General features: G+C 45.9%; 1 protein-coding gene across 1 annotated transcript; it reads right to left on the minus strand.

The window, feature by feature from the left end:
• Positions 1-39,142: 39,142 nt before the first annotated feature.
• LOC141050277 (alpha-2,8-sialyltransferase 8F-like) lies at positions 39,143-212,589 on the minus strand. Its single transcript, XM_073547164.1, has 7 exons — positions 212,451-212,589; positions 170,684-170,764; positions 120,606-120,692; positions 59,832-59,973; positions 44,405-44,514; positions 43,928-44,014; positions 39,143-40,060 (listed from the first exon to the last, which is right to left on the minus strand). The coding sequence occupies exons 1-7, from the start codon at positions 212,543-212,545 to the stop codon at positions 39,601-39,603; spliced, it is 1,062 nt and encodes a 353-aa protein (XP_073403265.1). The 5' UTR covers positions 212,546-212,589; the 3' UTR covers positions 39,143-39,600.
• Between the last annotated feature and the right edge of the window lie 75,769 nt (positions 212,590-288,358).

Raw genomic sequence — 288,358 nt, forward strand, 5'->3', positions numbered from 1 at the left:
TCTGTGTGAGGAGGTGGTGGTCCCAGAGTTAGAGATGACAACAGGAGAGGATGCGTAAGGTATAACAATATCTCTAAGTTCCGGACTGTCGTTGCACAGGCGGGTTCTATGGTAGGGTGGAAGGTGAGGGAGCCGAGGAACAAATTGATTAGGATGAGTGAGAAGAGGTGATGGATGGGCAACAGTCAGGATTTGAAGAGGATAATGATCCCCTCTCTGTTGTTCTTGGTTGGCTGGAGGGGATGGAGGAAGCAACCTTGAGTGCTACCCCACCACCAACAGATCATGGACTTGGACCTCATGGAAGCGCCTGACAGATGAGCGCCTTCTTGCTGCACTGTCTTCAACATAATGCCTGTATTCATAGGGTTAGAAATAGTGCTGATTACTGGGTTACCACTTTGTTAGATCCATGGTGCAAGAGTAGATTTTTTCAAATGCTTCCCTCACTGGAAAAGGACTCGGGCATGCTTAACTATCGAAGCACTCTTGTAGACAATCTTAACAGTGTTTTCCCCAAGATAGTAGTGAGGCGGCACACAGTGTGCATCACAGTTCTAGAAGTCCAACCCTGTAAATGTCAAGGTGTGATATCAAAAACATTAGCAGCAGAAGCAGCAGCCGAGTAAGTGGCATAAGTAATTTCTGTTAGTCGTTTCACAATTTTTTTAAGACTAGCCCATGCAAAAGCAGAACAGAACACAAGTCTGACACGTTGTGAACGACTGTAGAGTATTGTGCAGGAGTATCTAGAGCTCATTATCAATGCCATGAGGGGGAGTTTGGATCCTTTTGCATTTTAGTCACACCTTGGAGGTTTTGTTTTGCCCAGAAGCCCGTGTTCTCTCAGAACGTGTCTTCACTGCTGCTTGTGGTGTCCTGATGGATAAGCGCATCTGGCTGTCCACTGAAAGTGTAAACTGCCCAACTTTCATCAAACTGAACAAGTCATGGATCTCCAATGACTTTTGCACCCCAGTCACAGACGGGGCAGACTAGGAGATGGTGTCACTTTTAGTATCATGAACTGGTCTCACGTTATTGCACTCTGTGACATCTTTCTGGTGTCTTCAGTACCTGCTGTTGCTAATGCTGCTAATGTTACAAACAATTTTTTGAAAAGTGGACACACCAAATTGGCTTTCCAACTGGTGGGTTGCCTGTAGTGGAAGGTGTGTTAGAGGCCTATTAAACTGTTTCTACTCTGTTGAAATGGATGCCAATTTTGTTGTATGTGTCAATAATTTTTTGAAATGTGGAGAATTCAAGTTGGGTCTCCTTCATGTGTAGATCCATTTGAAGTACGGCTCCCAGCAGTGGCGGATTAAGTGGACTATGGGCCCGGGGCTGTTCATAAAACCTGGGCCCCTGTACCCCACTTCCCAGGAAAACATTTTCCCATCATGTGCTCCAGCCTCCAGGACAAGTGCAGCGCCGCCACGCTGCACTTGTCCTGGAGCACATGATGGGTAAGCACTTTAGCACGGGATAACGGGGTTGTTCCTCAAATAAATCTCTTACGTTTCTAAAATATTTTGGACTTTCACTCCATTTTTTTGTGTTAACATATAAGTTACACTTAGGCTGTGTGCACACGCTGATTAGGTGCGGATTCATCCGCGCGCATTTTGTAAAATCCGCAGGTGAAACCGCAGGTCAAAATACCTGCGGTTTTACCTGCGGATTGCTCTGCGGTTTTGCCCTGCGGTTTTTCATCTCCTCAATAGAGGAGATGGCAAACCGCAGGAGAATCCGCAGAAAGAATTGACATGTCAAAAACCGCTGCGGAACCGCAGCAAAATCCGCAGTGTGTGCACACAGCCTTACACAGGCTGCCTGCGACTGCCTGGCTGCTGTGTGTGTGTGTGTGAGTGACTCTGTGTGACACTGAGGAAGGAAGCCGCCCGCAGGGAGAGCTCAGCAGCTGACTGAGCATGGAGGGAGGCTGGGGAGAGGCAGAGCGTCCTCCTCCCAAATGATGAGTGACTGTGACCCACCTGCGCTAGCCGCTGCCAAAATCTCCTGAGTCCTGCTAATACTCAGTCCTCTTCTCTCCTCACTGTGCCTCGGCCGGCCGCCTCCACGCTTCTCTCCCGAGTCCCACAGCACTGAGAGGAGGAATTTCTGCTCCTGCCGTGCTGCGCCGCCCCCACACACGTGCCGCCTGGGGCAGCCCACCCCCCCGCACCCCCCCACAACCCCCTTCCTACGCCACTGGGCGGCGGCGGCTCACACAGATGCCGACCGGATTGGCCCCTGCCCTGGGCCCCCAAAAAACCTTGGGCCCGGGGCGACCGCCCCATCCGCCCCTATTAAGATCCGCCACTGGCTCCCAGACCGGCAGGCCTGCACTTACTATCACTAAACTACCTGTCTTACTTTCCTTACATTTTTAAACCAATAGTACTAAATGAAACTGATGCTTGCGTCATCTGAGTGTAGCTGGAAAAAAAAAATTGGAGCTGTTGCATGAGGTATCAGTGCTCCCAGCTAAGAAGGCTCACACCTCTCCCACGAACTCAATCCCTTGTTCAGCTAATGTGTAAGCAATCATCAAATCGAACCAAACCTTAAAAGGTTTACTCAACTCTAGTGGTGACATCTCTCACCCGGCTCATAGCTCATTGCTCCGCAGTTTGGTGGCACAAGTCTCGATGCGAATGTAAAAAACTAATCTTTAAGGACATGCTGCAGCCACTTTACTGGAATGAGAGGACCCCATTGACAATAAAAGCTTACACTCTACAAGAGAAAGACATTACCCAACTGACCATAGAAGATTAGACTCCACACAAGAGAGAGGACCCCACTGACCATAAGAGCTTACACTCTACAGGAGAGAGAGGACTCCACTGATCATAAGAACTTACACTCTACAGGAGAGAGAGGACCCCACTGACTATAAGAGCTTACACTCTACAGGAGAGAGAGGACCCCACTGACCATAAGAGCTTACACTCTACAGGAGAGAGAGGACCCTACTGACCATAAGAGCTTACACTCTACAGGAGAGAGAGGACTCCACTGATCATAAGAACTTACACTCTACAGGAGAGATAGGACCCCACTGACCATAAGTGCTTACACTCTACAGGAGAGAGAGGACCGCACTGACCATAAGAGCTTACACTATACAGGAGAGAGGACTCCACTGATCATAAGAACTTACACTCTACAGGAGAGGTAGGACCCCACTGACCATAAGAGCTTACACTCTACAGGAGAGAGAGGACCGCACTGACCATAAGAGCTTACACTCTACAGGAGAGAGAGGACTCCACTGATCATAAGAACTTACACTCTACAGGAGAGGTAGGACCCCACTGACCATAAGAGCTTACACTCTACAGGAGAGAGAGGACCGCACTGACCATAAGAGCTTACACTCTACAGGAGAGAGAGGACTCCACTGATCATAAGAACTTACACTCTACAGGAGAGAGAGGACCCCACTGACCATAAGTGCTTACACTCTACAGGAGAGAGAGGACCGCACTGACCATAAGAGCTTACACTCTACAGGAGAGAGAGGACTCCACTGATCATAAGAACTTACACTCTACAGGAGAGATAGGACCCCACTGACCATAAGTGCTTACACTCTACAGGAGAGAGAGGACCGCACTGACCATAAGAGCTTACACTCTACAGGAGAGAGAGGACTCCACTGATCATAAGAACTTACACTCTACAGGAGAGAGAGGACCCCACTGACCATAAGTGCTTACACTCTACAGGAGAGAGAGGACCGCACTGACCATAAGAGCTTACACTCTACAGGAGAGAGAGGACTCCACTGATCATAAGAACTTACACTCTACAGGAGAGAGAGGACCGCACTGACCATAAGAGCTTACACTCTACAGGAGAGAGAGGACTCCACTGATCATAAGAACTTACACTCTACAGGAGAGATAGGACCCCACTGACCATAAGTGCTTACACTCTACAGGAGAGAGAGGACCCCACTGACCATAAGTGCTTACACTCTACAGGAGAGAGAGGACCGCACTGACCATAAGAGCTTACACTCTACAGGAGAGAGAGGACCCCACTGATCATAAGAACTTACACTCTACAGGAGAGAGAGAGAGGACCCCACTAACCATAAGAGCTTACACTCTACAGGAGAGAGAACCCCACTGACCATAAGAGCTTACACTCTACAGGAGAGAGGTCCCCACTTACCATAAGAGCTTACACTCTACAGGAGAGAGGACCCCACTGACCATAAGAGCTTACACTCTACAGGAGAGAGAGAGAGAGGACCCCACTTACCATAAGAGCTTACACTCTACAGGAGAGAGAGGACCCCACTGATCATAAGAGCTTACACTCTACAGGAGAGAGAGAGAGGACCCCACTAACCATAAGAGCTTACACTCTACAGGAGAGAGAACCCCACTGACCATAAGAGCTTACACTCTACAGGAGAGAGAACCCCACTGACCATAAGAGCTTACACTCTACAGGAGAGAGAGAGGAATCCACTGACCATAAGAGCTTACACTCTAGAGGAGAGAGAGGACCCCACTGACCATAAGAGCTTACACTCTACAGGAGAGAGAGGACCCCACTGACCATTAGAGATTACACTCTACAGGAGAGAGAGGACCCCACTGACCATTAGAGATTACACTCCACAGGAGAGAGAGGACCGCAATGACCATAAGAGCTTACACTCTACAGGAGAGAGAGGACCCCACTGATCATAAGAGCTTACACTCTACAGGAGAGAGAGAGGAATCCACTGACCATAAGAGCTTACACTCTAGAGGAGAGAGAGGACCCCACTGACCATAAGAGCTTACACTCTACAGGAGAGAGAGGACCCCACTGATCATAAGAGCTTACACTCTACAGGAGAGAGAGAGGAATCCACTGACCATAAGAGCTTACACTCTAGAGGAGAGAGAGGACCCCACTGACCATAAGAGCTTACACTCTACAGGAGAGAGAGGACCCCACTGACCATTAGAGATTACACTCTACAGGAGAGAGAGGACCCCACTGACCATAAGAGCTGTCACTCTACAGGAGAGAGAGGACCCCACTGACCATAAGAGCTTACACTCCACAGGAGAGAGAGGACCACACTGACCATAAGAGCTGTCACTCTACAGGAGAGAGAGGGGCCCACTGGATTCAGCCGGCTCTCCCTGGTTCGGTGGAACCGGTTGTTAAAAAAGCAGCCGGTTCCCCGAACCGGGAAGATTCGGTACTGTGCGGCCGTGCTCTCTGTTCTGTGACGCGGCCGGCAGCAAACACAGCCGTCCGCTTCACAGTGTATCGTGCAGGAGGGAGCTGTGCACGGCCGTCACCTTGACAGCTGCTCAGCTCCCTCATCGCGCAGACGCTGACATGTACCCGGACGCTGGCTGCAGACAGGCGCTGCTGGGGAGCGGCTGTGAGGTAAGTATGGGAACCTTTTTTTTTTTTAAATGAATTCAGTGGGTGAGGGGGCAGCTGTACATGATGGAGAGGGGTGCGGGGGCTGTACATGATGGAGGGGGTGAATGGGGCTGCACATGATGGAGGGGGGAGCGGGGGCTGCACATGATGGAGTGGGGGGAGTGGGGCTGTACATGATGAAGGGGGAGTGGGGCTGTACATGATGGAGTGGGGCTGCACTTGATGATGGGGGTAAGGGGGACTGCACATGATGAAGGGGGACTGCACATGATGGAGTGGGGCTGCACTTGATGATGGGGGTAAGGGGGACTGCACATGATGAAGGGGGGCTGCACATGATGAAGTGGGGGGTAAGGGTGACTGCACATGATGAAGGGAGGGGTGATAGGGGACTGCAACAGATGAAGTAAGGGGACTTCAAATTAAAGTGGGGGACTGCAAATGGTGAAGTGGGGAAGAGGACGGGGGACTGCAAATGATGAATTCAGTGTGAGTGACGGGGAACAGCAATTTAATTGAAGGTGGGGGGTGAGGAGACCAAATGATCTATCTGGAGAACAAATAAAGAATTTTGAGTGTGGGGGAGTAAGTAATGTATTGAATGTGGGGTAGAGCAGTTGATAATGAATTGAGGTGGGAGGGACATGTAAATATAATGAATCGGGGTTAGGGTTAGAGCGGGAGGTACATAGTGGGGGGCATTGAGATTGAAATGCCTGGTAATGAATTGGGGGAAAGAGTGCAGGTGCTAATTTATATATTAAATGGGGAAAGTGGCATTTATAGTTAGTGGGTGCACAGTGGTGGATTGTAATTTATATTTGGAATGGTGGGTTGCATAATAACCAATTATGTATTAATGGTGAGTGCACGTCTGTATTCAGATGTGTAGTGTAGAAGAAAGGCAAAATGTGGGGAATGTGCTCTGGAAGCCGTGCTCTAGGTAACTGTGTTATTTCATGGAGAGATGAGTCCTGGATGGAAGAAGTGATGACGGTCTGTGCTGGATGAAAAGCAAAGATGAAGGACTTCAGCTAGAGACGTCACTGGTGAATCAGTGTGTTACCTGTACACTGACAGTAAATACAGAGTTCCTGCATACAATTGCACTTAGTATTGTGTTTTTAATTAATGATCAGTATTGTAGTATTCAGTCACTATCTGGTGGTAATATGTGGTCTGGCCATGGTGTGGTGGTATTTGTTCATTGTATGTGATATTATTCAGTCACTATGTGGTGGTTATATGTGGTCTGGCCATGGTGTGGTGGTATTTGTTCATTGTATGTGATATTATTCAGTCACTATGTGGTGGTTATATGTGGTCTGGCCATGGTGCGGCTGTATTTGTTCCTTGTATGGGGTATTATTCGGTGACTATGTGGTGGTAATATGTGGTCTGGTCATGGTGCAGCGCAATATCATGGGAAATCGAGGAATATAAATTAACCACATCACAGCTGAGCCATCTAATTCTATCCAAGGAAGAAATTAACATCTTAGTGTCTCTAATGAAACCCGGAATAGTGGAAACAAGGGGTTGTAAGTACATGTCAACCCATTCCCCCAATTTTTCATTAAGTCCACCAATACCAGCAATATTGCGCTATGTAGTTTAAGGGTTTTTTTTTAATAAATACAGTAGGTCCAAAGTTCACATCCAGGAATTTCTCTTACGCTCTGTGGCTTTTTTGTTATCTCACAATTATTTTTCATTTGCAGGGGGGTTTTTTTCTACAGACTAAAGGTGTCAGCATGGGAGGGAAATTCTCACCTTCACTCGCCAATTTGGTTGTTGCAGTTTGGGAAGAATTTTTTCTATTTTCTGACAATAACATTTTCATGCTGATGTTTATTTTTATGGGCGTTCTATCGATGATCTAATAATAATATGGACAGGCAGTGATATAGAGTTCAACGCATTTATGAAGTACATTAATGATAATAAATTTAATCCGAAGTTCACACATCAAATTACCCAAACACACGTTAATTATTTGGACGTTACCATTACAGGTGATCATGTGGAGAAAACATTTTTTTTCATGCCATACAAAAAACCAACGGATAGCAGCTCTATTCTGAATGCTGAGTCCTGCCATCCCCCCCACATCGTACGTAATATCCCTGTAGGGGAATTAATTCCGATAAAAAGACATTGCTCCTCTGATGAGATTTATTTTTCTGAAAAAACAAAAACTATTAGTAGATTACAACAAAGTGGGATCTACTAATCGACAAATAGAGCGACATCGATTGTGGACAATATCAATAGGAATTATCTATTACAGGATCCATCTGGAGCCGCAGACAATGATTCTTTTATTACTTTTTCCACTGAATATAGCCCTCAATATAGGAATATTATTCAAATCATACAAAGTCTGACTGCGCTAAAGATCTCTGCGGTTTCCAAACATTTTAAGTATATGCATAATGGAGATACTAGGTGTCTCAAATTCAAAGGTATAGAGCGGGTGTTCAGACCCATGAGAGGAGGAGACCACAAAAGAAAAATCCTCAACAGGGAACCTTATTGGATCTAATCTAAACACTAGGGTCCCACTGGGTATGAACTCTAGACAAGATCTGATATTGCAATATTAATATATGCTTTTTCGGTGTCTTGTTTTTATTGTACTATATTCCTGGTTGTTATATATAATGGACTTAGGAACAGGGGGAGATGGAAGAAGACTTTATCACTTATTATTTCTAACACAGTCCCTTAGTATATAGTGTACGTACTTATCATGTATAACACAGTCCCTTAGTATATAGTGTACGTACTTATCATGTATAACACAGTCCCTTAGTATATAGTGGACTCTCTAATTCTATATAACACTATTCTTAAGGGACGGTACTGTACATAAGAGAGTGCACTGTGTAAGGGACAGCAATATACATAATAAAGGAGACTATGTAATATATATATAAAGGAAAGGGGCCCAGACACATTTCTTGCATTTTTTGGGGCCCCAAGCTGTCAGTGTCCACCCCTGATCTAACTCGCTCTTCGATAACCTACAATCTGGCTTCTGTCTACACTCCACAGGAGAGAGAGAGGACCCCACTGACTATAAGAGCTTCCACTCTATAGGAGAGAGAGGACCCCACCGACCAAAAGAGCTTACACTCTACAGGAAAGAGAGAGAGAGGACCCCACTGATCATAAGAGCTTCCACTCTACAGGAGAGAGAGGACCCCACTGACCATAAGAGCTTACACTCTACAGGAGAGAGAGGACCCCACTGACCATAAGAGCTTACACTCTACAGGAGAGACAGAGAGAGAGGACCCCACTGACCATAATAGCTTACAATCTACAGGAGAGAGAGGACCCCACTGACCATAAGAGCTTATACTCTACAGGAGAGAGAGAGGACCCCACTGACCATGAGAGCTTACACTCTACAGGAGAGAGAGAGAGTGGATCCCACTGACCATAAGAGCTTACACTCTACAGGAGAGAGAGAGGAACCCACTGACCATAAGAGTTTATACTGTACAGGAGAGAGAGAGGAACCCACTGACCATAAGAGCTTACACTCTAAAGGAGAGAGAGGACCCCACTGACCATAAGAGCTTACAATCTACAGGAGAGAGAGGACCCCACTGACCATAAGAGCTTATACGCTACAGGAGAGAGAGAGGACCCCACTGACCATGAGAGCTTACACTCTACAGGAGAGAGAGAGGAACCCACTGACCATAAGAGCTTACACTCTACAGGAGAGAGAGAGGAATCCACTGACCATAAGAGCTTACACTCTAAAGGAGAGAGAGAGGAATCCACTGACCATAAGAGCTTACACTCTACATGAGAGAGAGAGGAATCCACTGACCATAAGAGCTTACACTCTAAAGGAGAGAGAGGACCCCACTGACCATAAGAGCTTACACTCTAAAGGAAAGAGAGAGAGGACCCCACTGATCATAAGAGCTTCCACTCTACAGGAGAGAGAGGACCCCACTGATCATAAGAGCTTACACTCTAGAGGAGAGAGAGGACCCCACTGACCATAAGAGCTTACACTCTACAGGAGAGAGAGAGAGGACCCCACTGACCATAATAGCTTACAATCTACAGGAGAGAGAGGACCCCACTGACCATAAGAGCTTACACTCTACAGGAGAGAGAGAGAGTGGATCCCACTGACCATAAGAGCTTACACTCTACAGGAGAGAGAGAGGAACCCACTGACCATAAGAGCTTACACTCTAAAGGAGAGAGAGGACCCCACTGACCATAAGAGCTTACAATCTACAGGAGAGAGAGGACCCCACTGACCATAAGAGCTTATACTCTACAGGAGAGACACAGAAACCCACTGACCATAAGAGCTTACACTCTACAGGAGAGAGAGACGACCTCACTGACCATAAGAGCTTATACTCAACAGAAGAGAGAGAGGAATCCACTGACCATAAGAGCTTACACTCTACAGGAGAGAGAGATGACCCCACTGACCATAAGAGCTTATACTCTACAGGAGAGAGAGAGGAACCCACTGACCATAAGAGCTTATACTCTACAGAAGAGAGAGAGGAATCCACTGACCATAAGAGCTTACACTCTACAGGAGAGAGAGATGACCCCACTGACCATAAGAGCTTACACTCTACAGGAGAGAGAGAGAGTGGATCCCACTGACCATAAGAGCTTACCCTCTAAAGGAGAGAGAGGACCCCAATGACGATAAGAGCTTACACTCTAAAGGAGAGAGAGGACCCCACTGACCATAAGAGCTTACACTCTACAGGAGAGAGAGGACCCCACTGACCATAAGAGCTTACACGCTACAGGAGAGAGAGGCCCCCCACTGACCATAAGAGCTTACACTCTACAGGAGAGAGAGGACCCCACTGACCATAAGAGCTTACACTCTACAGGAGAGAGAGAGGACCCCACTGACCATAAGAGCTTACACTCTACAGAAGACAGAGAGGACCCCACTGACCATAAGATCTTACACTCTACAGGAGAGAGAGGACCCCACTGACCATAAGAGCTTACACTCTACAGGGGAGAGAGGACCCCACTGACCATAAGAGCTTACACTCTACAGTGGAGAGAGGACCCCACTGACCATAAGAGCTTACACTCTAAAGGAGAGAGAGGACCCCAATGACGATAAGAGCTTACACTCTAAAGGAGAGAGATGACCCCACTGACCATAAGAGCTTATACTCTACAGGAGAGAGAGAGGAACCCACTGACCATAAGATCTTACACTCTAAAGGAGAGAGAGGACCCCAATGACAATAAGAGCTTACACTCTAAAGGAGAGAGAGGACCCCACTGACCATAAGAGCTTACACTCTACAGGAGAGAGAGGACCCCACTGACCATAAGAGCTTACACTCTACAGGAGAGAGAGGACCCCACTGACCATAAGAGCTTACACGCTACAGGAGAGAGAGGACCCCACTGACCATAAGAGCTTACACTCTACAGGGGAGAGAGGACCCCACTGACCATAAGAGCTTACACTCTACAGTGGAGAGAGGACCCCACTGACCATAAGAGCTTACACTCTAAAGGAGAGAGAGGACCCCACTGACCATAAGAGCTTACACTCTAAAGGAGAGAGATGACCCCACTGACCATAAGAGCTTATACTCTACAGGAGAGAGAGAGGAACCCACTGACCATAAGATCTTACACTCTAAAGGAGAGAGAGGACCCCAATGACGATAAGAGCTTACACTCTAAAGGAGAGAGAGGACCCCACTGACCATAAGAGCTTACACTCTACAGGAGAGAGAGGACCCCACTGACCATAAGAGCTTACACTCTACAGGAGAGAGAGGACCCCACTGACCATAAGAGCTTACACGCTACAGGAGAGAGAGGCCCCCCACTGACCATAAGAGCTTACACTCTACAGGAGAGAGAGAGGACCCCACTGACCATAAGAGCTTACACTCTACAGAAGACAGAGAGGACCCCACTGACCATAAGATCTTACACTCTACAGGAGAGAGAGGACCCCACTGACCATAAGAGCTTACACTCTACAGTGGAGAGAGGACCCCACTGACCATAAGAGCTTACACTCTAAAGGAGAGAGAGGACCCCACTGACCATAAGAGCTTACACCTTACAGGAGAGAGAGAGGACCCCACTGACCATAAGAGCTTACACCTTACAGGAGAGAGAGAGGACCCCACTGACCATAAGAGCTTACACTCTACAGGAGAGAGAGGACCCCACTGACCATAAGAGCTTACACGCTACAGGAGAGAGAGGCCCCCCACTGACCATAAGAGCTTACACTCTACTGGAGAGAGAGGACCCCACTGACCATAAGAGCTTACACTCTACAGGAGAGAGAGAGGACCCCACTGACCATAAGAGCTTACACTCTACAGAAGACAGAGAGGACCCCACTGACCATAAGATCTTACACTCTACAGGAGAGAGAGGACCCCACTGACCATAAGAGCTTACACTCTACAGGGGAGAGAGGACCCCACTGACCATAAGAGCTTACACTCTACAGGGGAGAGAGGACCCCACTGACCATAAGAGGTTACACTCTACAGGAGAGAGAGGCCCCCACTGACTATAAGAGCTTACACTCTACAGGGGAGAGAGGACCCCACTGACCATAAGAGCTTACACTCTAGAATTCAAAGTGAATTCGAGTGAACCCGTTACTTTCAGGAGCTTGATTCAAACTTAAACCTCTGTGGATCAATCTGCTTATCTCTGAACTGGTGGAAATGTTTTTAGAGTTGGTGTAGAGGGATCTGAATAAAATCAGAGATATTAAAAGCTTGATTACGGAGCATAGTTTGTCTAATCAAAAAGTGACAAAATAAAATGGTTTATTTCTAAAACCTGCCAATAAAAACGGTGGATCCATAGTAAAAAACCTGCTAATATTCAGGAAGTGAATCAGATGAAACAGCAGATAAAATATTACAGGAAGATCCACGGTTCTCAATGGAAAAATAGAATATTGATTTGATAGCATAATGAAAATAAATCGATCATTGATAGAAAACTTCCTGAATAACACCGTGTTTTTACATTTTGCCCCAAGTGCATAGATCCTTTTTCAGCCTAGACGACCCATATTGGAATTCATAAACTCGGTACGTTCTGCTCTCTCAATATTTCACTCATAAAAACTACAAAATCCTTGCTTTAAGACACTTCCGACTTCATAATTCAGGCATTGGGAGAAGTGCCACCAAGTAGTGGGATGGTCACCCTATGTGTGGTCATGCTCTTTACCCTCGATTACCCTCGTAAAAGGCGTAAGGGCAATAAGTCACTGGTTATCAAACAGCGCATTCTCCCCTGAGCAACATAATAATTTGCTGAAATTATTGGACTTAGTTCTTTGGTATAACTATTATTTATTTCAGGACAATTTTTACTTGTAATAATGTGGAACAGTGATGGGCTCCAGTTTCGACCCACCATATGCAAATGAAATCCCAAATAACCTTTCTGGTATAAAATTCTTCATTAGAAACCACAATTGTGCTTTATAATCTCATACATCATGTGTGACAAGAGTTTCTTTTTTAATTTTCCCATTCATTGTAGGTGATTACTTAAGACTGACCTCATTTATTAGGTGCTGTACATCACCCAATGAGCCAGGCGTGTCTGTCACCTGGCGTGCGCCATGACCAGAGATGTACTCTATTTTTGGAGTTAGTGTTGTAACTTATGATGAATTTGATGAATGAATATAACCACTAGTGATGAGTGTATTTATTCAGAAAACGATCACCAAACATATATTCGGCCTGAATAATGCACATACGGATTCGTGATCGAAAACAAGAGCAGAATTTTATAAAATTGGGAAAAATCAGTAACATTCAGTAAGAGTGGAGGGAAATATTTGCTTTGCCACAAAAGTATATTCAGCCCTTTTGCAACGATAATGGTGGTGTATGATGAGCGTTTGGTGCGTGTTTGAGGCGGGGAGGGGGTTTGCAGAGCTCTGAGGCGCGGCGTTCTTGTAAACAGTCATGTAGAAAGCCAATCAGAGCACAGGAAACATCCAAAATGTCCTGACACAACGGCTTGTGTCATTGGCTGCTGAGATAACATGCCCCTCTCCATATAAAGAGCGGATATCTTGTTTTAGTGCCATTTTGACACTGTAGCAGGTGAGAGAGGCCGCTCCTGACACCGGCACTGTTAACAGCAAGATTTTAGCTAGTTAGCTAGGCGATTATATATGAGTCAGATACTGTAGCTGGATAGTGTCCAGTGTGGCTGTAAGATTTACCTTCCAGCATTATTTTTTATTTTTGCCATTACTGAGGTCCACAGACAAAGCCGGCAGGGCACTTGTCCTACCAGTGTGCTGTGCACTGCTTCTATTGTGCTCCATGCACGGGTATAGCGTTCTAAATCACAGTTTCTATCTGCAGCACAGTCGCTCAGTGGTTAGCGCTGCATCCTTGCAGCACTGGAATCCTGGGATAAAATCCCACCAAGGACAACATCTGCTAGGAGTTTGCATGTTCTTCCCGTGTTTGCGTGGGTTTCCTACGGTTTTCTCCCACATTTTAGAGACATACTGATAGGGAATCTAGATTGTGAACCTCAATTGGAACAGCAATTATAATGTATGTAAAGCGCTGGGGATGTTTGTATGTTCTCCCCGTGTTTGCGTGGGTTTCCTCCCACATTTCAGAGACGTACTGATAGGAAATTTAGATTGTGAGCCCGATTGGGGACAGCGATGCTAATTTGAGCAAACTGTAAAGCGCTGCAGAATATGTTAGCGCTATATACAAATAAAGATTGTTACTAGAGTTGAGCGAAACGGGTCGAAAAAATTCAAAAGTCGCCGACTTTTGGCAAAGTCGGGTTTCATGAAACGAAACCCGACCCTAGGATGAGGTCGGCCACGAGGTCGGCCACTTACGCGCCAAAGTCGCGTTTCAAAAGTTTGTTTTGCGCTCTTTTTCAGCCAATCAGGATCCACGGACACTGTGGGCAACGTGATGACATAGACACGGGTCACCACCATCTTTCAGAAGGGCATGCAAGTGATTGGCTTGCTTTGGTGGGCGTCACAGGGGGTATAAAAGGGCGTGCACGCCGACCGCCATCTTACTTCTGCCGATCTTAGTATAGGGAGAGGTTGCTGCTGATTCTGTAGGGAGAGCGTTAGGCAGGGAAGAAGACAAAAAAACTGCTTCTGCTGCTAGCGATTTGGCCTGCACAACACACAAGTCACTGTGTGTGCAGTGCAAGGGGAGGCTATATTGTGGTGTATCAGTGGTGTTGGTTGTTGGGCTGCCTTTTAAGGCTTCCTGACACGCTGGCATTGCTGTTTACCCACTGCTCCGCAAACTGCTTTTTTAAAAGCAATCCAATCTCCCTTATCCTCTCGTCACTTTGGTCACAGGCAGCTGTGCCATCGAGCGTGTCACATAGCGCTCAGATATCAGTGGGCCGCACACAATCCACAAGTGTCCAGTGTCCAAAAGTGTACGCAGAGATTCAAAATCTCCCTTATCCTCTCGTCACTTTGGTCACAGGCAGCTGTGCCATCGAGCGTGTCACATAGCGCTCAGATATCAGTGGGCCTCACACCATCCACAAGTGTCCACTGTCCACAAGTGTACGCAGAGATTCAAAATCTCCATTATCCTCTCGTCACTTTGGTCACAGGCAGCTGTGCCATCGAGCGTGTGACATAGCGCTCAGATATCAGTGGGCCGCACACAATCCACAAGTGTCCACTGTCCACAAGTGTACGCAGAGATTCAAAATCTCCATTATCCTCTCGTCACTTTGGTCACAGGCAGCTGTGCCATCGAGCGTGTCACATAGCGCTCAGATATCAGTGGGCCGCACACAATCCACAAGTGTCCACTGTCCACAAGTGTACGCAGAGATTCAAAATCTCCATTATCCTCTCGTCACTTTGGTCACAGGCAGCTGTGCCATCGAGCGTGTCACATAGCGCTCAGATATCAGTGGGCCGCACACAATCCACAAGTGTCCACTGTCCACAAGTGTACGCAGAGATTCAAAATCTCCATTATCCTCTCGTCACTTTGGTCACAGGCAGCTGTGCCATCGAGCGTGTCACATAGCGCTCAGATATCAGTGGGCCGCACACAATCCACAAGTGTCCAGTGTCCACAAGTATACGCAGAGATTCAAAATCTCCATTATCCTCTCGTCACTTTGGTCACAGGCAGCTGTGCCATCGAGCGTGTCAAATAGCGCTCAGATATCAGTGGGCCGCACACAATCCACAAGTGTCCACTGTCCAAAAGTGTACGCAGAGATTCAAAATCTCCATTATCCTCTCTTCACTTTGGTCACAGGCAGCTGTGCCATCAAGCGTGTCACATAGCGCTCAGATATCAGTGGGCCGCACACAATCCACAAGTGTCCACTGTCCACAAGTGTACGCAGAGATTCAAAATCTCCATTATCCTCTCGTCACTTTGGTCACAGGCAGCTGTGCCATCGAGCGTGTCACATAGCGCTCAGATATCAGTGGGCCGCACACAATCCCCAAGTGTCCAGTGTCCAAAAGTGTACGCAGAGATTCAAAATCTCCATTATCCTCTCGTCACTTTGGTCACAGGCAGCTGTGCCATCGAGCGTGTCACATAGTGCTCAGATATCAGTGGGCCGCACACAATCCACAAGTGTCCACTGTCCACAAGTGTACGCAGAAATTCAAAATCTCCATTATCCTCTCGTCACTTTGGTCACAGGCAGCTGTGCCATCGAGCGTGTCACATAGCGCTCAGATATCAGTGGGCCGCACACAATCCACAAGTGTCCACTGTCCACAAGTGTGTGCAGAAATTCTAAAACTCCCCTGTCCTATAGACACCTTGTACCTTGTTTTACATTACTATATAGTTTGTTGGATTTTGTCTACATTTCTACCAAAAATGAGGAAGGCTGGTGGAAGAGGCCGTGGAATTGGGCGGGGGTTGGCAGCTGGTAATGAAGGTGTTGGTGGTGGATCTGATGGTAGTGGCAAGAGCAAAATAGGACCGAATGCAGGAGGTGCTGACCCTGCGTCATCGTCTGGCTACATAAGGACTCGAACGCTTAGTTTTCTAGGAGTTGGCAAACCGCTTTTAAAGGCAGAGCATCAGGAAAAAGTTTTGTCTTACATTGCTGACTCAGCCTCCAGCTCTATCGCCTCCTCTTCTTCAGTTGTAAAAAGTAAAAGCACTGAGTCGTCATTGGAGGCTCATGTTCATGAACCACACCTTTCCTTGTGTCCTTCACCCCAACCAAGATTGAAGGATGACGCAGGCCATACTACTGATTACTCCATGGAGCTGTTTTCACATACCATGCCTGGATTATCAAGTGAAATGGTGAATTACCCAGGCCAAGATGAATCTGACATGGAGTGCACTGATGCACAGCCGCTGATGGATGATTCTGCTGGTACATTAACTCAGAGCACTACATTGTCCTCGCAGTGTACAGAGCCAGATTTTGACCCTGATGAGACTCAGGTGCCCCTTCCCGCACACTATACCACCATACACGGTGACACAGAGAAAGGTGCACATGACATAGAAGAGGAGGTGATGGATGACCCAGTTGTTGACCCAGATTGGCATCCATTGGGGGAAGAGGGTGCTGCTTCCAATAGCTCAGATGAGGAGCATCCACAGCAGACATCGACATCGCAACAGCTGTTATCTGGCAGGCCCGGAGCACTCCAAAGACAGGTTCCAAACATCAAAAGAGTTGCTGGACAGCTTGTCCAGAGGGTCAAAAGATCACAGCGTGCTAGGCCGCAAAATGTCTGCCAAAGTAGAAAGAGTGCAGTGTGGCACTTTTTTGAACAAAATCCTCATGATCAGGCCAAGGTTATCTGTAAGAAGTGCGCAAAGACCTTTAGCCGAGGGAAAAATCTGAAAAATTTGAATACCAGTTGCATGCTTAGACATTTAACCAGCATGCACTTGCAAGCGTGGACACAACACCAAACCTCAAGTGCCACATGTGCAACTGATCACAACGAAGGTAGTCAGCAACGCTACATTGTTTCCCCCACTGTAAGCCCACCGGTTAGCACAGCAGCAAATGTTGAGGTGTCGTTGCAAGGCCACAGCAGTCAGGGAATCCCACTGTTATATCAACGAAAGACTGATTCTAGGCCATCAGAAAGAACACCAACTCCATCACCATCATCAACCCTCTCTCAGTCCGCCCTGTCCACCGCTACTTCCACCATATGCAGCTCTCAAGTCCAGCTCACCCTCCCAGACACTATGAGTAGGTCAAGAAAGTACTCAGTCTCTCATCCGCGTACACTGGGTTTGAACGCCCACATTGCCAAACTAATCTCGTTTGAGATGATGCCCTTTCGGTTGGTGGAAAGCACAGCTTTCCGCGAACTCATGGCCTATGCAGTACCACGCTATGACCTACCCAGTCGCCACTTCTTCTCTCGCAAAGCCATCCCAGCCCTCCACCATAATGTGAAAGACCGCATTGTCCATGCACTCAAGCAGTCAGTGAGCGGAAAGGTGCACCTCACAACTGATGCATGGTCCAGTCGGCATGGCCAGGGCCGTTACGTGTCCATCACTGCGCACTGGGTTAATGTGGTGGATGCAGGGTCCACAGGGGACAGCGGTGGTGGGACAGTGCTGCCTAGCCCACGGTATAGGAAACAGTTGGCTGTAGGCGTTCCACCCTCCTCCTCCTCCTCCTCCTCCAGAAGCGACAGCTCGTCCACAGAGCGCAGTCGTACGAGCACTCCATCTGCAGCTGCCACTGTTGCACACGATGTGTCCCCCTATCGAGCAGCTAGTGGAAAGCGTCAGCAGGCTGTGTTGCAGATGATATGTTTGGGCGACAGACACACCGCCGAGGTGCTGGCCGAGTACTTGAAGCGACAAACTGAGTCATGGCTGGGCAGTGTACATCTTGAGGCAGGCAAGGTAGTTAGTGATAACGGCCGTAATTTTGTGGCAGCCATAGCCCTTTCAAAACTCAGCCACATACCTTGCTTGGCTCACACCTTGAACCTGGTGGTGCAGTGCTTCCTCAAAAATTATCCGGAGTTAACAGCCCTGCTCCAGAAGGTGCGAAGACTGTGCGCGCACATCCGCCGGTCGCCTGTACACTCCGTTCGTATGCAGAAGCTGCAGCGATTGCTCCACCTTCCCAACCACCGCCTCATTATCGACATTGCAACAAGGTGGAACTCCACCCTGCACATGGTGGAGCGGCTGTGCGAGCAGAGGCAGGCCATAATGCATTTGTGGGAGGATACACGGCCAGGCACTTTGAGAGCAGACATGGAGTTGACAGGCGTGCAGTGGTCGAAGCTGAAAGACCTTTGTAAAGTCCTTCAGTGTTTTGAGGAATGCACACGGCTGGTAAGCGCAGACGACGCCATCCTAAGCATGAGCATCCCACTTATGCGTCTGCTCATGCAAACTTTGACGCACCTTAAGGAGCAGGCGTCTGCAGCCAATGTTGATGAGGAGGAAGAGGAGGAGGGAATCCTTGATGACATTCAGCCATTGTCTGCTCAGGGACCTCTCCTGGACGAGGTGGAGGAAGAAGAGGAGGAGGAGGAGGAGGATGATGGGGATGATTACTTAGGGGAGGAGGATGCATCTCGTGGGGCAAGTGAAAATGTTGGCGTGGCAAGGTCTGGTACAGGGTTTGTGCGTGACTGGAGGGATGTGGATTTGCCAGAAAGTGCTCCTCCAACCAGCACTCGCAGTGCATCATTGACACCGGGAACATTGGCCCACATGTCAGATTATGCCTTGCGGATCCTAAAAAGGGACCCCCGCATTGCCAAAATGATGAACGATGACGACTACTGGTTGGCCAGCATCCTGGATCCACGCTATAAAGGCAAATTACAAAACATCATGCCACAGGAGAACCTTGACCTAATATTGGCTAATAAACAAGCAACTCTGGTAAATCGGTTGCTTGAGGCATTCCCAGCACACAGCAGCGGTGATGGTTCTCACACGAGCCGTACGGGCCGGGGGCAGCTTGGCAGAGGTGTTCGTGGTGCACACAGCAGAAGTGGCGTTGGAGACAGGGGTTTCATGACAATGTTGAGGACTGATTTTTCAAATACCGCTCACACAACTGGTAATACTGCATCGATGGAAAGTGACAGGAGACAGCAGTTGTCAACTATGGTTACAAACTACTTTTCCTCCCATATCGATATTCTCCCACACAGGTCATTCCCCTTTGACTATTGGGCCGCTAAACTGGACACCTGGCCTGAATTGGCCCAATATGCCTTACAGGAGCTCGCTTGCCCAGCTGCAAGTGTGCTATCGGAAAGAGTCTTCAGTGCAGCTGGATCAATCCTGACAGAAAAAAGGACCCGTCTGTCAACCCAAAATGTGGATGATCTAACCTTCATTAAAATGAACCACGCATGGGTTTCCAAGGATTTTGTCCCACCTTCCCCTGATGACACATAGGGTGACAGAAAAATGGCTTGCTTTGGTCCACCTCTTCCTGGTACTTCACCTATTTCGCCTTTTGCATCAGTTGAATGTCCAACATCAACATATGCCACTTTCTAAAACTCCCTAACTGTGCTGCCTCCCCCCCCATGGCCGGGGTCACCACCGTGCGAGTGCCGTTGCCCTGGACAGGTGGGTAGGCCGACTCTTGGGCGCGGGCACTGGCACAGGGTCCCTCATAGTGCAATCAAGTGTCTCTGACGGTGGTGGTGCACACCCGCCGTCAGACACACCGCTGTACTATGAGGGGCCCAGTGCCAGTACCGACGCCCACGAGTGGGCCCCCCTTGCTTGGCCAGGGCCCCAGCATTTGCAATCTTTACCTCTCCCTGCTCCTCCGCTGTGTAATCTGGGCCGTCAAATCCATACTGTGCCTGACACCGTCTGAGCCTGCCTCCTGAGACATATATTTTGAATGTGTACGCTATCCATACATGTTATCCGGGGATACGGTACCCTTTCTAACCTTTGTGCAATGACGTGCAATCCATACTGGGCCTAACACCGTCTGAGCCTGCCTCATGCTGTATAGACATATATTTTGAATGTGTACGCTATCCATACATGTTATCCGGGGATACGGTACCCCTTCTAACCTTTGTGCAATGACGTGCAATCCATACTGGGCCTAACACCGTCTGAGCCTGCCTCATGCTGTATAGACATATATTTTGAATGTGTACGCTATCCATACATGTTATCCGGGGATACGGTACCCCTTCTAACCTTTGTGCAATGACGTGCAATCCATACTGGGCCTAACACCGTCTGAGCCTGCCTCATGCTGTATAGACATATATTTTGAATGTGTACGCTATCCATACATGTTATCCGGGGATACGGTACCCCTTCTAACCTTTGTGCAATGACGTGCAATCCATACTGGGCCTAACACCGTCTGAGCCTGCCTCATGCTGTATAGACATATATTTTGAATGTGTACGCTATCCATACATGTTATCCAGGGATACGGTACCCTTTCTAACCTTTGTGCAATGACGTGCAATCCATACTGGGCCTAACACCGTCTGAGCCTGCCTCATGCTGTATAGACATATATTTTGAATGTGTACGCTATCCATACATGTTATCCGGGGATACGGTACCCCTTCTAACCTTTGTGCAATGACGTGCAATCCATACTGGGCCTAACACCGTCTGAGCCTGCCTCATGCTGTATAGACATATATTTTGAATGTGTACGCTATCCATACATGTTATCCGGGGATACGGTACCCCTTCTAACCTTTGTGCAATGACGTGCAATCCATACTGGGCCTGACACCGTCTGAGCCTGCCTCATGCTGTATAGACATATATTTTGAATGTGTACGCTATCCATACATGTTATCCGGGGATACGGTACCCCTTCTAACCTTTGTGCAATGACGTGCAATCCATACTGGGCCTAACACCGTCTGAGCCTGCCTCATGCTGTACAGACATATATTTTGAATGTGTACACTATCCATACATGTTATCCGGGGATACGGTACCCCTTCTAACCTTTGTGCAATGACGTGCAATCCATACTGGGCCTAACACCGTCTGAGCCTGCCTCATGCTGTATAGACATATATTTTGAATGTGTACGCTATCCATACATGTTATCCAGGGATACGGTACCCTTTCTAACCTTTGTGCAATGACGTGCAATCCATACTGGGCCTAACACCGTCTGAGCCTGCCTCATGCTGTATAGACATATATTTTTAATGTGTACGCTATCCATACATGTTATCCGGGGATACGGTACCCCTTCTAACCTTTGTGCAATGACGTGCAATCCATACTGGGCCTAACACCGTCTGAGCCTGCCTCATGCTGTATAGACATATATTTTGAATGTGTACGCTATCCATACATGTTATCCGGGGATACGGTACCCCTTCTAACCTTTGTGCAATGACGTGCAATCCATACTGGGCCTAACACCGTCTGAGCCTGCCTCATGCTGTATAGACATATATTTTGAATGTGTACGCTATCCATACATGTTATCCGGGGATACGGTACCCCTTCTAACCTTTGTGCAATGACGTGCAATCCATACTGGGCCTGACACCGTCTGAGCCTGCCTCATGCTGTATAGACATATATTTTGAATGTGTACGCTATCCATACATGTTATCCGGGGATACGGTACCCCTTCTAACCTTTGTGCAATGACGTGCAATCCATACTGGGCCTAACACCGTCTGAGCCTGCCTCATGCTGTATAGACATATATTTTGAATGTGTACGCTATCCATACATGTTATCCGGGGATACGGTACCCCTTCTAACCTTTGTGCAATGACGTGCAATCCATACTGGGCCTAACACCGTCTGAGCCTGCCTCATGCTGTATAGACATATATTTTGAATGTGTACGCTATCCATACATGTTATCCAGGGATACGGTACCCTTTCTAACCTTTGTGCAATGACGTGCAATCCATACTGGGCCTAACACCGTCTGAGCCTGCCTCATGCTGTATAGACATATATTTTGAATGTGTACGCTATCCATACATGTTATCTGGGGATACGGTACCCTTTCTAACCTTTGTGCAATGACGTGCAATCCATACTGGGCCTAACACCGTATGAGCCTGCCTCATGCTGTATAGACATATATTTTGAATGTGTACGCTATCCATACATGTTATCCGGGGATACGGTACCCCTTCTAACCTTTGTGCAATGACGTGCAATCCATACTGGGCCTAACACCGTCTGAGCCTGCCTCATGCTGTATAGACATATATTTTGAATGTGTACGCTATCCATACATGTTATCCGGGGATACGGTACCCCTTCTAACCTTTGTGCAATGACGTGCAATCCATACTGGGCCTGACACCATCTGAGCCTGCCTCATGCTGTATAGACATATATTTTGAATGTGTACGCTATCCATACATGTTATCCGGGGATACGGTACCCCTTCTAACCTTTGTGCAATGACGTGCAATCCATACTGGGCCTAACACCGTGTGAGCCTGCCTCATGCTGTATAGACATATATTTTGAATGTGTACGCTATCCATACATGTTATCCAGGGATACGGTACCCTTTCTAACCTTTGTGCAATCACGTGTAATCCATACTGGGCGTGAGAACGGCTGGCGAGCTGTTAAGCAAGCTACAGCACCTGTCCAGACAAGTACAGGGATTCCCTAGCGAGGAGACTTATTTGATTGTTTTCTATGTTGGGACAGCAATTTTTGGGGAGCACTATACTCTGGAGAATGATAGATGGGGCCCACCATACACTGGAACATTCCAAAGGTGGACATCAGACACTGGAGCAGCATTTACAGGGCCCATTATACACTAGAGCATTAGAAATGGGGCCCATTATGTTTGGAGCATTATTTGGGCCCATAAGACAGTGGAGCTTCATCCATGGGGACCAACATATACTGTAGCATTATGTGGAGCTCATCATATACTGTTTCAAACATCATATGGGACCAATGATTCTGTATGGAGAAATAGATGGGCCTCGTCATGAGATGTAAAAAGTGAGGTATTTTTCATTGTACTATACCGCTATTTCTCTGCCGTATCGGAGCATGATGAGTTGTGGTTAGAGTTGAGCGATACCGTCCGATACTTCAAAGTATCGTATCGGATGGTATCGGCCGATCTTTAAAAAAAGTATCGGTATCGCCGATTCCGATACCGGAAGTCCCATTCAAGTCTATGGGACTTCCGGTATCGGAATAAGAAAAACCCTTTCCTGCCCTTGTACAGCCTCTCTGGGGTCTGTACGGGCCTTTCGGGGGGCTGTGCCGGCCTGCCAGGGGGTCTGTGCAGGCTCCGGTGGTCTGTGCCGGCCTGCCGGGGGGCTGTGCAGGCTCCGGTGGGCTGTGCCGGCCTGCCGGGGGGCTGTGCCGGCCTGCCGGGGGGCTGTGCAGGCTCCGGGGGGCTGTGCCGGCCTGCCGGGGGGCTGTGCCGGCCTGCCGGGGGGCTGTGCAGGCTCCGGGGGGCTGTGCCGGCCTGCTGGGGGGCTGTGCCGGCCTGCCGGTGGTCTGTGCAGGCTTCGGGGGTCTGTGCAGGCATCGTCCGATGGGACTACAAGTCCCATCGGGCGATGCCTGCTACCATGACAGTGATTGACACATTAGCCAATGATGGGACAGTAGTAGTCCCATCATCCGGCTAATGTGTTAAATGTAAAAAAAAAAAAAAAAAAATTACATGCTACATACATACAACATGCATACTACATACATGCTACATTCATACTACATACTACATACATGCTACATTCATACTACATAAATACTACATGCAACATACATACTACATATATACTACATACATACTACATATATACTACATGCATGCTACATACATACTACATGCTACATACTACATACATACTACATGCATGCTACATACATACTACATGCTACATACATACTACATATATACTACATGCATGCTACATACATACTGCATGCTACATGCATGCTACATACATACTGCATGCTACATGCATGCTACATACATACTACATACATACTACATACATACCACATATATACTACATACATACAATACATTCATACAATACATACATAGACATACAGTACATATAACATAGAGTAACATACTTACCAATACTTGTCACATTGTTCCCCGAAGCCATTGTCGTCTACGGAATAAATATTAACATAACAAACCACAAAAATACTCACCCACGATCCGAAGCAGTCCACGAGTGTGTCCCACGACGATCTTGGGTAGAGAACTGCAGCATCAGATGATGCTGCCGTTCTCTACGGGCTGCAGGAATCCAATGACGGAAGGTAGGTATCCTTCCGCACTGTATTCCTCCGCCACTTAAAAAAAAAAGTCCCTAGTCTCACTTTATGGTAAAAGCTGTGTGGGAATTTCCCACGCAGCAATGGCATAAAGTGAGACTAGGGACTTTTTTTTTTTTAAGTGGCGGAGGAATACAGTGCGGAAGGATACCTACCTTCCGTCATTGGATTCCTGCAGCCCGTAGAGAACGGCAGCATCATCTGATGCTGCAGTTCTCTACCCAAGATCGTCGTGGGACACACTCGTGGACTGCTTCGGATCGTGGGTGAGTATTTTTGTGGTTTGTTATGTTAATATTTATTCCGTAGACGACAATGGCTTCGGGGAACAATGTGACAAGTATTGGTAAGTATGTTACTCTATGTTATATGTACTGTATGTCTATGTATGTATTGTATGAATGTATTGTATGTATGTAGTATATATGTGGTATGTATGTAGCATGCAGTATGTATGTAGTATGTATGTAGTATATATGTAGTATGTATGTAGCATGCATGTAGCATGCAGTATGTATGTAGCATGCATGTAGTATATATGTAGTATGTATGTAGCATGCATGTAGTATATATGTGGTATGTATGTAGCATGTAGTATGTATGTAGCATGCATGTAGTATATATGTAGTATGTATGTATGTAGCATGTAGTATGTATGTAGCATGCATGTAGTATGTATGTAGCATGCATGTAGTATGTATGTAGCATGCATGTAGTATATATGTAGTATGTATGTAGTATGTATGTGGTATGTATGTAGCATGTAGTATGTATGTAGCATGCATGTAGTATGTATGTAGCATGCATGTAGTATGTATGTAGCATGTATGTAGTATGTATGTAGTATGTATGTAGTATGTAGCATGTATGTAGTATGTATGTGGTATGTATGTAGCATGTAGTATGCATGTAGCATGCATGTAGCATGTATGTAGTATGTATGTAGTATGTATGTAGTATGTAGCATGTATGTAGTATGTATGTGGTATGTATGTAGCATGTAGTATGTATGTAGCATGCATGTAGTATATATGTAGTATGTAGTATGTATGTGGTATGTATGTAGCATGCAGTATGTATGTAGTATATATGTAGTATGTATGTAGTATGTATGTGGTATGTATGTAGCATGTAGTATGTATGTAGCATGCATGTAGTATGTATGTAGCATGCATGTAGTATGTATGTAGCATGCATGTAGTATGCATGTAGCATGCATGTAGCATGTATGTAGTATGTATGTAGTATGTATGTAGTATGTATGTGGTATGTATGTAGCATGCAGTATGTATGTAGCATGTATGTAGTATGTATGTAGTATATATGTAGTATGTATGTAGCATGTAGTATGTATGTAGCATGCATGTAGTATGTATGTAGTATTTTTTTTTTTTTTTTTTTTTAACATTTAACACATTAGCCGGATGATGGGACCACTACTGTCCCATCATTGGCTAATGTGTCAATCACTGTCATGGTAGCAGGCATCGCCCAATGGGACTTGTAGTCCCATCGGACGATGCCTGCACAGACCCCCGAAGCCTGCACAGACCACCGGCAGGCCGGCACAGCCCCCCGGCAGGCCGGCACAGCCCCCCGGAGCCTGCACAGACCACCGGCAGGCCGGCACAGCCCCCCGGCAGGCCGGCACAGCCCCCCGGAGCCTGCACAGCCCCCCGGCAGGCCGGCACAGCCCCCCGGCAGGCCGGCACAGACCCCCACAGGGTGCACAGACCACCGGCAGGCCGGCACAGCCCCCCGGCAGGCCGGTACAGACCCCGGGCAGTCCACACAGCCCCCCGGCAGGCCGGCAGAGACCCCCGGAAGGCCCGAAATGACGGCGCATCATGATGACGTCAGTCTGTCAATCAACTTTGAACTTCCGATTCCGATGCCGAATTCCGATATTGAAAAAATATCGGAAGTCGGTATCGGAATTCCGATACAGCAAGTATCGGCCGATACCCGATACTTGCGGTATCGGAATGCTCAACACTAGTTGTGGTATGTGTTAAAGGGGCGCTCTTTCGCCCAGGGCACATGAAAACCTGCAGCCAGCCCTCCCCCCCCACAGTTTGTAGCCAAATAACCCCCATTTTTCAGTGCGTAACTTGTATTATGAAGTTAATTAAGGTTGACAAGCTTAAGTAAGAAGAATTGATGCTTTTGGCATTCAAATGGGCACTGTAGGTGTGTTTCCTGTCCTCCTCTCACTGCCGACTTTTATTCCCCATTGACTTACATTGGGTTTCGTGTTTCGGGACGACCCCGACTTTTCCCTATAATCGGACGATCTTGCTCCACCCGACTTTTGGAAAAGTCGGGTTTCACGAAACGAAACGCGACCCTAAAAAAGCAAAAGTCGCTCAACTCTAATTGTTACTATTAAATCTTTTTTTTCACTAGCTAAATGTTAAAGAGCCTGCTGTATCCCACCTTGTCATTTAGTGCTGTGCTGATATAGTTCTGTGATTTGAGCTGTTGTGCATGAAGAGATATTTTTGCGATTCACCATGCCGTATCTCACCTTGTTACTTAGTGGCAGTGAAATTCCACCACAGTGTGCACATCTCATGCAAATTAAAAAAAGATATATAATTTTTCCTGTTGCTAAATGTGATGCAGCCCTCTGTATTCCACGTTGTCATTTTGTGGTGGTGATATAACGCCGTCTGCAGACCTAAAACACATTAGAAAAATTATATTTTTTTCCGTTGCTGAATGTGACACAGCCCACCGTAGCCCACAGTGGAATTTTGTGGCAGTGATCTGAACCTTCCTGCAGACCTAACACACCTTGAAAAAACAAAGTTCAATTTTTTTCTGTTGCAAAATGGGATACAGCCCGCCACATGTTGTAATTTTATGGCGGTAATATGAAGCTGCGACCTCACGCACAATAAAATAGTATTTTTTTCTGTTGATAAACGTGATACAGCCCGGTATATCCAAATATCTGCAGAGCTGTTCCACATTAATTAATTTTAATTTTATTTTTTTTTTCTAATGCGATACAACATCCACACTAAAAATATTTCTTTTTATGTTACCAACATGATTCAGAAGGGGATATCTCAGTTTGAAATTGTTTTGCGCCTATCTTCCACATTATAGCATCCCATTTCTCAGTTTCTCACGGGCGTCTTTCATGCCTAGCTTCAGACACGCATCTGCTACACCTATCTTCTTATGAGCATCAAACGCTCTCTGGTAATTGGTGTTGGGTAGATGAGTAATCGTTGTAGGCTGGATCCTGGATCTTGTACCTCCCAGAGCCGCCCTCTTATTGATATTGTTGCAATATCCCATTCCTGCCGTCGTCATGCCCCTTTTCCTAATCAGTTGTTAGGCGTCGGGTTCCTGCGGCAGCTCAGCAGGAATCCAGAGCCTCACATTCTGCGGTCTCCCATTGTTTATCGACTGCAGAGGAGATTGCTCAGCAATCCCAGCATCACAGACGCTCTGCCCTATGGGTCTGGCTGTTGCTGCCACCTTTGGGTCAGTAATAGCAATGCAGACTGCTCAGCAGCAAATCGCTCCAGAGACTAAGTCCCTCCACCACGCTACTGAGCATGCTCACGAGACGATCTCCCATTGGAGATCGGGAGTCACCTGCTCAGGTCCTTCTCCTGATCTCATTGGTCCATCCCAGAGATCTGGAAGGTCCCGCACGACTATAAAAGGTCCGCATGGCTGCTCGGCCATGCGCTAGTATAGACTTTACTTGCTAGATGTATCAATGGTGATGGATGTATGATTCTGGTGACTGACTTATTAAGATTCCCCTCCCTCTGATATTACATGGATAGGAGACTAGAAGATGAGTCAGCGCCAGTGCTACCGGGCACTGTCGATCAGCGGCAGTGTCTGTTGCCACGCTGCATTCAGCAGCACTTACCGGCGTCCGCAGTAGCGACGCCGCATGCACGGTAGGTCTAGACGGACACCGTCCCCTGTCTTGGACCCGTGTCCTGTGACCGGATACCGTGCGTTCAATTTCGCTGAGACCTGTGAGTCTAATAGGCTCAGTATTTATGTTTTGTGTTACAGCGCCTCTGTGAGTTAACAGAGTCTGCTCTGCGCACATCGGGTGACCTTGAACCCGTGCGCATTATACCGCCATATAGCGCGTCTGCCATTGTCTAGCAGCGGTTTTAACACCTACTGCACGGTGGACCCCGAGCGGCGAACACATTTTATTATTTATTTATTTAGTGCATTCCGCCGTTCCTAACATCAGTTCATGTAACGACATATCAGCAATATTTCTCCGGCAAACCTGCGCCTTACCAGCAGAAAATGTAGGAAAGAGGACATTCCTATGCCCCGACAATCTTCAAGATTATAGAGGCCTCATCCACACTAAAAATATTTTTTTTAAGCTGCTAACGTGACATCTCACTTTGAAATTATTTGGAACATGTAGTCAATGTTATACAGGCCTCATCCACCCAAACAGAAAAAACAATAACAAATCTGTTAATAACATCATAAGTAGGGGACATCTCACGTTTTTTGGAACTGATCTTCTTTGTCATACAGGCCTGGTTCACACTGAAACAATTATTTCTTCTGTGAGTAAAGTGATTCATAACGTCAATTTTATGCCGCTGAAATTCAGCTGTGTGCAGAGGTTGTGCAGAGTAAAAATTCTAATTTTAGATGGTAATACTGTGCTCCTAGCACACTATCTGAGCAACATGACTGGGCACAAGCGAGGACGTGGAGGAAGGGGGATTAGGCTTTCCAAAGACAACTGAAATCTTCTGTTACTGGATGTTGGAATTTTTTCTGTTCTGTATTGTTCTTGCGTAATTGCCGTCTCTGATTTCTTCAGTGGGGCTTATGTGCCTGCTGTTGCTGCTGCTGCTGTTCGAGATGTTGACACTAATTTGTGGAAATGCGAACAGTCCTGCTTGGGTGTCCATCTGTTGGATTGAGTGTAGTGGAAAAACTGTTTGTCCTTATTAGTCTATTTCTACTGTAGTGAAATTGATGTCAATTTGTTGGTGTGGGCAAACAAATTTTTTGCAAATGTTTAGATTCCGCGTTGGGTCTCATTCATATGTGTTGCCTGTAGCAGTAGGCCTCCGATAACGGCAGTCCTCCACCGTCTTTGAGTCAGCTACCCGTGTTACTATCCCTAGATTTTTCTGACAATAGCAATCTACGAAACTGATATGTGTGCCACCTGAGTGTGGCTGAGCATCACTTTCCATGTTTATTTTTTGGTTTGATTACTTATATAGGGCCAATAGTTCAACATTCGCTTTACAGACATTTACCGACATTACTGGCACTGTCACCATTGGGACTCAAATTCTAAATTTGCAATCTATATGTCTTTGAGTGTGTTTATAAAAATAATTACTGGGTGGAAACCCTCACCAACACGGGTAGAAATGACTAACTCTTTGCAGATGCTGTCCTTGGTGGGGCTGGAAGACAGGACTGCAGCGCTGCAAGGCCGCTTATGTTTTGCAATGTTGACTGAATGTTTCTGTGGTGGTAAGGCTATCCCTGCGATGCCAACTGTGTCCGTCACTGCTGTCTTGGGGAAACCACTTGTCTTCCTGCATGTTTTGATACTGCAGCATGAGCGCATCCCTTTCCGGAGTGGAAGCAACTGGCAAAGTTTACTTTTGCATTGTGGATAGAACACACGGGCAACCCAGTAGTCAGCACTATTTGGAATCATAACTATGCGGGTAGCAATCATGTTGCAGATAGTGCTGCAAGAAGGCGCTCATGGGTGGGTCTCTTTCATGAGTTCCAGCTTCACAGTGTGTTGGTGGTGCTATAACACTCAAGCTTTCTTCCTCCATCCCCTCCTGACAATCACGAACAGCATAGAGGGAATTATTATTGTCTTGATCTCCAAACCGTTGCGCATCCATCACCTCTTCCTTCTCATCCTTTTCATGGTGCTTCTCCAGTTGTGTGACAACTCCTGGAGTGGACCCTCTGGGTCGTGGCACCAACCCTCCCAGGGCGAGCTGACCTAGTGAAGACCACCCCCTATACAGGGAGTGTCAGGGGCAAGCCCCAGGGGGTGAGGCACCACGACTGCTGGCACCAGGCGTCCGGCTCACAGGAGACACGAGTGGGTGAGTGTGTCTGCAGGAACGTGTAAAGCGTGGACACGGGAACACGTGGTATACAGAGACATCGTATGTCCAGGTGTGAGTGAAGCAGGATGCGTGCAAGGAGCATGTCAGAGCACCAAGTCAGGCAGCAGGCGTGCCAGGAGGTGTAACAGAGTACAAGAGCAGGGTGTGTGCCAGAGGGCACAACTGAGCATAAGACAGAGCGCAGGATTGGTGCATGTGCCAGGAGGCACAACAGAGTAAGAGACTGAGTACAGGATCAGAGCATGTGCCAGGAGGCACAACTGAGTATGAGACAAAGCACAGGGTCCGAGTGTGTGCCAGGAGGCACAACTGAGTATAAGACAGAGCACGGAATCAGAGTGTGTGCCAGGAGGCACAACTGAGTATGAGACAGAGTACAGGATCAGAGTGTGTGCCAGGAGGCACAACTGAGTATGAGGCAGAGTACAGGATCAGAGCATGTGCCAGGAGGCACAACTGAGTATGAGACAGAGTACAGGGTCAGAGCGTGTGCCAGGAGGCACAACCAAGTACAAGGCAGAGAGCAGGTTCAGAGCGTGTGCCAAGAGGCACAACAGAGTGCAAGGCAGGGGACCTGAATACAGCGCACAGCCAGGCAGGGACACGGCAGACCAAGCCAGGAAGCACAACAATAATCAGGCACCTCCCCTAGGAAGAGGTAGCCTGATATAGCACATGATCACGAGAGCTTCCTGGGTCAAGTCCTCCAGTACCATAGAGAGGACTGACCTGGAGACCGAACTGAGAAAAGCGCGCAAGCGCAGACATAATATGGAGGAGACAGGGACCTAGGTACGAGAGGTGCGCGTGCACACCCGGCGGGACCACCGGAGTGACCGCGGCTCCGGAAGAGATGACATCGGGACCGAGGTCCCGCCCCCAGGTGAGCACGGCATGACAAGTTGTTCCTCCCATGGCAACCATCTGTGAGATGACAGACCTAAACTTATAGATATTGTTAACCCTGAAGGTGTCGTCCTCTGCTCCCTCCTATTCCCCTGGGACCACCACCATCACCTCCTCGTCCACAGTATTTAAAGTGTGCTCCAGCATGTAGATGACAGTAACAGGGATATTGATGTTGGCATCATCACCGCTAACCATCTTAGTAGCCATTAGGAAACGTGCAGAAGGGTGCAGAGGTCCTTCATCTGTATCCACTACACAAGTGTGAATTGCACCACATCCGTACTGCATTGTGTCAGGCTATGAAAAATGCCATACTTCACCAGGTCTGGGCGCTGCTGCCACAGTCGCTGGAACATGTGCAGAGTTTAATTCCATGGTGTGGTCATATCGCATATTAACTGGTTCACCGGTAGTCCGAAAGATCCTCTATACCAAATGAAGTGGAATGGTGGAAATCAGCACACAATGACAGTGGTTTCTGCAGCAGCACATCCCGGCTGGGACAGTGGCAGAGAAACTGCTGTAGGATCAGCCTGAGGATGCGAGCCATGCAAGGTACGTGGGAAAGGTTGTCCCAGCATAGGGCCCCACCTGGTTTGCACCATTATAACACACCGCCTTCCCTGGCTCCAGGTTGAGAGTAGACAGCCATTGTTCAAACTCGGCATGGAGAGCTGTCCACAACTGTTAATCTTTATGACTGCGATCTCCAAGGCATATTAATGTAAACACTGCCTAATTACGGTGAGCAGTATGGAGGTGAGGGGGGATTCTGTCTGCATTGTTGGGATGTGGGTTTAATTAAGGCAGAGGTTGAGGGTGCAGGTGGAGGCCCTAGAGGTGGTGGAGGAGGCAGAAGCACTGCAGGAACTGTTACATACAGAGGTTTGTTCTGCAAGCCCTGGGGATTTCAAGACTTGGCATCTAGTTACACCTGGGTGTCTACTGCTTTATGGTGAGAAATAGTTAAGTCCTCCAACCCAAGCTGTTTAGTAGTTTAGTTCTCCAACCCCTGTTATCTATTACTTTAGCTTCCCATGTTCTGGTGCTAATTTGTTTTGTTCTGCAATTATAGCTGTTTACAATAAATTAAGTGCAAAGTGCATAATGTAACAACATTCCCCATGGAGGAAGCATTTGTAAAACGGTGCTGTCGGGGTGAGAACACGCTGCATTCGGGACCTTTCATTCTAGCACTTTACAGGTATTTTCTTTCATTTTTTGAGCATTGTTTTCATCTTCACTGACCAACTCCTCAGTAATATCCACAGCAGCTATTTGGCAGTTTTCTCACGCTCCCATATTAGCTTTCTGTTCACAGTTTACTGAATCATGGCAATTACATTCATGCACTGTGCACTTTTTCCATAAATTGGTATTTATTTATTTTTAGGAGGTATTTATTTTCTTTGAATTAGCAGATCATTTTTTATATATATATATATATTTAGTAATTAGGTTGTTGTACCTCATGTTGTTTACATTATTCACTTTGCACTTAATTTATTGTATATCAATTTTTACTTATTTATATTAGCTCCAGTTTGTGACTGTTTTCTATGAACTGCTGACTTGTAAAGCTGTGCGGAATGTGTTTGTGATATATAAAAAAAGGTTATTATTAGTAGTAGATTGAAGATGGTGAAGTTCAAGCTGTTAGCTTTGCCATGTGTAGGAGGAAACAATCTTTTACGTGTTGTAGTGCAGCGGTGTCCACACTGTGCAGTGATGAGAAACTCAGGCCTCAATACGCTGCTGTTCGCATCCTGGGGGACCCGGAATGACCCTTTCATATGACATTGGTCACTTCCTCACATACCCCCCCTCTGTTGAAACTTGTGGGGTTGAAAATTTGTCACCATACAGGGGGCCTGTGACAGGGCATCCGCATTTCCCTGTGACTTCCGCTCCTGATGTTCCATTGAGAAACTAAAGTTTTATAGGGACAGGAACCATCTGGTGACTCGGGCATTCCTCTCTTCTGCACTGCTCATCCAGATGAGGGGAGATTGGTCTGTTATCAACTGAAATTGACACTCAAGCAAATAGTAGGATAGGGACATCAAGGCCCACTTAATCACCAAGCACTCCCTCTCCGCTATGATTTTTCTCTTCCAGGGTCAGTTTCCTTCTCAAGTAGGTAACTGGATGCTCATCCCCGTTCACCTCTTGTGACAGCACCACTCCTAGACCTACCTCTGAGGCATCTGTCTGCACGATAAATGTGTTTTTGAAGTTGGGGCTGATGAGAACAGGCTGTCTAGACAACACCGACTTCAGGGACTGGAATGCTTCCACCGCTTGAGGATTCCACTGGACCATAACTGACTTCTTACATTTTACCAGGTCCATTAGGGACGCCGATTTCCCAGCAAAATTAGGTATAAACCGGCGGTAGTACCCAATGATGTCAAGGAAGGCCCTCACCTGTTTGGTACTTAATGGCTTGGGCCAGTTTTCAATGGCCTCGATCTTGCTTACTTGGTGTATGATAACCCCGATCACGTAACCTAAGTAGCTTCCATGAGTTCTATCATGCATTTTTCTGGGTTCGCTGTTAACCCCGCAATTCTGAGAGACTCCAGTACTGCTTGAACCTGGGACAGGTGGGTATTCCAATCTGCATTAAAGATGACTATATCATCTTAATATGCCGACGCGTATTTCTGATGGGGCTCTAACGCTATGTCCATCAGCCTTTGGAATGTGGTTGGAGCCCCATGTAATCCAAAATGCAAGACGACCTAGTGATAGAGTCTCTCTGGTTTTATAAAAGTGATTTTTTCTTTCACCGACTCTGTTAAAGAGACCTGCCAGTAACCTTTGGTGAGATCATGCGTGATGAAGTACTGGGCCTCCCCCAGTCTCTTAATTAGCTCATCCAACCGTGGCATGGGATAGTGGTAAAATTTTGATACTTCATTTAATTTTCTGATGTCATTGCAGAATCGTAATGACCCAACTGGCTTTGGTATTCCTACAATGAGACTAGCCCACTCATTCCAGGACTCCTCGATGAGTCCCAACTGAAGCATTTGCTTCACCTTGGTTTCATCCGTACCCTTACCGGGGGCTCAGTGACAATGTGATGCTGGATCACCGAGGTCCACCCCGGCAGCTCTGAGAAAACATCCATATTCTGTTGTACCAGAGCCCAAGCCTCCCGTTGCTGCTGTTTGGTGAGTGTCACTTATTTTAGCCTGATCCCTGGCTGTGTCTTTGGCCGGTGACAGAGGGTTCACAGTCCATGGGTTCAGCTGCCATATGTCCAGGCCCTTGGCACCGTTAACACTTGATAGCTGCGGCACGACTAGACCTTGGGGCCGATTTAGGGGAAATGGGTCTGATGTCACTCTCACGGGATACCCCCTCAGTACGGGCTCGGTCTTGATTGGCCCCAGGAGTGGCTTGTGTACTTTTCCCTAGCTCCTCTGCTGGTGGTGCTTGACGTGACAGCCAAAGTGGGGCAGTGTCCCGTATAAAGTCCTGAGTGGTAGTATACCGCTCAATCAGTCCCACCACCTGTTCCAGAGTGCCCGGGTCCCCTTGCTGCACCTAACGCCTTATGGCTGCTGGCAGAGCCCTCACCAGCCAGTTGACCACCACCCTTTCTACTATCTTGGATGGGGTTAAGGTCTCATGTTTGAGCCATTTTATTCCAGCAGCAGCAAGTCATAACCCTGAGACCTGGTGGGACGAGACTCCGCATAGGACCACTGGAACACCCGCTGAGCCTGCACATAGGTATTAACCCACAGTCGGGCAAGGATCTCACCTCTCAACTTCTCATATTCCAGTGCATCGCCCCCCTGATGAAGGCAGACGCCGAAACGCGCGTCAGGGTTGATGCATACCTTGGACAGACTTGGACCTTGTTCTCTTCTACCCTCCAACAGGTACTACCTCATGAAATATTGTAGCAGTATATTCATACCTCACCTTACGGGCACACATAGTTAGGTAGCACAGATTATATGGTCACCAGTATATTAAAAGGGACAGCACATGCACTAGCACTTTAATACACTTTATTATTCCTCAGATTGCCTCTTTTGTCACATTTTGCATTCATTGCACATTTTGCACCTATTGTCTTTTTATGTAAGTCCATTTCTTATAAATTTTTAATACATTTTTTATACATTTATCACACTCTTTTCATATGTATCATCAATTGTGCCATACTAGCAGCATAAGTATTTACTGTTTGGTGCATGTATTTTTCTGATGTTAATCATCTAATTTTTGCTGATATTAGCCATTTGTTATAATATATATCTGCTCCGACTGAATTGCGTCCCTTTTTGTTCCCCTGAGCCTTTGTTTCCACACTTACCTCACTATTTATCATTATATTAAATAATTTAATAAAGTATATACTTTTTTCATGCATTTGAATTTTAAACTCATTTTTTTCTCCTTTTTGTTTATGAGCTACTCTGCTGCATGCCTATGGGTTTACACCAAATGTGATCTACTAACTCATCGTCATCCTCTCTGGTCTCCCACTCCTCGCCCTTATAAAGTCACCCTTCTCCTTTTACTGCCTTGGCAGCTCAGTACAGTCTGCGGGCGCCTCAATTATCTGAGTCTCTTCACGAATGCATCATCTTCACTCAACGGGGTTAACGTCTGCTGACGAGGGTTTGGATTATGCTTAGACCCAACTTTGTCCAGCCATCGATACAGCTGAGAAAAATGTGGCCATTGGTGCTGATGATTTCCTCCCCTTCATACTGTGAATCTTTAGAGTACACTTCCCATGGCATACAATGTGTTAAGAGATATGCAGACTCAGCCATCTGTGATTGCCAACAGTCAGTTGGGTGGTTGGAGAGTTGTGATGTGGATAAAAAAAGGATAATTGGGGTACCACCACTGAGGACTGTTCTGTGCGTGCTGTTAAGGTGGAGGGATAGGAGCAGAGTCCATTTTATGCAGCTCTTTCCATCTACTGTAGCACATGTTCTTTCTGGCCCTCATCTACAAAGTGTACCATTGTATGGCTGCCAAAGAAAGGGAGTGGAGTAGCCCGTCCTGTAACAGAAGTTGTAAAAATGCTGCACAATAGCTCATTGCAGGAAAGCAAACTGACTTCTCATCCCTCATGTCATACTTGTCTCACAACCCTAAACAACTATTCGGTACTTTTAATAATCTTCTGCGTCCACCAGCTCCCCTCTCTCTCCTCTCATCTCAGCTAAAGACTTTGCCTCACCACCTGTGAACCTGACACAATAACTTCCCACCTCATTCCAAACTTTACCACAGTCTTTATCACAAACCTAAACCACCTCTTCAACCTGTCACTAACAACTGGTGTCTTCCCTCTTGATTGAAATATACCTCAATCACACCCATCCTCAAAAAGCCCACCCTTGACCCATCTGTGTTTATCTATCGCCCTATATCTTTTCTCCTCTGTACCTCCAAACTACACGAACAACACGTCCATTTTGAACTGTCCTCCCACCTCTCCTCTTGCTTCTTCTTTGACCGCTTACAATCTGGCTTCAGACCGCACCATTTTACTGAAACTGCCCTGACTAAAATTACCAATCACCTACTAACCGCCAAATGAAACTGACGAGAGTTTGTCCTCCTCCTGGACCTGGCATTTGCCTTTGACACAGTGGACCATTCCCTATTACTACAGACTTTCTGATCTGTTGACATTACAGACTTGGCATTTTGTTGTATTTTCTCGTACCTAACAGACAGGACATTCAGTGCCTCCCACTCATACACCACCTACTCATCTCGCCTCCTATGTGTCGTTATCAACCAAAGTTCAGTTGTGAGACCGGGCACTATGCTTAAGGCATGTGCGCATGAGCCCTCCCTCTTAAAGGGACCGCCCTCATCAACCTAAGGTATTCCCAGGTTGACACCTTAGATGGGTGACACCTTCTATTTAAAGCTTCTCTGCCGATATAGAGATGCCTGAACTGCGCTGATAGTTTGCCTTGCATGCTTGCTTGTTGTCAGATTCCCTAGGTCCGTCTTTCTGCTTGTCTATCCTGTACCCATCTGCTCTTACCTGTCTGTGCCTGTCTGCTCGTACCTGTCTGAGCTTTTCTGTTCATCAACTAGTCCAGATTGCACCTGCCAGTGCTTTTCTGATCCTGCACTCGTGGTTCTGGAGTCACTACAGTGCATGTCTGCATTCTTCATCCCTAATTTGCGCCGTTGCATCTTACCCGCTAGGGTCAGCTGCCACCTTCTGTAGGTCAGCCACGGAGTAGCACCTGGTGCCACCTCCTTGTCCCTCCTTGTGTCACAGTTTTTGCCTTCTACCTCTTGTCCGAATTGGGATTTGGTAGGACACCTAGTTACACCCCTCTAGGCTTTCAGAGGGATACGGAACAGTGATTCCACCACCTTGTCTATTACAGTCTCCATCTGCTGGTTGGTTGTAGTGGAAGAGTAGTTGGTCCCGCTATGCTAGTTCTACTCTTTTGCAATTGATGCCACTTTGTTGATGTCTGCTACTAATTTTTGTAAATGTATAGACTCCTGGTTGAGTCTCCTTCATGCGTGTTGCCTGTAGCAGTAGGCCTCCAAGACTGTCAGGCCTCCACCTCCTTGGAGTCAACTACTCATGTTACCATCCTTAGATTTTTCTGACAATAGTAGTGTACGAAATTTATATGCTATTTGTGCCATATGAGTGGCTGAGTATGAAATCAGGTAGAGATGTTGCATGTGGAATCAGGGCTCCCAGCATAGGAGGCCTACACCAATCCCTTACCCACCTCATCATGCTGTGACATTCAATTTAAAGCTGTAAATGCTGTCCCAGGCCCAGATACCTCATGCCTGGCTGATTGCTGCTGTTCCATGCTGCAGTCTGTACTGTGGGTGAATTGAGGCCACTTTCATGGTGTCTGTCCCTCATTTGATGTGTTTTGGAAGCCTTTGGGGCCATTATAAGGTGTTGTGCATGTGTTTGTTTTTGCCTCCCATTGACTGTAATGACATTCGGTAATGTTTGGTGAATATTCATCGAATTAATCTGCAAATATTGCAAATTCGGCGATCACAATTCGAACCGAACACTGAAATATTCGCTCATCTCTTGTCACCACGTCCGTCCCACCCATGACCCACACATGCTACATCAAGCACCTGGATGGAATTGGTGTGTAAATGCCAAAATACACTCAATTTTTTTTTGCAACTGACTAGCTGCGCAAAAATGTTGCTACTTATTCAGGTGTTTACTCCGGATTTTTGGTTTCAGCACCTTAATGAATAGCTCCCTGTATTTTTATCCTCAATAGCTGTGATATACAGCTAAAAATATTATATAACAATCCACTTATGCAATTTTTCCCATTGATGAAACAATTTTTGTTGCATTGTTTTTTATTACTGTACATATCTAATAGTGCAAGTAATGGATAAAATCAGAGACAAAAAACAAAAAAAACATAAATATTATTAAAATAAATATTACTAAAATTCTATTAATTGACTTCACCGCACTGAATAGTATTTTTGGTCATCAGCCACCTGAATGGTCAAAAATGGCACAAAATCACAATGGCTATGAGAAAGGGCTTCTCTTTTTCTGAAAGATCCGACCGGTCTGGCTCCTTATGAAAGTATGCAGTTGACTCGAGGGTGACTGTACCCCCATGTTAAATTACTACCATTGTCCCCAACTCTGGTTCCACTTTCTGTGCTTGATAGCTTTATGATCCTTTACTTCTTTCTTTATTGTTTGTATTTTCTTGGTCTTCTTCTATAGATTAAAAAAATAAAATTTCCATGTCCCCGTAAAACTTCATAAATATTACCCGCACCAATTACATTGCTTGCGGTGCTCCTCAACATTGCCCTAGTTGGAGTTTCAGAGCTCCTTGACTGTGCATGAGCAAGTAGTGATAAAACTCATCGGACATAGAGTGGAAGCCGGGTTTAGGAAGTTTGTTATCATAGTAGTGGTGAGGAATCGGAGTCCCTTCAAAATCTTCAGAAAATGGCCAGAAACCATAGAGTGTTACCTTCTCACAAACCTCGAAGGCTGCACTGGCCATCATGAGACCTGAGGACATACGCCGGAACTTAAGCCCAATGTCTTTCCAGTAAGATGTAAGGTTTTGTAGATAATGAGGATTAAAGAAAACCACCCGGTTATTCATGTCAAAGTCTTCCAAGGTATAGAGAGTGCGGAGAGAGACTTCAGTATTCATTGAGAATGAGAAGGCCGGCAAGATAATAAATGCGGAGCCGTAAGCCTTTACCATGTTGATGAAGGGTTTCCTCTGCTCCCTGAGGCTGCTATACCTATTGAAGGAGAATTTTTTTTTAGAATTAGTCAAAAATGACATAGTGTGATTGTTTACTAACGAGAAGAGAAATTTAAACTCAACAGTTCACTCAAATTTGTCCCATTTCCATCAAATATATTTAACTCCAATCAAAAGTGTCTTATTACTGTGGATTTCCCCATGTGGTCCTTCGTGATTTGGATTTCTCCAGACCCCAGAGCCTAATAAATGTTAATGTCAACAACAAAATTATACTCAACAATTTTTCCATGACAGCTCCCCATGTGGTCCTTCGTGCTGCTCTTTCAAGTTTCTTCTCTTCTTCTCCATGGCATACAATATTCTTTTCATTCATCTTTACTCTTTTCCAGGGCTTATAAGGGCTGAAGACATAAAGCGAGTCATCACAATTGTTTGCGGGGCTAATTAGGCCTTGGTCAACACATTATGATGTCAGAGGCCTAAAGTCCCAGGAAAGTGTGAAGATGGATGAAGGTAACATCACATGCCATGGAAGTGTAGAGAAGAGGCCGGAGGGTTCTACACAGGAAGTCAGACAGAGAGTAGGAGTGGAGGAACAAGTGAAGCGTGGAACTATTAATTTTTTTCCACCCATTTCCACATCCTGTACAAATTAATAATATGATGACTGCAAAGTTACATAGTTAAGTTAAAAAAGGAACTCGGTCCATCAGTTTCAACCTTTCTCCACCAATTGTGCATTTTGTCACTAATTTACCTATAACCCACAATGTTACGTGTACCAATAGTTACATAGCGACATCGGTTGAAAGTGAACTGCAAAGTATCCAGATTCATGTGAATTTAAATTTTTGAAAAACAGATTTGCTCATCTTTATTGTATTCCCTGTATATATGACCAGAAGTTGCGTTAATGAGTCATCAAAATGAGCATCAAAGCAACAAAAAATGTAACAGGTTCCATGTATGGGAGTAAGGAAATCTTACTAGTCTTACTCAACACTACATGGGAATGAGAAGGAAACGTCATCAGACAAAAAGCCGATGTGGTTCCCGCACCATCACGCTGTCCGTACAGTGTGAAAAGTGTGGCTATCCCAAGACATATGTTTAATTTTATATGTTTTTTCGCAGATATGAGGCTAAGCTAAGCCAGTATCTAGAATTCTTGATTATGTGAAAGAGTCTTGATGGCGCTTCCTTGGCACGCAGGGCTTGGAATACAGACTTTATCAGCCCTAGTAAGTATATGGGGATATAGCAATATTCCTCTATTTCTTTACGCAGTTATTTTCATATTCACATAACAAGAACTGGAGCATCTGTCTGTTCACACACGCTCAGCGAGCAGACATTAATGACAAGCCAACAAATTTTAGATTCCGAAAGACCATACTGGAGAATATAATGATAGCTTTTGGTGGGATAGGGGCTCTGCCTTTGTTTAAGTGGTTGTCAGGCTCAGTCAGACATTTTTATGGAAGAACATTGTCACTTAAGCAGAGTCCAGTTGGGGACGGACAAGCAATGAAATGCAAGTGACGTGGGACCATTGGGGATGAGTGTGACTAAATATTTTTAAATATTGAATGTCAATGTTTTCTGCTGAGTCATCTACTTTCTTGCGTATACCTGTTACAATTGTAGTCAAGTACTGATGTAATAAGCAGCATGCTCTACCTTCTCCACTGTCAGGTATTATTCACATCTTACTCTTTATAAGCAAGATATCAGATTATATTTGTCTCTCCATTCAAGTCCTGCTGTGACAATTCACCAGACATAATTTCCTCTTTGCCATCGGGTGTTATTCACTCCTGACTTTCTACAATCTAGTTCCTGTTGTGTACATCTTTGCTTTTAACCATTTGCCTTCTGCAAATAACCTGAATGTATACATTTCTGCTGTTAACCAACTGCTTACTGCAAGTCCCAGATTATACATATTTACTGTGACGGAGTCCCTGGTATAGTACTGGAGGGCAGATATGTGTCACTTTGCTTAATGGTGTCAGTGATATAAAGCCACAGTTTTTTTCTCCAGCACTCTAAAGTGTTGTGAGGCTTCAGCTAAAGTTGCATAAATGGGCTGGTTTTATGTGGACATTGATAGAGCGGGTGGGAGAATGTCCACCTAATCTCCACCTTCAGAGCCTGCACTGCCATGTGCTGATAGGACCCATGTGATGTCACAGTCATGTGATCAGTCACATGGGAGAGGCGCCACAAGGTCTGGGTTTAAACGGTTGAACTCCACTTGTAGTCTGGGTTGCTGAGTGCCTGGAGAGAAAGAATCCAGGAAAGTGTTTGTGCATGTGGTGCCTGTTAAAGGACATTGCTAACCCTGTGTGGGCTGACCCCCACTGATACAAGGACTGCATGCAGTTCTACCATTTTGTTTTGCTGTTCTGCCAATAGGGCCGTGTTTATTTTGTGCTTAAAACTTGGTTTATGCTGTAACTAATAAAAGAAGTGCATCCTTAAAGACGCAGTATTCCTGTGACTACCACTGTGTGCAGCCGAGTGAGCCGATCTATCACTGTACAAATACAGGGCAAAAAGCACATCTGTGAACGGTTTGCCATAAGTGTGACTGCTATAATTTATAAGGTTCTGTAGCATATGAAAAGGACAAACAGGCAAAATAATGCCAGCAGTTTTCATGGGGGTCTTCTATGATTGTCTCTTAGTCAGATACTTTGACCACTTTTATCTTGAATGGGTATTCTTATTCTATTGCTTTATGATTGGTGGAGGTTAGACCTCTGGGAACTCAAATGATCCGGACTATGAAGGGGCCACACAAAAAGAGCCGGGCAAAGAACCAGAATTGGCGCATCTAATAGATGTGCCTTTTCTGAGAGGCTGTGGGCTGTGATTTTTAGACTGGGGGGGCAATATCCATGGCCTCTTACCAGCCTGAGAATATCAGCCCCAGCTGTCTGCTTTAGCAAGGCTGGTTGTCAAAAATGGGGAGACCTCATGCCATTTTTTTAAAAATTACTTACTTAAATAAATAAAAAAATATGGTGTGGGGACCCCTCTATTCTTGATAACCAGTCTTGCTGAAGCTGACAGCTGAGGGTTACAGCCCCCAGCTGTGAGTTTTTCCCGGATAGTTTTCAAAAATATAGGGGAACCCACACAGGGTTTTTTTTAATTATTTATTTACAGCGCAGGAGCGGCTGAATACTCCCATCCGCCGCTCCTGCTCTCACTGTTAATAGGAGCAGCAGGTGTCAGCTGATGGGAGCTGTAGTCTCATCATCTGACAGCAGTGACTGGAGGTGAACTTTATACCTCCGATCACAGCTGAGCCTCACGTTGTCTTTTGACAGCGTGGGAACTGTGGCTCTCTGACCGGCGGGGATGAATTCGCCCTCGTTCAGAGTCTCTACACCGGTGTTTCCCACGCTGTCACACAGCGTGGGAAACACTGGCTTTTGTGCTGTGTATGTTCGGCTGTATTCGGTGATTAAATTGGTGAATGTTGCAAATTTTGTTGATCGTGAGCCGAACTGAATATTCAAATATTCGCTCATCTCTAGTTATGAGCACTAGATTCTGTGATGAGACAATAATTAATGAGTTGGAAAGCAATTTTTCCCTGATACGAGGTATTTAGTGTCTGTCTCAAGTGTTTATTTCTTCCGCTGGATCAAAACATTAGAACTTGATGGACCGATGTCAAATTTCAACCTTAAAAACTTGCTATGGAACTATGACTTAGCTACAACCTTCACTACCAGGTTAGGGTGGTTTTCCTGAAATTACATCCCAATGATCATAATGGTCTAGAATGTTGTAGAACAATTACTGTACTTTACAAGCTGTAAATATCTTTTTAAGAGACACTTTTATGGATAAGATCTTAGATTTGTCCACTCATTCCATGACTTACTTATCTATTAGGATGCTTGGGTTTGCAGTGACAAGGTTCGTCTTGGTCCCGACATCCTTTGTCCAATTCAGTGGAGGAAAATTCAGCCTGAAAAATAAATGTGAAGGAAACAAAACTCTAAAGTGGGCCTTCTTGATTTAGGTTGGCAGATGATAGTCAGATATTAATGTATAAGGTCATTGAGTCATGTTCAACAGTTCACTATCCTTCAGTCAATATAATTGGTAAAATGCCAAAAAGAGAAAGTCCAGAGTAGGGATAGAGATGTGTTCTTCCACCAATGCAAAGGTGTTATTACCGCACTTGTGGCTAATAGCATTAGTTGATGATGTTCTATGTGCTTTAGGTCTTGCCTGTCTGACTAATAAACATAAAAGTAACATTTTTTGGATGTGTATTTGTGAACTGAGTTACCAGTGGAGCATCTGGTACTTTTCAGCACGATGTTCTCGGATATTATTTTCACTTCATTCTTACCGAAAAACAAAATCTGCTTGGTCAATGTTAACGCCACAGGAGCTGCTCCTCAAGATGCCACCATTACCGACCACCGCACAACTTCTGATGGGTTTAGTAAGTGGAGATGCCTGTCAGGAAAATTTAAAAGAAAGGAGTAGGAAAAAAAAGAGGGATAGATAAACAAGAGGAGAAAGTATAAGGTAATAGATAGAAAAAAAGAAAAAGTAAAAGAAGTGAGAGAGATGGAGAGGTGAAAAGGCAAGAAAGAAAAGAAGGTAGAAGAAAGCGAGAGCAATGAAAGAGAAAGAAGTAGAACAAAGAGATGAACAAAGAAACAAGAGAGTGAGAGATGGGAGAAAATTAGCGATATATAAAAAGACGAGATATAAAAGGCACAAGAGAAGGCAAAAGATAGAAAAATTTGAGAAAGTGATACAAAAAGATATAAGTAAGGTAGAAAAAGAGGCAAGAGGGGTTGGAAGAAAGGAAGGAGGACAGGGAGAATGTAAGAATGAGAAAAATATTGGGGATGATAAAGTGATGGAAAGGAAGAGAGGAACAAAAAAGATTGGGAATGGAGAAAGCAAGAAAGATGGAAAGGAAAAGTAAAAGAGAGAAGAGGAGAGAGACAGAGAAGGAAAAATAGGAAGGAAAAGAAGGGATGAAAAAAAGAAGGCGAAAGGCAGCCGAGGTGCCAACAAAGAGAAAAAGAGAGAGGGAGAGAAAAAAAAGTCAGTTGATGTTGAAATGAGTTATTAATCATCTGACAGGTAAAAACAAGCAAAATACAGGAAAACATACACACAAATGTAATGGTAAGTATATGTCTGTCTGTATGTGTGTACATGTACGATATGTACTGTTTATATGCATGTAGGGGTATGAATTTAGTGTATGTACTGGAAGTGTAAATTACATGTGTATAAAGTGAGGGAAATAAGTATTGAACACGTCACACATTTTCTAAGTAAATCTATTTGTAAAGGTGCTATTGACATGAATTTCTCACCAGATGTCGGTAACAATCCTTCCAAGCCACACAGATAAATAAATCACCAGAGATGTCCATAAATTATATGTAATAATGAGAAATGATGCAGGGAAAATGCATTGAACACATTACTGAAATGTAATTAATACTTTGTACAAAAGCCTTTGTTGGTGATGAAGCTTCAAGACACCTCCTGTGTGGAGAAACTAGTCGCAGGCATTGCTCAGTTGTGATTTGGGCCCATTCTTCCACATAAACACTCTTCACATCATTAAGCCTTTGTGGCTCCTTTGAACTCTGAGCGGCTGGACAGAACTTTCTCCTCTCCAATCCATCTTGAATGCTGCAGCCAGGGTCATATTTCTGTCCAGCCACTTCACCGATGCCTCCATCTTGTGCCAGTCATTACACTGGCTACCTATTCGTTACAGGGTCCAGTATAAACTCATCTCTCTCACCCACAAAGCTCTCCACAGTTCTGCACCGCCTTATATCTCCTCTCTCATCTCTGTCTATCGCCCTACACGTGCCCTCCGTTCTACAAATGACCCAAGACTAACATCCCCCGTAATCCAAACCTCGCACCTCTGTCTCCAAGATTTCTCTCGTGCTGCGCCAGCTCTCTGGAATGCACTTCCCCAGACAATCAGACTGACACCTAGCCCCGACCTATTCAAGCGCGCTTTGAAAACCCATCTCTTCAAACTAGCCTACCACATCAGCTACTCAGTAAACTAACTTTGCCCTGTTCCCTCCTTCCAAATATTATTCTGAATCTGCACCCTACTATTCATCTGTCACCACCCTCCATGCACACGATAACTGCACTTGATACTTGTCTATTGCACTTAAACACACGGGCTGATGACCGGATCATGCAACTTTATATGAAAATCCCTATTTCTTATAATTGCCAGACCTGAAATAACAAGTACTTTTCACCTACTGTGTCCCCCCCCCCATTTCCTTGTAGATTGTAAGCTTGCGAGCAGGGACCTCACTCCTGGTTCGCTCTTGTCATCTGCACCTCAAAAACATTTCTAGAATTCGACCTTTTCTTACTTTTGACTCTGCAAAAACTCTTACTGTTTCTCTTATTCATTCTCGTCTTGACTATTGTAACTCTCTTCTAATCGGTCTCCCTCTTACCAAACTCTCCCCTCTCCAGTCTGTCCTGAATGCTGCAGCCAGGATCATATTCCTCACCAATCGTTACATCGATGCCTCTACCTTGTGCCAGTCATTACACTGGCTACCCATCCACTCCAGAATTCAGTATAAACTTATTACCCTCACCCACAAAGCCCTCCATAGCTCAGCACCACCCTACATCTCCTCCCTTGTTTCAGTATACCACCCTACCCGCGCCCTCCGTTCTGCTTATGACCTGAGGTTAGCATCCTCAATAATCAGAACCTCCCATTCCCATCTCCAAGACTATACACGTGCTGCGCCAATTCTTTGGAATGCACTTCCCAGGTCAATACGATTAGTCCCCAATCCCCACAATTTTAAGCGTGCCCTGAAAACGCATTTATTCAGACTGGCCTACCGCCTCAACACATTAACCTAATCTATCCCTGTGTGGCACAGCCAAAAGTTTTACCATAACCAGGTTCCCAGCATCATGTCCCCACATGCTTTATGCATCCATTAGCCCTCTGTGTCTGTACTGTTACACACTTAACATTATGGCTGGTCCATACAATCAGGGCAACTGTTACCACCCACCTTTCGTGTCTCCCTTTTTCCTCATAGACTGTAAGCTTGCGAGCAGGGCCCTCACTCCTCTTGGTATTTGTTATAATCTACTGTATGTGATTATTGTTATGCTGTAATGTCTATTGTCTGTACAAATCCCCTCCGAAATGTAAAGTGCTGCGGAATATGTCGGCGCTATAGAAATAAAATGTATTATTATTATTAATGTCACTGTTTGAATTGTCTTAACTCGTATTGAATTTATTGTCTACACATGTCCCCGCTTAATTGTAAAGTGCTGTGGAATATGTTGGCGAAATATAAATAAAAATTATTATTATTATTATTATTATTAGGTCCTTCCGTACATTTTCTATTGGATTCAGTTCCGGTGATCAGCTTGGCCAATTAAGCAGCTTCATTTTCTTTCTCTGAGAGTTTCCTTGTCTGTGTGTTTTAGATCATTGTGTTGCTGAAATGTCCACCCTCATTTCATATTCATCATCCTTGCAGATGGCAGCAGATTTTTGTAAAGAATGCCTTCCTTCAATTACTTGAATTTTGCCAGTGCCTTATGGTGAAAAACAGCCCCAACACCATGATTCAAACCATCACCACCTTCAAACTTCACAATTGGTATGGTGTTTTTAGGGAGATATGCAGTGCCTTTTGGCCTCCAAAGAGTTCAATTTTGGCCTCATTTGACCAGACTACAATATATTCCCCTAGGATTTCACAGGCTTGCCTACATGCTGTGGTGTAAAGTTTTAATGCACTAGAGCATGTTGAGCATGTTCAGCATTGGAGTCTTGTGTGGGGAGCATGTATACAGGTCACGGAGGGTGAGTAAAACAATTGAACCTGCTGATTCCAAGTTTTTCTGTAGCTCTCCACAGGTGGTCCTCGGCTCTTGGACAACTCTTCTGGTAATTCTTTTCACTCTTCTGTCTAAAGTCTTGCAGGAAGCACTTGGTAGTGGTCAGTTTAAGGTGAAATGATGTTCATTCCACTTCTGGGTTATGACCCCAACAGTGCTTCCTGGACATTTAGTAGTTTAAAAATTCTTCTGAAACCAATGCCATCAGAATGTTTTGCAACAATAAGGTTGTGGGGGTCTTGAGACAGCTCACTGATCTTACCCATCATGAGGTGTTTCTTTTGTGGCATCTTGGTAATAAGGCACCTTTTTATAGGCTATCATTTGAACCAGCTGATACTAATTTTCACTAAGTGCAGGAGAGAGGGGTGTGGGAGCTTCAGCGTGATCTAAAATTGAAACCAGATAGGTCGAGCTAAATTAGAAAACAGATTGGTGCACATTTTGCTGGAAGGTACAGCACAGCAGTCAATAGGAGGAAAATGGCACACCAAAAATTAAAAGTAAAAAAACTTTTATTGTGGCAATTATGCCATGATTAAAACATGAGAGCCTGACGCGTTTCAGGTGCCGAAACGCACCCTTACTCAATAATTAATTAATTATGCATAAGACATATGAAAACATGACAGTCAAGACCCTGTTAAACATATATATAAAGATCATTTCTTGAATCCATTCCTTTTTGAAATTTAGCATCTAATTTTAGGATCCAATATGCCTCCCGTGAAGTCAATAACTTTTCCTCATTCCCACCATAGAATCATAGAATCATAGAATCGTAGAGTTGGAAGGGACCTCCTGGGCCATCTGGTCCAACCCCCTGCTCAAAGCAGGATTCGCTAAATCATCCCAGTCAGATGTCTGTCCAGCCTCTGTTTGAAGACTTCCATTGAAGGAGAACTCACCACTTCTCGTGGCAGCCTGTTCCACTCATTGATCACTCTAACTGTCAAAAAGTTTTTTCTAATATCTAATCTGTGTCTCTTCCCATTCAGTTTCATCCCATTGCTTCTAGTCTTTCCTTGTGCAAATGAGAATAAAGTTGATCCTTCTACAAAGTGACAGCCCTTTAGATATTTGTAGACAGCTATTAAGTCTCCTCTCAGTCTTCTCTTTTGCAAACTAAACATTCCCAAATCCTGCAACCTTTCCTCATAAGACAGGGTTTGCAGACCGGTCACCATTCTGGTCGCTCTTTTCTGAACTTGCTCCAGTTTGTTGATGTCTTTTTTAAAATGTGGTGCCCAAAACTGGACACAATATTCCAGATGAGGTCTGACCAAAGAGGAGTAGAGGGAAATAATGACTTCACGTGATCTAGACTGTATGCTTCTGTTAATACATCCTAGAATTGCATTTGCCTTTTTTGCTGCTGCATCACACTGTTGACTCATATTCAGTCTGTGATCTATTAGTATACCCAAGTCTTTTTCACATGTGCTGTCACTTAGCCCTATTCCTCCCATTCTATATATGCTTTTTTCATTTTTATTGCCCAGATGTAGTACTTTGCATTTCTCCCTGTTAAAAACCATTCTGTTAGTTGCTGCCCACTTCTCCAGTTTTTTTAAATCTTTTTGAATCCTCTCTCTCTCTTCTCTAGTATTAGCTATCCCTCCTAGCTTTGTGTCATCAGCAAATTTAATCAGTTTACCCTCAATTCCTTCATCTAAATCGTTGATAAAGATGTTGAACAATACAGGGCCCAGGACAGAGCCCTGTGGTACCCCACTTGAGACATTCTTCCAACTGGATGTGCAGCCATTTACGACCACTCTTTGGGTCCGATCACTAAGCCAGTTATGAATCCACCTAACAGTTGCCTTGTCCATTCCATACTTAGTCATTTTTTCAATAAGGATTGTATGAGAGACTTTGTCAAATGCTTTGCTGAAGTCAAGATATACTATATCTACAGCATTTCCTTGATCCACCCATGTATAGGATTGAAAATTTTCTCAAATGCATAAAATAAAAAATGAGTAACATCTCCACGGTGAATATTAACCCCTTTCTGCCATTAGACGTACTATCCCGTCCATGTGCCCTGGGACTTAATTCCCAAGGACGGGATAGTACGTCTAATGCGATCAGCGGCGCCCACGTGGTGAGCGCCGCTGATCGCGGCCAGGTGTCAGCTGATTATCACAGCTGACACCTGGCACAATGTTAACCCCTTGTACACCGCGATCAAACACGATCGCGGTGTACCGGGAGTTAAAGGGAAGCATCGGCAGGGAGGGGGCTCCCTCCGTGCTTCCCTGAGCCCCCCACGGCAGCGCAATGTGCAGCGCTGCTGTGGGGGGCTCTTTCCCTACAGGCCCCCGGATCCAAGATGGCGACGGGGGCCTTCGGGGGCCTGTAGGGAGCTGACTTCCTCACTGCCTGCAAAGCGCAGGCATGAGGAAGTCTGCAGAACTGTCTGTGACAGATTGCTGATCTGTCACAGTGATCTGTGATGTGACAGATCAGCGATCTGTCACATGACAGTGATGTCCCACCTGGGACTATGTAATAAAGTAAAAAAAAAAAAAAAGTGTAAAAATAATTTTAAAAAATCGCTAAATAAATTAGTAAAAAAAAAAAATATTCCCCAATAAATTCATTTTTTGAAAATAAAAAAAACAATAAAAGTACACATATTTGGTATCGCCGCGTCCGTAGCGACCCGCCCTATAAAACTGTCCCATTAGTTAACCCCTTTAGCGAACCCCTTAAAAAATAAAAATAAAAAACGAAGCAAAAAATGATGATTTATTATCATACCACCGAACAAAAAGTGTAATAACGCGCGATCAAAAAGATGCATATAAATATCCATGGTACCGCTGAAAACGTCATCTTGTCCCGCAAAAAACGAGCCACCACACAGCATCATCCGCAAAAAAATAAAAAAGTTATAGCTCGCAGAATAAAGCGATGCAAAAATAATTATTTTTTATATAAAATTGTTTTCACTGCAAAAAACCGACAAAACATAAAAAAACAACCTAAATGAGGTATCGCTGTAACCGTACTGACCCGAAGAATAAAACCGCTTTATCAATTTTACCGCACGCGGAACGGTGTAAACGCACCCCCCAAAAGAAATTCATGAAACGCTGGTTTTTGTTCATTCTGCGTCCCAAAAATCGGAATAAAAAGCGATCAAAAAATGTCACGTGCCCAAAAATGGTACCAATAAAAACGTCAACTCATCCCGCAAAGAATAAGACCTCGCATGACTCGGTGGGTCAAAATATGGAAAAATTATAGCTCTCAATATGTGGTGATGCAAAAACTATTTTTACAATAAAAAGCGTCTTTTAGCGTGCGACAGCCGCCAAACATAAAAACCGCCATAAATAGTAAATCAAACCCCCCGTTATCACCCCCTTAGCTAGGGAAAAATAATAAAAGTATTTATTTCCATTTTCCCATTAGGGTTAGGGCTAGGGTTAGGGTTAGGGCTAGGGTTAGGGTTAGGGCTAGGGTTAGGGCTAGGGTTAGGGTTAGGGTTAGGGCTAGGGTAAGGGCTAGGGTAAGGGTTAGGGCTAGGGTTAGGGCTCAGATTAGGGTTAGGGGTGTGTTGGGGTTAGGGTTGGAGTTATAATTGGGGGGTTTCCACTGTTTGGGCACATCAGGTGGTCTCCAAATGCAACATGGTGTCTGATCTCAATTCCAGCCAATTCTGCGTTGAAAAAGTCAAATGGTGCTCCTTCCATTCCAAGCTCTGCCATGCTCCCAAACAGTGTTTTACCCCCACATTTAGGGTATCAGCCTACTCAGGACAAATTGCAAAACAACTTTTGTGGTCCAATTTCTCCTGTTACCCTTAGGAAAATAAAAAATTGGGGGCAAAAATATCATTTTTGTGGAAAAAAATGATTTTTTTATTTTCACGCCCAGGCGTTATAAACTTCTGTGAAGCACTTGGGAGTTCAAAGTGCTCACCACACATCTAGATAAGTTCCGTGGGGGGTCTAGTTTCCAAAATGGGGTCACTTGTGGGGAGTTTCAATAGTTTAGGTACATCAGGGGCTCTCCAAACGCACATGACACCCGCAGACCAATCCATCAAAGTCTGCATTCCAAAACGTCACTACTTCCCTTCCGAGCCCTGACGTGTGCCCATACAGTAGTTTTCTCCCACATATGAGGTATCAGCGTACTCAGGACAAATTGTACAACAACTCTTGGGGTCCAATTTCTCCTGTTACCCTTGGGAAAATAAAAAAATTGGAGACTAATTGATCATGTTTGTTGAAAAAATACGATTTTTTTATTTTCATGCCTGGGCATTATATACTTCTGTGTAGCCCTTGGGGGTTCAAAGTTCTCACCTCACATCTAGATAAGTTCCTTAGGGGGTCTAGTTTCCAAAATGGGGTCATTTGTGGGGGGTTTCCACTGTTTAGGTACATTAGAGGCTCTCCAAAGGCAACATGACACCCGCAGACCATTCCATCAAAGTCTGCATTCCAAAACGTCAATACTTCCCTTCCGAGCCCCGACGTGTGTCCATACAGTAGTTTTCTCCCACATATGGGGTGTCAGCGTACTCAGGACAAATTGGACAATGACTTGTGGGGTCCAATTTATCCTGTTACCCTTGGGAAAATAAAAAAATGGGTACTAAAAGTTGATGTTTGTTGAAAAAATACGATATTTTTATTTTCACGCCCGGTGGTTATAAACTTCTGTGAAGCACTGGGGGGGTTCAAAGTGCTCACCACACATCTAGATAAGTTCCTTAGGGGTCTAGTTTCCAAAATGGGGTCACTTGTGGGGGGTTTCCACTGTTTAGGTACATCAGGGGCTCTCCAAAAGCAACATGACACCCGCAGACCATTCCATCAAAGTCTGCATTCCAAAACGTCACTACTTCCCTTCCGAGCCCCGACGTGTGCCCATACAGTAGTTTTCTCCCACATATGAGGTATCAGCGTACTCAGGACAAATTGGTCAACAACTTTTGGGGTCCAATTTCTCCTTGTACCCTTGGGAAAATGAAAAAATTGGTGACTAAAAGATCATGTTTGTGGAAAAAATATGATTTTTGGATTTTCACGCACGGGCATTATAAACTTCTGTGAAGCCCTGGGGGGTTCAAAGTGCTCACCACACATCTAGATAAGTTCCTTAGGGGGTCTAGTTTCCAATATGGTGTCATTTGTGGGGGGTTTCCACTCTTTTGGTACATCAGGGGCTTTCCAAACGCGACATGGTGTCCGATCTCAATTCCAGCCAAAAACGTCAAGTGGCGCTGCTTCCCTTCCGAGCTCTGCCATGCGCCCAAATAGTGGTTTACCCCCACATGTGGGGTATCAGCTTACTCAGGACAAATTGCACAATATCTTTTACGATCCTGTTACCCTTGGAAAAATAAGATTGAGGGTGAAAAGATCATTTTTGTGGAAAAAATATGATTTTTTTAATTGTACGGCTGTATGTTATAAACTTCTGTGAAGCCCTTGTGGGTTCAAAGTTCTCACCACACATCTAGATAAGTTCCTTGGGGGGTCTAGTTTCCAAAATGGTGTCATTTGTGGGGGTTTCTACTGTTTTGGTACATCAGGGGCTTTCCAAACGCGACATGGTGTCCGATCTCAATTCCAGCCAAAAACGTCAAATGGCGCTGCTTCCCTTCCGAGCTCTGCCATGCGCCCAAATAGTCATTTACACCCACATATGGGGTATCAGTGTACTCAGGACAAATTGCACAATAACTTTTAGGGACCTATTACCCTTGGAAAATTAAAAATTGGGGGTGAAAAGATCATTTTTTGTGGAAAAAATATGATTTTTTAATTGTACCGCTGTACATTATAAACTTCTGTGAAGCCCTTGTGGGTTCAAAGTTCTCACCACATATCTAGATAAGTTCCTTGGGGGGGTCTAGTTTCCAAAATGGGGTCACTTGGGGGGGTTTCCACTGTTTAGGTACATCAGGGGCTCTCCAAACACGACATGGCGTCCGATCTGAATTCCAGCCAATTTTGCATTGAAAAAGTCAAATGGCGCTCTTTCCCTGCTGAGGTCTGCCATGCGCCGAAACAGTGGTTCCCCCCCACATATCAGGTATCAGGGTACTCAGGACAAATTGCACAATAACTTTTGCAGTCCAATTTCTCCTGTTACCCTTGGTAAATTAAAAAAATTGAACCTGAAGTATTTTTTTAGTGAAAAAAAGTTAAATGTTCATTTTTTTTTTTAAATATTCAAAAAATTCCTGTGACGCACCTAAAGGGTTAATAAACTTCTTGAATGTGGTTTTGAGCACCTTGAGGGGTGCAGTTTTTAGAATGGTGTCACTTTTGGGTATTTTCTATCATATAGACCCCTCAAAGTGGCTTCAAATGTGATGTGGTCCGTAAAAATAAAATGGTGTTGCAAAAATGAGAAATCGCTGGTCAACTTTTAACCCTTATAAGTTCCTAACAAAAAAGAATTTTGGTTCCAAAATTGTGCTGATGTAAAGTAAACATGTGGGAAATGTTACTTATTCAGTTTTTTGTGTGCCGTATCTCTGTGATTTAAGGGCATAAAAATTCAAAGTTGGAAAATTGCAAAATTTTCAAAATTTTCGCCAAATTTCCGTTTTTTTCACAAATAAACGCAAGTTATTTGAATGAAATTTTACCACTAGCATGAAGTACAATATGTCACGAGAAAACAATGTCAGAATCACCGGGATCCATGGAAGTGTTTCAGAGTTATGACCTCATAAAGGGACAGTGGTCAGAATTGTAAAAATTGGCCTGGTCATTAACGTGCAAACCACCCTTGGGGCTTAAGGGGTTAATACAATGTTTTGTGGGCCCCGAATAAGCCGCATATTTATTTTTTATACTTGTCGGATGTTCCGCTCTCCGGTTATTTACTTTCCTTGTTGTACAGCCAATATAACGCATTTTACATGCCAAGCTACACAAACAATAAATGACATATTGCGTGTCACAATTTCAAAAGGAAACAATGTCTTGGGAAAATCCCGAAAAGGAACTATTTAGTTTTGTCAAGAGCAAAAACACACACACTGCAACGGTTCCTACCACATGTGTGAAAACCCGTTACGCAAGAATGGGTATGTCTGTACATCACTAGTAACCTGTTGATTTAACGTTTTTATTAGTTCTCACTGGAAAGTGCACATTGTAGACTTAGACTGAAGGAAGCTAAACCACAAAGCAATATATGAAAACTAAAGCATGGAGCAAAGAAACAAATGCAAGGCAAACCAGAATGTGTGTTGACCGTTAACATTATGCTTTTCAAAACATGCTTCTTTTCACTTTGGTAACAGTTTTACACCCCCTTGGAATTCCCATCAGCTTCATCAGCCCAGAATGGCTTCCAACAGACTTGAAGGAGTTCTCAGAAGTGTTGAGCAATTGGTGGCTTTGTCTTCAGTCTGTCCAATTCACCCGAAACCATTCCCATTAGGTTGAGGTTGGGTGATTGTGGAGGCCATGTCATCTGACTTAGCATTTTTTGGTCTTATTTTTGGTCACATAGCTCTTACATAGCCTAGAGGAGTGTTTGCGTCATTGTCTTGCTGTCCTGCTAAGAGCAAGTCAGATAGGATAGCATGTGGTAGCAGCGTAGAATGATAGCAATGTTGCCAAGCCAAGGTAAAACATTGCCAAGCCTGAGGTGCAAATAGTTGTGAAAGACAAAGTCCAAAATATTTAGGCTGCCTTGTGATTGGGCAAAGTGACTCATTCTCCTTACATGTCCCAGTGCCTTACTTTAATAGTGCAACAATTTTTTTCACCAATATGCCAGATTGAGGAGAATGGTAGATCTGGCCAGGAAATTGTCCTCCATTCTTACATGGAAAAGCACACCCTCCGACATTGCGAAACAGAACAATCTGCCCAAGCACCAAGTGACTTTCAATGTTGCAACCTTCTGAAATGCAATGCTACATATTTTGGAGTACCTGTGTAATTAGCATAAAGTAATGATAAACTACTTCATGTGGCGGCCAAACTGGAGCATGGGTTAATTTGAGATCGGCTATTGGCGCTAATGAGCTGCTGAGGAACATGTGTTGCCTACTAAAACCTTTCAAAGAGGTAGACTAAATGTGTTATTAGCGACAAGTGTAGATTAACCTTCGTAACCCCCTATTTACTCCCCATTGTGTATATGACAGTGTGATTTGTGTATGAGTGTGTAAGGATCTGTGATTATCTTCTGTACATGTATGCTCCGGTGTTTGTGTGTGTGAATGATGGTCCATGTTTCTACAACATGTATTTTAGCTGTATAAGGAAGTGGACTGACCTATGGACCTGTCTGCAGCAGGAAGGTGAATGCAAGATGTACGGTAAATGTACTTGACGTGGACTGGTGTATATATGTAGGGAGACAGCTAGAAACAGTGAAAGATGGTAAAGTACTGGGTTTTGGCCACTAGGGGGAGACAAAGAACAGCAGGAAAAGGAGACAGAGTAGTACTAAGGTTTGGCCACAAGATGGAGGCAAGGAGCTGTGAGAAAAGGGTTTAATAGCAGCTTAAGGCTAGGAAACCGCATTGCCATGGTGGGAGGAGTTACGGGAACTCGAGAGGGGGAATTCCCAGGGAGGGGAAAAAATAGGGGGAGAGATGTCATGAACTCATTTTCTGCTCCACCAGTTGAGAGTTCCCCTTCCGTTCTCCCTCTGGTGGTGACAGGATGTAGTGCGGTTAGTTTAAGTGGTAGTGATCTGCCACCTGATGAGGAGGATAACAATTGGATCTCTGGAGTATCAGACTGAATATAAGACAGCCGACGCCCTATCCGGCTGCTGGTGATTCAGTCTGCTTCTCAGGTCCTGGACTTCAGCTCTCTTCCAGTCTTCTCAAGTTAAGTTTGTTTTTTGCTAATGTTCACACTTGCGCTTGTTGGTCAATTCAGTTTTTTGTGTAATCAGCCTGCCCCTGCTGGGGCTATGCTGAAATTCCACTCGTATTAACCAGTATTTGCCAATCTGCTTTTTGTCCCTTATTAGATTGGCCTCTTTTTTGCTCTGTCTCAGAATATTTCAGAGTGCTGATATAGGTTTAGAAGTCTAGTGACTTCAGGGTTAATTTTGCTATCAGAAGTGTTGGACAATATTTTTGTAGGTTTTTTTTGGCAGACTGCAGACAGTGTCTTTCCTTTTCTGTTCTTTTTAGTTAGCCGGGCCGCATCGTTTGCTCAGCCTATTTCCCTGCCTTTGTTTGTTTTTTCATCTTGTTTCACTGTAAATACATGTGGGGGCTGTCTTTCCTTTGGGGTCTGCTCTGGGGCAGTTTTCCTCTTTTCCTGCTTTAGGCTTATGTAGTTCTCCGGTTGTGACGAGGCGTCTAGGACCAACGTAGGAACGCTCCACGACTGCTGCTAGTTGTGCGGGTAAGATCAGGGATCTGCAATCTGCATAGCTACCAACTTCTCTGGTTTTCTGAGACTTAGCTTGTTGTCTTTTTTTCCTCCTCGGTTTCCCATTCATAACAGAGAGAGTCCCAGAAGGGAGCCAGTCCAGGAGGGGGAATTCAGCAGAGAAGGAGACTGAAGGAGTAAGAGACTGAGAGAGGAAGAACTCCAGGAAGGACTGGAAGGAGAAACAGTAATGGGGGTGGCCCTGACAGGAGAGTCGCAGGACAGAGGAAGCCCGGGGGTACCAGAGAGACGGACTCAGACAGACGAAGCGCTGTGATGGTAGGCCTAGGGCAGCCACAGTGAAAGAACTGTGAGGGACGTTAAGTTGAGGAAGAGAAGGAGGTGAAAGGTACTCGGGCCTGTGTGTACGGATGCTGTTGTGCTGCTGGGGTTGTTGGGAGGACTGCCAATAAAGAAGACCTGTTGAACGTACATTGGTTTCTGTCTCCAGTCTTTTCGCGGCACAAAGGGACCACACCCCAGGTCGGCGCACGTACCTACAGCTGTTTGGTTTATGTTCGCATGTCTGTTCACATACTACCATTTTTGTTGAATTAACCCTGCCTTTGTGGTTTGTCGTGGCAGTGCTCCCAACAGGATCCTTATTGTGATATTGGAAGTTGCAGCCTAACTTCTATACTATTTTTTTCAGTGGTAACGTTACAGGAACAGCAAACTCTTAACTGCATCTCCCACCCTTACAGTTATATTTCTGGAGGGGCATTACATGCTTTGGGTACAGAGGAATCCTCCTTGTCAGGGAACATCCAGGGGATAACGCAGACACCGCTGCCACCAATTTGTCACAAACAGCAAACCGCTGCCATCATTTGACAGGACCTTCACACAATTGACTGAGGATTGATGGATGAAGCCATGTTGGCTTTTGTTACTAAGCCAGTTATGTGCTTCACAGTGAACTTATAGAACATATACATCCCATCCCAGCACACAGGTATATTTTATATATATATATATATATATATATATATCATAGAATCATAGAATCGTAGAGTTGGAAGGGACCTCCTGGGCCATCTGGTCCAACCCCCTGCTCAAAGCAGGATTTGCTAAATCATCCCGGTCAGATGTCTGTCCAGCCTCTGTTTGAAGACTTCCATTGAAGGAGAACTCACCACTTCTCGTGGCAGCCTGTTCCACTCATTGATCACTCTAACTGTCAAAAAGTTTGACAGTGGTCAAATATCTGGTACTAAAGTATATATATATACTTTGATACAGTCACTGCCAGGCTCCGCAACAGCCAAAGAGAAACTAGCTGCCACCACCAGTTATTTACACAGGCCAATTGGACCCCCATCTCTGGTAGCGTTTGGCCTCACGAGACTTCAGGGGTACATTTAATAGAGCAAGATGAACAAAGCTATTACATTTTATATATTTAATCCCCAAAAATTAGGAAGAGTTTATAAAAATATACAAAACGTATTACAAAAGGGAAAAAGACAGAAATGGTATAGATCTCAATGGAGTGGAGCTCTACAATTGGAAAATGGTGCTGTCCTACAGCGAGCTGTATCTTCCAGCACGGAACAGTGATTGTAGGTTACATCTGGATTTTAGCAGATACAAGCTATATCTATCGACCTACCCTTGGTGACCTCAGCTGGAGGCTGGAATATAGGACGAATATCTCGTACTAAAAATGATGAGATCTCAAATCTTCAGGATATCTGCCCCCCAGGAGGTCCCAGGAAGGAGATATTAATGCCATATTACCCAACATGAGTTTAGCTTTCTTCAGATAGGAGACATGGCATATGCAACTTTGTCCATCTACAGTAGCTGATATTACTTTGGGGCTGACCAATCGACCCCACAGAGTTGCAAGTAAATGCATTGAGCTCGACACCTCTTCAAAATGCCAAAAATAAAGAGCTATGTCTGTCACAAGAAAGCAATATTCATAACAGGTATCCTGCTCCAAAGAGTCTGATTTAAATCTTTTGAAGACAGGAAGACAGTTTACACCATGGTGGCAATTGTTGCTACAAGCCAGTTATTTACTCTGCATAGTCCATGCTGACCACTCCACAGGAGGGGTCTATCTCACACCAGGGGGTCGTAGCACAATGGGTTAGAATGCAATGTTAGCTGTTTTCTCCCTTTACAGTTCATGATGAAGCCAAGGTCCAAAGCTCAATATGAAGGTGACCTCTCAAGAAAAGATGTAACGGTTAGGTACATTTTTTCATTAGATTTCTGACGCTTCTCTACTTCTTGTACCTTCCCGGGTCCACAATCTTCTCCTTGGATGTGTCTCATTTTTCAATTCTTCTTTAATTGTAGTAACAATTTGGAAAAACCCAATCACAGAGATGAGAAATGTAAAGTCAGTAATCAGATCACTGCAATCAGTGCCTCGATGTCAACACTGCACCGCCCGCCAATCACTGGATCACTGCACATACACGGACGGTGTGGAACTTGCTGGTATGTGTCAATGTACGAACATCACATTACCTCTGGAAACAGCTTGTAGAGACTCTCGGTGATGTTCTTACTTCTCTTTTCTGCATCATAGTGAATAGTGTGTCCAACCGGACTGTTCTCCTGGGTCATCATCAGTGTACGAGAGGCGTTACAGCATGCCCGAAACTGTAACCTGCGAACCGTAGAGAGATAAGCAGAGTTCAAGAAATAGGAAGAACCCGACATCAATACTCAGCACCAAACATTGTATTGTCACCATGTTTATAGAAACACAATAGAGTAGTAGTTATATTCCTGTACATAGGAGCAGTATTATAGTAGTTATATTCTTGTACATAGGGGGCAGTATTATAGTAGTTATATTCTTGTACATAGGAGCAGTATTATAGTAGTTATATTCTTGTACATAGGAGCAGTATTATAGTAGTTATATTCCTGTACATAGGAGCAGTATTATAGTAGTTATATTCTTGCACATAGGAGCAGTATTATAGTAGTTATATTCTTGTACATAGGGGTAGTATTATAGTAGTTATATTCTTGTACATAGGTGGCAGTATTATAGTAGTTATATTCTTGTACATAGGGGTAGTATTATAGTAGTTATATTCTTGTACATAGGAGCAGTATTATAGTAGTTATATTCCTGTACATAGGAGCAGTATTATAGTAGTTATATTCTTGTACATAGGGGGCAGTATTATAGTAGTTATATTCCTGTACATAGGAGCAGTATTATAGTAGTTATATTCTTGTACATAGGAGCAGTATTATAGTAGTTATATTCCTGTACATAGGAGCAGTATTATAGTAGTTATATTCTTGCACATAGGAGCAGTATTATAGTAGTTATATTATTGTACATAGGGGTAGTATTATAGTAGTTATATTCTTGTACATAGGTGGCAGTATTATAGTAGTTATATTCTTGCACATAGGAGCAGTATTATAGTAGTTATATTCTTGTACATAGGGGTAGTATTATAGTAGTTATATTCTTGTACATAGGTGGCAGTATTATAGTAGTCATATTCTTGCACATAGGAGCAGTATTATAGTAGTTATATTCTTGTACATAGGGGTAGTATTATAGTAGTTATATTCTTGTACATAGGTGGCAGTATTATAGTAGTTATATTCTTGTACATAGAGGGCAGTATTATAGTAGTTATATTCTTGTACATAGGAGCAGTATTATAGTAGTTATATTCTTGTACATAGGAGCAGTATTATAGTAGTTATATTCTTGTACATAGGGGCAGTATTATAGTAGTTATATTCTTGTACATAGGTGGCAGTATTATAGTAGTTATATTCTTGTACATAGGAGCAGTATTATAGTAGTTATATTCTTGTACATAGGAGCAGTATTATAGTAGTTATATTCTTGTACATAGGAGCAGTATTATAGTAGTTATATTCTTGTACATAGGTGGCAGTATTATAGTAGTTATATTCTTGTACATAGGGGCAGTATTTTAGTAGTTATATTCTTGTACATAGGGGCAGTATTATAGTAGTTATATTCTTGTACATAGGAGCAGTATTATAGTAGTTATATTCCTGTACATAGGAGCAGTATTATAGTAGTTATATTCTTGTACATAGGTGGCAGTATTATAGTAGTTATATTCTTGTACATAGGAGCAGTATTATAGTAGTTATATTCCTGTACATAGGGGCAGTAGTATAGTAGTTATATTCCTGTACATAGGAGCAGTATTATAGTAGTTATATTCTTGTGCATAGGGACAGTATTATAGTAGTTATATTCTTGTACATAGGTGGCAGTATTATAGTAGTCATATTCTTGCACATAGGAGCAGTATTATAGTAGTTATATTCTTGTACATAGGGGTAGTATTATAGTAGTTATATTCTTGTACATAGGTGGCAGTATTATAGTAGTTATATTCTTGTACATAGGGGTAGTATTATAGTAGTTATATTCTTGTACATAGGGGCAGTATTATAGTAGTTATATTCTTGTACATAGGTGGCAGTATTATAGTAGTTATATTCTTGTACATAGGAGCAGTATTATAGTAGTTATATTCTTGTACATAGGAGCAGTATTATAGTAGTTATATTCTTGTACATAGGAGCAGTATTATAGTAGTTATATTCTTGTAAATAGGTGGCAGTATTATAGTAGTTATATTCTTGTACATAGGGGCAGTATTATAGTAGTTATATTCTTGTACATAGGGGCAATTTTTATTATAAAACCCAAACATAAATACAATTATAATAAAACAAAAATCATCCAGTATTACAAAACACAAACCACTTAGGTAATATATACACAGCACTAATAATCAGATCATATTCATCAATAAATTAAAGTGTCCACACCTGGGGATGGAAAAAGAAAGTTAGAGGGAAAAAAAAACAAAAAAAAAAAAACACACACAAAAAAAAAACATTATCATATTTTCTAACTGAATTTTACGTTTCTCCATAACGTTATGTTTCTTGGACTCCTTCCAACTTCTAGTGATTTTATCCACCGGAGTTCTGACATAACCTGATTGGCGGCAGCGGTGTGATCGAACGGCTCATTGTGCAGTGACACCCGGGTTCTCATGTGCCAGTGATAGTATTTGATGACACTGATTATAATGTACATTGTCTCTCTGTTGATGTTACTAACAGTGGAGGGGACACCATAGATTATGTCAGGATACTTTAGAGTCCGCAGTCTGGGGATTTTTAGATTATCTGACACTTCCTCCCAGATCTTCCTCCCTCCCCAGCAATCACATATAAAGTGCTCCATAGTTTCCTCCTGCTGACAACCAAGGGGACAATTCCGATCAGAGACACACAGATGTTTCAGGTTCCCTCTGACAAAGAGCCGACTATGCAGTGAAAGCCAAGTGACATCAAACAGTTTAGGAGGAAGCCGTTTCCCGTTTAGGAACCTAAGGCTTTCCTGCAGGGTGGTGGTGACACAATCTCTCAGGGCCAGTGGAGAGTAGAAGAAAGTCCCACATACACGAGCATACAGGTCTCTTCTCGTACTGCTCTCAATGTAAGACCTCTCCAGTCCCCACCTCCTAACACACTTCAGACCATAGTCCAGATACTGGGGGAGGTGGTCACCTGTCCATCTCCTCCTCTTGAGACTGCCGCCTCGCACCCAAGATTCTGCAAAAGGCAATATCCAGTACCTGATACTATTTACCCACAGGGAGCTACTGTTTGAGTCCATGTTCCCAAAATTCACCTTTAGAAACAAGGAGTCAAAGAAAACCCTTGGATTCAACATATCCAGCCCACCCTCTCTCCGCCGTAGGTATGTTATTCCCCTCTTTATCAGGTTCATCCTATTCCCCCACAAGAGCTGGAAGAACAGGCTGAAGAGCCTCGCTGAGAAAGATTCTGGTAAAGGGAAAATGACAGAGACATACAAGAAAACGGGGACCAGGTAAGTCTTCAACATTGTGACCCTTTCTCTGTAGGTCAGCCTCCAGTTCTTCCATCGCTGAACCTTTGCATTTCCGGTTTCCAATTTCTCCTCCCAATTTAGCATGGCATTATCATCCCTCCCAAATTTAACCCCTAGGATCTTAATATGGGTGGAGGCTTTGGAAAACTGCGGCAGATCAAAGCTGGGCTCAGTATCTAATGTCCACAGAGCTTGACTCTTTTCAAGGTTGACCAGAGACCCGGAGGCCTCTGAGTAGCTTCTGATGGACGCAGATAACATCTGCACCTCACGAGGATTGGAGATCACCAGCGTCACATCGTCCGCATAGGCAACAACATTCAGAGGCGGGCAGTGGGGGACCGGCACCCCTTGAAAATCGCACTCCTGCAGTGACCTCAGAAACGGGTCTAGGGCAAAAACATACAGGAGCGGACTCATTGGGCAACCCTGTCTCACCCCCGCCCCAACTCCAAAAGTGTCACCCTGCCAACCATTAATCAGAGGAAAGCTCACCGCCTCTCTGTACAACGTCTTCACCCAATCCACAAATTGTCCCGGAATACCGTACTTTGACAAAGTGGCCCACAGATAGTCATGATCAACCCTGTCAAAGGCTTTAGCCTGGTCCAGACTAACAACATATCTCCCACACCGCAGAGCTTTACATCTCTCAAACATCTCTCGTATCGAGATGACTGCTCCAGAGATGTTCCGCCCTTTTACTGTGCCAAACTGAGAGCCTGCCAACAGTGCCGGGGACAAACAGACTAATCTAGAAAATAGGATCTTTGCTAGAATCTTCCTGTCCACATTCAAGAGGGCAATCGGCCTCCAGTTCTTGATGTCACTCGGCTCTTTACCTTTAGACAGCAGAATTAACGAGGACACTCTCATGGATGGAGGCATCAGGTGATTTTCTAGACAATTTCTATACACATCCACGAGAATTGGAGCCAGGAGGTCTCTGAATTTCTTATAAAATTCTGCTGTTATACCATCTGGACCTGGTGCCTTCTTCAGATGTAACTTATCAATAGCCTCCTTAACTTCTTCCACCGTTAATTCTGCTGTCAAAGGAGAAAAGTCCAGATCATTAGTATCAGGCGCTGGAGTTGCCTCCAAGAATTGAGCCATCTTATCTTTATCCAAAACTTTCCTCTGAAACAAGTCAGCATAGTAAGATCTCACCACCTCCAGGATACCCTCCCGTGAATCCTGCAATACACCCTGGGAGTCAATGAGACCCGTGACCATTTTTTTGGCCACCCTCTCCCTGCAATTCTCAAAGGGATCAGGGGCCCCTAAGGACCCATAATCCCGTTCAAGAACCAGGGAGGTATACCTGCTATACTGATACTGCTTTATCTCAGATTTCAGCCGGTCGATCTTCACTTTGTCATCCCCGCCCGCCGAATACAGTGACTCCAATGCTTTGCGCAGCTTTAGGTACTGGCTGTACTTATTCCTCCCTTTATTAACTGACAGTCTCTTTAAGAGGGATCTGATATCCTCCTTGACGTCCTCCCACCAGTCGGTCATGTTGTCATAGAAGTCAACCCTGTCTAGATGAAGCTGGATAAGGGAGTGAACACGGCTCTGAACATAGGCATCATCCAGGAGACTGGAATTAAGCTTCCACAACCCTCTACCAATGTCCGGACGGTTAGAGGAACCCAAAGAGAAGCACAAGGCGAGGTGATCAGAGTAAGGGACGACCTTCTCACTCAGGGCGCCGACAGCCTCAGTAGGACTGACAAAAGCAAAATCTATCCTACTGCTCCTGTTGGAACATGAATACGTGAATTTTGGCTGTCGCCCACCCTGTGTGAAAACGTCGGTCAGTCCTGCCTGCATTATAACGTTATGTAGGACCTTACCGTCCCTGGTCACTGCCCTGCCCGAGGAGCTGTCACCTGATGTCATTATGGCATTAAAGTCCCCCGCCATCACCACTGGAAGAGAAGTGAAGAGGTAAGGCTTGACGTCATTAAACAGCTGGATCCTGTCCGTCACTGTCTGTGGCCCATAGATGTTAATAAGCCGGAGTCGCCTCCCATGGACAGTGACTTCCAGGACCAGACATCTTCCCATGACCACCTCCGTCATCCTATGCACAGTCACATCATTGGTGTTAAACAGGACAGCGACCCCGGCGTAAGGCTCCACAGCCAGTGACCAGAAAGAAGGACCGGACCGCCATTCCCTCTCAGCCTCTCTCATAAGCCCCAGAGATGTCAGTCGTGTCTCCTGCAGGAAGATGACATCTGTGTCCAGATATTTGAGATGTTCATACACCGTGTGTCTAGTTCTCCTCAGCTTAATGCTATTCACATTGCTCGAGGTCACTGTCAATGAGAACCCCGCCATCACAACACAATATAGAAAGAGCAGAGTAATAGCCATCATCATGAGTCAGAGATGTTCTGTCCACCACTGGTGTCCATGTCAGACTCTACCTGAGGGTCTACAGATAAGGGCTTCCGCTTTGGTGGGGGATGGTCCTCTATGTCCCTGTCACACTCAGCATCAACTTTCCTCAACTCTTCCTCATAATCGTCACCATTGGAGTCAGATAAAACTCCATACTTGTTGGACACGACCATCACTCCTGCAGAATTCTGAACCTTCTTACTAGCACTCTGACCAGTGTCATATTCTGCCTCAGGTTTACGGGAGGATGTGTTCTTTTTCTTCCTTTTATTATTATTAATGTTCCAGTCATCAGATACAGACAGCGATGCTGAAGGGGGGGCTATCTGAGGCTGCTGGACCTGATGGACGACCTCCATGTTCCCCTCTGCACCCTGCTTCTCTGGTGCTGCCTGAGTGGACTCCTGGTGGGCATCTGAGCTGGTCAACATCTCTCCTGACATTAAACACTCCTCCTCATGTGTCCCTGCCACCACATCCTCATCCTCCTGAGCCTCTGCCCCTGCCATCACTAACTCATCAGGGAAGACTCTGCAGATGTTGTGCCAGGCGTCTGGACAGTCCCTGTGAGGGTGGCCCATCTTACCACAGAGGTTGCACCTGACGTCCCGGCAGTCTGCAGCGACATGGCCGATTGCCCCACACAGACTGCACTTCACCACAGTACAGGCGTTAGCCAGATGACCTTTCCCACCACATTTGAAGCACTTTCTGGGTTGCCCGGGATAATAACACCTTCCCTTCTCCCTCCCAATGAAGAAGGAGTTGGGTAAGTGGGCAGTGATGTTATTACATTGCCGCAATTTTACCAAGACCCGCCACCCCATTGTCCAGATACCATCCTCATCTCTGACCTTGGTGAGTCCAGAGACGAGGTCACAGTGTCTCCGGAGCCACACCTCGATGTCCTGTGGAGGAACGGCCTCATTCCAGAAGGTGATATTCACTGTGACAGTGTCTGGCCTGGAGATAGGAACCAACACAAACTTATTCCAGCCCTCAGCATCTCTGAACTTGGGGTAATTGGCCCAGAATCTATCCAGGTCAGACATGAGCTTGAAGCTGACCTCGTAGCCCTGCCTGTCCTGAAGATTAGACACTGCCAGTATCTCATTTGCCACAAATCCCATCTGGCCGCAGAGCAGCTCTCTCACCACATACCTGCGTTGTGGCAGATCCTCCTTGGCACCTATGTATTTAAACCGCACCACATTAATGCGCTTGAATGTCTGGCCGGTGTACCTGGCGCTGGAAGTGAAGGATGGGGCGCCGCGGCTCCAGGCATTCCTGGGTTGCACCTGCCGGGTCACACTGGGCTGACTGACAGGGAGAGGGCCTGCAGCAGGGGGGGCTGTCACACCTTGTGGACTGGATGGCAAAGGGGGATAATCACACATATCATGCACATTATCATAAGCAGCATCATTATCATCAGACAGTGCGACGTCCAATACAGAATATGAAACCCCTCCAACCCCCGACCCCATGGGCACAGCATCACCAGCCACAGTCTGTGCTTCAGCCTCAGCCTCGGCCTCATCAGCACAAACAGTCTCACAAACACTGTCCTGCTCCTGTGTGGGGCATTCTGGGACCTGTGGTGCCTCTGCTGGAGTCTGCAGTGTGTGCTCCTGTTCACACTCGGCTGTCTCATCAGCACAAACAGTCTCACATATACTGTCCTGTTCCTGCGTGGGGCACTCTGGGACCTGTGGTGCCTCTGCTGGAGTCTGCAGTGTATGCTCCTGTTCACACTGAGCTGCCTGCTGCTGCAGTTGTTTACCCTCCTGGAAGCAGAAGCGGGCAGCCTGTAACACTGGCCGAGTCCGCTGCTGGGGGGTCCCGTCCTGAACATCAGGGGTCCTGGCCTCTACAGCACAGGCCTGCTTATAGGAGGCGAACCGCTCGCGGTTCCTGTAGGTCTCTGCCAGGGGCCCCATGCTCTCCAGCACAGATTCAGTGTCCTGCACAACACTCGCCAGCTGTACACCCAGTGTGTTCAGTCTCAGGTCATAGGCGTCATTACTGGCAGGATTAGCGGTCTTTAGACTATAGATGAAGTCTACCTCCATTTGCAGCGCTTTTTTTTGCTGCTGTAACTCACCCAGTTTTCGGACAAGTCCCGGTATCTCATCCGCTAGCTGCAGCTCGGGTGCACGCGCCGGCTCCACAGGCTTAGTCTTGACCACGGGTACAGGGGTTTTGAATCCTGTCTTGTGCGGGTCCACCATAGATGGTTTTGTGGCCCCTTGGCTGGATGCAGGCTCCGCAGCAGGTTTATCGCTGCCACCTGACTGTGACCGTGTGCGTCCTGACCGCGCCATACTGCCATGCTGCTGTAGGTTCTCCTGCATTGTCTGCCTTTCCAAAGACGTCCGTCTCTGCCTGGAAGCAGGAGAGCTGGTCTGCACAGCTGGGGCCGATCTCACCTGTGCACCTGGCAGGAGCTGCTTACTGACTGGGGAGCTACAAGACTTCACATTCAGCTGGTTTCCATCACTCACCAACACTTTTCCTTCTGGCTTCTTTGCTGGAACTGGAGAAAGTTTTCCTCCCAAAACTTTACTCACAACTGTTTCTTTCTTCATAGAACTGCTGCAGCTTTGACTCGCTGCATTCACTGGACTCACAGTGGCTTTGGGATTAACATTCCCATTAGTAGAAGCCTGAGAGGCTAGTCCCAGTGTAGGCCGGGAAGCCTGGGCCTTGCCAGGGGAGCTTCCCCGCCCAGGGTGGCCACTCCCTGGGCTTGCTCCAGACATCAGGAGAACCACTGACACACAACCTCACAGCTAGGAGGCAGTATTATAGTAGTTATATTCTTGTACATAGGGGCAGTATTATAGTAGTTATATTCTTGTACATAGGAGCAGTATTATAGTAGTTATATTCTTGTACATAGGTGCAGTATTATAGTAGTTATATTCATGTACATAGGTGCAGTATTATAGTAGTTATATTCTTGTACATAGGGGCAGTATTATAGTAGTTATATTCTTGTACATAGGGGCAGTATTATAGTAGTTATATTCTTGTACATAGGTGCAGTATTATAGTAGCTATATTCTTGTACATAGGGGCAGTATTATAGTAGTTATATTCTTGTACATAGGGGCAGTATTATAGTAGTTATATTCTTGTACATAGGAGCAGTATTATAGTAGTTATATTCTTGTACATAGGAGCAGTATTATAGTAGTTATATTCTTGTACATAGGAGCAGTATTATAGTAGTTATATTCTTGTACATAGGAGCAGTATTATAGTAGTTATATTCTTGTACATAGGAGCAGTATTATAGTAGTTATATTCTTGTACATAGGAGCAGTATTATAGTAGATATATACTTGTACATAGGAGCAGTATTATAGTAGTTATATTCTTGTACATAGGAGCAGTATTATAGTAGTTATATTCTTGTACATAGGGGAAGTATTATAGTAGTTATATTCTTGTACATAGGAGCAGTATTATAGTAGATATATACTTGTACATAGGAGCAGTATTATAGTAGTTATATTCTTGTACATAGGAGCAGTATTATAGTAGTTATATTCTTGTACATAGGTGGCAGTATTATAGTAGTTATATTCTTGTACATAGGGGCAGTATTATAGTAGTTATATTCTTGTACATAGGGGCAGTATTATAGTAGTTATATTCTTGTACATAGGAGCAGTATTATAGTAGTTATATTCTTGTACATAGGTGCAGTATTATAGTAGTTATATTCATGTACATAGGTGCAGTATTATAGTAGTTATATTCTTGTACATAGGGGCAGTATTATAGTAGTTATATTCTTGTACATAGGGGCAGTATTATAGTAGTTATATTCTTGTACATAGCTGCAGTATTATAGTAGTTATATTCTTGTACATAGGGGCAGTATTATAGTAGTTATATTCTTGTACATAGGGGCAGTATTATAGTAGTTATATTCTTGTACATAGGGGCAGTATTATAGTAGTTATATTCTTGCACATAGGGGGCAGTATTATAGTAGTTGTATTCTTGGACATAGGAGCAGTATTAGAATAGTTATATTCTTGTGCATAAGAGTAGTATTATAGTAGTTATATTCTTCTACTTGGGGGCAGTATTAAAGTAGTTATATTCTTGTACATAGCGGCAGTATTATAGTAGTTATATTCTTGTACATAGGAGCAGTATTATAGTAGTTATATTCCTGTACATAGGAGCAGTATTATAGTAGTTATATTCTTGTACATAGGTGGCAGTATTATAGTAGTTATATTCTTGTACATAGGAGCAGTATTATAGTAGTTATATTCCTGTACATAGGGGCAGTAGTATAGTAGTTATATTCCTGTACATAGGAGCAGTATTATAGTAGTTATATTCTTGTGCATAGGGACAGTATTATAGTAGTTATATTCTTGTACATAGGTGGCAGTATTATAGTAGTCATATTCTTGCACATAGGAGCAGTATTATAGTAGTTATATTCTTGTACATAGGGGTAGTATTATAGTAGTTATATTCTTGTACATAGGTGGCAGTATTATAGTAGTTATATTCTTGTACATAGGGGTAGTATTATAGTAGTTATATTCTTGTACATAGGGGCAGTATTATAGTAGTTATATTCTTGTACATAGGTGGCAGTATTATAGTAGTTATATTCTTGTACATAGGAGCAGTATTATAGTAGTTATATTCTTGTACATAGGAGCAGTATTATAGTAGTTATATTCTTGTACATAGGAGCAGTATTATAGTAGTTATATTCTTGTACATAGGTGGCAGTATTATAGTAGTTATATTCTTGTACATAGGGGCAGTATTATAGTAGTTATATTCTTGTACATAGGGGCAGTATTATAGTAGTTATATTCTTGTACATAGGAGCAGTATTATAGTAGTTATATTCTTGTACATAGGTGCAGTATTATAGTAGTTATATTCATGTACATAGGTGCAGTATTATAGTAGTTATATTCTTGTACATAGGGGCAGTATTATAGTAGTTATATTCTTGTACATAGGGGCAGTATTATAGTAGTTATATTCTTGTACATAGGTGCAGTATTATAGTAGCTATATTCTTGTACATAGGGGCAGTATTATAGTAGTTATATTCTTGTACATAGGGGCAGTATTATAGTAGTTATATTCTTGTACATAGGAGCAGTATTATAGTAGTTATATTCTTGTACATAGGAGCAGTATTATAGTAGTTATATTCTTGTACATAGGAGCAGTATTATAGTAGTTATATTCTTGTACATAGGAGCAGTATTATAGTAGTTATATTCTTGTACATAGGAGCAGTATTATAGTAGTTATATTCATGTACATAGGTGCAGTATTATAGTAGTTATATTCTTGTACATAGGGGCAGTATTATAGTAGTTATATTCTTGTACATAGGGGCAGTATTATAGTAGTTATATTCTTGTACATAGGTGCAGTATTATAGTAGTTATATTCTTGTACATAGGGGCAGTATTATAGTAGTTATATTCTTGTACATAGCGGCAGTATTATAGTAGTTATATTCTTGTACATAGGAGCAGTATTATAGTAGTTATATTCTTGTACATAGGAGCAGTATTATAGTAGTTATATTCTTGTACATAGGAGCAGTATTATAGTAGATATATACTTGTACATAGGAGCAGTATTATAGTAGTTATATTCTTGTACATAGGAGCAGTATTATAGTAGTTATATTCTTGTACATAGGTGGCAGTATTATAGTAGTTATATTCTTGTACATAGGGGCAGTATTATAGTAGTTATATTCTTGTACATAGGGGCAGTATTATAGTAGTTATATTCTTGTACATAGGAGCAGTATTATAGTAGTTATATTCTTGTACATAGGTGCAGTATTATAGTAGTTATATTCATGTACATAGGTGCAGTATTATAGTAGTTATATTCTTGTACATAGGGGCAGTATTATAGTAGTTATATTCTTGTACATAGGGGCAGTATTATAGTAGTTATATTCTTGTACATAGGTGCTGTATTATAGTAGTTATATTCTTGTACATAGGGGCAGTATTATAGTAGTTATATTCTTGTACATAGGGGCAGTATTATAGTAGTTATATTCTTGTACATAGGGGCAGTATTATACTAGTTATATTCTTGCACATAGGGGGCAGTATTATAGTAGTTGTATTCTTGGACATAGGAGCAGTATTAGAATAGTTATATTCTTGTGCATAAGAGTAGTATTATAGTAGTTATATTCTTCTACTTGGGGGCAGTATTAAAGTAGTTATATTCTTGTACATAGGAGCAGTATTATAGTAGTTATATTCTTGTACATAGGAGCAGTATTATAGTAGTTATATTCTTGTACATAGGGGCAGTATTATAGTAGTTATATTCTTGTACATAGGTGGCAGTATTATAGTAGTTATATTCTTGTACATAGGGGCAGTATTATAGTAGTTATATTCTTGTACATAGGGGCAGTATTATAGTAGTTATATTCTTGTACATAGGAGCAGTATTATAGTAGTTATATTCTTGTACATAGGTGGCAGTATTATAGTAGTTATATTCTTCTACTTGGGGGCAGTATTAAAGTAGTTATATTCTTGTACATAGGAGCAGAATTATAGTAGTTATATTCTTGTACATAGGGGCAGCATTATAGTGGTTATATTCTTGTACATAGGGGCAGTATTTTAGTAGTTATATTCTTGTACATAGGGGCAGTATTATAGTAGTTATATTCTTGTACATAGGAGCAGTATTATAGTAGTTATATTCCTGTACATAGGAGCAGTATTATAGTAGTTATATTCTTGTACATAGGTGGCAGTATTATAGTAGTTATATTCTTGTACATAGGAGCAGTATTATAGTAGTTATATTCCTGTACATAGGGGCAGTAGTATAGTAGTTATATTCCTGTACATAGGAGCAGTATTATAGTAGTTATATTCTTGTTCATAGGGACAGTATTATAGTAGTTACATTCTTGTACATAGGTGGCAGTATTATAGTAGTCATATTCTTGCACATAGGAGCAGTATTATAGTAGTTATATTCTTGTACATAGGGGTAGTATTATAGTAGTTATATTCTTGTACATAGGTGGCAGTATTATAGTAGTTATATTCTTGTACATAGGGGTAGTATTATAGTAGTTATATTCTTGTACATAGGGGCAGTATTATAGTAGTTATATTCTTGTACATAGGTGGCAGTATTATAGTAGTTATATTCTTGTACATAGGAGCAGTATTATAGTAGTTATATTCTTGTACATAGGAGCAGTATTATAGTAGTTATATTCTTGTACATAGGAGCAGTATTATAGTAGTTATATTCTTGTACATAGGTGGCAGTATTATAGTAGTTATATTCTTGTACATAGGGGCAGTATTATAGTAGTTATATTCTTGTACATAGGGGCAGTATTATAGTAGTTATATTCTTGTACATAGGAGCAGTATTATAGTAGTGATATTCTTGTACATAGGTGCAGTATTATAGTAGTTATATTCATGTACATAGGTGCAGTATTATAGTAGTTATATTCTTGTACATAGGGGCAGTATTATAGTAGTTATATTCTTGTACATAGGGGCAGTATTATAGTAGTTATATTCTTGTACATAGGTGCAGTATTATAGTAGCTATATTCTTGTACATAGGGGCAGTATTATAGTAGTTATATTCTTGTACATAGGGGCAGTATTATAGTAGTTATATTCTTGTACATAGGAGCAGTATTATAGTAGTTATATTCTTGTACATAGGAGCAGTATTATAGTAGTTATATTCTTGTACATAGGAGCAGTATTATAGTAGTTATATTCTTGTACATAGGAGCAGTATTATAGTAGTTATATTCTTGTACATAGGAGCAGTATTATAGTAGTTATATTCATGTACATAGGTGCAGTATTATAGTAGTTATATTCTTGTACATAGGGGCAGTATTATAGTAGTTATATTCTTGTACATAGGGGCAGTATTATAGTAGTTATATTCTTGTACATAGGTGCAGTATTATAGTAGTTATATTCTTGTACATAGGGGCAGTATTATAGTAGTTATATTCTTGTACATAGCGGCAGTATTATAGTAGTTATATTCTTGTACATAGGAGCAGTATTATAGTAGTTATATTCTTGTACATAGGAGCAGTATTATAGTAGTTATATTCTTGTACATAGGAGCAGTATTATAGTAGATATATACTTGTACATAGGAGCAGTATTATAGTAGTTATATTCTTGTACATAGGAGCAGTATTATAGTAGTTATATTCTTGTACATAGGTGGCAGTATTATAGTAGTTATATTCTTGTACATAGGGGCAGTATTATAGTAGTTATATTCTTGTACATAGGGGCAGTATTATAGTAGTTATATTCTTGTACATAGGAGCAGTATTATAGTAGTTATATTCTTGTACATAGGTGCAGTATTATAGTAGTTATATTCATGTACATAGGTGCAGTATTATAGTAGTTATATTCTTGTACATAGGGGCAGTATTATAGTAGTTATATTCTTGTACATAGGGGCAGTATTATAGTAGTTATATTCTTGTACATAGGTGCAGTATTATAGTAGTTATATTCTTGTACATAGGGGCAGTATTATAGTAGTTATATTCTTGTACATAGGGGCAGTATTATAGTAGTTATATTCTTGTACATAGGGGCAGTATTATACTAGTTATATTCTTGCACATAGGGGGCAGTATTATAGTAGTTGTATTCTTGGACATAGGAGCAGTATTAGAATAGTTATATTCTTGTGCATAAGAGTAGTATTATAGTAGTTATATTCTTCTACTTGGGGGCAGTATTAAAGTAGTTATATTCTTGTACATAGGTGCAGTATTATAGTAGTTATATTCTTGTACATAGGAGCAGTATTATAGTAGTTATATTCTTGTACATAGGGGCAGTATTATAGTAGTTATATTCTTGTACATAGGTGGCAGTATTATAGTAGTTATATTCTTGTACATAGGGGCAGTATTATAGTAGTTATATTCTTGTACATAGGGGCAGTATTATAGTAGTTATATTCTTGTACATAGGAGCAGTATTATAGTAGTTATATTCTTGTACATAGGTGGCAGTATTATAGTAGTTATATTCTTCTACTTGGGGGCAGTATTAAAGTAGTTATATTCTTGTACATAGGAGCAGAATTATAGTAGTTATATTCTTGTACATAGGGGCAGCATTATAGTGGTTATATTCTTGTACATAGGGGCAGTATTTTAGTAGTTATATTCTTGTACATAGGGGCAGTATTATAGTAGTTATATTCTTGCACATAGGAGCAGTATTATAGTAGTTATATTCCTGTACATAGGAGCAGTATTATAGTAGTTATATTCTTGTACATAGGTGGCAGTATTATAGTAGTTATATTCTTGTACATAGGAGCAGTATTATAGTAGTTATATTCCTGTACATAGGGGCAGTAGTATAGTAGTTATATTCCTGTACATAGGAGCAGTATTATAGTAGTTATATTCTTGTTCATAGGGACAGTATTATAGTAGTTACATTCTTGTACATAGGTGGCAGTATTATAGTAGTCATATTCTTGCACATAGGAGCAGTATTATAGTAGTTATATTCTTGTACATAGGGGTAGTATTATAGTAGTTATATTCTTGTACATAGGTGGCAGTATTATAGTAGTTATATTCTTGTACATAGGGGTAGTATTATAGTAGTTATATTCTTGTACATAGGGGCAGTATTATAGTAGTTATATTCTTGTACATAGGTGGCAGTATTATAGTAGTTATATTCTTGTACATAGGAGCAGTATTATAGTAGTTATATTCTTGTACATAGGAGCAGTATTATAGTAGTTATATTCTTGTACATAGGAGCAGTATTATAGTAGTTATATTCTTGTACATAGGTGGCAGTATTATAGTAGTTATATTCTTGTACATAGGGGCAGTATTATAGTAGTTATATTCTTGTACATAGGGGCAGTATTATAGTAGTTATATTCTTGTACATAGGAGCAGTATTATAGTAGTTATATTCTTGTACATAGGTGCAGTATTATAGTAGTTATATTCATGTACATAGGTGCAGTATTATAGTAGTTATATTCTTGTACATAGGGGCAGTATTATAGTAGTTATATTCTTGTACATAGGGGCAGTATTATAGTAGTTATATTCTTGTACATAGGTGCAGTATTATAGTAGCTATATTCTTGTACATAGGGGCAGTATTATAGTAGTTATATTCTTGTACATAGGGGCAGTATTATAGTAGTTATATTCTTGTACATAGGAGCAGTATTATAGTAGTTATATTCTTGTACATAGGAGCAGTATTATAGTAGTTATATTCTTGTACATAGGAGCAGTATTATAGTAGTTATATTCTTGTACATAGGAGCAGTATTATAGTAGTTATATTCTTGTACATAGGAGCAGTATTATAGTAGTTATATTCATGTACATAGGTGCAGTATTATAGTAGTTATATTCTTGTACATAGGGGCAGTATTATAGTAGTTATATTCTTGTACATAGGGGCAGTATTATAGTAGTTATATTCTTGTACATAGGTGCAGTATTATAGTAGTTATATTCTTGTACATAGGGGCAGTATTATAGTAGTTATATTCTTGTACATAGCGGCAGTATTATAGTAGTTATATTCTTGTACATAGGAGCAGTATTATAGTAGTTATATTCTTGTACATAGGAGCAGTATTATAGTAGTTATATTCTTGTACATAGGAGCAGTATTATAGTAGATATATACTTGTACATAGGAGCAGTATTATAGTAGTTATATTCTTGTACATAGGAGCAGTATTATAGTAGTTATATTCTTGTACATAGGTGGCAGTATTATAGTAGTTATATTCTTGTACATAGGGGCAGTATTATAGTAGTTATATTCTTGTACATAGGGGCAGTATTATAGTAGTTATATTCTTGTACATAGGAGCAGTATTATAGTAGTTATATTCTTGTACATAGGTGCAGTATTATAGTAGTTATATTCATGTACATAGGTGCAGTATTATAGTAGTTATATTCTTGTACATAGGGGCAGTATTATAGTAGTTATATTCTTGTACATAGGGGCAGTATTATAGTAGTTATATTCTTGTACATAGGGGCAGTATTATAGTAGTTATATTCTTGCACATAGGGGGCAGTATTATAGTAGTTGTATTCTTGGACATAGGAGCAGTATTAGAATAGTTATATTCTTGTGCATAAGAGTAGTATTATAGTAGTTATATTCTTCTACTTGGGGGCAGTATTAAAGTAGTTATATTCTTGTACATAGGTGCAGTATTATAGTAGTTATATTCTTGTACATAGGAGCAGTATTATAGTAGTTATATTCTTGTACATAGGGGCAGTATTATAGTAGTTATATTCTTGTATATAGGGGCATTATTATAGTTGTTATATTCTTGTATATAGGGAGCAGTATTATAGTAGTTATATTCTTGTACATAGGGGCAGTATTATAGTAGTTATATTCTTGTACATAGGGGCAGTATTATAGTAGTTACATTCTTGTACATAGGAGCAGTATTATAGTAGTTATATTCTTGTACATAGGTGGCAGTATTATAGTAGTTATATTCTTCTACTTGGGGGCAGTATTAAAGTAGTTATATTCTTGTACATAGGAGCAGAATTATAGTAGTTATATTCTTGTACATAGGGGCAGCATTATAGTAGTTAAAATCTTCCACTGCTAAAGAGAAATGAATATTCACTTTTACCCACGCCCCCATGGGCATGGAGAGGAGTGAATATGATTTCCCTTTAATATCGGGCAGCGTTAGCTGCAGGCTGCAGCTCGCACTGCCCACATGTGAACCCCCACCACCGCATCACACACACACGCACACAGACAGACACACAGCACACTCACCTCTCCGCAAGTTCCCTGCAGCACATGCCGGCTTCGTGCCCGGCGCTTCCTGTCTGAGACCGCCCAGCTGGATGACATCATCATCCAGCACACTCTTTCAGACAGAAAGCTGCCGGCGAGGAAGAGGCTGTCGGGATGTGCTGCGTGGAACTTGACGAGACATGAGTGGTGCTGTGTGTCTGTCTGTGTGCGTGCGTGCATTTGTGTATGTGGTGCGGTGCTTTGTGCGTATGTGTGAGAGAGGTGCAGTGCTGTGTGTGTGTGTTGGCAATGATGGGGTGGTGTGGAATGACAGTGATGGTGGTGGGGGAGGCAATAAGAATAATAATAATAATAATAATAATATTAATAAAAAAATTTATTTCTATAGCGCCGACATATTCTGCAGCACTTTACATTTCAGAGGGGATTTGTACAGACAATAGACATTACAGCATAAAAATAATCACATAGATCATAACAGATACAGTACCAAGAGGAGTGAGGGCCCTGCTCGCAAGCTTACAGTCTATGAGGAAAGAGGGAGACATGAAAGGTGGGTGGTAACAGTTGACCTGATTGTATGGACCAGCCATAATATTAAGTATGTATCAGTACAGACGCAGAGGGCTAATGGATGCATAAAGCATGTGGGAACATGATGCGGGGAACCTGGTTATGGTAAAACTTTTGGCTGTGCCACACAGGGATAGATTAGCTTAATGTGTTGAGGCGATAGGTCAGTCTGAATAAATGAGTTTTCAGGGCACGCTTAAAATTGTGGGGATTGGGGACTAATCGTATTGACCTGGGAAGTGCATTCCAAAGAATTGGCGCAGCACGTGTAAAGTCTTGGAGACGGGAGTGGGAGGTTCTGATTATTGAGGATGCTAACCTCAGGTCATCAGCAGAACGGAGGGCGCGGGTAGGGTGGGCAATGATGGAGGTGGGCAATGATGTAGGTGGGCAATGATGTAGGTGTTGAAATGAGCAATGATGTGGGTGATGGGGGAGAAAGCAATGATGGTTGTGGTGTAAAGGACAATGATGGTGGTGGGGAAGGAGGCAATGATTGAGGTGATGGAATGGGCAATGATGGGGGTGGTGGGGAGAATGATAGGGGTGGTAGGGGTGAAGGCAATGATGGCTGTGGTAATGAGAACAATGGAGGTGGAGTGGGGCTGCATTATACCCTATGAGGGGGGCTGAATTATACTTTGAGTGGGAACTACATTATATTCTTTGGGGGGACTGAAATTTTCTCTCAGGGGACTACATTATATTCTGGGGGGCTACAGTATCCTCTATGGTGGGACAGCATTATATTTTATGGTGGGGCTGCATTATACTATTTGACGAGGGCTGCATTATATTCTATGGTGGGGACTACATTATACCGTATGTGGGGGTTGCATTATATTTTGTGGGGTGCTGCATTATATTCTATGAGGTGGACTGCATTATATTCTATGAGAGGGCTACAATATATTCTATGAGGGAGGCTACAGTATATTCTATGAGGGGGCTAAATTATATTGTATAAGGGGGATACATTATATTCTACAGTATGATTGGTCTACATTATATTCTATGAGGGGGCTACCCCCACGCCTGATACATAATTAAGACCTGTACTACCTTTATTATACCCTGATATTAGCTGTTTTACCACACAATTGGTGGTCTTGTATTTATTTCTATGTAGCTACATAGTGGACCCCAAGAATGATTTTCTCTGGTGGCCCAAGGTGCTCCAGTCCGACGCTGTATGGAGCTAAAAAATGTCAGTGACTGAAAACACTTCTGAGAAGGAAATGACTCTTTCATGTCCGAGTCTAATCCATGTAACAGCTGAGGGGCCCGTTTGACACTTGACAGTGATCAGTAGTTTGAGCGATACCTTCCGATTTCGGGAAATATCGGATCGGATTGGATCGGACCGATACCCCAAAAATATCGGATATCGCCGATTCCGATAACGGAAACCAATGCAAGTCAATGGAACAGAAATATCAGAATGAAAATAAACCCTTACTTTCCTTGTAGGTTAATTCTACATGAAGGAAAACAACTAAGAATAATGTAGAATGTATTGGGGGAGGTGGAGGAGACATTAAAGGCGTAGATGTTTAGCCCAATCAAATTGAATAGCAGGATTTAATTTTTTTTTAAGATGTTCGGAGTTAAAAAGATATTGACTATGTTAAGCTTTATATTTTGTCAGATATTTATGTTTCACTACTTCCATGCTCTTCACCTTCTTTTTTACTTCTCCCACACTTTCTCCTTCATTATCCTCTTCAGGGTCATCTTCTTGGTCTTCTTTGGGGTGGTCTTCAGGGTCGTCGTTTTCGGGGTCATCGTCTTCTTCGGGGTAGTCTTCAGGGTCGTCGTCTTTAGGGTCATAATCAGGGAGATCCAGAGAGATTACCAAAAACCATTTCAAAAAGGTTGCACTTGGAAATGTAGCAGAAGGTACAAGAAGGCTGAGGAACTGCTGAGAACCAGCTGATGGTGCTGGAACCTGGATGGGTAGCCGAGGTACAAGAGAAAATGGAACTACCGAGGACCAGCTGATGGTAATGGAACCCGGTTACTAAGCAGGAGGTACCTGTGCCAGAAAGCAATACCAAGGACCAGCAGACGTTAGTGGAACTCAGATACCGAGAAGGAGGCACCTAAGCCAAAGGCTCTGCCTGGAACGAGCTAACATTACTGGAACCCAGGGGGACATATTCAAGATTGACTTCCAAAGAACCAGCTAATGGTACTGAAACTCAGATAGGCAGCAGAAGGTACACATGAAAAAAAAAGTTGCAAGGCCGCGAGCCAGCCGGAGTTACCGAAACCCACAGTCCTACAGGGGGAGCTTGTCCTATTGGCACTACGGAGCCAGCCTTCATTGCCAGATCCCGCAGCCCACATAGGAAGCACCTAAACTGCACGCACAATAGAGTCAGCTAACCCGACCACAACACGACAGTACAACGCATTGGAGGCAAAGTGACGTTGACACTACCCGGAAACAGCTGGTGTGCTGGAACCAGGCTGGGCAGGAGGGAGTACCCGTGCCAAAGACACTTCTGAGCAGCAACTGGCGGTGTTGAAGCCCAGGGATTACAGTAGAAACAGAGTGTAGCCAAAGGCCTAATTGGAGCAAGTTTAATATCTGTAGTAGTGTGAATGTGGACAGAGCAGGAGAAATTGCCGGACACACAGCAGGGGATCAGCTGACCCCAATAACACTGGAGCATGTGTTGACTGTGCAGACGGCACTTCTGAGCAGCAACTGGTGGTGTTGGAGCTGAGGGTAAATAATAGAAACAGAGTGGAGGCAGAGGCCTACTTGGAGCAAGTTTAATATCTGTAGTAGTGTGAATGTGGACAGAGCAGGAGAAATTGCCGGACACACAGCAGGGGATCTGCTGACGTTACTGAACCCCAATAACACTGGAGCATGTGTTGACTGTGCAGACAGCACTTCTGAGCAGCCACTGGCGGTGTTGGAGCCCAGGGATTACAGTTCAGGTGGTAGAAACATGAACACAACAGGAGACCTGGATACTGTTGTCAACAAATTATTTAATCTGGAAGAGGACTGGCAAATTCCTGCGAGATCCAAGCCTTGTTCATTTTCAGAAAAGTAAGCCGGTAAATGTTATCAGAGGATAGTCGCATGCGATGGTCTGTTAGTACACCACCTGCGACCCTAAAGACGCGTTCCGATAATACACTAGCAGGGCAAGCCAGCACCTCCAATGAATACTGGCTAAGATATGGCCATGTATCCAGCTTAGAGACCCAAAACTTGAAGGGGGAAGATCCGTGTGGGAGAGCACTGAGAGGGCAAGACATGTAGTCTGTCACCATTTGACGGAAACGTTGCCTCCTGCTGACTGGAGCCGTCTGTGATGGTGTAGACATTTGTGGCGGGGACACAAAACTTTGCCACAATTGGGCCATACTGGTCTTGCCTTGTGCTGAGGCGCTGCCTCTGCTCCCTCTTTGTGCAGAGCTTCCTCCACTTCCTCGACGCATTGAGCTGCTTTGTAAAGCACTAGTAGCACTGCTCTCGGGTGGAATGGAGAACATGATGGAATGCACCAGTGTGTCTTGGTACTCCCGCATTTTACGCTCCCGGTTCAACGGTTTTATGAGGCTTTGTAAGTTGTCCCGGTAGCGAGGATCTAGGAGGGTGTACACCCAATAATCAGCCGTGTTGAGATTGTGGCGGTCGTTTCTCAGGCACTGCAGCATGAAATCAACCATGTGCTGCAGACTGCCAACTGGCCAAGAAACGCTGTCCCCTGCTTGAGGTGTCATCTCTGCCTGCTTTGCATCACCCCACCCTCGCTCTACATACTGACTACTAGAGCATTGTGTACCTCCCTCCTCTGGACAGATGTCTTCCTCCTCCATTGACTCCTCCTCATCCTCCTCACAAAGTGTCCCCTGCCTAGGCCTTTGTGAGGAACCACATTGCGCAGACTGTCCAGAAGCAGATGGCATTTGTGACTCCTCATCTTCCACCTCTTCCACAACCTCCTCCCTTAGTGTTTGCAGTGTTTTTGAAGCAGGCAGAAAAGGGGGATAGTCATGCTGACTAGTGCATCATCTGCACTCGCCATCCGCGTGGAATCATCGAAGGCATGCAAAACGTGGCAGATGTCCTTCATAGAGGCCCACTCAGTGGTGGTGAAGTGTGAACGGCGCGCAGTGCGACTTGTTTGCGCCTGATGCAGCTGGTACTCCATTACTCCTGCCTGCTGCTCACACAACCTCTCCAACATATGTAACGTTGAATTCCACCTGGTGGGGAGGTCACATATGATGTGATGTTCTGGAAGGCGGAATCGACGCTGCAGAGCTGCAATGCGTGATCTTGCCATGCTGGAACGCCGCAAGTGAGCGCACTCTATGCGGACCTTGTGCAGCAGTGCATCAAGATCCGGATAGTCTCTCAAAAAACTCTGCACGACCAAGTTGAGCACATGTAGCAGACATGGGATGTGAGTGAGGTTGCCTAGGCCCATAGCTGCCACCAGATTTCGGCCACTGTCACACACTACCATGCCTGGCTGGAGATTTGCTGGCACAAACCACACGTCGCTCTCCTGCTTGATGGCATTCCAGAGCTCCTGCGCTGTGTGGCTTCGATTCCCCAAAGAAATTAATTTCAATACGGCCTGTTGACATTTGGCCACGGCTGTGCTCATATCGGTCGTAACAGGCTCCTGCAGCGCTGTTTCTGAGAAATTTGTGTAGGAGGAGGAGTCAATGTGTACAGACTGGATTCCTGCAATCCGTGGAGTTGGCAGAACACGTACAGCGCCACTCTCAAGATGTGTACCAGGCTCAACAACATTTACCCAATGGGCAGTGAGGGAAAGATATCGTCCATGTACATGGTTACTGGTCCACGCATCGGTGGTCAGGTGGACCTTGCTACTGACGGCGTTTAGTAGCACATGTTTAGTTTTTCCCTCCACATGCTTTTACAGGGAAGGGACGGCTTGCCTGCTGAAATAAATGGGGCTGGGCACGTTGTATTGTGGGACTGCCAATGCCATGAAGTTACGGAAGGTGTCAGTCTCCACCAGCCTGAATGAGAGCATTTCAAGGGACAGTAGTTTTGCAATGCCAGCATTCAGAGCCTGTGCTCGGGGGTGGTTTGCCGAGTATGGGCGCCTTTTCTCCCATGCCTGTGCTACCGATGGCTGTAGACTGGCCTGGGAGTGTGAGGATGACAGGGAGCGTGGTGCTGTGGGTGGAATGACACTGTGTCTCTGTACAATAGTGCCAGAGGTTCATCCTTGGCGATACTGTGAGGAAGCCGAACCAGCTGTGTGTGAGCTGGAGGAAGAGGCTAGAACACGAGCTGAAGAGGTGGTAGGTGGCGCTATAGGTTGGCCTAGGTCTTCAGTGTGTCTTTGTTAGGCTAGTTTCACACTAGCGTTTAAACGACGCGCGCACGGCGCCGCTAAGCCATGCCCCCTGCCGGCTCCCTGCCCGCCCCTTCCTGTCAGCACCTCCTCCAAGCGCACAGGGCTGCATGCGTTATGCACACCCTATCTTTAGCATAGGGTGCGCAGGCCGTGCGCAACTATGAATGTAGCGTGCGCTGCGCATTTTTGAATGTGCGCCGTGCACGCCAAAATGCAACATGCTGCGTTCGGCGCGCACGGCGCACCTCCAAAAATGCGCAGCGCACGCTACATTCATAGTTGCGCACGGCCTGCGCACCCTATGCTAAAGATAGGGTGCGCATAACGCATGCAGCCCTGTACGCTCGGAGGAGGCACTGACAGGAAGGGGCGGGCAGGGAGCCGGCAGGGGGCGTGGCTTAGCGGCGCCGTGCGCGCGTCGTTTAAACGCTAGTGTGAAACTAGCCTTACTCCACCACGTGCTTGGTTTGCACATTTTTCCACATATTTGTGGTATTAAGGTTGCTGACACTTTTCCCTCTTTTCACTTTCTGATTACACAGTTTGCATTTGACAAAGCAAATGTCATCTGCAACTGTGTCAAAAAAGGACCAGGCACTGCAAGTCTTGGGAGCACCCATTTTGGGTTTTGGAAGAGGCATGCTTCTATTGGGTGCCGAAGTGGAGGCTACAGGCAACCAAGTCTGCCCCCTCCCTCCTTTTTTGGCCATTTGGGGAATCTCTTCCTCAGAGCTGCTCCCACCACCTTCCTGTACTTCACGCCATGATGGGTCAAGGACCTCATCATCTACACTACCCTCTTCAAATGACTGCTTCTCCTGGGTAGTCTCGACAGCACGGTACGCACCAGAAAGTGGCACCTGAGTCTCATCATCAGATGCATACTGAGGTATGCTGACCATAGGCACTGGCCCACCCGCCTCTTCAGATTCAGAGAGACAAAGCTGTTGTGCATCACTGCATACTACCTCTTCTTCAAATTCTCGAATGCTGCTTGGCTGGCCCCCTCTTTCCAAGCCAACAGATTCAGAGAACAGAATTAGAGATGGCTCCTGTCCAGGGCTCTCTGACTGCCTGGGCAATTTGGCAGGTGGTGAAGAGACAGATGGTTGCTCTTCAGTGCTCTGAACCTGAGAGGATCTGGAACTAATTGAAGTTGATGCATTAGCTGCCATCCATCCGACAATGGCTTCAATTTGTTAGTCCCGCAGCAGTGGGGTATGGCGAGCTCCTACAAAGCTGCGCATAAAGGACTGTTCCCTGGGAAAACTTGGGGATGCTGAGTCAATGGTGCCCGCAGCAGGCACAGAATCCCCACGTCCTCTCCCTGCAGAAACTCCACTCCCACGACCACGTGCCTTGCTCCCTGCCTTCTTCATCTTGGCAGACTGATAAAGATAGGCAGAAAAGTACTAAGGGCTTAGTGTGCTTATTCCTGAACAGCTGCTAACAGGTATAAGAAAAACTAATTTTATAAACTGTGGACTAGACTATAATATGAGCTAATGTGGCCTACACAACTGTAAAGTGGAGTGTTTGGTGAACTTTATTAACTTTTTTTTTCACAAAAAGACACTGGATGTGACCAAAGATGTAAAACCGATAGTATCACAAACTTTTTGTAGCTATTACAATGCAGGAAGGTAACCTACAATGCAATAGATGAGGCTCCAAAAAAATAGGCTAATACTAATCTGGCTGGGGCTGCAGGGCACAAGCCAGCAGAAAGGCTCCTCTATCTACTCCTATATAGTGTTTTCAAGCAATCTAGCTGGATACGGATGGAACCACACTAATAGGAGAAATCAGGAAAAATGAGCAGCACTAATGCAAAAAAGGACAAAGTATGAGGCAGTGATGCACGCTGAGTGGACTACAACCGGAGGTGGCTGCAGAAGACACTACAGCGTGAGCTGCACTCACACACAGAGACCTCGCAGACAGCCGTGAACACTGCTGCAAGGCAAAAGAAAGCTACAGTGGTTGATAAAGTAGCCTGGGTAAAGCACAATATAGCAAATCGCTAGGTCACACTGTCCCTCAGAACAGCAGCGTCCTATCCCTAACTGAATTCATAGCAGAGTGAACCCAAAATGGCGGCAGCAGCTTTTATAGTGCATCATGACATCATTTCAGCAGCCAATCACAGCCATGCCAGTAGTTACATGCCTAACATGCTCTAACAGGATGTGCCCACATTTCTTAGGATCCTTATTGGCTGAATAAAATCAAACTGGCTCATAGCATTATGGGAACTTCCGATTCCGGTATTCGATATGCTAAAAGTATCGGAACTCAGTATCGGAACTCCGATACCGCGAATATAGGCCGATACCCGATATTGCAGTATCGGAATGCTCAACACTAGTGATCAGGAATAGTTAGTTGTAAAAACATTAAGGAAAGAAAACATCAAGTCGGATTGAAAGGAGTTTTATGTGATTTAATGATGCTTAATCTATGAACCATTAATCTTTTATTGCAGTGATGCATTGGCAGTGATTGGCTGGATGATCGCGACACTTCGCTTTATTGCTGCCCAGGCCGGTTGCATGCACGGAATGTTTGCCTCAGCTAAACATAGGACTGTCCAGGAAGATGATGGACTCTTCATTCAGTTTTTCAGAACAGACATCCAAAGTTTGACAAAGCAAATCAAACAGTAATGGACAAAGAAGAGTTCAACAGTATGACAGCGCTGAAAAAATCTACAGGAGCCAAATTTGTGCACCACCAGACAGCTTCCCTAACTATAACCCTCGCTCTTGTATATACTAATGTCACTGACAATTTTTGCTCTCAAGAACATTTCAGGAAATATGACCTGTCCTTTATAACCAGTGAAAATGAAAATGCATGTAGTCATCTCCACCGGCTCATTTTCATGACTTCCTCATTGACTTTACGTAAAACCTTAAAGCTTAACAGAAGGGAACGAGACAGATTACCCGGATTAGCTGAACAATTGAAGCCAGTCAATGGTAAAGTCAATTGTCATCATTGGATTATCACTTGCTGAATACTCAACTGAAACATTTCATGGTGGGGAATATAAACTGTTCAGAAGAAGCTTCCAGGAGTTACTAAGATGGACCTCAGACGCCAATTAGACCAATTTTAACAATACTTGTGACGGAAGAATTAATAGACGTACATTCACAGGTACAACATTATGTAGGGTTGGTGTGAATTGATTTGCAGGACCTAGTCCATGGGCCACATCCATGATTTGTGGCCTCCACGTGGGAGCTTTGAGAACCTCTGCTTACCTGATGGCATTGGTGGCTTTTCTTTTGATTAGCCACCCTGGCATGATGTCATCCTTACAATATAACACACATGTGTTGTCATGCCAAGCTAGACATTCAAATGAAGACCCATGGATGCCATTACATAGGAATCTTTCATGGCTCCTGTCCAATGGCTACAGATTACTGATGGAGTTCTCCCTTTCAATCAATTTGCACCAAGTCTACCATTCCACTATAGGGAGTTAATTGACCACTTGGTTCCACCCTCTGACCTCTCTTTTTGCTTCACACCTGTCAACGACCTTCCGTACTGATGGCTATGGTATCTATACAAGTATAGACTAGGCATCTCTGAAAACCAGTAGTGGCTACAGCAGGACCCATTGTTAATGGACGGGTGCATATACAGATGGAGTGGAAGCTTCTGATTATAGGTAAGGTGGCTCTCAGAAAGACATCTGTAGGTGACCATGACACTGTTATTGGTCAGCTTCATTAAAAGTCAAATGTTCACATCTCTGGACGGTATGGAAAATTTACAAAAACAGAATATTCAGGGAATAAAACAATAGTAAAAGCTGGACACTTCTGACTCGGTGACAGGTCATCTTTAAATTGCCTAAAAACATATGTGGCTGAACAGGGTAGTCTTCTAGACACTGTCTCTCTGTCTTGGACACACGAACTCCGTCTGGAGCCAATATTAGACATGATATAATGCAGCATTAATAGGTTTTACATCAATCGCAAAGTGTTTGCACTGATCTAGTAACATTTTGTCCTATTTTCTCCATTAATTAATTAATCTACTTGTCACGTTCCTCTGTTTAGGATATAAACAGCACAGAAAAAAGGTGACCGTATTTACCGACCCCGGCACGATATTAATGCGTCGCTGCAGGACGCAGCAGCTCTAATCGACCAGAACCTCAGGCATTTTACATGTTTTTCACCTTTTTATGTTGTAGCTTTCATCCTTTGCAGGGTGCAGGCAGGCCATATAGTGTTAGATTAGGGGATGGGGGTGCTGCTGTAGGGTGCACTTATATAAAGCTGAGCACCTCGCCCTGATCTAACAGTATTGGCATCATTAATAGGCTGGTAGCCAGATACTGCCTTATCCGTATGCACTTACAATACCAGGAGGCCAACACTCCATGAATTGGTTGGCATGCTGCCCACATTTCATCATGGGGCTGCTGCATCCCGCATTGCATTAATATTGTGTCTTGTTTCTGTGATTTTTTATGGTATGTCTTTTTCAGTGAGCCTTTTAGGTTATAGTATAACATGGCACAGTGTGTAGAGGTGAGCAGATCAAGAAAATTTAGAATTAGTCCATTGGCATGGCTTTTCACAGGAAATTCAATTTGTGGAGAATTTATTCTTTGCAGATTTAATGTTTCTTCATGCTCTCAGGCCTCACCAGACCATACAGCATCATAAAAATATAATAAAACCTTACTGCTCAAGACTCAGGCCCCTCCACTCCTCATCATCACCTCTCCGGCCCCTCCGCTCCTCATGATCACCTCCCCGGCTGCTCTGCTCCTCATTGTCACCTCTCTGACCCCTCCGCTCCTCATTGTCACCTCTCCGGCCCCTCCGCTCCTCATGATCACCTCCCCGACTGCTCTGCTCCTCATTGTCACCTCTCTGACCCCTCCGCTCCTCATAGTCACCTCTCCGGCCCCTCCGCTCCTCATGATCACCTCCCCGGCTCCTCTGCTCCTCATTGTCACCTCTCCGACCCCTCTCCTCCTCATCATCACGTCTCTGGCCCCTCCGCTCCTCATAATCACCTCTCTGGCCCCTCCGCTCCTCATAGTCACCTCTCCGGCCCCTCTACTCCTCACCATCAAATCTTCAGCCTGTCCGCTCCTCATCTTCACCTCTCTGGCCCCTCCGCTCATCATCGTCACCTCTCCGGCCCCTCCGCTCCTCATGATCACCTCCCCGGCTGCTCTGCTCCTCATTGTCACCTCTCTGACCCCTCCGCTCCTCATAGTCACCTCTCCGGCCCCTCCACTCCTCATGATCACCTCCCCGGCTGCTCTTCTCCTCATTGTCACCACTCTGACCCCTCTGCTCCTCATCATCACCTCTCTGGCCCCTCCGCTCCTCATAGTCACCTATCCGGCCCCTCTACTCCTCATCATCATCAAATCGTCAGCCTGTCCACTCCTCATCATCACCTCTCTGGCCCCTCCACTCCTCATTGTCACCTCTCCGGCCCCTCTACTCCTCATCATCATCAAATCGTCAGCCTGTCCACTCCTCATCATCACCTCTCTGGCCCCTCCACTCCTCATTGTCACCTCTCCGACCCCTCTGCTCCTCATCATCACCTCTCCGGCCCCTCTACTCCTCATCATCATCAAATCGTCAGCCTGTCCACTCCTCATCATCACCTCTCTGGCCCCTCCACTCCTCATTGTCACCTCTCCCGCCCCTCTACTCCTCATCATCATCAAATCGTCAGCCTGTCCACTCCTCATCATCACCTCTCTGGCCCCTCCACTCCTCATTGTCACCTCTCCGACCCCTCTGCTCCTCATCATCACCTCTCCGGCCCCTCTACTCCTCATCATCATCAAATCGTCAGCCTGTCCACTCCTCATCATCACCTCTCTGGCCCCTCCACTCCTCATTGTCACCTCTCCGACCCCTCTGCTCCTCATCATCACCTCTCCGGCCCCTCTACTCCTCATCATCATCAAATCGTCAGCCTGTCCACTCCTCATCATCACCTCTCTGGCCCCTCCGCTCCTCATAGTCACCTCTCCGACCCCTCTGCTCCTCATCATCACCTCTCTGGCCCCTCCGCTCCTCATAGTCACCTCTCCGACCCCTCTGCTCCTCATCATCACCTCTCTGGCCCCTCCGCTCCTTGTCGTCACCTCTCTGGCCCATTTAAGGTGTAATAAGAGAGTTAAACCTGGTTTCTTGTGGTTATAGAATTAACTTACACATTAAGCATATATTATTACAAAGGACACCTGGCAGAAGTCAGGCAGATATCATTTGACTAGAATTGAACAAGCTCGGATAAGATCTTCTACAAAATGCATTTCAGTAGATCTGTAATTATTACTATTATTCCTCAGTGCTTTACGCACATTATCAATGAGACTGTAATGAGCTGCGGAAGATTTATTTACAGTCATCAGATTTCTCCGCCACAAGAGTTTATTCATCATTCATAAAGGAAAGCAAAAAAAAATGAATCAAAATCAGATATCTGAGCCAAGAAACAACCTGAGGTGGCCCAATGAAGCCGGGCAACCAGCAGATGATGAAAGACCTATAGTGCACAGGAAAGAAAAGGAAACACACCTCAGCATACCCCACATATAAGGCCATAAAGCAAGAGTCTATCAGAAAAGGGACAAAAGAGCTTCACACAGGGCCCTGTCATCCAAACATCCATAAAGCAATAAAAACAAAAGGCAGATACCACGCGGTACAGGAAAAGGTGGATGAGCCCAGGTAATAAAAAGAGTAGGCTTTATACTCTTATGCACAGACAAATATTGGCACTAGATATTAATCATAGTAATTCACTTGTTGCCTGCAACAATGGGCACAGAGTAAACAATGCAATAAATAGTAAAAGCACAAGTTGCTACTCTATAGAAAAAATGATTGAATATATCTGCAATAGCGCTTTACATAATAGTGCCGAGCATGGGGAAAAATGTTATTCTCGATCAGATATGCATACACAGAGAGAGGTATAGTTACCTAGAGGGTATACCCGGGGGACCCACCTTTTCCTGTACCTTGCGGTATCTGCCTTTTGTTTTTATTGCTTTATGGTTTCTTTAAAGAAGACTATGTATGACGTGGCCCTGTGTGACGCTCTCATGAAAGAAAATGCAAAAACATTACACAACCAACAGGACAAAAAGTATCTCATGTACAAAAGGTGAAGAAGTGATCATCAATATAGATTATGAATACACTATTGAGGCGACGCAACATTTAATCTGAATTATCCAGGCATATTATTTCTGTAGGCCCAGGGACCTGAGCCAGAGATCATGTGAGAATGACTGGTGACTAGTAGTGTTGAGCGATACCGTTCGATACCCAAAAATATCATATCGGATGGTATCGCCCGATACGAAAAAAATATTGGGTATCGCCGATTCCGATACCGGAAGTCCCATTCAAGTCAATGGGACTTCCGGTATCGAAATTTAAAAAAGCCCTTTATTTCCTTGTTGGCTAATTCTACATAATTGAAAACAAATAAGAATCATGTAGAATGTATTGTGGGAGGTGGAGGAGACATTAAAGGCATAGAGGTTTATTCAAATCACATGGCATAGCATTAATTCCAATTTTTTTTTCAAGACGTTCGGAGTTAACAAGATATTGACTATGTTAACCTTTTTTATATTTTGTCAGATATGTATGTTTCACAACTTCCATGCTCTTCACCTTCTTTTGTACTTCTCCCACACTTTCTCCTTCATGATCCGCAGCAGTAGCATTTTTTTCATCAACTTTTTCTTCACCTTATTCATCTTCTTCTTCTTCATCTTCTTCCCATTAATTTTTTTTTTCCATTCTTCATATTCTTCTTATTCAGCTATTATTAATTTTAATATGCTATTTCTTCATCTTCTTCCTATTCTTCTTTGTCTTCATTTTCTTATGGTGACAGGCATTTCTGTAGTACTTATCTATAAAAGTTATAAGATTACACCTTACGTCCTGCCTGTCACAAAAGATTTACAACAGGATTTGTCCGCGTTCAGTTTGGCCTGCAGCAGCAGGCATTTTCCAGGGGCACCACGAGGAGGAACGGACTCACCCCCATTTACTGCTTAGTCTTCTTCTGCTTATAATTTTGATTTCTTCTATGCTGATTTTTAGTCTTATGCTTAATGTTCTTCTGCTTTTGCTTCTTCTGCTTCTTGTTCTTCTGTCTTTTGTTCTGTATCTTGGTGGTTGTCTTCATGTTCTTTGTCCTCTTGGTCTTATTATTTAGGGTCATATTTCTGGTCTTCTTTGGTGTGGTCTTCAGGGTCGTCGTCATCAGGGTCGTCGTCATGGAGATCAATAAGGATTACCAAAGACAATTTCAAAAAGCTTGATCTTGGAAATGTAGCAGAAGGTACAAGAAGGCTGAGAAACTGGCGAGAACCAGCTGGCAGTACTGGAACCCCTAGTGGCAGCAGAAGGAACAATAGCCAATGGCACTACTGAGGAACAGCTGACGGTGCTGGACCCCAATTACTATGCAGGAGGTACCTGTGCTAGAAACCACTACCAAGGACCAGCTGACTTTGCTTGACCTCGGATACCGAGATGGAGGCACCTAGGCCAAAGGCTCTGGCGAGAACCAGCAGACAGTGCTGGAACCCGGATGGGTAGCAGAAGGAACAAGAGCCAATGGCACTACCGAGGACCAACTGACGGTGATGGACCACGGTTACTAAGCAGAAGGTACCTGTGCTAAAAAGCACTACCAAGGACCAGCTGACGGTGCTGGACTTCGGATACAGAGATGGAGGCACCTAGGCCAAAGGCTCTGGCGAGAACCAGCTGACAGTGCTGGCACCAGGATGGGTAGCAGAAGGAACAAGAGCCAATGGCACTACCGAGGACCAAGTGACGGTGCTGGACCACGGTTACTAAGCAGAAGGTACCTGTGCTAAAAAGCACTACCAAGGAACAGCTGACGGTGCTGGACTTCGGATACCGAGATGGAGGCACCTAGGCCAAAGGCTCTGGCGAGAACCAGCAGACAGTGCTGGAACCCGGGTGGGTAGCAGAAGGTACCCATTCAAAGCAAAGTAGCCAGGCCGCAAGCCGGCCGCAGTTACCGAAACCCACAGTCCTACAGGGGGTCCATGTCCCATTGGCACTACGGATCCAGCCATCAGTGCCAGTTCCCGCAGCCCACATAGGAGTCACCTAAACTGCAGGCACCGTAGAGTTGGCTAACCCGGCCGCAAGACGACAGGACAACGGATTGGTGGCATAGTGACCTTGACACTACCCGGAAACAGCTGGCGTGCTGGAACCAGGCTGGGCAACAGGGAGTACCCGTGCCAAAGACACTGCCGAGAACCAGCTGACGGTGCTGGAACCCAGATGAGTAGCAAAAGCTACAAGAGCCAATGGCACTACCGAGGAACAGCTGATGTTGCTGGACCACGGTTACTAGGCAGGAGGTACCTGTGCTAGAAAGCACTACCAAGGACCAGCTGACGGTGCTGGACCTTCGGATTCCATCCTCCCCATCCACCTCGCCTCCTCCTCAAAACTGTTCCTTAACATACAACTCTGTCTCCAAACACAGACAGCCCCCTCATGCCCTCTCCTGCTCCCACCTGCTAACACTTTCCCTGCTCCTTCTCACTGCTGGTGATATCTCTCCAAATCCTGGGCCTCCTCACCACATTCCCACAGTCATTTCTACCTCCCATCCACGCTCTATCACAACCTTCCGTAACCACTCCAACCTTATACCCATTCACCCAGCCCCCGCTTCCCCAGTCCCACTAACAGGAGCTCTGTGGAACGCTCGCTCTGTCTGCAACAAGCTTTCCTACATCCATGATCTTTTTGTTACTACCAAACTTTCCTTCCTCGCCATCACCGAAACCTGGCTCACCCCTTCTGACACAGCCTCTCCTGCTGCACTCTCATATGGTGGCTTCCACCTTTCTCACACGCCCCCGCCCCACCAGCAAACATGGCGGAGGAGTTGGTCTTCTCCTGTCAGATACCTGCTCCTTCACCCCAATCCCACTGCCACCCTCTGTTACCCTCCCTTCCTTTGAGGTGCACTCTGTGCGCATTTACTCCCCCTCCAACCTCCAACTGGCTGTCATCTACTGGCCCCCAGGGCCTGCCACCACCTTCTTTGACCACTTCACCACCTGGCTACTTCATTTCCTTTCCGCGGACATCCCAACTATCATCATGGGCGACTTCAACATCCCCATTGACACTTCCCTCTCAGCTTCCACTAAACTTCTATCTCTCACTTCCTCCTTCGGCCTCACTCAATGGTCTTCTACAGCCACCCACAAAGATGGCCACACACTGGACCTCATCTTCACCCGCCTCTGCTCCCTATCTAACCTCTCTAACTCACCTCTTCCTCTCTCTGACCACAACCTTCTCACATTCTCTTCCCTCTCCACTCCATGTCTACAATCCCCACCCCACAAACTTTCACACCCTCGCAGAAATCTTAAACACCTTGACCTACACTCATTCTCTGAATCCCTCCTCCCTCTCACAGATATAAGTTTCTTACACAATGCGGATGACGCTGCTGCTCTATATAACACCACAATAGCTGTAGCTTTGGAATCTGCTGCCCCACTTACACATACCAAAGCTCGCAAAATCAACAGACAGCCCTGGCACACCAGCCTGACCAAAGAACTGAGGCGAGCTTCCAGGGCTGCTGAGCACAGATGGAAAAGATCCCACTCCAACGAGCACTTCATCATATTCAAACAGTCTCTCACTACTTTCAAGACCACACTCGCCACAGCTAAACAAACCTACTTCTCATCGCTCATATCCGCCCTGTCTCACAACCCTAAACAGTTATTCAACACCTTCAATTCTCTCCTCCGTCCCCCAGCACCTCCTCCCTCCCCACTCATCTCAGCTGAAGACTTTGCCTCATTTTTCAAGCAGAAGATTGATAACATCAGAGACAGTTTTGGTCAACAACCCCCAGAGCCCCTTCTCCCGACATCCCAGCCCTCCACCTCCAAAACCAACTTCTCCACCATTACAGAAGATCGACTCTCCACTCTACTCTCAAGATCACATCTCACCACTTGTGCACTTGACCCGATCCCTTCCCACTTCATCCCAAACCTCACCACAGTCTTCATCCCAACCCTAACCCATCTCTTCAACCTATCACTAACAACTGGTGTTTTCCCCTCAAGCTTTAAACATGCCTCAATCACACCTATCCTCAAAAAGCCCTCTCTTGACCCATCCTCTGTATCTAGCTATCGCCCTATATCACTTCTCCCCTATGCCTCCAAGCTACTGGAACAACACGTCTACCTTGAACTGTCCTCCCATCTCTCTTCTTGCTCCCTCTTCGACCGCTTACAATCTGGCTTCCGGTCACACCACTCCACCGAAACTGCCCTTACTAAGGTCACCAATGACCTCTTAACCGCCAAGAGCAAGCGACACTACTCTGTCCTCCTCCTCCTGGACCTGTCGGCTGCCTTTGACACAGTGGACCATTCCCTACTATTACAGACCCTCTCATGCCTTGGCATCACAGACTTGGCCTTGTCCTGGATCTCATCATACCTAACAGACCGGACATTCAGCATCTCCCACTCACACACCACCTCCTCACCTCACCCCCTATCTGTCGGAGTCCCACAAGGTTCAGTCTTAGGACCCCTGCTCTTCTCCATTTACACCTTTGGCCTGGGACAGGTTATAGAATCTCATGGCTTCCAGTATCATCTCTATGCTGATGACACACAGATCTACATCTCTGGACCAGATATCAACTCCCTGCTAACCAGAATCCCTCAATGTCTGTCCACTATTTCATCCTTCTTCTCCGCTAGATTTCTGAAACTCAACATGGACAAAACAGAATTCATCATCTTTCCCCCATCTCACGTGACCGCCCCAACGAACCTATCCATTACAGTAAATGGCTGCCCACTCTCCCCAGTCCCAGAAGCCCGCTGCCTCGGGGTAATCCTTGATGCTGATCTCTCCTTCAAACCACATATCCAAGCCCTTTCCACTTCCTGCCGACTTCAACTCAAAAATATTTCATGAATCCGTTCATTCCTCAACCAAGAATCTGCAAAAACCCTAGTCCATGCCCTCATTATCTCTCGCCTTGACTACTGCAACCTCCTGCTCAGTGGCCTCCCCTCGAACACTCTCGCACCCCTCCAATCTATTCTAAACTCCGCTGCCCGACTAATACACCTGTCCCCCCGCTATTCCCCAGCTTCTCCCCTCTGTCAATCCCTTCACTGGCTCCCCATTGCCCAGAGACTCCAGTACAAAACCCTAACCATGACATACAAAGCCATCCACAACCTGTCTCCTCCATACATCTGTGACCTTGTCTCCCGGTACTTTCCTGCACGCAACCTCCGATCCTCACAAGATCGCCTTCTCTACTCCCCTCTTAGCTCCTCTTCCCACAATCGCATACAAGATTTCTCTCGCGCATCACCCCTACTCTGGAACTCTCTACCACAACACATCAGACTCTCACCTACCATTGAAACCTTCAAAAAGAGCCTGAAGACCCACCTCTTCCGACAAGCCTATAACCTGCAGTAACCACCGATCGACCAAACCGCTGCATGACCAGCTCTACCCTCGCCTACTGTATTTTCATCCATCCCTTGTAGATTGTGAGCCTTCGCGGGCAGGGTCCTCTCTCCTCCTGTACCAGTTATGACTTGCATTGTTCAACATTATTGTACTTGTTTTTATGTATACCCCTCCCTACATGTAAAGCGCCATGGAATAAATGGCGCTATAACAATAAATAATAATAATAATAATGTAGGCACCTAGGCCAAAGGCTCTGGCGAGTACCAGCTGACAGTGCTGGAACCCGGGTGGGTAGCAGAAGGTACCCATCCAAAGCAAAGTAGCCAGGCCGCAAGCCAGCCGCAGTTACCGAAACCCACAGTCCTACAGGGGGTCCATGTCCCATTGGCACTACGGATCCAGCCTTCAGTGCCAGTTCCCGCAGCCCACATAGGAGTCACCTAAACTGCAGGCACCGTAGAGTCGGCTAACCCGGCCGCAAGATGACAGGACAACGGATTGGTGGCATAGTGACCTTGACACTACCCAGAAACAGCTGGCGTGCAGGAACCAGGCTGGGCAACTGGGAGTACCCGTGGCAAAGACACTGCCGAGAACCAGCTGATGGTGCTGGAACCCAGATGAGTAGCAAAAGCTACAAGAGCCAATGGCACTACCGAGGAACAGCTGATGTTGCTGGACCACGGTTACTAGGCAGGAGGTACCTGTGCTAGAAAGCACTACCAAGGACCAGCTGACGGTGCTGGACCTTCGGATACCGAGATGGAGGCACCTAGGCCAAAGGCTCTGGCGAAAACCAGCTGACAGTGCTGGAACCCGGGTGGCTAGCAGAAGGTACCCATCCAAAGCAAAGTAGCCAGGCCGCAAGCCGGCCGCAGTTACCGAAACCCACAGTACTACATGGGGTCCATGTCCCATTGGCACTATGGATCCAGCCTTCAGTGCCAGTTCCCGCAGTCCACATAGGAGTCACCTAAACTGCAGACACCATAGAGTCGGCTAACCTGGCCGCAAGACGACAGGACAACGGATTGGTGGCATAGTGACCTTGACACTACCCGGAAACGGCTGGCGTGCTGGAACCAGGCTGGGCAACAGGGAGTACCCGTGCCAAAGACACTGCCAAGAACCAGCTGACGGTGCTGGAACCCAGGGACAATCATGGTGAAGGCCGAGGCCTATTTGGTGGCAGTTTTAGATTGCTTGTAGGCTACAACAGACTGTCAACGTGCTCCAATTAGGCATCTGTCTCCACTCTGTTTCCAGGATTTCACGTGACCACCAACACCGCCAGTTTATGCGTACAGTAGCCGTCTGCCCAATCCACATGTGTTCCTGTGTTACTGGGGTTCTGTAATGTCAGCAGATCCCCTGATGTGTGTTTGCCAATGTCTCCTGCTCTGTCCACATTCCCACCACTTGCAGTGGGAAGGTGGACAGCGCAGGAGACAGTGCCGGACACACATTGGGGGATCTGCTCACGTAACAGAACACCAGCAACACAGGAACAAGTGTGGAATGCGTGGACGGCAACTGTGAGCAGGAACTGGCGGTGTTGGAGGTCAGGGGAAATACTAGAGACAGAGTGGAGACAGAGGCCAAATTAGAGAATGTTTCAATCTGAAGTAGTTACAATTTGGCGGCAGCAGCAGTTTGCTCTCCACACAGCAGGGGATCAGCTGACGTTACCGAACCCCACTTTCACATGAACGAGTGTTTTTTACTGTGTGGACAGCACTTCCGAGCACCAACTGGCGTTGTTGGAGCCCAGGGACAATCATGGTGCAGGCCAAGGCCTACTAGGAGCCAGGTGTAAATCGGAGGTATTTTGACTTTGGAGGGAGCAGGACACTTTGCCCTCCACACAGCAGGGGATCAGCTGACGTTACTGACCCCCACTTTCACATGAATGAGTGTTTTTTTCTGTGTGGACAGCACTTCCGAGCACCAACTGGCGTTGTTGGAGCCCAGGGATAATCATGGTGCAGGCCGAGGCCTACAAGGAGCCAGGTGTAAATCGGAGGTATTTTGACTTTGGAGGCAGCAGGAGAGTTTGCCGTACACACAGCAGGGGATCAGCAGACGTTACCGAACCCCACTTTCACATGAACAAGAGTGTTTTTCTGTGTGGACAGCACTTCCGAGCACCAACTGGCATTGTTGGAGGCCAGGGACAATTATGGTGTAGGCCGAGGCCTACTTGGTGGCAGTTTTAGATTGCTTGTAGGCTACAACAGACTGTCAACGTGCTCCAATTAGGCATCTGTCTCCACTCTGTTTCCAGGATTTCACGTGACCACCAACAGCGCCAGTTTATGCGTACAGCAGCCGTCTGCCCAATCCATACGTGTTCCTGTGTTACTGGGGTTCTGTAATGTCAGCAGATCCTCTGATGTGTGTCTGCCAACGTCTCCTGCTCTGTCCACATTCCCACCACTTGCAGTGGGAAGGTGTACAGCGCAGGAGACAGTGCCAGACACACATTGGGGGATCTGCTCACGTAACAGAACACCAGGAACACAGGAACAAGTGTGGAATGCGTGGACGGCAACTGTGAGCAGGAACTGGCGGTGTTGGAGGTCAGGGGAAATACTAGAGACAGAGTGGAGACAGAGGCCAAATCAGAGAATTTTTAAATCTGAAGTAGTTACAATTTGGAGGCAGCAGCAGTTTGCCCTCCACACAGCAGGGGATCAGCTGACGTTACCGAACCCCACTTTCACATGAACGAGTGTTTTTTTCTGTGTGGACAGCACTTCCAAGCACCAACTGGCGTTGTTGGAACCCAGGGATAATCATGGTGCAGGCCGAGGCCTACTAGGAGCCAGGTGTAAATCGGAGGTATTTTGACTTTGGAGGGAACAGGACACTTTGCCCTCCAAACAGCAGGGGTTCAGCTGACGTTACTGACCCCCACTTTCACATGAATGAGTGTTTTTTTCTGTGTGGACAGCACTTCCGAGCACAAACTGGCGTTGTTGGAGCCCAGGGACAATCATGGTGCAGGCCGAGGCCTACTAGGAGCCAGGTGTAAATCGGAGGTATTTTGACTTTGGAGGCAGCAGCAGTTTGCCCCCCACACAGCAGGGGATCAGCTGACGTTACCGAACCCCACTTTCACATGAACGAGTGTTTTTTTCTGTGTGGACAGCACTTCCGAGCACCAACTGGCGTTGTTGGAGCCCAGGGATAATCATGGTGCAGGCCGAGGCATACTAGGAGCCAGGTGTAAATCGGAGGTATTTTGACTTTGGAGGGAACAGGACACTTTGCCCTCCACACAGCAGGGGTTCAGCTGACGTTACTGACCCCCACTTTCACATGAACGAGTGTTTTTTTCTGTGTGGACAGCACTTCCGAGCACCAACTGGCGTTGTTGGAGCCCAGGGATAATCATGGTGCAGGCCGAGGCCTACTAGGAGCCAGGTGTAAATCGGAGGTATTGTGACTTTGGAGGCAGCAGGAGAGTTTGCTGTACACACAGCAGGGGATCAGCAGACGTTACCGAACCCCACTTTCACATGAACAAGTGTGTTTTTCTGTGTGGACAGCACTTCCGAGCACCAACTGGCATTGTTGGAGCCCAGGGACAATTATGGTGTAGGCCGACGCCTACTTGGTGCCAGTTTTAGATTATTTGTAGGCTACAACAGACTGTCAACGTGCTCCAATTAGGCATCTGTCTCCACTCTGTTTCCAGGATTTCACGTGACCACCAACACCGCCAGTTTATGCGTACAGCAGCCGTCTGCCCAATCCACATGTGTTCCTGTGTTACTGGGGTTCTGTAATGTCAGCAGATCCCCTGATGTGTGTCTGCCACTGTCTCCTGCTCTGTCCACATTCCCACCACTTGTAGTGGGAAGGTGGACAGCGCAGGAGACAGTGCCGGACACACATTGGGGGATCAGCTCACGTAACAGAACACCAGGAACACAGGAACAAGTGTGGAATGCGTGGACGGCAACTGTAAGCAGGAACTGGCGGTGTTGGAGGTCAGGGGAAATACTAGAGACAGAGTGGAGGCAGAGGCCAAATCAGAGAATGTTTAAATCTGAAGTAGTTACAATTTGGAGGCAGCAGCAGTTTGCCCTCCACACAGCAGGGGATCAGCTGACGTTACTGAACCCCACTTACACATGAGCGAGTGTTTTGTCTGTGTAGACAGCACTTCTGAGCACCAACAGGCGGTGTTGGAGCCCAGGGAAAATCAGGTAGTAGGCCGAGGCCTACTCGGAGTCATGTGTAAATCTGAGGTTGTTTGACTGTGGAGGGAGCAGGACACTTTGCCATACATACAGCAGGGGATCAGCTGACGTTACCGAACCCCACTTACACATGAGCGAGTGTTTTGTCTGTGCGTACAGCACTTCTGAGCACCAACTGGCGGTGTTGGATCCCAGGGAAAATCAGGTAGTAGGCCGAGGCCTACTTGGAGCCAGGTGTAAATCTGAGGTTGTTTGACTGTGGAGGGAGCAGGACACTTTGCCATACACACAGCAGGGGATCAGTTGACGTTACCGAACCCCACTTACACATGAGCGAGTGTTTTGTCTGTGCGGACAGCACTTCTGAGCACCAACTGGCGTCGGAGCCCAGGGAAAATCAGGTAGTAGGCTGAGGCCTACTTGGTGGCAGTTTTCAATTGTTTCTAGACTACTACTAACTGTCAACGTACTCCAATTAGGCCTCTGTCTTCACTCTGTTTCGAGTATTTCCTCTGGCTTCCAACCACGCCAGTTGCTGCTCTGAAATGCCGTCTGTACAACCCACACTTGTTCCTGTGTTACTGGGGTTCTGTAACAGCAGCTTCTCCGTAGAGGTGAGTCAGGCAATGTCTCCTGCTCTGTCCACTTTTCCACTACAAGTAGTGGGAATGTAGACAAAGCAGGAGACATTGCTGGACTCACCTCTGGAGATGAGCAGATGTTACAGGACCCAGGTAACACAGGAACAAGTGTTGATTGTGCAGACGGCACTTGAGAGCAGAAACAGGCGGTGTTGTAGGCCGGAGGAAATACTCAAAACAGAGTGGAGAGAGAGGGCAAATCAGAGAACATATTAAATCAGAGGTAGTCAGAAGTTGTAGGCAGCAGGAGAGTTTGCCGTACACAAGTAGGGGATCAGCTGACGTTACCGAACCCCATTTATACATGAGCGAGTGTTTTGTCTGTGTGGACAGCACTTCTGAGCAACAATGGGCGTTGCTGTAGCCCAGGAAATAAAGTTCAGGTCATAGAAACATGAACACAACAGGAGACCTGGATCCTGTTGCCAGCCAATTATTCATTCTGGAAGAGGACTGGCAAATTCAGGTGAGATCCAGGCCTTGTTCATTTTCAGAAAAGTAAGCCGGTCAACATTATCGGCGGATAGTCGCGTGCAACGGTCTGTTACCACACCACCTGCAGCACTAAAGGCACGTTCCGATAATACACTGGCAGCAGGGCAAGCCAGCACCTCCAATGCATACTGGCTAAGCTCTGGCCATGTATCCAGCTTAGAGACCCAATACTTGAACGGGGAAGAGCCGTCTGGGAGTACACTAATAGGGCAAGACAAGTAGTCTGTCACCATCTGACGGAAACGTTGCCTCCTGCTGACTGGAGCCGTCTGTGATGGTGTAGCCGTTTGTGGCAGTCCCACAAAACTTTTCCACATTTGGGCCATACTGGCCTTGCCTTGTCCTGCGGCACTGCCTCTGCTACCTCTTTGTGCAGAGCTTCCTCCACTGCCTCTACCCACATGGCTGCTTTGAAAAGCACTACCAGCAACACTTGCGGGGGGAATGGAGAACATGATGGCCTGCACAAGTGTTTCTTGGTACTCCCGCATTTTACGCTCCCGGTTCAACTGTGGTATGAGGCTTTATAAGTTGTCCCGGTAGCGAGGATCTAGGAGGGTGTACACCCAATAATCAGCCGTGTGGAGAATGTTGGCGATGCGGCGGTCATTTAACAAGCACTGCAGCATGAAATCAACCATGTGCTGTAGACTGCCAACTGGACTGGAAACGCTGTCCCCAGCTTGAGGCAGCATCTCAGCCTGCTCAGCATCACCCCACCCTCGCTGTACACACTGACTACTAGAGCCTTGTGTACCTCCCTCCTCTGGAGAGATGTGTTCCTCCTCCTCCATTGACTCCTCGTCATCCTCCTCACTAAGTGTCCCCTGCCTGGGCCTTTGTGTGGAAGCACGTTGCGCAGACTTGCCAGAAGCAGATGGCATTTCTGACTCCTCTTCCTAGACCTCTTCAAAAACCTCCTCACTTAGTGCTTGTAAGGTTTTTTGAAGCAGACAGATAAGGGGGACAGTCATGCTGACTAGTGCATCATCTGCACTGGCCATCCGCGTGGAGTCATCGAAGGCACGCAAAACTTGGCAGATGTCCCTCATAGTGGCCCACTCAGTGGTGGTGAAGTGTGTCCGGCGCACAGTGCGACTTGTTTGCGCCTGATGCAGCTGGTACTCCATTACTGCTGCCTGCTGCTCACACAACCGCTCCAACATATGTAACATTGAATTCCACCTGGTGGGGAGGTCACATATGATGCAATGTTCTGGCTGGCGGAATCGGCGTTGCAGAGATGCAATGCGTGATCTTGCCATGCTGGAATGCCGCAAGTGAGCACACTCTAGGCGAACCTTGTGCAGCATTGCATCAAGATCCGGATAGTCCCTCAGAAAGCTCTGCACGACCAAATTGAGCACGTGTGCCAGACATGGTATGTGAGTGAGGTTGCCTAGGCCCAGAGCTGCCACTAGATTTCGGCCATTGTCACTCACTACCAAACCTGGCTGGAGATTCGCTGGCACAAACCACACATCGCTCTCCTGCTTGATGGCATTCCAGAGCTCCTGTGCTGTGTGGCTCCGATTCCCCAAAGAAATTATTTTAAGGACGGCCTGTTGATGTTTGGCCACACCTGTGCTCATATCTGGCCTAACAGGCTCATGTAGTGCTGATTCCGAGGAACTAGAGTAGGAGGAGGACTCAATATGTACAGACTGCATTCCTGCAATCCTTGGAGTTGGCAGAATACGTACAGAGCCACTCTCCAGATCTGTACCCGGCTCCACAACATTGACCCAATTGGCAGTGAGGGAAAGGTATCGTCCCTGTCCATGGCTACTGGTCCACGCATCAGTGGTCAGGTGGACCTTGCTACTGACGGTGTTTAGTAGCGCATTTTTAATTTTTCCCTCCACATGCTTTTGCAGGGCAGGGACGGCTTGCCTGCTGAAATAAAAGTGGCTGGGTACATTGTATTGTGGAACTACCAATGACATCAAGTTCCGGAAGGTGTCAGTCTCCACCAGCCTGAATGACAGCATCTCAAGGGCCAGTAGTTTGGCAATGCCGGCATTCAGAGCCAGTGCTCGGGGATGGTTTGCCGAGTATGGCCGCTTTTTCTCCCATGCCTGTGCTACCGATTGCTGGTGAGTGGCCTGGGAGTGTGCTGATGACTGAGAACGTGGTTCAGTGGGTGGAATTTCACTGGGTCTCCGGACAACAGTGGCAGTGGTTCTTCCATGGCGTTCCAGTGAGGAAGCTAAACCAGCTGTGCATGAGCTGGAGGAAGAGGCCCCAACACGAGCTGAAGAGGTGGTAGGTGCTGCTGAAGATTGGCCTACATCTTCAGTGTGTCTGTGTAACTCCACCTCGTGCTTGGTACGCACATGTTTCCACATATTTGTGGTATTGAGGTTGCTCACATTTTTCCCTCGTTTAACTATCTGATGACACAGCTTGCATTTGACAAAGCAAATGTCATCTGCAACTGTGTCAAAAAAAGACCACGCACTGCAAGTCCTGGGAGCGCCCGTTTTCTGTTTTGGAAGAGGATTGCTCCTCACGGGTGCCAAAGTGGAGGCTACAGGCAACCAAGTCTGCCCCCGCCCTCTCCCTCCTCTTTTGGCCATTCGGGAAATCTCTTCCTCAGAGCTGCTCCCACCACCTTCCTGTGGCTGACGCCATGGTGGGTCAAGGACCTCATCATCTCCACTCCCCTCTTCAAGCACCGGCTGGTCCTGGGTTGTCTCGCCAGCACTGTACGCACCAGAAATTGGCAACTGAGTCTCATCATCATCAGATGAGCACTGAGGTGTGCTGACAATAGGCACTGGCCCACCCGCCTCTTCAGATTCAGAGGGACAAAGCAGTTGCGCATCACTGCATACTCCCTCTTCTTCATGCTCTAGAATGCTGCTTGGCTGGCCACCTCTTTCCAAACCAACAGATTCTGAGAACAGAAGTAAAGATTGAGATGGCTCCTGTCCAGGGCTCTCAGACTGCCTGGGCAATTTGGCAGGTGGTGAAGAGACAGATGGTTGCTCTTCAGTGCTCTGGTCCTGGGAGGATGCGGAAGTCATTGAAGTGGATGCATTAGCTGCCATCCATCCGACAACGGCTTCAATTTGTTCGTCGCGCAGCAGTGGGGTACGGCGAGGTCCTACAAAGCTGTGCATGAAGGACTGTTGCCTGGTAAAAGTGGGGGATGCCGGGTCACTGGTGGCCGCAGCAGACACCGAATCCCCACATCCTCTCCCTGCTGAATCCCCCCGTCCTCTCCCTGCTGAAACTCCACGGCCATGACCACGTGCCTTACTCCCTGCCTTCTTCATCTTGGCAGACTGATAAAGATAGGCAGAAAAGTAAAAAAGGGGGGGCTTAGTGTTCTTATTCCTGAACACCTGCTAACCAGTATAAGAAACACTAATTTTGCTAAGAGTGTGTGTACTACACTTTAATATGATCTAATGTGGCCTACACAACTGTAAAGTGGAGTGTTTGGTGAACTTTATTTCCTTTTTTTTTTTTTTTGGGAAAAATAAAAGGATGTGACCAAAGTTTGAATGCTATAGTATCACAAACTTTTTGGAGCGATTACAATGCAGGAAGCTAACCTACAATGCAATCGATGAGGCTCCAAAAAATAGGGTGATACTAGTCTGGCTGGCCCTGAAGGGCACAAGCCAGCAAAAAGGCTCCTCTATCTACTCCTCTATAGTCTTTGCAACCAACCAATGACAATGGATGCGGATGGAAGCACACTAATATAGGAGCAAAAATCTGGACAAATTAGCTGCAAAAAAGGACTATGTATGAGGCAGTGACGCACGCTGAGCGGACTACAGCTAGCGGTGGCTGTAGAACACACTGCAACGTGAGCTGCACTCACACACAGAGAGACCTATCAGACAGCCAAAAACAGTGCAGAGAAATGGGCTATAGCACTGAAAGGCTGCAGAAAGGCTCCTCTGTCCACTCCTTTAGTGTTTGCAACCAACGTATATGGATACGTATGGAAGCACACTATACAGGAGAAAAAAAAGCAGCAATAAAAGAAAAATGTGTATGAGGCAGAGACACACGCTGGGCGGCCTACAAGCAGACGTGCCTGCAGGACACACTACACAGCGTGGGTCTGCACTCACACAGCCCTTGCAGACAGCTATTAAAACAGCGCTGCTGGGCTACAAAAATGCTACAGTGGTGGATTATGTAGCCTGGGTAGAGCAATAGATATGTTTGATGATCGCTATTTCTAACTGTCCCTCACAGTCTTCAACAGCAGCCTGTCCCTAACTGAATTCACAGCAGAGTGAACCTGAAATGGCGGCTGCTGCGGTTTTTATAGTGCATCATGACATCATTTCAGCAGCCAATCACAGCCATGCCAGTAGTTAACATGCCTACATGCCTAACAGGATGTGCCCACACTTCTGAGGATCCCCATTGGCTGAATCAAATCGAGCGGGCTCCTAGCATTATGGGAACTTCCGATTCCGGTATTCGATATGAAAAAAGTATCAGAACTAAGTATCGGAATTCCGATACAGCTAATATCGGCCGATACTTGCGGTATCGGAATGCTCAACACTAGTGACTAGTGATGGGTGAGCACTAAACTGCTCGGGTGCTCGTTTCTCGGGTCGAGCAAATTGGAATACTCGGACAGAACAAGCCCAATGTAAGTCTATGGGAAAAACAAACATTTTTCCGGCGGCCCCCCTGGCTGTTTGCAGAGGGACTAGAAATTACAGAAATCGATTGGAACAGTGCTCAAATAACATGTGAACATCATGGGGAAGACTCCTGGAAGCATTTCTGACTCCAAAGTCACTGCTGTGAACAATGTTGTCAGAGTCTTACGCCACTTTTACAAACTCACAATAAAACATACAAAAACTAATCTAAAATGTATTTTCCTGGGAAATACAGTTAGGTCCATATATATTTGGACAGAGACAACATTTTTCTAATTTTGGTTCTAGACATTACCACAATGAATTTTAAACAAAACACTTCAGATGCAGTTGAAGTTCAGACTTTCAGCTTTCATTTGAGGGTATCCACATTCAAATTCGATGAAGGCTTTAGGAGTTTCAGCTCCTTAACATGGGCCACCCTGTTTTTAAAGGGACCAAAAGTAATTGGACATTTGACTCCAAGGCTATTTCATGGACAAGTGTGGGAAATCCCTTCGTTATGTCATTCTCAATTAATCAGAAAAAAAGGCCTGGAGTTGATTGGAGGTGTGGTGCTTGCATTTGGAAGGTTTTGCTGTGAAGGAAACATGCGGTCAAAGGAGCTCTCCATGCAGGTGAAACAAGCCATCCTTAAGCTGCAAAAACAGAAAAAACCCATTCGAGAAATTGCTACAACATTAGGAGTGCCAAAATCTACAGTTTGGTACATCCTGAGAAAGAAAGAAAGCACTGGTGAACTCATCAATGCAAAAAGAGCTGGGCGCCCACGGAAGACAACAGTGGTGGATGATCGCAGAATAGTCTCCATGGTGAAGAGAGTTCCCTTCACATCAGCCTTCCAAGTGAACAACACTCTCCAGGAGGTCGGCGTATCAATATCCAAATCTACCATAAAGAGAAGACTGCATGAAAGTAACTACAGAGGGGTCACTGCACGGTGCAAGCCACTCATAAGCATCAAGAATCAAAAGGCTAGACTGGACTCTGCTAAAAAACATCTAAAAAAGCCAGCACAGTTCTGGAAGAACATTCTTTTCTTTCTACCAGAATGATGGAAAGAGAAAAGTATGGTGAAGGCGTGGTACAGCTCATGATCCAAAGCATACCACATCATCTGTAAGACACGGCAGAGGCAGTGTGACGCTTGGGCATGCATGGCTGCCAGTGGCACTGGGTCACTAGTGTTTATTGATGATGTGACACAGGACAGAAGCAGCCGAATGAATTCTGAGGTATTCAGAGCCATACTGTGTGCTCAGATCCAGCCAAATGCAGCCAAACTGATGGGTCGTCGTTTCATACTACAGATGGACAATGACCCAAAACATAAAGCCAAAGCAACCCAGGAGTTTATTAAAGCAAAGAAGTGGAATATTCTTGAATGGCCAAGTCAGTCACCTGACCTCAACCCAATTGAGCATGCATTTCACTTGTTAAAGACTAAACTTCAGACAGAAAGGCCCACAAACAAACAGCAACTGAAAACCATCGCAGTGAAGGCCTGGCAGAGCATCAAAAAGGAGGAAACACAGCGTCTGGCGATGTCCATGAGTTCAAGACTTCAGGCAGTCACTGCCAACAAAGGGTTTTCAGCCAAGTACTAGAAATGAACATTTTATTTACAATTATATAATCTGTCCAATTACTTTTGGTCCCTTTAAAAACAGGGTGGCCCATGTTAAGGAGCTGAAACTCCTAAACCCTTCATCTAATGTTAATGTGGAGACCCTCAAATGAAAGCTGAAAGTCTGAACTTCACCTGCAGCTGAATTGTTTTGTTTAAAATTCATTGTGGTAATGTCTAGAACCAAAATTAGAAAAATGTTGTCTCTGTCCAAATATATATGGACCTAACTGTATGTTAAGGAACATCCTTTCCAGGGTAATGATTTGTATATAAGGCAAAATAAATAACCAAAAACAAAAATGTACCTCCACCACTTGGGCTATGTTCACACGTAGCGTTTTTGATGCATTTTTTAAATTTTGCATTGCTTTCAACCAAGACAAACGCATTCACTGGGAAATGTCATTGTAACATTTTGCAACCTTCTTTGGCCATGTGGTGTGTGACACATCATCAGACACATCCTGTTTCTTGAAGGATGCAAATTGTCTCTTCAGAGAGGAAGAGGACTAGAACTCTAGTGCCACTTACTGGAAGTAGCAATCCTAAAAGTCAACGTGGACCTTTTAACGAGCCTTGTTACATGACTTAGGATAAAAGCCAAAACCAGAATCTCAATTTGCAGACACTGTATTTCGGGGTTCTGCACCTCGTCAGTGCAAAGTGTGAGATCTGGTTTGGCTGTGTGAGAGGCGTCTGACCAATATCCAAGAAGTATCATTTCTCCTTGCAGAGAATGACATGCTAAGCATGCCGAGATGAGGACTGACGCTGAAAGTAAAAAAAAAAAGGTAGAAATGCTCCAGCTTCAAACTTAATCTGAAATTTATTGATTAAAATGTGCTGAAAAAAGTCATGATAAAACAGTTCACATGTACAATGGTAGCAGCACGCTGAAAGTCACAAAGTCTATTTTTATAGGACCAGCAGTCGGCCCTCACTATTCTTAGAGAGCCATCAGACGGCTATGCTTTGTTTTTCCCATTATTAAACAGTGGGTCTTCTATACTATTATTGCATATGTAGTGAGTGGCAGTGAGTGGCAGGGCTGCCAAAATTTAGATGCACCCCAAGGCCCCTTTGAAGAGACGTACAGGAGGGCCTCCTTAAAACAATGTTCCCATTATTAGGAAGTGGTTCTTCCATACTGTTTGCCTATGCAGTGAATGCAAGAGCTGCCAAAAATTTGGACACACACCAATGCCTCTTGGAAGAGATGTAGAGGAGGGCCTAGTAAAAAAAATGTTCCGATTAGAAAGGAGCGAGTCCACTATACTTGTAATGCCCATGCACTAAGTGTATGGGCTGGCACCCTGGTGATCTGGTGGTGGAAGATGAGGAAGAGGAGAAGGAGGAGGACAACAGCAAATAGCCAAAATCAGGAAGCATATACCCATGTGTGGGTGAAGAGGTGAATGGGAATAGACCTCCCAAAAAAGACACTTGATTTGAGTTTATGTTACGCTGCTATCATTTGGTGGTGTTGAGAAGTCAGGCCCAATCCAGCCCTTGTTCATTTTTATGAGTCAGTCTATCAGCATTTTCAGTTGACAGGCGGATGCGCTAATCAATTTAGTGCCACCAGCAGCACTATAAACCTGCTCTGGCAAAACGCTAGCGGCAGGGCAGGCAAGGACCTCCAAGGCATAGAAAGCCAGTTCATGCCACGTGTACAGCTTGGATACCTAATAATTATAAGGCACAGAGGAATAACGGAGGATAGCAAGGTACTTCCTCAGCATCTTCCCAAACTTTGCACTCCTTGTTGAGTACCTTGCACCTCAGGGCCAGTGCGATGGGAAGGTCTGAGAAATCACTCCCAGAACTTTGCCAGTGTTCCCTCCCTGGATTGGAGCTGTGTCTCTTTCGCCTGTACTCCTTGGTTGTCCAACGAACTGTGACCTCTGCTGTCAGCCTTTTCAGATAGGAATTTTTTTAATAATTAAGCAACAAGGGCTCTCTGGTACTGCTCCATTTTAGTACACCAGTCTACCTCGGGAATAGGAGAGAGAAAGTTCTCCTTGTAGCATGGGCCTAGTAGTGTCACCAACCAGTAATGACTGTCACCCAAAATTTTGAAAACGCAAGGGTCACGGGAAAGGCAGCATGACATAAATTCAGCCATGAGTGCCAGACTGCTAACAGGTAAGACTTCCGTGTCCTCAAAAAGGGGGAGACTGACCATGCTCTCCTCCTCCTCCTACTTCCTGTCCTCAGGCCATCCACTTTGACGGTAGTACCGTCTATAGCGCATGAAACTAGCTCCTGTTCTTTCTGCTCCTCCTCCTCTTCTTCATTGTCAACCAATCCATGTTGGGATGAGATGAGGCTGGGCTGTGTGTAATCACCCTGCATGGTTCCTTGCTTCATCTCATCGTGCTCCACCTGCATTGCATCCTCTTTGATTGTGAGCAGAGAGCATTTCAGAACACAGAGAATTGGGATGGTGATGCTAATTATGGCATCATTGCCACTCACCATCTTGGTGGAGTCCTCAAATTTTTGGAAGATGGTTCATATGTCTGACATTCATGTCCACGTTTGAGGTCTTATGTGTGGAGTCTGAACTGTATACCGATGGCCTTGTTGATGCTGGTGGTCAACAACTGCCCTCTTCTGCTCACAAATCATTTCCAACATCTGCAGTGTAGAGATCCAAAGTGTGGGGACTTCAAACACCAGTCAGTGAGCCGGAAGCTGAAAACGCTGCTAATGCAGGGCAAGGGCAGCAGAAGCTGTAGCTGACTTTCTAAAATGGGCATGCAGGTGGCGTACTTTGACAAGCGGATCCAGCCGCCTCAAATAGATTTTTAGAAACCGCTGAATCACAAGGTTAAGCTCATGCGCCATGTATGGTATGTGTGTGAGCTCGCCTCACCTCAGAGCCGCCACCAGGTTCCGGCCATTTTCACACACAACCATGCCTGGCTGTAGGCTCAACGGTGTCAGCCACAGATCTGACTGCTTTTTCAGAGCTGTCCACAACTCTTTAGCATTGTGCAGTTTGTCACTTAAGCATATTAGCTTCAGCACAGCCTGTTGCCGCTTGGCTGAGGCAGTGCTGCAGTGCTTCCAGTTTGTGACTGATGTGGCCATTTCAGAGATGGAGGCTGAAGCGGAGGAGGAGGAAGATGAGGTGCAGGATCTGCAGACTGTGGGGGCAACCCAGATTGACCTATGGCCTGCAAATCTCAGCGTTGGGAGGGCATATTCCATCCCAAGGAACGACTGAGTCCTGGCTTCCGCTATGTTAACCCACTGTGCCATCAGCGAGATGTACCATCCTTTCCCACAAGCACTTGCCCACGTGCTTGTGGTTAGGTGGACTTCCCAATAACTGCATTGTTGAGGGCACGGCAAATGTTGTGGGACACGTGCTTGTGTAAGGCGGGGACGACACACAGGGAGAAATAGTGGCGACTTGGGACCAAGTAGAAAAAATGGCCATCAGGTTGCAGAAGGCTTTTGTTTCCACAAGCCTAAAATGCAACATTTCGAGCTCAAGCAGTCGTGAAATGTATGAATTTATTAGTATGGTCTGTGGGGCATTGAATGCGTATTTGTTCTTTGGTTCCAATGACTGGGGTATTGGCAACTGAAGGCTGCGCTGGGACAAGGACATGGACTCGCTTGGTGATAGTGCTAATTGAGTGTGTGCAACAACAGGTGCAAAGCAGGAGGCATCTTTGCATGCACCATAGACAGGGAATTGGCTTGCATGCACAAAAGCAGAAGAAGCAGTGGTGTCACCCGAAGACAGTGTTCCTGAACCCTGGGGTTCAGCCCACAAAGTCAGATGCTCTGCTGCCATGTGCCTGATCATGCTGTTGGTGGTCAGACTGGTAGTTTTGCCACACCTGCTGTCCGATACTGGCCGGCAGGTGGTGGAAATGGCCTTTTAGGGGTTATTGGCAGAGTCTTTAAAAAACAACGAGACTCGGGAAGACCTAACAGTTGGATTGGCAATTCCCGTCATGTTGGTGTTACAGGGAAGGTTGCCTGCATTCTGTCTGCGGCCACCACACTTCTTCCTTCCTGTTGAGGTGCTATGCCTCCCTCCCCCTGTATGCTGCTGCCCTTGCTCTGCATGTCCTCCTGCCAGCTTGGGTCAGTTAGAATATCATCCACCACCTCGTCCTCCACTTCTGCACCCTGGTCCTCCTCCTGACTTTCTGGCAATTGTGTCTCATCATCGTCCACCTCTTCCATCAACTCGATTCTGGTGCATAGCACCCTTATTCATGATGCTGAAGACTTAGATCGGCTATGTTGAAAATGAACAACGAGTAACACTTGATAAAGAAAATAATAAATAAAAAAAAAATACATAGTAAGAAATGCATTCAAATCTTAATACATAGACCGAAAAGCATGGCAATATAGAGACCATAGACTCAAGTCATATAGGGAAATCCCCAATAATGATATCCTACAAGATCATGGAGTCAGAAAATCACCAAGAAAAAAGAGCCATAAAATGATATGAATCATGTTCCATCGTTAGGTAAAACATCAAGCTTATTGTATACCAAAAGATTAGTAACAAAAATAATCAAGAGTCAACAGTTATATGGCCAGATAAAAAAGTAGGCAATCTGTAAGGACAGAAGGAACTGAAAGACAGGAGGTCAATGTGATTAATAGATGGGTATAGAATCCAATTAGCAAATGACTCCATTCAATTGAGCTTACCGTCAGCAAAGTTCAAGCATGATGTATAATAATTTCATTTTGCCACCAAATAGCACTACAAAAGTTTCAATAGTTTGCTCAAACTGCTGAAAGAGGTCACAGGTGTGCCTTCTGGGATAAGTGAAGAGTCTCCGCGAGCTCAACGATCACTGGGTTTTGGCCGTTGCAGCTGAAAAGAGGAATTTTGGCTCATCTTTCATCGTTTTTAAGAAATCTCAAGATGGAAGAGGCCAGGAGCCATTTGGTGAGCTGCATTTCTTGCTACATGTTCACAGATTTACCAGTGGAAAATCCAAACTTCACATGCCACAAATGCAAGCTTGTGTCCCTGTTGGAGGAAAAGTTGCAAAATCTCGAAGAGAGGTTAGCTACGTTGAAGATCATTAAGGAAGGTGAAGAGTTCTTGGACAGAGCAGAATTATCTCTTCATGTTACAGAAAGAGAAGAAATTCGAAGTGCACCTGAAGAAACAGAGGAATGGAGACATGTGACCCAGAGAAGCAGGAGGATCAGGAGGCAGTCAGCACCCATACTGCTCAGAAACCAGTACCAGGCTCTCACGCAGGAAAACGATGAAGAAATACATCAGGATAAGACTTTGCCCACAAACAGCAACCTTGTACGCCTTCAGAGTCCTCCTGGATGGAGAAAGAAAAATGTTGTGAAGAAGAAACAGAGAGTGGTGGTCATGGGGGATTCCCTGTTGAGAGGAACAGAGGCCGCTATCTGCAGACCGGATATAACTACAAGAGAAATGTGCTGTCTTCCAGGTGCAAAAATTAAAGATGTGTCTGACAGGATATCAGGACTCTTCAGACCTACAGATGACTACCCATTCCTGCTACTACATGTGGGGACAAATAACACCGCAAGAAACGACCTGGAAATCATCTGCAGAGACTTTGAAGACTTAGGCAAGAAAGTGAAAGAACTGGGAGCGCAGGTGGTCTTCTCTTCCATCCTCCCAGTGGATGGCCATGGAACAAGGAGGTGGAATAAGATTCTGCAGGTGAACAACTGGCTACGTCGATGGTGCTGTCAGCAACGATTTGGATTTCTGGATCACGGAGTGAACTACTTATACGATGGACTACTTGCTAGAGATGGGGTGCACCTTACGAAGACTGGAAAGCAGGTATTTGGAAGTCGCCTTGCTACACTTGTAAGGAGAGCTTTAAACTAGAACAACATGGGAAGGGAAGCAAAAGACCAGAAAAAGCCATACACCTGACAAATGCTATTGAGAACTCTGCTATTAGAAGTGGAAAGGAAGAACAAAGACAAAAGAATCTAATTAATAAAAATATTGGAGAAAGAGAAACCAATCACAAACTAAAATGTTTCTATACTAACGCACAAAGCATGGGCAACAAACAAGGAGAATTGGAACTACTAACACAGGAAAAGAAATATGATGTCATTGGAATCACTGAAACTTGGTGGGACAATACACATGATTGGAATACAAGACTAGAAGGATACAACTTATTTGCAAGAAACAGACTTGATAAACGAGGAGGGGGTGTCGCATTGTATGTTAGAAACGCGTATATCTGCACAGAGATTGAAGCTTCAGAGACTGGGAGTTCTGTGGAAACTGTTTGGGTAAGAATACAAGGACAGAACAATGGAAAGGACACCATTGTAGGCATTTACTACAGGCCGCCTGTGCAAGCTGAAAATATGGATGAACTCTTTATGCATCAAATGGCCAAGTTCTCCAAAAAATATGACATAGTTGTCATGGGAGATTTCAACTATCCAGACATTTGTTGGGAATCTCTCTCAGGCAAAACTAAGAGGTCAAGGAAATTCTTATCCTCTCTTGCTGACAACTTTATCTTCCAAAAGGTAAGGGAGAAAACAAGGGGAACTGCTACATTGGATCTAATCCTTATAAACAGGGAGGAAATGGTTGAGGAGGCAATAGTGGCTGGGACCCTAGGAGGTAGCGACCATGCTATTTTAGAATTTTGGATAACTAGAGGCGGAAGACCTGTGAAGACTCAGACGTCAAGGTTAGATTTCAGAAAGGCAGATTTTAAGGGATTCAGAAATAGAATTGGAGGGATCCAATGGCTGGATATCCTTAAAGACAAAAATGTCCAGGAAGGATGGGAAATCTTGAAAAATGAAATTCTCAAAGCACAGTTGTTAACAATTCCGAAAAGAGGGAAGAATAGGAAGCATTTAAGGAAACCAGGATGGATGAACATAGAACTTAAACACATGCTAAAAAGGAAGAAAAAAATGTTTATAAAATGGAAAGAGGGAGGCATATCTAAAGAAGAATATAATGCTGTCTGCAGAACCTGCAGGGCACAAATCAGATTATCTAAAGCTGAAAATGAATTGAGGCTTGCAAGAGATGTCAAAATCAATAATAAAGGATTTTGGGGATATGTCAAAAGTAAAAGAAAAGTCAAAGATGCTATAGGATTTTTACAGGATGAAAATGATGAAATGGTAAGACAGGATGTTGAGAAGGCTGAACTTTTAAATTCCTATTTTGCATCTGTTTTCTCTCAGAAAGGAAATGTAACATCAACTGTTATTCATTGTCCTATTAAGGGAATAGAAGAATCCAGGATATCTATAGACAGAAAGATAGTGAGGAAACACTTAGCTAACCTAAATGTATTCAAGTCTCCAGGTCCAGATGAATTACACCCCAGAGTACTGAAGGAGATAGCAGAAGAAATTTTTGAACCCCTCTCCATAATCTTTGAAAATTCTTGGAGAACAGGAGAAGTACCAGAAGACTGGAGAAGAGCAAATGTTGTTCCTATCTTCAAAAAGGGGAAGAAGGTGGACCCAGGCAACTGTAGGCCGGTGAGTCTGACTTCTATACCAGGAAAGATCTTTGAACAAATTATTAAACAACATGTATGTCAATACCTGGATAAGAATGAAGTGATTAAACAGAGTCAGCATGGGTTTGTAACTAATAAGTCATGTCAGACTAACTTAATTTCCTTCTATGACGGTATCACTGATTGGGTGGATCAAGGAAATGCTGTAGATATAGTATATATTGACTTCAGCAAAGCATTTGACAAAGTCTCTCATACAATCCTTATTGAAAAAATGACTAAGTATGGAATGGACAAGGCAACTGTTAGGTGGATTCATAACTGGCTTAGTGATCGGACCCAAAGAGTGGTCGTAAATGGCTGCACATCCAGTTGGAAGAATGTCTCAAGTGGGGTACCACAGGGCTCTGTCCTGGGCCCTGTATTGTTCAACATCTTTATCAACGATTTAGATGAAGGAATTGAGGGTAAACTGATTAAATTTGCTGATGACACAAAGCTAGGAGGGATAGCTAATACTAGAGAAGAGAGAGGATTCAAAAAGATTTAAATAAACTGGAGAAGTGGGCAGCAACTAACAGAATGGTTTTTAACAGGGAGAAATACAAAGTACTACATCTGGGCAATAAAAATGAAAAAAGCATATATAGAATGGCAGGAATAGGGCTAAGTGACAGCACATGTGAAAAAGACTTGGGTATACTAATAGATCACAGACTGAATATGAGTCAACAGTGTGATGCAGCAGCAAAAAAGGCAAATGCAATTCTAGGATGTATTAACAGAAGCATACAGTCTAGATCACGTGAAGTCATTATTTCCCTCTACTCCTCTTTGGTCAGACCTCATCTGGAATATTGTGTCCAGTTTTGGGCACCACATTTTAAAAAAGACATCAACAAACTGGAGCAAGTTCAGAAAAGAGCGACCAGAATGGTGACCGGTCTGCAAACCCTGTCTTATGAGGAAAGGTTGCAGGATTTGGGAATGTTTAGTTTGCAAAAGAGAAGACTGAGAGGAGACTTAATAGCTGTCTACAAATATCTAAAGGGCTGTCACATTGTAGAAGGATCAACTTTATTCTCATTTGCACAAGGAAAGACTAGAAGCAATGGGATGAAACTGAATGGGAGGAGACACAGATTAGATATTAGAAAAAACTTTTTGACAGTTAGAGTGATCAATGAGTGGAACAGGCTGCCACGAGAAGTGGTGAGTTCTCCTTCAATGGAAGTTTTCAAACAGAGGCTGGACAGACATCTGACTGGGATGATTTAGCGAATCCTGCTTTGAGCAGGGGGTTGGACCAGATGGCCCAGGAGGTCCCTTCCAACTCTACGATTCTATGATTCTATGATTCTAGTTCAACCTATTAGTAGGAAAATGGTCATAAGAGATATACCAGTATAAGAAACTGTCCTAATGTCCGTCTGTCGCCCCAACGCATGTTTCTCGGAAACTTCCTTGGGGAGTGTCACGAGTGTTCCGGAGGTGACAGGCTATCATCTTGCGCCAGGCCTCAGATGGTCTGAGCGCCTGTCCATACAGACTGCTCCCTGAACCATCTGCCTCTAGGACCCAGCGTCGACCTCCTCCTGCCTTGAGAAGTTTGGATCTACTTAGCTAGTGGCTCAGCTGTGACCCAGTGCAGGTAATAGCTTCATTTCCACTTCTGCTTGCTAGAGTGTTGGACTTTCTCAGAGTGCTCCAGTTTGGTGTCTGGAATCCCTTTTCTGGTATCCGTATCTGGCGATTCAGCTAAGTGTTCCCCTGTTTGTCTCACCTTACTGTCTTTAGTGTAGCGGAGACTGCCTAGCGTGCATCTCCCTCCCGTTCCCTATTCAGGGCCTCAGGTTCCGGCTCAGCGATTGGTGAGGAACCAATATAGGGACTCGGTGGGCGTTCTAGGGAGAGATTAGATCTAGCTTAGGAGTCTCCAAATCCCTTCCTTAGTGTCTGGGCCCCCTTCCCCATTTCCCTTTATGTTACACTTGGTTTTCCCTCACCGTGCGTGACAGGGAGGCAGCGTGGAATTATGTGTGCTGCACAAGTTTATATCTATCTACTCCCAGGAGCATTCTGTGCCGGCCACAATGATTCAGCACCGGCCACGATGATTCTGCGCATGTGCAATGGGGCTCCGGACGCCAGCTGCATCACATCTGGCAGACTCTGGGAACAGTGAGGGTAAGGAAAAATGTCCCGTGACATCAGTAACCCGTGCTGTAAATGCCATCAGCGATGCAGGCTGATCAGAACTCCAGTGCCCATGCGCAGGTCACAGCGGCCATATTACTTGAGGGAACAATTCTGGGCAAGCATGTATATATAGAGTTAAGGAGGGGTAAGGATATGTCAGTATAACCCTTGTATGAAATGTGAATGTACTGTGCATGAGGAGAGGGAAAAAGGGAAGGTAGGTGAACAGGGGAAAGGGAGGAAAAAGGGAAGAAAATTGGAACAACCAAAGGAAGTGAAAAAGAAAAAAACATAAAAAAAACTTATAATAAGGAATAACTGCAATGCAGATAATGTCTCATAAAAAACTGATCACACTATTGTACTTAGTAGATATAGAGAATCATCCATAAAGGAAGATAATCCGAATACACCTCTAGATATGCTATCAATAGTAATGGCCCGGCTCAGAGCGTAAAATATTGAGAAGGAAAAAAAAACAGTGAACCAAGTTCTAAGAGTCACAACTAGAATAAAAAAGACAAAACACATAATTAAACCTCAAAGTGAAGGAAAACCGTATTATAGAAATTGAGGACATGTGGGGTCATTGTACCCAAAGTGACCATCTAATGACACTCAAGCTGTGCCAGGATTTTCTTGCAATCCCCACCTCTAATACCTAGGTGTACCGTGTCAATGCCTTTAATTTTAAGGTCATTCAGATTGCAGTCATGGCACCGCTTGAAGTGTCGGGGGGTGGTTTTGAGTGTTGCAATGTCCTCAGCATCCCTTTCTGCCCTGGTCTCCCTATCATGTTCTTTTGCACATATTCTAAACTCTCGTGAAGTGGGTCTCACATAGCTAAGATTACAAGTGCACGTGGCAGATGGAGTGGCTTGTGTCAAGTCTGTCCGAGGCAGCCTTCTGAGACTGTGGTCTCAGGTAGGCGCTAAAAGATATACATACATTACAGTCCTGTTAAACATTCAAAAAAACACATTCCATTCTTGAATACAAAACCAAGCCTCCCCCAAAGATGGACAGGCAAAAGAATGTATAGTTTAAAATATATAATTTTTATTTATATCCCAAAATTGAAAAACATCATAAAAATTCTTAGAAAATGGTGCCTCCTGTCAAAGCAGATCCACAGATGGTCCCCCAAAGTATAAATAATGTGCATAGCATTTAAATAATATTAGTATACCCTTAGTAATGCCACTCATAAAGTTTTATGGATCCAAATAAAGGACATTAAAGTATCCACAAAAGAACCAAAGTAAAATGCCAAAGTGCAAATTAGAATAGTCGGGTACGTCATATACATTGTGCCTAACTTTGACCACAAAAAATCAACAGCAAAGTGCTTGAGTGCATGTAAATATTACTAGCCTAACTCGATTAGTAAAGTGCACCATTTTCTATGAATTTTTACAATGTTTTTCAATTTTGGGATATAAACAAAAATTTTATATTTTAAACTATACATTCTATTGCCTGTCCTTCTTTGGGGGAGGTTTGGTTTTGTATTTGAAGACGCTAAAAGATGTAACATTTTTGTGGGGCAACTTTTTGAGTGAATGTTTGTATCTATTATGCCGGTGACTTTCACAGTTTGTAAGTGCCCTCCTCCACACTGCATGCACCGCTCTTCTCCTCTCAGTGTCAGACCATCTCTCCGAGCTGCCTCTTGCAGCATTTCCAGCACTGCTGCATCCTCTTGTTTCTGGAGAGTCTCCACCTGCCGATAAGTTGACACAGTCAGACTCTGCAGAAATTTAAAACCACTGTGTCCTGCAGAGTTTTGTTTCCCTGGCCTATCCCTTGCCAGCAGTGGATATATTAGGTAGCTACTCCCTCCACAACTTGTCTGAGCTTAGGTCCTGCCTGCAGTTTGTCACTAGTTCCCAGCTGGTTTAATTGTTTATACTCAACTCTCTGCCCCTGACCCCGGCTTCATATTTTCAATACTTGTGCTGCCGCCATGTCCTCGAACTCTTTGGCCATGTCTCTGTCTTCGCCCTCTGTGCCTTGTATTTATGCCTGGTCAGCTACTGCAGGTCCGGGTACTGCCCTGGAGTAGCACTTGATGACTTCTCTAATGGCCTAAGCCAATCCTAATCATCAGTGGCTCTAGTGAACACCAGGTAGTTACTTAGTTATGCCCCTCCAGGGTAAGCCCAGCCAGTGGCGCAGTGGATCCACACCCACTGTCATCACAGCACCTTAAGTATTTTCCAAATTTTTCAGTATATCCGAAGTCTAAGTCTATCATTATATTAGGTTTTTTTTTTATCTTTGCTCTGTGTAGGTTACAATAAAGGGATAACATATTATTTCAGAAAATGATGGGTTCACACTTGTGCATTTCATGCAAACCACAATGCCTGGACTGACCACAGAACTCTTGACAAGACTTTACAGCTTCATTGACAAATATGAGGCTGTAAGTTTTGGATGGGGCACTCTCCGCAAGACTGGGCATTGTGGCCCATATACCAACTCATTTGAACTTCGCCTAACTTGAGAACCCATGTCCATGATGAGAACCTTCAGGAGTGATTCTTGCCAATTTCAGGGGCAACACTTCCTCTTATTGATCCCTTGCTCTAGGAATCTCTGATGTCTCAGAAGAGCTGGTCTCTCAAGGTAATCGCTGTGCATTAGTTGTAATTTTAAACATGGATGTGAAAGAGAGTTTTTTGGTGTAGTGACCCTCCACTATCTCCCATTCTGGTAATGTCCACTTGAGCCTTCCATTTATTGTATGAACAATGGCCATTTATCTAATGACCATCATGTAGAAATTAAAAGCTTCAGTGGAAATGGCTCTCTCTGTTAGCCACGGTAATCTGGAGACCTTACAGTGGCCTTGGTGTCTGCAATCAGTAGACAATCAGATCTCATCCCCCCAAAAAAATTAAACATGTCGCAAATTTGTATCTGACAATGAATAAGCATACAAAAGTTTTGTACAGAAAACCCAAAACAGTTCTGAAAAGGCTAACCTGAATGCTAAGCATTACGCTGGCTTAGGATGTGTTACTGGTGAACGAGCTGAAAAAGTGAAACTCTGAACGCTTGGAAATCATGACATCAGAAAAGACATGTCTACCAGAGAAGCATGGTGGACCAGCTTTGTGGTACTCAGAATTAGCAGGGATAGTTCTTACCATTTATTTCACTTCTGTTCATCCCACGATCAGTTATTTCATACTTTATAAATTTGTACTTTCTGTACTTACCGTCTCAGGTCACGCGCTGTCTGGTTCGCTATCCATGGACATCCTTGTAGAGAGTTAATCAATGTATAAAACTTAGATGTTTCCAATCTAGAGGAAAAAATATTACCATGACATTTGTTTTGTGAATTTTCATCAAAGCTGCACATAATATTGCTCTGATCAGTTATTTTGTTCTATAAAGATAGAGACAAAGAGAAAAACAACATAACACAAAATTTATATAGGCAAAATTAATTCCTCTAATTGCCAGAAATTGTCCTTGTGAGTCAGAGTCAAAGGATATTTTTTGGCATCTATGATCATCTCAAATAACAAGATGACTTAGTTTTTCAAGGATCAAATGTCTCTTCCTATTTCTCCATTTTGAACACATTCGCTCAAGATTGTGAAAGTTCTTCCTAAAGGTTGTGATTTTTAAGAGCCGTGAAAAAACACTACTACCAATACTACTAAGCAGCTGTCTAAGTCATAGGAAATTTACAAGCGAATGTTTTCATCCTGCAGCTACGTTCTTTGGCTAGAATTATTGACTTAAAGTGAGGCCTCATGACCTTGAACACTAGTATGAGCCAATCAGGATCCACGAACACTGTGGGCAACGTGATGACATAGGCAGGGGTCACCACCATCTTTCAGAAGGGCATGCAAGTGATTGGCTTGCTTTGGTGGGCGTCACAGGGGGTATAAAAGGGCGTGCACGCCGACCGCCATCTTACTTCTGCCGATCTCAGTATAGGGAGAGGTTGCTGCTGATTCTGTAGGGAGAGCGTTAGGCAGGGAAGAAGACAAAAAAACTGCTTCTGCTGCTAGCGATTTGGCCTGCACAACACACCAGTCACTGTGTGTGCAGTGCAAGGGGAGGCTATATAGTGGTGTATCAGTGGTGTTGGTTGTTGGGCTGCCTTCTAAGGCTTCCTGACATTCCTGCATTGCTGTTTACCCACTGCTCCGCAAACTGCTTTTTTAAAAGCAATCCCAATTTTTTTTTTGTCCTCCTGAGAAGAAAAAAAAACTGCTTCTGCTGCTGGCGATTTGGCCTGCACAACACACCAGTCACTGTGTGTGCAGTGCAAGGGGAGACTATATTGTGGTGTATCAGTGGTGTTGGTTGTTGGGCTGCCTTTTAAGGCTTCCTGACAGGCTGGCATTGCTGTTTACCCACTGCTCTGCAAACTGCTTTTTTAAAAGCAATCCAATCTCCCTTATCCTCTAGTCACTTTTGTCACAGCTGTGCCATCGAGCCTGTGACATAGCGCTCAGATATCAGTGGGCCTCACACAATCCAAAAGTGTCCAGTGTCCACAAGTGTCTGCAGAAATTCAAAATCTCCCTTATCCTCTCGTCACTTTTGACACAGCTGTGCCATCGAGCCTGTGACATAGCGCTCAGATATCAGTGGCCCTCACACAATCCAAAAGTGTCCAGTGTCCACAAGTGTCTGCAGAAATTCAAAATCTCCCTTATCCTCTAGTCACTTTGGTCACAGCTGTGCCATCGAGCCTGTCACATAGCGCTCAGATATTCATTGGGCCTCACACAATCCAAAAGTGTCCAGTGTCCACAAGTGTGTGCAGAAATTCAAAATCTCCCTTATCCTCTAGTCACTTTGGTCACAGCTGTGCCATCGAGCCTGTCACATAACGCTCAGATATTCATTGGGCCTCACACAATCCAAAAGTGTCCAGTGTCCACAAGTGTGTGCAGAAATTCAAAATCTCCCTTATCCTCTAGTCACTTTGGTCACAGCTGTGCCATCGAGCCTGTCACATAGCGCTCAGATATTCATTGGGCCTCACACAATCCAAAAGTGTCCAGTGTCCACAAGTGTGTGCAGAAATTCAAAATCTCCCTTATCCTCAAGTCACTTTGGTCACAGCTGTGCCATCGAGCCTGTCACATAGCGCTCAGATATTCATTGGGCCTCACACAATCCAAAAGTGTCCAGTGTCCACAAGTGTGTGCAGAAATTCAAAATCTCCCTTATCCTCTAGTCACTTTGGTCACAGCTGTGCCATCGAGCCTGTCACATAGCGCTCAGATATTCAATGGGCCTCACACAATCCAAAAGTGTCCAGTGTCCACAAGTGTGTGCAGAAATTCAAAATCTCCCTTATCCTCTAGTCACTTTGGTCACAGCTGTGCCATCGAGCCTGTCACATAGCGCTCAGATATTCATTGGGTTTCACACAATCCAAAAGTGTCCAGTGTCCACAAGTGTGTGCAGAAATTCAAAATCTCCCTTATCCTCTAGTCACTTTGGTCACAGCTGTGCCATCGAGCTTGTCACATAGCGCTCAGATATTCATTGGGCCTCACACAATCCAAAAGTGTCCAGTGTCCACAAGTGTCTGCAGAAATTCAGAATCTCCCTTATCCTCTACTCACTTTGGTCACAGCTGTGCCATCGAGCCTGTCACATAGCGCTCAGATATTCATTGGGCCTCACACAATCCAAAAGTGTCCAGTGTCCACAAGTGTGTGCAGAAATTCAAAATCTCCCTTATCCTCTAGTCACTTTGGTCACAGCTGTGCCATCGAGCCTGTCACATAGCGCTCAGATATTCATTGGGCCTCACACAATCCAAAAGTGTCCAGTGTCCACAAGTGTGTGCAGAAATTCAAAATCTCCATTATCCTCTAGTCACTTTGGTCACAGCTGTGCCATCGAGCCTGTCACATAGCGCTCAGATATTCAATGGGCCTCACACAATCCAAAAGTGTCCAGTGTCCACAAGTGTGTGCAGAAATTCAAAATCTCCCTTATCCTCTAGTCACTTTGGTCACAGCTGTGCCATCGAGCCTGTCACATAGCGCTCAGATATTCATTGGGTCTCACACAATCCAAAAGTGTCCAGTGTCCACAAGTGTGTGCAGAAATTCAAAATCTCCCTTATCCTCTAGTCACTTTGGTCACAGCTGTGCCATCGAGCTTGTCACATAGCGCTCAGATATTCATTGGGCCTCACACAATCCAAAAGTGTCCAGTGTCCACAAGTGTCTGCAGAAATTCAGAATCTCCCTTATCCTCTACTCACTTTGGTCACAGCTGTGCCATCGAGCCTGTCACATAGCGCTCAGATATTCATTGGGCCTCACACAATCCAAAAGTGTCCAGTGTCCACAAGTGTGTGCAGAAATTCAAAATCTCCCTTATCCTCTAGTCACTTTGGTCACAGCTGTGCCATCGAGCCTGTCACATAGCGCTCAGATATTCATTGGGCCTCACACAATCCAAAAGTGTCCAGTGTCCACAAGTGTGTGCAGAAATTCAAAATCTCCCTTATCCTCTAGTCACTTTGGTCACAGCTGTGCCATCGAGCCTGTCACATAGCGCTCAGATATCAGTGGCCCTCACACAATCCAAAAGTGTCCAGTGTCCACAAGTGTCTGCAGAAATTCAAAATCTCCCTTATCCTCTCATCACTTTTGTCACAGCTGTGCCATCGAGCCTGTGACATAGCGCTCAGATATCAGTGGGCCTCACACAATCCAAAAGTGTCCAGTGTCCACAAGTGTGTGCAGAAATTCAAAATCTCCCCTGTCCTATAGACACCTTGTACCTTGTTTTACATTACTATATAGTTTGTTGGATTTTGTCTACATTTCTACCAAAAATGAGGAAGGCTGGTGGAAGAGGCCGTGGAATTGGGCGGGGGTTGGCAGCTGGTAATGATGGTGTTGGTGGTGGATCTGATGGTAGTGGCAAGAGCAAAATAGGACCGAATGCAGGAGGTGTTGAGCCTGCGTCATCGTCTGGCTACATAAGGCCTCGAACGCTTAGTTTTCTAGGAGTTGGCAAACCGCTTTTAAAGCCAGAGCATCAGGAAAAAGTTTTGTCTTACATTGCTGACTCAGCCTCCAGCTCTATCGCCTGCTCTTCAGTTGTAAAAAGTAAAAGCACTGAGTCGTCATTGGAGGCTCATGTTCATGAACCACACCTTTCCTTGTGTCCTTCACCCCAACCAAGATTGAAGGATGACGCAGGCCATACTACTGATTACTCCATGGAGCTGTTTTCACATACCATGCCTGGATTATCAAGTCAAATGGTGAATTACCCAGGCCAAGATGAATCTGACATGGAGTGCACTGATGCACAGCCGCTGATGGATGATTCTGCTGGTACATTCACTCAGAGCACTACATTGTCCTCGCAGTGTACAGAGCCAGATTCTGACGCTGATGAGACTCAGGTGCCCCTTCCCGCACACTATACCACCATACACTGTGACAAAGAGGAAGGTGCACATGACATAGAAGAGGAGGTGATGGATGACCCAGTTGTTGACCCAGATTGGCATCCATTGGGGGAAGAGGGTGCTGCTTCCAATAGCTCAGATGAGGAGCATCCACAGCAGACATCGACATCGCAACAGCTGTTATCTGGCAGGCCCAGAGCACTCCAAAGACAGGTTCCAAACATCAAAAGAGTTGCTGGACAGCTTGTCCAGAGAGTCAAAAGATCACAGCGTGCTAGGCCGCAAAATGTCTGCCAAAGTAGGAAGAGTGCAGTGTGGCACTTTTTTGACCAAAATCCTAATGATCAGGCCAAGGCTATCTCTAAGAAGTGCGCAAAGACCTTTAGCCGAGGGAAAAATCTGAAAAATTTGAATACCAGTTGCATGCTTAGACATTTAACCAGCATGCACTTGCAAGCGTGGACACAACACCAAACCTCAAGTGCCACATGTGCAACTGATCACAACGAAGGTAGTCAGCAACGCTACATTGTTTTCCCCACTGTAAGCCCACCGGTTAGCACAGCAGCAAATGTTGAGGTGTCGTTGCAAGGCCACAGCAGTCAGGGAATCCCACTGTTATATCAACGAAAGACTGATTCTAGGCCATCAGAAAGAACACCAACTCCATCACCATCATCAACCCTCTCTCAGTCCGCCCTGTCCACCGCTACTTCCACCATATGCAGCTCTCAAGTCCAGCTCACCCTCCCAGACACTATGAGTAGGTCAAGAAAGTACTCAGTCTCTCATCCGCGTACACTGGGTTTGAACGCCCACATTGCCAAACTAATCTCGTTTGAGATGATGCCCTTTCGGTTGGTGGAAAGCACAGCTTTCCGCGAACTCATGGCCTATGCAGTACCACGCTATGACCTACCCAGTCGCCACTTCTTCTCTCGCAAAGCCATCCCAGCCCTCCACCATCATGTGAAAGACCGCATTGTCCATGCACTCAAGCAGTCAGTGAGCGGAAAGGTGCACCTCACAACTGATGCATGGTCCAGTCGGCATGGCCAGGGCCGTTACGTGTCCATCACTGCGCACTGGGTTAATGTGGTGGATGCAGGGTCCACAGGGGACAGCGGTGGTGGGACAGTGCTGCCTAGCCCACGGTATAGGAAACAGTTGGCAGTAGGCATTCGACCCTCCTCCTCCTCCTCCTCCTCCAGAAGCGAAAGCTCGTCCACAGAGCGCAGTCGTACGAGCACTCCATCTGCAGCTGCCACTGTTGCACACGATGTGTCCCCCTATCGAGCAGCTAGTGGAAAGCGTCAGCAGGCTGTGTTGCAGATGATGTGTTTGGGCGACAGACACACCGCCGAGGTGCTGGCCGAGTACTTGAAGCGACAAACTGAGTCATGGCTGGGCAGTGTACATCTTGAGGCAGGCAAGGTAGTTAGTGATAACGGCCGTAATTTTGTGGCAGCCATAGCCCTTTCAAAACTCAGCCATATACCTTGCTTGGCTCACACCTTGAACCTGGTGGTGCAGTGCTTCCTCAAAAATTATCCGGAGTTAACAGCCCTGCTCCAGAAGGTGCGAAGACTGTGCGCGCACATCCGCCGGTCGCCTGTACACTCCGTTCGTATGCAGAAGCTGCAGCGATTGCTCCACCTTCCCAACCACCGCCTCATTATCGACATTGCAACAAGGTGGAACTCCACCCTGCACATGGTGGAGCGGCTGTGCGAGCAGAGGCAGGCCATAATGCATTTGTGAGAGGATACACGGCCAGGCACTTTGAGAGCAGACATGGAGTTGACAGGTGTGCAGTGGTCGAAGCTGAAAGACCTCTGTAAAGTCCTTCAGTGTTTTGAGGAATGCACACGGCTGGTAAGCGCAGACGACGCCATCCTAAGCATGAGCATCCCACTTATGCGTCTGCTCATGCAAACTTTGACGCACCTTAAGGAGCAGGCGTCTGCAGCCAATGTTGATGAGGAGGAAGAGGAGGAGGGAATCCTTGATGACATTCAGCCATTGTCTGCTCAGGGACCTCTCCTGGACGAGGTGGAGGAAGAAGAGGAGGAGGATGATGGGGATGATTACTTAGGGGAGGAGGATGCATCTCGTGGGGCAAGTGAAAATGTTGGCGTGGCAAGGTCTGGTACAGGGTTTGTGCGTGACTGGAGGGATGTGGATTTGCCAGAAAGTGCTCCTCCAACCAGCACTCGCAGTGCATCATTGACACCGGGAACATTGGCCCACATGTCAGATTATGCCTTGCAGATCCTAAAAAGGGACCCACGCATTGCCAAAATGATGAACGATGACGACTACTGGTTGGCCAGCATCCTGGATCCACGCTATAAAGGCAAATTACAAAACATCATGCCACAGGAGAACCTTGACCTAATATTGGCTAATAAACAAGCAACTCTGGTAAATCGGTTGCTTGAGGCATTCCCAGCACACAGCAGCGGTGATGGTTCTCACACGAGCCGTACGGGCCGGGGGCAGCTTGGCAGAGGTGTTCGTGGTGCACACAGCAGAAGTGGCGTTGGAGACAGGGGTTTCATGACAATGTTGTGGACTGATTTTTCAAGTACCGCTCACACAACTGGTAATACTGCATCGATGGAAAGTGACAGGAGACAGCAGTTGTCAACTATGGTTACAAACTACTTTTCCTCCCATATCGATGTTCTCCCACACAGGTCATTCCCCTTTGACTATTGGGCCGATAAACTGGACACCTGGCCTGAATTGGCACAATATGCCTTACAGGAGCTCGCTTGCCCAGCTGCAAGTGTGCTATCGGAAAGAGTCTTCAGTGCAGCTGGATCAATCCTGACAGAAAAAAGGACCCGTCTGTCAACCCAAAATGTGGATGATCTAACCTTCATTAAAATGAACCACGCATGGGTTTCCAAGGATTTTGTCCCACCTTCCCCTGATGACACATAGGGTGACAGAAAAATGGCTTGCTTTGGTCCACCTCTTCCTGGGACTTGACCTATTTCACCTTTTGCATCAGCTGAATGTCCAACATCAACATATGCCACTTTCTAAAACTCCCTAACTGTGCTGCCTCCCCCCCCCATGGCCGGAGTCACCACCTAGCGCACGACACCGTGCGAGTGCCGTTGCCCTGGACATGTGGGTAGGCCGACTCTTGGGCGCGGGCACTGGCACAGGGTCCTTCATAGTGCAATCAAGTGTCTCTGACGGTGGTGGTGCACACCCGCCGTCAGACACACCGCCGTACTATGAGGGACCCAGTGCCAGTACCGACGCCCACGAGTGGGCCCCCCTTGCTTGGTTAGGGCCCCAGCATTTGCAATCTTTACCTCTCCCTGCTCCTCCGCTGTGTAGTCTGGGCCGTCAAATCCATACTGTGCCTGACACCATCTGAGCCTGCCTCCTGATGTATAGACATATATTTTGAATGTGTACGCTATCCATACATGTTATCCGGGGATACGGTATCCTTTCTAACCTTTGTGCAATCACGTGCAATCCATACTGGGCCTAACACCGTCTGAGCCTGCCTCCTGATGTATAGACATATATTTTGAATGTGTACGCTATCCATACATGTTATCCGGGGATACGGTACCCTTTCTAACCTTTGTGCAATCACGTGCAATCCATACTGGGCCTAACACCGTCTGAGCCTGCCTCCTGATGTATAGACATATATTTTGAATGTGTACGCTATCCATACATGTTATCTGGGGATACGGTACCCTTTCTAACCATTGTGCAATCACGTGCAATCCATACTGGGCCTAACACCGTCTGAGCCTGCCTCCTGATGTATAGACATATATTTTGAATGTGTACGCTATCCATACATGTTATCTGGGGATATGGTACCCTTTCTAACCTTTGTGCAATCACGTGCAATCCATACTGGGCCTAACACCGTCTGAGCCTGCCTCCTGATGTATAGACATATATTTTGAATGTGTACGCTATCCATACATGTTATCTGGGGATACGGTACCCTTTCTCACCTTTGTGCAATCACGTGTAATCCATACTGGGCGTGAGAACGGCTGGCGAGCTATTAAGCAAGCTACAGCACCTGTGGTTTGCACACGTCGAATTTAACCGTAGGCTCCTGGTGGTGCCCTTCTGGACATTCCTTTAAGGTTCAGCTTTGCAACCATACTGCCCATGTAAAACAAACACTTTGTCTTCATGAACGCTGTTTGGAGGGTCATGACTCATGGGAATAACGCCGCCCAATCAGTTAACCTGCTAGAGAGATCGTTCGTTGCTCCCAATCATGACATCACACTCGCTAGGAAGAAGGTAATGCCACTGTGGCGACCGTACTCCTGGGGGCGACACAAGTGCACTGATGCCCAGCCACTGCTCGATGAATCTGCTGGTACATTGACCCAGACCACTACATTCCCCTCGCACGCTACACGACCTGAATCTGACCCTGATGAAACTCAGGATACCCTTCCCATATACATTTCCATCTTACACGGTGACAAAGAGGAAGCTGCAGATGAAAGTGCAGGTTCGGCCCACCCGCCATCAGACACACCACCGTACTATCAGGGGCCCTGTGCCAGTGCCGTCGCCAACGAGTGGGCCCCCCCTGCTTGCTCAGGATCACAGCACTTGCAAAGTTGAAATACTGTGCAGTGAGATGGAAGATGGGGACGACGAGGAGTCCAGACAAGTACAGGGATTCCCTAGCGAGAAGACTTATTTGATTGTTTTCAATGTTGGGACAGCAATTTTTGGGGAGCACTATACTCTGGAGAATGATAGATGGGGCCCACCATACACTGGAACATTCCAAAGGTGGACATCAGACACTGGAGCAGCATTTACAGGGCCCATTATACACTAGAGCATTAGAAATGGGGCCCATTATGTTTGGAGCATTATTTGGGCCCATAAGACAGTGGAGCTTCATCCATGGGGACCAACATATACTGTAGCATTATGTGGAGCTCATCATATACTGTTTCAAACATTATATGGGACCAATGATTCTGTATGGAGAAATAGATGGGCCTCGTCATGAGATGTAAAAAGTGAGGTATTTTTCATTGTACTATACCGCTATTTATCTGCCGTATCGGAGCATGATGAGTTGTGGTATGTGTTAAAGGGGCGCTCTTTCGCCCAGGGCACATGAAAACCTGCAGCCAGCCCTCCCCCCCCACAACTTTAGCCAAATAACCCCCATTTTTCAGTGCATAACTTGTATTATGAAGTTAATTAAGGTTGACAAGCTTAAGTAAGAAGAATTGATGCTTTTGGCATTCAAATGGGCACTGTAGGTGTGTTTCCTGTCCTCCTCTCACTGCCGACTTTTATTCCCCATTGACTTACATTGGGTTTCGTGTTTCGGGACGACCCCGACTTTTCCCTATAATCGGACGATCTTGCTCGACCAGACTTTTGGAAAAGTCGGGTTTCACGAAACGAAACTCGACCCTAAAAAACCAAAAGTCGCTCAACTCTAATCTACACGAAACCTGTGAGTATGACCACATAAGTCTAAAAAACATGCTTCCCATGCCCCTTTGCAATCTTTACTTGATTCGTGCCCTAACTTGTGGTTACATGACGCTGTACGCAGGTCACTTCGGACTGTGGCACTGACTTCTGGTTTGGTGGACCACGATATGCTTTCTACAATCATGGATTCCGGTGGCTCGCATATTTCCTGCACTGCCATGATTTTATGATAGATGACCGCCCCCAAGCATCAGGGGATAGCGTTTCTCCTCCACAACACCTGTTCTAACACTAGGAAGGACTTATTCCAGTGATATTTATTAGGGAACCCACCTCCTAGTTAAATTATGGGTCAAACTACGAGCCAATCTTTTCTCTTTACTGATTGGATTACTTTGACTGACTTCCTGGTGAACCATGTGGATTTTGTTTTCTAACACACCGTCTGTCAGCAATATCTAAACCCCTTTCTATGCTGCCCCAGGAAGAAGCCACGGCGAAACGCGAGTTGGACATCACAAGGTAATATATATAGCTACACTATATTATTGATATATGGCTAATATCTGTGGTTAGAATTAGGGTCTGTGCCACTTACGACTTATGCTTACTACATCTTAATGGCAACTTTATGTCTATCCCTATTACCCAGCACGATGCACGGTTTATATTTGGATACATGGGGTTTATCATTCTCTCTTGGGTCAGACGGGTCATGTGTATTTTTTCTATTTATCAGTGCTCTTGTTAATATGATGATGGGAATGTAATGAGGATAGCTTCCATATGCAGAGTGCTATATAATATGGCCACTGCCTGTAATGTTATCATCTGCTTTTTATTATTTGTACATGTTATGCATGGATGTTATAATAGTCATCATATGTGATTATACTTGAAGGCTTCGTGTAAATGCTGTAATGGCCACTAATGTATGATTAGTATTAAGTCTCAGGCCCATTGGGCTGCCACCAGTTTTTGGAGGTTGCTTAGACCTCAGTATCTCTATACACAGATAATAACCCTGCTCCTCTGTATTTCTAGTATATCCTGCCTTTAATTCCAGGATGTATTTGGTTACAATTGTGTAAATGCCGGTGTGCATGGTATTACAGGGCTGGGGAATGAAGTGTCCTGAAGTCTGGGCCTGATAAGCCAGACCTCTCTGTATTTATTAGGTAACCATTAAATAACACAATATACAAAACAGTGAATATAAAATACAAGGAATCCAGTTCCCATCAAGCAGATGGTCACCATTCATCTACCCAGACCAATATGGTTTTAAGTAAACAAAAATGATTATTTTAGATGTGGGGTCCTTCCCTGGATATGATCCCTACCTTAACCTTGAAGGTTGACACTCTAAGGTTACGACAATGGCGCCCCCGCTTGTTGTTGCCTCTCCCTAGTAATCCCTAACCTGTCTAATAGCAGGAGATCCGTATATACATCAAATCAATCATAAGAGTTGACAATTTAATTAAGATACCATTACAGGTATCTAGGACCGTAAAGTAATCTGGCAAATGAGATACAAATACCCCAAATATGGCAAATCAGAAACAGACACACAGTAATTCCATAAACTGGAGCTAAGTTTTGGGGTCACTAATAGGGTTCACAAAAATCGGTAATGTGAATGTAATGACACCGATGGTGTCACTGGGGCAGCCTAGGGGGCGCTATCAGGGTGCATGTGAACGAGCGCAGGGAGTGGAGGAACAAGGCATGCAGTGCGCAAGGACCTGAGACTAAGCGGTGAGCATAGAACCTGGAACTAAGTGGTCACATGACCAGGGGCCGGAGTCACCGCACGTGAGGACCGGGAAGGCAGCTGAGTGCACAGAATACCGGATGCAAAAAGTAAACGTAGTCAAAGGGTAGCTGAGGGTTAAATGTCAGATGAGAGCATGGTACCTAGTGATAAGACAGAGAATAAACAGACAAGCCAAGTGGTCAGATAACCAGGAAGGACAGGACAGTATAAAGCAGGATACAGAGGCAAAAGTTATGGGATACACCGGGTCATACACAGCAAAGCACACATACACACAGGCACAACATTTCCTGACAAGTAATCTGGGTCAGCAACCACTGTTAAGCGTCGGGTTCCGGGCACTGCACAGCGGGAAACCCGAGCCTTGCCGTCGACGGTCTCTCATTCCTCTCCGGCTGCAGTGGAGCCTGCTCAGCAGACTTCTTGATCCCGGCGCTGTGCTCACACCAGCATTGTGGGTTCGGTTGCTGCTGCCACCTCTGGTCCAGTTATGGCAATGCAGCCTGTCCAGCAGCAAAAGACTCCAGAGTCTAAGTCCTTCCTTTGGTCCACTGAGCATGCTCATGAGATGATCTCACATTGGGGATCGGGAGTCACATGCTCAGGTCCTTCCCCAGTTATGATTGGTCCATCAGGAGGATCAGGAAGGTCCTGGAAGGGCACGGCTATAAAAGATTTGCAAGGCCGTCCTGCCATGCGCTATGATAGACTCTGAGGCTATTGTACTTAGTGTGTCTATAATGATGGATGACTGAGCCTGGTGACTGACTCATTTTAATCCCACCTCCTTGGATATTATGTATGAGTTAGGGTTAGGAATTAGAGTCAGTACATTTGCTCTGACACTGCATAGCGCCGCAGTGTTGCTCCACATCTTCCTTTAGCACCTAGGGCGTCGGCCAGTACAGGCCTGTCTGACACTGCTACTGCAGCATCCACCACAGCAGCGCCGTGTGTGCACTTTCCAGCACCATTGACAGGCTGGTTACTCGCGTCCATCAGGGCGGACATTGCACCCGTTGTAAGCAGTGGTTCACACTACCGTGACCTGTGACGTAAACAGGTTGCGGTTGTTCGCCGGCTGGTACGTACTATGTGAAGCAATGGAGTTCGTGCCTGCTAGCACCTGATCAGTGGTTACCTACCAGTGTCTGGTTTTTCTCCTACATGCCTTTCCCTCATTGTTTAGCAGTGCGTTCCGCCAGCCCGTAACAAACCAGAAACCGAGTATACGGAAGTATCACCGACACCAAATCCAGGAAATGCCTGTTAAGGGCTAGCAGAACGCACTTAGTAATAAGAGATGGTATCAAGGTGCGTTCGCTGCCCTGGGTCCATCGTGCAGAGATGTTACCTGCTGCTCGGTAATGGCGGAGGCTTCACGGCAAAAATAAATGAACACACACGGGTTAATGTCACCCGGTGTGTACGGAAGCGAGTTCTCTTACCCCAGAGAACTGCTTTGCCGCTGAGTATAAATACCGAAGCCTGTTAAACTCACAGAGCTCAGTTGGGTGAGCGCTAGCAGACAGTCACAGGACTCTGCCTCAGAGGCAACGGGTTAGAGTCCCTCAAGACCACTAGCATTCGGCGCTGCATCTGCGGTGCCAGCAAGAGAGTAACCAGAATGTAAGCACACTAATGGCTAAAGGCGAATGGCGCTGCGCTGATGGACGCCGCAGTACATGGAGCACTGAGGTGCCTTAAGCTGAAGGGCACTTGTGATATACAATGTCTGCAAAATATGTTTTTCTGTTGGAACTTTCTAGAGAATCCAGCACTCAATGCAGGCTGCCAGCTCATGCAGCACCTTCCCCCCTCCTCTTTTCGCCCATGGCTCACTCACACACTGACCCGTGCCCCCCTGCCTGGGCTAGCTCTGAAACCTTAAACCAACTTCCTCTCGAAGAGCAGGGGGAAGGGATCCCTTTGTTCGGAAAAACACAGGCTGTATGCCGGTATATGGGAAACATACAAATAAGTCATATTACGAAAACCATACACAGCAGAGATATAACAATCATATTTTTGTGATCTGCACGATCCCGGCGTCCCTACGGCGCCTGTGGCGTAGTTCTCAGACTTACAGAACCTGAAATATGGGTTCCTTCTAAACGGCGGGTCAGAATTACTGCATATTTGGTCTGGAATTATTGTACTCCCCAAACCACAAACAATGATGCCATATATATGTCTGTGCGGGCTTCCCCCACTAAGTTATGATTATTATAAGTTTTAGTAAGATTTCTCCCTAGAGAGTAAGAGAGGTGGGCACTCTCTAGACTGCCCCTTTCGGTGATGTCACACACCCGGGCTATAAGGTACCCCTCCCGTACAGGGAGGGCAGAAGAACAGCTGCAGAGTCCGTGCTGACAAGAACTCCAGATGAGTGGAGACGTGTGGCTCCTCCCCCCTTAAAGCCGCATGGTCTGCCTAAGGAACAATATGGAACTGTGAGTGTAATCTCTTTGTTTTCTCCACTTTTATTTTATACCTGTACTGTACATATTTTATGTCTCAATTTTATAGCAACTTTCATCTGTAATCACTGTCCTCTTTCGGAAAATAAATGATTTAATATTTAGCCTGTCTCCATGCTCTAAGAATCGAACTATACGCCTTTGATAGATAATCGCTACTAATTCAAGGGGTTTGCCACGGACCCTCTTAATTTAACACTGTGAATTAAGTAACCGTGACTGGTGGCAGCACGTTGTGTACGGCTATTGCAGCTTGCTGGCAGTACAGAAGGGTCTTATATTGCTGAATGAGGGGCTGCGGCCACAGCATTGATAATTCCCTTACTGCAGAAGCCTAATTGCCAGCTCACAACAGGCAGCCCGTCTGGCGACTAATTATCCTAGGTGCAGTTCCCTGACTGACCTGAGGGTAAGGGGGGTGCCGGAAAGCTGCGAGTTCCAAAGTGGAACTGAGAAAGTGGGATATACCTAAATCCCTGCAGTACTTGGAAGATTGATAGCAGTGGTGGGGCATCCAAATTAAACTCCCCCTGCGGCAAATTGTAGAGCAAGATTAGCTTGCTGGCTAATTTTTGGTCACTTGGTGCCAGTGGTGGGATAACTAAGATAAGCCCCCACTGCACCTGTGATAGCCGTGTGCCGGCATTGTGTCACGTCCCTCCGTCCGCTGATACACCGGTGTCAGTGGTGGGATTGTGACATAGTGGTGACACAGGGTCCGCTGTCCGTCGCGTTTTGGTGACAGCGGGATCCCCGTCAGTCGTCCGTAAGTGGCGAACAGCGGTGGGCTGTTCGTCACATATTGGTGGCAGCGGTGGGATACTCCTAGAGCATTAGTGATTTGGTTTGAGAAATCATTCCTCTCACTAAAAACCTGCACGGTTCCTGCGGGAATCCTGCATCATAGGTTTTGGAGAACAGACTCAGTGGTTATTAGTCCTGAGACATTTTTGTGTACGTGCAAGTATCCCCTCCCTTTTTCTCCGTTTTTCTTTTGTGTCTTTTATTTGGCAACCATGGCTACGATGGGAGCAGAGTGGTATAAGCAGCATAACAAGGCATCTCTCATTGCCCTCTGCGGGGTGTGGCGGATCGACACCACAAACAAAAACAAAGCCCAACTGATCGCGGCTCTGGTGCAACGGGAAAACGACCAGACCCCAGCGAACGCAGAAGCGGGCTCAAGTAACAATGGGGCTGCAGCAGAGGCTCCACTCATGAGCGCTGGCCCCACATTCAACCAGAACGGGGTGGACCCCTATCTGCAAATGGCCTTGGACGAACTCCCCGCCGAAGACAGAGATGGATGGGTAAGGCTGATCCAGCAGTATCGGCAGGAGGCCCAAGCCGAACGTGAGCGCCAAGCAGAAGCTCAGAGGGCCCATGAGCTGGAGATGCTCCAGCGGGGGTGGAATGCCCCCACAGCCCGAAGCAGTGAGCCCAGCAGCATCCAGACTCCTAAACCCCGGCCAGAGCATTTTCCCGTGATGGAAAAGGACGGGAACTTGGACACATTTCTGCGAGCCTTTGAGAAAGCATGCCGACAGTACCGGCTGGATAAGGCCCAATGGGCCAAGTACTTGACCCCAGGGCTAAAAGGCAAAGCCCTGGAGGCATTTGCTTCTCTTCCGCAAGCGCATGATGATGGCTATGACGCCATAAAGCAGGCGCTGATCGCCAAATACCGGCTGACACCTGAGGTATACCGAAAGAAGTTCCGGCACCTCCAACGTGGTCCACACGATAGCAACAGTGATGTGGTGCAAGGACTCAGGACCCACTTTGACCAGTGGATCCATGGACTGTCCGTTGAATCCTTTGAGCAGCTACGGGACCTGATGATCAAAGACCAGTTCCTGCATCTCTGCCCAGCTGAGGTCCGACAGTTCATCCTGGACCGCGAACCAACGAATGCGGACAAAGCGGCGCAGATCGCCGACAACTACGAGGCCAACCGGAAGCCCGAGACGCGGAGGCCAGTCATCACCAGCTGGAGAGGGGGTAAGCCTGCACCCAACCCCAATGGCCCAGCTAGCCGTCCCTCCGGAGGCCCTGTCCCTGTTGCCAACAGGCCGGCTACTGACAGTTGCCTGTGTCACCACTGCCAGCTGCCTGGTCACTTCGTTTTATGCCTGTCCGAATAGGCCGAAGAACCCCCCAGCCAAGGCCCCCGGGCCCAACGCCTCTGTTCTTTTGGTGGGAGGTGTGGTTGGGAGGGCTGACGACAACGTTCAACCTGTTCAGGTGGGGGCCCGTCTTGCTACAGGCTTCAAGGACACCGGGGCTGAACGAACCCTCATCCGTCCTGGACTGGCGGCCCCTGAAGAGTTCGTTGAGGGGAAAACCCTGACTGTCACCGGGATTGGAGGCACCCGTTGTCCCTTGCCAGTGGCCCGGGTTTATCTTGATTGGGGTGCTGGGAGCGGGTTGAGGGAGGTGGGAGTGTCTGAAAATTTGCCCACTGATGTTTTATTGGGGACTGACTTGGGGCGGATGGTTGCATACTACGTCCCTGACACCCTTCCCCAAACTGATAATAAGGGTAACGTTAACCCTGATGATGATGATGGGAAACTGAATGTGTTACCTGCTAACGCCTTGATGAGTAATGATGCAACTAACAACCATTCTTTCCCCAGGTATGATGCTGATGGTGATGTGAATGTACCAAAGCAATGTGATAACCATTCTTTTCGTAGGGATGATGATGATGATGTTGAGGTATCTGTGCCGACTGAACCCGTTAACCCTTTCTTTGAAACGGTAGATGTGTCCACAGGTACCGAAGTGCTCAGCCCCGTCACTCTGCTGAGTGAGACGGCTGAGGAACCCCTGGCAGGAACAAGCAACGGTGCTCAAGGAAATGGGGAGGTGCATGGGGGCCATGAGGAAGGTAATGCCATGCAGCTGACCAGTGCCACCGAGGAAGGTAACTGGCCCATAAGTAGCACTGCTCCTGAAGTGTTGGGGGTGGATGGGGAGGTAGAGCCCAGGGCAGCACCGGCTGGTGGGTCTGTAGAAATCCCCAGGGAGGCAGCATACATAGCAGCTGTCACACGCAGTCAGAGTGCCCAGATCGCAGGTAACGCACTGTCTTCTGGACCCTCTGCTGCTACCAGAGAGACTGAACCAGAGGTGAACCCAGAGCCGGTTCCAGAGGGTCCCAGTAAAGAAGGTACCCTGACGTCACTTCTGGCAGCCTCCAGCAAGGAGTTCCAGGCTGCTCTGCACTCAGATGCCAGCCTGGAGAAATTGAGAGGTCTCGCCCAGACGCCCACCTCCAAGTCTGATAAGGAGAAGGTGTTCTGGGAACGAGGAAGGTTGTACCGGGAGACAGTACCCGGAGATCCTAAAAAGGAGTGGTTGAGGGAAAGACAGTTGGTCGTCCCCTATCAGTTCAGAACTGAGTTGTTGCGGATTGCCCATGAGATTCCACTCGCTGGACACTTGGGGATCAGCAAAACAAAGGCACGGCTGTCTCAACACTTCTATTGGCCCAAGATGGGGACAGATGTAACACACTACTGCCGCTCCTGTGCGACCTGTCAAAAAGTGGGTAAGGCGGGGCCTGCTCTTAAGGCTCCCCTTATTCCTTTGCCGGTGATAGAGGAACCTTTCCAGAGAATCGCGGTGGACATTGTAGGACCGCTGTCCGTCCCCAGCAGCTCTGGAAAGCGATACATTTTCACCGTGGTAGACTACGCTACCCGGTACCCAGAGGCAGTAGCTCTGTCTTCAACCAGGGCAGATAAGGTGGCTGACGCACTGGTGACCATCTTTTCAAGGGTAGGATTTCCCAGGGAGATGCTTACCGATCAAGGGACCCAATTCATGTCTCGCCTAATGGAGGCTCTCTGTGAGAAAATGCAGGTGACGCACATGGTATCGAGTGCGTATCACCCGCAGACTAATGGTTTGTGTGAACGCTTCAACGGTACCCTCAAGCAGATGCTCCGCATACTGGTTGAGACCCAAGGGCGCGACTGGGAGCGGTACCTCCCACACCTGCTGTTCGCTTACAGAGAAGTTCCGCAGGCCTCGACCGGGTTCTCCCCCTTCGAGCTCCTGTATGGCAGGCGAGTCCGGGGACCCCTTGGGTTGATAAGAGAATCCGGGTAAGATGAGCCAAACCCCACAGAAGTGTCCATCGTGGATCATGTCATGCGCTTCCGTGACAAGATGCAGACCTTGACGCAGTTGGTGCATGACAACATGACGCAGGCTCAGGCTGACCAGAAGCGCTGGTACGACCAGAACGCCCGGGAGCGGACCTACCAGGTGGGTCAAAAGGTGTGGGCGCTGGTCCCTGTACCAACGGATAAGCTTCAGGCAGCCTGGGAAGGCCCGTACGTCGTCCACCAACAGCTCAACCCAGTCACCTACGTGGTCACACTTGACCATGCTCGGGGTAGGCGCAAGGCCTTTCACGTCAACATGCTGAAGGCGCACTACGAATGTGAAGCTTGCGTCCTACCGGTCTGCAATCTGCCAGAGCATGGGGAGGAAGATCCCCTCCTGGACATGCTGGCCCAAGCCAAGGCTGATGGGTCCATTGAGAACATGGAGATAAGTGGTTCGCTAACCGTGTCCCAGCGGTCGCAGTTGGTGGAAACCCTGGAACCCTTCCGGGCCGTGTTCACCAATCGTCCTGGGAGTACGGAGTTAGCAGTTCATGAGGTGGACACCGGGAATCACGCCCCATTACGGCGAACACCTTATCGGATCTCTGAAACGGTGCAGCAAGTCATGCGCCAAGAGATCGATGAGATGTTAAGGCTGGGGGTGATTCGACGGTCAAAAAGTGCGTGGGCTTCACCTGTAGTCCTCGTGCCTAAAAAGGATCGGACCACCCGGTTCTGCGTGGACTACAGGGGGCTCAACGCCATCACAACCTCTGATGCTCACCCGATGCCGCGCATCGAGGATCTGCTCGAACGGTTGGCAAACGCCAACTACATATCCATCATGGATTTGAGTCGGGGATACTGGCAGATTCCCCTGAGCCCTGAGGCGCAGGAGAAATCCGCCTTTATCACCCCCTTTGGACTGTACGAGTCCACGGTCATGCCCTTCGGCATGAAGAATGCCCCTGCCACTTTCCAGCGGATGGTCAACCACCTGCTTCGGGGACTGGAGGAGTACGCGGTGGCGTACTTAGACGATATTGCCGTCTTCAGTTCCACCTGGGAGGAACACCTTCAGCACCTCCAGGAGGTGCTCAAGCGTCTTCACCAGGCAGGCCTGACCATCAAGCCGGGGAAGTGCCAGATAGGCATGCACGAGGTCCACTACCTGGGGCACCGGGTAGGCGGGGGTTTCATGAGTCCGGAGCCAGAAAAGGTGGATGCAATTGTGTCCTGGCCCATCCCCAGGACCAAGAAACAGGTGAAGTCCTTCTTGGGCACTGCAGGGTACTATAGTCGGTTCGTACAGGACTATAGCGCCCTTGCAAAACCCTTGACTGACCTCACCAAGCAGAGGCTACCCCAAACAGTCAACTGGACAGATGACTGTGAGGCGGCTTTCCAAGCTTTGAAAGCAGCCCTGTGCAACTCTCCAGTGTTGAGAGCAGTCGACAGCAGTCGCCCGTTTCTGGAAAAGACCGATGCCAGAGAGTTTGGCCTCGGTGCTGTGCTTAGCCAGGTCGACTCGGGGGACCAAGGGCACCCCGTGTTGTACCTGAGCCGGAAACTTTTGCCGAGGGAAGTGGCATACTCGACCATCGAGAAGGAGTGTCTGGCCATGGTGTGGGCACTGCAACGTTTGCAGCCCTACCTGTACGGGCGCGCCTTCACGGTGGTAACAGACCACAACCCTCTGAGCTGGTTGCACACAGTGTCCGGAACCAATGGAAGGTTGCTCCGCTGGAGCCTTGCCCTTCAACAGTACGACTTCACTGTAAAACACAGGAAGGGCAGTGAAAACGGCAATGCCAATGGGTTGTCCCGCCGGGGCGAACCCGCTGAGGTGCGCATGGTCGTTTACCATGAGGTAATGCCTCTTAAGGGGGAGGTGTGATATACAATGTCTGCAAAATATGTTTTTCTGTTGGAACTTTCTAGAGAATCCAGCACTCAATGCAGGCTGCCAGCTCATGCAGCACCTTCCCCCCTCCTCTTTTCGCCCATGGCTCACTCACACACTGACCCGTGCCCCCCTGCCTGGGCTTGCTCTGAAACCTTAAACCAACTTCCTCTCGAAGAGCAGGGGGAAGGGATCCCTTTGTTCGGAAAAACACAGGCTGTATGCCGGTATATGGGAAACATACAAATAAGTCATATTACGAAAACCATACACAGCAGAGATATAACAATCATATTTTTGTGATCTGCACGATCCCGGCGTCCCTACGGCGCCTGTGGCGTAGTTCTCAGACTTACAGAACCTGAAATATGGGTTCCTTCTAAACGGCGGGTCAGAATTACTGCATATTTGGTCTGGAATTATTGTACTCCCCAAACCACAAACAATGATGCCATATATATGTCTGTGCGGGCTTCCCCCACTAAGTTATGATTATTATAAGTTTTAGTAAGATTTCTCCCTAGAGAGTAAGAGAGGTGGGCACTCTCTAGACTGCCCCTTTCGGTGATGTCACACACCCGGGCTATAAGGTACCCCTCCCGTACAGGGAGGGCAGAAGAACAGCTGCAGAGTCCGTGCTGACAAGAACTCCAGATGAGTGGAGACGTGTGGCTCCTCCCCCCTTAAAGCCGCATGGTCTGCCTAAGGAACAATATGGAACTGTGAGTGTAATCTCTTTGTTTTCTCCACTTTTATTTTATACCTGTACTGTACATATTTTATGTCTCAATTTTATAGCAACTTTCATCTGTAATCACTGTCCTCTTTCGGAAAATAAATGATTTAATATTTAGCCTGTCTCCATGCTCTAAGAATCGAACTATACGCCTTTGATAGATAATCGCTACTAATTCAAGGGGTTTGCCACGGACCCTCTTAATTTAACACTGTGAATTAAGTAACCGTGACTGGTGGCAGCACGTTGTGTACGGCTATTGCAGCTTGCTGGCAGTACAGAAGGGTCTTATATTGCTGAATGAGGGGCTGTGGCCACAGCATTGATAATTCCCTTACTGCAGAAGCCTAATTGCCGGCTCACAACAGGCAGCCCGTCCGGCGACTAATTATCCTAGGTGCAGTTCCCTGACTGACCTGAGGGTAAGGGGGGCGCCGGAAAGCTGCGAGTTCCAAAGTGGAACTGAGAAAGTGGGATATACCTAAATCCCTGCAGTACTTGGAAGATTGATAGCAGTGGTGGGGCATCCAAATTAAACTCCCCCTGCGGCAAATTGTAGAGCAAGATTAGCTTGCTGGCTAATTTTTGGTCACATGGTGCCAGTGGTGGGATAACTAAGATAAGCCCCCACTGCACCTGTGATAGCCGTGTGCCGGTATTGTGTCACGTCCCTCCGTCCGCTGATACACCAGTGTCAGTGGTGGGATTGTGACATAGTGGTGACACAGGGTCCGCTGTCCGTCGCGTTTTGGTGACAGCGGGACCCCCGTCAGTCGTCCATAAGTGGCGAACAGCGGTGGGCTGTTCGTCACAGCACTGTATGGCACTAAGTGAGGTGCTTTGACTTGGTAGCACAGTGGCGCAAGACAAAGCCACTAATAGGCACTGACTCTAAACCCTGAACCCTACAAACAAGCACAACCAGAGGGAGGGAGTCTTAATGAGTCAGTCATCAGTTTCAAGCATCCATCATCACATACACAACTAGTAATAAGTGTCTATACTAGCGCATGGCCGAGCAGCCATGCAACTCTTTTATAGTGGCGTCCTTCCGGGACCTTCCTGGTGGTCCAATCGGAGCAGTCACAGGACCTGCGCATGTGACCTCTGACCTCCAATGAGAGGTCGTTCCACGGGCATGCTCAGTAGGAGAAAAGCAGGACTAAGTCCCAGGAGCATCTGCTCGCTACTGACTCAAACATGGTGCTATAGCAGAGCCTGGAGGAGCAACCAGACGCCTAGCATTAGCCTGTGCAAGATGCTGGGACCAACGTCTCTGCTGAGCAGGAATCTCTACGGTCGCCGAAGAATGAGAGACTGCAGAGGATATGGCTTGAGATTCCACCTGTGCAGTGGGGGAAACTCAATGCCTAATATTGCCAACATTAAATAGTCGCCCAAGAACCAAATAGAGGCGTGCTAGAATTAACCCTGACCTGACCAGGATGATGGAGGAAGCATCCTGTCCAGAGTCATGACAGTGAATCATCCTATTGATGGGAGCAGGAAACTCCATAAACTTGACTATAAATTAATATAATATAAAACATGTGTCCTATGGATGCATCTCTCCCCTCTACTAACATCGAAATAACCCTGGAGGGTTCAACTATAACTCCCAAGCAGCATGCCCGCTGTCTTGGGGTCATATTCGACACTGAACTTTCCTTTACTCCGTACATCCGATCACTCAGTCGCTCTTGTCACCTGCATCTTAAAAACATCTCCAGAATCCGACCTTTTCTCACCTTTGAAACTGCTAAGACTCTTACTGTCGCTCTTATTCATTCTCGTCTGGACTACTGCAACTCTCTTCTGATCGGTCTCCCTCTTACCAAACTTTCTCCCCTCCAATCCATCTTGAATGCGGCAGCCAGGGTCATATTTCTGTCCAGCCGCTTCACCGATGCGTCCATCTTGTGCCAGTCATTACACTGGCTACCTATTCGCTACAGGGTCCAGTATAAACTCATCTCTCTCACCCACAAAGCTCTCCACTGTTCTGCACCGCCTTATATCTCCTCTCTCGTCTCTGTCTATCGCCCTATACGTGCCCTCCGTTCTACAAATGACCTAAGACTAACATCCCCCGTAATCCGAACCTCGCACCTCCGTCTCCAAGACTTCTCTCATGCTGCTCCAGCTCTCTGGAATGCACTTCCCCAGACGATCAGACTGATACCTAGCCCTGACCTATTCAAGCGCGCTTTGAAAACCCATCTCTTCAAACAAGCCTACCACATCAGCTACTCAGCAAGCTAACTTTGCCCTGTTCCCTCCTTCCAAATATTATTCTGAATCTGCACCCTACTATTCATCTGTCTCCACACCCTTCATGCACATGATAACTGCACTTGATACTTGTCTATTGCACTTAAAAACACGGGCTGATGACCGGATCATGCAGCTTTATATGAAAATCCCTATTATAATTGCCAGACCTGAATTAACAAGCATTTCTCACCTACTGTGTCCCCCCATTTCCTTGTAGATTGTAAGCTTGCGAGCAGGGACCTCACTCCTAATGTCACTGTTTGAATTGTCTTAACTTGAATTGAATTTATTGTCTGCACATGTCCCCGCTTAATTGTAAAGTGCTGCGGAATATGTTGGCGCTATATAAATAAAAATTATTATTATTATTATTATCTAAAATTAGGTGTGGACACCAAAAAAAGTGGCATCAATTGACCCAGAATACAAATAGTATAATTGTGCATTATGGATGCCTGGGACATTGTTTGGACCGGCGTTTCTAGCTGAAACATTGTGACAGGTGTAGGCCTGGTGATCTGAGAGGTCTGCCATATTCAGGCAACACACATGAAGGAGACCCACCTTGGAGTCCAAAAATTAGGGGCAAACGTGACTAAGGTAATATCAATTGACCCACAGTAGAAATTTGATAATGGCACAGCAGGAGTCAGCCATGAACCATGCATGAGGTATCAGAGTCTGGGCCAGTAGAGTTGAGCGAAACGGGTCGAAAAATTTCAAAAGTCGCCGACTTTTGGCAAAGTCGGGTTTCATGAAACGAAACCCGACCCTAGGATGAGGTCGGCCACGAGGTCGGCGACTTAAGCGTCAAAGTAGCGTTTCAAAAGTTTGTTTTGCGCTCTTTTTCAGCCAATCAGGATCCACGGACACTGTGGGCAACGTGATGACATAGGCAGGGGTCACCACCATCTTTCAGAAGGGCATGCAAGTGATTGGCTTGCTTTGGTGGGCGTCACAGGGGGTATAAAAAGGGCGTGCACGCTGACCGCCATCTTACTTCTGCCGATCTTAGGATAGGGAGAGGTTGCTGCTGATTCTGTAGGGAGAGCGTTAGGCAGGAAAGAAGAAAAAAAAACTGCTTCTGCAGCTAGCGATTTTGCCTGTACAACACACCAGTCACTATGTGTGCAGTGCAAGGGGAGGCTATATTGTGGTGTATCAGTGGTGTTGGTTGTTGGGCTGCCTTCTAAGGCTTCCTGACCGCTGCATTGCTGTTTACCCACTGCTCTGCAAACTGCTTTTTTAAAAGCAATCCAATCTCCCTTATCCTCTAGTCACTTTTGACACAGCTGTGCCATCGAGCCTGTGACATAGCGCTCAGATATTCAGTGGGCCTCACACAATCCAAAAGTGTCCAGTGTCCACTAGTGTGTGCAGAAATTCAAAATATCACTTATCCTCTAGTCACTTTTGTCACAGCTGTGCCATCGAGCCTGTGACATAGCGCTCAGATATTCAGTGGGCCTCACACAATCCAAAAGTGTCCAGTGTCCACTAGTGTGTGCAGAAATTCAAAATCTCCCCTGTCCTATAGACACCTTGTTCCTTGTTTTACATTACTATATAGTTTGTTGGATTTTGTCTACATTTCTACAAAAAATGAGGAAGACTGGTGGAAGAGGCTGTGGAATTGGGCGGGGGTTGGCAGCTGGTAATGATGGTGTTGGTGGTGGATCTGATGGTAGTGGCAAGAGCAAAATAGGACCGAATGCAGGAGGTGTTGAGCCTGCGTCATCGTCTGGCTCCATAAGGCTTCGAAGGCTTAGTTTTCTAGGAGTTGGCAAACCGCTTTTAAAGCCAGAGCATCAGGAAAAAGTTTTGTCTTACATTGCTGACTCAGCCTCCAGCTCTATCGCCTCCTCTTCTTCAGTTGTAAAAAGTAAAAGCACTGAGTCGTCATTGGAGGCTCATGTTCATGAACCACACCTTTCCTTGTGTCCTTCACCCCAACCAAGATTGAAGGATGACGCAGGCCATACTACTGATTACTCCATGGAGCTGTTTTCACATACCATGCCTGGATTATCAAGTCAAATGGTGAATTACCCAGGCCAAGATGAATCTGACATGGAGTGCACTGATGCACAGCCGCTGATGGATGATTCTGCTGGTACATTCACTCAGAGCACTACATTGTCCTCGCAGTGTACAGAGCCAGATTCTGACCCTGATGAGACTCAGGTGCCCCTTCCCGCACACTATACCACCATACACGGTGACACAGAGGAAGGTGCACATGACATTGAAGAGGAGGTGATGGATGACCCAGTTGTTGACCCAGATTGGCATCCATTGGGGGAAGAGGGTGCTGCTTCCAATAGCTCAGATGAGGAGCATCCACAGCAGACATCGATATCGCAACAGCTGTTATCTGGCAGGCCCGGAGCACTCCAAAGACAGGTTCCAAAAATCAAAAGAGTTGCTGGACAGCTTGTCCAGAGGGTCAAAAGATCACAGCGTGCTAGACCGCAAAATGTCTGCCAAAGTAGGAAGAGTGCAGTGTGGCACTTTTTTGAACAAAATCCTCATGATCAGGCCAAGGTTATATGTAAGAAGTGCGCAAAGACCTTTAGCCGAGGGAAAAATCTGAAAAATTTGAATACCAGTTGCATGCTTAGACATTTAACCACCATGCACTTGCAAGCGTGGACACAACACCAAACCTCATGTGCAACTGATCACAACGAAGGTAGTCAGCAACGCTACATTGTTTCCCCCAATGTAAGCCCACCGGTTAGCACAGCAGCAAATGTTGAGGTGTCGTTGCAAGGCCACAGCAGTCAGGGAATCCCACTGTTATATCAACGAAAGACTGATTCTAGGCCATCAGAAAGAACAACAACTCCATCACCATCATCAACCCTCTCTCAGTCCGCCCTGTCCACCGCTACTTCCACCATATGCAGCTCTCAAGTCCAGCTCACCCTCCCAGACACTATGAGTAGGTCAAGAAAGTACTCAGTCTCTCATCCGCGTACACTGGGTTTGAACGCCCACATTGCCAAACTAATCTCGTTTGAGATGATGCCCTTTCGGTTGGTGGAAAGCGCAGCTTTCTGCGAACTCATGGCCTATGCAGTACCACGCTATGACCTACCCAGTCGCCACTTCTTCTCTCGCAAAGCCATCCCAGCCCTCCACCATCATGTTAAAGACCGCATTGTCCATGCACTCAAGCAGTCAGTGAGCGGAAAGGTGCACCTCACAACTGATGCATGGTCCAGTCGGCATGGCCAGGGCCGTTACGTGTCCATCACTGCGCACTGGGTTAATGTGGTGGATGCAGGGTCCACAGGGGACAGCGGTGGTGGGACAGTGCTGCCTAGCCCATGGTATAGGAAACAGTTGTCTGTAGGCGTTCGACCCTCCTCCTCCTCCTCCAGAAGCGAAAGCTCGTCCACAGAGCGCAGTTGTACGAGCACTCCATCTGCAGCTGCCACTGTTGCACACGATGTGTCCCCCTATCGAGCAGCTAGTGGAAAGCGTCAGCAGGCTGTGTTGCAGATGATGTGTTTGGGCGACAGACACACCGCCGAGGTGCTGGCCGAGTACTTGAAGCGACAAACTGAGTCATGGCTGGGCAGTGTACATCTTGAGGCAGGCAAGGTAGTTAGTGATAATGGCCGTAATTTTGTGGCAGCCATAGCCCTTTCAAAACTCAGCCACATACCTTGCTTGGCTCACACCTTGAACCTGGTGGTGCAGTGCTTCCTCAAAAATTATCCGGAGTTAACAGCCCTGCTCCAGAAGGTGCGAAGACTGTGCGCGCACATCCGCCAGTCGCCTGTACACTCCGTTCGTATGCAGAAGCTGCAGCGATTGCTCCACCTTCCCAACCACCGCCTCATTATCGACATTGCAACAAGGTGGAACTCCACCCTGCACATGGTGGAGCGGCTGTGCGAGCCGAGGCAGGCCATAATGCATTTGTGGGAGGATACACGGCCAGGCACTTTGAGAGCAGACATGGAGTTGACAGGTGTGCAGTGGTCGAAGCTGAAAGACCTTTGTAAAGTCCTTCAGTGTTTTGAGGAATGCACATGGCTGGTAAGCGCAGACGACGCCATCCTAAGCATGAGCATCCCACTTATGCGTCTGCTCATGCAAACTTTGACGCACCTTAAGGAGCAGGCTTCTGCAGCCAATGTTGATGAGGAGGAAGAGGAGGAGGGAATCCTTGATGACATTCAGCCATTGTCTGCTCAGGAACCTCTCCTGGACGAGGTGGAGGAAGAAGAGGAGGAGGAGGAGGAGGATGGGGATGATTACTTAGGGGAGGAGGATGCATCTCGTGGGGCAAGTGAAAATGTTGGCGTGGCAAGGTCTGGTACAGGGTTTGTGCGTGACTGGAGGGATGTGGATTTTCCAGAAAGTGCTCCTCCACCCAGCACTCGCAGTGCATCATTGACACCGGGAACATTGGCCCACATGTCAGATTATGCCTTGCGGATCCTAAAAAGGGACCCCCGCATTGCCAAAATGATGAAGGATGACGACTACTGGTTGGCCAGCATCCTGGATCCACGCTATAAAGGCAAATTACAAAACATCATGCCACAGGACAACCTTGACCTAATATTGGCTAATAAACAAGCAACTCTGGTAAATCGGTTGCTTGAGGCATTCCCAGCACACAGCAGCGGTGATGGTTCTCACACGAGCCGTACGGGCCGGGGGCAGCTTGGCAGAGGTGTTCGTGGTGCACACAGCAGAAGTGGTGTTGGAGACAGGGGTTTCATGACAATGTTGTGGACTGATTTTTCAAGTACCGCTCACATAACTGGTAATACTGCATCAATGGAAAGTGACAGGAGACAGCAGTTGTCAACTATGGTTACAAACTACTTTTCCTCCCATATCGATGTTCTAACACACAGGTCATTCCCCTTTGACTATTGGGCCGCTAAACTGGACACCTGGCCTGAATTGGCACAATATGCCTTACAGGAGCTCGCTTGCCCAGCTGCAAGTGTGCTATCGGAAAGAGTCTTCAGTGCAGCTGGATCAATCCTGACAGAAAAAAGGACCCGTCTGTCAACCCAAAATGTGGATGATCTAACCTTCATTAAAATGAACCACGCATGGGTTTCCAAGGATTTTGTCCCACCTTCCCCTGATGACACATAGGGTGACAGAAAAATGGCTTGCTTTGGTCCACCTCTTCCTGGGACTTGACCTATTTCACCTTTTGCATCAGCTGAATGTCCAACATCAACATATGCCACTTTCTAAAACTCCCTAACTGTGCTGCCTCCCGCCCCATGGCCGGGGTCACCACCTAGCGCATGACACCGTGCGAGTGCCGTTGCCCTGGACAGGTGGGTATGCTGACTTTTGGGAGCGGGCACTGGCACAGGGTCTCTCATAGTGCAATCAACTGTCTCTGACGGTGGTGGTGCACAACCGCCGTCAGACACACCGCCGTACTATGAGGGGCCCAGTGCCAGTACCGACGCCCACGAGTGGGCCCCCCTTGCTTGGGCAGGGCCCCAGCATTTGCAATCTTTACCTCTCCCTGCTCCTCCGCTGTGTAGTCTGGGCCGTCAAATCCATACTGTGCCTGACACCATCTGAGCCTGCCTCCTGATGTATAGACATATATTTTGAATGTGTACGCTATCCATACATGTTATCCGGGGATACGGTACCCTTTCTAACCTTTGTGCAATCATGTGCAATCCATACTGGGCCTAACACCGTCTGAGCCTGCCTCCTGATGTATAGACATATATTTTGAATGTGTACGCTATCCATACATGTTATCTGGGGATACGGTACCCTTTCTAACCTTTGTGCAATCACGTGCAATCCATACTGGGCCTAACACCGTCTGAGCCTGCCTCCTGATGTATAGACATATATTTTGAATGTGTACGCTATCCATACATGTTATCCGGGGATACGGTACCCTTTCTAACCTTTGTGCATTCACGTGCAATCCATACTGGGCCTAACACCGTCTGAGCCTGCCTCCTGATGTATAGACATATATTTTGAATGTGTACGCTATCCATACATGTTATCCGGGGATACGGTACCCTTTCTAACCTTTGTGCAATCATGTGCAATCCATACTGGGCCTAACACCGTCTGAGCCTGCCTCCTGATGTATAGACATATATTTTGAATGTGTACGCTATCCATACATGTTATCTGGGGATACGGTACCCTTTCTAACCTTTGTGCAATCACGTGCAATCCATACTGGGCCTAACACCGTCTGAGCCTGCCTCCTGATGTATAGACATATATTTTGAATGTGTACGCTATCCATACATGTTATCCGGGGATACGGTACCCTTTCTAACCTTTGTGCATTCACGTGCAATCCATACTGGGCCTAACACCATCTGAGCCTGCCTCCTGATGTATAGACATATATTTTGAATGTGTACGCTATCCATACGTGTTATCCGGGGATACGGTACCCTTTCTAACCTTTGTGCAATCACGTGCAATCCATACTGTGCCTAACACCGTCTGAGCCTGCCTCCTGATGTATAGACATATATTTTGAATGTGTACGCTATCCATACATGTTATCCGGGGATACGGTACCCTTTCTAACCATTGTGCAATCACGTGTAATCCATACTGGGCCTAACACCGTCTGAGCCTGCCTCCTGATGTATAGACATATATTTTGAAAGTGTACGCTATCCATACATGTTATCCGGGGATACGGTACCCTTTCTAACCTTTGTGCAATCACGTGCAATCCATACTGGGCCTAACACCGTCTGAGCCTGCCTCCTGATGTATAGACATATATTTTGAATGTGTACGCTATCCATACATGTTATCTGGGGATACGGTACCCTTTCTCACCTTTGTGCAATCACGTGTAATCCATACTGGGCCTAACACCGTCTGAGCCTGCCTCCTGATGTATAGACATATATTTTGAATGTGTACACTATGCTATCCATACATGTTATCCGGGCATACGGTACCCTTTCTAACCTTTGTGCAATCACGTGCAATCCATACTGGGCCTAACACCGTCTGAGCCTGCCTCCTGATGTATAGACATATATTTTGAATGTGTACGCTATCCATACATGTTATCCAGGGATACGGAACCCTTTCTCACCTTTGTGCAATCACGTGTAATCCATACTGGGCGTGAGAACGGCTGGCGAGCTGTTAAGCAAGCTACAGCACCTGTGGTTTGCACACGTAAGTTTTTCATTTTTTCAGGAATGACGGTTAGGCCTAATTCCGGAACTGCGGTTGACCTGCACTTACTGGGAAATCATCGTTCGCGGGTAATAATTGTAATCACAGATCCCCATCACTAATGTTGTTCAGCGGGTTATCTGCACCTGTAAGCGACAAACGCTGGCCTTTTCAGTGTAGCGCACATGCAGCCACGGACATGTAAGGGCATGACACACCAGTTATTGGCCAATCTCATGTGCCAGAGCCTCACGTGTCCCTCTAGTAAGCCAGACTCGGACCGCGGGGCATGACGGAGTCTCGTTCGTTAACGGAATTAAGCTTGCAATGTGTGCATCTTTTCTGTAGCAGGCATGGTTGAGGTTTCCCAGGTGGAGTCGAATTTAACCGTAGGCTCCGCTCCTGGTGGTGCCCTTCTGGACATTCCTTTAAGGTTCAGCTTTGCAACCATATTGCCCACGTAAAACAAACACTTTGCCTTCATGAACGCTAGGGTCATGACTCGTGGGAATAACGCCGCCCAATCAGTTAACCTGCTAGAGAGATCCTTTGTTGCTCCCAAGCATGACATCACACTCCCTAGGAGGAAGGTAATGCCACTGTGGCGACCGTACTCCTGGGGGCGACACAAGTGCACTGATGCCCAGCCACTGCTCGATGAATCTGCTGGTACATTGACCCAGACCACTACATTCCCCTCGCACGCTACACGGCCTGAATCTGACCCTGATGAAACTCAGGTTACCCTTCCTATATACAGTTCCATCTTACACGGTGACAAAGAGGAAGCTGCAGATGAAAGTGCAGGTTCGGCCCACCCACCATCAGACACACCACCGTACTATCAGGGTCCCTGTGCCAGTGCCGTCGCCAACGAGTGGGCCCCCCTGCTTGCTCAGGATCACAGCACTTGCAAGGTTGAAATACTGTGCAGTGACATGGAAGATGGGGACGACGAGGAGTCCAGACTAGTACAGGGATTCCCTAGCGAGGAGACTTATTTGATTGTTTTCAATGTTGGGACAGCAATTTTTGGGGAGCACTATACTCTGGAGAATGATAGATGGTGCCCACCATACACTGGAACATTCCAAAGGTGGACATCAGACACTGGAGCAGCATTTACAGGGCCCATTATACACTAGAGCATTAGAAATGGGGCCCATTATGTTTGGAGCATTATTTGGGCCCATAAGACAGTGGAGCTTCATCCATGGGGACCAACATATACTGTAGCATTATGTGGAGCTCATCATATACTGTTTCAAACATTATATGGGACCAATGATTCTGTATGGAGAAATAGATGGGCCTCGTCATGAGATGTAAAAAGTGAAGTATTTTTCATTGTACTATACCGCTATTTCTCTGCCGTATCGGAGCATGATGAGTTGTGGTATTATGTGTTAAAGGGGCGCTCTTTCGCCCAGGGCACATGAAAACCTGGAGCCAGCCCTACCCCCCCACAAGTTTAGCCAAATAACCCCCATTTTTCAGTGCGTAACTTGTATTATGAAGTTAATTAAGGTTGACAAGCTTAAGTAAGAAGAATTGATGCTTTTGGCATTCAAATGGGCACTGTAGGTGTGTTTCCTGTCCTCCTCTCACTGCCGACTTTTATTCCCCATTGACTTACATTGGGTTTCGTGTTTCGGGACGACCCCGACTTTTCCCTATAATTGGCCGATCTTGCTCGACCCGACTTTTGGAAAAGTCGGGTTTCACGAAACGAAACTCGACCCTAAAAAACCAAAAGTCGCTCAACTCTATGGGCCAGCATTTATAGGTTTTAATTTAAGTTTAAATTAATACAAGGAGGGTGTGGGATCAGTGTAGGCCTGCTGTGCTGAGAACCCTGATACCTCATGCAACAGCTCAAACTGGATTTTTGCTCAACCACACTCAGGTGCCAGAAACATCAGTTTCATAGCATACTATTGGTAAAAACATTTAAAATAGTAACACAGGTAGTTGACTGAAAGTGAGTGCAGGCCTGCCGGTTTGGGAACCCTACTGCTACAGGCAACACACATGAAGGAGACCTAACTTGGAGTTTCCACATTTCAAAATATAGTTGTAGCATCAGCAGTAGCAACAGCAGGCACAGAGGACACCATAAAGATGGCACATACTGCAATAGCGTGAGATTAATGAATAAAAACTACAGCATAGTCTAGTCTGCACAGTCTGCAACTGGGGTCCAAAAGTCCTTCAAGATCCATGATGTGTTCACTTTTATGTAAGTTAGGTGGTCTACACTTTCAGGGGACAACTGGCTGCACTTATCCATCAGGACACCTCCAGCAGCACTGAAGACACCTTCTGAGAGAACACTGGCTGCATGGCATGACAAAACCTCCAAGGTGTGAAGGGCGAGCTCAGGCCATTAATCCATTTTTGAAGACCAAAATGCATAAGGGTCCAAATTCCACCCGATGGCATTGATCTTGAGCTCTAGATATTCCTGCACCATCCTCTCCAGTTGTTCACAATGTGTCAGACGTGTAATCTTTTCTGCTGGTGCACGGGCTGGTCTAAAAATGTGTGAAAGGACTTGCAGAAATTGCTTATGCCACTTACATTGCAGCTAATGTTTTAGCGATGACGCCTCGATATTCCCGGGGTTGAACACCTATAAATGGGATGCACACTGTGTGCCTCACTACTGTCTTGGGTAAAACCACTTTTAATATTATCTACCAGTGTGTTTCGATATTTCAGCATGCACGCATGCCTTTCCCCGGGGAGAAGCATCTGGCAAAATTTGCTCTTGTATCGTGGATCTAGCAGAGTGCCAACCCAGTAGTCAGCACTATTTCTAACCCTAAGAATACCGGCATGATGTTGCAGATAGTAAACCATACTGATCTCACAAGCTATTGGTCGTGTAAGAATCAAGAAGTGATTAAACACAAACCAAAAAAGTAAAATTCAATTCTTTATTATAGCGATATGAAAACATAAATATATTGAAAGGAGCCTGAAAGCAAACTAGGGGGAGCAGCTTCAGTCAAAAAATATTACCTCATTAATATTGCAGTAAATATTTTTCGACAAATGGAGCAATCAAACAAAGTATATATATATAACCTATAGAACTATGCGGAGTCTGTAAGGAAGTGGGAACAAGGTGAATGGGAAAAGTGGAAAAAGACAGAGGTTAATATTTACTCATATTTGTTGAATACAGATATTTGCTCAAAAGAGAGAAATACTAAATATACATCTCTGTATTAACAAATTGTTGATGGAAAGGTTTTTATATTCCCACACATGCCCTTCCTAACTAGATTCCGCCATAGTACAGACTGGTTTATAAATAATTACACACTTAGTACAACATAATAAAGAGGTAGCCAACATCATATTTAGAGAAACACGTATCATGTAAGTATGGAGATCACGGCTAGCAGAGAAATAGTGACCGCATGCTGCCTCCCCTCCCATGACTTGAGCGTGTGGTCACCATTTCTCTGCTAGCCGTGATCTCCACGCGGGTGGCGGAGACTTTCTGGTTCCACATGGCCGTGCATGTGGCAACCAACCCCTGGTCTCTGTCCATTGGGCTCCTCTTGTATATACACCCCTCCGGTTCACCTGAATCTCACCCCCTGATGGACTTAGATCCGAAACGTGCGTCGGGGTGTGCACCACACTTCAACTAGGGACCACTCCAAGACAACCACCAGGTAATATCTTGCTGCTATCTACATTCCTTTTCCTTATTTTATATCGTGCAGTTTATATCTCCCTCTTATGATTCTTATACTGTATATACAGTGGGGCAAAAAAGTATTTAGTCAGTCAGCAATTGTGCAAGTTCCACCACTTAAAAAGATGAGAGGCGTCTGTAATTTACATCATAGGTAGACCTCAACTATGGGAGACAAACTGAGAAAAAAAAATCCAGAAAATCACATTGTCTGTTTTTTTTTCATTTTATTTGCATATTATGGTGGAAAATAAGTATTTGGTCAGAAACAAGCAATCAAGATTTCTGGCTCTCACAGACCTGTAACTTCTTCTTTAAGAGTCTCCTCTTTCCTCCACTCATTACCTGTAGTAATGGCACCTGTTTAAACTTGTTATCAGTATAAAAAGACACCTGTGCACACCCTCAAACAGTCTGACTCCAAACTCCACTATGGTGAAGACCAAAGAGCTGTCAAAGGACACCAGAAACAAAATTGTAGCCCTGCACCAGGCTGGGAAGACTGAATCTGCAATAGCCAACCAGCTTGGAGTGAAGAAATCAACTGTGGGAGCAATAATTAGAAAATGGAAGACATACAAGACCACTGATAATCTCCCTCGATCTGGTGCTCCACGCAAAATCCCACCCCGTGGGGTCAGAATGATCACAAGAACGGTGAGCAAAAATCCCAGAACCACGAGGGGGGACCTAGTGAATGAACTGCAGAGAGCTGGGACCAATGTAACAAGGCCTACCATAAGTAACACACTACGCCACCATGGACTCAGATCCTGCAGTGCCAGACGTGTCCCACTGCTTAAGCCTGTACATGTCCGGGCCCGTCTGAAGTTTGCTAGAGAGCATTTGGATGATCCGGAGGAGTTTTGGGAGAATGTACTATGGTCTGATGAAGCCAAACTGGAACTGTTTGGTAGAAACACAACTTGCCGTGTTTGGAGGAAAAAGAATACTGAGTTGCATCCATCAAACACCATACCTACTGTAAAGCACGGTGGTGGAAACATCATGCTTTGGGGCTGTTTCTCTGCAAAGGGGCCAGGACGACTGATCCGGGTACATGAAAGAATGAATGGGGCCATGTATCGTGAGATTTTGAGTGCAAACCTCCTTCCATCAGCAAGGGCATTGAATATGAAACGTGGCTGGGTCTTTCAACATGACAATGATCCAAAGCACACCGCCAGGGCAATGAAGGAGTGGCTTCGTAAGAAGCATTTCAAGGTCCTGGAGTGGCCTAGCCAGTCTCCAGATCTCAACCCTATAGAAAACCTTTGGAGGGAGTTGAAAGTCCGTGTTGCCAAGCGAAAAGCCAAAAACATCACTGCTCTAGAGGAGATCTGCATGGAGGAATGGGCCAACATACCAACAAGTGTGTGGCAACCTTGTGAAGACTTACAGAAAACGTTTGACCTCTGTCATTGCCAACAAAGGATATATCACAAAGTATTGAGATGAAATTTTGTTTCTGACCAAATACTTATTTTCCACCATAATATGCAAATAAAATGAAAAAAAAAACAGACAATGTGATTTTCTGGATTTTTTTTTCTCAGTTTGTCTCCCATAGTTGAGGTCTACCTATGATGTAAATTACAGACGCCTCTCATCTTTTTAAGTGGTGGAACTTGCACTATTGCTGACTGACTAAATCCTTTTTTGCCCCACTGTATTTGGGGCAAGTTGGTATGCTGCATTAACTATTTATTACATAAACTAGATGGAGGTCCGATGCTATTGCATCGGGAGAGTGGTAATGTCACAATGGGGGCAGGCTTTGCAGTGATGAGAATCTCTCCCCGAATGTGTTCACCCACCTATCCACTCTCTCTTTCCCCATGTGCTGACTTCTCCTGTCTGTGCTCTGTTCTTTAAACTGTGTACCCCATGTGTTATCCCCCTTGTCTGCTGTCTCTCTCCTTCCTGTGCTGTGTTCTCCCCTCATGTGCTGTCCCGTTTGAACTGTTTCCCCCCTGTGCTCTGTCTCTTTCACCCCTGTACGCATTCTCTCTCCCCCATCTGCTGTCTTCTTCTCTCATGTTATCTCTTCTTCGACCTGTGTACCCCATGTGCTCTCCCCCTTGTCTGCTCTCTCTCTCCACCACTGTGGTGCGTACGGCATATACAGTGTGTGTGTGTGTGTGTGTAGTGCGTACAATGTACGCAGTGTGTGTGTGCGCGCGTGTGTGTGTGGTGCAAAGGTGTTCCGCTGGTGGTACCGCGCAACAGGTTGGTACCACCAGCAGTTTCCATATTGAGACACCCATCACTTGGGTATATCAATATGGCGGTCAGTGAACTTCCACTGCTTGGAGTTCTGGGATCCAGAGACATCTGGATGGAACAGGATGTGAAGACATTACAAGGGTCATCTGTATGCATATACTCTATTCTAAGGGGATTGTTTTGATGATGCACTTTAATTAATTTATCCACCATCTTACCCTTCCTGTGGTCCCCCTCTTTCTAGTTTCAATTTTCTTCAGTGTACATTTTGTTTTTAATAGGTTTTTAATTTAACTATTGTACTTGTCCGGGCACTCTGCTGCACACAGTGACAATTTTTGCCACCTACTATTTAATAAATGTGTTTTGCTTCATTACTTTTGTCCCATCACCATTCTTCTCAGGTCCATGCCTAGTGGTTTCTTTGGTTTTTCACGTTTCGAATGGTCTGCCATTCAACCTCTTAGGACGTTCACACTCTTTACTTTATTTAAGCTGTTACACCATACCTTCTTGTTTGCTCTCATTCAACAAATATGAGTAAATATTAACCTCTGCATTTTTGCACTATTCCCATGGGACTTGTTCCCACTTCTTTACAAACTCCGCATAGTTTTATAGGTTGTACATACAGTTGAAATCAAAAGTTTACATTCACGATATAAAAAGACACATCTGCAGGTTTTTCTCCATACCTGACATGAAATCAGATTAAACCTTTCCTGTTTTAGGTCAATTAGGATTACCATATTTATTACTATTTGTCAAATGCCAGAATAATGAGAGAGTGAGAATGTTTTAAGGCATTTTTTGCTTACTGCAAAGTCAGAAGTTTGCATACACTAAGATTACTGTGCCTTTATACAATACTGGATGCCCATATGATGATGTCATGTGTTTTGAAGCAACATCTGAGTTAGAGACACACCTGTGGATGTATTTTAATGCACACCTGAAACACACTGCTTCTTTGTGTAGTATCATGGAAAAGTCTAAAGAAATCAGCCAAGACATCAGGAAGAGAATTGTGGACTTGCACAAGTCTGGCTCATCCTTGGGTACAATTTCAAGATACCTGAAGACGCCTTGTTCATCTGTACAAACAATTATTCACAAGTACAAACAAGATAGGAATGTCCAGCCACATAACGCTCAGGAAAGAGATGGGTTCTGTGTCCCAGAAATAAATGTGCTGTGGTCCGACTTGTGTATATCATTCGAAGGACAAAAGCAAAAGACCTTGTGAAGATGATCGCGGAAGCTGGTAAGATTATGTCAAAGTCCACAGTTAAATGAGTACTGTATCAATGTGGGCAGAAAGGACAATCTGCCAGGAAGGAGCCATTACTCCAAAAGAAACATAAAAAAGCCAGATTAATGTTTGCAAATGCACAGAGGAACAAAAACCTTAATATTTGGAGACATTTCCTGTAGACTGATGAAACTAAAATTTAACTTTTTGGGTATAATGAGAAGCATTATGTTTGGAAGAAAAAAAGAAAAGGGGAGAAGCATGGAAGCCTAAGAACACCATCCCAACTGTGAAACATGGGGGTGGCAGCATCAAGTTGTGGGGTTGTTTTGCTGCAGGAGGGACTGGTGTACTTCACAAAATAGATGGCACATTGAGAAAAGATTATGTGGCAATACTGAAGCAACATCTCAAGACATCAGACAGGAAGGTAAAGCTTGGGCGGAAATGGGTCTTCCAATTGGACAATGACCCAAAGCATACTGCCAACATGGTAACAAAGTGGCTTCAGGATAACAAAGTCAGTGTTTTGTAGAGGCCATCCCAAAGCCCTGATCTTAATCTTATTGAAAATTTATGGGCGAAGCTGAAAAGTCTGGTGCGAGCAAGGCGACCTACAAACCTGGATCAGCTATACCAGTTTTGTCAGGAGGAATGGGCCCAACTTCCGACCAACTATTGTGAGAAGCTTGTGGAAGGAGATCACAAACATTTGACTCACGACATTCAGTTTAAGGGCAATGGTACCAAATACTAATGAAATGGATGGAAACTTATGACTTTGCAGTAATAAAGACGCCTTAAAATATTCTCTCTGTCTCATTATTCTGCATTTGGCAAGTATTAATAATTATTAATAATCTTAATTGGCCTAAAACAGGAAAGGTTTATTCTGATTTCATGTCAGAGATTGAGAAAAACATGCAGATGTGTCTTCTTATATAGTGGATGGAAACTTCTGGTTTCAACTGTACATTCTGTTTGCTGGCTCTATTTGTCGAAAAATATTTACTACAATATTTATAAGGTAACATAGAATCATAGAATCGTAGAGTTGGAAGGGACCTCCTGGGCCATCTGGTCCAACCCCCTGCTCAAAACAGGATTCGCTAAATCATCCCAGTCAGATGTCTGTCCAGCCTCTGTTTGAAGACTTCCATTGAAGGAGAACTCACCACTTCTCGTGGCAGCCTGTTCCACTCATTGATCACTCTAACTGTCAAAAAGTTTTTTCTAATATCTAATCTGTGTCTCCTCCCATTCAGTTTCATCCCATTGCTTCTAGTCTCTCCTTGTGCAAATGAGAATAAAGTTGATCCTTCTACAATGTGACAGCCCTTTAGATATTTGTAGACAGCTATTAAGTCTCCTCTCAGTCTTCTCTTCTGCAAACTAAACATTCCCAAATCCTGCAACCTTTCCTCATAAGACAGGGTTTGCAGACCGGTCACCATTCTGGTCGCTCTTTTCTGAACTTGCTCCAGTTTGTTGATGTCTTTTTTAAAATGTGGTGCCCAAAACTGGACACAATATTCCAGATGAGGTCTGACCAAAGAGGAGTAGAGGGAAATAATGACTTCACGTGATCTAGACTGTATGCTTCTGTTAATACATCCTAGAATTGCATTTGCCTTTTTTGCTGCTGCATCACACTGTTGACTCATATTCAGTCTGTGATCTATTAGTATACCCAAGTCTTTTTCACATGTGCTGTCACTTAGCCCTATTCCTCCCATTCTGTATATGCTTTTTTTCATTTTTATTGCCTAGATGTAGTACTTTGCATTTCTCCCTGTTAAAAACCATTTAGTGACTCCAGCTGCTCCCCCTAGTTTGGTTTGCGGCATCTTTTAATTTATTTATGTTTTTATATCGCTATAATAAAGAATTGAATATTACATTATGTTTGTGTTTAAACACTTCTTAATTCACACACGACCAATAGCTTGTGAGATCAGTATGGTTTATTATGTATTTGGAGTGTTACCCTCCCCCTACTTGGCTAGTGGAGGAAGTAGGTTTAGGTAGTATGTTCATCATTTTGCAGAGAGTGCAGCAAGAAGCGCTCATGTGTCTAGCCCTTCCAAGTCAATGATGTGTTGGTGGCACGGTAACATTCAAGCTTGTTTCCTCCATTCAATCCCATCAAACAAGGACAACAGAAAGGGGATCATTATCTTCTTTATCTCCCTACTGTTGTGCGCCCACCACCTCTTCTTCCTCGTCCTCTTCCATTTTTTCCTTGACTCATGTACCTTCATTAACAGTTCATGAGCCCCCTCGATCACTGTAATCCACCCTTCCATGGTACCCATTTATAGAATCATAGAAACATTGAATTGTAGAGTTCGAAGGGACCTCCTGGTTCCACTGGTCCAACCCCCTGCTCAAAGCAGATTCGCTAAATCATCCCAGACAGATGTCTGTGCAGCCTCTGTTTCAAGACTTCCATTGAAGGAGAACTCACCACCTCCAGTGGCAGCCTGTTCCATTCATTGATCACTCTAACTGTCAAAAAAGTTTTTTCTAATATCTTATCTATGTCTCTTCCCATTCAGATTCTTCCCATTGCTTCTAGTCTTTCCTTGTGCAAATGAGAATAAAGATGATCCTTCTACAATGTGACAGCCCTTGAGATATTTGTAGCAGCTATTAAGTCTCCTCTCAGTATTATTTTCTGCAAGCTAAACAATCCCAAATCCTGCAACCTTTCCTCATAAGACAGGGTTTGCAGACCGGTCACCATTCTGGTCGCTCTTTTCTGAACTTGCTCCAGTTTGTTGATTTTTTTTTTTAAATGTGGCACCCAAAACTGGACACAATATTCCAGATGAGGTCTGGCCAAAGAGGAGTAGAGGGGGATAATAACTTCACGTGATCTAGACTGTATGCTTCTGTTAATACATCCTAGAATTGCATTTGCCTTTTTTGCTGCTGCATCACACTGTTGACTCATATTCAGTCTGTGATCTATTAGTATACCCAAGTCTTTTTCACATGTGCTGTTGCTTAGCCCTATTCCTCCCATTCTGTATATGCTTTTTTCATTTGTATCGCCCAGATGTAGTACTTTGCATTTTTTCCTGTTAAAAACCATTCTGTTAGTTGCTGCCCACTTCTCCAGTTTATTTATATCTTTTTGAATCCTCTCTCTTCTCTAGTATTAGCTATCCCTCCTAGCTTTGTGTCATCAACAAATTTAATCAGTTTACCCTCAATTCCTTCATCTAAATCGTTGATAAAGATGTTGAACAATACAGGGCCAAGAACAGAGCCCTGTGGTACCCCACTTGAGGCATTCTTCCAACTGGATGTGCAGCCATTTACGACCACTCTTTAAGTCCGATCACTAAGCCAGTTATGAATCCACCTAACAGTTGCCTTGTCCATTCCATACTTAGTCATTTTTTTCAATAAGGATGGTGTGAGATACTTTGTAAAATGCTTTGCTGACATTAAGACATACAATATCTAAAGCATTTCACTGATATACCCAGTCACTGATTCTGTCATAGAAGGAAATTAAGTCTGACAAGACTTATTAGTTACAAACCCATGCTGACATTGGTTAATCACTTGATTCTTATCCAGGTGCTTACATACGTTGTTTAATAATTTGTTCAAAGTTCCCTGGCTCCACCTTCTTCCTCTATTTGAAGATAGCAATAACATTTGATCTTCTCCAGTCTTCGGGGACTTCATCAGTACTTTGAGGTGTAATTCATCTGGACCTGGAGACTTGAATTCATTTAGGTTAGCTAAGTGTTTCCTCACTATCTTTCTGTTTATATCCTGGATCCTTCCAATCCTTTAATAGGACAGTGAAGAACAGTTGATGTTACATTTCCTTTCTGAGAGAAAACAGATGCAAAATAGGAATTTAAAAGTTCGGCCTTCTCAACATCCTGTCTTACCATTTCATCATTTTCATCCTGTAAAAATCCTATAGCATTTTTGACTTTTCTTTTACTTTTGACATATCCCCAAAATCCTTTTTTATTGTTTTTGTCGTCTCTTGTAAGCCTTAACTCATTGTCAGCTTTAGATAATCTGATGCATCCACTGCAGGTTCTGCAGACATCATTATATTCTTCTTTAGATATGCCTCCCTCTTTCCATTTGATAAACATTTCTTTCTTCCTTTTTAGCATGTGCTTAAGTTCTGTGTTCATCCATCCTGGGTTCCTTAAATGCTTCCTATTCTTCCCTCTTTTCGGAATTGTTAACAATTGTGCTTGAGAATCTAATTTTTCAAGATTTCCCATCCTTCCTGGACATTTTTGTCTTTAAGGATATCCAGCCATTGGATCCCTCCAATTCTCTTTCTGAATCCCTTAAAATTTGCATTTCTGTAAACTAACCTTGACGTCTGAGTCTTCACAGGTCTTCCTCCTCTAGTTATCCAAAATTCTAAAATAGCATGGTCGCTACCTCCTAGGGTCCCAGCCACTTTTACCTCCTCAACCATTTCCTCCCTGTTTATAAGGATTAGATCCAAGGTAGCAGTTCCCCTTGTTTTCTCCCCTACCTTTTGGAAGATAAAGTTGTCAGCAAGAGAGGATAAGAATTTCCTTGACCTGTTAGTTTTGCCTGAGAGAGATTCCCAACAAATGTCTGGATAGTTGAAATCTCCCATGACAACTATGTCATATTTTTTGGAGAACTTGGCCATTCGATGCATAAAGAGTTCATCCATATCTTCAGCTTGCACAGGCGGCCTGTAGTAAATGCCTACAATGGTGTCCTTTCCACTGTTCTGTCCTTGTATTCTTACCCAAACAGTTTCCACAGAACTCCCAGTCTCTGAAGCTTGGATCTCTGTGCAGATATACGCGTTTCTAACATACAATGCGACACCCCCTCCTCGTTTATCAAGTCTGTTTCTTGCAAATAAGTTGTATCCTTCTAGTCTTGTATTCCAATCATGTGTATTGTCCCACCAAGTTTCAGTGATTCCAATGACATCATATTTCTTTTCCTGTGTTAGTAGTTCCAATTCTCCTTGTTTGTTGCCCATGCTTTGTGCATTAGTATAGAAACATTTTAGTTTGTGATTGGTTTCTCTTTCTCCAATATTTTTATTAATTAGATTCTTTTGTCTTTGTTCTTCCTTTCCACTTCTAATAGCAGAGTTCTCAATAGCATTTGTCAGGTGTATGGCTTTTTCTGGTCTTTTGCTTCCCTTCCCACATTGTTCTAGTGTAAAGCTCTCCTTACAAGTGTAGCAAGGCGACTTCCAAATACATGCTTTCCAGTCTTCGTAAGGTGCACCCCATCTCTAGCAAGTAGTCCATCGTATAGGTCATTCACTCCGTGATCCAGAAATCCAAATCTTTGCTGACGGCACCATCAACGTAGCCAGTTGTTCACCTGCAGAATCTTATTCCACCTCCTTGTTCCATGGCCATCCACTGGGAGGATGGAAGAGAAGACCACCTGCGCTCCCAGTTCTTTCACTTCCTTACCTAAGTTTTTAAAGTCACTGCAGATGGTTTCCAGGTCATTTCTTGCCGTGTCATTTGTCCCCACATGTAGTAGCAGGAATGGGTAGTCATCTGTAGGTCTGAAGAGTCCTGATATCCTGTCAGACACATCTTTAATTTTTGCACCTGGAAGACAGCACATTTCTCTTGAGGTTCTATCCGGTCTGCAGATAGCGGCCTCTGTTCCTCTCACCAGCTGACTTCCAATCCTCCTGTTTCTCTGGGTCACATGCCTCCATTCCTCTGTTTCTTCAGGTGCACTTCGAATTTCTTCTCTTTCTGTAACATGAAGAGATAATTCTGCTCTGTCTAATAACTCTTCACCTTCCTTAATGATTTTCAATGTAGCTAACCTCTTTTCTAGATTTTGCAACTTTTCCACCAACAGGGACACAAGCTGCATTTGTGGCATGTGAAGTTTGGCTTTTCCACTGGTAAGTCTGTGAACATGTAGCAAGAAATGCAGCTCACCAAATGGCTCCTGGCCTCTTCCACGTTCTTATTGTTAATGAGATAAGAAAGTGGGGAAAAACATGACAAAATTCTCCTTATGCCACTTCTCAGGTCTCCTACCCTGGTTTACTTCTGCAATGAGAGTCTGTAACATCGAGAAGTGTTTATTATAGGCCACCTGGACAGACAGGGATCATGGGAGATTTTAACTATCCAGATATTTGTTGGGAATCTCAGGCAAAAGTACTGGATTCAGAAAATTCTTAACCTCTCTTGCAGAAAACTTTATCTTTCAAAAGGTAGAAGAGAAAATAAGAGGATCTGAAATCTTGGACCTAATTCTTATCAACAGGGAAGAAATAGTTGAGGACGTAAAGGTGGCTGCTTGGAATTTAGGAGGCATCCATCATGATATCTTCAAATTTTGGATTACAAGATAAAGAAGACCAGTGAGGACTCAGACTTTAAAGTTGGAATTCAGAAAGGTAGATGTTAATGGACTCAGAAAGAGGGTAGGAAAGGTCCAATGGCCAGATGTTCTAAAGGACAGAAATGTCAAAGTAGGATAGTAGATGTTGTTAAATGAAATTATCACATCACAATCGGTAACAATCCTGAAGAGATAGAAGAATTAGAAGAATTTAAAGAGACCAGGATGAGGGGGATATATGTAAAGAAGAATATAATGCTGTCTGCAGGGAATGCAAGGCAAAAGTTAGAAGAGCTGAAGCCAGTAATGAAGTAAGGCTTGTAAGGGAGACCAAAAGCAGTAAAAAGGGATTTTGGGGTATATCAAAACCAAAAGACCAGTTCAAGATGCTACAGAATTTTTACAGGATGAAAAGGGTGAAGTGGTCAAAAATGATGCTGAGAAGGCTGAACTTTTAAATTCCTATTTTGCATCTGTGTTCTCTAAGAAGGCATATGTAGCATCAACTGATCTCCATGGGGCCATCGAAGAATCAGCGTTATCTATAAACAGAAAGATGGTGAGGGAACACGGAGCTAATTTACTGTACATGAATCTACATCTCCTGGTCCAGATTAATTACATCCTAGGGGACAGAAAGAGTTAGCAGAGGAAACTGCAGAACCACTAGCCAGAATCTTTGAAAAATCCTGGAAGACAGGAGAAGTCCCAGAAGATGGGAGAAGGGAAAATGTTGTCCCTATCCTCAAAAAAGAAAAGCAGACATAGCCAGGAAATTACAGGCCAGTGAGCCTTACTTCTATACCAGGAAAGATCTGTGCACAAATTATTATACAGCAGGTATGTAAGCACTGGGATAAGAATACAGTAATGAACCAGAGCCAGCATGGGTTTGCAGCAAACAAGTCATGTGAGACAATCTACCATATGTACTCGAGTATAAGCTGACCCCCCTAATTTTGCCACAAAAAACTGGGAAAACTTATTGACTCCAGTATAAGCCTAGGGTGGAAAATGCAGCAGCAACTGGTGAATTTAAAAAATAAAAATAGATACCAATAAAAGTAAAATTAATTGAGACATCAGTAGGATAAATGTTTTTAAATATCCATATTGAATCAGGAGCCCCATATAATGCCCCATACAGTTCATGATAGCCCCATAAGATGCTCCATACAAAATACACCCCATATAATGCTGCACAAAGGTTTATTAATGGCCCCCTAAGATGCTCCATAGAATAATAATTCCCACATGCTGCTCCATAAAGGTTATGGCCCCATAAGATGTTCCATAGATTATGCCCCCATAAGATGCTCCATAGATTATGCCCCCATGTGCTGCCACTGCTGCATTTAAAAATAAATAAAATGACATACTCACCTCTCTGTCGCTGGGGCCAGGTGCCGGTGTCACTGCTTGCACCTGAGATATTCACCTGTCCAGGGTCCATCGCTACTTGCTGCTGTCTGGCACGTCATCTGTCAGTGACATTCAGACTGCAGGGGGTGCGGCGCACACTAACCACGTCACCGCGCCCTTTGCTGTCTGAACGTCACTGACAGATGACGTGCCAGACAGCAGCAAGCAGTGATGGACCCCAGACAGGTGAATATCGCTATACTTACCCGTTCTGGCGCGGTCTCTGCAGCCCCGTTCTCCCACGGTTTCCCTTCCTGCCTTCAGCGGTCACGTGGTACGGCTTATTAAACTCTTGAATATGCGCATATTCATTAGTTTAATGAGCGGTACCATGTGACCGCTGAAGGAAGTAAGGGAGATCGCGGAGAAGCTGGGGGCTGCAGAGACCGCGCCAGGATGGGTAAGTATGACCTGACACCCCCACCCCCCTCCCCCTCTGACCCCCTGGTGTATGTGACTCGAATATAAGCCGAGAGGGGGACTTTCAGTCTAAAAAAAATGGGCTGAAAATCTCAGCTTATATTCGAGTATATAGGGTAATTTCCTTCTAAGATGGAATCACTGACTGGGTAGATCAGGGAAATGCGGTAAATGTAACTTCAACAAAGCATTTTATAAAGCATCTCATAATATCATTATTAAAAAAAATGACCAAGTATGGAATGGACAAGGCTATGGTTAGGTGGATTCATAAGTGGCTCAGTGATTATACTCAGGGTGGTGATAAATGTTTGCACATCCAATTGCAAGAGTATTTTAAGTGGGGTACTATAAGGCTCTTCTCTGGCCCTAATGTTACAAGTGGGTTCCACAAGGCTCTGTCCTGGCCCCAGTGTTGTTCAACATTTTTATAAATGATCTAGATAAGGGAACTGAAGGTAAACTGATCACATTTGCAGACTATGCAAAGCTAAGAGGGATAACTAGCACTAGAGAAGACAGAGAAAGGATTAAGAAGGATCTACAGTACATAAGCTTGAACAATGGGCAGTGACTAATAATAAGTCACCTTTTTTACATATTAGAGAAGATTGAATCAGTCACATGACTTCAGGTGCAATCTCTAAGGCTTCCCACTAATGCTTTGCAGCTATCACATCAGATGCTATAGAGCAGTCAATCAAGTAGAACTGTTGTAGCCTGTGTGAAATCTTAGGCAGGGAATGCAGCAGCCATTTTGGGGTAATTTTAGGATAGCAAGAGCACATCAGAGCTCACAGCCTAGTATTAAAGATAGGAAAGGTTAAAACATTGGACAAATTCTTCAGACAATGTGTGTTGTATTACTGCAGCACTGAAGAAGATGTGTGTATTAATCTGCATATACAGTATATACAGTACAGACCAAAAGTTTGGACACACCTTCTCACCTTCAAAATAAAGAGTTTTCTTTATTTTCATTACTATGAAAATTGTAGATTCACTCTGAAGGCATCAAAACTTTGAATTAATCACTGGAAATGGTTTTCACTTCACAGATGTGCCCTGTCAGGTTTAATAAGTGGGATTTATTGCCTTATAAATGGGGTTGGGACCATCAGTTGTGTTGTGCAGAAGTCTGGTGGATGCACAGCTGATAGTCCTACTGAATAGACTGGTAGAATTTGCATTATGGAAAGAAAAAAGCAGCTGAGTAAAGAAAAACGAGTGGCCATCATTACTTTAAGAAATGATGGTCAGTCAGTCCGAAAAATTGGGAAAGCTTTGAAAGTGTCCCCAAGTGCAGTGACAAAAACCATCAATCACTACAAAGAAACTGGCTCACATGAGGACCGCCCCAGGAAAGGAAGACCAAGAGTCAACTCTGCTGCGGAGGATAAGTTCATCCGAGTCACCAGCCTCAGAAATTACAGGTTAACAGCAGCTCAGATTAGAGACCAGGTCAATGCCACACAGAGTTCTAGCAGCAGACATATCTCTACAACAACTGTTAAGAGGAGACATTGTGCAGCAGGCCTTCATGGTAAAATAGCTGCTAGGAAACCACTGCTAAGGACAGGCAACAAGCAGAAGAGACTTGCCAAGAGTGTGCAAAGCAGTAATCAAAGCAAAAGGTGGCTACTTTGAAGAACCTAGAATATAAGACATACAGTATTTTCAGTTGTTTCACACTTTTTTGTTCATAGTTTTGATGCCTTCAGAGTAAATCTACAATTTTCATAGTCATGAAAATAAAGAAAACTCTTTGCTTGAGAAGGTGTGTCCAAACTTTTGGTCTGTACTGTAATAGAGATTCAATTGATAGTCAAGAGAGTGAGCGATAGGGGAGGAATACTAGACTATCATGATTGCTCAGAGATATGATGCTGCAGTATTTGAAATAAAATTACACATTTTCTTGTCTTTCTTAATGCGCTAGAAAGCAGCAGCTACACAGCACAATTTTTTTTCCTGGGAATATAAAGCAGAAATCAGTGTTTCAGTTAGAGATGGTGTATTTACTTGTCACAAGAGACTTTAATGAGTTTTTGTGCAACTGCTTTTGTGTAGCGGGAATTAACTTTTGTTCTATAGCTATATTACACCCATACACATCACATTACATGTTGCAGGTGCTGTGTTTTGAAGTTATACCTACCATTGCAAAAGGGGTGGAATTTAGTTGAAAAAAGTAAAATAAATAAATAAAAATTGACTGTTTTTGCACAACTGTTTTACTAGATCATTTTGACAATAGTAGATACCTCACCTGTACGGCAGACTGCTGCCATATTCTGCTTTCTGATCATGTGCCTACGGCACCTATCATTTCTTACTATCTCCTTTTTGGCAATGGTTCAATAATTGATGTTAAAAGATTATTAACAATTATAGCAGTGGCTTGCATATAAATCATAGTCTCCATAGCAACATTTCATATCAGGGCAGCCCCTCAAAAATATGTGTTGTAAGGGGACTGCACTATCTGGCAGCAGTACACACAGGCAAAAAATTCTTGTGGCAAAAATAGGTTAGTGTTTATTATCTTGCATAAACTTTTAAAACCAAAATAAACAGCTTTTCTTCAGCCCCAATCTTCAAAACAAAACAAACAGTCCTTTCTCAGTGCTGACATTGGTAAATGGCACAGGTAGTTAAGGCCCCTTTACATTTAGCGATGCACCAGCGATCCCGACCACGATACGACCCGGTCAGGATCGCTGGTGCATCGCTAAATGGTCGCTAGTGAGCTGCCACACAGGCAGATCTCACAGCGACGTAGTGACGCAGCAGCGGTCATTACTTACCTTTCAGACGCGGCGATCCTGACGTCCTCCCGCCCGCGTCCAGGCGTTGCTCGTCGGCGCCAGCAGGAAGCCCCCGACGAGAAATGGAGCTGCACGATCTCGTGCGATCAGCGATAACCAGTGGGGAGCCGGTCGGAGGTAAGTATCACACATAAAGATATCGCTAGCAATATCGCTGCTGCGTCACAAAATCGGTGACGCTTTAGTGATATTGCTAGCGATATCGCTATGTGTGAAACCCCTTTAGTTTCAACTCACTTGAAATAGTCTGTCACTATTAACGGACACAGTCTGTCCACTATTAACGGTCTTTCCACCTCCCACACACACACAGTACTAAGGCAGCTCAGCTGTCTTAAATAGTCCAACTAAAACCTGTAATGTAGGTATAGGAAAGGCCAGTCCCACCCAGCTCTTCTGGTCGCTCCTAGAACCCAGACCCCAAATCTAGGCCTATTAAGAAAACCCTTGCAGCGATTGACTGCTGCTGAAGCCTTCGTCTACGATACCTACATCATGGAGGCTAGCCACCTCCGTGACACATACCTCTCATAAAGGATGCTTTCAGCTACTTCCTTACAATATATACATTTGGTGGATCGGCTGTAGGAGGGATCCTAAGCATAGGTGGATTTGCATAAGGGCATCTTCCAAACTTACACACACAGGGACATGTATTACTGACATGTATTGTATTGACACCTTTTGCTTTTTGCTCCCATTTAATACCCTTTTCTTTGGTAATTACTGGATTTTCATTCATTTCTATGGTGGAAACACTTTATCACTTAGGCTGGGTTTATGTTAAATAGCTTGAAAGGTGTCTGTCAGTTACATTCCCAAGAGACCACAGTGTGATAGAGACATTTCTCATGGCAATTGGAGCACCTGCGATTTACAGCGTCAATTACATTTCTGGAAAAATTTGACTTCCTTGTTTAATTTAAAATTAAAATTTCAAAAGATTTGATGACTTCTTGGGACTATAAAAAATGAAACCCATTCCCTACAGAGTCATTTATTGATTTATCTAATTTCCATCATGAAATGAGCAAATCTGCTTGAATCAAATATCTGGAGATTTGCTCATCTCTAAGCGTATGTTTTACGGCCGATGTGCCAGGTGGGGTTCTGGGGGGGTATTATATGGCTGGATAATAAAGCAAGCATCCTCCTGATATCTGAGCCCGGTAATTGGCATTTACACACTATATTATGACTCCGGAGTGTCTATAGACAGAGATAATGTGGATTTGACAATTTACTTAGTGATACACTTGGTACTTTTACACCTGAGTAAATAGTCGGATTATGGCTTACATCTATATGTAAACATTTCCATTGTCTCTCCTCGGACTGTTAAAGGAACTACCCATTGTACTGCCACATCCGTCACTTCATCGTATGGCGTCTGATCTTCTCAAGTTGTATGAACGTAAAACCTGACGTCACAGGAGATGAGTTAATTATTTTCCCTTTTTTATTGTCTTATAAACCATGAATTTCGGTGGTTTGCCATGTGATTATTGGAGGGTGCAGTAATTTTCACAAGTGTATCAAATTGAGTAAAGGCTTACTGAGCGAATCCATAAGTAGACTGATTCAAGAAGGATTCCCCAAGTGGTGAGAGGTCACATAACGAATTCATAGCACAAATAACAAATAAAATGGATCTGTTGTCTGTGCTGCTCCTGGATGACGGGAACCTCCAGTCGTTACTCACTTTTTCATGGTAGAATTTAATATGAGAGATTTCAGGTGCAGACATTCGGCTTCCGAAAGTTCCATGTAGGTCCTCCTAGGCCTGTAACCATAATGCAGAAGTTGGGTTAGGTCAAGCTGGGACTTGCACATATCATTTGCACAATTCTATCTAATAAAGGACCTAGGATAGTAAAAGTATTAATGGTCTAGCATAGTAAAATGATTAATGATAATACAGCCTAAACATACAAAGCCTATCCTTTATTTCAATAGATTTTAGGCTTTGTATGACCATCTTATCAAAAATATCTATACTGCCTGTATTGAAACTTTTTCTTTTTTTTTTTTAAAAGCCCAAAATCATGCTTAACACCCGAGTGCACTTAAGTTCCGCAAAGGAGACCCACACTTGCTCCCAGCATCTTCTTGGCTTCCCAATAGAGATGAGTAAACACTAAAATGCTCACATTCTTATTACCCGAACCGAGCAATTCCCCTGGAAGCATCTCTGACTCCGAGATCGCTGCTGAGAACAATCTCCTTACACTTTTAGTCCACTTTAAGGACTGACAAAAAAAATTGAAAATCGGCAAAAAATTGGAGTTTACATGAAATAAATGTTAAAAATCATTCTTTCCTCAATATTAACTTTTATAAAAGGCAAAATTTAAACAGGATTTAAAAAATGTTAGTAAACCAAAATTTTTAGTAAAAATTTGGAAATCTCAGTGTAATTTATGAAGTAAGCAAGGACTGCCAAAAATGTGATATAAGAGGGACTCAGATACACCCTTTATTAGTCAAAAAGGAGGCCTCATACACATTCTATTCAAATTTTCATGTATTGGTATTCCTAGACTCATAAAGGCTATCCACCAAGTGCAAAGCCTACCAAATATTACAAGCAGGGTCATCCATATACCATTGGAGGCCCCAACTGTAGTACCTAAGTTTAACATTTTGAGCAAAGTATAATTTTGGAACGCATACACTCATAAAAGTTCTGAACAGTGCAAAGCCTGCCAAAAAATACAAGCAGGGCCATCCATACACCATTGAAGGCAACAACTGGACTGCTTCATTCAAATATTGTGATCAAAGTATAGTTGTGGTACTCATACACTCCTAAAAGTTATGCAGAATGCAAAGCCTTCCAAAAATTACAAGCAGGGTGGTCATCTATACATCCTTGAAGGCAACAGCTGAACGTCCTCATTAAAATATTATCAAAGTGTACACCTGTAGCAGGCCAATCTTGGCTTTTATGTCAAATAAAGGAAATTTCACATAAAGAAGGTTCTACAGTATTTATGACAGTAGTCAATTTTTCTTACCAAAAATATTTTGTGAACTATACCAAGCCAAGCATTTTTTAAAAATTTTAAACCACCTTAGTTTTACACAAAGAACCTTAAACTGCGTACATGAATCATTGAATCCATAAACATTTTTGGAAGCTTTTTTTGTGAGGGTTTTTTTGTGAGTTTAATATACCAGAATGGTTTAATATTCCAGCGAAATGAAACAATAACCACGTTACAATGTATGAATGAATCATTGAGTCCCCAAAAAGATTTGGAAGTTTTTTAATATACCAGTGAAATGTAACAAGAACCTCGTTAGAGTCTATTGATGAGTCAATGAATCCATAAATATTTTTTCAAGGTTTCTTTGGATTTTTATATAACACAACAATGTAACAGAAAGCAAGTAAAACTGTATAAATGAGTAAGGCTACTTTCACACATCAGGTTTTCGGCGTCAGGCGCGATCCGGCGTCGTGCCAGAACGCCGGATCCGGCAAATGTTTAGTAGAACCGGATGTGACGGATCCGGTTTTCTGCCGGATCCGTCTTTTTCTTGACAGACAAAACCGGATCCGTCTCATCCGGTTCATCCGTTTTTCTATCCGTTTTTCGACGGATTACGCCGGATCCGGTTTTTAAAATTGACCCTTGTGGCCTTCCGAACGGGATTGGCTACTGGAAAACTATATATAGCATGTTCCTACAGCCCTTCTTTGACAGGTTGTCGAGGAGAAAGTGCAGGTTGGAGAGAAGAGCAAGTTACTGGCGAAGATGGATGTTGTCATTGGAAATATTTTGAAGAATTTGGCAGATTTTATAGCGGAGGTGAATCGTTTGAGGGTGATTGTTCTGGAGAAGGAGAGAGCGAGACAGCAGCGCATCAGGCATCGTAGACGACGTTTGTGGATCCACCCCATCACAGCCAAGAGAATGACGCGTGGGGTCTATTCTACACTCTGCATGGACCTTCGACGAAACCCGGATAAATTTTTTGGATATGTTCGGATGAAAATGGAGAATTTTGATTACTTGGTGGAGCGCATTGCACACCTCATAAGAAAAGCGGACACCTATTGCCGCTTCTCTGTTTCACCCGCAGAGCGTCTGATGGTGACTTTAAGGTAAGCCACATTTATTGGATATGCTCGCATCAGAGCACACTTTCACTGCAATCTTGTTGGTGGTAGTTTGTATCTCCAAGTGTTATAGCTGAGTTTTGGTATGTAATGCTGTGATTTTAAACTAATTGATTGTTTTTTAATTCCCCACAGATTTCTTGCAACTGGAGAATCCCTTTCGTCACTGCATTTCCAGTACAGACTCGGGATTTCCACCATATCAGGAATAGTGAAGTACACATGCCGTGCACTGTGGGACTCCTTAGCTGAAGAGTTTTTACCAGAGCCCACAACAGAGAGGTGGATTGAAATTGCTGACAAGTTTCAACAGATATGTCAGTTTCCCAACTGCTTGGGCGCTGTGGACGGGAAACATATCCGCATTGTAAAGCCAGCCGGATCGGGATCGGAATATTTCAATTACAAGAAATATTTTTCAATTGTCCTCATGGCCATCGCTGATGCGGAATACAAATTTATTGCTGTGGATATTGGGGCCTATGGCCGCTCCAATGACTCTCAAGTTTTCAAACTGTCTGCCATGGGGCGTAAACTGTATGGAAACACCTTCCAGTTCCCACCACCTAGACCGCTGCCGCAAACATCTGGTCCACCTATGCCATTTGTCTGTGTAGGGGATGAAGCCTTCCAGCTGTCAGAACACGTTTTGAAACCATACTCTAGCAGAGGATTGACAAGACCAAAACGCATTTTTAATTACCGCCTCACAAGAGCAAGAAGAATGGTTGAATGTACCTTTGGTATTCTGACAGCCAAATGGCGGGTCCTATTGACTGCGATCAACCTCAAGACAGAAACTGTTGACGAGGTGATCAAAGCTTGCGTGGTACTCCACAATTTTGTTATCTGCAAGGAACCCATTTCCATTGAGGACACCTCTGAAGAAACCACCTTGCAAGATTACCATGACATTACCACTAGAAGTTCTGTGATGGTTTCAGTAATGAGGGACAATTTTGCACTATACTTTATGTCACCTCAAGGCAGAGTACACTGGCAGGATGACAAAGTGTGAAAGATTTGTGCCCTAACCAAACTTGTGTACCTTCTGTACCAACAGTATATACCTTTGCCAACCAAAGTTGGCTATCTTGTCATGGTCTCTATTTTTAGCTTTAGGCCACAGGTGTGTACCTGGTTGTGTTTTATGCAAAGTATTTCACCTTTTAACAAAAGTTGTGTACATTGTTAGGAAATCACCAACAATAAACACAACTTTTTAGGTGAAATACTTTGCTTCAAACACAACCAGGAACACAACTGTGGCAAAAAGCTAAAATTTACCCACAGTTATATACCTGGTTTTGAATACCTTTTTACCTTTTAAATACCCTGTATTTAACCTTTTTTTTAAACATATTTCGCCGCAGAAAGAAATGACAGACAACCAGTGTAAACAATAATTTGACTTTTATTTAAAATATTTTTTTGTTTGTAAACTGTTTTTAAAGTTAAAAAAACTTTTTTAATAAAGATTTGAAAAAAACATGGGCATTTTTATTACAAAACACATCATAAATCTGTGTAGTGTGGGGTGGAAATACTGCTGGAGGGGCTGCGGGACACTTCGACACTGGGAGTGTGGAGAGAGGATTGGGATCGTGGTGGGGAAGGAACAGTTAGAGGTGATGGTGTGGAAAAAGCTACAGAATGGGTGGACATGTGGGAGGCAGAAGAGGTGGTGGGCGGTGGAGTGGAGGGTTGGGCAGGGACTGTAGGAGCAGATGATGTTGATGGAAAGTTGTATGGGGAAGGAGTTTGGTACGGGGAAGGAGTTTGATATGGGGCAGGTTGCTGGAAGTGGGGAGATGTCTGGTACTGGGGAGGTTGCTGGTACTGGGGAGTTTGCAGGTACTGGGGAGGTTGCTGGTACTGGGGAGGTTGCTGGTACTGGGGAGGTTGCTGGTACTGGGGAGGTTGCTGGTACTGGGGAGGTTGCTGGTACTGGGGAGGTTGCTGGTACTGGGGAGGTTGCTGGTATGTAATAGGAGGGGGAGGATGGAAAGTGGCTGGAGGGGGTGCAGATGTAATAGGAGGGGGAGGATGGAAAGTGGCTGGAGGGGGTGCAGATGTAATAGGAGGGGGAGGATGGAAAGTGGCTGGAGGGGGTGCAGGTGGAGGAACTACAGTGGTGGGAGGTGGAGGTTGGGAGGTAACCTGCTGTAGAGCACCGTGGCACGAATGCATTACATGCATCTGCTGGGTAGGAGATAGCGTTTCCATGCGCTCCACAACAGACCTGAAAAAGGTGTGGTTTGGCGAAGAACTTGCTTCTGAATGCATGGTTTGCAGAAGTGTCTTCACCTCCAGAATGCTGGAGTTGATCTGCTGAAAGCCTGCGGAGATTTGCTCTGACAAGACTTTTAGACAGTTCTGGAAAGATGCATTCAGATGCAAGAACTCTGGCGCATAACTCTTTTCCTGACCCCTCTGCCGCTGCCGCCCAGTACCTGCAGGTGTACTAGAGGTGGCAGGGGCAGAAGGGTGGGGTAAAGGGAAAGCAATCTCCTCACCAGCAGCTTCATGTAATGTAGGCGGCCACGATGCTCCTGTGCTGGTGGATGGGACAGATGGGTCGAATGCGTGGGAAGGCTGGGAAGGTGCAGATGTACCGGGGCGGTCGAAGTGTCCCTCGGTGCCGGTCTCCTCAGGGATCGCCTCAGAAGGGTCCAATCGTGCAGGCTCCCGAGTGCTGCTCACCGTGCTGTGGAATAAAGAGAAAAAAAAACAATTAAAATAGTGACATGGTATGGCCCTGGCTGAAAAAAAAAAGTTACATCTAAACATTTTTTTGTCACATGTGGTGTGTAATATTTACCTTTACGACAGGGCTTGTGCGTACTTGTACTTGCTCCTGCGTCCTCCAGATCCACTCGGGGCCCGCATCTCTTTATTGAACTCCTTCTTGAAACGATCCCTCACAGACCGCCACCGCTTCACAATTCTCTCCCCTGAAACGAGAAAGGACAAAGTGGTTAGTATACAGCATCAGTGTTTCCCAAACTCCAGTCCTCATGGTCCCCAGGGGTCGTTTTCAGGATTTCCAAAGTAAATAGAAATCCTGAACACATGATCCGTGGGGACCACGAGGACTGGAGTTCGGGAAACACTGGTTTAAATCAAGCAACCGGTACTGTATATACTTACGCTCTTTAATCTGGGCCCGAGCATCGAGGTCCTCCCAGCGGCCCACAAGGAGCGAACAGATTTCCTCCCAGAGTCGTCGGGTAACGATCAGGTCAGCGTGGCGGCGGTCAGCCATATTCCAGAGCGGCTCCCTTTCTCTGACGAGATCGATGAGGCGGTCCACATCAATCCCTCCATCCTCACCATCAGAGTCGGGAGCACGCTGTGAAGTCTGTTAAAGAAAAAGACAAAAATAACATAATTAGCCTCCACAAAAGAAATGAAATAAAAAGTGCAAAAAAAACAAAGCAAAAATATTTATACTTACACGCTGGTGACCGCCGCGTTGCTGTCGCCGACGACCCTGGGAGGCACTGCGAGGACCTCTTGGCCGAGCACCAGATTGGGAAGACTAGAGAAGAAAACAAAAAATGTTATGTCTTTGGATGTAGGCATTTGTTTGCTGTGTGTGGTCTGCAGAACATTGTTTTCTATGTGTTGTGTGTAGTGTGATGTTGTGTTTCTGCGTTTGATGCAAAAAACTTACCAATTGTGAGCCCACTCCAGGTGTCTGTCCACCCCTTCCTTCTTCTTCTGGGAGCTCCTCTTCATCTTGTGATTCCTGTTTTGAAATAAAAGGCAATGAATAGACATACACTCACTGGCCACTTTATTAGGTACACCATGCTAGTAAGGGGTTGGACCCCCTTTTGCCTTCAGAACTGCCTCAATTCTTCGTGGCAGAGATTCAACAAGGTGCTGGAAGCATTCCTCAGAGATTTTGGACCATATTGACATGATGGCATCACACAGTTGGCGCAGATTTGTCGGCTGCACATCCCTGATGCGAATCTCCCGTTCCACCACATCCCAAAGATGCTCTATTGGATTGAGATCTGGTGACTGAGGAAGCCATTTGAGTACAGTAAACTCATTGTCATGTTCAAGAAACCAATCTGAGATGATTCGAGCTTTATGACATGGCGCATTATCCTGCTGAAAGTAGCCATCAGATGTTGGGTACATTGTGGTCATAAAGGGATGGACATGGTCAGCAACAATACTCAGGTAGGCTGTGGCGTTGCAACGATGCTCAATTGGTACCAAGGGGCCCAAAGAGTGCCAAGAAAAAATTCCCCACACCATGACACCACCACCACCAGCCTGAACCGTTGATACAAGGCAGGATGGATCCATGCTTTCATGTTGTTTACGCCAAATTCTGACCCTACCATCCGAATGTCGCAGCAGAAATCGAGACTCATCAGACCAGGCAACGTTTTTCCAATCTTCTACTGTCCAATTTCGATGAGCTTGTGCAAATTGTAGCCTCAGTTTCCTGTTCTTAGCTGAGAGGAGTGGTACCCAGTGTGGTCTTCTGCTGCTGTAGCCCATCTGCCTCAAAGTTCGACGCACTGTGCGTTCAGAGATGCTCTTCTGCCTACCTTGGTTGTAACGGGTGGCAATTTGAGTCACTGTTGCCTTTCTATCAGCTCGAACCAGTCTGCCCATTCTCCTCTGACCTCTGGCATCAACATGGCATTTCCGGCCACAGAACTGCCGCTCACTGGATTTTTTTTCTTTTTCGGACCATTCTCTGTAAACCCTAGAGATGGTTGTGCGTGAAAATCCCAGTAGATCAGCAGTTTCTGAAATTCTCAGACCAGCCCTTCTGGCACCAACAATCATGCCACGTTCAAAGGCCCTCAAATCACCTTTCTTCCCCATACTGATGCTCGGTTTGAACTGCAGGAGATTGTCTTGACCATGTCTACATGCCTAAATGCACTGAGTTGCCGCCATGTGATTGGCTGATTAGAAATTAAGTCTTAACACACAGTTGGACAGGTGTACCTAATAAAGTGGCCAGTGAGTGTATATTACAGAGATGATGGATTTTGGAAATAAAAACTTACCGTCAAACGCTGACGATGCGAGGGAGGGCTCCCAGAAGATGTGCTGTCTTCCTCATGGCCAGACTCCATGGCTGTGGGTGGTGTTTCTGCTGCTGCCATTGCTGCTGCTGCTGCTGCATCTATTGGGCGGCTGTTGAATAAAGAGAAACAAAGGGCCAATGAATATCTTGATATTCCATAGCCCTAGTTTGGAGGAATGGGGGATTTGATAATTACCGTCTCTCATCTGCTGCTGGACTCCCCTCCCGTTGTTCAGCATGCTGCTCCATTTGGGGTGGTGCTGATGGTGCTGCTGCTGCAGATGTCTGCTGCCTTCTCCTGCTCCTGGTTCTTGGCTTGGGTGGCATGTTGGGTGGGGCTGAGGGTCCCATTGTCTTGCTTTTATATATGTCCTGTGGGCAGAGCTACTGAGCATGCTCAGACCAAAGAAACCGGATCCGGCCGCCGGATCCGGCTATCGCCGGATCAGGCGCATTGCGGCGCTCATAGGCTTTCATTGTATGAAAAAGCCGGACACGCCGGATCCGGCGTGTCCGGCTTTTTCACCGGAGACAAAAAACGTTACAGTAGCCATTTTTTCCAGACGCCGGATCGCGTCACATTGCCGGATCCGGCGAAAATCGGATGAAACGCATGGCCATCCGGCTCGATCCGGCTCTAATGCAAGTCAATGGGGGGGAAACCGGATCCGGCATTGCATTTCGCCGGATCCGGTTTTAGTCAAAAGCGCCGGATCGCGCCTGACGCCGAAAACCTGATGTGTGAAAGAGGCCTAAGTGAATCCAGACAAATTTCTCAGTACTTTTTTTAGTGTTATATATATCACCAAAATGTACAATTTGAACTTTTTATGAGGTTTAGATATCACCAAAATGTACCCATGAAGACATAACATGATGAGCAATATAATATCAAAAAATTTTTGTTTTCAAACATTTTTATTGGATTTTAGTAAATAACAAGGGTTGGGAAAAGGGGAGGGAAAGAAGGGAAAGAAAGGGAAATAACAAAGGGAAAAGGGTTGGAAAGAGGATTAAGGGAATAAAAAGTAGAGAACTGAAGTCTTTTTAACAATGCCATACAAGTACATGAATATACATAAGTAATGTATCAAAACCCATACAATGCACATATATATGAAGCCAAGTTAGCGAATTCAAACCACACCAAGTATAATTAAGTGTTACAGAATTTAGTGTTCCAAACCTTCCATTTGTTGGAATATCTGATTAATCCATCATTAACGGTTGCAAATCTCTTCTCTATGGAACTATGCTGATGAAATCTGTCCAAAATTTCACAAAATAATGGTGGGTCAGATTTTTTCCACCAGTAAGCAATTGTATTCTTTACTACTAGAAAGATATGTATGATAACAAATTTAACTGACGGGTCAACAAGTTCCAAGTCTAGAGACAGCAAAGCTCTTTGGGGAGTGATTTTAAAATTTTGGAAAAAGGAATTGATATGCAGTGACACTCTGTTCCAAAGATCTTTAATCTTCGGGCAGCCCCAGAAAAGTTGAAAAAGGTTTCCTTGTTGACCACAGTTCCTCCAAAAAAGGGGAGAATGCTCCTTGTTTATATGCGATAATCTAATAGGGGTAAAATACCACCTGGTTAGAATCTTGAAATATGATTCGTGAAGAGTCATTGAAATATTAGACTGGTAGGTGAATCTGATGGCGCTATCCCATTGCTTGTCTTCTATGGCCACATTCAATTCAGACTCCCACCTCCTCATGTATGCATTTTTGGAGCTAACCACATCACCATTGAAGTAGGGGGGCATTTATGTACATGTAATCGAAGTACATGTATCAAAGTACGCTGGCAGTTATAACATGGCTGAATCTAACACGCATCTCTATTCTCTTCATACAGGTGTTTAACTATTTCCAGCAACTACACTGAATCCTGCATGTGTCCAACCTCTATCATTCATCTTTGCAGCATATATAATGGTATTTAACTATTTCCAGCAACTTCACTGATTCCTGCATGTGTCCAACCTCTATCATTCATCTTTGCAGCATATATAATGGTATTTAATTATTTCCAGCAACTTCACTGAATCCTGCATGTGTCTGGTGCGCCCGACCAGGGCTATCGGGGTACTCGGCACCGGGCCCGTTGATCTCAATGGGAGTTGTCAGGGAAGCTGTGACCCGGTCCGTGGTCCTGGGGCTCCATGGCAAAAGGGGGTGAATGAACAATGAAATAGAATTGATGAATAGTTTGTGACGCCACCTGTGGTGTTCGGCAAGGGAGATGTTAAGCCGACGCTGCATGCAGATCCCCTGGGACTGGTGGTGTGTTGCAGCCAAGATGGTGAAGCTCCCCACAGGTGAAGCTGTAGTCCCAGGGCAATGTAGATGTAGGGGTAGCTGAGAGGCGCAGGCAGTGTAGAAGCTGGAACCCAGATGTAGCGGTACCAGGTGTGTTGGCGCAGGAATGAATGGAGGACACCATGGCTTGTAGTTCCAAAGCTTTACTCACAGTCTGTAGTACACACAGGTGCCTGCCTCCATGCCCTGTCCTCCGGGTCAGGAACACAGTCGACCTCCAGGCAAGATAGGACGCTCCTTTCCAACACTCCGCCAACATGTGCCTTTCTGAACGTCTCCTCTATAGCGCCTTTAAGTGTGAAGATCTCCTAGTACTGAGTTACACTGGAGTTCCTCCTGACAGATGTTCCCAAGAACTCTACTTGTATGGCAGACAGCTGTAGCCTGCTTCGGGGACTCCTTACTCCTGAGTCCCGGTTCACTATCAATGTTGCTGTTGTTCACCCAAGTCTTAGATGGGAGTAGTGCATTTACAGCCCACTACTCCACAGGTGTCTGCTGCAGAACCATTAGTGTCCATACAACCTCGGGGACCGGGCCCCGACCTTGCGCTTAGAACTTCTAGGCAGGGTTCTTCCTCTAACCTACGTCCTCTGTTCCCTTTTACTCCTACGTTCCGTACTAGTCTTTCCTTCTTATGGAAGATCAGGTTTCTGTTCAATGTCTTTCTCTTTCCTTTCCCATGCTAGCAGACCCAGGTCACTGAGATCTGCTGCAGCACCGCCTTCATCCATCCCTCTTCCAGGCATCTCCTTTCCTCACTCCTCTCTGAGTGACTCTCTCCGACTGACTGACCCTGAAATCCTATACCTTCCCGCTCTTTTATGTATTCTAACTCTACCCACCTCCCAACACGTTTCGTGTTCCAAGCAGGGAGCCACCAAAGGTGCTCTGCTACACTCTAAGCAGGGAGCCACAATTCTTTGGAATGCACTTCCCAGGTCAATACGATTAGTCCCCAATCCCCACAATTTTAAGCGTGCCCTGAAAACGCATTTATTCAGAGTGGCCTACTGCCTCAACACATTAACCTAATCTATCCCTGAGTGGCACAGCCAAAAGTTTTACCATAACCAGGTTCCCCGCATCATGTTCCCACATGCTTTATGCATCCATTAGCCCTCTGTGTCTGTACTGTTACACACTTAACATTATGACTGGTCCATACAATCAGGGTAACTGTTACCACCCACCTTTCGTGTCTCCCCTTTTCCTCATAGACTGTAAGCTTGCGAGCAGGGCCCTCACTCCTCTTGGTATCTGTTATAATCTATGTGATTATTGTTATGCTGTAATGTCTAATGTCTGTACAAGTCCCCTCTGAAATGTAAAGTGCTGTGGAATATGTCGGCACTATAGAAATAAAATTTATTATTATTATTATATTATTAAGTAGTTATATACATTTTTTAAACTCCAAATATTTTTGTTATTAGCGTTGCACAGCAATGATACCAATATCTCCAGGTTAATGTTTTTGATTTTTTTAAGTTTCTGAATGTACTCCTTTAGGATTAAAAAGAGCACTAATTCGGAAGATGGCAAGTTGTATTTAGATTTAACATTACTAAAGGTGAGAAATTCGTCTCCCTCGTAGAGGCTTCCAACTCTTTTAATATCTGAACAAAGCCAAGACTCCGACAGGGGAAAGTTGTATACAGAGACAAGTAGTTGTAAAGGGAATTTCCTGAATTGGACCCGATTGTTGTACGTTTTTGAAGGCTTTAAGAATATTCTACATGCAAGTATGATTGGCTTAAAAATTGGGTGGGATGAGATCAGCCTCAGGTAATGAAATATAAAATTAAAGAAATGCTCGTTTGCTGATACATGTCTACCCACATCATCTTCCAAGTCAGTCCAGGCAGGTCGAATCTTGTCACAAAACCAGAACCAGCTTTGTTTGATCAACAGCGCCTGCTAGTACGCATGTATATTTGGCAAACCTGAGCCTCCATTACGTTTGTTTTTATACAGTAAGTCTCTCGAGATTCTAGCCTTTTTCCCTCCCCAAATAAAAGAATTAATCAAATTTTGAATCTTATTGATGAATTTATGAGGGATAGTCAAAGGCAAAGCCCTAAAGAAGTAGAGAATCTTCGGCAAAGTAATAGTTTTAATAGTCAATATTCTTCCAAATAAAGAAAGATCTAGTCCAGCATGGAAAGAAGTGTTGAGAGAGACAATCCTGAGGATCTCATTCAAGTTTGTTTTAATAATATTCAGTAGATTACTAGTTATAGTTATCCCCAGGTATTTTACCCCTTTTTCCTCCCAGGTGAACTCATTCTCCTTCTTAAGATCTTCAATCTCCAGGTTGTCCAAATTAAAAGTCAGATAATTAGATTTGTGTTTGTTGACCTTAAAATAGGAGGCCCTAGTAAAGAGCTCCAATTCCAAAGTCAATGTAGCCATGGATTTCCAGGATCGAGTAGAGTCAAAAACAGGTCATCCGCAAATAAACCAACTTTATACTCTCGATGTTGGGTTCTAAAACCCTAAATGTCAGTATTAGATCTAATTCTCTTAGCAAGGGGTTCAATGGCCAGGACGAACAGAAGAGGTGACAAAGGGCAGCCCTGCCTTGTGCCGTTGGAAATGGCAAATTTTGCAGACAGGAAATTATTGGCGTATATTCTTGCACTGGGCTCCGAATAAAGTGCAAAAATTGAAGACAGAAACTTATGATCGAAACCAAATTTTTCAAGGGTGGCTTTGAGATATGACCAATTCAGCCTGTCAAATGCTTTTTCCAGTGTAAAAAAAAACCGCTTGAGAGCCAGATAACTCAATTTTATTTATCAGATTTATCACTCTCCTTGTCCCGTCCGAAGCCTGATGCCCCTTTATGAAGCCGATCTGATCATCTGAAAGTAAAGATGGTAAGATATTCTTTAAATGGTCTGCTAAAATTTTAGAGTAAATTTTGACAGCTATTGATCAATGATATTGGCCTACAACTCTGAATCCTCTCAGGATCTCCACCCCCTTGGGAATCATGGTAATTGTCGTTTCCAACATTTCTTTTGGGAACGAGCCCCGAGAGGATGCAACTTCAAAGACCGACACCAAATGGGGAGCGAGAAGACCTGAAAATGACCTAAAATATTCGTTAGAAAAACCATCTGGTCCTGGAGCTTTCTGGGTCTTGAGTCCGTTAATGGTGTCAATCACTTCTTTTTCATTAAAAGAGCCATTAACCAAGTCAAGATTTGCTGAAGATATCTTGGGCAAATTAATGCTAGAAAAAAAAGCATTAATAGATCCTGTGTCCACACTGGGAGTACTAGGGTCTTCCGCTTTATTTTCCGGGCCCCCCCTCTTAGCTGATTTTGTTGTGTCCATTTCTTCAGTCACAGCGAAATTTTCCCCAAGAGCTGTGCTGGGGGTCTCCCTCTGATTACCACCAGCTAACTGAGATGAGGAGGGGGGTCACCTTGGGAATGGCCTCCCCTTTAGCAACATTGCTATAAGTTGTGGAGAGGGATTTTTTTGCAGGGTCACTTTTGGGAGGGTCTTTCTTTAAAGGGTTCCTTGACTTCACTGGACTTACCAAATTAGCAACTTCCCCCCAAGATTTTGAGCTGTATTGGGATGTGAGTCTACCCTTCTGTGATTTATAGCTTGATTTCCCTTCTGTGGACATGATTTAACTTTTGTGAGGTATAAAAGATGCTAGCAAATAAAATCTACGTGAAATGCAGAATATAGCCACTCCTCTGAGAAGGAAGAAGGAAAAATAAGACAGGTTCGACAGGAATATCTAATTGTCAGATTAACACGTTTTGGAGACCAAGTTAAAAAAAAAAGTTGCATAATTAGAAAAGAGTCACATCTCCCAGGAAGCATTGAACAAGGGACATTTTCAAATTTCAAAGTGTTGCATATGAATATAGTTTGTAAATACAGCAGCATCGCACTTAACAAACCAACCCCTGAAGACTGTAAGTGATAGCCATCAGTCACCACCTATGTCCCTTTGAATTATAAACTGCAGCACTAGTTACAACATGTCTGACCCACCAGAGATTCCCTTAAACGGGGTCCCCTGCTACAACACAGGAACAATGCAGATGCTTCTGATGTGGCTGGGGGTGTATAATCTCAGACAGTTCCGGGTAACCCCCTGTCACTCTCCAGATGTATGTCAGTATTCTGCTCTGTAAGATGAGCGCAGTAGTATAGGAGCAGGCACGGCACCAGGGATTTCCCTCAGACTGACTTTACAGCTGAGGCTGGGTGGCAAAAGAAAGCAGAGAGCGGCCGGGACTATGTTCAACAATCAGCTGGTATGTATGCCTCTCCAGCCCACTCTCAGTCCTTGTCAGCACCGGATGTCACGCTTCCTCATGCAGACCGCAGGTTCAACAATGCAGGAGCTGGTGTAGCTCCCCATAGAGTTCCTCCCAGACCAGGTCACAGCAATCTTAAAGTGTCAATCAGCTGTAGCAGGGAAGCTAGTGAGGGACTATGAGAGCAGCCTGGTCAACTTTTGCCAGTCAGCTAACATACACTTCACTTCAGCCTGCTCTCAGAGCTAGACGACGCACAGTGTCACTGTTCATAAAGTGGGCCACATGAAGTACAGTATAGTGACCAGCACAACTCCCTTGGGGGCTCCCTCAAGCCGGGACCTAGCAGTCTCAGAACAACTGTCCTCCAGGCTCACGTCTCAGGGGCAAAGCAGTCAGGTATCGGGGATACTGGAGTCTCCATGGTGCCCAGTTACTCTCCTGAGACCAGGGCCACCACTACAATAGTATAACAGTGAAAAGCAGGGTGGACGGCTGGAACTTCTTTCCCCAAACAGCTGGTTGAAGTGTAGCTATGACCTTCTCTGCACCGTCAGCCCCTGCCAGCAAATCTTCAGTGTGTCTCACCTCCAAGCAGAAGCACAGGCACCAAATCAATCTGGGGAGACTTCTTGGTAATCCAGAGGTATTTCAAAGTGGTCTTCCAGGTAAAAATCCTGTATCAGGTTCTCAAGCTAGGGCAGTGAGAGGACAAAGAAAGTGAGAGATCCCTCCGCCTCCTGTCCACTCCTTCCCAGTCACAGCATGTAAAAGGCTGAAAAAATGGGTTTCCCTCACTCAAAATGTCAAAATGTTCAGACCAGCTTCTGTAAGGTGATCCAATAAGATTTGGACAGGAACAAAATTCCTCTAATATGCTTAGTGTCGCTTTGTGTGGATCCATGCAGGAGCTCTGAGCTCTTGCTGCTCACATGGGCAGAGCTCAAGCCAAACCCCCCATCAAAAAATTTTTGAACAATATTTTGAAGGGTTAGAAAACACCAAAATATACCCAAGAATATGTAATAGTTGGGTCGCCCTCCCAGGGCTGTGGGGTACTCGGTACCGGGCCGGTATCAGCGGGATGTGTCACAGCAGCGGGGACCCGGTCCGTGACCCTGGGCGCCCAAGTACTGGGGAATGTAATGGTTTGGGTGAATAGTTTGTGACGCCTCTGGTGCTCGGCAAGGGAGATGTTAGGCCGACGCTGCATGCAGATCCTCTGGGACTGTTGGTATGGTGCAGCGAAGATGTAAAAGCTCCCCACAGGCGAAGCTGTTGTCCCCGGGCAGTGTAGATGTGGTTGGCACGGGGATGTGGCGGTGCCGGAAGGGTAGGAAGCAGACAAAGGCACAGTGGGGTGCAATTTCTGTACCTTTACTTGATAAATGCAGTCCAGGGTCCTGATTACAGATGGTACTGGAGCAGGCTGGCCTGGAAGCAACTCAGGGATTCTCTCTCACAGATGGGCTGTGCAGTCTCCTTCCTAGCGCTTATTTGAGTGAAGTACTCCTAGTACTGAGTTACACTGAAGTTCCTCTCAATTCTCTTCTATTCTCACTCCTCGTATGGCAGACAGCTGTAGCCGCTATTCCTCTCTTGGCTCACTCCGTGCTGTTGTGCCTCCGAGTCTTAGGTGGGGTAGGGCATTTACAGCCTCCTACTCCTCTGGTGTCTGTTGCAGGACCGTTAGTATCCATAGAACTGTGGAGACCAGGCTCCAGTTCATGCGCTCTCGCTCTGAGGGAGCTCTCTTTCCTCAGCTCAACCTCCAGCTTCTCTCCACACGTCTGCACACGTGGACCTCCTCACACTAACTGACCACTCCTTCCTCTTGGCCCTCAAAGAGCACTCCTCCCTTCATTTCCGGTTCAGAGTCCCCCCTGCTGGCCTGGAGTGGAACTGTGTTGCATGTATAGGTTAACTGCGAGAGAGACCCTTCACTGCTTCCAAGTCTGGCATTACCCTCCCTGGAGGAAGGCAAAGCCACTGTGGTGGCCGTACTCCTGGGGGCGCCACAATAGTCTGTGAATGAGCAATATAAAATGGATAATATTTTGAACAAATTATTTGAGGGTTTAATACTACCAAAATGTACAAAAGAACCCATAAAACTCTGTGGATGAGCATTACAATACAGATCAAGTTTTGAATACTTTTTTGCAGGGTTTGATAAGACCGCAGTGTACCCCAGAACATGCAATAGTATATGAATAAGTAATTGAATCCAGATTATTTTAGAATGCTTTTATATACAGAGATGAGTGAATATTTTAATGTTCGGTTTGTATTACGATCGCCAAATTTGCAGTATTCGCCGATTTATTCGTCCAATTTTTGCTAACATAACCAAATGCCATTGACGGCAATGGGAGAAAAAAGAAACGTATGCACAACACCTTATAACAGTCCCAAAAGCTGCCAAAACATATCAAATTATGGGGAGATACCAGGAAAGTGGCCTCAATTCACCCACAGTACAAATTCTAGCATCGCACTGCAGCAATCTGTCATGCATGAGGTATTAAGGTCTGGGCCAGCATTTACAGCTTTCACAGTAAGACGAGGTGGGTGAGGGATCGGTATATACCTCCTATGCTGGGAGCCTGGATACCACATGCAACAGCTCAACCTGCTTTCATGCTCAGCCACACTCAGGTGGCAAAAATATCATATAAATTTCATAGACTACTATTGTCAGAAAAATTTGAGGATATAAACATAGGTAGATGACTCAAAGGCTGTGGAGGCCTACTACTACGGGTAACACGCATGAATTAACCCAGCCAGGAGTGTTCACATTTCCAAAAAATATTGGCAGACACCACCGATGTGGCATCAATTTCACCACAGTAAAAATAGTATAATAGGGACCGACAGGTCTTCCTCTACACCCAATTCAGCAGATGGACACCCAACCAGGCGTGTTCACATTTCCAAAAATTAGTGGCACATACCATTAAAGTTTCATCAATTTCACCACAGTACAAATAGTATAATAGGACCGACAGGTCTTCTACTACACCCACTCCAGCAGATGGTCATCCAACCAGGAATGTTCATATTTAAACAAGTGAGGGCCTGACACCACTGAAGTGACATAAATTTTACGAGAGTAGAAATAGTATAATTGGGACCGACAAGTCTTCCACTGCAGCCAACCCAGCAGATGTAGACCAACCATGATTGTTCACATTTCCACTAATTTGTGTTAACATCTGCAGAGGCATCAGCAGCAGCAACAGCAGGCACAGAAGCCACACTAAAGATATCTTAGAGTGGAGTTATGCGACATTAACGCAAATGCAATAAAAATGCAATAATGCCTAGTCTGTACAGTCTGCGATTTAGATGCAAAAGTCCTTGTAGATCCATGAATGGTTCATCTTGTTGAAAGTTAGGCAGTCTACACTTTCAGGGACAGACGAATGCGCTTAGCCATCAGGACACTACCAGCAGTGCTATAGACACGTTCTGACAGAACGCTGTCTGCTGGGCACGATAAAGCCTCCAAGGCATGTGAGGTAAGCTCAGGTCTCTCATCCATTTTGGAAGACCAAAATGTGAAAGGGTCCAAACCATTCCTGATTGATATTGATATTCTGGTCTAGATACTCCTGCACCATCCTCTCCAGTCGTTCACTACATGTAAGAATTGGACTCTGTTGTGCTGGTGCACGAGCTGGTCTAAAAAATGTGTCAAAGAAATCACAGAAATTGCTTCTTCCACTTACACTACTGCTGCTGCTGCTAATGTTTTGGTGTTGACGAATTGATGTCCTGGAGGTTGGAATTCTAGAGCTGTGATACGATCTACTGTCTTGGGGAAAAGCTCTCTTAAGTTTGTGTAAAAGCGTGTTTCTGTACTCCAGCATTAGTGGGTCCCTTTCCAGGATGGGAAGCATCTGGAAACATTTTGTTTTGTAATGTGGATCTAACAAAGTGGCATCCCAGTAGTCAGCACTATTTCTAATCATAACTATACGGGGATCATGTTGCAGCAAGAAGGCACTCATATGTCAAGCACTACCATGAGGTCCAAGCCCATGCTGTGTTAGTGGCTGGGTAACACTGATGCTTGTTTTCTCAATCTCCTCCCACCAACCATGAAAAACAGAGAGGGAAGGAGGTTATCCTCTTTATCTCCTGACAGTTGCTCGCCCATCTCCTCTTCTTCCTCCATTTGTTCCTCGGATCTTGCACCTTCATTAACAGTTTGTCTGTTATCACAAGCCACCCTTAATTGCAGTAATCCACCCTCCCTTGGCACTCGCCTGTGTGACAACAGTTTGGAACTTAGAGACAAAGTTTTTCTACTCCACATCTTCCTCTGCTACCTCCTCTTCTTCTGGGACCACCATCTCCTCTCGCAGGCTATTCAAAGTCTGCTACAGCATATAGATGACCGGAATAGTGATGCTGATTATAGCATTTTCATTGCTAACCATATTAGTGACCATTTTGAAGCTGCTCACAAGGGTGTAGAGGTCATTAATCTTTGTCCACTCCATAGATGTGATATGCGCCATGTCCGTACTGCATTGGCCCAGGCTATACGACATGACATACTGCGTCAGAGCTCGTTGCTGCTGCCACAGTCACTGCAACATGTTCAGAGTGAAATTCCATTGTGTCTGCACATCACATATCAACCTATTAACTGGCCTATACAAAGACCTCTGTATCGATGCAAGTCGATGACCTGAGGACTGCGAATGGCGGAGATGAGCACACAGCTTACGTGCTTTCTGCAGCAGCTCACCCAGGCCAGGATAGTGGCAAAGAAAATGCTGTACCACCAGGTTGAGGACGTGAGCCATGCAAAGTATGTGTGTGAGCTTGCCTCGCCGTGGGGCTGCCACCAGGTTCACAGCATTATCGGACACAGCCTTCCCTAGATGCAGGTTCAGAGGTGACAGCTATTGTTCAAACTCAGCCTGGAGAGCTGTCCACAACTCTTCAGCTGTATGACTGCGATCTACAAGGCATATCAATTTTAAGACTGGCTGTGCAGTACAGAGGTAATGGAGATTCACTCTGCACTGTTGAAACGAGTGTCTCATTAAGGCAGAGGATGAGGGTGCAGGTGGAGGCCCTAGAGGAGATAAAGGAGGAGGTAGAAGCAGAGGAGGAAGTGTTAAATGTAGAGGTTTGTCCTGCAAGCCTTGGGGATTCCAAGACTTGTGGAGCAGCACCTGCCCCCACAGCCACCAGAGTCACCCAGTACCCAGTCGGCGAGATATAAAGCCCTTGGCCATGTTTACTCTTCCAAGTGTCTGTGGTGAAATGCACCCTGGCAGACATAGATTTAGTCAAGGAATAGGTGATGCTGTCTGTGACCTGGATACTTAGAAAAGTAATGGCGACTAGGCAATTGGTACTGGGGGACTGCAACGGCCATCAGCATTTGGAAACCGTTTGTATCTACCATGCGGAAAGGCATCATTTCCGTGGCCAACAGATTGAAGATAGTGGAGTTCAACCTCTTAGCTTTGTCATGTGTAGGCGGAAACAATCTTTCACGTGACCACAACTGTGGTACTGTGGGCTGGCTGCAGTGCTAAGAGAGGGCAGAGTACGATGAACCGGACAAACTGCTGGACCGTGAGAGAGGTGCAGGTGGAGATGTTACAGTGGATTGAGAAACTTGTGGTGTGCTCGTTCATTGAGATCGGTCAAAAAAAGCAGGCATGTCCGCTTCCTTTACAGCCGACGGCGGCCTCTCAGTCAGAGTGACTGCAGCAGGTAAAGAAACCAAGGTTCTGCGGTCAAAAACCTGCGTCTCAATAGTTGGCACGGTAGCACAGGAGGAGGAAGAAGCAGCAGATGCAATTTATGGGGTGGATGATGGTTGTAGAAGTCCTCTGGTCCATTTTTTAGCGCAGTGGAATTCCCAGAGTAATGCATGTCGGTTGCACATATTAAGGTTCATACATGTAGTAGTCAAATTATTTCTCTTTTTACCTTTACTCTGTTTTTTTTTTTTTTGCAAAGTTGGCAGATCAGGAGGCACGGTGGCTCAGTGGTTAGCACTGCAGCCTTGCAACGCTGGGGTCCTCGGTTCAAATCCCACCCAGCACAACATCTGCAAGGAGGTTGTACGTTCTCCCTGTGTTTGTGTGGGTTTCCTCCAGGTTCTCTGGTTTCCTCCCACATTCCAAAAACATGCTGATAGGGAATGTAGATTGTGAGCCCCATCAGGGACAGTGCCAATAATGTCTGTAAAGAGCTGTGGCATTAATGGAGCTATATAAATGAGTAAAATAAATAAATAATTTACGTGAGTTGTCTCATCCTTTGCAGTGTCATAAAAGGCCCAGGCTAGGCAACCCTTGCCACCCCTGCGAGTTGCAGACCCATGGCTGCTGCTAATGAGGATGCATTGCTTGTTGTATCTGTAACCTCCTTGTCTTCCTCCAACTAGCAACTCATCATCATTTTCTGTGTTATCAAAATATTTGCCCTTGGAGTCACCTTCCTCCTCTTCCTGCCCTGACAGCACAGTACAGTCCACGCATGAGCCTCAGATATCAGAGTTTCTTCAGGATCACCTGGGGGTTAATGTCTCATGATGAGGGTCAGGATGCTACTCGGACTCTACCTCATCCTGCCCCAGATCCAGGCTAAAAAATTTTTTTGCATCGGTGCAGATTTCCTCCTCTTGACTCTGTGAAGCATTTGACTACACTTCTGATGACCATAGCATAGAATATGTGAACAGCTCTTCAGACTCATCTGTGGTTCCGTACAGTCAGTTGTATGGTTGGAGAGTTGGGATATGGGGGAAGCAAAGGGAATTTGGTTGCCACCTCTGTAGACTGTACTGGGTGTGATGTTGAGGAGGAGGAGAGGTCACTAGAAGCTGCCCTTGCCATCCACTCAAGCACATGCTCTTTATGGGCATCTCAAAAACAAAGCTTACTGCTGTGTGTCTGCCAAAGAGAGGTAGTGGAGTAGCCTTTCCAGTAACTTAATCAGTAGTCTTTGCATAGGATGTGACATTGCTTCACTAGTGCTTTCACAAACATTAGCACCTACCCCATGTACACCTTGAACATCAAGTCTAATTCCTCTTCCAACACGACCTCACTTTTTCCAGTCATGTTACTCAGATAGTGTGGCAGGAGCACAGTATTAGCAACAAAAAATTAGGTTTTAAACTCTGCAACAGCTCTGCAAACAGCTGAATTTCAGCTGCAGCAAATTGCAAGGTGAAATATGGTGTGCTGAATCACGTTAGTCACAGAAGAAAAAATTGTCTGAGTGTGGACGAGGCCTGTAAGACAAAGAAGATACGTTGCAAACAATTTGAAAGTGAAAAGTCCCCTATTGTATAATGTTCGTAAAAGGCAAATTTTGGGGGGCCTCTGGAACACGCATCTATAACACACTAGATGCTACGATTTGAAAGTCAGATGTCCCCAACTGTATGACGTAAGTAACAGAAGAATTTTTGGGGGGCCTCTGGAACAGGCCGCTTTAACACACTAGATGCTACAAACAATTTGAAAGTCACGCTTTCCCCCGTACCAGAAGGCCGCTGCCTCGGAATAACCCTTGACTCTTCCCTGTCCTTCAAACCACATATCCAAGCTCTTCCTACCAGCTCAAAAATATTTCCAGAATCCGTCCTTTCCTCAACCCTCAATCTACTAAAATACTTGTGCATGCCCTCATCATCTTCCGCCTCGACTATTGCAACATCCTTTTCTGTGGCCTCTTTGCTAACACCCTCGCACCTCTCCAGTCCATCCGTAACTCTGCCGCCCGACTAATTCATCTCTCTCCTCGCTTCTCCCCTCTGCAAATCTCTTCACTTGCTCACATTCCCTCAGCGTATCCAGTTCAAATTACTAACACGGATCTACAAGGCCATCTATAACCTGTCTCCCCCATATGTCTGTGAGCTAATCTCCCGATATCTTCCCTCATGTAACCTCCGGTCCTCCCAAGACCTCCTTCTCTTCTCCACACTTATTCGTTCCTCACCCAGCCGCCTCCAAGACTTCTCCCAAGTATCCCCCATCCTCTGGAATTCTTTGCCCCAACACATCCGACTATCAACCACATTCGGATCCTTCAGACGGAACCTGAAAACCCATCTCTTCAGGAAAGCTTACAGCCTGCAATGACCCCCCTGCCTCCTCACCACTACTGGAGCTACCGCCTCACCATCACTGGAGCTACCGCCTCACCATCACTGGATCTGCTGCAACCCCCCAACCTACAGTCTCCTTCCCCACCATCCTGTAGAATGTAAGCCTGAAAGGGCAGGGTCCTCTCCCATCTGTACCAGTCTGTCATTGTTAGTTTGTTTACTGTAAGTGATATCTGTAATTTGTATGTAACCCCTTCTCATGTGCAGCACCATGGAACCAAGGGTGCTATATAAAAAATAATAATAATAATAATAATAATAATAATAATAATAATAATAATAATAATAAAGTTAGATGTCCACCACTGTATGACGTTAGTAACAGAAGAATTTTTTGGTGGCCCCTGGATCAGGCCTCTATAACACACGAGATGCTGCAAACCATGTTTAAAGTGAGATGTCCCATACTGTATGACGCTAGTAACAGAAAAATTTTATAGGGGGCCTCTGGAACAGGAATCTATGACACACTAGATGCTACAAACAATTTGAAAATGAGATGTCCCCTACTGTATGACGTTAATAACAGAAGAATTTTTTGATGGCCTCTGGATTAGGCCTCTACCACACACTAGATGCTACAAACAATTTAAAAGTCATGTCCTCTACTTTATGAAGTTTAGCAACTGCAAAAATGTTTTGGTTATGAGCGTGAGATCTGCGGACAGCTTAATTTTAACCCAACAAAAAGTCAACGTGTGATATGTCGGGGTGCATAACATTTTGCAAGAGAAAATTTATATAATATTTTTAATGTGCCTTAGGTCTGCAGACAGGTTACTATCACCACAGGACTAAATGACAAGGTGGGATACAGCAGGCTGTTTCGCATTTAGCTAGTGAAAAAAAATATTATTTAGAATGCTATTGTCACGATTTGACGCGGCACAACGGGTGGTCGGTCAGTGGACAGCGCAACACACAAACAACGGGATGGAAAAGGGGGAGGAAGGCCCTACCAATAGGGAAATGACGGAAGGGACACCCCTGAGCTCAAATCTGAGCCTGTCCCTGCACTCCCCTAATGCCGTCAGTGGGTCCCTCCCCCCACCGCAGTCAGGAAACCTCGTCTCTCACTGTCACCTAACACTGCCCTGGCTAGTGCACTGACCGGCGAGGAGCGCCAGCCTCTTTCTACAGATATTACCGCACAGGGGACAGTGACAAACGTGAAAGAGACAGGTAAATAACAGCTTAGTTTTTAGCCTTCTCTGTTGCAAAGCACCGAACATCAGATTAAAGGCACTAGGATAACGAACCCAGCAGAAGCACCACTGCCCCCAGAAAGCTCCTTACTCAGGCTTGGTCACTGTAGAGTGCTCTATCACCGACAGTCAGCTCATGCATCAGGTGACCATTTAAAGGATGGTGGGAGTGGTCACCACCCACATCTGCTGACCCAGAAACTCTGCAACTGCAGAAGATTGCCAGCGAGGAAAAAACTGATATTAACCCCTGCTGGCCTGAAAGGAAAAAAGCTACATTTAAACAAAGTGGAATCAGAGCTTCCAAAAATGGATCGTGACAGCTATATCCATGCATGGAGCGCAATAGAAGCAGTGCACAACACACTTGTAGGACATGTGCCCTGCTGGCTTTGTCTGTGGACATCAATAATGTAAAAAAAAATATGCTGGAAGGTAAATTTACCAGCCACACTGGATAGTAGCTAGCTGCACTACCTGACTTTTATAGAACCACCTAGCTAGCTAAAATCTTGCTGATAACAGTGCCAGCATCAGAAACAGCTTCTCTGCACTGTTAGGCTGGTTTCACATTAGCGCATTTTACATGCAGCGCACGCTGCCGCTAAGCCCCGCCCCCTGCCCGCTCCATGCCCGCCCCATCCGGTGCGCAGACGGTGCACTGGCCGTGCGCTAATAGGATTTTGGCGTGGGCTGCGCACTTTTGAAGGTGCGCCGGTGTGCACCGAACGCACCATGTTGCATTTTGGCGCGCTCGGCGCACCTTCAAAAGTGCGCAGCTCATGCCAAAATCCTACTAGCGCACGGCCAGTGCTAAAGATAGGGTGCGCAGATCGCATGCAGCCGTGTGCGATGGTAGGAGGCGATGAGCGGATGGGGCGGGGCTTAGCGGCGCCGTGCGCTGCATGTAAAATGCGCTAATGTGAAACCAGCCTTACAGTGTCAAAATGGCGCTGAAACAAGATGTCTGCTATTTATATGGAGATGGACATGTGATTTCAGCAGCCAATGACACAAGCCGTTGTGTCAGGACATTGTGGGTATTTCCTGCACTCTGATTGGCTAGCTAGCTGCAATGTGCGCACATAAAGTTTGGAAAAAAACAATTACTGTTTACAAGAACACCGCGCCTCTGAACTCTGAAAATCCCCCTCCCCTCATCAAACACGTGCCAAACGCTCATGATACACCACCATCATCATTGGTAAAGTGCTGAAAATACTTTTGTGGCAACACAAATATTTTCCCGCACTTTTACCAAATGTTACTGATTTTTTCTGTTTTTATAAATTTTTGCTCTTGTTTCTTATCACAAATCCAAATATGTCATATTCATGCCGAATTTATGTTTGGCGATGGATTTCTGAACAAATTTGCTCATCACCAGTTATATACCACCGAAATTTACCCCAGAGCATGTAATACTCTATGGATGAGTAATTCCATCCTGAAATATTCTAACTTTTTTTTGTAAAAAAACGTAATTTATACTGTAAATTATACTGCAATAAATTGTATGAATGTCTAATTGAAAGCAGAAGAATGTATTTAATGCAAACATTTTGAAAGTGTTGTTGATGTCCTTCTACACTCATAAAGGTTTTGCAGAAAGTGCAATGCTAGGAAAAAATTATTATGACTGTCATCCATAGTCCCCTGAAAAACAACAACTGGCAGGCCTCATTCAAATAATTTTAAAGTGTAGTTGCTGTACTCCTACACTCAAAAAGTCTTTGCACAAAGTACAAAACAGGAAAAAGTATAAGGAAGGTCATCCATACAACATTGAGGCCTCGTTCACACGTACCTTTTTTTGCGTTTCCGCGGCGGTATTTTCCACGCGTTTTTGCCGCGAAAACACGAAAAATAAGCATCCTGTGCATTCCTATGGGATTCCGCAGTGCTGTGCTAATGCTGCGGACTTTACCGCGGCGGAATCGCTTCGCGGTAAAAAACGCAGCGTGATCATTAATTTTGCGGAATCGCGGCGATCCCGCACCCATAGGAATGCATTGTTCTGCTTACTTTCCGCATGTGGCTGTGCACACCATGCAAAAAGTAAGCAGAACATTTGAGGCTGGTACCCACGGTTCGGAGGAGAGGAGACTGTCCTCCGGGCTCTGGGCACCATATCCCTGTAAAAAATAGAATTTAAAATAAAAAATATTGTTATTCTCACCTTCCTACGTCCCGCGTAGCCTTCCCGCCTCTCTCCACGCTCCCGCTCCCAGTAAGCCTTTGCGAGCGATGACGTCCGTTCTCGCGGGATCGCGAAGTCTCGAATGACCGCGAGACGTCGCGATCCCGCGAGAACGGACGTCATCGCAGTAATTGTCGCAAAGGATTACTGGGACCGGGAGCGTGGAGAGAGGCGGGAAGGCTGCGCGGGACGTCGGAAGGTGAGAATAACAATATATTTTTTTTTATTATTATTTTTTACATTCTATCTTTTACTATTGATGCCGCATAGGCCGCCTCAATAGTAAAAAGTTGGTCACACTCGTCAAACACTATGTTTGACGAGTGTGACCAACCTGTCAATCAGTTCTCCAAGCAATGCTACAGATCGCTTGGAAAACGCTAGCAATTCTGCAAGCTAATTACGCTTGCAAAATGCTAGTTTTTCCGTGGGAAAATTGCGGGAATTTAAAATGCGATTTTCCCGCGGAATGCAATTCCGGAATTCTCACGGTAATTTCCGCGAGAGTTCCGCTACGTGTGAACCCAGCCTGAAGGTATCAAGTGAAATGACTCATAAAAATATTAGCAAATTAGTTGATGCACTCCTACAATCATAACGGCTTTGCACAAAGTATAAAGCCAGGAAAACATTTTAAGGAGGGTCATCCATACACCTTTTTGAAGGCAACAACTAAAGGGCTTCATTCACATAGAAGTAGGGGTTAGTCAAGGCTTTCGTCATTTTTATCAGAGTGAGCCTGTCAGTATTCTCTGTTGACAAGCCAAAGCGCCTGTTTCTTATGATCTCACCCGGTGGCACAAAAACCCACTCAGACAAGACGCTAGCAACAGAACATCACAACACCCCCAAGGCATAGAGGGACAGCTCGTGCTTGGTGTCCAGCCTTGAGACCCAAGAGTTTAAGGTCGCAAAGGAATTGGAGAGTACGCTATTTTGGTCAGCCAGGTATTGCTTGACCATCTTTAAAAACTTTTCCCTCTTTGTCAAAAATACCCAGTCATGGCCATGAATGCTGGGATGGTGTCATGAAATTGGCCAATAACTTTGACAATTTACCCCGGCTTCTGCTGTGTGTCTCCCTCACCTCTCCTCCTTGGTTAAGAAAGGAGGAAGCTTCCCCCACTTCTGCTAGCATTGTTTGGAAGATTAATATAATGTGAGTGTCATAGGAAAAGCATCGGTTCATACTGTTTGTCATATGTGCAAGCTCCCTACAGCCAACATTTTCCTGTCTCCACCATGATGACAACTTTCCATCTCCTCTTCCTCCTCAGCCCTTCCAAGTAGGAGAGACGGGCCAAAAGTTGTGGGGTTACTACCCTTTGTTGCGCTAGCCCACAGCTCCTGTTGCTCTTCCTCCTCCTCTTCCACCTCTTCATTATTACCCACTCCAACCTGAGCAGATGAGTTGAGGCTGTACAGGGCAGCATCTCCCTTTTTCATGTCTTCCCCCAACTCCACCTGGTCCGCATGCATAGCATCATATTTAATTGTAAGTAGCGACTGTTTAAGTAGGCACAAAGGCAGGATCATCGCACTGACTATGGTGTCATTGCCACTCACCATCTTTGTGGAGTCCTCAAAGTTTTAGTGAACTGCATAAATGTCAGACATCCTTGCCCACTTTCCTTGGAAAATTGGTATTTGCTCACAAAGCTTTGTCAGCATGTGAAGTGTGGGGTTCCATTGTGTGGGCATGCTACACACCAGTCGGGGAGTTGGCTTTTGCAGAGCGGCGGCAGCTGTAGCTGACTTGTGGAAATGGGCATGTAGGGGGGAGAGTTCCCCCTGTGTAACCGAGCCGGAACAAAGGAGACTGTCACCAAGGTTCCTAGGGGAACTTTTTCCAGGGGACATAATTAAAGGACAGACTGGAGACAGTTCTAGAAGGAGTGGGGGCGTAGCCAATATAAAAGTGACTGAGAATGCCAGCAGGGGGCAGACTACAGAATGGCAGAGAAGGAGCAGGAAGCCTAGGTGGCGCCAGAGAGCAAGGAGGAGTGAACATCAACCAGGGAGGTTGGACGGGAACTCACAAGCGTCAGTGAGCAGACGGCAACGAGCAGCCCAGCAGAGGGACACTGACCGGACAACTGCGCTCCCACTCCTGACACTTAAACCCACAGTTGCGGTGTGCCCGCTGCCACCCGTGGCTGCCACTGCCCTACTTCATTCCACAGCTGCTGCCTGCCCACCACCATCCACGGCCCGCTCGTTGTCACCCATGGCCGCCACATCCTGACTTCAGCCCGCGGCTGCAACCTGCTCACCGCCATTGGCAGCCTGCTCAATGTCACCCGCAGCTGCCACAGCCCGACTTCAGCCCGTGGCTGCAGCATACCCGCTCCCATCTGCGGCCGCCACTGCCCGACTTCAGCCCATGGCTGCAGCCTGCCCACCGCCATCCACGGCCTGCTCTTTGTCATCCGTGGCCGCCACAACCCGACTCCAGCTCGCGACTGCGGCCTGCCCGCTGAAATCCGTGGCCGCCGCTGCCCAGCTCCAGCTTGTGGCTGCGGTCTATACGTCCAGGCCCCCGGCCACCATCAGCACGCCTCTGCTGGGAGGCCCAACGCTGAGGAATTCTTCAGGGGCCTGCTGTGCCCTCGCTCCACCTAGGCGTGGGAACACCAGAAGCTTACGTCAACTCCTCGTCGGCTGGGCCCAGCGGCTGAGACGCCGAATAGACACCTACAACCACTCAGCTGGATGTCAGAGAAGGGTAAGTGATGTGCTGTAGTTGATTAGTCATAGTTCTTGGACTTATAGTCGGCCATACCACGGCCTTATAGTTACCGGTACCAACCGGGTAGTTAATATCGTGTATCTGAGTATTACTGTTTGGATCCCTGCGAGGGTAACTGTTGTCACCTTGCTAGTTACTCAACATGGTCCATATATAAAAGTTATACTTAAGCTTACTCCGTCTCTGTCTCGTCACTGCATCCTGCGTACCTGCGGATACAACAGGCACGTACCTTGACCAGAAGCTCTTGCAAATCTGGGTAGGTTTAAAGAAACCGCTGGACTACTAAGTTGAACACATGTGCCATGGTATGTGTATGAGCTTGCCAAGCTTCACAGCCTCCACCAGATTACAGCAATTATCACAATCGATCATGCCTAGTTTGAGGTTCAGTGTCAAAAGCCACAGATATGTCTGGTCTGTTATTGTTTTAAGTAGCTTTGCTGCAGAGTGCGGTTTGTATCCTTGACAAATCAGCTTCAGCTGAGCCTATTGCCACTTCGCTGAGGCAGTACTGCAGAGCTTCCAGCTTCCAGATGATGTGGACGATGTGCTCTGACATAGAATAATGGAGATGGAGAATGAGGAAGAGCAGGAGGGGCTGCAGGAACTGATGTATGACATGGAGGAAACCCTAATAGAAGTAGGGCCAGCCATCCTCGGCCTCGGGAGCACATGTGCCGTGCTAGGGTTGGACTTGGCCCTGGCCTCCGAAATGTTTGCCCAGTGTGCCGTCAGTGAAATGTAGCATCCCAGGGAACAAGCGCTTGTTGACGAATTGGTCAATAAGTGGGCAATACTGCTAAGTGCGTTACCAGATAGAAGGAGACGTGGATGTTACCCGCGCTGCTGTGATAATAACAATCCTGGCATATGGATAGGAAGAGATGGTATTTTATTCACTATTTTCTCAACGCGTTTCGAAGTTCATATAACTTCTTCCTCAGGAGATGTATGAGTGTACAATATCCTTACATACCGTTAATATAAATGCAGACATTCAGATCTGGCGGCAAGAGGCAATCACACGTCAGAACAGCGTCAAAGATCATAGGGCGGGCGGGTAATACAGCAGAGGACAATGTGGGTTGGAAAGAACCATAAAATGAAAGAAATCAACATTTTAATATTTGAACATCCTTATTTTCTTTTTCAGGTATATTATGACAGAAGAAAAAGTCAAAAATTGAAATAAAAGGAGACTGTAGAAAACAGAAGAAAAGTTTTTTTCATATATACGCACCGCAGACCCCAAAATATGTGAGCGAGAAATTCACAGATCATCAAGCGGACGAGCCACATTTCAAGGAAACTGCTGAAAAAATCTATACATGTTACTGACATTACCTCCATCAGAGAATATCTATCAGTTAAAAAGTAAAAGAAATAAATTGATTTAATTTATATATATAAACAAATATAAAATAATAATAATGAATAAAAGAAAGAAATAAAATTCTATATGAATATTTGTGTCACCTGCGTAGCTAATTATAAAAAGACAAGTTTCACCATCTCCAGACATCCACATATTTATATACGCACTAACACCGTGCATTAATTGCTTCCATGATTCATTCATTAGCTTACTCAAGAAATTCTTCATGAGTTATCAATTCTTGTTTTTTATGGTATCGATCTAATGTATTAGGCCGGCGTCACACTAGAGAGGAATACGGACGAGTGAGAGGCGTTAAAAAAACGCATTACACACGGACCAATGATTCTCTATGGGGCAGCTCCCATCAGCCGTATATTTCTTGCGTATATTTTATGGTCCGTGCCAATCGCAGCATGCTGCCATTGTCAGCGTATTACGCCCGTAGTACGCCAATGCAAGTCTATGGGTGCGCAAAAAATACGGATTACACACGGACCACGCATGTGACTTGCGAGAAATACGCACCCGGTGTCTTTTAGAAAAGCCGGAAATTCAGTGCGCGATACAGTAAACTCACACTGACAGGTTTAATAAAGAAACGAAAAAATAGATCTAGACACATAGAATACATATATATATATACACACATGTCATTGAGACACATATATATTTATATATTTATATTTCACAGAGTTCTTCATAGCAGAATAGCCGCTAATTCAATTTCCGGCTTCTGTCAAATCATTCCCCAACCCGACATGAAATGACACAAGGTTACATACAGTAAACCATTACATTTCATGTTTTTTTTGTATATGGCCCTGACTAATAATTAGATTATGATTTGTGTGTAAAATTTGGGAGGTGTAGGTGTTAATTTAAGGGGTTAATTTGTTGCAAAAAAAATGCGTGGGCTCCCGCTGTAATTTGTCAACCAGAGAGGTAAATTAGGTGAGTGAGGGCAGATTTTAATAGCCATGAGAGGGACCATTGTTTTATGTTATTTTTGTTGCAGGTCATGGTTTTTTTGGGATTACCAGACTAATAAAAATTTGTCAAAAACTTGTTGTCTTTATTTCATTAAAAGACTTTTTAATCAATGTCTGTGTGTGGTTTCTAACCCTTTCGTAGTCTAGGGTTAATAATGGATCGGAGTCTTATTGACACCTCTCCATTATTAATCGGCTTAATGTCACCTTTCAATTGAATGGTGACATTAACCCTTTGTTATATTAACCCATTCGCCACCGCTACAGGGCAATGGGAATAGAGAGGATAAGTGCCAGAACTGGCACATCTTATAGATGCGCCATTTCTGGGGTGTCTGGGGGCAAAAACAATGGTCTCTCTCATGGCTATTAAAATCTGCCGTCACTCACCTACTTTACCTCTCTGGTTGACAAATTACAGCGGGAGCCCACGCATTTTTTTACAACAAATCAACCCCTTAAATTAACACCTACACCTCCCAAATTTTACACACAAACCCTCATCTAATTATTAGTCAGGGACATATAAAAAAAACATGAAATGAAATGGTTTACTGTATGTAACCTTGTGTCATTTCATGTCGGGTTGGGGAATGATTTGACAGAAGCCGACAAATGAATTAGCGGCTATTCTGCTATGAAGAACTCTGTGAAATATAAATATATAAATATATATGTGTCTCAATGACATGTGTGTATATATATATATATATATTCTATGTGTCTAGATCTATTTTTTCGTTTCTTTATTAAACCTGTCAGTGTGAGTTTACTGTATAGCGCACTGATTTTCCGGCTTTTCTAAAAGACACCGGGTGCGTATTTCTCGCAAGTCACATGTGTGGTCCGTGTGTATTCCTTATTTTTTGCGCACCCATAGACTTGCATTGGCGTACTACGGGCGTAATACGCTGACAATGGCAGCATGCTGCGATTGGCACGGACCATAAAATATACGCAAGAAATATACGGCTGTTGGGAGCTGCCCCATAGAGAATCATTGGTCCGTGTGTAATGCGTTTTTTTAACGCCTCTCACTCGTCCGTATTCCTCTCTAGTGTGACGCCGGCCTAATACATTAGATCGATACCATAAAAAACAAGAATTGATAACTCATGAAGAATTTCTTGAGTAAGCTAATGAATGAATCATGGAAGCAATTAATGCCCGGTGTTAGTGCGTATATAAATATGTGGATGTCTGGAGATGGTGAAACTTGTCTTTTTATAATTAGCTACGCAGGTGACACAAATATTCATATAGAATTTTATTTCTTTCTTTTATTCATTATTATTATTTTATATTTGTTTATATATATAAATTAAATCAATTTATTTCTTTTACTTTTTAACTGATAGATATTCTCTGATGGAGGTAATGTCAGTAACATGTATAGATTTTTTCCGCAGTTTCCTTGAACTTGAAATGTGGCTCGTCTGCTTGATGATCTGTGAATTTCTCGCTCACATATTTTTGGGTCTGCTGTGCGTATATATGAAAAAAACTTTTCTTCTGTTTTCTACAGTCTTCTTTTATTTCAATTTTTGACTTTTTGACTTTTTCTTCTGTTATAATATACCTGAAAAAGAAAATAAGGATGTTCAAATATTAAAATGTTGATTTCTTTCATTTTTTTATCTTTCCAACCCACATTGTCCTCTGCTGTATTATCCGCCCGCCCTATGATCTTTGACACAGTTCTGACGTGTGTTTGTCTCTTGGCGCCAGATCTGAATGTCTGCACTAGTGATGAGCGAGTATACTCGTTGCTCGGGTGTCCTCCCAGTATTTTGGCGTGCTCGGAGATTTAGATTTCGTAGTCTCAGCTACATGATTTACGACTTGCAGACAGGCTGATTACATGTGAGGAATGGCTGTTTGTTAGGGAATTCCCACAAGTCTTCAGCCTGTCTGCAAGTCGCAAATCATGTAGCTGAGACTAAGAAATCTAAATCTCCGAGCACACCAAAATACTTGGAGACCACCCGAGCATGCTCGGGAAAACCCGAGGAACGAGTATACTCGCTCATCACTAGTCTGCATTTTTAGAAATGGTATGTAAGGATATTGTGCACTTATGCATCTCATGAGGAAGAAGTTATATGATCTTCGAAACGCGTTGAGAGAACAGTGAATAGAATGTCAGCTTTTTCTATCCAAATACCAGGATCGTTATAATCATGGCGGCGCGGGTATCATCCACGTCTCCTTCTATCTGATACTTTGAATTGGTCAATGATTTGACCTGTGGATCCGTGGCAGCTGTTGGCTCTGATGAGTCCAATATGCTTTCGCATTGTGGAATATTAGATGAGTGCAAACTGAAATTAATTTTGAAACTATCACCGAATAACACCCTATTTGCGCTTTTCTCTCCTAGAGTGGTTCTTTGTTAGTAAGTGCGTTAATAAGAGCACAGGTGATGTTCCTGGACACATGCTGGTACAAGGCCGGGATGCATAAACTGGAAGGAAAGTGGCGGCTGAGGACCATGTACCAAAGGACGGCTGCTGCCAGGAGTTAGAGGTAATCCTCTAGTCAACGAGCCAAAACGGCAACATTCCACAGCAAGCAGCCTAGAAATGTGCCCGTTTAGCCTTCGGGCCTGTAGGAGGGTGGCTGGAAACTTTTTCTTTCTTTCCAAGGCCTGGGGTAGGGACAATTGAACTCCCTGCCGAGACAAGGATTTGGACGTACCTGATGTTGGTAAATGAGAATGTGCAAGGATATATGCAGGACAGGAGGCATCTACAACAGTGTTACGGACAGAGGATTGGCAAGCACCTAGCACAGGCAAAGAGGCAGTGATGTAACCCGATGGCACCAATCATAGACCTAGGCATTTGGACCACCAAGTCAGGTGCTTAAATGACATGTGTCTAATCATGCTGGTGGTGGTTAGGTTCTTAATGGTCATGCCCCTGCTGATCTTGGCATAGCACAGGTTGCAAATGGACATTTTGTTTGTCTCAGTACTCTGTTTTAAAAAGTCCCAGACTAGGGAACGCCTAAGACTGAGTTCACACACAGCGTTTTTTTAGCGTTTTTTACCGCGGTTTTGTCTATAAAACCGCTAAAAATAAGCTTCCCAGTCATTTCTATGCATTTTGCACTTTTTGTGCACATTGATTTCGGTTTTTACCGCGAAAACACCGCATTGCGGTAAAAACCGCAGCATGCTCATTAATTTTGTGGATTTTTCCACGTTTTTGGCTTCTTCCATGCGTTTTGAAACCGCTGCGGAAAAAAACACATCAAAACCGCGCAAAAACCGACGCGGAAAAATAGGTGCGGTTTCTGGGAAGGGAGTCTGGTTTTTGAGCAGAAATTTTCTGCAACGTGTGCACTTAGCCTTACTCTTTGATGGAGGAATTCAGGAGTGTCGGTGCTCTGTGGAACAGTTGCCAGCCTTGTCCCTCTGGTCACTTCAGTGGCTCTTCCTGCCTGTTTCGGTGCTGTCCTCTCTCTGCATGCCAGCTTCCCAGGTTTGGTGGGTGACTTAGTTATCCACAACAATGTTTTCCACCCCAGAAGTCTGGTCCTCCTGACTTCGTGACTTATCAACAACAAGACTTAGCAGCAACTGTGTTTCATCATCATCTTCCTCCTTCACCAAAATTTGCCTTTCCCCACCATCATCTTCTTGTGGCAGTGGCCGCTTTAATTTTTGGGCATCATTGAACAGCATGTTCTCCTGTCCCTCTTGGATCATGCAAGTTGAGAGGCAACAATTAAGAAGTGTTGTGGTAAAGAGCTCCTGGGAGTGTCCTAATGTTGGATCACTAGTCTCCTGGTACTTAACATGGTGGGAGGAAGGAGGATCAGGGTGAGGATTAAGTAATTCATACTGTAGGCTGGTGAGACAGGACCATGTGGAAGCATTAGCTGCTATCCAACCAACCGTACGTCCCTGGGACAGGAACTTGTGTGTCATGGATGGGTGTATTTCTTGTGTTACAGCAACAGGCATAGTAGCACCTGCCGCACAGGCTTGGCAGCTACGTGCATCATCATTAACATTTCCACTTCCCTGTCCTTTACTGCACGCCTTACACATTTTACAATTGCTATGTCTCTTTAAACCAAGTTTTTTTTTTAATGTAACAGAAAGAACACAAAAGTGTATGGATGAAAATCAAGTTCAATACAGAAAAATGTTTGGACACTATTCTTGAGTGTTATTTGCCATAGAAATGTACCACAAAGCACATAATACTGTATGGGTAAAACATTTAGCCCAGAAAAAATGAAAAATGCTTTTTTGAAGAGTTAGATATCACAGAAATGTACCCCAGACAAAAGAAAACTGTACAGTTGAGATATTTATGGGTGCAAACTTTTTATAAGCTTATTTCTGTAAGATTTTTGTAACAATTTTTGGAGTGTTAGGTATAGCAGAAATATACCCCAGACCATGGAATAGTGTATGGATGAGAAATGTAATCCAGCTATTTTTTTAATGCTTTGTGGGAGTGTTATATGTCACAGAAATGTACCACAGACCATATAATTCTGTATGGCTGAGAAATTTGAACCTGCTTTTTTTTTTTTGGCTTTTTTTAGTTTTATAGATCACAGAAGTATAACCCAGACCACGAAATACTGTATAGGTGTCAAATTTAACCTACTAACATATTTTAACCCTTTTTTCAGTGTTAGATATTACAAAAATGTACCCCAGAGCACAGAATACTCTATGGGTGAGTAATTTAATCCATAAAAAATTCAGCACTTTTTTTAGTGTTATATAACACCAAATTATACCACAATGCACGTAGCACTCAATAGATCACACAATATATAAAATTTTTCACCAAAAAAATCCCGCAGCTATATATTTGCTAACGGACTGTACAACCCTAATCCCTGGGTCACGGTTTCACTCCTCAATGAGTCTGGGATGCAGTTCTTGTTATTATTATTATTATTATTATTATTATTATTATTATTTATTTATATAGCACCATTGATTCCATGGTGCTGTACATGAGAAGGGGTTACATACAAATTACAGATATCACTTACAGTAAACAAACTAACAATGACAGATTGATACAGATGGGAGAGAGGACCCTGCCCTTTCGGGCTTACATGCTACAGGATGGTGGGGAAGGAGACAGTAGGTTGGTGGGTTGCAGCAGTTCCGGTGTTGGTTGAGGTGATATCACTGGTAGTGGTGAGAGAGAAGGAGGTAGTGGGGTCATTGCAGGCTGTAGGCTTTCTTGAAGAGGTGGGTTTTCAGGTTCCGTCTGAAGGATCCAAATGTGGTTGATAGTCGGACTTGTTGGGGAAAAGAATTCCAGAGAATAGGGGCTATTTGGGAGAAGTCTTGGAGGCGGTTGGGTGATGAGCAAATAAGTGTGGAGGAGAGAAGGAGGTCTTGGGAGGACCGGAGATTACGTGAGGGAAGGTATCGGGAGATTAGATCAGAGACATATGGGGGAGACAGGTTATAGATGGCCTTGTAGGTCAGTATTAGTAATTTGAACTGGATACGCTGAGGGAATGGGAGCCAGTGAAGAGATCTGCACAGGGGAGAAGCGGAGGAGTAGCGAGGAGATAGATGTATTAGTCGGGCGGCAGAGTTAAGGATGGACTGGAGAGGTGCGAGGGTGTTAGCAGGGAGACCACAGAAAAGGATGTTGCAGTAGTCGAGGCGGGAGATGATGAGGGAGTGCACAAGCATTTTAGTAGATTGAGGGTTGAGGAAAGGACGGATTCTGGAAATATTTTTGAGCTGGAGGCAACAGGAGCTAGAAAGAGCTTGGATGTGCGGTTTGAAGGACAGGGCAGAGTCAAAGGTTACTCCGAGGCAGCGGACTTCCGGTACTGGGGAAAGCGTGTTGTCATTAATTGTTATAGCTAGGTCGGGTAAGGATATGTGCATTTATTTATGTCCATGCCCGTATAACATTTTGCGCCGCTATTGTTGACACATTTTGGGCGCACATGCGCCGTTGTAAGAAGCGCATGTGACGCTCAATACCAGAAGTTGGTCATCATTCTCGAGCGCATATGTGCCAACGAGGAGGCGCGCATGACCGTTAATACCGGAAGTTGGCGGCTTTTGCATAAGCTGTACCGGAAGTGGGTCATCATCCTGGGCACACACGCGCCGTGGTGAGTTGCGCTTTATGTCTAGTGCCGGAAGTCGGTAATTGTTTTTGGGCGCACATGCGCCGTTGGAGAGGCGGTCTCGTGTATCTAATGCCGGAAGTGGGTGGCTCCAGTATGGGCCGCACTGGAGGCGGAGCGGTGCTCCTGAGGCCCTCCCTTTGGCGTGCGTTCCACGAACGGAAACGGCAATGGCGCCTGTAAGGGAACTATGGACGCGATATATGAGGTAATTGTTTGACAGATGTTACCAATTAAGATGTGATTATTTTTGAGGTCATCTATAAATATGTCCTCCTCCCTCCACCTCCTGTGGACAGCATAGGGAGTGGAAGTTTCTCTCTTATCATCAGCACTATGGCACTTTACAAGTTTAGTCCCCAGATGATTGTACTTGGATGAAACGCGTCGGGACATTGCCTTAGGGAACGTGCAGAGCATTGCTGTTAGGGTCAGCTGTGGACTGCCCTTGTTAGGGCAGGAGTCTGGGGTTTGAGCTGAATTTAGATGTTAGGGATGTGACAGGGTATTGTCTTCCCCTATTGCACTCTCCAGTTGGATTGAATGGAGGATCCTCCCGGACTCCTGGCCCGTCCATCTATTAGGTGAGATTGTTCCTCTTTTATTATACTCACCTGCCTGTCATTTCTTGGTCCTTGGTGACCTTTTTGACAAAAATTTGCATTTCTTTTATATATATATGCAAAAGGGTCATGGCATTTATGGGAAAGTGTTCTCAACTGCCGTAACCCATAGATGTTTTTGTACACCCATATAGAGATTTTTTTTGGGTGACCATCTACATCCCTATATTCAGGCTTGGCCGCTTTTTTTGCTTAAAGTGTAGGCCTGAATGCCTGATAAGCAGCTGTATGCTGCTTTTTTACCTTCACAGGGTGACACTTAATTAGTAATCTTAAATGATTTATTAAAGGTTATATTTTATATTTTCACCTATTGCTTTGTATTCCATATGATATTTTTTCGGTGAGACTTATGCCAGTTCGTCTTTGAAACTGTTCAGTGCTTTATCTACCGCTAGGTCGGGTAAGGAAGATCTGTGAGATGGAGGAAAGATGATGAGTTCAGATTGATCCACATTGAGTTTGAGGAAGCGAGAGGAGAAGAAGGAGGATATGGCTGATAGACACTCTGGGATTCTGGACAGCAGAGAGGTGACGTCTGGGCCAGAGAGGTAGATCTGAGTGTCATCAGCATAAAGGTGGTAGTGGAATCCGTGGGACTTTATGAGTTGCCCCAGACCAAGTGTATAGATTGAGAAGAGTAGGGGTCCTAGAACAGAGCTGTGGGGGACTCCAACAGAGAGAGGGTGGGATGAGGAGGTGGTGTGGGAGTGGGAGATGCCGAATGTGCGGTTGGAAAGGTATGAGGAGATCCAGGATAGGGCAAGGCCTTTGATGCCGAAGGAGGAGAGGATCTGTAGTAGGAGGCAGTGGTCAACTGTGTCAAATGCAGAGGACAGGTCTAGAAGCAGGAGTATAGAGTATTGTCCTTTTGCTTTGGCTGTAAGTAGGTCGTTAGTAATTTTGGTCAGGGCTGTCTCAGTGGAGTGATGGGGGCGGAAACCAGATTGTAGATTGTCAAACAGCAAGTTAGATGATAGGTGGGAGGAAAGTTCAGCGTGGACGTGCTGTTCCAGGAGTTTGGAAGCGAATGGAAGCAACGATATTGGGCGATAGCTGGACATAGCGGTTGGGTCGAGGGTTGGTTTTTTAAGGATATGCGTGATTGTGGCATGTTTGAAAGCAGAAGGGAAGGTACCAGATGTTAGAGATAGGTTGAAGAGGTGGGTTAGGGATGGGATAAGTGTGGTGGTGAGGTTGGAGAGGAGGTGGGATGGGATGGGGTCGAGTGCACAGGTTGTGAGGTGCGATTTGGAGAAGAGACGATTAAGCTCCCCTTCAGTGATGTTGGAGAGTGAGGTTATGGGGTTTGGGCATTGGTCTGGTATACAAAGGGGTTGTGGTGGTTGAATGATGAAGGTACTGACAGCTTGACCATCCAATCTGGTATTGGGGTATGCTGAGTTGTCAGTGTGTTGATTGACTATTCAATCTGAGACTGGGAGGCATTGGCTGTCTCCAAGTGTTCATTATCCCAGGTGATTGTCATGCTACTTCATTGAGCTATTTCTCCCAGACCTCTGCCAGACGTACATTCAGCTAGTGAAGTTTGTACTTTTTGTGTCGGAAGTTCTGTATGCTTGATCTTTTGTTGCCAAACCTTCCACTTTGTTCTGACCATCCGTCTGTTTATCTGTTTAACCCCTTCTGCCCTGATCTGTTATCCTCCTGGTATTCTGACCTCAGAACGATACCTGACCACACTTTTGTCTCTTCCTTCTGTTTATGACATACCCTCCTGGCTTCTGACCTTGAACTCCTTGACAATTCTGACTCACGGCTTGATCATGAGAAGTGACTAGCGTCACACCCTGTCTACAGGCTGCATTTTGCCACTGTCCCTGCTCCTACAACTCTATCCCTCCCTAGACTAAATGCAGAATTTATGTGATACAAACAGCAAGGCAAACAATTATCCCTTACAAGGGCTCTTAGTATGATGGATCAGCTTCAGCAACAGTATCAACACTACAGGCCTCTGATTCGTTATGCTGTGCACACAGGCCTGGACAAGCTTACGCCTGGAAGTGTCACAGAGCTGTGCAATGTTGTCATTGTGGGTGGGTAGCACCTGTTCTTTTATAACCATCTGATGATGTGACTCGAGTTTTACATAAAGTATTGCCCAATACTTGCTGATTAATGAATCCAAGTTCCCTGCACCGCCCAGGATTGATTGCATTCCCCCAGACTTCGCATTTGCTACGGTTTGGTGAGCTGACAAAAAATTTTTTTCCTTTGCTGATTAATGAGTATATCTGAGCAAAGTGATACTCGAGTGATAACTGAGTATCACCAAGCAAGTTTGAACATTCCTAGTTCCCACCCAGAATTAGAAACCATCGACTGTTGGTTTCCTCCACTTTTGAAGTCAGAACAAGCAGGTGGTAGATTGGATGTCAGATAATGCTTTCAGTATGTCTTCCAGCATCAACCTGTCTTCCACATAGTCAAGTCTCACTAGTCAAGAGTGGAACACATAATTCTCACCCTGATCCGCCTTCCTTCCACCATGTCAAGCCCCAGATGACAGGTGATCCCACACTTGAACACTTCGGGGATCACTTTACATTTCCATTTATTGTTTATTGCCTCTCGCCCTGCACGTTTCAAGACGGACATGAGGAGGTCAGGTATAGTGATGCCCAAATATTTGCGCACCCTTGTTCAGAGAACAATGTTAGGGAACAGCAATTAGTATCAGGTAATGCCAGTAATCAACATGGCTATGACAGGCAATCCCTGTGTGTTTAGTGGCTGCCAAACAGCTGCAAATATGCAGGACGGGAACTCGAACATGTGCTCAAGCACCAGGGTTACTAGATGGAGTACCGAGAGTACACGACACCTCAATGCTCTATCGACAAGTGGCGAGCACACTCACTCATCACCGCTAGGAAAGTATTCATACAACACATAATATGTAACCAGGATAGGAATGTAGCAAAAATTACCCCCCCTCTACATCAAGAGTAATATAAAAATAACGTGGTGTACTATTATACAAGAGACTACTGCTTGTGTAGCCACAAACCACCAATGAATGATGAAACACTTTTCATTAGGAAATATTAAAAATTACACTTCATGTATAGTAAAATTACATGTATAGTATCATCCACATGTGCGTCATTTCACAAATCATAAGGTTTAATACTAGAGGTCAGGGCCATCCCGAATATGGTCACCATGACGTGGTGGGATGGCTTTTATAGTTTTTTCTATCAATATTATGTTAACTAAGCTCCCTACATTATTTTCATTCATTATTGCTGATTATTTATTTACTGCAGGGGATTTGCTTACTATGTTTTTTTTTTTTTCATCTTGGGTTTTGTATGTTTAGTATCATTATATAGTAAGGAGGAAAAAACATGATGGAGGAATATCAACCATGGAAAAGCATGGATTACACAGAGCTCAGACGCAATGATGACAAGTTATAAACATCTAAAAAGACCATGAGAATTGTTTTAACCAACTGGTGATAAAACATCCAAAACCTCCATTTACATACATGTGGCGGAGGTAATGCCCAATGCACTGCTCACCTACGGTGCATGGGAACGATCCACCATCCACTGCCGCACAGCCGGCGGGAGACTTTCCTCTTCTCCTCTCTCTTTTATTTTTCTCTCTCCCTTTCTCTTCTACCTCAGCATTCTCACTTTCATTTTCTTTTTATCTGTTTTACTCTCTATCTCTCTTATCCTCTGTCTTTCTCTGTCTCATTCTCTCTGTAGCTATATCTCTTAGTCTCTCTTTCACACTCTTTTTCTGTTTGTCTTTCTCGCTCTCTTTTGATCTATATTGTAATCTCTTCATATCTGTCCCTCTCCTCCGCACTTTTTCTCTTTCTGGATCTCTCCTGTTTTTTTTCTTTTTTCTCTATCACACTTTCTTTTTTTTCTCTTTGCTTCTTTCTCATCATCTGACGCTTTTTTCTTCCTCATTTTCTCTCTCTGCCTTTTTCTTTCATGCTTTCTCTCTTTCTGTCTCTACGTTTTCCTTTCCTTCTTTCAGTGTGATACTTTCTTTGCTCTTTTTCTATGTCTCATTTTTCCTTTCTCTTTAATTCTCTCTGTTTCTCTTCTCTCTCTTTGTATCTTTCTTTATTTCTCTTTCTTGGACTTTTTTTGCTCTCTCTATTTTTTTGCCTTTCCTCCTCGCTCTCTGTCTCACACACATTTTCTCATGCAGCCCATTATTAGTGACTTACCGCTCAGCGCTTTGTACCCGGCGCTGTAGGTTCTGGTAGAAGCTGTAGCCGATCAGTACCACCAGTACGAGGACGAGATGCCAGCGCCGTGCCATGATGTCAGCCTGCAGTCTCTCCAGCCGTTAGTCAGGATACTGGACGAACGTTCACAGCGGAACAGATAAATACCTGGGGAAGGTGTGTCCTACCTGTGCCAGGTGATCGCACTGCACTGCTTACAGCACTGCAGGGAAAGAGTCTGCTCAGCCATCCGTGTGCATAGAGTTCTACATACTGGGGTAGTATACAGTATGTGTCCATATATATATATATATATATATATACACACAGGTGTAAATACAGGGGTATAAACAGGGCGACATTCAGGGCTACATACAGCTGAACAAACAGGTGGACATACGTGTACAGTGGCTTGTGAATGTATTCACCCTCCTTGTTTTTGAAATGGAAAATTTGTGCATATCAACCGTGCTGCTGAGATGCTAGAATCTCCCGATACAGGAAAGATATGTGGCGCCCCTGAGGGTTCAGTCGCCACAGAAGTACTGCACCTCCTCCTGAGGTGTGGTACCCCACCATCCAGGTAAGGTGGAGACACCTGACCACACTCCAACACCTGCATCCCACACAACATAGTAGTGTAGCAAAGTACCTTTGGTGGCTCCCTGCTTGGAACACGAAGAGTGCTGGGAGGCGGGTGGAGCTTAGTTTGCACCAAAGAGCGGGAGAAGATAGGATTCAGGAGTAGTCGGTGAGAGAAGATCCCCTGAGAGGGATGGAGTAAAGGAAGTGCTGCAGCAGACCTCAGTGACCTGGATCTGCTGGCACAGGAAAGAGATATTCAGAAAGCCTAATTCTCCATAAGAAAGATAGTTTTGTACGTAACGTAAGGAGAAGAAGAGAACTAAGGATTAGGGTTAGAGCAGAGCCCTTCCTCAAGTTCTAAGCGCATAGCCGGGGTCCGGTCCCCGAGGTTGTATGGATACTGATGATCCTGCAGCAGACACCGGAGGAATAGAAGTTGTCACCACTTTATTCCCATGCAAGACTTGGGGGCACAACAGCAACGTGACTGAGCCGGGACTTAGCAGCAAGGAGTCCCCGAAGCAGGCTACAGCTGTCTGCCGTACAAGTAGAGTTCATAGGGACATCTGAAACAAGGAACTCCAGTGTAACTCAGTACTGAGAGTACTTCACCATAGGCGCTAGAAAAGAGACGTTCAGGAAAGGCACACACTCAGCGCTGCTCCATCTCTGTGCTTAACACTGCACCATTACACTCTCCTCACTAGCTCTTCATCTACACTGCCCTGGGACTACAGCCCTACCTGTGGAGGGCCACACCATCATTGCTACACCACACTATCAGGTTCCTGACAGCACCGGCATGCAGCCTCCGCTGAGCAGGGACTCACCTGTACTGTAGGGGCCCCGGGGACTGAAATAGCTGGAAAGTACAGATGCACGGGACCCGGATGCTGAAGCTTTAGCAAGCAGGCACAGGACCTATGGTCATGTGACCGCAATGGGGCGGGGCTTAGCGTCCTGCTTTCAGAGATGATAGAAAACTCAGAGTTAGGCAAAACGGAGGTTATACACAGTACAGGCAAACGAGGTACAGGAGGGATAAACAGACGGGAGGTCAGACAAAGCCAAAGGTCATACACAAGAGGGCGGTGCGGTACCAAAGAGATGAGCAGAGAGTAGTCGGGTCACAAACAGAGAGTCATACACGAGAGAGCGGTGCGTACAAGAGGGGCAGGCAGAACTCGTAACAGGGACAGAACCGGATCAGAACCAAATAAGCAACGAGTTATCAGGCACAAGGCACACGTACGTACAAGGTCAACTAACTCAGCCGAGGGCAGGAGTGTAATTGACACCGGACCTAGGTCCAGTGAGCATTAAATAGCCGTCTTCTGCCAGAGAGAGGCAGCACAATTAACCCATAGTCTGCCCAGGATGGGCCAAAGCGAAATCCCAACCTGGATCATGACACGCACCATCTGTCCCAGAGGATCTGTCTGCAGCGTCAGCTTAACACCTTCATTGCCGAACACCACAGGTGGCATCACGAATCATTCACTTATAAACTTTAATCATCATCCACACGCTCGACATCATCTTCCCTTTTACAATGGACGCCCAGGGCCACAGACCGGGTCACAGCTACCGTGACATCTCCCATTGAGCTCAACGGGCCCGGTACCGAGTACCCCGCCGCCCTGGGTGCGAGGGTGATCCAGATATATATCTTTGTACCGTGTTAGCCAGTAGATAGAAGAATATTTAGAATTGAGAGTCCTCAGCGGTTGATACCTTTTAATGGCTAACTGAAAAGATGGTGACACATTGCAGCTTTCGAGACTACTCAGGTCTCTTCATCAGGCATTGACTAATACAACATCTGAAGAATCACATATTTATATACAAGACCGCACAGAAATAACCCAATTAGCTGTTGGGTTATTTCTGTGCTGTGTTGTGTATAAATTTGTTATTCTTCAGATTTTGTATTAGTCAATGCCTGATGAAGAGACCTGAGTAGTCTCCAAAGCTGCAATGTGTCACCATCTTTTCAGTTAGCCATTAAAAGGTATCAACCGCTGAGGACTCTCAATCCTGAATATTCTAGAATCTCCTGAGGGAGAAGTGCTATTAACTTCGAGATGCGTTGAGAATAAAACACTATTTCTTATCTTCTACACGCCTGGACCGGTATTTATACAGCAGCACGGATGATATCCACAAATGTTCCGTTTCTAAAACTATGATTCGGTCATCGGCTTGACCTGTGGATCTGCAGAAGCTGTCAGCTCCGAGGAATCTATATGCTTTTATCTTAAGAAAGATCAGGTGAGTGCAAACTGATTGTAAATTTGGAATAATCCTCAGATAAGACCCTACTGGCGCTTTTCTTTCCTGTAGTGTTTCCTTTATTCACCCTCTGTCATGATCCAGGCCGGGGTTTATTCTCTCCCCCGTCTGGTCGTGCAGGAGTTAACCTTCTCTGCCTCGTTTTGGGTTCTGTGGGGCTAGTTCTGTCTGCTGTGGCCTGCAGACCAATGTCAGTGATAGTTCATGCTCCCAGGCTACAGCAGCAGACCCCTTGATGCCGTGTGTTGTCCTCTGCCCGTTTACTCTGATCTCGTGACTTCCCTGTTCTGCCATCCCGCTTGCCTTAGTGTTCGCTCCTTGTGCTTGGACCTCTTAGTAGGTGACCCGGCTTGTCTTCTGACCTGTTTTACTGTCTCACATCTCTGTTATCTCTGTTCCAATCTGGTTCTGACTCCTGGCTTGTATTTGACTATGTGTATCACTGTGACCTCTGGTACTTTGTTCCCTCTTGCTTTCTGACTCGGCTCGTCTGACCTCTCTTTCGCCAAAAGGTGGTGTCTGTGCTGCTGCTCAGTGGTGCTGCGCTGTGTGTGCAATCTCTCTCCCCTCACCAGCACCCCCTGGTAGAGGTTGCTCTGTACTGCACTGCAGCACCATTACAACCTCCTTGGCATTTTTCGTGTTTTGCTACCTCATAACCTGGAATATCACAGTTTTTTACGGTTTGCATCAATTCATGTAAAGAACATGCCGACAACTGTGAACATATTATTTTATTTCTATTCTGAAGAAAACAACAAATAGGACAAAAGAACTGAAAACTTAAGTGTGCATAACTGTTCACCCCCCTAAAATCAGTACTTTGTAGAGCTTCCCTAGTGCGGCAATTATAGCTGCAAGCCGCTTTGGATAAGGCTCTATGAGTTTTCCACATCTTGCTCTGGGATTTTGCCTGTTCCTCAAGGCTAAACTGCTCCACCTCCTTCAGGTTAGATATTTCCTCCAGTGAACAGTGATCTCCAAGTCTGACCACAGAATCTCCATTGGATTAAGATGTCATGAGAGAAAAATTGAGAACTTATATCTCTGGTTAACAGTAATTCTTCATGATTGCCTATTATTAAATCCCAGTCCAAATACTAAGAGTACAAAAAATTATTTATTAATGTTCAAGAAAACCAGGACAATAACATAAATACATGTATAAATACAGTCATGAGTTACGAAGAGTCAATGATAATACCAGGCGGGCAATAAGACAAACCGTGAATCGGCAAGATGGACAAGTCACAAATATGCAGTAAAGGACACAAATATAAAGGGTAAAGTATTGGATATGTCATAAATAGTGAATGTAAAAAAATCCAACTAAGCACGGCCCCAATGTTGCACCAGGCGGCCTCCAATGTTATCAATAATAGCATGTACTGCCAAGGCTACCCTGTACTGAGGTAAACAGGCCAAAAAACCCACCGGAGCATGATAACCTCCGACTAACCCTAGCCATGACAATCAGAGCAATGAAAAGAGGTCCTCTTACCCATAGTCTAGAACGCCATGCACCGCACCGAGCCCCGACGCGCGTTTCGCTCCTGCTTCTTAAGGTCTGGGCTGCGACTCAGCCAATCCAAAACATTTACCAGTTTCCCATTACACCGCAATCCATCCCAGTCTCTGCTTGGGAACTCTGTAGCTCTGTAGCTTCAGGGTTACCTTTGGTCTCTGTACTGTCTTTCTGATTAATGCCCTCCTTGCCTGGCCTGAGAGTTTTGGTGGGCTACTTCTCTTGGCAGGTTTGTTTTGGTACCATGTTCTTTCCATTTGATGATACTGATAAAGGATTTGATGGTGGTCCGGGGATCAGAGACTGAGATTTTTTTTTTTATAACCCAACCCTGACTTATACTTCTCAACAACTTTGTCACTTTCTTGATTGAAGATCTCCTTGGGTTTCTTGGTGTTGTTTGGAGCTCTCCTTAGTCTCCATATTGTTTGGTTACTGATGCTTCTTATTAATGTTTTTACCACCTCTGTGGCATTTCGGGAAAGTTAAAATGTATGCACTGACCGACATGTGACACTTACATTGCATACAGGGAGACGTCCCGTCACTAAACATGTGACTTATGAGAGGAATTGCTTACACCAGAAATTTTAAGGGCTTCACCGTAAAAGGGGGGGAGTACTTATACACATGCCAATTTAATTTATGCCTGTATTTTTTCACTTCATTTCACCAACTTAGACTATTTAGCCCAAATGCATCACACAGAAATCGAACTACAAAAATATTTACACACAGGTTGTAATGTAACAAACTAGGTAAAAAGCCAAAGGGATGAATACTTTTGCAAGACAATATAAATGACAATGTAGAAGAGCTACATGTGTAATGCATCCCCAATGTGAAATAGTGCAGTCCTGATAACACAAGATATCATCATCATAAATAGTCCCTCACTAGTTTCAAGACCACACTCGCCACAGCTAAACAAACTTACTTCTCATCTCTTATATCCTCCCTGTCTCGCAACCCTAAACAGCTATTCAACACCTTCAATTCTCTCCTCCATCCCCCAGCACCTCTTCCCTCTCCACTTATCTCAGCTGAAGACATTTGTCTCATTCTTCAAACAGATGATTAATAACATCAGAGACAGTTTTTGTCGACAACACCCAGAGATCTTCCCCCTAACTGCTCAGCCCTCCACCTCCAAAACGAACTTCTCCACCATTACAGAAGATCGACTCTCCACTCTACTCTCAAGATCACATCTCACCACCTGTGCACTTGACCCGATCCCATCCCACTTCATCCCAAACCTCACCACAGTCTTCAACCCAACCCTAACGCATCTCTTCAACCTGTCACTAACAACTGGTATTTACCCCTCAAGCTTCAAACATGCCTCAATCACATCTATCCTCAAAAAGCCCTCTCTTGACCCATCGTCTGTATCTAGGTATCACCCTATATCACTTCTCCTCTATGCCTCAAAACTACTGGACCAACACGTCCATCTTGAACTGTCCGTCCACCTCTCTTCTTGCTCCCTCTTTGACCGCTTACAATCTGGCTTCCGGATGCACCATTCCACTGAAACTGCCCAAACTAAGGTCATCAATGACCTATTAACCGCCAAGGCCAAGCGACACTACTCTGCCCTCCTCCTGCTGGACCTGTCCTCTGCTTTTGACACAGTGGATCATTCCCTATTACTACAGACCCTCTCATCTCTTGGCATCACAGATTGGCCCTATCTTGGATCTCCTCATACCTAACAGACCGGACATTTAGCGTCTCCCACTCGCATACCACCTCCTCACAACGCCCCCTATCTGTTGGAGTCTCGCAAGGTACAGTCCTAGGGCCCCTAATCTTATTCATTTACATCTTCAGCCTTGGACAGCTCATTGAATCTCATGGCTTTCAGTATCACTTCTATGCTGATGACACACAGTTCTACATCTCTGGACCAGATATCACCTCCCTACTAACCAGAATCCCATAATGTCTGTCTGCTAGTTCATCCTCCTTCTCCGCTAGATTTCTAAAACAATATCGACAAAACAGAATTCAACTGTCATGATCTCAGTGCGGGTTTGACTCGCACACGTGGGGTTAATGTTTGGAACCAGTGCTGATGACTGGCATTTCTGGGGTTAAAGGTTGTGATCCCGATGCAGGCTTACCTGCACACCTGGGGCTATGATTGTGGCCTCTCCCTGGTTCTGGGGAGGCTTCTTATAGCCTCAGGACGCTCCCATCCCCGTCAGTTATACCTTCGCCCTTGGCATTGTGTGGTGATCCCTGAGTGTGTTTGTGCTGTGTTCTGGTTACTTGATTCTATGTGTATGACTCGGTCTGTTCTCTGGATATCGCTTTGGATTCTGCCTGGTACCTTCTACGTCTGTTTGGTTTTGATCTCTGCTTGGCCCTGATTATCCGCTCTGTCTCCTCCCTGGTACTGTACTGTGATCCTGTGTATGACCTTTGGCTTTGTCTGACCTCCCATCTGTTTATTCCTCCTGTACCTCGTTTAGCACTGCTTCTGTACTCAGGACACGCGCACTGGCTCTATGAGCAAGTGTGGTGCGGTGTCTCTGACATCATCTTTCTCCATCTCACTTGACTCCCTCAATGGATCTATCCATAAAAGTGATTAGCTGCTAACTCTCCCCAGTCCCACAAGCTCACTGCGTCAGGGTAATGCTTGACACTGATCAAAAATATTTCATGGATTTGTAGTGTCGGTGGCGGGCCGAGCTGGGGGGTGATAGGGTGATCCCACTTCTTACCGCGCAGAGATGATAACAGAGACACGATGAGGCAGATTCTGGGTGCAACAGGTCCAAGTTTATTGTCCACCGTCCGACTGACGGTCCTCGCGGTACACCGCGATATCTCTCTCTCTGCCCTCCGTGTCCAGGGCCGCTTCAACACCGTACGTTACACTAGGGACGTATTTATACGTACCGTCCCGTCTCACACTGTGACAATCCTGACAGCTCAGTTACTGTGGCCGCCTTAGGCCCGTACACCATCAGCACTTTACTGGTCAGTTTCGTCGTTACACATACGGTGTCCTCCACCCAGAGCCTTGTCTCTGCTGCGGTCCTTTCCTGTCAGGACCACCCCCTGACGTTTCCTCTCCTCAGTCCCCTTGGTCGGATTCTCCTCAGGGCACACAGACTGGCGAAGTCCTCCTGTCACCTGGGCTCCCCCTGGGGACTGGAACTTTCTGGAACCCTCCCTCAGTATTTATAACTCCCCCGGTTCCTTGAAACTGTCACTCTAACTGTCACCACGCCCCCCATGACCAACGGTTTCTAAAGCCCTAAGCTGCTGTAAAGTCCTTTGCTCACACTCCACCCTGCCATCTAATGGTCATCCCAAGGTACTGCACGTCCACTACACTTTCCTAGTTGTTTCCCCACTGTAATCACTGACTCCTACCTACACTGTGCAAACCTATCTTTCTTCACTCTGACTAGACCGTCCGTCCGTCAGGTCACCTTCCCTACACTCTCCCTTCCTTTGTCCATTGTCGTCCTCGACAATCGTCATCCCTGCCTTCGTCGTTCTGAATCTACACCTACATTCTGTTGTTGGACCAGAAGTTGAGCCAAACCCACTATCTGCGGGGTCCGAACCATACTGGGAGCACTATGCTCTGAGCAGCCTACTGCTACTCACCAGCGCGCACGCCACATGACAACGTCTTTCAAATTGGGCAAGGTACACCCGTATTCTCTCTACGGCGTGTATCTTTCCCCTACTCTCCCCTACTGTTACCTTTGACTATCCGGTACGCCATGATCGAGGCCACTCACCTACCAGATCATTGCCGGCACCCGCCTTTCCTTCTTCAGGGGTGTCCGTGGTGTTGGGGACCTGACCTAGGACGGCTGTCTTTCTCACGTCTTCCAACTCATTTTCCTTCTTTCAATTACATGTCATGGTCGGCGTCCCGGTCTCCCAGACCTCCTCAACTCTTAGATCCCTACCGGATCTCACACTTTCCTTTGGTCCCGCAGACCTTCCCTTACCCGGACCTGTTGCATTTACTTTGGCATATTATACATTAAACAACTTTATAATAGCACAAGTACCCAATTTTATAATTTTTTTTTTTTTTCTTGCTTTTAAAACCAAAATATAACATAACATTGCATGTCTCCTTTCCTCCTCCCTTCCTTGGACATGGACACTCCCTCTCTTCTAAGTATCCCGCGCTCTGTCAGTCTAAAAAGTAAACACAAACTATCCTGTAAGAGGAACATAGAAAAACAGACATAAAAATCACAGATAAACATTTCTTTTTTTTTTTAAAAGCTGACCGCGAACTGTCCTTTTGACCTGCACAACGGTGCAACGAACTCCTGACAGTTCAATCCTCCTTTTGGTGGTCAGTAGTATGGGACCCCACAACCGTGGAGCTCCCAGGATGCAAGAAGTGTCCCTTTCTGCAAGATAGTATAAACGAGCCGTCCCGGGGGTCGTGCAGCCGCCATGCCAGCCTCTCCCCTCTCATGGAGCAGGTTCCAGACTTCCTGCCCCCTGGCCCTCTTCTTCTCTATAACTCCTGCGACCCAAACAGAGGGTCTGGCATGAGCCCTGGAGTCCGGTGGGCGGGACTTAACCGAGGAAGGACGTGGATCAGAGGCGGCCGATGATTTTTGCGGCTCAACAGCCGCCGGGGCCAGGTGGCAAATGGGGACAACCGGGTCCTTGGAGGCTGGAATCACAAGGCCCACTAAGTCGGCCGCAGCCGACTCCAGTAGCGGCATAACCGCGGCCTCAGGACAGGCCGCATCCACTACTTCCAACGGAGCCGGAGTAACGGCCGATTTCAACGATGCAGCTGCTATTAGCAGGGAAAGCACAGACTCCGGGCGGGGTAGTTCGGGGACATGAGCGGGGTCCTCACTCAGCTCCGCATACACCACGGGGCCCGTGGTAACTAGGCCTTCCGGTGCGCAGGGGGCTGCGTGCTGCAGCAGAATGGTAGGGGCCGCTTGCGGAGGCACTGGTAGGGCCGGGGGTACTCTCACCTTCCCCGGTGCTGCGGCCTCCGTCCCATCATCACGCGGTTTCCCCCGCATCCTCCGTTCCTTGCTCCACTGTCCTGCGGGCCTTCCCTCCAGACTCGGGGGCTCCGCTGAGAAGTCCTCTGCTGGTATTGGTGGCAGCCGTTCTCGCTGACTCCCCTCAGGCTCCGCTCCCCGGCTCAGCATCCCGCTGCCTGCCCGTAAATCTGAAGATGACTTCTGGTGCAGCTCCATCTCTCGCCGCCATTGCCACTCTAGGCGGCCGATGCCCCGACACCCGCAGCATCTCATACCGTCCGTTGGGCAGCACTCGAATGGCGTCAGACAGCCGCAGCCAAGTTTTTCTTCTGTGCCACTCCTCCTGCTGGGTGGGGCGTTGGCAGACCTTTCCACCCATCTGCCAGGGTCCAATATATGGAAACGTCGATCTCCGGGCATATATTGCTTCCTTTTGGGGTACGTTGGAGGGGGTCCCAGTCCATTCTGAACAACTGCAAACACCCGGACCTCTCCTCTGCGCTGAAGTAATACCGCCATCTTGGGCAGAATCAGCTACTGCCTTGGATCCTCTGCAAGCAACACAGATCCGACACAGCGTCCCAATTTGTAATCCACAGGTCAGTAATTGGTAGTCCACAGGTGTTTATAATCCGAAATAGAGCAGTCCAAGTTTTCCTCAGTACTTCAGTTGCAGGCCCGCCGCAGAAGATAGCGTATTAGCGGCGGCGATCCTGCCGACTACGCCAAATGTAGTGTCGGTGGCGGGCCGAGCTGGGGGGTGATAGGGGGTGATCCCACTTCTTACCGCGCAGAGATGATAACAGAGACACGATGAGGCAGATTCTGGGTGCAACAGGTCCAAGTTTATTGTCCACCGTCCGACTGACGGTCCTCGCGGTACACCGCGATATCTCTCTCTCTGCCCTCCGTGTCCAGGGCCGCTTCAACACCGTACGTTACGCTAGGGACGTATTTATACGTACCGTCCCGTCTCACACTGTGACAATCCTGACAGCTCAGTTACTGTGGCCGCCTTAGGCCCGTACACCATCAGCACTTTACTGGTCAGTTTCGTCGTTACACATACGGTGTCCTCCACCCAGAGCCTTGTCTCTGCTGCGGTCCTTTCCTGTCAGGACCACCCCCCTGACGTTTCCTCTCCTCAGTCCCCTTGGTCGGATTCTCCTCAGGGCACACAGACTGGCGAAGTCCTCCTGTCACCTGGGCTCCCCCTGGGGACTGGAACTTTCTGGAACCCTCCCTCAGTATTTATAACTCCCCCGGTTCCTTGAAACTGTCACTCTAACTGTCACCACGCCCCCCATGACCAACGGTTTCTAAAGCCCTAAGCTGCTGTAAAGTCCTTTGCTCACACTCCACCCTGCCATCTAATGGTCATCCCAAGGTACTGCACGTCCACTACACTTTCCTAGTTGTTTCCCCACTGTAATCACTGACTCCTACCTACACTGTGCAAACCTATCTTTCTTCACTCTGACTAGACCGTCCGTCCGTCAGGTCACCTTCCCTACAGATTCGTTCAGTCCTCTACAAAGAATCTACAAAAACCCCAGTCCATGCCCTAATCATCTCCTGCCTTGAGTACTGCAACCTCCTGTTCTGTGGCCTCCCTTCTTAAGGCCCCGTTACACGCAATGATATTGTGAATGATGTCATTGCAACATCACCAGTTTGGTGAGGTTGCAGTGATGTCGAAATGACATCGTTGCGTGTGACATGTAGCAATGATAAGCGATCAGTTGGCTGATCGTTAATCATTGCCTAATGGTCTGGGCCATAAATCTATCACTGGTCTCCCGCTGGGCAGCACACATCGCTGCATGTGACAGCGAGAGACCAATGATCAGCGAGCTCCTAGCGACATACAGCAGACGCTGGGAGCTGGTATCCAGGGTAAACAGTGGGTACCTAAATGCTTAGTTACCCGCTGTTTACCCTGGATACCAGCGTGCTCGCTGGTCCTGATCGCTGTGAGTCTGCCTATGTGACAGCTCACCAGCGATCAGCTAACTATGTCCCAGCGATCCCATCCATGTCGGATCGTTGGTGGGATCACTGGGACATTGAAGCATGTAACAGGGCCTTTACACACTTGCACCCCTCCAGTCTATTCTAAAATCTGCTGCCAAACTAATCCACCTGTCCCCCGCTATTCCCCAGCCTCTCCCCTCTGTAAATCCCTTCACTAGCTCCCAATTACCCAAAGATTCTAGTTCAAAACCCTAGCCATGACGTAAAAAGCCTTCTACAACTTTTGCCCTCCATACACCTGTGACCTTGTCTCCTTGTACTTACCTGCACGAAACCTCCGATCCTCACAAGATCTCCTTCTCTACTCCCCTCTTATCTCCTCTTCCCACAATCGCATGCAAGATTCTTCCCACGCATCCCCCCTACTCTGGAACTCTCTACCACAACATATCAGACTCTCGCCTACCATGGAAACTTTCAAAAAGAACCTGAAGACCTACTGTACCTCTTCCAACATGCCTACAACCTGCAGTAACCACCGATCGACCAAGCCACTGCACGTCTAGCTCTACCCTTGCCTACTGTATCCTCACCCATCCCTTGTAGATTGTGAGCCCTCGCGGGCAGGGTCCTCTCTCCTCCTGTACCAGTCGTGACTTGTATTGTTTAACATTATTGTACTTGTTTTTATTATGTATACCCCTCCTCACATGTAAAGCGCCATGGAATAAATGGCGCTATAATAATAAATAACAATAATAAATACGAAACCGACTGTGCTATATCTGAAGCAAATTACAGTAATATATGGTGTATGGATCTCATGTTTGATTATATGCCATATTATATCAGAGATATAATCATCAGAGGCCTCAGCTGACAACCCATCACAGAGGATGTGTAGGTTGGTTGTCAGCATGCAGACCATGTACCAGGGTGGGATCCCTAGGATACAACAAAACTGTCACCAAGGAAAGTAGTCAACCCAAACTTGCCAGATGAACTTTACTGATGAATTTAAATAGAATGCTTTCCCTGCAGCCAAAAAAATGAAACTAGTTAACTCACACACTGAGTAGTCAGGACTGACCAGGACCAGTGTAATGAATCACTGATTAGGCCTGGAAATAGTGACTACAGTGCTTTAATTTACGCAACTGCCTCGTGTGGTCACCGAGTGTTTACCTATGGCTTTGGAACAATCAAATGAGTGTCAGAGATGGCCTATTGGTGATGCAACACAGGAGCTCACAAACGGAGGGAATTTCTGAAACTAATGACTAGAGATGAGCGACTTTGCCTTTTTTTGGGTCGAGTCGGGTTTCTGACCACCCGACTTTCAGAAAAGTCGAGTCGAACGAAATCGGCCGACTATCGGGAAAGGTCGAAGGTCCGGCTGAAACACGAAACCCAATGCAAGTCAATGGGGAAGAAAAGTCGGCAGGGAGTGGAGGACAGGAAACACACCTACAGTGCCCATTGCAATGCCAACAGCATCAATTCTTATTACTTAAGCTTGTCAACCTTAATTTACTTTATAATAATAGTTACGCATTGAAAACTGGGAGTTATTCGGCTAAAGTTGTGGGGGGGGGGGCAGGGCTGGCTCCAGGTTTTCATGGGCCCCCATGCCAAAGAGTCTCACTGGGCCCCTTTAACACATACCACAATTCATGATGCTCCGATACGGCACAGAAATATAGGTATAGTACAATGACAAATACTTCACTTCTTACATTACATGAGTGATATCTATTTTAAATTCTACAATAGCTCAAAAACCGGACAGTATATTCCTCCATACGGTATTATGGCCTCCACCTAGTGCGCCATACAGAATAATGAGCCCCATATATTGCTCCATAAATATATTGTCCCATATAATGTTCCATACAGTATATGATGAGCTCCACATAATGCTACAGTATATGATGGTCCCCATGGATGATGCTCCAGTGTATGATGGGCCTATATAATGCTCCATATATAATGGGCCCCATATGATGCTCCAGTGTATAATGGGCCCCATATATGATGCTCCAGTGTATCATGGGCATCATTTATAATGCTCCAGTGTATAATAGGCCCCATATATAATGATACTCCAGTGTATGATGGGCCTCACTTATAATGCTCCAGTGTATGATGGTTCCCATGGATGATGCTCCAGTTTATGATGGGCCTATATAATGCTCCATATATAATGGGCCCCATATGATGCTCCAGTGTATAATGGGCCCCATTTATAATGCTCCAGTGTATGATGGGCCCAATTTATAATGCTCCAGTGTATGATGGTCCCCATGGATGATGCTCCAGTGTATGATGGGCCTATATAATGGTCCATATATAATGGGCCCCATATGATGCTCCAGTGTATAATGGGCCCCATTTATAATGCTCCAGTGTATGATGAGCCCCATGTAATGCTCCAAATATACTGGTCCCCATATGTAATGCTCCATATCCAATGGGCTCCATGTGATGCCCCATAAATAATGAACCCCATATGATGCTCTAGTATATGATGGGCCCCATATACACTGTTTGCAGAATTATAAGGCAAATTAGTATTTTGATCATATCATCCTTTTTATAAATGTTGTCCTACTCTAAGCTGTATAGGCTTGAAAGACAACTGCCAATTATGTAAATCAGGTGATTTGCATCTCTGTAATGAGGGGTGTGGTCTAATGACATCAACACCCTGTATAAGGTGTGCTTAATTATTAGGCAACTTCCTTTCCTTTGGCAAAATGTGTCAGAAGAGAGATTTGACTGACTCTGAAAAGTCAAAAATTGTGAGATGTCTTGCAGAGGGATGCAGCAGTCTTGAAATTGCCAAACTTTTGAAGCGTGATCACTGAACAATCAAGCGTTTCATGGCAAATAGCTAACAGGGTCACAAGAAACGTGTTGATAAAAAAGGCGCAAAATAACTGCCCATGAATTGAGGAAAGCGTGAAGCTGCCAAGATGCCATTTGCCACCAGTTTTGCCATATTTCAGAGCTGCAACGTTACTGGAGTATCAAAAAGCACAAGGTGTGCCATACTCAGGGACATGGTCGAGGTAAGGAAGGCTGAAAAACGAGCACATTTCAACAAGAAACATAAGATAAATCGTCAAGACTAGGACTGATGACATGAGAGTGACTCTTGATGGGCCAGATGGATGGGCCCGAGTCAAGATCAATAAACCCAGAGAGCTCCACTCCGACTCAGACGCCAGCAAGGTGGAGGTGGGGTACTAGTATGGGCAGGTATCATCAAAGATGAACTTGTGGGACCTTTTTGGGTTGAGTATGGAGTGAAGCTCAACTCCCTGGCCTACTGGCAGTTTCTGGAAGACACCTTCTTCAAGCAGTGGTACAGGAAGAAGTCGGTATCGTTCAAGAAAAACATGATTTTCATGCAGGACAATGCTCCATCACATGCATCCAAATACTCCACAGCGTGGCTGGCCAGTAAAGGTCTAAAAGAAGAAAAAATAATGACATGGCCCCCTTGTTCACCTGATCTGAACCCCATAGAGAACCTGTGGTCCCTCATAAAATGGGAGATCTACAGGGAGGGAAACCAGTACACCTCTCGGAACAGTGTCTTGGAGGCTGTGGTGGTTGCTGCACACAATGTTGATCGCAAACAGATCAAGCAACTGACAGATTGTATGGATGGAAGGCTTTTGAGTGCCATCGTAAAAAAAGGTGGCTACATTGGGCACTGTTTTTTTTGGTTGTTTTTGAATGTCAGAAATGTTTATTTCTAAATTTTGTGTTGTTATATTGGTTTACCTGGAAAAAAATAAACAAGTAAGATGGGTATATATTTGGGTTTTATTAAGTTGCCTAATAATTCTGCACACTAATAGTTACCTGCACAAACAGATATCCTCCTAAGATAGCCAAATCTAAAAAAAAAACCACCCCAACTTCCAAAAATATTAAGCTTTGATATTTATGAGTCTTTTGGGTTGATTGAGAACATAGTTGTTGTTCAATAGTAAAAAGAATCGTCTCAAATCAACTTGCCTAATAATTCTGCACACAGTGTATATGATGGGCCCCATGTATGATGCTCCAGTGTATGATGGGCCACATTTATAATGCTCCAGTGTTTGATGGACCCCATTTATAAAGCGCAGGTGTATGATGGGCCCCATTTATAATGCTCTAGTGTATGATGGGCCCATATAATGCTCCATATATAATGGGCCCCATATGATGCTCCAGTGTATAATGGGCCCTATATATGATGCTCAAGCATATGATGGGCCCCATATATAATTCTCCAGTGTATAATGCTCCCCATATATTGCTCCAAGCATAAAAAATAATGAAATACCTCTCCTCGCTGGGCACTGCTCTACTCTGGACTCCTCAGCATCACCACCTTCCAGCTCTCTGCACTGTGACTCTTCAGGCAGAGGACGCACAGACGTGGCATCATCGCGCTCTCTGTCCTGAATGTCACTGTCAGGAAACGCGGAAGACGTCACAGCGGTGGAGCAGGGAGACGTAAGTATTGCAAGCGCAGGGGCCCTGAGCAAGCAGGGAGGGGTCAACCCGTGGGTGCCGGCTCTGGCACAGGGCCCCTCATAGTACGTTGGTGTCTCTGATGGCGAGTGGTACAGCCCAGTTAGGGAGGTGGAAAAACTGGCATATGTTGAGGTGTAGGCTGGATGTTCAGCAGCTGCAAATGGAGGAATTGGAGAAGTCGGAGGAAGAGGAGGACAAAGCGAGCCATTTTGCTGGCAACCTATGTGTCATCAGGGGAAGGTGGTACAAAATCCTTTGAAACCCAGACATGGTTCATTTTAATGAAGGTGAGATCACCAACATTTTGGGTCAATAGATGGGTCCTTCTTTCTGAAAGGATTGATCCAGCAGCACTGAAGACTCTTTCTGATAGCACACTACTGGCAGGGCAAGCGAGCTCCTGTAAGGCATATTGTGCCAATTCAGGCCAGATGTCCAGTTTAGAGGCCCAGTAGTCAAAGGGGAATGAACTGTGAGGGAGAACATCGAAAAGGGAAGAGAGGTAATTTTGAACCACAGTTGACAACTGCTGTCTCCTTTCTGTTGCAATCGATTCAGTATTAAAAGTCATGTGAGCGGTCCTCGAGAAATCAGTCCACAACATGGTCATGAAACCCGTCTCCAACGCCACTTCGGCTGTGTGCATCACGAACACCTCTTCTATGTTGCCCAGTACGGCTCGTGGTTAGTGTTGAGCTTTCCGATACTGCAAGTATCGGGTATCGGCCGATATTAGCTGTATCGGAATTCCGATACTGACTTCCTATACTTTTTTCGTATCGGATACCGGAATCGGAAGTTCACATAAAGCTATCAGCCTGCTCGATTTTATTCAGCCAATGGGAATCCTCAGAAGTGTGGGCACATCCTGTTAGGCATGTTAACTATTGGCATGGCTGTGATTGGCTGCTGAAATGACGTCATCATGATGCGCGGTCTGTGCGCATCATGATGCGCGGTCTGTGCCGACTGTGGGGGGTCTGTATGAGCCTCTCGGGGGTCTGTGCCGACTGCCGGGTGCCTGTGTCGGCTGCCGGTGGTCTGTGCGGGCCTGCCGGGGGTCTGTGCGGGCTGCCGGGGGTCTGTACGGGCCTGCCGGGGGGCTTGTGCCGGCTGCCGGTGATCTGTACGGGTCTGCCGGGGGTCTTGTGTATACATACATACTACATACATACTACATACATGCTACATATATACTACATTCATACATACATACTACATTCATGCAACATACATATATACTACATACATGCTACATACATACTTCATACATACAACATGCTACAGACATACAACATACTGCATACATACAACATACATACATTCATACAATACATACATACTACATACAATACATTCATACAATACATACATAGACATACAGTACATATAACACAGAGTACAGTACATACTCACCAATACTTGTCACATTGTTCCCCGAAACCAGTGTTATCTAAGGAAAAATATGAATATAACAAACAAGCCATATACTCCCTGATCCGCAGAAATCCACACATGTCCCACGCCGATCTCCCGTGGAGAACAGCAGCATCAGCTGATGCGACCGCTCTCTAGGGGCTCAAGGAATCCAGTGTCGGGAGGTAGGTATCCTTCCGCACTGTATTCCTCCGCCACTGTAAAAAAAATAGTCCCTAGTCTCACTTTTGGCATTGCTGTGTGAAAAAGTTACCACGCAGCATTTGCCATAAAGTGAGACCAGGGACTATTTTTTTACAGTGGCGGATAGAGTTGAGCGACTTTTGGTTTTTTAGGGTCGCGTTTCGTTTCGTGAAACCCGACTTTTCCAAAAGTCGGGTCGAGCAAGATCGTCCGATTATAGGGAAAAGTCGGGGTCGTCCCGAAACACGAAACCCAATGTAAGTCAATGGGGAATAAAAGTCGGCAGTGAGAGGAGGACAGGAAACACACCTACAGTGCCCATTTGAATGCCAAAAGCATCAATTCTTCTTTCTTAAGCTTGTCAACCTTAATTAACTTCATATTACAAGTTACGCACTGAAAAATGGGGGTTATTTGGCTACAAACTGTGGGGGGGGAGGGCTGGCTCCAGGTTTTCATGTGCCCTGGGCGAAAGAGCGCCCCTTTAACACATACCACAACTCATCATGCTCCGATACGGCAGAGAAATAGCGGTATAGTACAATGAAAAATACCTCACTTTTTACATCTCATGACGAGGCCCATCTATTTCTCCATACAGAATCATTGGTCCCATATAATGTTTGAAACAGTATATGATGAGCTCCACATAATGCTACAGTATATGTTGGTCCCCATGGATGAAGCTCCACTGTCTTATGGGCCCAAATAATGCTCCAAACATAATGGGCCCCATTTCTAATGCTCTAGTGTATAATGGGCCCTGTAAATGCTGCTCCAGTGTCTGATGTCCACCTTTGGAATGTTCCAGTGTATGGTGGGCCCCATCTATCATTCTCCAGAGTATAGTGCTCCCCAAAAATTGCTGTCCCAACATTGAAAACAATCAAATAAGTCTCCTCGCTAGGGAATCCCTGTACTTGTCTGGACAGGTGCTGTAGCTTGCTTAACAGCTCGCCAGCCGTTCTCACGCCCAGTATGGATTGCACGTGATTGCACAAAGGTTAGAAAGGGTACCGTATCCCTGGATAACATGTATGGATAGCGTACACATTCAAAATATATGTCTATACAGCATGAGGCAGGCTCAGACGGTGTTAGGCCCAGTATGGATTGCACGTCATTGCACAAAGGTTAGAAAGGGTACCGTATCCCCGGATAACATGTATGGATAGCGTACACATTCAAAATATATGTCTATACAGCATGAGGCAGGCTCAGACGGTGTTAGGCCCAGTATGGATTGCACGTCATTGCACAAAGGTTAGAAAGGGTACCGTATCCCCGGATAACATGTATGGATAGCGTACACATTCAAAATATATGTCTATACAGCATGAGGCAGGCTCAGACGGTGTTAGGCCCAGTATGGATTGCACGTCATTGCACAAAGGTTAGAAAGGGTACCGTATCCCCGGATAACATGTATGGATAGCGTACACATTCAAAATATATGTCTATACAGCATGAGGCAGGCTCAGACGGTGTTAGGCCCAGTATGGATTGCACGTCATTGCACAAAGGTTAGAAAGGGTACCGTATCCCCGGATAACATGTATGGATAGCGTACACATTCAAAATATATGTCTATACAGCATGAGGCAGGCTCAGACGGTGTTAGGCCCAGTATGGATTGCACGTCATTGCACAAAGGTTAGAAAGGGTACCGTATCCCCGGATAACATGTATGGATAGCGTACACATTCAAAATATATGTCTATACAGCATGAGGCAGGCTCAGACGGTGTTAGGCCCAGTATGGATTGCACGTCATTGCACAAAGGTTAGAAAGGGTACCGTATCCCCGGATAACATGTATGGATAGCGTACACATTCAAAATATATGTCTCAGGAGGCAGGCTCAGACGGTGTCAGGCACAGTATTGATTTGACGGCCCAGATTACACAGAGGAGGAGCAGGGAGAGGTAAAGATTGCAAATGCTGGGGCCCTGCCCAAGCAAGGGGGGCCCACTCGTGGGCGTCGGTACTGGCACTGGGCCCCTCAGTACAGCGGTGTGTCTGACGGCGGGTGTGCACCACCGCCGTCAGAGACACTTGATTGCACTATGAGGGACCCTGTGCCAGTGCCCGCGCCCAAGAGTCGGCCTACCCACCTGTCCAAGGCAACGGCACTCGCACGGTGTCGTGCGGTAGGTGGTGACCCCGGCCATGGGGGGGAGGCAGCACAGTTAGGGAGTTTTAGAAAGTGGCATATGTTGATGTTGGACATTCAGCTGATGCAAAAGGCGAAATAGGTGAAGTACCAGGAAGAGGTGGACCAAAGCAAGCCATTTTTCTGTCACCCTATGTGTCATCAGGGGAAGGTGGGACAAAATCCTTGGAAACCCATGCGTGGTTCATTTTAATGAAGGTTAGATCATCCACATTTTGGGTTGACAGACGGGTCCTTTTTTCTGTAAGGATTGATCCAGCTGCACTGAAGACTCTTTCCGATAGCACACTTGCAGCTGGGCAAGTGAGCTCCTGTAAGGCATATTGGGCCAATTCAGGCCAGGTGTCCAGTTTAGCGGCCCAATAGTCAAAGGGGAATGACCTGTGTGGGAGAACATCGATATGGGAGGAAAAGTAGTTTGTAACCATAGTTGACAACTGCTGTCTCCTGTCACTTTCCATCGATGCAGTATTACCAGTTGTGTGAGCGGTATTTGAAAAATCAGTCTACAACATTGTCATGAAACCCCTGTCTCCAACGCCACTTCTGCTGTGTGCACCACGAACACCTCTGCCAAGCTGCCCCCGGCCCGTACGGCTCGTGTGAGAACCATCACCGCTGCTGTGTGCTGGGAATGCCTCAAGCAACCGATTTACCAGAGTTGCTTGTTTATTAGCCAATATTAGGTCAAGGTTCTCCTGTGGCATGATGTTTTGTAATTTGCCTTTATAGCGTGGATCCAGGATGCTGGCCAACCAGTAGTCGTCATCGTTCATCATTTTGGCAATGCGGGGGTCCCTTTTTAGGATCCGCAAGGCATAATCTGACATGTGGGCCAATGTTCCCGGTGTCAATGATGCACTGCGAGTGCTGGGTGGAGGAGCACTTTCTGGCAAATCCACATCCCTCCAGTCACGCACAAACCCTGTACCAGACCTTGCCACGCCAACATTTTCACTTGCCCCACGAGATGCATCCTCCTCCCCTAAGTAATCATCCCCATCATCCTCCTCCTCCTCCTCCTCTTCTTCCTTCACTTCATCCAGGAGAGGTCCCTGAGCAGACAATGGCTGAATGTCATCAAGGATTCCCTCCTCCTCTTCCTCCTCATCAACATTGGCTGCAGACGCCTGCTCCTTAAGGTGCGTCAAAGTTTGCATGAGCAGACGCATAAGTGGGATGCTCATGCTTAGGATGGCGTCGTCTGCGCTTACCAGCCGTGTGCATTCCTCAAAACACTGAAGGACTTTACAAAGGTCTTTCAGCTTCGACCACTGCACGCCTGTCAACTCCATGTCTGCTCTCAAAGTGCCTGGCCGTGTATCCTCCCACAAATGCATTATGGCCTGCCTCTGCTCGCACAGCCGCTCCACCATGTGCAGGGTGGAGTTCCACCTTGTTGCAATGTCGATAATGAGCCGGTGGTTGGGAAGGTGGAGCAATCGCTGCAGCTTCTGCATACGAACGGAGTGTACAGGCGACCGGCGGATGTGCGCGCACAGTCTTCGCACCTTCTGGAGCAGGGCTGTTAACTCCGGATAATTTTTGAGGAAGCACTGCACCACCAGGTTCAAGGTGTGAGCCAAGCAAGGTATGTGGCTGAGTTTTGAAAGGGCTATGGCTGCCACAAAATTACGGACGTTATCACTAACTACCTTGCCTGCCTCAAGATGTACACTGCCCAGCCATGACTCAGTTTGTCGCTTCAAGTACTCGGCCAGCACCTCGGCGGTGTGTCTGTCGCCCAAACACATCATCTGCAACACAGCCTGCTGACGCTTTCCACTAGCTGCTCGATAGGGGGACACATCGTGTGCAACAGTGGCAGCTGCAGATGGAGTGCTCGTACGACTGCGCTCTGTGGACGAGCTTTCGCTTCTGGAGGAGGAGGAGGAGGAGGAGGGTCGAACGCCTACAGCCAACTGTTTCCTATACCGTGGGCTAGGCCGCTCACTGACTGCTTGAGTGCATGGACAATGCGGTCTTTCACATGATGGTGGAGGGCTGGGATGGCTTTGTGAGAGAAGAAGTGGCGACTGGGTAGGTCATAGCGTGGTACTGCATAGGCCATGAGTTCGCGGAAAGCTGTGCTTTCCACCAACCGAAAGGGCATCATCTCAAACGAGATTAGTTTGGCAATGCGGGCGTTCAAACCCAGTGTACGCGGATGAGAGACTGAGTACTTTCTTGACCTACTCATAGTGTCTGGGAGGGGAGCTGGACTTGAGAGCTGCATATGGTGGAAGTAGCGGTGGACAGGGCGGACTGAGAGAGGGTTGATGATGGTGATGGAGTTGGTGTTCTTTCTGATGGCCTAGAATCAGTCTTTCGTTGATATAACAGTGGGATTCCCTGACTGCTGTGGCCTTGCAACGACACCTCAACATTTGCTGCTGTGCTAACCGGTGGGCTTACAGTGGGGGAAACAATGTAGCGTTGCTGACTACCTTCGTTGTGATCAGTTGCACATGTGGCACTTGAGGTTTGGTGTTGTGTCCACGCTTGCAAGTGCATGCTGGTTAAATGTCTAAGCATGCAACTGGTATTCAAATTTTTCAGATTTTTCCCTCGGCTAAAGGTCTTTGCGCACTTCTTACAGATAACCTTGGCCTGATCATGAGGATTTTGTTCAAAAAAGTGCCACACTGCACTCTTCCTACTTTGGCAGACATTTTGCGGCCTAGCACGCTGTGATCTTTTGACCCTCTGGACAAGCTGTCCAGCAACTCTTTTGATGTTTGGAACCTGTCTTTGGAGTGCTCCGGGCCTGCCAGATAACAGCTGTTGCGATGTCGATGTCTGCTGTGGATGCTCCTCATCTGAGCTATTGGAAGCAGCACCCTCTTCCCCCAATGGATGCCAATCTGGGTCAACAACTGGGTCATCCATCACCTCCTCTTCTATGTCATGTGCACCTTTCTCTGTGTCTCCGTGTATGGTGGTATAGTGTGCGGGAAGGGGCACCTGAGTCTCATCAGGGTCAAAATCTGGCTCTGTACACTGCGAGGACAATGTAGTGCTCTGAGTGAATGTACCAGCAGAATCATCCATCAGCAGCTGTGCATCAGTGCACTCCATGTCAGATTCATCTTGGCCTGGGTAATTCACCATTTGACTTGATAATCCAGGCATGGTATGTGAAAACAGCTCCATGGAGTAATCAGTAGTATGGCCTGCGTCATCCTTCAATCTTGGTTGGGGTGAAGGACACAAGGAAAGGTGTGGTTCATGAACATGAGCCTCCAATGACGACTCAGTGCTTTTACTTTTTACAACTGAAGAAGAGGAGGCGATAGAGCTGGAGGCTGAGTCAGCAATGTAAGACAAAACTTTTTCCTGATGCTCTGCCTTTAAAAGCGGTTTGCCAACTCCTAGAAAACTAAGCGTTCGAGGCCTTATGTAGCCAGACGATGACGCAGGGTCAGCACCTCCTGCATTCGGTCCTATTTTGCTCTTGCCACTACCATCAGATCCACCACCAACACCATCATTACCAGCTGCCAACACCCGCCCAATTCCACGGCCTCTTCCACCAGCCTTCCTCATTTTTGGTAGAAATGTAGACAAAATCCAACAAACTATATAGTAATGTAAAACAAGGTAAAAGGTGTCTATAGGACAGGGGAGATTTAGAATTTCTGCACACACTTGTGGACAGTGGACACTTTTGGATTGTGTGAGGCCCACTGATATCTGAGCGCTATGTGACACGCTCGATGGCACAGCTGCCTGTGACCAAAGTGACGAGAGGATAATGGAGATTTTGAATCTCTGCGTACACTTTTGGACACTGGACACTTGTGGATTGTGTGAGGCCCACTGAAATCTGAGCGCTATGTGACACGCTCGATGGCACAGCTGTGACCAAAGTGACTAGAGGATAAGGGAGATTGGATTGCTTTTAAAAAAGCAGTTTGCGGAGCAGTGGGTAAACAGCAATGCCAGCGTGTCAGAAAGCCTTAGAAGGCAGCCCAACAACCAACACCACTGATACACCACAATATAGCCTCCCCTTGCACTGCACACACAGTGACTTGTGTGTTGTGCAGGCCAAATCGCTAGCAGCAGAAGCAGTTCTTTTGTCTTCTTCCCTGCCTAACGCTCTCCCTACAGAATCAGCAGCAACCTCTCCCTATACTAAGATCGGCAGAAGTAAGATGGCGGTCGGCGTGCACGCCCTTTTATACCCCCTGTGACGCCCACCAAAGCAAGCCAATCGCTTGCATGCCCTTCTGAAAGATGGTGGTGACCCGTGCCTATGTCATCACGTTGCCCACAGTGTCCGTGGATCCTGATTGGCTGAAAAAGAGCGCAAAACAAACTTTTGAAACGCGACTTTGGCGCGTAAGTCGCCGACCTCGTGGCCGACCTCATCCTAGGGTCGGGTTTCGTTTCATGAAACCCGACTTTGCCAAAAGTCGGCGACTTTTGAATTTTTTCGACCCGTTTCGCTCAACTCTAGTGGCGGAGGAATACAGTGCGGAAGGATACCTACCTCCTGACACCGGATTCCTGAGCCCCGTAGATAGTGGTCGCATCAGCTGATACTGCTGCTCTCCACGGAAGATCGGCGTGGGACACTCAATCTTACACTCAGGGAGTATTTGGTGGTTTGTTATTTTCATATTTTTCCTTAGATGATACTGGCTTCGGGGATCAAAGTGACAAGTAATGGTGAGTATGTACTCTGTGTTATATGTACTGTCTGTCTATGTATGTATTGTATGAAAGTATTGCATGCAGTATGTATGTTGTATGTCTGTAGCATGTTGTGTATGTATGTAGTATATATGTATGTTGTATGAATGTAGTATATATGTAGTATGTATGTAGTATGTATGTTGTATGTAGTATATATGTTGTATGAATGTATTATATATGAAGCATGTATGTAGTATGTATGTATGTTGTATGAATGTAGTATATATGTAGCATGTATGTAGTATACATGTAGCATGTATGTATGTATGTTGTATGAATGTTGTACATATGTAGTATGTATGTAGCATGTATGTAGTATGTATATATGTAGTATGTATGTTGTATGTATGTATTATATATGTATGTATGTAGTATGTATTGTGATAAAACACTCCGGGATCGCCTTTGCTGGGGTCAAAGGTCACGTGCGTTCAGCATGAAACTCAGGCGCACAGCCGGGGTCTGGGTATAACTGACACTGGGTCAGGTTTATTAAAGGTGAAAGCAATGCATAAAGGAAAAAAAACAAAACAAATCCTTGCCTGTCCGGCACTAACTAAGCAAGGTACAACCTAACTACCAACTGGCGGGCTTCTCCCGTCCAGCCAAACCACAGTTGCATTGGGCACTGCTTTCATTCACATGTGTCTCTCACACAGACAGACTCTCTGTGTTCCCAGGCTGAGACACTCACACAACCACCTGGCATCCTTTTATATCTGCCTCCAATTATTCATTAGTCACCAGGTGAGATACTGACCAGACTAGGCCACATAGGAAAGGTATCTGGGCGAGATATACCTGCCCTCATCCACTATTCCCACATGATTCTCACATATCCCCCCCCCCCTCTGCTCAGACCACTCCGGTCGAGCAATGACACCCGCCAAACAGTGCACTCGGGACAGGGCATCTGCATTCCCCATCTGTACCCCTGGGCAGTGCTCCACCGTAAAAGTGTAGGCCTGCAGGGCCACTGGGTCACCCGGCTATTCCGTTCCTTGTGCAAGTGCATCCACTTGAGAGGGGCATGGTCAGTGATCAGCCTGAACTTTCTGCCCACCAGGTAATATTTGAGGGCCTCTAGAGCCCACTTAATGGCTAGGCACTCTTTTTCTACTACCAAATACTTTTGCTCATGTTTATTCAGCTTCCTGCTGAGATAGAGGACTGGGTGTTCCGCTCCGTCCCTCACTTGTGACAGTACGGCCAAGATACCGGTATCAGAGGCATCCGTTTGTACCACAAACTCGCTGCGGAAGTTCGGAGTCACCAGTATGGGTTGAGAGCAAAGTGCCCGTTTTAGGCTATGGAAGGCTTCTTCAGCCGCTAAATTCCATTTAATCATGACAGAGTCTTTTCCTTTGGTAAGATCCGTCAGGGGGGTAGCGATGGCTGCAAAATTGGGTATGAACCGGCGATAATAGCCGGCGATCCCCAAAAAGGCTTGCACCTGCTTCTTGTTGACAGGTTGCGGCCAGTCCTGAACCGCTTGAATCTTATCAACCTGGGGTTTAACAACACCCCTCCCAATTACATACCCCAAATACCGGGCTTCTTCTAGCCCGATGTGACATTTCTTGGGGTTCGCGGTTAGACCTGCCTCCCACAGGTCATCAATCACAGCTTGTACTTTCTGGAGATGAGTCTCCCAGTCCAAGCTGTAAATGACAATGTCATCCAAATAGGCTGAAGCGTACTGCCTATGTGGCCTCAGAACTCGATCCATCAGTCTCTGGAAGGTCGCCGGTGCTCCGTGCAGTCCAAACGGCATATGCACATACTGAAACAGACCTTCCGGCGTAGCAAATGCTGTCTTTTCTCTGGCAGCCTCCGCCAGAGGGATCTGCAAATACCCCTTTGCTAGGTCTAGGGTCGTAATATACCGGGCTTTTCCTAACCGATCTATTAACTCGTCGACCCGGGGCATAGGGTAGGCATCAAATTTTGAAACCGCATTCAGTTTCCTGAAGTCATTGCAGAACTGGATTGTGCCGTCCGGTTTAGGAATTAACACAATCGGGCTGGACCAAGCACTGTGCGATTCCTCAATGACACCTAACTCTAACATTGCCTTCACTTCTCGGGAAATGGCTTCACGGCGCGCTTCCGGAATTCTGTAGGGTTTCACATGAACTGTGACACCAGGTTCCGTTACGATGTCATGTTTCATTAGCGTAGTCTGCCCAGGTTTTTCTGAGAAAAAATTTTGGCTGTGAAGTAGAAACTGCCTGACCTCAGTCTTTTGCCACTCCGAGAGAGTCTCTGCAACCCGTACCTCCGGTACGGTATGCGAGTAGACGGGACAGGCCAGCTCCGCTGACAAAGCAGACCGATCTTTCCAGGGTTTTATCAGATTTACATGATAAACCTGTTCAGGTTTCCGTTTACCTGCCTGGTATACTTTGTAGTTTGCTTCACCAACTCTTTCCTTAATCACAAAGGGGCCCTGCCACTTTGCTAGGAACTTACTGTCCACCGTGGGGACCAGGATCGACACCCTACCTCAGGGTGCAAACGTACGGATCTTGGCGCCCCTATCATAGATTCTTTTTTGGGCTCCCTGAGCCTGCATCATGTGTTCTTTGACGATAGGCATAACAGCCGCAATACGGTCCTGCATTTGGGATACGTGATCACCGTTTTAAACGGAGTGACCTGACCCTCCCAGGATTCTTTGGTGACGTCTAACAGTCCGTGAGGACTTCGGGCGTACAATAACTCGAAAGGTGAGAACCCCGTGGAAGACTGGGGCACTTCCCTGATGGCAAAAAGCAAATACGGAAGTAAATAGTCCCAGTTCTTCCCATCCTTGTCTATCACCATTCTCAGCATCTGCTTCAGAGTTTTATTGAACCGTTTGACCAACCCGTCTGTTTGAGGGTGATACATGGATGTGCGTAACGGTTCGATTTGTAACAACCGGCAGGCTCCATCATTACCCTGGACATAAAGGGGGTCCCCTGGTCGGTGAGTATCTGTTTTGGTATACCGACCCGACTAAACACATGCACCAGTTCCTTGGCAATCGTCTTGGTGGCCGTGTTACGCAAAGGGATGGCCTCCGGGTAACGAGTGGCATAATCCAAGATGACCAGGATATGTTGGTGTCCACTGTCCACGTGCAGACCGTGGAAGGGGCCCAACTAAATCCATCCCAATCCTCTCAAACGGGACCTCAATAATAGGTAGGGATACCAAAGGGCTACAGAACCGGGGCTTAGGCGCAGAGGCTTGGCAGTCAGGACAAGACTCACAATATACACGAATATCGTGATGCATGCCTGGCCAAACAAAACAGTGTAATATCCTTTCGGTGGTTTTCTGGACACCCAGGTGACCTCCCATCACATGTCCGTGGGCCAGGTCCAGCACCTGCCGCCGGTAGGGTTTTGGCATGACTAATAGTTGCACCGTGTCTTCCCCCTTTTTCTCTATCTGATATAGTAAATCATTCTCCAGGACCATGTAAGGATATGCCAGCCTAGAGCCAGGTTCTACGGGTACCCCATTTATCACTTTTACATTTGTCCTAGCCTGAGAAAGGGTAGGATCCTTTATTTGCTCGCTTTGGAAGTCATCTTTCTGAACTTCCAAATCCGGCAAATGGGGAGGTGGGCGGCTGTCGGCCTCCTCCTCTTCCCTGGTCTCCTCCGTATCACCCGCCATGACTGAAAACGGGAACTGCAGGTCATTTCCAGCAGACTCTTCCCCCGAGTCTTCCGGGGAGACCTCTTCCAGGGGTTCAGGACCCACACGCGCCCTGGGAGAAGAATCATGTCCACTATTACCCGAGGGCATCAACTGATTCTCCCACAATTGCCAGAAGTGGGGAAAATCCCAGCCCAAGATAACATCATGCAATAACACAGGGACGAGTCCCACTTTATGTTGCACAGACCCATAGCAAGTAGTAATGCATATGACCGTGGTGAGGTTCGAACAGGTGTCTCCATGCACACACGTTACAGAAAATTTGTCTGATGGTCCAGTCGGGGCTGACACCAGACTAGCCTTCACTAGAGTCACCACACTTCCCGAGTCTAACAATGCCACCACAATTTTTGCCATCAACAGTTAACTCACACAAGTGTTTTTCCCAATCCTTTTGACAGGCATTCACACTCACTATCCGTGCAATCATAGACATGCGGTTTTTAGAGTCTGTGACGTTGCACTGCATGGGTTCAGTAGTGACCGGACAGTTCGCAGCAATGTGGCCCATCTCTTGGCAGCGGAAACACTTAACGGGCCCCTTGCTTAGACCATAGTTCGTTACTCTCGGCCTCACATTGCGGGCAGTCCCGGTTTCCTCCCCCACTGTCTTAGGGATTTTTCCTTCTCCCCTACTACCTGGAACAGTCTTACCAGTTCCACGTGGAGATGATGAAGAACGAGGAGGGGTAGCGTCGTCTCGGAGTCCTTCCACCACGGAGTAATGTTCAACCAGATCCACCAGTTGATCAGCCGTCGTAGGATTTCCATGGCTTACCCACTTCCTCAGGGCTGGCGGTAGAGCTCTCAGGTACTAGTCCATGACGACTCTCTGGATTATTTCTGGCGCTGTCAGCACCTGGGGTTGTAGCCACTTCTTCGTCACATGGATCAGGTCGAACATCTGTGACCGCGGTGGTTTATCTCGGCTGATAAGTCCATTGATGCACTCTCTGTGCACGGACAGTGGTCGTCACTCCCAGCCGGGCCAAGATCTCGGCTTTCAGTTTGTCAAAGTCCTGCACGGCTTCAGGTTCTAAGTCATAATAAGCCTTTTGGGCCTCACCGGAAAGAAACGGGGCAATCAGGCCGGCCCATCGTGCCTTCGACCATTTTTCTCGCACCGCCGTCCGTTCAAACGTGGTCAGGTATGCCTCGACGTCATCTTCGGTCGTCATCTTCTGCCAGTACCGACTCACGTGAATCACTCTTGACTCGGCTTCCAGGTTAACCTCAGGTAAGCTTGCCAGGCGCTGCGCCAGCTGCTGGAGAAGCGAACGATTGGTAGCTGTCATGTCCACCAACTCCTTCAGCTGGGCCATCATCACCCAATTAGCTTCTTGCTGGACAGCGGTGGACTGTACCAGAGCTTTCACCACATCCTCTATGCTCATGCTTCCAACGTGATGCCCGCGTTCTCCACCACAATGTGATAAAAACACTCCGGGATCGCCTTTGCTGGGGTCAAAGGTCACGTGCGTTCAGCATGAAACTCAGGCGCACAGCTGGGGTCTGGGTATAACTGACACTGGGTCAGGTTTATTAAAGGTGAAAGCAATGCATAAAGAAAAAAAACATAAAACAAATCCTTGCCTGTCCGGCACTAACTAAACAAGGTACAACCTAACTACCAACTGGCGGGCTTCTCCCGTCCAGCCAAACCACAGTTGCAGTGGGCACTGCTTCCACTCACGTGTGTCTCTCACACAGACAGGCTCTCTGTGTTCCCAGGCTGAGACACTCACACAACCACCTGGCATCCTTTTATATCCGCCTCCCATTATTCATTAGTAAGCAGGTGCGATACTGACCAGACTAGGCCACATAGGAAAGGAATCTGGGCGAGATATACCTGCCCTCATCCACTATTCCCACATGATTCTCACAGTATGTAGTATGTATATATGTAGTATGTATGTAGTATGTATGTAGTATGTATATATGTAGTATGTATGTAGTATGTATATATGTAGTATGTATGTAGTATGTATGTAGTATGTATGTATGTAGTATGTATGTAGTATGTATGTAGTATGTATGTAGTATGTATGTATGTAGTATATATGTATGTAGTATATATGTATGTAGTATGTATGTAGTATGTATATATGTAGTATGTATGTAGTATGTACGTATGTATGTATGTAGTATGTATGTAGTATATATATAGTATGTATGTATGTATGTATGTATGTAGTATGTATGTAGTATATATGTAGTATGTATGTATGTAGTATGTATGTAGTATGTATGTATGTATGTAGTATGTATGTAGTATGTTTTTTTTTATTCAACACATTAGCCGGAAGATGGGACTACTACTGTCCCATCATTGGCTAATGTGTCAATCACTGTCAGTGTAGCAGGCATCGCCCGATGGGACTTGTAGTCCCATCGGACGATGCCTGCACACACACAAGACCCCCGGCAGGCCTGTACAGACCACCGACAGCCGGCACAGGCCCCTGAGAGGCCCATACAGAACACCGGCAGCCGGCACAGGCCCCCGGCAGGCCGGCACAGGCCCCCGAGAGGCCCATACAGACCACCGGCAGCCAGCACAGGCCCCCGGCAGGCCGGCACAGGCCCCCGAGAGGCCCATACAGACCACTGACAGCCGCACAGGCCCCCGAGAGGCCCGTACAGACCACCGAGAGGCCCATACAGACCCCGCCCGCACACACAGACACGCACAGTGTCCGCCCACGCACCGCCCACACTCTTCCCCCCTCCCGAACAGGCTGTACAAGGCAAGAGAGGGGTTTTTTCATTTCCGATATTTCTGCCCCATTGACTTGAATGGGACTTCCGGGATCAGAATCGGCGATACCCGATACTTTTTTTTAGATCGGCCGATCCATTCCGATACGATATTTTTCAGTATCGGCTGGTATCGCTCAACACTACTCGTGGTAGAACCTGCACCGCCGCTGTGTGCTGGGAATGCCTCTAACAAACTGTTTACCAGAGTTGCTTGTTTGTTCGCCAATATTAGCTCTAGGTTCTCCTGTGGCACGATGTTCAGTAATTTGCCTTTATATTGTGGATCGAGGATGCTGGATAACCAGTAGTCGTCATCCTTCATAATTTGGGCAATGTGGGGGTCCCTTTTTAGCATCCGCAAGACATAATCACACAGGTGGGCCAATGTTCCAGGTGTCAATGATGCACTGCAAGTGGTGGGTGGAGGAGCAGTTTCTGGCAAATCCTCATCCCTCCAGTCATGCACAAACCCTGTACCTGACATAGGCAAGCCAACATTTTCTCTTGCCCGCTCAGATGCATCCTCCTCCCCAAAATAATCATCCCCCTCATCCTCCTCCTCTTGTTCCTCCACCTCATCCAGGACAGTTCCCTGAGCAGACAATGCCTGGCTGTCATCAATGCTTCCCTCCTCCTCCTCCGCTGCACACGCCTGATTCTTAGCGTGCGTCAAAGTTTGCATGAGCAGATGCATAAGTGGTATGCTCATGCTTATGATGGTGTCATCTGCTCTTACCAGCCATGTGCATTCCTCCAAACACTGAAGGACTTTACAGAGGTCTTTCAGCTTTGACCACTGCACACCGGACAACTCGATGCCTGCCCTCAAACTGCCTGCCCGTGTATTCTCCCACAAATGCATTACAGCCTGCCTCTGTTTGCACAGCCTCTCAACCATGTGCATGGTGGAGTTCCATCTTGTTGCAACGTCTATGATTAGGCGGTGCTTGGGGAGGTGGAGCCATCGCTGCAGCCTCTGCATACGAATGGAGTCTACGGGCGAGCGACAGATGTGCGAGCACAGTCTTCGCACCTTCTGGAGCAGGGCTGTTGTCTCCGGATAATTAGTGAGGAAGCACTGCACCACCAGGTTCAAGGTGTGAGCCAGGCAAGGTATGTGTCTGAGTTTTGCCAGGGCTATGGCCACCACAAAATTACGTCTGTTATCACTGACTACCTTGCCTGGCTCAAGATGTAGACTTCCCAGCCATGACTTAGTTTCTCGCTGCAAGTAGTCGGCCAGTACCTCCATGGTGTGTCTGTTGTCGCCCAAAGACATCATCTTTAAAACAGTCTGCTGATGCTTACCACTAGCTGTTCGATAGTGGGACGCCTCATGTGCAACACTGGCAGGTGCGGATGGAGTGCTCGTGCGACTGCGCTCTGTCGACGAGCTTTCACTTCTGGAGGAGGAGGAGGGTGGAACGCCTACAGCCAACTGTTTCCTATACCGTGGGCTAGGCAGCACTGTCCCACCACCGCTATCCCCTGTGGACCCTGCATCCACCACATTAACCCAGTGCGCAGTGATGGACACATAATGGCCCTGGCCATGACTACTGGCCCATGCATCTGTTGTGAGGTGCACGTTTCCACTCACTGATTGTTTGAGTGCATGGACAATGCGGTCTTTCACATGCAGGTGGAGGGCTGGGATGGCTTTTCTAGAAAAGAAGTCCCGACTGGGTAGGTCATAGCGTGGGACAGCGTAGGCCATGAGCTCTCGGAACACTGCACTTTCAACCAAACGGAAAGGCATCATCTCTAATGAGATCAGTTTGGCAATGTAGGCGTTCAAAGCCAGTGTACGCGGATGAGAGGATGAGTACTTTCTTGTCCTACTCAGAGTGTCTGGTAGGGTGAACTGGACTTGAGAGCTGCATGTGTGGGAACTAGCGATGGACAAGGCGGACTGAGAGGGGGTTGGTGATGGTGATGGTGGTGGTGCTGGTGGTGATGGCCTATATTCAGTCTTTCGTTGCAAAAACAATGTGAAACCCTGACTGCTTTGGCCTTGCAATGACACCTCAGCATTTCTTGCTGTTGGTGTGCTAACCAGTGGGCTTACAATGGGGGAAGCAATGTAGCATTGCTGGCTACCTTCAGTCGAAGCAGGTGCACATGTGCTACATGAGGTTTTGTAGTGCGTCCACACTTGCAAGTGCATGGTGTTTAAATGTCTAAGAATGCAACTGGTATTCAAATTTCGGAGATTTTTCCCTCGGCTAAAGGTCCTTCCGCACTTCTTAGAGATAACCTTTGCCTCATCAATAGGATTTTGGTCAAAAAAGTGCCACACTGCACTCTTCCTACTATGGGAGACATTTTGAGGCCTTGCACGCTGTGCTAATTTGACCGTCTGGCCAAGCTGTTATGCAACCCTTTTTGTTTTTTTAACATGTTTTTGGACTGCTACGGGCCTGCCAGATAACCGCAGCTGCGATGTCGATGCCTGCTGCGGATCCTCCTCCTCTTCTGAGCTATTGCCAGCGGCACCCTCTTCACCCAATGGATGCCAATCCGGGTCAAGAACTGGGTCATCCATCACCTCCTCTTCAATTTCATCTGCACCTTCCTCTGTGTCACCGTGTAAGGTGGTATAGTATGCAGGAAGGGGCACCTGAGTTTCATCAGGGTCAGATTCTTGCTCAGTAGACTGCAAGGGCAGTGTAGTGCTCTGGGTGAATGTACCGAATATACCAGCAGAATCATCTAGCAGTGATTGTGCATCAGTGCACTCCATGTCAGATTCATCTTGGACTGGGGAATTCAGGATATGACTTGATAACCCAGGCATGGTATGTGAAAAGAACTTCAGGGAGTAATATGAAGTGTGGCCTGCCGCATCCTTCTCTTTTGGTGGGGGTGAAGGACACATGGAAAGGTGTTGTTCCTGACCAGGAGCCTGCACTGACGACTCAGTGCTTGCATTTTTTGAAACTTCAAAAGAGGAGGCAATAGAGCTGGAGGCTGTTTCGGCAATGTAAGCAAAAACCTGTTCCTGATGCTCCGGCTTTATAAGCGGTTTACCTACTCCCCGAAAAGGGAGCCTTCCAGGCCTTCTGAGCCAGACGATGACGCAGGCTCAACACCTCCTACCTTAGGTGCCATTGTGCTTTTAGCACTACCAGCAGATGCACCACCACCACCATCAGTACCAGATGGCCCGCCTCCGCCCACGTCCGTGGTCTCTTCCACCATACTTCCTCATGTTTGGGAAAATGTGCTCAAAATACCAGCAGATATATGGTACTGTATCAGAAGCGTACAGTTGTATATGGTGAAGGGGAAAATTTCAATCTCCGTATATATTTCAGGAGTCACACACAGAGGCTCTCAGGCTCAGTATGGATTACACCAGAATATAACAAGCAGTAAAGGGGTACTGTATCAGAAGATACCAGATGTATATAGTATTGGGGAAAATTGTAAATCTCCGTATATATTTCAGGAGTCACATACAGACGCTCTCATGCTCAGTATGGATTAGACCAGAATATAACAAGCAGTAAAAGGGTACTGTATCAGAAGATACCAGGTGTATATATTATTGGGGAAAATTTCAATCTCCATATATATTTCAGGAGTCACACACAGATAGTCAGCATGTATTTGTCCTCTGTGATACCAGCCGGTACACGGTAGTGTGTGAGGAGCATACAGCTCTATACGGTGTGGGAAAAAAATAAATGCTCGGTAACTGTGCAGACAAAAAGAATAAAAGTATTAGTGCTGTGTAAAAAGCAGTCTGCACAGCAGTGTACACACAGCAATACAGCTATCAGGCAGCTAATAACCAGCACTGCTGCACACAAGAAATTCCTCCCCTGTCACTGCACACTAACTGTACAGCACAATTGCTATCAGCACAAGCACATAAGAACTTATTCTTAGATCTTTACAGCCCTAACTCTCTCCCTACTGATAAACTGCAACCTTTCTCTACGGTCAGGGCTTTTATAGACACTATGACGCGCCCCAAAGCAAGCCAATCACTGCAATGCCCTTCTCTAAGATGTTGGTGGACGCTGCCCATGTCATCTCATTGCTCACCGTGTACGTCCTTGTTCATTGGCTGAGAAAAGGCACCTGCAAGCATTCTGGGAAAACCGACTTTGGCGCTCGGGTCGACGACCGCATGGCCGACTTCATGCTGTGGTCAGGTTTTGCTTTGCAAAACCCTACTTTGGCGAAAGTCAGCGACTTATGAATCTGACCGGGAAAGTAGTAGTGTAGCGAGGAGAGAGATTAATTAGTCGGGCAGCAGACAGACTGGAGGGGTGCGAGAGTGTTGGAAGGTCGGCCACAGATGAGGATATTGCAATAGTCAAGGCGGGAGATGATTAGGGCATGCACAAGCATTTTGGTAGAGAGAGGGTAGAGGAAAGGATGGATTCTGGAAATATTTTTGAGCTGGAGGCGACAGGAGGTGGAGATCTTGGATGTGCAGTTTGAAGGACAGGGCAGAGTCAAGGGTTACTCCAAGGCAGTGGATTTCCGGGACAGGGGAAAGTGAATTCATTTATTGTGATAGATAGATCAGGTAGGGAAGGTATGCAAGATGGAGGAAAGATAATTAGTTCAGATTTGTCCACATTGGGCTTGAGGAAGCAAGAAGAGAAGAAGGAGGAAATGGCTGATAGACACTGGGATTCTGGAGAGCAGAGAGGTGATATCTGGGCCAGAGAGGTAGATCTGAGTGTCATCAACATATAGATGGAACTGGAAGCCATAGGACTTTATGAGTTGTCTCAGGCCAAGGGTATAGATTGAGAAGAGAAGGGGTCCTAGGACAGAGCCTTGAGGGATACCAACAGAGAGAGGGCAAGATGAGGAGTAGGAAATACTAAATCTGCGGTTGGTAAGGTATGAGGAGATCCTGGATAGGACGAGGTCTTTTTTATTGGTATATGGTCTCTCATCCTGGTATGTGCTTCCATCAGCCTATCCTGGTATGCATGGCACCCCTCATTCCTATCCTGCTATGCATGGTCCCCTCACCCCATATCCTGGTATGCATGACCCTCTCACCCCCTATCCTGGTATGTATGGTCCCCTCACCCCCTATCCTGATATGCATGGTCCCCTCACCCCCAATCCTGGTATGCATGGTCCCCTCACCCCCTATCCTGGTATGTATGGTCCCCTCACCCCCTATCCTGGTATGCATGGTCCTCTCATCCCCCAATCCTGGTATGCATGGTCCCCTCACCCCCTATCCTGATATGCATGTTTCCCTCACCCCCAATCCTGGTATGCATGGTCCCCTCACCCCCTATCCTGGTATCTATGGTCCCCTCACCCCCTATCCTGGTATGCATGGTACCCCTAATCCCCCAATCCTGGTATGCATGGTCCTCTCACCCCCAATCCTGGTATGCATGGTACCCCCTCATCCCACTCCTGCTATGCATGGTCCCCTCACCCCCTATCCTGGTATGCATGGTACTCCTCATCCCCCAATTCTGGTATGCATGGTCCTCTCACCCCCCCCTATCCTGGTATACATGGTCCTCTCACCCACTATCCTGGTATGCATGGTACCCCTCATCCCCAATCCTGATATGCATGGTGCCCCATGGTGGAATGAAGATGCATTCAGACCCAGTGTCCACCTAGCACCTCACCTTCTGCACTTTTAAGTCAGGCTCTAGCATAAGACTAAATGAATATAGGTTATGTTCTCCCCTTGGTGCTTTTGTGAATTTGAACCCTCTGCATGGTGCCCGGCTACTGCAGCAGTTGGTAGTTTCAAGCCAGTAAGGCCATTTTGGAGTCAGTCCGGGCATCGCAATCCCTGGAAAAGTGGCCATACTGTTGACAATACCTACAGTGGGGGTCCCTAGGTATCTGAAAATCAGACGTGCTTCTTCTGGTCATCATCACCTGGTTGTGTAAGATGGAGAAGTGTGGAGCCATCACAAGAGGGACGCTCTGAACTGAGACACTTCCAGCCTAAGGTCTTTCAGTTCCATTCGCATAGCCTCCACCACATCTATCAAAGATTCTGAGTCTTCAGGCCCAGGCCAGCCTCCAGTCACTTGGGTGATGCTCATTGCCTTCTCAGAGGGCCCAAAATAAGGGAAGATACACAAGTCCATGTATAAAGATAACAAACTGTATTGAAAACATAGGTGGACATACATGATAACAACAATAAAAATCATTAAGGAAAAGTAGAATAGCGGAGATCCCCTCGTACTAGGTCTTAAAATAATTCTGCTATGTAAAGAATTGTAAATTATGCACAGTATACCAATATTACGCTTCGCAACTGTTTACTAATAGGAGCGTTATGAGCTTGGAGTAATGCAGGGACCTTATATATATATATTCTTTTAAGGATCTATTTGAGCTGCTTGTTGCCGTGTTCGTATCAGCAAAGCGGTGTGCCGGAAGAGGTGGGTTTGTCGTCTCACGTCACTTGTCAACGCCCACCTCTGGTGCCATAGAAGGTGGGCAGAGAGGGTGCCATCATGGGAATGCATTGCCATGAGAACCGGAGACATGTCAACTGAAGCAAACGCATACCCATAGATCAAAGGGGCGTGGCTTAGCCATAGTCAGTAACAATATAGCGAAGACCTTGAAGCGGTGATGATGTATGAGGAATACAAACAGAAAGGGGAATGTGGTATTGCAAGGATGAGTGTGAAAGTACTGATAAATGGCAATGATAAAGTGCATGGTTCAATGTTAAAAAATCCAAGAAGAAATGCAATTTATGTACAGTATATATATTTATTTTACTAACATATAGCACCATTACTTCCACAGCGCTTTACAGACATTATCGGCACTGTCCACTTTGGGGCTCACAATGAAAATTCTTTATCAGCATGTCTTTGGAATATGGGCGGAAATCAGAGAATCCGGAGGAAACCCTCAAAAACATGGGGAGAACATAAAAACTTCTTGTAGATGTTGTTCTTGGTCGGGTTTCAACCCAGAACCCCAGTACTGCATGGCTGCAGTGCTAACCACTGAGCCACAGCGCTACCCATTTATATAAGGATATATGATAATTAGGGATTATTGGACCCATGGATGTTCTGGTTCGTCGAGTTTGGATGAACTATAGTAAAAAGTTCGGTTCAGTGACTGAACTTGACCCCAAACCGGAATCCCATGGACGTCAATGGGGACCCAAAGATTGCTGCTGTAAAATGGCTGTAAAAGGGTCATAGTAAGGGCTAGGGAGATGCAAAAGAAAGCAAAATGGGGGTAAGATAAGGACAACTGCCCTGCAAACAAATGTGGATAGGGAAATGACCTAAAATAACATAAAAAAGGACCCCTTCTACAGCTAGGACAGGTCTAAGGCTGACAGAGTTGCCGCATAGGCCCCCACACCCTCGCCCCTCTTCAGAGTGACCCTGTATGATACCTTGGGTGCAGTGGGTGATGAGGCAGGGTGGCTATGGTGTCCTCTAGAGGCCATTCACCTCACTCTCACCGTGTAAAGGGTGTTTCCTGTATGTCTGCCACTTCGGGACCTGACCTCACGGCAAGCTGCTCTCCCTTACGACCATCCCCCCACTCGGGCTCTGTTCCATAATGAGGTGAAAATGAGAAACAGAGAATCAGAGTTCTAGTCCAGAGATTGAGCTTAATAAATGGGTACAACATCCAAGGAAGGCAGCAGTCAAGCAAATTAACCTCTTTTCAGCAGTTGATGTCACAAGAAAAAATATCCATCCATAACAATTTAGAGCCTCTGTAATTGGAAAGAGTAGTTTAAATCCTTTAATGAGCATCTATTGGAGGACAAATATGGTGCCACCCACCATGGGAGGAGCATGTCCAGGCGGTGTGGCATGGTGTGTGGTTACTGGAAGCTTTCTCTCCAAGCTCCAGAGAATGGACCCTGACCTGCAACTCTTCTCTACAGAAAGAGGCAGGGTCACCTGGAAAGAAGCTCATGGACCCGCAGGCACCTGCCCCTGATTTGTGCCAGTGGAAGTGCAGGGAGAGCATGCCTTCAACTTCAGCAGAGGAGAATGTCAGGAGATCAGAGCTATAGAAATAAACTGTGTCTCTTGCAAAGAGGACCAAGACTGCAGCAGCTCCCGAATCTGCTCATCTAAAGTCCAGGAGCCAACCCACCCCAGCCAAAGGCTGTCCCAAGCCTTCATGGGATGAAAAGGACCCGGGTGAGTTGGTGGAGAACTTTACCACCTGGGTAATAGATATGCTGCGGACCAATCCGTGAGAAGAGTGGATGCACTGCAGGGGGGTTTTAGGAGGGCCAACTCATGTGAGTCATGCCCTCCAAGAAGATTTGTACTGAGTAGAAATTAGAGGACAAGTTCGGATTACTTTCGCCAATCTCAAATTTGACACGAACGCAGCACATTCGGATTCCTGTTCGCTGTCACGAGCATTTTTACTCAAAACACAGTCACAGTTCGGTAAATCATCATGTTTCCACTATTGCTTTTGTTATTACTTTGTTTAGGATAGTAGTATTGTATGATGGAGGACGTGTTTGATGAGGGGAGGGGGCGTGGAGAAGTTAGAAGAGGGTGTGAAGAGATTACAAGAGCGGCGCGCACCTTAATTTATTTATTTATTTTTTTTGCCTCTTAACTTTATATGTGTTGATTCCGGCAACCAATGAGGGCGCAAAAACCATCCACAACGTCATAACACAAAGTCTTCTGTGATTGGATGCCGAAGTCACATGTCCCTGTCCAAATAAAAAGCAGACATCTTGTTTTGCTGTGGCCATTTGCTCAATGTCATAGTACAGAGAGGTCGCTCCTGCACTAGTGCTGGTGCTGAAAGTGAACTTGTCAGTGAAATAGATAGGATCCTGTCCTGTATGAAATCAATCTTCCAGCATCGAACTAGATTGTGCAAAAATTGTGTGGCTGTCTCCCAAAGCCCCATTAGCTACTCCAAATCGTTTGTGCTAAAACTGTGTTTCAGTGGCAAATCAGAAGATCGGATACTCACTTAAAAATTGTTAGGCCTAATATTGGGGTGCAGCCACGAGTCTCAATCAGCTACTCCAAATCCTTTGTGATAAAACTGTGTTTCAGAGACAAACCAGAAGGCCATATTTCCACTTAAAAATCGTTAGGCCTAATACTGGGGTGCTGCTACGAGGCCCATATACCTTCTCCAAATAGCTTGTGCTAAAACTGAGTTTCAGTGGCAAATCAGAAGGCCAGATTTCCACCTAAAAATCATTAGGCATAACAGTGTTGTTCAGGCACACTATCTAAGAAAATAATTAGTGATTGTTCATTTAGCTACAGGTGACTGGCAGCTGTGGGCCTAAGGTTGTGAAACATAAAATTGGTGAAGGCTACTTAAAACATGAGCGGGAAAAAAATGAGTTTGCATTTAATTGGGGAATAGGTTTGGTTTTAGACGTGTACGTGGGTTAGGTAATAATGTTAATGAAAGCTCCACTGAACAAGCACCTTCTCATCCTATCCAAAGACCACGGACAACATCTGTTACTGGTCGGGCTACTCGGCTCCCTTTCTTTGGCATCCACAGAGAGGTATGCCTTGTAGATGAGGCTCAGAAAGAGCAGGTGCTACAGTGGATGGCAAGCGCTGTATCAAGTGGCCTCTCCTTCTCTTCCTCCACCTTAACATCACACACAGTGCAATCCTCAGAGGTGGCATCCCATTCCCCCTTGCTTCTTCCCACATCAAAAATTTTCAAACTCCCAACTGACTGTGGGGAACCACAGATGGGCCATTCGGAAGAGCTATTCACAAATTCTATTCCATGGGCATCAGAGGTCTGCTCTAATGAATCACAGAATCCAAAAGGAGGAAAGCATCTGCACTGATGCCCAAAATTTTTTCATGTTGGGTCCGGGGCCGGATGAAGTGGGGTCCGAGCAAAATCCAGACCCTCATCACCAACAAGGATGGAGGTGATCCTGATGAGACTAAGATACCAGAGGCGCACGCAGACTATATTCTGGAGGCAGGACATGAAGAGGAGGAGGGTGAATCTCATGGTGAGGATGTGAGAACCGAGAGGATGATGATGAGGTTGTGGATCCCACTCATAGGTATGGAGGTATTAACTCAGAGGTATGCAGCTGAGTAGCTCAGCAGAGGAGTTGGAGGAGGAGGAAGATGAGGAGGTTAAGTTGCAGCTTCCCACACAGACACAAAGTGATGCAACCACGACAAGCACTGTATCCTCAGCCGCAAAAGATGACCCAACACACACGTTTTCTGTCAAATTTAAAAAAAAACTCAGAAGAGGCAAAAATTTCAATATTTTGACAACATGCATGAACATGCGCATGCATGATCAACATGCCTTAGTGTGGGAATCTCATTGCGCTAAAATTCAGATTAGATGGCCTTTCCATCCACTGGCCATTCCATAAACCACATCTGCTGCTTCTTTCTCCTCCATCACCATTCCAAGTCTTCTCACACAGGTCTCTGGCTGCAGAAACTACAACTGTTTACCCACTACAGTCAGGATGAGTGAGAGTCGGTCAGCTGTTATGGAAAAAGATAAGACTGCTGCTTTTGTGTCACCTAGCACAACACATCTTTCTCAATTCACCATGACATCTCCCCCTGCAGTTTGTCCTGTTCTCTGTACTCCACCCTTTCTCAGCACAGCAGTCAGCTCTCAGTCCCGCAGTTGTGGTCACATAAACAAAAGTTTCCTGCTACACTGGCAAAGCTTGAACTCCACCATCTTCAATTTGTTGGCAATGGAAATGCTACCTTTCCGCCTGGTGTATACAGATGGTTTCAGAAAGTTGATGGCAGTTGCACATCCCCAGTGCCAGTTGCCAGTCACCATTGCAAGAGATGTCAAAAGCAATAATAAAGGATTTTGGGGATATGTCAAAAGTAAAAGAAAAGTCAAAGATGCTATAGGATTTTTACAGGATGAAAATGATGAAATGGTAAGACAGGATGTTGAGAAGGCCGAACTTTTAAATTCCTATTTTGCATCTGTTTTCTCTCAGAAAGGAAATGTGACATCAACTGTTCTTCACTGTCCTATTAAGGGAATAGAAGAATCCAGGATATCTATAAACAGAGATAGTGAGGAAACACTTAGCTAACCTAAATGAATTCAAGTCTCCAGGTCCAGATGAATTACACCCCAGAGTACTGAAGGAGATAGCAGAAGAAATTTTTGAACCCCTCTCCATAATCTTTGAAAATTCTTGGAAAACAGGAGAAGTCCCAGAAGACTGGAGAAGAGCAAATGTTGTTCCTATCTTCAAAAAGGGGAAGAAGGTGGACCCAGGCAACTATAGGCCGGTGAGTCTGACTTCTATACCAGGAAAGATCTTTGAACAAATTATTAAACAACATGTATGTCAATACCTGGATAAGAATGAAGTGATTAAACAGAGTCAGCATGGGTTTGTAACTAGTAAGTCATGTCAGACTAACTTAATTTCCTTCTATGATGGAATCACTGATTGGGTGGATCAAGGAAATGTTGTAGATATAGTATATCTTGACTTCAGCAAAGCATTTGACAAAGTATCTCATACAATCCTTATTGAAAAAATGACTAAGTATGGAATGGACAAGGCAACTGTTAGGTGGATTCATAACTGGCTTAGTGATCGGACCCAAAGAGTGGTCGTAAATGGCTGCACATCCAGTTGGAAGAATGTCTCAAGTGGGGTACCACAGGGCTCTGTCCTGGGCCCTGTATTGTTCAACATCTTTATCAACGATTTAGATGAAGGGATTGAGGGTAAACTGATTAAATTTGCTGATGACACAAAGCTAGGAGGGATAGCTAATACTAGAGAAGAGAGAGAGAGGATTCAAAAAGATATAAATAAACTGGAGAAGTGGGCAGCAACTAACAGAATGGTTTTTAACAGGGAAAAATGCAAAGTACTACATCTGGGCAATAAAAATGAAAAAAGCATATATAGAATGGGAGGAATAGGGCTAAGCAACAGCACATGTGAAAAAGACTTGGGTATACTAATAGATCACAGACTGAATATGAGTCAACAGTGTGATGCAGCAGCAAAAAAAGCTAATGCAATTCTAGGATGTATTAACAGAAGCATACAGTCTAGATCACGTGAAGTCATTATTTCCCTCTACTCCTCTTTGATCAGACCTCATCTGGAATATTGTGTCCAGTTTTGGGCACCACATTTTAAAAAAGACATCAACAAACTGGAGCAAGTTCAGAAAAGAGCAACCAGAATGGTGACCGGTCTGCAAACCCTGTCTTATGAGGAAAGGTTGCAGGATTTGGGATTGTTTAGTTTGCAAAAGAGAAGACTGAGAGGAGACTTAATAGCTGTCTACAAATATCTAAAGGGCTGTCACATTGTAGAAGGATCAACTTTATTCTCATTTGCACAAGGAAAGACTAGAAGCAATGGGATGAAACTGAATGGGAGGAGACACAGATTAGATATTAGAAAAAACTTTTTGACAGTTAGGGTGATCAATGAGTGGAACAAGCTGCCACGAGAAGTGGTGAGTTCTCCTTCAATGGATGTCTTCAAACAGAGGCTGGACAGACATCTGACTGGGATGATTTAGTGAATCCTGCTTTGAGCAGGGGGTTGGACCAGATGGCCCAGGAGGTCCCTTCCAACTCTACGATTCTATGATTCTATGATTCATTACTTCTCGATGAAAGCTGTGCCTGTGCTACACCAGCATGTCGCCAACAACATCACCCATTCCTTGAAAAAATCTGTCTACCAGGGTGCATTTCACCACTGACACCTGGACATGCAAACATGGGCAGCGGCGTTATATATATATTGGGCACTGGGTGACTATGTGTCATGATCCAGGACGGGGTTTCGCTTTGGCCCGTCCTGGTCAGACAGGGGGTTAATTGTTTCTGCCTCTCTCTGGCAGAGGGCGGCTATTTAATGCTCACTGGACCTAGGTCCGGTGTCAATTATACTCCTGCCCTCGGCTGAGTTAGTTGACCTTGTGCGTACGTGTGCCTTGTGCCTGATAACTTGTTGCTTGTTTGGTTTTGATCCGGTTCTGTCCCTGTTACGAGTTCTGCCTGTCCCTCATGTACCGCACTGCCCTCTCGTGTATGACTCTCTGCTTGTGACTTGACCATTCTCTGCTTGTCCCTTTGGTACTGCACCGCCCTCTCGTGTATGACCTCTGCTTGTCTGACCTGTGTTTTCCTCTCCTCTACTACAGTATTCCTGCAGTAGGTATATTGCATCATCTGCAGTAGTAGGACGCTAAGCCCCGCCCCCTGAAGTCACATGATCATAGGTCCTGGTACTCCTTACTATTTTCCATGCATCAGGTCCTTTCTGCTTAAACCTTCACTACCGTATTGGGCCCGTGCTCTCCCGCAGTGTGGGTAAGTCACCCTGCTCAGCCGTGGCAGTTGCCGACGCTGACAGGATCCTGACACTATGGTGGCTGTGAGGGCAAGCAGTCTTCCAATACGAAGTATCACAAATCCGTAATAGGTGCCAAAGGTGTGGGGCGGGAATTTGAGCATTACATTGAGCACTGCCCATTAATTGTCGAGTAACAAGCACATCTGAGCACCGTGATACTCGAATGATAACCGAGCATCGCTGAGCATGCTCGCTCATCCCTATGTAGAAGAGGTTAACCCCTTTCAGACATCGGGTGTAATAGTACACCAATATCAGAGTCCCTCCCTTTGATGGGGGCTCCGGCGATCCACCCGTGGCTATTAACCCCTTTCTGTCATGTGACGTACTATCCCGTCCATGTGCCCTGGGACTTAATTCCCAGGGACGGGATAGTACGTCACAGCGATCAGCGTAGCCCACGTGGTGCCGCTGATCGCGGCCGGGTGTCAGCTGATTATCACAGCTGACACCCGGCACAATGTGTCAGGGGCGGTCACGGACGAACACGATCGCGATGTACTTGGGTTAAAGGGAAGCATCGGCAGGGAGGGGGCTCCCTCCGTGCTTCCCTGAGTCCCCACAGCAGCGCAATGTGCGGCGCTGCTATGGGGGGCTCCATCCCTGCAGGTCACCGAATCCAAGATGGCGACGGGGACCTTCGGGGGCCTGCAGGGAGCTGGCTTCCTTATGCCTGCAAAGAGCAGGCAAGGAGGAAGCCTTCTGCAGTGCCTGTGACAGATCGCTGATCTGTCACAGTGATCTGTGATGTGACAGATCAGCGATATGTCACAGGACAGAGATGTCCCACCTGGGACTATGTAATAAAGTAAAAAAAAAAAAAAAGTGTAAAAATAATTTTAAAAAAATCGCTAAATAAATGTAAAAAAAAAATATCCCCTAATAAATTAATTTTTTGGAAATAAAAAAAAACAATTAAAGTACACATATTTGGTATCGCTGCGTCCGTAACGACCCGCCCTATAAAACTGTCCCATTAGTTAATCCCTTAAAAAATAAAAATAAAAAATGAAGCAAAAAATAATGATTTATTATCATACTGCAGAACAAAAAGTGCAATAAAGCGCGATCAAAAAGACGCATATAAGTAGGCATGGTACCGCTGAAAACGTCATCTTGTCCTGCAAAAAACGAGCCACCATACAGCATCAACAGTGCAAAAAAAAAAAAGTTATAGCTCGCAGAATAAAGCGATGCAAAAATAATTATTTTTTATATAAAATAGTTTTCATTGCATAAAAGCGCCAAAACATAAAAAAACCTAAATGAGGTATCGCTGTAATCGTACTGACCCGAAGAATAAAAGGGCTTTATCAATTTTACCGCACGCAGAACAGTGTAAACGCACCCCCCCAAAAGAAATTCATGAAGAGCTGGTTTTTGTTCATTCTGCATCCCAAAAACCAGAATAAAAAGCAATCAAAAGATGTCACATGCCTGAAAATGGTACCAATAAAAACGTCAACTCGTCCCGCAAAAAATAAGACCTCACATGACTCAGTGGGTTAAAATATGGAAAAATTATAGCTCTCAATATGTGGTGATGCAAAAACTATTTTTACAATAAAAAGCGTCTTTTAGCGTGCGACAGCCGCCAAACATAAAAACTGCCATAAATAGTAAATCAAACCCCCCGTTATCACCCCCTTAGGTAGGGAAAAATAATAAAATAAAAAAAATGTATTTATTTCCATTTTCCCATTAGGGTTAGGGTTAGGGCTAGGGTTAGGTTTAGGGCTAGGGCTAGGGTTAGGGCTAGTGTTAGGGCTGAGATTAGGGTTAGGGGTGTGTTGGGGTTAGGGTTGGAGTTAGAATTGGGGGGTTTCCACTGTTTGGGCACATCAGGTGCTCTCCAAATGCAACATGGCGTCTGATCTCAATTCCAGCCAATTCTGCATTCAAAAAGTCAAATGGTGCTCCTTCCCTTCCAAGCTCTGCCATGCGCCCAAACAGTGTTTTACCCCCACATATAGGGTATCAGCGTACTCAGGACAAATTGCAAAACAACTTTTGTGGTCCAATTTCTCCTGTTACTCTTAGGAAAATAAAAAATTGGAGGCAAAAATATCATTTTTGTGGAAAAAAATGATTTTTTTATTTTCACGCCCGGGCGTTATAAACTTCTGTGAAGCACTTGGGGGTTCAAGGTGCTCACCACACATCTAGATAAGTTCCGTGGGGGGTCTAGTTTCCAAAATGGGGTCACTTATGGGGGGTTTCCACTGTTTAGGTACATTCGGGGCTCTCCAAAGGCAACATGACACCCGCAGACCATTCCATCAAAGTCTGCATTCCAAAACCTCACTACTTCCCTTCCGAGCCCCGACGTGTGCCCATACAGTAGTTTTCTCCCACATATGAGGTATCAGCATACTTAGGACAAATTGGACAACAACTTTTGGGGTCCAATTTCTCCTGGTACCCTTGGGAAAATAAAAAAATGGTGACTAAAAGATCATGTTTGTTGAAAAAAATACGATTTTTTTATTTTCACGCCCGGTTATAAACTTCTGTGAAGCACTGGGGGGTTCAAAGTGCTCACCACACATCTAAATAAGTTCCTTGGGGGGGTCTAGTTTCCAAAATGGTGTAATTTGTGGGGGGTTTTCACTGGTGTCTGATCTCAATTCCAGCCAAAAACGTCAAATGGCGCTGCTTCCCTTCCGAGCTCTGCCATGCACCCAAATGGTGGTTTACCCCCACATGTGGGGTATCCGCGTACTCAGGACAAATTGCACAATAACTTTTAGGGTCCTGTTACACTTGGAAAAATAAGAATTGAGGGTGAAAAGATCATTTTTATGGAAAAAATATGATTTTTTAATTGTACGGCTGTACGTTATAAACTTCTGTGAAGCCCTTGGGGGTTCAAAGTTCTCACCACACATCTAGATAAGTTCCTTGGGGGGGTCTAGTTTCCAAAATGGTGTCATTTGCGGGGAGTTTCCACTGTTTTGGTACATCAGGGGTTTTCCAATCGCGACATGGTGTCCGATCTCAATTCCAGCCAAAAAAGTCAAATGGCGCTGCTTCCCTTCTGAGCTCTGCCATGCGCCCAAATAGTGGTTTACCCCCACATATGGGATATCAGTGTACTCAGGACAAATTGCACAATAACTTTTAGGGTCCTGTTACCATTGGAAAAATAAAAATTGGGGGTGAAAAGATCATTTTTGTGGAAAAATATGATTTTTTAATTGTACCGCTGTACGTTATAAACTTCCGTGAAGCCCTTGTTGGTTCAAAGTTCTCACCACATATCTAGATAAGTTCCTTGGGGGGTCTAGATTCCAAAATGGGGTCACTTGTGGGGGGTTTCCACTGTTTAGGTACATCAGGGGCTCTCCAAACATGACATGGCGTCCGATCTGAATTCTAGCCAATTTTGCATTGAAAAAGTTAAACGGTGCTCCTTCCCTTCTGAGCTCTGCCATGCACCGAAACAGTGATTCCCCCCACATATCAGGTATCAGCGTACTCAGGACAAACTGCACAATAACTCTTGCAGTCCAATTTCTCCTGCTACCCTTGGTAAAATAAAAAAAATTGAACCTGAAGTATTTTTTTTGTGAAAAAAAGTTAAATGTTCATTTTTTTTCAAATATTCAAAAAATTCCTGTGAAGCACCTGAAGGGTTAATAAACTTCTTGAATCTGGTTATGAGCACCTTAAGGGGTGCAGTTTTTAGAATGGTGTCACTTTTGGGTATTTTCTATCATATAGACCCCTCAAAGTGGCTTCAAATGTGATGTGGTCCGTAAAAATAAAATGGTGTAAAAATGGAAAATCGCTGGTCAACTTTTAACCCTTATAACTTCCTAAGAAAAAAAATTTTGGTTCCAAGCTTGTGCTGATGTAAAGTAAACATGTGGGAAATGTTACTTATTAAGTTTTTTGTCAGCCGTATCTCTGTGATTTAAGGGCATAAAAATTCAAAGTTGGAAAATTGCGAAAATTTTCAAAATTTTCACCAAATTTCCATTTTTTTCACAAATAAACACAAGTTATATGAATGGAATTTTACCACTAACATGAAGTACAATATGTCATGAGAAAACAATGTCAGAATCACCGGGATCCATGGAAGCGTTCCAGAGTTATTACCTCATAAAGGGACAGTGGTCAGAATTGTACAAATTGGCCCGGTCATGAACGTGCAAACCACCCTTGGGGGTTAAGGGGTTAACTAGTTAAATGCTGACAGCGGCATTTAAATGGCGCTTCCAGCATTCGCATCGGAAATATGCCCACAGGTGACCCGCATCACGTGATCGTGGGTCACCGATGTGTCAGCATGACAACCGGAGGTCACCTGGGGACCTCTATGGTTGTCAGTGGTAGATTGCTGTGAGCGCCACCCAGTGATCAGTGCTCATAGCAAGTCAGCAATTCTACTACATAGAGGTGATCTGACCATCGCCTCCATGCAGCCGAGCCGATTGGCTATGGCAGCTTCTAGCCTCCCATGGAGACTATTGAAGCATGCCAAAAGTAAAAAAAATATTTTTAAAAATATGAAAAAAAAAATATGAAAGTTCATATTCTTCCTGCTGGCTGCAAATCCCAAGTGTTTTTACTATCAGCTTCTTAGTTAACTGTATAACTTGTACTCACACCACCAGGCATCCTCAGTAGTTTTAACTCCACTGGCAATGAAACTGTAGAAAGACCAGGAGAAACAATGCTGTTTTCTTCCAAAATCTTGTATTAGTTTACAATGGACAGTAGGTAAAAAGGAGTAATCTTTACAGGGGAGTACACATGCGTCTTGAGTAATGTGTTGTGAGCTCATTTTCGGGTTTGCCTCTTGCTTCTGGTGAGGGTTACGCAGCTGGCTGTGCTGACAGAGGAGTAGTGAGTTCTCTATCTGGACTCCCTCTGTTGGTGAAGGGAGGTAATGAAGCTGATCTAAATGGCAGAGACCGGCCACCTGAGGAAGAGGACTGCGATTGGACATCAGGAGTTTCTGATTGGATTTAAGGCAGCTGACTCCCTAGTTCCTTGCTGGTGATTTTAACTGACTGTGGCTTCTGGTTTCCAGTTTTGTTCCTGCCTTCCTAAAGCTAAGTTTTCTCTGCTATTGTTCATATGAGTTTTTGTCTGATTTACTAGTTTTTGTGTTCAGCCAGCCCTGGCTGGGACTGGGCTGAATCCCCATTTTGTCTTTGATCAGTTGATCTCTTTTTCTCTGTCTTCAGAATATACCTGAGTGCTGATATAGTGATTTGAAGTCTAGCGACTTCAGGGCCTTTTTCTATCAGACGTGTTGAACATTTTTTTTGGCAGGGTTTTTTGCGTGATTGCAGACAGCAGCTTTTCTTTCCTGTCCTTGCTAGTTAGTTGGGCCCCATCGTTTGCTCAGCCTATCTTTCTATCTGTGTCTGTGCTTTCATCTTGTTTCACCAACAATACATGTTGGGGGCTGTCTATTGCTTTGGGGTCTGCTCTGGGGCAGTTTAGATTTCCCCTTTCTTTCTTTAGGTTTATTTAGTTCTCTGCCTGTGACGAGGCGTCTAGGACAATCGTAGGCACGCTCCACGGCTACTGCTAGTTGTTGTGGATAGGATCAGGGGTCTGCAATCCGCTATCAGTAATAGCTGCTGTAGGCTGAACTGAAGAAGAAGTGAGGAGCAACCTAATACAGAGCTCAACTACAGGAGGGACATAGGGACAATTTTCACACAGTCTAATTTTACCTAGCAACAACAAGATTTGGAGGAAAACTAAACACAGAGAAATATACATTACAGGTTGTTCCCATTCGTGGGACACAACAGTTCACATCACCCCCCTTTCTCCCCATTCAAAATAAAACAATAAAAATAAAATCAAACATACACATATTTGTTATTGCTGGGTTCAAAATTGCCCGATTTATCAATAAAAAAAAGGTTTAACCCCATCGCTGAACGGTGAGAAAAAAAAGTCAAAACGCCAGAATTACGTTTTTTTGGTCCCTGTGAAATTGCATTAAAATGCAATAAAGGGTGATCAAAAGATCATATCTGCACCAAAATCATATAATTAAAAACGTCAACTAGGCATGAAAAAAATAAGCCCTCACCCGACCTGAAATCACGAAAAATGGAGATGCTACGGGTCTCGGAAAATGATGCAATTTCTTTTTTTTTAGCAAAGTTTGGAATTTGAAGAACCTGAAGAATCATAATGGCAGGGCAGTTTTCACATGTAGTGAACCTCATAAAAATGGCAAACAAAAAACTAGTTTGGGATTGCACTTTTTTGCAATTTCACTGCACTTGGAATTTTTTTCATGATTTCTAGTACAAGACATGGTAAAACCAATGGTGTCGTTCAAAAGTGCAACTCGTCCCGTAAAATATAAGTCCTCACATTGCCATATTGATGGAAAAATAAAAAAAAGTAATGGCTCTGAGAAGAAGGGGAGCAAAAAATGAAAACAAAGAACCGAAAAAACCTCCGGGGGTTAAGGGGTTAAACCATTAGATGAAAGGAGAGTGACAGAAGCTTCTATTACAAAGGGAAGCTCTATAGATTATTAATGCAAACACACAAGGAGCCTTAAGCTTAAATGAAAAATATGACCTCTGTTTATTTGTAAAGAGTTTATTTTTTTTTTTATTTTGTAAAAAAATGTTTTGTAAATCTGTATTCTGGTCCCTGTCTGATAGTGGGGACTGATGTACCTGACGATCATTGTTGGGGCAGAGACAGACTGCCTTATTTATCGTGTGAGAATCGCATCCTAAACCTCGTACTGGCTGTCGGCTCTCCTGACCTGAGCTTGACTGCTGCATAGTAATCCATCATGCCGTCATGCTCAGGTCAGGCCAGGTGTCGGGACACTCCATGCAGTGCCATGCAATACTCGCGCAAGTTATACAGCCATCTGACTCAGCCCTTAAACTCATTACTGCATGTGATGAGGTCTCTCCTAGTTAGAGTTAATTCCACGTCATCTCCTGTTCACTCCCTTGAAGCACACTCCGGTGCGAAACGGTTGTCTGTTCTGCTGCACCTGCTCCTCTTCCCTCTCCCTCTGCCACAGACATGGCTTTAAGGAAGATTTGAAATAAAGAAAAAACTTTTTATGGACATTGGTGAGTGACACTAACTTTCTTCTTCACTGGACAATCCGCTTTATTTATGTCTAATCCACTTACGCCCACTGACATTTCTGAAATTTCACCAGAAATTATAACTACATTTAATATGGACACGGCTCAATTTGATAATTACATTATAGCATATAACACTGATCTGCAGCTCAAATCCAGGTGTCAGGAGGAGAACTTCTGGAGATCAGCTGATGGCACCTAGTATCCTCCTTTGAATTGTGTTTCGCAATGCCTGAATCTCTGCTTTAGATTAACATATCTTTGTGAATCGGGTTTTCCATTCTAAAAATATTAAAATCTAAATACAGAACTAAGTTTATAGATGAACACGTGGATGACTGCATGTCTTCGTCAGTCACTAACTACAACACGGAACTTGAAAGACTGGAAGAAAACTTGTTGTGCCAGATTTCACACTGAACTACTAAGTTGGAAGTTTTCAAGTTGCACTGCATTGTTGAAGTTCTACAAATTTGGTTCAAGTTGTTTCCTGTTTCCTGCTGATGAATTGGCTTTGACGACGTCTTCATCTACAATGAGGCTTTTGACCAACTCTCAAAGCTGAATATGACTCTCAAGGTAGAAAAGGTTGGGACCCCTGCTATAGACCTATAGACACTTCAAATGAACCTCACGATGCAAAGTATGCCAACATACGCAGAAAATACATAGCTATATAATTAGTGAGGAATTGACAAAATAATAATAAACCTATATGAACCATAAAGCTGAAAGGTCTGCACAAAAAGGATATAAAGAGTTCAAATTATATAAATACACCAAATGTAAGAAAATAACCACTAGATAGAAGTCCATTGCTCCATGAAGGAACGATCACCTGGTACTGGGGAACCAAGGTCGATGTCCTATAGATAAATAATGGCCAATACAACTGTGGAGAAGAAGGGTTCCATGGAAAGATGGGACCCGTGGAGGAGTGGAGACCTCTCAGGCATCGCCAACCAAAGTATGTAAACATACACACGTGGTCAAAATTGTTGGTTCCCTTCGTTTAATGACATAAAAACTCACAATGGTGACAGAAATAACTTGAATGTGACAAAAGTAATAATAAATCAAAAATCTATGAAAATGAACAAATGAAAGTCAGACATTGCTTTCCAACCATGCTTCCATAGAATTAAAAAAAATAAACCTCGTGAAATAGGCCTGGACAGAAATGATGGCACCCCTGAAAATAATGTGACAAAAAGAGCCATGTTACATCGTGGTGTGTCCACTAATTTGCATCACAGATGTCTACAATCCTGGAATCAGTGAGTGGCCTGTATAGAGGCTACAGATACTCACTGTGCTGTGTGATGACATAATGGGTATCACACTCAGCATGGACCAGAGGTAGTGAAGGAAAGAGTTGTCTCAGGAGATTAGAGAGAAAATTATAGACAAACATGTTACAGGTAAAAGTTATAAGACCATCTCCAAGAAACTCGATGTTCCTGTGACTACAGCTGCACATATTATTCAGAAATGTAAGCTCCATGGGACTGTAGCCAACCTCCCTGGACGTAACCGCAGGAGGAAAAGTGATGACAAATCAAAGAGATGGATAATACGAATGTTAACAAAAGAGCCCAGAAAAACTTCTAAACAGATTAAAGGAGAACTTCAAGCTCAAGGAACATCAGTGTCAGATCGCACCATCCGTCGTTGTGTGAGCCAAAGTGGACTTCATGGGAGACGACTAAGGAGGACACTAGTGTTCAAAAAAAAAATCACAAAAAAGCCAGACTGGAATTTGCTAAACATGTGACAAGCCACAAAGCTTCTGGGAGAATGTCCTATGGACAGATGAGACAAAAATGGAACTTTTTGTCAAGGCACATCAGCTCTATGTTCACAGATGGAAAAATGAAGCATATCAAGAAAAGAACACTGTCCCTACTGTGAAACATGGAGGAGGCTCTGTTATATTCTGTGGCTGTTTTGCTGCATCTGGCACAGGGTGTCTAGAATCTGTGCAGGGTGCAATGAAATCTCAAGACTATCAAGAGATTCTAGAGAGAAATATGCTGCCCAGTGTCAGAAAGCTTGGTCTCCATCCCAGGTCATGGGTCTTGCAACAGGATAATGACCCAAACACACAGCTAAAAACACCCAAGAATGGCTAAGAGGAAAACATTGGACTATTCTGAAGAGGCCTTCTATGAGCCCTGACTAGTGTTGAGCATTCCGATACCGCAAGTATTGGGTATCGGCCGATATTAGCTGTATCGGAATTCCGATACTGACTTCCGATACTTTTGTCATATCGGATACCGGAATCGGAAGTTCCCATAATGCTATGAGCCCGCTTGCATTGATTAAGCCAATGGGAATCCTCAGAAGTGTGGGCACATCCTGTTAGGCATGTAGGCATGTTAACTATTGGCATGGCTGTGATTGGCTGCTGAAATGATGTTATGATGCACTATAAAAGCCTCTGCAGCCGCCATTTCTGATTCACTCTGCTGTGAATTCAGTTAGGGACAGGCTGCTGTTGAAGACTGTGAGGGACAGTTAGAAATAGCGATTCCACCAAACATCTAGTGCTTTACCCAGGCTACATAAACCACCACTGTAGCTTTCTTTGCCCTAGCAGCAGTGTTCACAGCTGTCTGCAAGGGCTGTGTGAGTGCAGCTCACGCTGTGGAGTGGGTCCTGCAGCCACGTCAGGTTGTAGGCCGCCCAGCGTGCATCACTGCTGCCTCATACATATTTTTATTTTTGAGTTGCTTTTTTGCCATCAATTCTATCTAGTGTGCTTCCATCCGTATCCATATACGTTGGTTGCAAACACTAGTAGTAGACAGCGGAGCCTTTCTGCAGCCTTTCAGTGCTAGTGCCCACTTTGCTGCACTGTTCACGGCTGTCTGAGAGGTCTCTGACTGTGTGTGAGTGTAGATCACCCTGAGTAGTGTGTCCTGCAGCTACGTCTGGTTGTAGGACGCTCAGCGTGCGTCAGTGCCTCACACATATTTTTATTTGAGTGCAGCTCATTTTTTCTTCTATTAGTGTGCATCCATCCGTCTCCATCTACGGTGGTTGCAAACACTATATAGGAGTACACAGCGGAGCCTTTCTGCAGACTGTCAGTGCTAGTGCCCACTTTGCTGTACTGTTCACGACTGTCTGAGAGGTCTCTGACTGTGTGTGAGTGCAGCTCACGCTGAGTAGTGTGTCCTGCAGCTACGTCTGGTTGTAGGCCGCTCAGCGTGCGTCACTGCCTCACACATATTTTTCTTTGAGTGCAGCTCATTTTTTCTTCTCCTATTAGTGTGCATCCATCCGTATCCATCTACATTGGTTAGTTGCAAACACTATATAGGAGTAGATAGAGGAGCCTTTGTTCTGACTTGTGCCCTGCCGGCGCAGCCAGATTAGTATTACACAATTTTTTTGGAGCCTCATCTTTTGCATTGTAGGTTACCTGCCTGCATTGTAATAGTATCACCAACTTTTTGGAGCTACTATCACTTTCAAATATTTCTTCACATACTTTTAGTTTTTTTTCACAAAAAAACAAAAAAAGTTCACCAAACACTACATTTGAAAGTTGTGTAGGCCACATTAGCTCCTATTAAAGTGTAGTCCACACACACACTTCATAAAATTAGTGTTTCTTATACCTGTAACCAGCTGTTCAGGTATAAGCACACTAAGGCCCCCCTTTGTACTTTTCTGCCTATCTTTATCAGTCTAGCAAGATGAAGAAGGCAGGGAGTAAGGCACGTGGGCGTGGGTGTGGAGTTTCAGCAGGGAGAGGACGAGCGGATTCTGCAGGGAGAGGACGTGGGGATTCTGCTGGTAGAGGACGTGGGGATTCTGTGCCTGCTGCGGGCACCAGTGGATCAGCATCCCCCAGTTTTAGCAGGCAACAGTCCTTTATGCGCAGCTTTGTAGGACCTCACCGTACCCCACTGCTGCGGGAGGAACAAATTGAAGCCGTTGTCGGATGGATGGCAGCTAACGCATCGACTTCAATTACTTCCACAGCCTCTCAGGACCAGAGCACTGAAGAGCAACCATCTGTCTCTTCACCACCTGCCAAAGTGCCCAGGCAGTCAGAGAGCCATGGACAGGAGCCATCACAGTCTCTACTTCTGTTCTCTGAATCTGTTGGCTTGGAAAGAGGGGGCCAGCCAAGCAGCATTCCTGAATGTGAAGAAGAGGGAGTATGCAGTGATGCGCAACTTCTTTGTCCCTCTGAATCTGAAGAGGCGAGTGGGCCAGTGCCTATGGTCAGCACACCTCAGTACGCATCAGATGATGACGAGACTCAGTTGCCACTTTCTGGTACGTACGGTGCTGGCGAGACAACCCCAGAGAAGCAGCTGTTTGAAGAGAGCGGGGTAGATGATGAGGTCCTTGACCCATCATGGCGTGAGGAACAGGAAGGTGGTGGGAGCAGCTCGGAGGAAGAGATTCCCCTACCGGCCAAAACAGGAGGGGAGCATTCCTCATTCCAAAGGCAAAACGGGCGCTCCCAAGACTTGCAGTGCATGGTCCTTTTTTGACACAGTTGCAGATGACATTTGCTTTGCCAAATGCAAGCTGTGTCATCAGAAAGTAAAAAGAGGGAGAAATGTCAGCAACCTCAATAACACAAATATGTGGAAACATGTGCGCACCAAGCACGAGTTGCAGTTACAGAGACACCCTGAAGACGTAGGCCAACGTACAGCACCACCTACCACCTCTTCAGCTCTTGTTGGGGCCTCTTCCTCCAGCTCACACACAGCTGGTTAGGCTTCCTCACAGGATCGCCAAGGAAGAACCTATGCCACTGTTGTCCGGAGACCCTGTCACATTCCACCCATAGCACCACGTTCCCATGCATCACAGCCATCGGTAGCACAGGCATGGGATAAAAGGCTCCCTTACTCAGCAAACCATCCCCGAGCACAGTCTCTGAATGCTGGCATTGCCAAACTTCTGGCAGTTGAAATGCTCTCATTCAGGCTGGTGGAGACTGACACCTTCCGGGACTTCATGGCATTGGCAGTCCCACAATACACCGTGCCCAGCCGCTTTTATTTCAGCAGGCGAGCCGTCCCTGCCCTGCAGAAACATGTGGAGGGCAAAATAAACCATGCGCTACTAAACGCCGTCAGTAGCAAGGTCCACCTGACCACCGAAGCGTGGACCAGTAACCATGGACAGGGACGATACCTTTCCCTCACTGCCCATTGGGTCAATGTTGTAGAGCCGGGTACAGATCTGGAGAGTGGCGCTGTACGTGTTCTTCCAACGCCACGGATTGCAGGACTCCAGTCTGTACACATAGACTCCTCCTCCTACTCAAGTTCCTCAGAAACAGCAGAGCAGGAGCCTGTTACGACCGATATGAGCACAGCCGTGGCCAAACGTCAACAGGCTGTACTCAAATTAATTTCTTTGGGGAATCGAAGCCACACAGCGCAGGAGCTCTGGAATGCTATCAAGCAGGAGAGCGATGTGTGGTTTGGGCCAGCGAATCTCCAGCCGGGCTTGCTAGTGTGTGACAATGGCCAAAATCTGGTGGCAGCTCTTGGCCTAGGCAACCTCATACACATCCCATGTCTGGCACATGTGCTGAACTTGGTCGTGCAGAGCTTTCTGAGGGACTATCCGGATCTTATGCACTGTTGCACAAGGTCCGCATAGAGTGCTCTCACTTGCGGCGTTCCAGCACGGCAAGATAGTGCCTCGCTGCTCTGCAGCCCCGATTTGGCCTTCCGGAACATCGCATCATATGTGACCTACCCACCCAGTGGAATTCAACGTTACATATGTTGGAGCGGTTGTGTGAGCAGCAGGCAGCAGTCATGGAGTACCAGCTGCATAAGGCGCAAACAAGTCGCACTGTGCGCCAGTCACACTTCAGCACCATTGAGTGGGCCTCTATCAAGGACATCTGCCTCGTTTTGCGTGCCTTCGATGAATCCACGCGGATGGCGAGTGCAGATGATGCACTAGTCAGCATGACTGTCCCCCTTATCTGCCTGCTTCAACAAACACTGCAAGCACTAAGGGATGAGGTTTCGGAAGAGGTGGAGGATGAGGAGTCCCAAATGCCATCTGCTTCTGGACAGTCTGCGCTACGTGTTTCCTCACAAAGGGCTAGGCAGGGGACACTTTGTGAGGAGGATGAGGAGGAGTCGATGGAGGAGGAAGACATCTCTCCAGAGGAGGGAGGTACACAAAGCTCTAGTCAGTATGTACAGCGAGGGTGGGGTGATGCAGAGCAGGCAGAGGTCACGCCTCAAACAGGGGACAGCGGTTCTTTGGCAGTTGGGAGTCTGCAGCACATGGTTGATTTCATGCTGCAGTGCCTGAGAAACGACCGCCGCATTGCCCACATTCTCGTCACGGCTGATTATTGGGTGTACACCCTCTTAGATCCTCGCTACTGGGACAACGTACAAAGGCTCATACCAACGTTGAACCGGGAGCGTAAACTGCGGGAGTACCAAGACACACTGGTGCAGTCCATCATGTTTTCCATTCCACCCGACAGCAGTGGTGCTAGTGGTTTACAAAGCAGCTCTGTGCGTCGAGCCAGTGGAGGAAACTCTGCACAAAGAGGGAGCAGAGGCAGCGTTGCAGCACAAGGCAAGACCACTATGGCCCAAATGTGGCAAAGTTTTGTGTGTCCGCCACAATTGTCTACACCATCAGCTACGCCTCGAGTCAGCAGGAGGCAACGCTTCCGTCAGATGGTGACAGACTACATGTCTTGCCCTGTCACTGTACTCCCAGATGGCTCTTCCCCCTTTAAGTTTTGGGTCTCTAAGCTGGATACATGGCCAGAGCTTAGCCAGTATGCATTGGAGGTGCTGGCTTGCCCTGCTGCCAGTGTATTATCGGAACGCGTCTTTAGTGCCGCAGGTGGTGTACTAACAGACCGTCGCACGCGACTATCTTCCGATAATGTTGACCAGCTGACTTTTCTGAAAATGAACAAGGCCTGGATCTCACAAGACTTTGCCATTCCTCTTACAGATTAAATTAGTGGTTGGCAACTGTATCCAGGTCTGCTGTTGTGTTCATGTTTCTACCACCTGAACTATAATCCCTGTGCTTCAACACAGCCAGTTGTCGCTCAGATGTGTCGTCTGCACAGAGAAATACACTAGCTCCTGTGTTAGTGGGGTTCAGTAACGCCAGCTGCTCCCCTGCTGTGTGGACGACAAAGTCTCCTGCTCCATCAACATTCAAACCACTACTGATTTTTAACCGTGCTCCACTTAGGCCTCTGGCTCCACTGTCTCTACTATTTCCCCTGGCCTCCAACCCCGCCAGCTACATCTCTGAAGTGGCGTCAGCACAATCTACACTTGTTCCTGTGTTCCTGGGGCTCAGTCCCGTCAGTTGATCCCCTGATGTGTGTCCGGCAAGATCTCCTGCTCTGCCCACATTCCCATAACCAGTAGTTGGAATGAGGACAGAGCTGGGGAACTTGCCGGACACACATCAGGGGATCAACTTACGGGACTGAGCCCCAGTAACACAGGAACAAGTGTGGATTGTGCTGACGCCACTTCAGAGATGTAGCTGGCGGGGTTGGAGGCCAGGGGAAATACTAGAGACAGTGGAGCCAGAGGCCTAAGTGGAGCATGGTTACAATCAGTAGTAGTCGACAACCTCCATAAAAACCGCTGCCCGTTGGCCTCCGCCTGCGGCATGCCTGATCCTGTGCTCCAACAACGCCAGTTGGTGTTCAGAAGTGCCGTCTCCACAAAGCAAAACACATTCGTTCCTGTGTTAGTGGGGTTCAGTAATGCCAGCTGTTCCCCTGCTGTGTAGATGGCAAAGTCTCCTGCTACCACCACCTGCCAAAAGCAACAGGCCTCAGCCTGCTCCATGCCTGATCCTGTGCTCTAACAATGCCAGTTGGTGTTCAGAAGTGCCGTCCACACGGAAAGAAACACTTGCTCCCGTGTCTCAGTGGGGTTCAGTAACGCCAGCTGATCCCCTGCTGTGTGGATGGCAGTCTCTCCTGCTGCCTCCGCATTCAAAAGACTGTAGGCCTCAGCCTACACCCTGAATTTGCCTGGGCTTCAACACAGCCAGTTGTTGCTCGGAAGTGCCGTCCACACGGAAAGAAACACTTGCTCCCGTGTCTCAGTGGGGTTCAGTAACGCCAGCTGATCCCCTCCTGTGTGGATGGCAAAGTCTCCTGCTGCCTACACAGTCCTACTACTACTGATTTTTAACCGTGCTCCACTTAGGCCTCTGGCTCCACTGTCTCTCGTATTTCCCCTGTCCTCCAACCCCGCCAGTTACTGCTCCGAAGTGGCGTCTGTACAATCCACACTTGTTCCTGTGTTACAGGTGTTCAGTCACGTCAGGTAGTCCCCTGATGTGTGTCCGGCAATGTTGCCTGCTCTGTCCACATTCCCATAACTAGTTATGGGAATGTGGACAGAGCAGGAGACATTGCCGGACACACATCAGGGGATTAACTGACGTGACTGAACACCTGTAACACAGGAACAAGTGTGGATTGTGCAGATGCCACTTCGGAGCATTAACTGGCGAGGTTGGAGGACAAGGAAAATACGAAAATCAGTGGAGCCAGAGGCGTAAGTGGAGCTCGGTTAAAATTAGTAGAAGTCTACAACCGATCTTAAAATTTCTTCAATGCAGCCTCAGCCTGCTCCGTGCTTGTCCCTGGGCTTCAACACAGCCAGTTGTTGCTCGGAAGTGCCGTCTTCACAGAGGAAAACACTAGCTCCTGTGTTAGTGGGGTTCAGTAACGTCAGCTATTCCCCTGCTGTGTTGATGGCAATCTCTTCTGCTGCCTCCCAATTCACAGCACATCAGGCCTCAGCCTGCTCCGTGCTTGTCCTTGGGCTTCAACACAACCAGTTGTTGCTCAGAAGTGCCGTCTTCACAGAGGAAAACACTAGCTCCTGTGTTAGTGGGGTTCAGTAACGTCAGCTGTTCCCCTGCTGTGTGGACGGCAATCTCTCCTGCTGCCTCCCAATTCACAGCACATCAGGCCTCAGCCTGCTCCGTGCTTGTCCCTGGGCTTCAACACAGCCAGTTGTTGCTCGGAAGTGCCGTCTTCACAGAGGAAAACACTAGCTCCTGTGTTAGTGGGGTTCAGTAACGTCAGCTGTTCCCCTGCTGTGTGGACGGCAATCTCTCCTGCTGCCTCCCAATTCACAGCACATCAGGCCTCAGCCTTCTCCGTGCTTGTCCCTGGGCTTCAACACAGCCAGTTGTTGCTCGGAAGTGCCGTCTTCACAGAGGAAAACACTAGCTCCTGTGTTAGTGGGGTTCAGTAATGTCAGCTGTTCCCCTGCTGTGTGGACGGCAATCTCTCCTGCTGCCTCCCGAATCACACTACTACTGATTTCTAACCGTGCTCATACTAGGCCTCTGGCTCCACTGTCTCAAGTATTTCCCCAGGCCTACAACACCGCCAGTTGCTAATCAGAAGTGGCGTCTGCACAATCAACACTTGTTCCTGTGTAACTGGCGATCAGTAACGTCAGTTGATCCCCTGCTGTGTGTCCGGCAATGTCTCCTGCTCTGTCCACATTCCCATTACTAGTTGTGGGAATGTGCACATAGCAGGAGACATTGCCGGACACACATCAGGGGATCAACTGACGTTACTGATCGCCAGTTACACAGGAACAAGTGTTGATTGTGCAGACGCCACTTCTGAGCAGCAACTGGCGGTGTTGTAGGCCTTGGGAAATACTTGAGACAGTGGAGCCAGAGGCCTAGTATGAGCACAGTTAGAAATCAGAAGTGGTCTACAACCGATATAACATTGGCTGCAATTAGGCCTCAGCCTGCTCCATGCTTGACCTGGGCTCCAACATCGCCAGTTGCTGCTCAGAACTGACTTTGCCACGGGTACTCCCTCCTGCCCAGCCTGGTTGCAGCCCTGCCTGCTGTTTCCGGGAAGTGTCAACGTCAGTTTGCCACCCCAAGTTGCCATGTCGTGTTGCGGTCGGGTTAGCCGAGGCTATGGTGCCTGCAGTTTTGGTGCTTCCAATGTGGGCTGCGGGTTCTGGTAATAAAGGCTTGTTCCGTAGTGCCAGTAGGACAAGCACCCCTTGTAGGACTGTGGGATTCGGTAACTGCGGCCAGCTTGTCGCATGCTAACTTGGCTTTTCAGGGGTAACTTCTGCTGCCCCTCCGGGTTCCAGCACCGTCAGCTGGTTCTCGGCAGAGCCTTTGGCCTAGGTGCCTCCGTCTCGGTATCCAAGTTCCGGCAACGTCTGTTGGTCCTTGGTAGTGCTTTCTAGCACAGGTACCTCCTGCTTAGTAACCGGGTTCCAGCACCATCAGCTGGTCCTCGGTAGTGCCATTGGCTCTTGTTCCTTCTGCTGCCCCTCCGTGTTCCAGCACTGTCAGCTGGTCCTCGCTATTTCCATTTGCTCTTGCAGCTTCTGCTACCCCTCCGGGTTCCAGCACCGTCAGCTGGTTCTCGGCAGAGCCTTTGGTCTAGGTGCCTCCATCTCGGTATCCGAGTTCCGGCAATGTCTGCTTGTCCATGGTAGTGCTTTCTTGCACAGGTACCTCCTGCTTAGTAACCGGGTTCCAGCACCGTCAGCTGGTCCTCAGTAGTGCCATTGGCTCTTGTTCCTTCTGCTGCCCCTCCGGGTTCCAGCACTGTCAGCTGGTCCTCGCTAATTCAAATTGCTCTTGCAGCTTCTGCTACCCCTCCGGGTTCCAGCACCGTCAGCTGGTTCTCGGCAGAGCCTTTGGTCTAGGTGCCTCCATCTCGGTATCCGAGTTCCGGCAACGTCTGCTGGTCCTTGGTAGTGCTTTCTAGCACAGGTACCTCCTGCTTAGTAACCGGGTTCCAGCACCGTCAGTTGGTCCTCGGTTGTGCCATTGGCTCTTGTTCCTTCTGCTGCCCATCCGGGTTCCAGCACTGTCAGATGGTCCTCGCTATTTCCATTTGCTCTTGCAGCTTCTGCTACCCCTCCGGGTTCCAGCACCGTCAGCTAGTTCTCGGCAGAGCCTTTGGCCTAGGTGCCTCCATCTCGGTATCCGAGTTCCGGCAACGTCTGCTGGTCCTTGGTAGTGCTTTCTAGCACAGGTATCTCCTGCTTAGTAACCGGGTTCCAGCACCGTCAGCTGGTCCTCGGTAGTGCCATTGGCTCTTGTTCCTTCTGCTGCCCCTCCGGGTTCCAGCACTGTCAGCTGGTCCTCGCTATTTCCATTTGCTCTTGCAGCTTCTGCTACCCATCCGGGTTCCAGCACCGTCAGCTGGTTCTCGGCAGAGCCTTTGGCCTAGGTGCCTCCATCTCGATATCCGAGTTCCGGCAACGTCTGCTGGTCCTTGGTAGTGCTTTCTAGCACAGGTACCTCCTGCTTAGTAACCGGGTTCCAGCACCGTCAGCTGGTCCTCGGATTGGCTCTTGTTCCTTCTGCTGCCCCTCTGGGTTCCAGCACTGTCAGCTGGTCCTCGCTATTTCCATTTGCTCTTACAGCTTCTGCTACCCATCCGGGTTCCAGCACCGTCAGCTGGTTCTCGGCAGAGCCTTTGGCCTAGGTGCTTCCATCTCGGTATCCGAGTTCCGGCAACGTCTGCTGGTCCTTGGTCGTGCTTTGTAGCACAGGTACCTCCTGCTTAGTAACCGGGTTCCAGCACCGCCAGCTGGTCCTCGGTAGTGCCATTGGCTCTTGTTCCTTCTGCTGCCCCTCCGGGTTCCAGCACTGTCAGCTGGTCCTCGCTATTTCCATTTGCTCTTGCAGCTTCTGCTACCCCTCCGGGTTCCAGCACCGTCAGCTGGTTCTCGGCAGAGCCTTTGGTCTAGGTGCCTCCATCTCGGTATCCGAGTTCTGGCAACGTCTGCTGGTCCTTGGTAGTGCTTTCTAGCACAGGTACCTTCTGCTAAGTAACCGGGTTCCAGCACCGTCAGTTGGTCCTCGGTTGTGCCATTGGCTCTTGTTCCTTTTGCTGCCCATCCGGGTTCCAGCACTGTCAGCTGGTCCTCGCTATTTCCATTTCCTCTTGCAGCTTCTGCTACCCCTCCAGGTTCCATCACCGTCAGCTGGTTCTCGGCAGAGCCTTTGGTCTAGGTGCCTCCATCTCGGTATCCGAGTTCCGGCAACGTCTGCTGGTCCTTGGTAGTGCTTTCTAGCACAGGTACCTTCTGCTTAGTAACCGGGTTCCAGCACCGTCAGTTGGTCCTCGGTTGTGCCATTGGCTCTTGTTCCTTTTGCTGCCCATCCGGGTTCCAGCACTGTCAGCTGGTCCTCGCTATTTCCATTTCCTCTTGCAGCTTCTGCTACCCCTCCGGGTTCCAGCACCGTCAGCTGGTTCTCGGCAGAGCCTTTGGCCTAGGTGCCTCCATCTCGGTATCCGAGTTCCGGCAACGTCTGCTGGTCCTTGGTAGTGCTTTCTAGCACAGGTATCTCCTGCTTAGTAACCGGGTTCCAGCACCGTCAGCTGGTCCTCGGTAGTGCCATTGGCTCTTGTTCCTTCTGCTGCCCCTCCGGGTTCCAGCACTGTCAGCTGGTCCTCGCTATTTCCATTTGCTCTTGCAGCTTCTGCTACCCATCCGGGTTCCAGCACCGTCAGCTGGTTCTCGGCAGAGCCTTTGGCCTAGGTGCCTCCATCTCGATATCCGAGTTCCGGCAACGTCTGCTGGTCCTTGGTAGTGCTTTCTAGCACAGGTACCTCCTGCTTAGTAACTGGGTTCCAGCACCGTCAGCTGGTCCTCAGTAGTGCCATTGGCTCTTGTTCCTTCTGCTGCCCCTCTGGGTTCCAGCACTGTCAGCTGGTCCTCGCTATTTCCATTTGCTCTTGCAGCTTCTGCTACCCATCCGGGTTCCAGCACCGTCAGCTGGTTCTCGGCAGAGCCTTTGGCCTAGGTGCTTCCATCTCGGTATCCGAGTTCCGGCAACGTCTGCTGGTCCTTGGTCGTGCTTTGTAGCACAGGTACCTCCTGCTTAGTAACCGGGTTCCAGCACCGCCAGCTGGTCCTCGGTAGTGCCATTGGCTCTTGTTCATTCTGCTGCCCCTCTGGGTTCCAGTACCGTCAGCTGGTTCTCGGCAGTTCCTCAGCCTTCTTGTACCTTCTGCTACTTTTCCAAGTTCGAGCTTGTGGAAATGGTTTTGGATTCTCACTCTGGATCTCCCAGACAATGACCCTGAAGACAACGAGTCCGACCATGAAGACCACACAGAAGAATACCTAAAAGATGACCCTGAAGAAGATGACCAAGAGGACAAAGAACAGGAAGACAACCACCAAGATGCAGAACAACAAGAGAGAGAAGACAAAGAAGCATAAAAAACAAAAGCAGAAGAACATTAAGCATAAGACTAATACTCTGAGCAAATGATATTATCTTATTTATAAGCAGAAGAAGACTAAGCAGTGTATGGGGGTGAGTCCGTTCCTCCTCGTGGTGCCCCTGGAAAAGGCCTGCTGCTGCATGCCAAACTGAACGCGGGCAAATCATGTTGTAAATCTTTTGTGACAGGCAGAACGGAAGGTGTAATCTTCTAACTTTTCTAGATAACAACTACAGGAATGCCTGACACAAATAAGAATATGATGAAGAATAGGAAGAAGATGAAGAAGTAGAATATGAAGAATAATAATTGTTGAATAAGAAGAATATGAAGAATGTAAAAAAAGCAAAAATAGAAAGAAGAAGAAGAAGAAGAAGAAGAAGAAGAAGAAGCATACATACATATCTGGCAAAATATAAAAGAGGCTAACATAGTCAATATCTTTGTAACTCCTAACGTCTTTAAAAAAAAATTTAATTCCTGGTATTCCATTTGATTGGGCTAAACCTCTATGGCTTTAATGTCTCCTCCACCTTCCACAATACATTCTACATTATTCTTAGTTGTTTTTCTTCATGTAGAATTAACCTACAAGGAAAGAAAGGGTTTTTTTTAATTCCGATATTTCTGTCCCATTGACTTGCATTGGTTCCCGGTATCGGAATCGGCGATACCCGATATTTTTTTTAGATCGGCCGATCCATTCCGATCCGATATTTTCCAGTATCGGCTGGTATTGCTCAACTCTAGCCCTGACCTAAATCCTATTGAGCATCTTTGGAAAGAGCTGAAACATGGAAAAGGCGACCTTCACACACGAGACAACTGGAGCAGTTTGCTCTTGAGGAGCTGCCAAAATACCTGTAGAGAGGTGCAGAAGTCTCATTGACAGGTACAGGAATCGTTTGATTGCAGTGATTGCCTCAAAAGGTTGTGCAACAACATATTAAGCTAAGGAACCATCATTTCTGTCCAGGCCGATTTCATGAGTTTAATTTTTTTTTTTTTAATTCTGTGGAAGCATGGCTGAGAAGCAATGTCTGACTTTCATTGACTTTCATTTGTTCATAGATTTTTGATTTATTATTACTTTTGTCAGATTCAAGTTATTTATGTTATCATTGTGGGTTTTCTGTCATTAAACGAGGGGTACCAACAATTTTGACCACTTGTGTATGTTTACACACTTCGGTTGGCGATACATGAGAGGTCACCACTCCTACACGGGTGGTAATACCCTGAGATACCTGTTACATGTATGAATACACTCATACATCAACTGTATAAATGCAGAGGAACAGGGCTGACCGCCACTTGTGAAGAGGGAGGTGCAGAATTGTGTACAGGTGTATCTCAGTGCAACAGATAAACCAAGTATGTCAAAGAGAGTTTATGTCTGAACATTATAAAGTCTGAACAAGTAAAGAATTATAAAGTTCCAAGTTGACCACACACACATTCGGTAAGAGAGTGTCACCGATCAAAACAAACACAAGAGCGCACAGTCAGACGTCCAACATGTTTACTCATAATGACCTTAGCATAGCAAAAAACGGGTAAATATATCAAACTAACATATATATGCGAAAAATGTGAAAAAAAATTGACATTTATTTTTACATAACACACAAATAGAAATGATAATGAACTATATAATAATAGTGACAGACAGGTACAGAGGGGAGAGGACCCTGCCGTTGTGGCCTTACATTCTACAGGATATTGGGGAAAAAAGACAGTAGGTTCGGGGTTTGCAGCAGCTCTGGTGTTGGTGACGTGGCAGGTGGCAGCGGGGTCATTGAAGGTCATTGCATTGTAAGCTGTTTTGAGACATGTATTTTCAAGTTGCGCTTGAAAGTTCCCATTGTAGGGAATAATCAGACGTGTTGGGCCACAGAATTTGACAGGACGGGGGATACTTGGAAGATTGGATGAGGAACTACGATTACGAAGTAGAGAAGGAGGTTTTGGGAGGACCAGAGTTACACGGCGGCTTGGTAGGTCAGTGTTGTAGCTAGAAATTGATACATTGTGGAACTGGGAGACATGGAAGTAATTTGCAGATGGGAGAAGCAGAAGAGTAGCGAGTACAGAAATGAATTAGTAGAGTAGCTAGTGATAGATTGGAGAAGTGCGATTATAAGAGGGGAACTGATCAGGTCCTAGACCTCACATGGAGTCAAGGCAATCCAAGTGAAGTGGGCAGTTCAGAGAAAGAGCAGGTGGTCATTCTGCTCCAGGTGCACAGCAAACGAGGGAGCGGGGTGCAAAAGCTTCTCTATCGGCCCATAGCCAGTTCATCAGCTGCTACAGGCTACCACTCCGGCCAACTGATACACCAAAGCCAGCTCAAAGGAGCTCCTTGACAATACATGGGTGATTGGCACATTGTGCTATCAGAGACTGAGGAGAGGCATAAAGAGCACCTGCATGATAAGGCATCTGAATGCAAAGCACAATCTGCAGTGGAGTACACCCCTGGAAAACTAGGAAAGATCTGAGCCTTCTCCTGCTTTCTCTTCTGCTGCGGTCTTGGCCTCTTCCCCCCAAGCAACAGGGCCTCTAGGCTTCCCACAAAGAGAGGACATGACAGCACCATAATCCGCAGTGTCACTAATAGTGTTGAGCATTCCGATACTGCAATATCGGGTATCGGCCGATATTCGCTGTATCGGAGTTCCGATACTGAGTTCCGATACTTTTAGAATATCGAATACCGGAATCGGAAGTTCCCATAATGCAATGAGCCATTTTATTCAGTCAATGAGGAATCCTAAGAAGTGTGGGCACATCATGTTATGCATGTTAGGCATGTTAACTAATGGCATGTGGGTCGCCCTCCCAGGGCCGTGGGGTACTCGTTACCGGACCAGCGTCGGCGGGATATGTCACAGCAGCGGTGACCCGGTCCGTGGCCCTGGGCGCCCAATGTAAACATGAGTGCCTCCTGACAGATGTTCCCAAGAACTCTACTTGTACGGCAGACAGCTGTAGCCTGCTTCGGGGATTCCTTACTCCTGAGTCCTGGCTCACTATCCAAGTTGCTGTTGTGCCCCCAAGTCTTAGATGGGAGTAGTGCATTTACAGCCCACTACTCCTCCGGTGTCTGCTGTAGAACCATTAGTGTCCATACAACCTCGGGGACCGGGCCCCGGCCTTGCGCTTAGAACTTCTAGGTAGGGTTCTTCCTCTTACCCACGTCCTCTGTTCCCTCTTACTCCTACGTTCCGTACTAGTCTTTCCTTCTTACGGATGATCAGGTTTCGGTTCAATATCTTTCTCCTTCTTTCCTTTCCCATGCCAGCAGACCAAGGTCACTGAGGCTGCTGCAGCACCTCCTTCCTCCATCCCTCTCTCAGGGATCTTCTCTCCTCACTCCTCTCTGAGTGACTCTCTGACTGACTGACCTCCAATCCTAAACCTTCCCACTCTTTTATGAATTCTAACTCCACCCACCTCCCAGCACGTTTCGTGTTCCAAGCAGGGAGCCACCAAAGGTGCTCTGCTACACTCCAAGCAGGGAGCCGCAATGTGGCTTTGCTGAACTACCATGTTGTGTGGAATGCAGGTGTTGGAGCGTGGTCAGGAGCCTCCAACTTACCTGTATGGTGGGGCACCATACCTCAGGAGGAGGTGCAGTACCTCTGTGGCGACTGAGCCTCAGGGGCGCCACACATGGCTGTGATTGGCAGCGAGCAGACCACCCAGCTGCTCCTCCCCCAGACACACGCTGAACAGTGATCTATGGAAAGTGAAGCTAGTGAGGGAGGAGGAAATGACCAGATCTCATTTCAAAGCCAGAACACACCCCCCTGGACGTTTATCTTAGAAGCAAGAGATGATATCTTGGAAACCGTGCAGACTAGCCACAGAAGGTAAATTACTTATTGTCAGCATTCTGCAGCTCAGATATGCACTGAGATTACGTGAAGAGCCCGGGCAACCCGTTTAACATAGTCAATATCTTTGTAACTCTGAACGTCTTAAAAAAAAATTATTCCTGCTATTCCATTTGATTGGGCAAAACCTCTATGCCTTTAATGTCTCCTCCACCACCCCCAATACATTCTACATTATTCTTAGTTGTTTTCCTTCATGCAGAATTAACCTACAAGGAAAGAAAGGTTTTTTTTCATTCCGATATTTGTGTCCCATTGACTTGCATTGGTTTCCGGTATCGAAATCGGCGATATCCGATATTTTTGGGGTATCGGTCCGATCCAATCCGATCCGATATTTCCTGATATCGGAAGGTATCGCTCAACACTAGTCACTAAGCATCTTCACAACATCCTATTAAACTGTTCTTCTTTACATCCCCCAAACACTGGATCCCATATTCTTTTTCTGGCCTCATAAGTAATTTCTAAAGGGCTAACAATAAGTTGGGATTACAGAAACCACAGTACGTGGTTACCAGCCGCCAGTTTTCCAGTCGGGCTATATGCAATCTTGCAGGAACATGTTGCAGGCAAAATCAGGTGTGCACTGTGGATCATCATCAGTGTAAAGGTCCACATAACTACCAATACATGGACCAGTAAGCAAAGGCAGGAACATTATATCTCTCTAACTGCCCACTGTGTAATTGTTATGAAAGCTGGGCCTGAGGCAGGAAGCATTTTGGTGCATGTCTTATCACCACCGAGGATTGCTGGATGGTTTTTGGATGTTTCCCTGTCCATGTTGCCTCCTCCTCCTCCTACTCCATTTCCTCTACTGCCTTCTCATGCGGTCAGGGAAACACCATCACTACCAACTTCTGCACAGACAGGGGGAAACGATATCAGGCAATTCTGAAACTCAACTGCTTTTATGAAAAATCTCACACCTTGCAGTAGCTGTGGATGAGGATTAAAGAACAGACAGGTGAGTGGTTGGTGTCGCTGAACCTCAAGCCCCACCTGGTCGTTTGCAATAATCTCGCAGCAGCTCTGGGCCTAGCTGGCTTGACACACATCCCTTATCTGGCTCATGTTATGAATTTGGTGTTGCATATCGTTCTTAAAAATCACACAGATATGTCAAAGCTGCTGCTGAAAGTGCAGGCTGTCTGTGCGCGCTTTTGGAATTCTCACCCTGCTGCTGCTCGCCAGTTTGTACTGCTGCTTCCCTTCTGCCTTCCTGCACTGCCTCATAAGCGACGTACCCACAATGTAGAACTCCACCTTGCACATGCTGGGGAGACTGTGCGAGCAGCAGCAGGCGATAGTGGAGTTTGAGGTGCAGCACACACAGATGAGTTGCTTTGAGGAACTACACTACTTCACGAACAACGAGTAGGCCTCCATACGGGATGTGTGTGCAGAGTTGTGCTGCTTTGAAAACTCCATGAACATCACCAGTGATGATGACTAGAGTTGAGCGACTTTTGGTTTTTTAGGGTCGAGTTTCGTTTCGTGAAACCCGACTTTTCCAAAAGTCGGGTCGAGCAAGATCGTCCGATTATAGGGAAAAGTCGGGGTCGTCCCGAAACACGAAACCCAATGTATGTCAATGGGGAATAAAAGTCGGCAGTGAGAGGAGGACAGGAAACACACCTACAGTGCCCATTTGAATGCCAAAAGCATCAATTCTTCTTACTTAAGCTTGTCAACCTTAATTAACTTCATAATACAAGTTACGCACTGAAAAATGGGGGTTATTTGGCTACAGTTGTGGGGGGGGGGCTGGCTCCAGGTTTTCATGTGCCCTGGGCGAAAGAGCGCCCCTTTAACACATACCACAACTCATCATGCTCCGATACGGCAGAGAAATAGCGGTATAGTACAATGAAAAATACTTCACTTTTTACATCTCATGACGAGGCCCATCTATTTCTCCATACAGAATCATTGGTCCCATATAATGTTTGAAACAGTATATGATGAGCTCCACATAATGCTACAGTATATGTTGGTCCCCATGGATGAAGCTCCACTGTCTTATGGGCCCAAATAATGCTCCAAACATAATGGGCCCCATTTCTAATGCTCTAGTGTATAATGGGCCCTGTAAATGCTGCTCCAGTGTCTGATGTCCACCTTTGGAATGTTCCAGTGTATGGTGGGCCCCATCTATCATTCTCCAGAGTATAGTGCTCCCCAAAAATTGCTGTCCCAACATTGAAAACAATCAAATAAGTCTCCTCGCTAGGGAATCCCTGTACTAGTCTGGACTCCTCGTCGTCCCCATCTTCCATCTCACTGCACAGTATTTCAACCTTGCAAGTGCTGTGATCCTGAGCAAGCAGGGGGGGCCCACTCGTTGGCGACGGCACTGGCACAGGGCCCCTGATAGTACGGTGGTGTGTCTGATGGCGGGTGGGCCGAACCTGCACTTTCATCTGCAGCTTCCTCTTTGTCACCGTGTAAGATGGAACTGTATATGGGAAGGGTAACCTGAGTTTCATCAGGGTCAGATTCAGGCCGGGTAGCGTGCGAGGGGAATGTAGTGGTCTGGGTCAATGTACCAGCAGATTCATCGAGCAGTGGCTGGGCATCAGTGCACTTGTGTCGCCCCCAGGAGTACAGTCGCCACAGTGGCATTACCTTCCTCCTAGGGAGTGTGATGTCATGCTTGGGAGCAATGAAGGATCTCTCTAGCAGGTTAACTGATTGGGCGGCGTTATTCCCACGAGTCATGACCCTCCAAACAGCGTTCATGAAGGCAAAGTGTTTGTTTTACGTGGGCAGTATGGTTGCAAAGCTGAACCTTAAAGGAATGTCCAGAAGGACACCACCAGGAGTGGAGTCTACTGCGTAATTTGACTCAACACGGGCAACCTCAACCATGCCAGCTACAGAACAGATGCACACATTGCAAGCTTAATTCCGTTAACGAACGAGACTCCGTCATGCCCCGAGTCCGGCTTACTAGAGGGACACGTGAGGCTCTGGCACATGAGATTGGCCAATAACTGGTGTGTCATGCCCTTACATGTCCGTGGCTGCATGTGCGCTACACTGAAAAGGCCAGCGTTTGTCGCTTACAGGTGCAGATAACCAGCTGAACAACGTTAATGATGGGGATCTGTGATTACAATTATTACCCGCGAACGATGATTTCCCAGTAAGTGCAGGTCAACCGCAGTTCCGGAATTAGGCCTAACCGTCATTCCTGAAAAAATTAAAAACTTACGTGTGCAAACCACAGGTGCTGTAGCTTGCTTAACAGCTCGCCAGCCGTTCTCACGCCCAGTATGGATTACACGTGATTGCACAAAGGTGAGAAAGGGTACCGTATCCCCAGATAACATGTATGGATAGCGTACACATTCAAAATATATGTCTATACATCAGGAGGCAGGCTCAGACGGTGTTAGGCCCAGTATGGATTGCACGTGATTGCACAAAGGTTAGAAAGGGTACCGTATCCCCGGATAACATGTATGGATAGCGTACACATTCAAAATATATGTCTATACAGCAGGAGGCAGGCTCAGACGGTGTTAGGCCCAGTATGGATTGCACGTGATTGCACAAAGGTTAGAAAGGGTACCGTATCCCCGGATAACATGTATGGATAGCGTACACATTCAAAATATATGTCTATACAGCAGGAGGCAGGCTCAGACGGTGTTAGGCCCAGTATGGATTGCACGTGATTGCACAAAGGTTAGAAAGGGTACCGTATCCCCGGATAACATGTATGGATAGCGTACACATTCAAAATATATGTCTATACAGCAGGAGGCAGGCTCAGACGGTGTTAGGCCCAGTATGGATTGCACGTGATTGCACAAAGGTTAGAAAGGGTACCGTATCCCCGGATAACATGTATGGATAGCGTACACATTCAAAATATATGTCTATACATCAGGAGGCAGGCTCAGATGGTGTCAGGCACAGTATGGATTTGACGGCCCAGATTACACAGCGGAGGAGCAGGGAGAGGTAAAGATTGCAAATGCTGGGGCCCTGCCCAAGCAAGGGCGGCCCACTCGTGGGCGTCGGTACTGGCACTGGGCCCCTCATAGTACAGCGGTGTGTCTGACGGCGGGTGTGCACCACCACCGTCAGAGACACTTGATTGCACTATGAGGGACCCTGTGCCAGTGCCTGCGCCCAAGAGTCGGCCTACCCACCTGTCCAGGGCAACGGCACTCGCACGGTGTCGTGCGCTAGGTGGTGACCCCGGCCATGGGGGGGAGGCAGCACAGTTAGGGAGTTTTAGAAAGTGGCATATGTTGATGTTGGACATTCAGCTGATGCAAAAGGCGAAATAGGTGAAGTCCCAGGAAGAGGTGGACCAAAGCAAGCCATTTTTCTGTCACCCTATGTGTCATCAGGGGAAGGTGGGACAAAATCCTTGGAAACCCATGCATGGTTCATTTTAATGAAGGTTAGATTATCCACATTTTGGGTTGACAGACGGGTCCTTTTTTCTGTCAGGATTGATCCAGCTGCACTGAAGACTATTTCCGATAGCACACTTGCAGCTGGGCAAGCGAGCTCCTGTAAGGCATATTGGGCCAATTCAGGCCAGGTGTCCAGTTTAGCGGCCCAATAGTCAAAGGGGAATGACCTGTGTGGGAGAACATCGATATGGGAGGAAAAGTAGTTTGTAACCATAGTTGACAACTGCTGTCTCCTGTCACTTTCCATCGATGCTGTATTACCAGTTGTGTGAGCGGTATTTGAAAAATCAGTCCACAACATTGTCATGAAACCCCTGTCTCCAACGCCACTTCTGCTGTGTGCACCACGAACACCTCTGCCAAGCTGCCCCCGGCCCGTACGGCTCGTGTGAGAACCATCACCGCTGCTGTGTGCTGGGAATGCCTCAAGCAACCGATTTACCAGAGTTGCTTGTTTATTAGCCAATATTAGGTCAAGGTTCTCCTGTGGCATGATGTTTTGTAATTTGCCTTTATAGCGTTGGTCCAGGATGCTGGCCAACCAGTAGTCGTCATCGTTCATCATTTTGGCAATGCGGGGGTCCCTTTTTAGGATCTGCAAGGCATAATCTGACATGTGGGCCAATGTTCCCGGTGTCAATGATGCACTGCGAGTGCTGGTTGGAGGAGCACTTTCTGGCAAATCCACATCCCTCCAGTCACGCACAAACCCTGTACCAGACCTTGCCACGCCAACATTTTCACTTGCCCCACGAGATGCATCCTCCTCCCCTAAGTAATCATCCCCATCATCATCCTCCTCCTCTTCTTCCTCCACCTCGTCCAGGAGAGGTCCCTGAGCAGACAATGGCTGAATGTCATCAAGGATTCCCTCCTCCTCTTCCTCCTCATCAACATTGGCTGCAGACGCCTGCTCCTTAAGGTGCGTCAAAGTTTGCATGAGCAGACGCATAAGTGGGATGCTCAAGCTTAGGATGGCGTCGTCTGCGCTTACCAGCCGTGTGCATTCCTCAAAACACTGAAGGACTTTACAGAGGTCTTTCAGCTTCGACCACTGCACACCTGTCAACTCCATGTCTGCTCTCAAAGTGCCTGGCCGTGTATCCTCCCACAAATGCATTATGGCCTGCCTCTGCTCGCACAGCCGCTCCACCATGTGCAGGGTGGAGTTCCACCTTGTTGCAATGTCGATAATGAGGCGGTGGTTGGGAAGGTGGCGCAATCGCTGCAGCTTCTGCATACGAACGGAGTGTACAGGCGACCGGCGGATGTGCGCGCACAGTCTTCGCACCTTCTGGAGCAGGGCTGTTAACTCCGGATAATTTTTGAGGAAGCACTGCACCACCAGGTTCAAGGTGTGAGCCAAGCAAGGTATGTGGCTGAGTTTTGAAAGGGCTATGGCTGCCACAAAATTACGGCCGTTATCACTAACTACCTTGCCTGCCTCAAGATGTACACTGCCCAGCCATGACTCAGTTTGTCGCTTCAAGTACTCGGCCAGCACCTCGGCGGTGTGTCTGTTGCCCAAACACATCATCTGCAACACAGCCTGCTGACGCTTTCCACTAGCTGCTCGATAGGGGGACACATCGTGTGCAACAGTGGCAGCTGCAGATGGAGTGCTCGTACGACTGCGCTCTGTGGACGAGCTTTCGCTTCTGGAGGAGGAGGAGGAGGAGGGTCGAACGCCTACAGCCAACTGTTTCCTATACCGTGGGCTATGCAGCAATGTCCCACCACCGCTGTCCCCTGTGGACCCTGCATCCACCACATTAACCCAGTGCGCAGTGATGGACACGTAACGGCCCTGGCCATGCCGACTGGACCATGCATCAGTTGTGAGGTGCACCTTTCCGCTCACTGACTGCTTGAGTGCATGGACAATGCGGTCTTTCACATGGTGGTGGAGGGCTGGGATGGCTTTGCGAGAGAAGAAGTGGCGACTGGGTAGGTCATAGCGTGGTACTGCATAGGCCATGAGTTCGCAGAAAGCTGTGCTTTCCACCAACCGAAAGGGCATCATCTCAAACGAGATTAGTTTGGCAATGTGGGCGTTCAAACCCAGTGCACGCGGATGAGACACTGAGTACTTTCTTGACCTACTCTTAGTGTCTGGGAGGGTGAGCTGGACTTGAGAGCTGCATATGGTGGAAGTAGCGGTGGACAGGGCGGACTGAGAGAGGGTTGATGATGGTGATGGAGTTGGTGTTCTTTCTGATGGCCTAGAATCAGTCTTTCGTTGATATAACAGTGGGATTCCCTGACTGCTGTGGCCTTGCAACGACACCTCAACATTTGCTGCTGTGCTAACCGGTGGGCTTACAGTGGGGGAAACAATGTAGCGTTGCTGACTACTTTCGTTGTGATCAGTTGCACATGTGGCACCTGAGGTTTGGTGTTGTGTCCACGCTTGCAAGTGCATGCTGGTTAAATGTCTAAGCATGCAACTGGTATTCAAATTTTTCACATTTTTTCCCTCGGCTAAAGGTCTTTGCGCACTTCTTACAGATAACCTTGGCCTGATCATGAGGATTTTGTTCCAAAAAGTGCCACACTGCACTCTTCCTACTTTGGCAGACATTTTGCGGCCTAGCACGCTGTGATCTTTTGACCCTCTGGACAAGCTGTCCACCAACTATTTTGATGTTTGGAACCTGTCTTTGGAATGCTCCTGCCAGATAACAGCTGTTGCGATGTCGATGACTGCTGTGGATGCTCCTCATTCTGAGCTATTGGAAGCAGCACCCTCTTCCCCCAATGGATGCCAATCTGGGTCAACAACTGGGTCATCCATCACCTCCTCTTCTATGTCATGTGCACCTTCCTCTGTGTCACCGTGTATGGTGGTATAGTGTGTGGGAAGGGGCACCTGAGTCTCATCAGGGTAAGAATCTGGCTCTGTACACTGCGAGGACAATGTAGTGCTCTGAGTGAATGTACCAGCAGAATC

Source organism: Dendrobates tinctorius, unplaced genomic scaffold, assembly GCF_039654945.1.
Source record: "Dendrobates tinctorius isolate UK_male_01 unplaced genomic scaffold, ASM3965494v1 ptg000151l, whole genome shotgun sequence".
Classification (NCBI taxonomy): domain Eukaryota; kingdom Metazoa; phylum Chordata; class Amphibia; order Anura; family Dendrobatidae; genus Dendrobates; species Dendrobates tinctorius.

What these genes read in the sequence shown, in the direction of transcription:
- LOC141050277 (XM_073547164.1), bottom strand. Translation starts at nt 212,545, where the DNA reads ATGGCACGGCGCTGGCATCTCGTCCTCGTACTGGTGGTACTGATCGGC. An exon ending in TTAAATTCTACCATGAAAAA is followed by an intron (nt 120,693 to 170,683) that starts GTGAGTAACGAC and finishes TTTTTCCTCTAG; the next exon opens with ATTGGAAACATCTAAGTTTT. An exon ending in TCTACAAGCTGTTTCCAGAG is followed by an intron (nt 44,515 to 59,831) that starts GTAATGTGATGT and finishes TTTTCCTGACAG; the next exon opens with GCATCTCCACTTACTAAACC.